This window comes from Sarcophilus harrisii, chromosome 3, assembly GCF_902635505.1.
Source record: "Sarcophilus harrisii chromosome 3, mSarHar1.11, whole genome shotgun sequence".
NCBI lineage: Eukaryota > Metazoa > Chordata > Mammalia > Dasyuromorphia > Dasyuridae > Sarcophilus > Sarcophilus harrisii.
The window spans coordinates 343,848,636-344,136,993 of NC_045428.1; the positions used below are offsets into that span (position 1 = coordinate 343,848,636).

The following is a 288,358-nucleotide window of genomic DNA, read 5'->3' on the forward strand; positions in this document are numbered from 1 at the left end:
TGTTATAAGGTTTTCACTCTCATTTTCTGACACAGGTCAGTATATTCCTTTCTTTCTGCAAATACTCTTTTTTTCTTTGCTTTTCTATTAATGCCTTTCCATTTTTGTTAAAGAAACACCTTTTACTGCCTAACTTACAGATTCCAAAAGCATTCTTGTGGCTTATATGCCTTCTTTTATGGAAGGGAGACCAGACTGCACATTAAATGTAGGTGTCTCTGATAGAAATACAAACATTATATACTCTACAGTGACGACTGCAAAATTCTTCTTAATATTTCTATACTTTCTGCAAAGAAGATTCAGTCCTCTTTAATTCTTGTTAGTAGCCCTTATAGCCAACAACTATGGAATTTTTTTTTTGTTTTTAAGTAATTGATGAATTACATTCATATTTACCATGGATCTTCACCGGTTTACAAACAGCAAAATGGTGATGATGTTGCTGTTGTTGTTCACTTATGCCTAATTCTTCGTAATCCCCTGGACTTCTCCCTGAGCATTTCTTAGCAAACCACTTTTTTCCTTTGTCATTTCCTTCTCCAGTGTCTTCCCACTTTACAGATGAGAATTTGAGGCAAATAGAAGTTAACTGACTTACCCAGGTTTACACAGCATATAAGTGTCTGAGGTCAAATTTGTAATCTTATTTTACTGACTCCAGGCCCAGTTCTTTATGTACTGCATCACCTAATTGCTCAGAATGGTTATAGCATAATTCTTTTGTACCTGATAGTAGACCCAGAGATTAAATGATGTTCTTAAGATTTCACAGCTACTTAATATTCACTGAGATTAGAATATAGCCTTCCTAAATTTAGACAATTGTAAAATTGTAAATGTGTATAACAGGAAAAATATAATATCTATTTTGCATTATTGATGCAAAGATCAAATGAAAAATAAACAATAGTGGGAAAAGAAAGTGAATCTTTCATAGGAGGGAAGGGGATAAAATGATAATGAATACTGAGATATATAAATGTTATATAAATGTTGATTGTTATTATTATTGTTCAAAGAATCATTCCTTTAGATAAGATATTTTCCCCAGTTAAAATTTCTGTCCCCCAGAATAGGTAAAATAGTAACAGTATGAATTCTTGATCAGATCCTAAGATATACCAAGCTTAGATTTTGATAAAAGGCTTGGGGAAAGAAAAATCCAGAACCACATATAGTACCAGAAAAGAGTAAGGACATCCAAAAGGTTTCACAACAAGAATTGAGTGCTGTCTACAAAAATGCAGAGAAGGTAGAGAGGAGGCTTAACAAGGAGAGAATGAAGATAGTTTTGCTAAGATCATGAGAAATGAGAAATATCTGACTGACACATATTGAGATCATAAATTTAGAGAAGGCATCTAGCCCAACTTCATTTAACAGATGAGAAAACAGAGACAAAGTAATTAAAAATACATCCCAAAGTAATAGAGCTGGAGTTTGAACCCAGGGTCTTGACTTCTAAATCCAGCATTTTCCCCCTTAATTACACTAGGTTTTTCTGAATATAAACCATAATCTTAAAATTTAATTTTTTTAAAGGAAAGAAAAAGCATACACTAAAAAGACTATATGAATTTTCATTAAACGTATTTGCTATAAAAAGGTTCTTTGGATTTTTTTCTGAAAACATTTTTTATTTTTATAATAATTTTCTTTATTTTTAGTGTCATGAGCTTGATTTGAGTAGTAAATTAGCTGTAAGTAAATGTGTTAAAGCATTTAAATTTTATGACACTTAGAAAAATTTTGTTATTAAGTAATCACTAAATCAACAAAGGATTCTTGAGAGCTAAGTTATTGCATGGTAAGAGACATTTCTAAGTAGTCTCAGAGTGTAAATTAGGGGTACTTTGCTTAGTTTAAGTTTTCTAAAAAAGGCTATTTTTTGATCCAGTTAAATTCCTGATCTTGATTCCTAAATTATAGGATTGTTTATGTGTTCTAGTTCCATAAATTTTAAACAGGAAAGGGTAGAGGCCAATTAGTATAATATTCTCTTCTGATAGATGAGGTAAGTGAGATCCAGTGAGACTTACTTATGTTTACCCAGCTAGCAGATCTCGAAGGTAGGATTTGAACCCACATCCCCCCTTTTTTCCCCATTATATTATGTTTGCCTCTTCAGAGTATATGAAATTTCAATGGGAAATGAAAATTACCTTTATAACGTATTTAACACATAAATTTGTACAAATCAAATTTTTGACCCATCCACTTGTTTAACTTGTTAGAGGGCATAGGGCAAGATTAGTCAAATGCATAAACAAACACTTCTACAAAATATAGAACAATTTTTGAAGTTACTATTAAATGTGATGTTTATTGTGCTTTGGGGATCACTTTTTTCTTTCCTCTTTCAGAAGACATGTTCTCGAAGTCAATGGCAATCATTATGATTGGAGATTATATATATATATATACACACACACATACTCATTTTATTTAGAGGAATGAAAATAATGTCACATTCAAAATGATTAAAGCAACATGGGATATTTACCCTGAAGAGAAGACTTTTCATAGCTATATTCATGTACTTTAAGGCTGTCAGGTGCAAGATGGATTGGACTTATTCAGTGTGGCTGCAGAGGTTAAAAAAAGAACAATAGGTAGAGATTGCATAGAGTCAGATTTTGGTTCAATGAAAATCAAAACTTCCCAACAGTTAAAACTACTCACAAAGTAGAATGGATGGCTTCCAAGGCTATGCATCATAGAGCCAAATCATACCTAAGAAAAACTGGTTGTAAAATTCTCAGTCTGAGGGTTTATACCTCAAAAATCAGTAAATGCTATATAAATTTGCTTGATTTGTTGTTTTGTTGATTGATTAGATTTAAGGAAGTGATGAAAAAATATTAAAAGTGTAGATAAAATTTTGAATGTCATGATAATTTTCTCTCTCCCCTCTCTCTACTCTGAGAGAACAACTCCAGTTGTTCTCATTTACTAACACCTCCCTGATTTCCTCTCAAAGTAATGATTTCCTCATTCCTGAAGATCTTCAAGAAGCTGGTGGAATGTTATTTAAAGGATTCCTGTTCACATATAAGTTCAACCAATTTACATTTGAAGTCCTTCATATCCCTGAAGAAAGTGATTTGTGGGATGTCCTCTGAACTTAAGAAAATCAGTGAACAAGTATTACTTTAGCACTTACTCTGTTCCAGGCAAAAGAGAACTGTTAATTGGGTTAAAAACTGTAGATGATGAAAATTTGAGGGTTGGAGGCAGAAAAGCCAATCATTTTGGTGATTATGAGGTGATTAATAACCTTAGAGAGAATACTTTCATTGGAAAGATGAAGATTTCTCTGGAATATGTAATAGATTGTAACTCCATGGTAAAGAGTTGACAATATAATCAGAAAGTGAAGTTATCATATGAAAATATTTTTTTCAATTAATTTAGCAGTGAAGGGAAAGAAAGATATGAAAAGAAAGGAAGATATGGAGCTAGATCTTGACTCAAAGGTCAAGAGAAAGCTTTTAATTAAAAGGACTGAGAAAAATCACTGGACTTACATCCTAAGAAGGCCATTGATGAAGGGAAAGTCCCCATATACACCAGAATATTTATTGCAGTCCTTTGTGTGATAGAAAAAAAAATTAGAAACTAGTACATATCTATCCATTGTCAAATGGCTAAACTAATTGCAGTATACTAATGTAATAGAATATTTTTGCTATAAGAAATTATGAATATAATGAATATAGAGAAGTACTGGAAAGATCTATTTGAACTGATGCAGAATGAAGGAAGAGTCAAGAAAACAATATACATAATGATCATAACATGTATATGGGAAGAAACAACTACCAAAAAAAATAAAAAGTAAATATTGCAAAAATATATTTTTTAAAAGCATGGTTCAAAATAATGATGATAAGCACAATATTTTATGCACTTCCTACTACGTGCCAGATACTCTACTAAATATTTTACAAATATTATATCATTTGATCCTTACCAACAACCAGGGAAGGTAGATACTATTATTATCCCTATTTTACAACTGAGGAAACTTAAGGGTCATTCAGCTATTAAGTGTCTGAGGCTGGGTTTTGAATGTAAGTCTTCCTTATTCCATGACCAGCACTCTATCCAGTGCCATAGTGAGAGAAGACACTCCTTGCTTACCCAAGTGTTACACATTAAATGCGTTTTCAGACATGTTTCACTTAGGATAGTGGATGGAGTGCCAAGCTTAGAGTCAGGAAAAGCTGAGTTCAAATACAACCTTATATAGTTGCTAACTGTGTGATCTTGGACAAGTTACTTTATTTTTATTTACTTCAGTTTCCTCATCTGTAAAGTGGGTGTAATAGTAGTAATTATTTTCCAGGATTGCTGTCATGATCAAATGAAATCATTTCAAACTACTTAGTACAATGCCTAGAATATAGTAAGTTTTATATAAATGACAGTTATGACATTTTGTCCACATTTTTGTTTTAAAAATAGAATTTGTTAATATGGATGAGTCTCTGGAAGGTGAAAGGGAAGGAATTCTGGAGGAAACTGGTGATATAAAGACAAAAGACAACAATACAGACGTATTTTTAAAAAGGAAAAGTTTTGAAAGACTGACAATGTTATCAGAGAGGCATTAGAGGGATGAGACAGGTGAGAATGGGACGAAGATCACAAATAAAAGGATTGCTTTTGGTGGACATAGCTTTTTTTCTATGGTGTAAGAATAAAGGAGAGGTAGAGGAGGAGAGCATATTAATGATAGGAAGTTTTGAGGAAAAGGAATGATGAAAGGATTTTATGTCAGATGACCTCAACAACAGTGGAGATAGAGGGCTTGGAGGTGGAAAGAGACGAAAACTTTTTGCATAGTTATTTGTGTGTTTTAGGAGTTTACAAAAGTAAAGTTGTTGGTTGCTGAGTTTTACATTAGGAAGTGGAATTGGCAATGCCAGTTGAATTTCATGGTTAATGGAGAACTCAGAATCTTTTGAAGTTTTGTTGGCCATATCTGTACAAGAAAAGGCAAGAACTTACCTGGATAGGTAAAAAAGATAAGGACCTTACTTGCTAAGTCTACCTGAGCAAACAGAAGATGTTAAAAGTTTACAAACTAGAGAAATCCAAATCCCAGAAGTGCTTAGTAGTTGTGTGAATGATGATCAGGGCTAGCCTTGGCTTTAAAGATTGAAATCCGTTGATGCAAACAATGCTTACTGTAAATAGAATAAGGTATATGAAAGAAAGACTCAAGCCTATAGTCCAAGGAATTCATTCAGAAAGATAGATTGGAGCCTGAGATCATTTGCTACTTAGGAAATTTGTTCATTGTTCTAAAAAGCTTGTCAGTGGACACTGAGAATCTTCTATTTGGTCATGAGGGTAGAAGAGGCCTCAGATTTAAAGCTCTGGAAGCAACAAAATGGGTCATCTCATAAAAAAGCTGAAATATATATATATATATACATATATATTAGGATTATTGCTAGTCCTATAGCTGAGAGTAGCTGATTTCCTAAAAAGCTTCTCTGACTTTTGAACCAAAAAAGTTTTATAGGACACAGTCATTTTCATGAGGATTTGATATAACTCCAGTATTTTCAATGGTTTTGGATAAAGCCAGAATTTGGAAGTAGAGAGAGGCTTCATAGCCATGTTCCCAGTCAGACTCTGCCTGGTACTATTTAGCAGAGACTGTTTTTCTAGTAGAATCACAACCTTATGCAGACCATGGAGTTATGTCTGGCAGATACCTGCCCTGCAAGATTTGGAAAAGATGAAAATAACCAAAATAGGATAATTGAGTTGGATGTTCTTTATGCTAGAGCAACTATATGAACTTAGAAATGTGTCAGCCCTCCCTTTAACTTTAGAAGATTGGCAGAATGGAAAAAAAAAGCAGCGTCTACTTGTGTAGAGAGTGGTAATGGTGACAGAATCTTAGATCTGGAGTTGAAAGTGACCATCTGATTCAATCTCCTTATTTTATGAGAAAATGAGGTCCAAGAAAACAAGTGATTTGCCTAATGTCATAAATCAATATCAGAAGGAGAATATGGATCCAGATCCATTGTACCATGTTTGAGGATGTAGATGAATTGGTTGACAATATGTGGGATTGGTAGGAAACTGTGGTCAGTTATGTCAAACACTTCTGAGTGTAGCAGAACAAAATTAAAAGGTAATTGGAAAATATTTAACAAAATAAATCAAAATACAAAATCGAACAAGAAACAGCTAATATTATATTTCAAAACTCAGGCAATATGTGACTAACAAAAATCTTATTGTATACATTAGTAGCCCCTGTTCTTATTTGAGTTTGACACCACTGGTACAGGCCATGGGTAAATTGGATTCAAATGGAGATGATTTGAGCAAGGATGGGGGTTTGAGAGGTAGTGTGAGTAAGCTTCTGGAATGTAAGGCAGTCAAACTAGATGATGAGGATTAGCAAGTCACGTTTTCTTAGAAGCACTTTAACCATCTTGCAAATTCTCAAATGGTTAAAATTCTACCAAGGAAGTATACCAACAGTAATTTAGCTCCTGTTGGACAGGCTCTTTAATCTTGGTCCTCTTGTTATACTGCCTTAGTTCCAAGAAGTACACACATAACCTCCTCTCAAATACTTACCTTTGCTCAATTCACCTTCACTTGTCCCCACATTCACCTTACTTTACCTACTACTGTGCCCTTTGAATCCTATGTATTGCCAACAAATTTCTCTCTATTATCAAACTGTTCAATGACTATCCTATCTCCTCACTTTAATGGTTTTATCTCTACTCTCTACAAGGCTGTCCCTCTAGCTATTACTTTGCACCAGCATCTAAGACATTATTTATAGAAGACTGGCCTTGGATTGGAGTAGATTGGAAAATTTATAGTTATAAAAAACTTTATAGCCTTATGACTATGAGACTTATAGCCTCCCTTACTTGTAGTTAGAAAAATCAGGGTTAATGTTCTGTTTCTGACACATAATTACTGTGTAACCATGGGTAAGCCTAATGATAATATCATTATCACTTTCCTGTGATTCCCCTTCAGCTTTTCCTTATTACAAAGTACATTTAAGCAAAACAAATGATCACATTGACTATATCTGACAAAGTTTGCTTCATTCTTCACCTGTAGCCCAGTGTTTTACTGTGTCAGTTGGAGGAGTTACCACACCAAAAGTTCTTTTCACAGTCAAATCACAGATGCCAAGGCCTGTCACGCATCCTAACCGAATGTTTTGTATTACATATGCTTCTACAAAATTTCTCCCTTGGTGACACTTCAGCCTCTAGGAAAGCAGTTCAAAAGGTAAAGCTCTGGCTGCCTGGGAGGATTTGTATGGATTGATGCTAATTGAAGGGAGCAGAAACAGTGGAAAAATGTATACAATGACAAAAATTGTAAGGAAGATGAACTTTGACAGGAATAACTCTGGAAAGGTGGCTGGTATAAGAAATAGAATGAGATACACATTCTTAGGCATAGATGATGAAGGATTTTTTTTTCTTGACTGCATATTACAAAGGTTTTGTTTTTGTTTTTCCCATTGAGGAACGAGAAGGAAAGAAATGAAAATATTTTAAATTGAAACTAAATATGAAAGAAAAGGAAAGGAAGAGGTAAGGAAAAAAAGGAAGAGGAAGAAAGGGGAGGGGAAAGGAGAGGAAAGAACAAGCAGTAATATTCTGCCTCTATTACTTCCTACCTTTGTGACTTTCGGGAAGTCATTAATCTTCTCACCTCCAGACCTCAATGTCCTTACTGTGATCTCCAAGATCCTTTCCAATTCTAGATCCGCACTTATGACAGTGGTTATGACAGATTACTCTGGGATTTTGAGTTCTGTCCTTCAGGAAAGAATGCAAAAGAACTTCCCAAAAAGTATATGAAATTTCTTCCCTAGTTGTAATTCTGAGTCATTCTTGCTACAACACCTGCCTCGTATCTTTGGATCATTGATGTAGATAGAGCTGGAAGGAACCATAGGATCCATCAAATCTCCTATCCTTTTGTAAGTAAGGAAACTGAGACCCAGAGTAGTTAAGTGACTTGTCCAAATTCATACTGCTGGAAAAGATAGAGTTGGGATTCCAAACCAAGTCTTCTGTCTCCAAATCCAATGAATCATACTGCATGATATACTGCCTTCTAGAGAATGCCTAATTAAGGAAAGGCAGTGGGGTGGGAAGTGAGATGACATTTTTATCAGTTATGGGAATCAGATTATATTATGCTACTTCAGAGAAAGGTTTGTGGTTGATCTGGGTACTCAAGTCCTAAAAGCTAAGTTAGGTCAATATCTTGGTGCTAATTAAAAAAAAAATTTTTAATGAACACATTTATTTTCTCAATTGATCTCCCCCAATCCATAAAAGAAAAAAGGGACAATTATAATAAAGATGAGTAGTAAAGAAAAATAAATTCCCACATTGGCCAGTCCAAAAATATAGATCTTATTCACTCTGTCAGGAGTTAGGTTAAGTTTTTTCATCATTATGTTGATCAAAGATTTTATTCAAAGTTGTTTCTCTTTATGGGATACATTATTTTCCTGATTCTGTTTCCTTCCCCTTGGTCCCTTTGAAGGCATCTTTTGTCACTTTTTGTGGCACAGTAGTTTTCCATATGCAGGTACTACTTCATAACTATTAGATTGGCTAATATGACAGAAAAAAAAACAATAAATGCTGGAGAAGATGTAGAAAATTGGAACACTAGTGCATTGGTGGGGTTGTGAACCATTCTAATCCCTCTGGAGAGCAGTTTGGAGCCATGCCCAAAGGGCTATAAAATTGCACATATTTTTTGATTAAGCAATATCACTACTAGATCTGTATTACAAAGAGATCATAAAAAATGGGAAAGGACCCACATGTACAAAAATATTTAGAGTAGTTATCTTTGTAGTGGCAAAGAATTGGAAATTGAGTAAATGCTCATTAATTGGGAAATAGTTGAACAATTTGTAGTATACAAACTCAATGAAATACTATTGTGCTATGAGAAATGATGAGTAGATAGAATTCAGAATAACTTGGAAATACATATATGAACTGATACTGCATGGAATGAGTAGAACATTGTAGGAGAACATTGTACACAGTAATGACATTGTATGATGATCAACTTTGATAGCTAGACGTAGTGCTTCTCAAGCAATACTGTGATCTAAGACTTGTGACAGAAATGCTCACCACATCCAGAGAAAGAACTATAGAATCTGAATGCAGATGGAATCCTACTACTTTCACTTTTTTGTTGCTTTTTCTTTCTCATGACTCACCTTTTTGTTCTGATTCTTCATTCACAACATGACTATGTTGGAAATCTAATATGATTGTATGTATATAACATATCAAATTGCTTACTGTTTTGAGGAGGGAAGAAAGAGGAAAAGTGGAACCCAAAATCTTACAAAAGTGAATGTTGAAAGGTGTCTTTATATATAATTGGAAAAAAAATAATATTAAGAGAAAAAAAAGTTCAATACAATAATTTGTTCAGCCATTCCCCAAATAATGGGCATTCTCTTAGTTTCCATTTTTTTGCCACTCCATGTCACCTATGGCTTATTTTTCTCTTTTTTGGAATACTTTAGGGGCATAACTTTGGGGACAGAGGAGTTCCAAATTACTTTTCCAGAATGACTAAAATAATTCTATCAATAATGCATCAATGTGTTTGTTTTCCTATAGCCCTAGAATTTGATTTTTGGTGAAAGAAAAGAAAGTAAGTCCTTTATACTCCTTGAAGGAAAAAGAAGGCTATATTAAAATAGAGAACATATCTTCATATATCTGTCCCAACAGATGCACAGTCCATCATTTCCTGGATTGTAGCTGGGGGACAAACTTATGTGTTTGAAATTGGAAAGTCCTTCCACATCCCTTACTTCTCAGCATCAACATGATTTCTTTCTTTATCTCTTTTATCCCTCTGGTCATAGAAAAAGAGGTAGCCCTAACGTGCACTAGAAACACTATCTTCCCAGTTCATCTCTGATGATAAGAACTCAATTGGGGCAGTCTTCTGCTGTTTCGTGCTTTTGTCAAAGCCCATTTTGAATGTTTGGATTGCATAGACCCTACTGTCCATAGGGCTTTCTTGACAAAAGTACTGGAGTGGTTTGCTATTTGTTCCTCAAGTGGATTAAGGCAAAGAGAGGTAAAATGACTTACCCAGAGACACAAATCTAGTTGGTGTCTGAGGTTGGATTTAAACTCAGATCTTCCTAACTCCAGGCCTATGGCTTTCTCCACTGAATTATCTAACTATCCCTTTGGATCTCTTAGCTTCCCTTGGAAGAATCTTAGAAGGACTTTACCATGATTGTTATATTAATGCAGAGTTTGGTTCCTCCCAAATACATTGTTTTTCCAGGGTTTAACTAAAAGTGAAGACAGTTCATGTGCTCTTAGTATAGTCTAGGGACTCCTCTTAGATTAGTGAAATGTTGAAAAGCAAGAAGACTTTATGAAGTCCCATCCCTGGTAGACTGAGGCTGCCTCTGGAGAGAGCTGATCCAGAGACTAAAGCTACTGGATGGTTTTCATCTATTAAACCTAGTAGTTGCTGAGAAAATGGAATTGCCTAGAGGAAGATCCTTATCATAGTTAACATCCATATAGCCTTTTTAATTGATCTTCACAAAATATCTGTCAATATTAACCTTATTTTACTGATGGGGAAACTGAGGCCAAGGTGAAGCCATAAACCTACTCTGTGCTGGGTACTAAGTGCTGGTAAATACTGAAGTAGGTTTTAAAATCAAGGATTTCTCCTCCCAAGTCCAGAGCACTACACATAACATCATCTAGTTGCTTATTTTATTTGCTTCTCTTATTTGATTAGTCCAGAAAAAGGAAAACATTGGGGGAAAAAAAAGAAGTGCATACATTTTTTTTTTAAGAAAAAGCTTCTCACTACCATATATCCATAAATTAGCAAACATTTATTAAATGCCTACTGTGTGTCAGACTCTGCTGGGCTTGGAGATAGGAACATACAAATTCTATGTGTTCTACTGTAGAAAAAAACAGAAGCAAAGAGATTTTTTTTTTCATTTCTTCTAATTATTTTCATTACAAATAAATGTTTTACTTTTTATTATTAATGTTTCTTGTCTTGCCAACCTTTTTTTTATTAGGAATTTACTTTAGGTGACCTTAGAATTTCCCAGATGAGTTGAGATGGGGATTCTATTGAAATGAAGAACATTAATCATCATCTACCATTAGATAGTTCTAATTATCAGGAAGTTTTCCCTTACATCAAGCTGAAATCTGCTCCTCTGCAACTTTAAACTGCTGCTTCCTAATTCTGGTCTCTGAGGCCAAGCAGATCCCTGGTCTCTTTCTCATTTGAAATTTTGAGGTTGCTGCTGTTCCAAAAAGTTATTCTCAATAGGAGGAAAAGTTGGTTTATTTCTTAGACTTGGCTGGCAGAGTTGGAATCGGAGAAAATAATTAATTGCCTCAGCCCTCTGATTCCCATTAGGATAGCGTTTCTCTCATTTGTTATCTTTAAATGAGGTGAAATGGGTGCTATCAGAAAAGTAGTGTCTCTTACTCAGCTTATTTGTAAAGTTTGGGGCTGGGGGAAGCAAAAATCTTTTCCTTACCCAGTTTTCACTGGAAATTTTCACTAGAAATTGTTTGCTTTTTGTAAAGATTGAACAGGAAAAGGGGAAAAGAGAATTTGGCCAAAGAAATTATATATACTTCCCCTTCCCTATTCCTACATCCTTCCTTACATCCCTGGCACTGGTCTGAAGTCAATAGCCTTGCAAGAGTATTATTGTAATATTATTTTTAATGGGACTTTAAAATAATGAGCTGCATGAGTGGGTTTGATGATTCCAAAGTTTAATTAAAACATTATTGAATCATGGAATATTAGAACTCAAGAGCACCCAAAATAGTTGAATCATTTTGTCCAACTTTTTACTTTACAGATGGGGAAACTGAGGATCAAAGAGGTTATGTGTCTTTATCAAAATTATATAGCAAAAACCCATGTTATGAATCTCAGATTAGAGAAAAAGGTCCATCTCTTTTTTCTTTACTTACAATTTAAAGCTTGTAAAAGAAAATAGAACCACAGATCCCAAACTGGAAGGAACTTTAGAGGTCAACTAGTCAGATGAGGAAGCTGAGTTGCATAGAGGTTACACAAGGTCATGCAAGTAATAAGTAACAGAGTTAAGATATAAACTCAAGTCCAATGCCTCCTTGTTCTGTACTACAAGTCTAAGTCTCTTTCTTCAGCACAAAGTCCATCATTTATTAGTTAAGACCAATCCTGGGAAAATCTGTTATAAGGGATCCAAGTTTATTTGGGCGGTCCTGTCTAATCTCTCCTTCAGTATCATTTCTCAGTTTTCTACCTTCTTACACAACTGTGAGCTGAATTCTAGTCAGCAACTTTTTAAAAAGATATATGTTAAGGTGAATAGATACCCCTTTTAGATTCAGATTTTCAGTAGAAAAATACTGAATTAACAGTTAATTCATATGGAGCAGCCAGAATACCAACTTAAAGTATAAAGTAAGTGTTAAGGAATTTTCCTATATCTCCACAGAATTGTCCCTGTAAATCCTTAATCAATATAAAAGAATTATAGGATCCTATTCATTGTAAACCTCATAGGAAACATTTTGTTATTGGCTGAATCAGTTATCTTTGGGTTTATATTCAAAGGAAACAAGCTGTTGAGCAAAGAGAAGTTAGATTTAGGAGTTTTTAGGGGAAGGAGGGCATCTATCTCCTCTCCCTAACAGAATATTACTGAAGCTGTTGGACCAATAATAGACAAGACATCCAGAAAAGAACAGTGAATGATACCTAGAGATCCTCAGCCTAAGGAAGAAATAATTTAAAGAGAGGATGATGCTTTGTGGGAAATCCAGCTTATTGACTCAAGAAAATAAAAAAAAAAACTTGGAGCAATTAGATGAGTAGTCTTCCAAGTAGAAATAGACCTGTGTGAGGACTCTAAAAAGAAAGGAAGACGTTCCAGGTCCTGAAGTACCAGAAATTCTGAATTGCCCTTGGCAACACCATATCTTGTGTGTGTGCTTCACTACCATTATACTTTAAGTTTGAGCCCAGTCTTCCCATGGATTCTATGTGTGTATTTGTGGATAAGTAAACCTCAGGATCGTGGAGAGAATTTCTTACAATTCTAGTTTAGTAAATAGATGACTTGGATAAGAGTTAATAGTGATTTCTAGATAATTATTAATAAGAAGTACCAAATGAGTACAAATGAATCAGAGATTTGGAGGTAGAACCCATATTTTGGGGACTCAGTCTTTGAGTAAAAGTACAAGTTAGGTGAGTACCTTCCAAAGAGAGTGATTTAGGTGAATGTCCCCAGAATAGTTTGATTTCAATTGAAAAGGAAATCTCCTGGGATCTGTGCTATTTAACATTTTTATTAATACAATTGGATAAAAGCTGAGATAGGAAACTTACAAAATTTGTAAACAATATATAAATAAAAGGAGGTCACTAACATTGAATAATGTCAGGATCCAAAAAGATCTTGTTAGGTTAGAACATTGAGTCAAATCTAAAGAGAAGTGTCATATTTGGGTCAAAAAAAAAAAATACTAGCTGGTGGAAATAAGGCTAGACAATAGTTTGAGAAAGATCTGGGGATTTTATTGGACAACCTCCTTAGGGCAAATGAAGATACTAACCCTTCCACCTCTGTTCCCCCATTAAGATATCAAAGCAGGGTGGGGAATCACTTTTATAAAGATACAGAAACTACTATGGTTGATAAGAGATACAGTGAATATAGAAAACAGATCAGTGAGAGAGTTGGAAGATGGAAACAAAATGTAGACCATGAAAGTATTTACTTTATATTCACTGAACATAGTTCACCCAGAGAGTAAAAAGTATAATTAAATTTCTACTTTGGGTTTAAGGGAGAAAAGCAAGAATCTGAATTGGAAGATAACTCAGAGGCCATCAGGAGGACTTTTCTATCATCTCTGATGATCTCTATTTAAATTTTTCTAGAAACATGGAGCTTATTAGCCCCTTAACAACCTATTTCACAGTTGGACAGGAATATTCTTTAGAAAGACCTTCATTGGCGTTATTATCCTGCTATAGATATGAGCTATGTATGTGGAGTCAGGAGAAGGGCTAACAAATAGCAGCTATGGACCTGAGAGTATACCAGTCTCTTCTACTCTGAATATAGTGGAAGAAAACTTTCTAAAAGCAAAGAGAATTAAAATCCTAGTCTTTTACACTGCTATTGCTATTTCATTTGAGAAAAGACTATAGGGTCATAGATATAAAGGTGGAAGGGATCTGATAGGCCTGTTAGTTAAGTGACTTGGCCCAAGGTCATATAAATAAGTAAGTGTCAGTACTGAACACTGAAACCAGGGTTCTCTGCCTCTAAATTCAGTTTCCTTTCTACCCACTACACTACTAGGCTAGTGAACTCTGTGAGCCCTCTCTAAGATGGAACAGTATGTCTCTTGGGATCTTTTGCTTTGGGGCAACATTTCCTGTGAGTCTCTTTTGTATTTTCCATTATAGTTTACTTCCCAATAATAACTTCTTGACTTCACTGAATGAATTTCATCTTTCAAAAGAAAGGGGCACCAACAAAGAGAAATTCTACATTGGATGAGAGTTTCAGTAACATGGAGGAATTGGTTGCTGCTTAAAAATTACCTTTAGGAGAGGTAACTACTGTCTCTTATAGTTTATTGATAAGGAAAGGGAAAATAGGTACAGTATAACATATATCCTAGACTTGGGTCTTAGTCATGGACTAAAATTCTACAGGGAAAGTCAATTCAGGAGTAATGTGAAATTGTCAAGAATAAAATTCTGATGATAACTAAATGAACAATTATAATGAGAAGGAAAATCAAAAGTTGTCTGATAATATCCACGTGGAAAAATTGGTAAGTGAGGGTAGGCAATAGAAGATGAATGTAAGTGCATGGAATAGAATAGAAAGGAGTGGACATCTACCTACCAAGATAAACCCAGGAACTACATGAACACAATTATAAAATACTTCTCACATAAAGTCTTGTTGTGTCCTGCTTTCTAGAATCCCCAAGTTGAAGTGACAAAACATACTGTTGCTTTCTAGAGGCCCCATGCCAGATTGATTAAAATATACCATCTTAATGGAGGAGTGATGAGGTGGGACTCCTGAGGATGGTGGGAAAATGGAGTCTGTTTATTCCCAGTTCTTTCACCATTTTATACCCTATATATGTAATAAAACAACACTGCGCATGCACTAAGTATATGTTGTGCGGTGGGACCACATAAACAACTTGCTATTGTATATAGTTTGCCATCTGGTATCCTTCTTCCACCTGGTATCACTCTGCTTCAGTCACAACACAGGTTGTCACTGCCCCTTGACTTCTCAGGAAGGGGGAGAGCCCTTAGGGGAAATAGGGAGCCAAACCAAATGTTGTCAGCAGGTTCCCTCTGGACTGAAGGGTTTTATACCTTACCTAGAGTTTCCCCACTGACTGTGACCCTCTACAAAGTCTAATCTAAACAACTGGAAAAATATCAATTGTTTATGAATAGGTCAAGCTAATATAAAAATGAGAAAATCAAGAAAACAATCAATCAACAAAGAAACAAGAGTTAAAGCAGAACAGTGGTCCTACTGGGACAACCAGAGAAGATTTCTCATATGGAAGTTTGGCCCATGTAACCTTCAGGTTAGCTCCACTGAAACAGCAAGCAGAGAACTTTGGGGCTAGCTGGCCTGGAATGTAACCTTGGTCTACACAGGAATTTTCACTTCCCAAACAACATGGGAAGTTGGGCTCATCTGGGTGAAGGAAGATTTAGGGAACCTCTGCTAATAAGGGACACCAGGCTGGGTTATATTCTTGAGATAAGGCACTTGGTGAAAAGGAAGCAGCACACACCACATGAATATAGAGGCAGTGGGGTTGCCTGTGGGTATTTATAGGAGGGTGGAGTTCTTAGTTTTGGTTTCAGGCCAGATGAGAGAACTGAAGGAGGATTTGAGACCAGAGGCACCATTCACCATCCCCCAAGGCTAGAGGTGATTACACTAAGAAGCACAGATTTTTTTTTTTAAATGCACAGTATCAGCATTATTGTGTGATAATCAATTTTGATAAACTTAGCTTTTCTCAATACTACAATGATCTAAGACAATTCCAAAAGACTTATGAAGGAAAATGCTATCTATATCCAGAGAATGTATTCAGATGGAAGCATACTATTTTCAGGGTCTTTTTGTGTGTATCAGGCTACATGAAAGCTACAATCAAAAAAAATTCTTGATGTAAAAATTCAAAAAAATAAATTGTCCTGAAGTGTTAGAACAAGAGGGAAAAGTAGAAAAAATAAAAAAAAAATCTGCTGCTCTATCATCTGAAAGAAATCCTATAAGGAATATATAAAGGAATATCATAGCCAAATTCTAAAACTCTCAAAAGAGAAAATATAAATGGAAAAAACCAGTTCAAATCCATCAGAGCCACAATTAGAATTATACAAAACCTAGCAGCAGCTACATTAAAAAACCCCGGGGGGGTGGGGGTGGGGAGGGAGAGGAAGGAGGAGGAAACTGAGATTGTGGCCAGAAATATCATGTGCAGCAAAGCTAAGCATAATCCTTTATGGGTTAAAAAAAAGAATATTCAATGAATTGCCAGACTTTTAGGATTTTGTTACCAAAAAACCTGAATTTAGTAGGAAATTTGACATACAAGATCCAAGAGAAATATAAAATAAATATCAAAAATTAATTACAAGGGACTCAATAATGACAAACTTTTTTTATAAGTGGAAATGTAAATGATATGTCTAAGATTATCATTAATAATTGAGTGGTTTAAAAGAAAAATTGGGGCACAACTGAGTATGATGTGATTCTAAAAAGCAAAAACATATAGGAAAAGGTACAAAGAATACTTGTTATACAAATGAAGTGCAAGAGGAAGAAATGACACTGAGGAAGTAGATGGGGGAGGAGGGCTGGTAGTTCTGAAACTACTCTCTTTGGGAATGGATTATAGAGGGAGCAGTGTGTATGTGTGTGTGTGCATAAAATTTTTCTAAATTCAGAAAGAAATAAGAGGATAAGTGGATAGGGGTGGGGAGAGGATAAAGGAGAGATTTTTAGAGGAAACCCTACTCAGAGATCCGAGAAAACAACATATATATTAGAAAGGAATAAAAGTCTTATAAAATTATAAAGAAATGAGAATGAGAGAATAGGATAAGATAGTGATGAGATTAGGGTTCCTGGGGGCTCCCCCTTCGTCAGTGGGGTACAGAAAGGTATGTAGATTAATAGAAATAGGATAAAGTGCAAACAACATATATAAAAGTCTCCTAAATTCAGATAGAAACAAGCGGGTTAAGTTAAATAATAGGAGAGCAAGGTAGTGGGTGGAAGTAAAGCAGAAAAGTCAGAAGGAATAGGAAAGAAATGCACACAATTTCTTAAGTAAAAAAAAATAGGGGGAGGAATCACAATCTCAGATAAAATTAAAGCTAAAATAGATTTAATCACAAGAGAAAAATAAGGAAACGATATACTATATGTCAGCCACATCAATCTGTATTGATTTATAGTACTTAAAATAATTAGACTACAAAACTTGTGGTGTAGGAAATGATGAGTTGGTGAAATTTGAAAATATGGAAAGACTAACTTTCTCTGGTGGAGTTCTTTTTTTCCTTTGTCTGCTTTTTTTTTTTTTTTTTTTTTTTTTAGCATTATTAAATTTTTTTTTTTTTTTAGTTTTCAACATTTTCTTTTAAAAGATTTTGATTTCCATTTTCTTTTCCAGAGATAGAGGACAAACAAGCATAGCACCATCTTACATAGATGTATATGAAAGTACATGTGTGTATATGTACATGATTATAGATATAGATGTATGTGTATGTGTATATATAATGGGGGTGTGTATATGTGTGTGTGTATGTGTAAATATATCCATGTTTAATTGTAGCCTTCTTGGAGAAGGAAGAGGAAAGGGAGAAAAAACTAAAAAGTACATAACAGAGAACAACAACAAAAAAACCCTACAAAGAAGCATAGAAAAGATGGATAGCTCTGAACACAATGTGTAGTGTTTATTATATACACTTTCTTGAAATGGAAATTTATTGCTTTGTAGTGTGAATCGTCTCATGTTCCATTCTGCACATGCAATATTGTTGTTGTTGTTTTTCCCTTTTGATTTTGTATTTAAATTTTAAATAATTTTTTTTTGAATAAAGAAAAGGTCCTATCTCTTACAGAAAAAAATAATTTTTACACTGGAAATACCAAGAAAAAAATGGCTAATAATGAGTTATTACCCAAGAATAATTATCTTTCATTTTTAAAGAGAATCACTGACTGATGTGTGTGTGTGTGTGTATGATGCTTTGCCTTGAATGTGAATTGGATTTAAATGAGGCAGAGTTGTGCAGAATAGTCAACTTCCCTTTCTCTTTCAGGGTAATCAAAGTCCAGTGGCAAGACAAAAGTCAAGATGGCTGGTGATGGCCCTGAATGCAGTGCATGTTGTCTTCAATGTCTGACCAAGCTCTAAGTGCTCCATAATGTCTGTTTCAGTTGTCTTTGTGCCTCTTGGAACAAATTATTTTCCTTTACCCATTTCACTGGCGGGAGTCTTCACATGCTTGGGATAGACCCCCCCTTTACCCATCAACAAGTTTACTCCCAACCTGATTAAATAAGGAAATTCTAAGATCAAATAATTGTCCTCCAGATAGATGAATTCAAGTCACTTGATGCTGATGAACTATTTCTTTAACTACTAAAAATACTAACCAACAAGATTTCTAAGTCACAGTCAGCAATCTTTGAATGAAAGACCAATTTTTCACCATATATATCAAATATAATGTTCCTTCCATCCCCACTCCTCCATCTCCCTAAGGCCCCACTCCTTTCCCCATCCCAGTCTTCCAATTTCTAAGACTATTTGAATAACCCAGTGTGAGGAGATCATTTGTGATCAAGGTTGCCTGAGTCCAGAGAGTACAAGAATCTCTGAGACTCCAGAGCTCAACTTCCCATAGCTGCAAGATCTTGTACTTCCCAATCCCAGTTGGGCACTGATATAAGTAAACTGCTTTTCCAGTGAGGGGGTAATGAAATTAGTCTGTGGGAATTTGAAGGAGGGTTGCATAAATATCTAGTGAAGGATACAACAATGACACAGAGCCATCATAACTTTATCAAGAACAGGTCAAGTCAGATGAATCTTAATTCCTTATTTTGACAGATTTATTAAACTAGTAGTAGATCAGAGAGATGCTATAGATGTTTTTTTTGGTTTTTGTTTTTGTTTTTTTTTTTTTTTTTGCAAAATATCACATTCTGCTTTTGCGGAAAATATGGAGAGATGTGGAATTATGGTGATATAATTGAATAGAGTTGGAAATGGCTGAAAGGCCAAATTCAAAGAGTAATTGTTCTTGGTTTGAAGTCAGTTTTACAAGAGGTCACCAGTAGAAGGACCTAGGGATCTGCTTGGCCTCCTGCCATTGCATATTTTATCAGTGTCTTGGATAAGGGCATAGATGGCATGCTCATTTAATTTGCAGTTGATATCAAACTGGGAAGGATGATTAACACATTTTATGGCAGAATTAGGATCCATAAGGAACAAATTTAAGCTTTATATAAGAAAGAAAAAACTTGCTAAAATATGTTGTTGCTGTTTAGTCATTTCAGTAGTGTCCTATTCTTCATAACCCCTTCTTGGGGTTTTCTTGGCAGAGATATAGAAATGGGTTGCCATTTTCTTCTCTAACACATTTTACAGATGAAGAAACTGAGTTAAACAAGGTTAAGTGACTTACTTGTGGTCACATAGGTAATAAGCGTCTGAGACTAGATTTGAACTTGGGTCTTCTAGACTCCAGACTCTACATTCTATCCACTGCACCACCTAAAATTTAAAATTGTTTAAATTGGACATGGGCTGTTTTAGGAGATATGAGAGCAGTTCTTCACTGGAATTCCCCTGGGTAGGCTAGATAAACATTTTAGAGGCCATGTTATTGTAGGAATTATTTCCAGATATGTGGTGGACAGATAGTTACTGTAGTTTCTATCAACTCTAAAATTCTGTGATTCTATGGCATGAATGAATATGTACATCAGCCCATCTACTCTTCTTATATTAAATGACCTGTGAGTTATTTAAAATAGCTATCTCATATATTACTTCAATATTCTCTTCTCCAGAGAATATTCTTTCAAGTCTTAGCCACAGATCATGGCTCTTTAATCAGGGTCTTTCTCCATTCTGATTGACCACCTCTCTTCCATTTGTCAGTGGAGTTGTGCAGTGAGAATTTGGCTCCATTCCTGGACTGCTTTAGAGGCTTCAGGAATGTTACATTTCTTCTGCAAGCGTGGACCATATAATACTGGAAACTTTCCTTGGCATTGTACTCTGTATTCAAGGAAGATAGTTGGAAGGAGTAACTTCCCAGAATACTCCATGCTGTATGATACCAAATTTTGTCATTGTGGGTTGCTTTTTCTTTTTCTTTTTTTTTTTAAGAACAAGCTTAATTCATTCAACCAAAACTAACAGATGCTATTCTAAGGAGAACTATCCAATATATTGAATTTTTCCTAGATATATAGCTGAACTATAGTGCTCAGCATGATTTTCTCTAAGCCCTATGTGTTTTCTGTCAGTTCTGAGAGCTATGGATTTTTCTCCTCATGTGAATATTTGACTTTACCTTAAAGTTAAAAATCATTAAGGAAACAGAAAAGCATTTCACTCTTTGAATCTGCAATAAATATGTAGTTCAAATTCTTCCCATTTTGCAAGCAAGCAGATTTCCAGTAATCAATTGGCCACTGGTAACTTTTATTTAATTGTGCTGTGAAAGCATACAAAATGACAGCAGTGACTAAAAGAAACTCTTTCTGGTTTACTTTAAACAGTCCCATGTGACAGCTAACTCATAACCCTGTTAAGGGGCAATAAGCATTGCTTCCAGGGTATAAAGAAAAGGACTTAAAATATGGTATTTAGGGGAAAAATAAGTCTACCATATACTCCAAAGAAATCAAAGAAAGAGAAGTCTAATATACACACATATATTTATAGCAGTACATTTCATGGTACCAAAGAATTGGAAACAACATAGAAGTCCATTAAGTGGGGAATTGTTAAAGAGGTTGTGGTATATGAAAAAAATAAAACATTACCATGAGGTAAAAAATTAGGAATATAATGTATACAGAAACATGGCAGTCATATGAACTGATGCAAAATGTACTAAAAAGTACCAGGAAAACAATAAACAAAATAACTCCAGAGATGAAAATGGAAAGAATAACAGTGACCAAACCCTAGAAGTGAACACTGTCTAATTACAATGATTGCTATTGCTTTGAAGAAAAGAGAATATTTTTCTTTCTCTTTACTAAGAGTGACTCAGAGTATGGAGCACTGCATAGCTGGACAATCTTGGTTGATATGTTGAGTAGTTTTGTTGAACTATGTGTGTGTGTCTGTCTGTCTCTGTCTATCTCTTTCTCTCTGTCTCTATCTCTGTTTCCCTGTCTCTCATTCACTTTGTTACAAGACACAGCTCTCTAGGAAATGGAGGGAAAGAGAAATATCTGAAAATTAAAGTGATATAAAAACAAAATATATCTACACAAATAAAAAACTTTTTTTAACCAAGCAATGCACTTGTGAAGTCTACAAATGAAATCACAGATTTAAAAAAGCAGAAAAATACTACAGAGCTAAAGCATTTCAAGTAAATGTAGTGACAAACTTTAAAAATACATATTTTATATTTAAAAATATGTAATTCAAAACTTGGTGAACATTAAAAAAGTTTTAATTACAAGAAAAGCACCATTACTACTTCATATCATTTTTTTGAAGGTACCAAGGCATCAAGAACTTAAAATAAATGTTCATAATGAAGTGTAGTCCACAAAGTACAGCTATTTTCAATATACCCTTTTGTCAAATTTCACCCCTGTTACCTTTTGGCAATGGTGAGACTAAAGGCCTTTATATCTTTTGAACACAATTTTGCCTCCCTTTTAAATTTTCCATTTTGACTATAGTAAAACAAACCCTATATAAAAGCAGTGCATAAGAAAGTTTGGGTGTCAGGAAAACTGGGGTTCAAGTCCTGCTTTAAACACAAACTAATAGGCTAAGGCAGCTAAGTGAAACAGTGAGTGGAGCCTTGACTTTGGAATCAGGAGGACCTGAATTCAAATCCAACATCAGACATTTACTAGCTGTGTTACTCTGAGCAAGTTACTTAACTGTTTTCCTAAGTTTTCTGTATAATTAGCTACAGCAAACCACTTTATAGTGTCTTTGCCAAGAAAACCCACTTTAGGAAGACAAAGATTTCAGACATGACTAAACAACAGCAAAACTATGTGGCCATGAGCAAATCTTTTATCCTTTTAATATCCCTAGTAAATCACTTAACCTCTCAGGGCTTTGGGTCAGTGCAGTTGATCTCCAAAAGAAAGGTGATCACTCAATTTTATACAAGAAACGCTATGGGAATATATGGACTTAAACAACCACATATCAACATTATGTTTTATTGTTTTTTATTTACTTTGGTAAATATTTCCCAATTGCATTTTAATCCGATTTGGGCTACACTGAATTATTGCAGCAGCAGCAACAGCCAGTGTTCCACACCTCCACTCAGGGCAATTCTCTCAGCTTATACATTCCAGAAGTTGCTGATCTATATCAGTGGGAGAGTTTTTAATGTTAGAAGTTTCCCATACCTATGGAATTACAGGTCTCAACTCCATCCCTTCCCAAGAGCAATTAAATTGGAGTCAGTCTAAGTAACAGACTTAGAAGTAGAAGAAAATTCCAACCCCATCTGAGAAAAATGAGACCCAGAGACATTAATTGACTTACCGAGGGTCCCTCTACTAGTAGATCCTCCTGGCTTTAAGTCCTTTGTCCTATCCACTTTCTGCCTTTCATTAGGATTGAATTTTGGATCTGCATGACCTTACCTCTCTGAGCTTCAATTTCCTCATCTATTAAAAAGTGGTAATGGATTAGATGATCTCAAAGGCTTCTTCAGCTTTGAATTCTATGATCTGTTGATGATATCACTATTTTCCCTATCACCCAAGCTCTAAAATTTGTTTTTTTTTCCTTTGGATCTTCACTTTCTCTCACTGACTTCACCTACATATTCTGTTTTATTCATCTCTCTCTAATATTCTCATGTTCTCCTTTCAACTTCTACTTCCTACACGTTGGTTAAGACCGTGACTTTTCTTCTAGATTGCTGAATTATCTTCCTATTTAGCCTTGTAGATTCTGGTCTTTCTTTTCTCTAATCCATACTTCACACTCAAGCCATCTTCCTAATATTCCATTGTCATCAACTCCTCCTCTTTTTAGAAACTTTCCACATGTGGTTCTTCACTGCTTCCAAAAGAAAGTTCAACTCCTTATCTTGGAATTTGTGGCCTTCTCAGACCTGACTCCTATGTATTGTTCCATCTTTATCTTCTCTAGTTATTTTTCATTGTATTTCTACCTGCCATTCAGATTCATTTACCTTTAGCCAATGTTCTTATTCTCTCTTTTTGCCTTTTTTGTACACTATGCCTGAAATTAGTGACCAACCCATTCACCTCAATCCTATATGGTCTTTCCCTTCCTTCAAAACTCAATGAAGATTTTTTTTTCTGATTATTATTTTTTATTGAAACTTTTTATTTTCAAAACATATGCAAGGATAATTTTTTAACACTGACCCTTGCAAAGCCATGTGTTCCAATTCCCCCTCTCCTTTCCCTTATCCCCTCTTCTGGGTAGCAAGTAATCCAATTTATGTTAAACATGGTAAAAAAAATATATATATATGTAAATCAAATATAGGCATACATATTTATACAATTATCTTGATGCACAAGAAATCTGATCAAAAAGGAAGAAAAATGAGAAAAAAAATAAAATTCAAGTAAACAACAATAAAAGAAATAAAAATGCTATATTGTGATCCATACTTGGTTCCCACAGTCCTCTCTCTGGGTGTAGATGGCTCTCATCATCACAAGATCATCGGAACTGGCCTGAATTGTCTCATTGTTGAGAAAAGCCATGTCCATCAGAATTGATCATCACATAATTTTGCTGTTGTCATGTACAATGATCCCCTGATTCTTTCTGCTCATTTCACTTAGCATCAGTTCTGTTAAGTCTTCCCAGGCCTCTTTGAAATCATCCCGCTGATTGTTTCTTATAGAACAATTATTATAGAACAATTATTAATAGAACAATTAAGATTTGAAGAGAACACAGATAAATTTTATGGAAGGGAAGGGAATAGAAGGGAAGGGAAAAGTTGTTTGATGCTGGGCAAGTCATTTAACTTCCCTGTGCCTCAGTTTTCACATGGGTCAGATGATCTGATGGGATTCAGCTTTGTTCTTCCTCTTCCCTTTCCCTGAGAGTTATAAGTTCTTCAATTGTTATTTTAAGTACTATTTTCCTGGACCTTGCTGTCTACCAATTTACATTCTTAACTTTATCTCATAATTATATTTGAATCTACCTATTAGATTACAATTTTCTTGAGAACAAGACTATGCCTTATGTACTTTGGTACTTACTACATTGTACATGTTTAATAAATATTTTAAAATTAATTCCTTACTCCCTCCACTAGATTTTGGTAGACATTAACTTTATATAACACTGGAGTAAGGGATTTAATTATGAAGCATTTAGGTGGTACAGTTGATAAGAGTGTTGAACCTGGAGTCAGATGAGAGTATAAATTCTTTTTTTTCCTAAGTGTGAGACTTTTCCTAAGTGTGAGACTTTATCTATGCAAATTACTTAATCTTTTTTTTAGCCTCAGTTGCCTCATTTGTAAAATGGGGATAATAATAGGAGCTGCCTCATAAGACTGTTATGAGTCTCAAATGAGATAATATAGGTAAAGTGGTTTGTAAATCTGAAAATGCTATATAAATGCTAGCAATTATGATGGTAATGATTCTGAGGGACTTGTATAGCTTGATATAGTCATAATGTTTACCTTTGTTCCAGCCCCTACTTAGAAATCTGATCAAATATCTCCATTTGTAAGCTCATAGAGGGAGGTACACTTATCAGCTCTCAAGTACATTGCCAAAAATATTAAATAAGATTTATTAAAAGAACAAAAAAATCAATAAATTCAATGTATACAATGAACTTCCAATAGTAACCTACACACACATAATGTAATATCCCCTACACACAATTTCCAACGTGTAGATTAATAAATCTTTTTATATTGGAAACTTCTCTTTACGTGACCATTGCATAGATGTGCAAAGTGTCCTCCCTAATGATATAATCTTCTATGGACTAGCTACACCTCTATCTCTCTACATTACCAAATGGTCACCAAAACTGAATATTCCCAGGCAGGATAACTAATGCCTCATTCCAATCACAAAGCCTCTCTCCTCCTAGGAACTACTGACTTGTCTAGGACTGGTGAAAAATCCACATTGTCCTCCAATTTCCTTTCAGTAGTCACTGCTTGGGAACTGTTTTGTGCACAAAGCAGGATGTGGCCCTATCACCACTGCCCTCCTCCTCCTCTCCCCACTCTTTTCCTCTCTAGCTAGGAACTGAGAACTAACTAGAATTGAGGAGAGGATCAGATTATCAGGGTTCAGAATTTTCACGCTAAGTAGGGTTTATATCTATGTCAAATATTGGATAGAAAAGCATTCTAAATAATATATTAACAGATATGGTGGATTAATACATAATTCCCTTTTTTTCATTACAAATAAATAAAGAATTAAGGCATTTTGGATAGATTATGCCAGTCCTCTCAAAGGGAGTTATATGTATGAGGTTAATATGGAGTGAGAAATAGAATGACTGGTGAGTTCATGAAGCACAATTCCTCCACTAAAGAGATTTTATAAGCTTCAGCAGTTTACCTTATCTAGGCTATTCAAGACTGGGAGATTAAATTGGGCTTGTCATCTCTTATGCGAGAAGGGTTACTATTTTAAAAATTATTTTATTTTCATTGAACAATCATTTCTTCTCTTTTTACTTTTACACTCTCCTTTAGAAAAATTAGAAAAGTAAAAATGAAATAAAACTCATAACAAATATGCATGAATCAAGCAAAATAAATTCTGACATTGAGCATGTTTTAAAAAATGTATGTCATTCTGCATACTTATTATACTGTCTCTGTTAGGAGATAACATTTTTTTTTTTTTTTGGTCATAGAATTCTGTAATCCAAGTTTCTCATATGATCACTGATCTTGAATCTTTCAAAGTCATTCCTTTGTGTTATTTTGCTTACGTTTTTATTATTATTTGTATATTATTGTTGTATAAATGTTCTCCTGTTTTTTCTCATTCCACTCTGAATCAGTTCATACACATTTTCCCAGATTTCTCTGAAACCATCCCTTTCATCATTTCTTATAGCACAATAGTATTCTATTACATTTACAAGCCCTAATTATTATGTTTAGTTTTTATCCAATGAAAAACACTTCCTTAGCATTTTGATTCTTGCAACTACAAAAAAGCTGCTATAAATATTTTTGTACATATGGGTCCATTTCCCCTTACTTTGGGAGAAAGACCAGTATTTTGTATCTCTGGATCAAAGGAGAGAGTAGTTTAATAATTTGGAGTGTAAAGTTATAAATTATTTTCCAGAAAAGCTACACTAACTCACAGAATTAACAATAGTGCATCAATATTTGTTTTCCCTCAATCTCCTAGAATGCTACATTTCAAAAAGGCTCTAGAATGGTTTTTTTTTTCCCTGAATATAACAATACTAACCTGAAGTACCATGGGTTATTCAAAATCAGTCTGCAGTTATGGGTTATGTGAGTTTCTTGCAGTGGTGTGCTGGTAAATGTTTAACAGTAAAGTTCTCTTGACAGTTTATTCTGCATTATTAAGATTTTCTCCATCAGTTTCTTAGTCTAAACAACAAACAAGTCAACAAATAAATAAACCAAGCCAATTGCCAAGATATAAATGCTCACATTAAAAATTTTATGGTTGACTCTTGTGAGCCTATAAGAATTAGTTCCAGCAACTCCTGGCTTTGGGAACAATCAGATGTGGCACTTCGTGAATTAAAATTAGAAGCAACATTGAGACTCGGAAAGCAGTGGGCTGAAGTAGCAAATATGTCCCTAATTTCTTTTGTGTGTGTGTACTTTTACTCCAGACTACTCCATATAGAAGCTCCATTTCTATTCCATGTCATCTCAAATTGAACTAGGACACTAACACCACCATTGTCAATAAAAGCTATGCTGCCCATGTCCTCACCAGACCATCACCACCATTCTTCCTCTATTTCCACACATACACACACATCCCTCTCTCCAAATGTGTGACCTATTTTAATACTATGACTTTTTGTTCATCTCACCCCTTACCTTCTCTGGTAACAGACAAGGTGTCACCTGTAAAATTTACAATTAATGATCTTCTGTTTTTCAGTTCCCAGAATGAAGGTTGTGCATTATGAATTTGTTGCTTCTGTTCGTTGCTTCTGGACCTGCTCGATGATTCAAGCTTGACTCTTCAGTCAAGTAGATGTATTTGTATATGGTAATTTTGTATAATTATTTTTTTTGTAGATCCCTGTATATGTTTTTTTTTCTTTCAAAGATCTAATTTTAGAAGCACAGACCATATTTCTGGATGGCCTATATTTGGATTAAAATGATAATGTAATGAAATGAAAGTGGAGAATGGGGAGGGAGGAGGGAAAAGGGCAGAAAATTTGGAGAATATGCTGCTACTAAATATATCCTTGGTATTTGGGATTTAAGTTGTTTCAGAAAAAATGTATATAGTGCTCTTATAAAATGCAGTGTGCTATTTTGAAAGGAATGGGGTCTTAGTAAGATGAAATTTCACTCCTGTTCTCTCGGCTCTTAAAGTTCTCATAAATGGCTCAAAATGATGGCTATGTCAAAAAAATCAAAAATGATATGGAAGGAAAGGAAAAAAATAGGGAGGAAATGATGGCTATAGGAAGAAGTAGAAAAATCAAGGCTAACTCCCAAACCATATGACATTGTGGGGAAAGAAGAGGAAATAAAGAAAACGGCTTCTAATTTTGGAGGGTTAGCAGAAGAATAGCATCAAGTCCTATCTTATGCTCATTTTAGAATGATAAATTTTTGTGGCCCTGTGTTTATTGATCACCACAGGGTGGATAACTGTGTACTAGGCACTTGGGATTTATGTTAAGAAGTAGTCTTAGTGCCTGCTCTTCAGGCTTATGATCTAATAACAGTTTGTGAATCTCTAGGTTGGATGGGCATGTGACAGGATACCTCATATGTTCTTTTGCTACCAAGCAGGACTGCATCTAAACAAAATGTGTTTTTCTTGAATGAGCAATAGCTAATAGATGTTGCTGACACTTTCCAGGCCCATTATACTTAGAGGCAGTTACATGAAGTGATTGAGATGCTGACCATACCTTATTTACATGGCAACCATGAAAACACAGTCTTGCCTGAAAGACAAGTATCATTTTGGGTCAGCATTTTTTTCACTCCATCATAGCCATTCTCTCAGAGAAGTCCCATTCTACAGTCTTATCATGGCAAGGAGATGACCCAAGGTCTTACAGGATAAGCCAGTGAAACATAAGCTCTGATAGGTAGATCCCCAATTGGAGAGGCTCTGGGTGAGTGCTTGGCAATTTCATTCAATAGATATTTATCATGTAACTACTACAAGTAAAGCACTATTCTTGGTCGATGGAGGGAGTGGGAAATATAACAACAACAACAACAACAACAAATGATCTAAATCCTGAGCAGTGCAATGCTAAACCATGATTCCAGAGAATCCATGATGAAGAATGCTACCCACAGAAATTGCACAGTTTTTTTAGATATTAGTATGGGAATTTATTTTCCTTGACTGTTCATCTCCTTTGGGGATGGAAGGAGATAGAATGGAGAAAAAAATGAATGCTTGATAATTGAAAAAAAAAGAATAAATCAATCCTCACCTTTAGGGAGTTTATATTCTACTGAAGAGAAAGTCAGGGTATGGATATATAACAGACAAGCAAATAAATAAATATTAAGTGATACAAAAACCTTGATGAAGGAAACACAGTATTAACCTGGCTGGCTGCAAGGGAGGGAGACCCAGAAAGATTTTGTAGGAGATGCAGATGAAGTAAGCCTTAAAAGGCATAACACATTCTGAGAGGCAAAGGCAAAAGGGCATGTTCCAGATGTGGGGAATCATGTGGGGCAGACAGAATTGGGAAATGCAATGTGAGAATCCCATTGTGACTGGACTGGAGAGTGTGTGAAAGAGTACTCTTTATATTACTATATAAAATAAGACTAGAAACAGTGAGGATAAGGTTAGATTGTAAAGAGCTCTAAATGGTAGGCTGAAAAATTTGCATTTTATCCCATAGGGTTTTGTCTAGAAAATAAACGATGTCGCTATTGTCTGAAGGTTGCTTTTGTATAGTTGTATTATTAAAAGACTGGCCACCTACAATACAGAGAAAAGTTGTGTACTAGAACTTTGTGTTGTATTTAGAAAGAGGAAAGAGAGTACAATGAGGTTATGTTTAGCAGTGTCATAGGGAAAGGAGGATAGACAAATGTGCCTCAGTGTCCATAAAGTTCTGTGTTTTTGAGAAAAAATATTGATGAGGGAACTATAGTCATGTCATACCATAAAAGTTTGTCTTTTATTTTAAAATTATAAATGCCCAACCCTGTTTTCAGACCAGTTAAAACATTGAGCCTCCTTTTCTCCTAATAAGGTGTGCTATTAATTTCCTTCTCCTAGATTATTCATTATGCACTTCTTTTCCTAGTTAACCTACTGGTTTCTATAATAAAGTAATAGGGATTTAGAATGTTAAGGATCCTTATTCAGTTAAAATGTGGAAATACGTTTAACATGATTGTACATGTATAATCTATATGAAATATCTTGCTGTCCAGTGGAAGAGGGAAAGGAGGGAGGAAGGGAGGAAAATTTGGAACTCAAAATCTTACAAAGATGAATGTTCAAAATTGTAATTGGAAAAAAACATTATTAAGTTAAAAAAGATTGACTATAAAGCAATTTTAAAAAAATCCATAATGATCCTTGACACTGGTTAAAACACACACAGACACACACATAACTACATCCTGTGTAGTCCTTTTCCAATTTTGTGGTGGAATTGTCAGGATGTTGGAAAAGAGGTTTGTTTGTGCTAAGAATAGGACATATCTTAGAGCAACTACAAATATTAATTTTCATCTCTCAGTGTATCTGTGTTCAAAGATCATCAAACTGACATATATAAGCTGAATCATGTCCAATTCACCATATTTTTCTATGCATTAAATCCAAATACAAAGAAATCAACTTGAATGAACAAAGTTGTCTAAAAACTCCATTATGGAGCAGTAATGAACTGAACCAGCTACGCCCAGCGAAAGAACTCTGGGAGATGACTAAAAACCATTACATTGAATTCCCAATCCCTATATTTATGCCCACCTGCATTTTTGATTTCCTTCACAGGCTAATTGTACAATATTTCAGAGTCTGATTCTTTTTGTACAGCAGAATAACGGTTTGGTCATGTATACTTATTGTGTATCTAATTTATATTTTAATATATTTAGCATCTACTGGTCATTCTGCCATCTGAAGGAGGGGGTGGGGGGAAGGAGGGGAAAAATTGGAACAAGAGGTTTGGCAATTGTCAATGCTGTAAAATTACCCATGCATATAACCTGTAAATAAAAGGCTATTAAACAAAATAGAATAAAGGCTCCTGTAGATCCAAAAAAAAAAAAAAAAAAAACAAAACAAAAACAAAAAACTCCATTATGTATTAAAAGTAGTAAGAAACATCATATTATAGGATAATTTGATCAATTTCCCATTCACTGTTGAGAATGAACAAAGGTAGGCAGACTATAATGAAGGGATTCGACTTTTGTATCAACATGTATTATAGAGAGGCAATTAGGTGGCACAGTGGAGGGAGCACCAGCCCTGAAGTTAGGAGGACCTGAGTTCAAATTTGACCCCAGGCACTTAATACTTCCTGGCTATGTGACCCTGGGCAAGTCATTTAACCCCAATTGCCTCAGCAAAAAAAAAACCAAAACCAAAACAAACAACAACAACAACAACAACAAAAACATGTATTGCAGAGGATGAAGGACTAAAGAAATTCCATGAAGAAATCGTTAATATTCTCCTAAATTCTACAAGGAGACTCTATAATCTAAAGAAAGTGGAAATCAAAGAAGATGGCAAGAAATAAGTAAAAAGCATGTTTGTGGATAAAGAAATTAGAGGCACTGATTTACATGTACAAATCATAAATACCTTTGTTTAGATTACTGTATATTGTATACACAATAATCATAGAAAATAAAATTCACTTTACCATAGAAGGCAAGAAATAATTGAACACAGCTATCCTTTGAGAAGTACCCTTAAGGAGATAGATCTTCCCATCACCAATTGTCAGGTGAAAGAATAAGTCAAATTAGAAGAAAGGATAAAGAAGATAATATATATGATTACAATAACTCAAACCACCACTTTTAATAAGCTTCTAGTTCTGAAAATGGACAATTGACAAAAGTAAATTCTACCTATCATGTAGTTTTTAAGGCAATTTTCTCAATGCAAGATGGTGACCACAATGTCAAAGCTAAAGAGGACTTAGTGAAGTCTCTGCCAAATGAAGAGTCAGGAAAACACTGACAATATTCCTTTAAAATAATATAGGGTCTTTAAAAATGTTTTATTGATTAATTTTTCTTTGTATTACAATGATTTCTGGATATCCTTTATCCCAAGTAAGTCTTCCCATATAACAAAGAAAAAGCACATAAGTAAAGCCAAAGAGACTGTGGTGGTGTCTCATGGTATATTTCATATTCTATGCCCATATTCTTCCAGCTACTTAAGTAAAGAAGGAAGATAATTTTTTTACCTCTTTTCCAGAACCAAGATTTTTCAGGATACATTATACATAGTAGTATTCTTTTTATTTAAATTATTAATATCAAATTATATATAGTTTGTAAAATTCTCTTTAGCTAAAAGCAATTTTTGGAAAATGCTAAAGAAATTGAAGGAAGACAATATACAAGAATAGCTCAAAAATAAAAGAAACAGAGAGCTTGTCATGAGAGTCAGCTAAGCCATATTATCTTTTGAGGATTTACACAGAAAGCCAGAACAACAAACATATGTTAAAACAAATAGACCTGGCAGAATTTTTATGGGATATTTTTTAATAGGACAAATGTCCAATGAACTATTGGCACAACTGTTTAATCAGTATATATATGTCAAGGAAAATAGTGTTCCTCCACTGAAGACAATGATTTCACAAACAATACTGGCTTAATAGGATACATTGTATGCATGATTATTTGAACATAACTAGGATAAAAAAATTAGATCTCTGCTACAATTTCAGCAAGGGTTTGATTTCCTTCTTTACTTCATTCCAGTGAGCGTCTGTATCAACAATCTACATAATGTGTTCCTGAGTATGATTGCCCTATTAGGAAAATTTCCCTGATACACTAAAGTTCTAGATGGCTAAGTGGCTGTTCAAGAACTAAGGAGAAGGTGAAGGAAAGGCAGTTACATCCATTCATCATATCCAACAAGCATGTAAGAAAGCCTCCTATAGTAATTATTCATTGGAACCATCATTTGGACTCGGGTAGCTTCTTCTACTTAGGTATCTAATGTGTTTTATGGAGGGGGATGGCAATAACACTAAAAATGGCTAAAAATGAAGCGTAGCTATACCTGAACAAAAACACAACCAGAAGAAATCTATGCTAGAGGTGATCCAATTGTCTAGGTTTTCAAGAATTCAGTCTTTTCTTTAAAAAAGAAAAAAAAAATCCAAGAATAATCTATAAATCCAAAGAAGGTACTTTGTTCCATGTGATTGAGGAATTAGTCCTCCCTTCCATTTTTGCCTAATTCCTCTTTCTTCTGTTCAACAAGATCCCAGACTCTTGTTCTCATATGTTTTCCTTGGGTTTGAAGATAATCTCAATACTAATAGAGAAAAATGGGTCACACCCCCTGATTAGGGATGTAGTTATTGGTGCCTTAGAACTTTCTATGGTCTGAATGAAAGCCTTCTTAGCATTCTGGAGGAGAATAACCCTAAATCCCATAAATTGACAGTTCTGGGAAAGTGTGACTGCACCTAAGTTTAATGACAATATTCTGACAAGAGAAAATGTTCCTCTTAATTTTGGTTTCTTTGTGGCCTGGGCTCCTGCCCCAACACAGGGCTAATGTTTGTGTCTAAGTAGCTGATATTTTCTTGGGACTAAAAAATATATGATGAGGTATGAAATGAAATGGTATGGAAATAAGAGAAGAATTCAAGAAACCCAGTTTAGCTGTCATACCCTTTGATCCAGCAGTGTTACTATTGGGCTTATATCCCAAAGAGATTTTAAAGAAGGGAAAGGGACCTGTATGGGCAAGAATGTTTGTGGCAGGTCTCTTTGTAGTGGCCAGAAACTGGAAACTGAGTGGATGCCCATCAGTTGGAGAATGGCTGAATAAATTGTGGTATATGAATGTTATGGAATATTATTGTTCTGTAAGAAATGACCAGCAAGATGATTTCAGAAAGGCCTGGAGAGACTTACATGAATTGATGCTGAGTGAAATGAGCAGAGCCAGGAGATCATTATATACTTCAACAACAATACTATGATGATCAATTCTGATGGACGGGGCCCTCTTCAACAATGAGATGAACCAAATCAGTTCCAATAGAGCAGTAATGAACTGAACCAGCTACACCCAGCGAAAGAATTCTGGGAGATGACTATGAACCACTACATAGAATTCCCAATCCCTCTATTTTTGTTCGCCTGCATTTTTGATTTCCTTCACAGGCTAGTTGTACAATATTTCAGAGTCTGATTCTTTTTATATAGCAAAATAATTGTTTAAACATATATACATATATTGTATTTAACTTATACTTTAATATATTTAACATGTATTGGCCAATCTGCCATCTGGGGGACAGGGTAGGAGGAAGGAGGGAAAAAGTTGGACAAAAGTATTTGCAATTGTCAATGCTGAAAAATTACCTATGCATATATCTTGTAAATAAAAAGCTATAATAATAAAAAAAATGCCATTTAGACCTAAAAAAAAGAAACCCAGTTTAGTATATACATACACACACACACACACACACACACACACATATATATATAGGTTGTTAGCAAATAGAATTCAACTTGAGACCCTAGAAAGTGCTGAAAAAGAATGGTTGCTGCTTCTAACATAGTTTGATGTAGGCAGGGAAGAAGAAGGATATTTGTCCCAGAACTGACTATCTTTAAGGCGTTAGAGGAAAAGGGTGGAAAGGAAAAGGAACTATCCCTATCTTTCAGGAATCTATCTTAAAGATATATCAGTGAAAATAAAGATCATGAGTGGTGGTGTTTAACAATGAGAGGGAATAAAAAAGAAACCAGGAATTAGAAGCTGAACCTTCACTTTCCCTTCTCTATAAAATCTTTATAAGAATCATTCATTAACCCATCTCCCAGATCAAATTCCCCTTCAGGGAATAGCTAAGTACTGTTTAAGGCTGGTCCTCTTAAAACTCTAATTCACGAGCCTTCTTTTTCTAAAGGAAAATAGAAATACCCTAAAAGGATTTCAGCTGAACTAGAAACTGGAGGTGGTAGAGACTACAGAAAAGTGGCGTCTTTCAGAGCAGGAATGGGCAACATCAAGCAGAATTGGATCTAGAGACTAGGATTAGATAAAAGCCTGTAAAAAAAAAATTAGTGGCCTTGCAACATTAGCATCATGAAACTTCCTCTCCAAACATGTTCTTTGATGCCCCTTAGATGTCAGTCTGGCTCCCTCCTCCTCTCCCTCCTTTCACTATGTATCCACTCTCATATGATGCAGGGAACACCTGTGGAATAATGTGCCTCAGATTCATGGCAGAGATCTTTTTTCACTACTTTTCACATTACAGCATTTCAGTAAATACCTTTACACTGAGGATTGACATCAAGGAAGGTATAAAACAGTAATAAAAACTCACAACATATTTACCATCGTCCCAAAGGCTATATGTTATAAAGTCCAAAGAAAAGAAGTACATTCTATTGATGGTTAAATCTGTTAAGTCCTCCTATTCACAAATGACATTGTATTAATTGCATCCACTCTTGGAACTCTACAAAGCCTCTTCAGTGAGATTAACAGCAAAGTGAAAGAGATCAATCTCATCTCACTGGAAAAACAAAGAGGATGAAAAATACTACGGGGGTGAGTAACATATCAAGTAATTCCATCAATCAACGCAATTTGGACATCTGTTGTTAATGATCAGTGAGCTGAACCAGAATTGAACAATAGGAATTTTTCATTCTAGATCTCATTTGAGAAGGCATATAGCATTTTTAGTTTCAGGGATCCTAAAATGTTCAGTTATAAAAAGTTCATCACAGTAACACCCACAGGATGAAGAACAATATAATGGAATGAGTCCTAGACTTGGATTCTGTTTCTGCTATTTAATCTCTTTGAATCTCAGTATTCTCATCTGAAAATGGGAGAAATAGTACTTATACCACAAGATTCTTGTGAGAATAAAATAGAAACAGACATACATTTTGTAAATAGCATACTATTACTGTGATCCTGTGAATCATGAAATGTTATAGTCTTGGATGAATGAAAATTTCATATAAAATGGGTGGAGAGACTGCAGCTTATGGATGCTTTCCAATATGGCTTTGGCTATCCTAAGATGTGAGACAAGGTGTCTGTCTATTGTTCATTGGAGAAAACACTAGGGTGAGGAGTTCTCTTGTGAGAACTTGTGCTAAACATGGGAATTGGTGATGTGATTCAAATTTGAAAAAGATAGAGGATATCTGAGAGAGAGAGAGAGAGAGAGAGAGAGAGAGAGAGAGAAAGAGAACGAACAGAACAAGAACTGAGCATTGAAGAGAGTCAAAGTTGGAGAGCGAAGAAATAAAAACCTTGCAGACCTTTGACAACCCAAGTTGTTAACAGGTGGCAGCTTCAGCACATCAAGTGGCAGTTAGGGTAGAGAGAGAAAAGATCACATGATGATGATTACAGTGCCAGGAGAGACCTATCAGCCATTCTCTGGCTTTTTCCAAGCAACTTCTGGGAATCACTCCAAGGCCTGGCACTTGTTCCACCACACTATTGTTAGAAAGGTCTACCAACAAGAGCAGCACACATTGGAAAGTGGTCTGAGAGCTGAATCTGGATCCCACAATTCCACAGTTGCTGGTTGTGTGAAAATAGGACTGTCATGCAACCTCTGATTCTTAGTTTCTTATGTGTAAAATGGACTTAATAAAACTTGCCTTCTCTAATTCTCAATGTTTTTGAGAAGAAAATGTATTGTGAACCATAAAGCTATATAAACATGAGATGCTATTATGCTCCATCCTACCTCTGGTTGTCATGAACATTCCAACCTGTCTAGGCATGTGGGACCATTAATCTTCTGCTCACAGGAGAAATATAGTCTCTGTTATTTTGGCATTCTTTCCCGAAACCAGAGCAATAGCTTTGTAATGCTGTGCAGAAATCATAGGGATTTTCCATACCCTATTGAGTAATGTCAGGAGTTTTGTTATTATAGGATTTGCATTACTAAATAAACATGCTTATTTGATTTTAATATATCGGGTTTTGTTATTTGGGAGTAGATTAAGTTGTCAATCATATTCTCCATATTTCATATTGTGTCCTCTGGGCAAGAGCACGTGTGATGTTACACATGTCTCACCAATAAAACAGCCCTCTGGATTGAAATCTGTTCAGGACATATAGCAAGATGTCAAATTAATTGTACCGAAATAATGAGTTAGCACCAAATGCTAATTAAATATTGATGAAAGTCATACTTTCAATTATCTTCATTATGGCACAATGTTTTATGTAGACATTAAATGCTTGCAGTATGGGCGCGTCCCATAATTAGCTGGGGACTATAAAAAGCCAGAGTTATTGCCCTCCATGTTAAAAGTGCTGGGAAGCTTGAGTTTGAAAATGATGTCTTCTAAAAAATTGAGTTATATTTTTTCTTTCTTCTTAAAAATGTCCAAAATTCTATTCTGTAGTTATAGTTTCAGGCTAATCCAGCCCACATTTTAATGACATGCTATATACCTTTGCTAATATCATAGAGGTTTGAACCAAAAATTAGTAGGATATTAAAGTTCCATTCCAATTATGGAATTTACATATGCTCCGCCCATATTGATTCATGTTAGTCTCTTCCTCTTTTATTCACTTAAACTTAGTTTACTCATCTTCATATTGCTAGGCTGATAGACTCATTAGGCCTTGGAATAGTTTAAGAGAGGGAAGTTACGGTATCTCCCTATTTAATGAAAGATGACTTCTTAAGGGCATGCTTACCAGTGATACTACGTTTTGATCATTTTCATATCTATGTCTCCTTTTCTGCTTGCATTAAAAGTTATCCTGAAAACACATGACAACTCTGACTCCAATTTTTACTATTACTATACTATTATTACAACTGAAAGGAAATAATCTTCATTATATAAAGTCAAAATTTCCACAGACTGTAGTTAAAGGAAATTAGAAGAAAACCAATGATTGAGCAGTTTACCCAGAACTGCTTAATTAAGTAGACTTCTCTGCATCAGCCATCTAGGGAATTGATGGGCAGTGAATAATTACAACATGAAATATGGTGACATAAGGACAGTTCGCAGGTGCAAGGGAATTTAAATAAGAGAAAAGAACATTGTGGATGAGAACCATAACTATCTCAACAACTATTCTGCTTAAGAATTCCTTTTGCCATTTATACTATACTCATGTTGTCTGAGTGGAATTGGAGGAGCATTTGAAGAATCCTAAAAAATTTCCCTTACCTAGAGCCACATTAATTAAAATTTCTTATTGAGGAGGTATTCTTTCAAGTTAAGCATTACTTTCTCTTGTCATCTTTAAAATGCTAAAGACCTGGTGTTATCCTTTATTTAATTTGGCTAATATTTCCTGATGTCTTTTGAATATTATTGACAATTTAATCTACTCCCAAATAACAAAACCTGATATATTAAAATTAAATAAATGGGTTTATTTTCTTTTTTTCTTATTTTATTCAACTTTCTGATGTAGAAAATGTCAATATTGAAGTCAGTCTTTCCATTTGTATATCAGCTTATTGGACAAAGTTATTACATTTACATTGGATGTGGAAGGACCCTTCTGTAATTCTTACTACTGGGAGGTTAAGGTTGATGAATCATTGAGTTCAAGAGTCCTGAACTTCTTTAAGACTAAAGGTAATTAAGTATTCACACTGAATCTAGAACTCATATAATAAGCTCTGTGAAGCAGAGGACCACCAGCATGCCTACAGAGGGTTATATCATCCCTTGTTGCAAAAAGAGAGAAGGTTAAAATTTCTGTTCTGATAGTGGGATTGTACCCTTGAGTGGTAGCCACACTGCTAGCCCATGCAAGATAAGGAGATCCAGGTTCAAAACAAAGCAAAAAGTGCCATTTAGAGTGCCAATAAGTAATGTTTTGAAGTGGCCTAAATAGTATGTGTCTTAGCACCCCTCTGATTCCTTTCCCACTATTGTGTTCCCATTTATATAGCAGAAGCACCGTAGAGGGGCCCATAGAGGATCAAGGGGCATTTTATATTTGTCTGTTTTATGTATTGTGGGTATCCTGCTTTTTTGAACAATTTAGTCTGAAAACAGAGTTTGTCCCCATGACTGTACTTAAAGGTTTCCCAGTTTGGGAACCTAATGGAGTTTGTTCTCCCAATAAGGAATGTACTCTTTTGACATAGCTTTCAAAATCAATTGAGTTTGGTGTTAGTCAATCATTCAACAAACATTTGTTAAGCATTGCCAAGTGTCAGGCACTAAGTTGTAAGTACAAATATAAGCATTAAAATAGACAATCTCTCTCCGCAAAAAGTTTATATTCTAATGAAAATAATACCTAAAAGGAACCTCAAAAGGAAGGGGGGGGGGTACCAGGAGGCTTGGGAGAGAAATTTGGGTGTGAAGCTTATCTCAGGGGAAAATGGGTTATTTCATCTTTTTTTAACATGCCAGTGAAGGAGAAATTAAGTGGATAAATTAGGTCACAAAGCTGATGCTGGCATCTGAGGTTGGATTTAGGTTTTAGGGGGATTTGCATCATCTTGGGAGTCACTTAGAATTATAAAACAAGTGGCCCAAACTCTTAATTTGATTCAGAGGTCATAAATTTGAATCATAGTTCTGCCATTTACCCAATCCTGAGTGATGTTGGCCATTACTTAAAGTCACTGGACCTCATCTCCACGTCTGTAAAATAAATGTTTTGAACTAGTTAACTTCAAAGGTCCCTTTCACTTGTAGGTCTATGTTGTTATGATCTCTGTAATTTAGGCTGGCTTTAATATAGGCAGTTGCTTAATGAACTATGATTTGAAGTAAGGGTATATCTAGACCACTGCTATCAATTCGTTCTTTTGAGTTAATAATATGAAAAAATAAAGGCAAAGAAATGTAAATTGCAGGGCTGTCTGTCAATTAGGACAGGAATGATTGAACAAGTTGTGGTATATGGTCATAATGGAATACTACTGTACTATAAGAAATAAAGAGCTTGCTTCTTTTAGAAAAACATAGATAGATTTGTATGAATACTGAAGAGTGAAATGAGCAGAATCAGAAGAACATTGTATATGGTAATAACAATATTGTTTCAAGATCAACCTTAAGTGAGAGGGAAGGTGACTCCAAAGAAAGAACTGATAAGTGGAAGTATGTATAGAAAGATTTTACACACACACACACACACACACACATACACACATACACACAAATACATTTGTGTCTAATGGTGGCCATTTCTAGGATGGAAGGAAGAAAAAAGAAAAAGAAAGTCATATGATGACTTTGTTATTTACTAAAAAGTAATGGCCCATTGTACATGTACATGTGTGGGACATCAACCACTAACCCAAAATAATTCAAATATACATTTCTCAGAATTAGAGAAGAAAGTTTATTCAATTTCTGCAGGAAAAGGGTCTTACCTTTACTAGTATATCTAATGAAGGAAGGCAAAACACAGGCTGTAAAGCAGTTTTTTATACCCTAAAACCATTTTTACTCCATCTTGGGCCCCAGCTGTCCCTTATTTAATATCAAGGTTTAACAATCTGTCTCGGGATCCCTCTCCACCCTCAGGGTACAAGAACAGGGGGACTATAGATGACAAAGCATTTTGTGTGAGATTAAGCAAGGGTACAAGGAAGGGGGATTCCCCTGGAACTATGGCCCCAAATTATGGCAGGGATCAGTTTTCTGAGAAGGCTTCATGTCCATCCCACTTATATATCATAAATTTGCAATTTTATGTGCAATGACCTTTTTAAATTCAGTTATAGAAATGCTTATTTTATTTCATTAGTTCAAATTAAAATTAAAAAATTTAAATGTAAACAAACAAAAGATCTTTTGATAAATGTAAGTATCTCACAGAAACGGGTTATCATTTTTTCAAGGATAAAAGAAAGGAAGAAGGTATGTACATGTGTGAGGGTAATTTTGAAGCAAGAGACACTGGCCAGAGGCAATAGTCCTGGATGGAATATCGGGTAGAGGAAGAAAAAGAGACAGGAGGGTTTTAAGCAGCCAAGGACAGTAGGAAAGGAAAGGCATTAGGAGGCAGGAAAAGAATTAAGAAAGAGAAGGTATGAAGCCTATAAATAAATACAAATGGCATAATTTTATTGAAAGGGCTCCTCTTGTGTACTTTCATGGATGGTCTGTTCATTTTTGTGTGTGTCTTCTCAAGTTTTTGGGAGGGAAAGAGCAGTTTTTGAATGCATGGAAATTGTGGCCTAATAGTCATTTTCACAATTGGTCTGACCTTTTAGAGGGAGGTCATGTAACTTTGATTGCCACACAAAAAGAGAAACTTTGAAATAGGGATGATTATTATCTTTGAGAGGAGAAAAGTATTTATCTTGTAGTTGATAGGATTCTTGTTGGACATAAAGATATTGCCAAAGGTTTTGAGAGAAACTGAGAGAGTTTCCCCCATTTTTATTTAGGATAATTTTTTTCTTTATTGACTATGATTTAAGAATTATGTATGTTATAAGTCTCTGACACATGAATAATATTATCTTGGGCAACTCATTCAACTTTTCAGTCTCAGTTTCCACATCTGTAAACCAGGACTTTAATTTTTATACTTCCTATATCATAGGGGCTATTGTAAGGATCAAATAAGATAATGTTTGGGAAGTGTTATCAAATCTTAAAGAACTACATAAATGTTAATTATCATTATTATACGAAGAATATGAACAATGAAATCTGATAACTTATTTTTTTCTTGTTGTTAACAAATTCCAGGACAAAACTTCTCTGTCCAAATAGATTTTATTCTGTTCAAAGAAGGCTTTTTGGAAAGCTAGACATTTTTATTGCAACTATGTTGTCATTATTCAAAATGTTTGCTAAACTATCTTTTGATAATTGAAGCACATTCCTTTGAATAGTTTTAATGATGGTAAATCTTCATTTTTCTATGGCTAAATATTATTTATAAAAAAACCCAACTTCTCTGCATTTGGTTACATAGCTCTGGGCACCAGCTTTTGGTCTACATTATAATAATAATAACAGCAACAATAACAATAATACTAAATAGCCAGCATTTCTATAACACCTTCCATGTGTCAGGTACTATGTTAAGCACTTTACAAATAACTCTTTTGATCCTCACAACAGACTAAGGAGACAGATTCTGTTATTATCCTCATTATATAGTTAAGAACAGTGAGTGAGAACAGTGAGGAAATTTAAGAAAGGTTAAATGACTTGTCCAAGATAACATAGCCAGTAAGTATCAGGCCATATTTGAACTTGGATCTTCTGGACTCCATACCCAGTGCTCTGTACTTCTGACCTGCCTTGTGAAACATATGCTAGATTGCCTTTTATGAAGAAGTCCAGTTAGAGGCAGAATGTCAAAATGTGTCCCTGCTTTTCAAGTGCTTCATCAAGAATCTGGGCTTGATGATCTTCAGTGGAAGAATATGAGGAAGAATAAGATGCATGATTGAGTTAAGAGTCCAAAACATCTCAAATTGCTAAGGGAATTGCATCATTACTAATGAGGACTTGTCATTTTAGGATTCTGTGATCATCATGTAGACTATTATACAAATTAGACCCCCTCCTACTTCCATCTCTATCTCCCAATACATTTCACTGTCTCATGTCTAACTTTTCTCTTTTTAGTTTTGTTTTTCTCTTTTTTTCCAATATGGAAGCAATGACCATGTATCACCTTCAGGAAAAGCACCAATCAGTTTATTTGCCTTAAGATAAGGCAAAGGAAACCTTAATTGACTACAAAGTGATGAGAGAGGGTACTGCCTTGCAACTGGAAATGAGGTCTGGAAAAGGAGAACTGGATTTATTGCAGCATTGATAGTGGAAATGGATGTCAAATTGCCAAAGTCTGATTAGATTTAAAGAGCTGAGGCAGCAGCCAGCAGGCAGGTTGATAGAGATCATTTAGTCTAATAATTTCATTTTCCAGATGAGGAAACTGAGACTCAGAGAAGTTAGATGACCCCCTCTGAGATTGTTCAGCTTAATACCAAATCATTAAATTTTTAGGCCTGGAAAGAATTTTAGAAATTATCTAACCCATGAAAAAAAAATCCAGGGTACTCTAGTGGACAGAAAGTTGGCAGAAATGATACGTTAGCTTAAATTCTTAGTGTTCAAGGCAATTCTCTAAGACTTTCAGTGGCAAAGAAGGTATCAACTTGCATTGGTAGAGGAGGTTTCTTTATCCAGAAGTTCTCTAAAGCAATGAAATTCCAGATCCAACCCTATATAATTTTATTGATAAGTACATAATTTTATAGATAAGAAAACCTAGGCCCAAAGAGACAAGTAACTTGTCTAAAATTGCATAGCTAGGCAATGGCAGAGCTAGAACTAGAACCTAGGTTTCTTGAGTTCTAGACCTTTCCTTGTCCATTATACTTGTTATCTTTACTACTAGGGATGGAAACTGGAGGCTTGTGAAATGATCTTTGATTTTATCTGAGGAATTTAGAATGAGCCTGAGGAGGTTAAAAGAGAGTTAAACTGAAGAAATTATAAAAGGAAACAAAATCTGAAAACTATCCCTTTATGGTACTATACAATCCACCAATTCTGCCCTCACAACAATCCTGTGGTATTAGCAGGAAAAAAAATAGAACTTCCACGATTCAAGGACATGTGATTTTTTTTTTTTTTGCACATACTACTATCCCCATTGATTTAGAATACAACCATCTGCCTTTTACTGGATGATCTTCTGGAGCTGCTATAGCTTGAAAAATTACCTTCTGGTAACTCTTCCTTCCAGAGATGAAGCTCTTTATACTTGGTCAAACTAACTCTCAGATCATCCCAGAACCTGAACTCCATGCTTTCCTGACTTGGGAGGAACTGCCAGGATGCTTTTTTGGAAGAGAGATTTCAAGCACCCAACATCACCATCATGCCATGATGAGGTATTCCAGGACAATCTTAACAGAGAAAATTAAAACTCAGAATGGTGAAATGACTTGCTCAGAGATTGTTAGTATCAGAGTTGGGTTTGAGTAGGGAAAAGAGAATTGGTTCTGGAATCACAGGATCTGGGTTCAGATCCCACCATGTGACCATGGGCAAATTACTCACCTTAGACAAGGTCTTACTTTGGACCACAGTTTCTTTATCTGTGATATGAAGGAGTTGGACTTGATGTCTTCTGCATCAAGAATTCTTCTTGACTGGGAGGTCAAGAAATCCAGCCCCTTCAACTCTTACAGACAAATCCTCCTGAATATCTGTTAACTCTAATAGTCAAGGACCCAGAAAAGCTGAATGAGTGTGTGACACTATCCTGAAGAGTTCTTCAAAAAAGTTGTCTAGTGTTGGCTCTTAAACATGATCTAAATGGAGAAGAAAAAGTCTGGATGAGATAAGAATCTATCAGCCAACAAGTATTTTGGGGTATCATTATGGGACTAGCATTTTGTTAAATCAGAAATTCAGAAAAAATATTAAAAATTATGAGGAAGAATAAGATGCATGATTGAGTCAAGAGTCCAAAACATCTCAAATTGCTAGGGAAATTGCATCATTACTAATGAGGACTTTTTTTTTTTTCTAAGGCAATTGGGGTTAAGTGACTTGCCAAGGGTCACACAGCCAGGAAGTGTTAAGTGTCTGAGGCCAGATTTGGACTCAGGTCCTCCTGACTTCAAGGCGGGTGCTCTTTCCACTGTGCCACCTAGCTGCCCCCGAATGAGAACCTTTTGTCAAAAATTCTCATGCCCAAAAACCAAGTGGAATTTGGGGAGAATTTTCTCTATCTTGGCTCATATGTTCTACCTCTAAGCCTGGGAGAAAACTCTATGTCTACTATTCCCTAGCATACCATACTTGACTGCTAATATACAAGTCTAATGGTCACAATATTATTGAACAAAGTTTTATTAAAAGATGACAGAAAACAAAACTGAAACTTTGCATCAAATCAATGTCAACCTACAAACATTTGTTAATTTTCTGTCATGCTCAGCACTGTGCTAAGCATCTGAGGGAGATAAAATTTAGATTTAGGCCTTGTGGACCTTTTTAGGAAACTAATAGAGAAATATAAATAATTTCAATCTATGATATAAGTACATCAAAGGAAGGACAGAACAGGCATTCCAGTCACTGGGTATAATGTAAGCAGGGTCAGATAGGAGGAAGAATGTATGTGTGTGTGTGTACATGTACATGTATATATAATTTTCAATAAGCCCTTGTGACTGACAGTATCAAAGACTTTGGTTAGATCTACAAATGTTGTATACAGACCTCTGTTCTGCTTTTGGCATTTCTCCTGGAGTTGTTGGGCAGCAAACACCAAATCAATTGTTCCTTGGCCCCTTCTGAAGTCACAGTGGCTCTCAGGTAGATGACCTTCTTCTAGATGCAGAATCAGCCTATTAATAAGGATTCTGGCAAGAATCTTGCCAGCAATGACTAAGAGAGATTCCCTCTACCCCCTCCACCCCCTGTAATTGTCACAGGACAATCTATTCCCTTTACCTTTATAGAAATGGACAATGGAGGCATTCTTGAACTCCTGGGGCATAACCTTCTCTTACCATATAATCTGGAAAATTTAAGTAAGCTTTGGTATAAGCAATAGGACCCTCACTGATCAGTACCAGGTGCTCTGACACATGAAAGTAGCCTAATGGCAGTCAAAAGCTCTTCTTCAGTTGGGACTTCAGTTAGGGAGTGATTGATTTCAACCCGAGGTAAATGGTCAATAGCTTCAGCTTGATTGATGATGGTCTGTTGAGAATACTATGGGAGTAGTGTTCATCCCATCCCTCTAGGATCATGTCCTTATCACTAATCAATGTGACTCCATCCGCACTGAGAAGCTGAGATGCACCATAGATCTTTGGTCCATAAATAGCCTTTGGTGCATCATAAAAGCACTTTGGATTGTTAGTATCAGCATAAAACTGAATTTCATTTGCCTTCTTAGTGGGGCAAGTATCCTGTATCTCTCTGTCTCTATTGTACTTTACTTTTGTTGGAATTGAATGCTACCTTCTTAGAGATAGATAAACTATCTTACTAGTGTACCCTATGGAGTTCTCGTTTTTCATTTAGCAGCTTCTGAATTTCCCCATCATTTTCATCAAACCAGTCTTGATGTTTGTTAATATTCTGATCCAGATGAGCAAATTCTTCAACTTGAAAAGGCCACAAACCAAAACTAAAGTAGAGAGAGCATTGGTGCATGATTTTTTTTGTTTGCAGATGATTGTGCACTTAATGCAGCCTTTGAAGCTGAGATGCAACAAAATATGGCTTAATTTTCTGCTGCTTGTGTTAATTTTGGCCTAACAATCAATATCAAGAAAACATATCAGCCAGTACCACTTCATCCATATGTGGAACCATTGGTTATAGCAAATGGAAAAGTTTTGAATGCTGTGGACAAGTTCACTTACCTTGACAGCGTTCTTTCCAGTGATGTACACATTGACAATGAGACTGACATACACATTGCCAGATTAGCTCAGTGTTTAGGAGGCCCTGAAGAAAAGCGTGGGAGAGGAGAGGTATTAGACTGACTACAAATCTGAAGGTGTACAAAACCATTGTACTGACTATATTATTGTATGCCTGTGAAACCTGAACAGCATATCAGTGTCATGGCAGGAAACGGAACCTCTTCCATTTGAATTGTCTTAGGAAGACCACCTGGTAGGATAAGATACCAAACACTGAGATCCTTTCTCTAATTAAACTGTTACTCATTCAAACTAATGTAGAAAGCTCAACTGCAATAGGCTGGTCACATTATTTGAATGCCAAATTACTCTTTCCAAAAAGATTATTTTATGGAGAACTCACTCAGGACAAGCACTCACAAGTTGGTTAGAAAAAGTGATTACAAGAGCACAGAAAAAGCAATACAAGGACGTTCTCAGAGTCTCGTAAACTTTAGGATTAATTGTATGACACTGGAGACACTGACACAGGAACACCCATCATGGCGTGCCCCCATCAGAGAAGTACTGTGCTCTTTGAGCAGAGCTGAACTGAAGTAGCTTAGAATAAATGTGAAATATGCAAAGTTTGAGAATACACCCCAAATGTTCATAGGGACTATTTGTGTCTGACTATGGCAGAGCATTCCAAACTCACAATGATCTGATCAGCCACAATTGGACACACTGATTTGACTTTAACATAACAATGCCATTTTGGTTCTTTTCAAAAATTAAGGACAATAGCCAACCAATGTATTTATAGGTACACACACATACACACACACACACACACATATATATATATTCACATACGTATGCATATACATATACACATATATATTTCAATACATTCTCCTGATTGCAGTCCCTTCACAGGTAGGTAACACCTAAGCTCTATATCCAAAAGATTTTACTACATTTTTGTTTACTAATGGCAGACTCTGGATAAGTCATTTAAGTACTGTTTGCCTCAGTTTCCTCCTCTGTAAAAGGGGATAATAAGAACACCTATTTCCCAGTGTTATTGTGAAGAACAAATGAGATAAAAATTATGATGACTTAGCACAGTGCCTGACACATAGTAAGCACTATATAAATGTTAGTTATTATTATTAATGGCAAGTAAATCCACTTATCTAAGCAAAAAGTCAACAGAAATTTCATAAGTTAGAATGTAGTAGAGAATACACAGAGTAAATGAGTTCTCACACAAGGACTGAAAAGATAGGAAGGAAAGACATAATATAGTTCCAGGCTCTTTTAGATGTTGTTTTTTTTTTTTCTCAATAGTATTTTTCCCAAAAAATATATGTAAAGATAGTTTTCAACATTCATTTTTGTAATATTTTGTGTTCTAAATTTCTTTTTCCCTCCCTCCCTTACCTTCCCCTTCCCCAAGAGAGCAAGCAATTTTTATGTGTTGTTTTCTTCTCATGATATTGTTCTCTCTCCAGGAAATTCTTCCTGGAACCAATCTGAAACCTAGGATCTCCTCTCTTAAAGCTGGGAGACAAAAGAAAGATCTTTCCGCTCTTGGTTGTTTTTGTTGTTCAATTATTTCAGTCATGTCTGACTCTTTGTGACCCCCTTTAGAATTTTCTTGACAAAGATACTGCTGTGATTTGCCATTTCCTTCTCCAGTTCATTTTACAGATGAAGATACTGAAGCAAAGAGGTTAACTAACTTGCCTAGGGGTACACAGCTAGAAAGTATTTGAGACTAGATTTGAAATTAGGCCTTCCTGACTCTAAGTCTGGTGCTTTATTTATTGAGCAACCTATCCATCCACTCCTACACTCTCACCAACTCTACATCTCACTTGAGCATGTGTTATTAAATAATTATTCTCCAATATTAAGGAAAATCTTATACAAATGGATTTGAGCTCCTGATTACTTTTTTTTTTTTTTTTAAACAAAGAATGAATGTTACCATCTACATTTGTTTAGGGGTTTGGGTGGGGAATATTTAGGGCTAAATAACCATTCTTTTTAAAATCCCACTCTCAGTTTCATTTATGAACAGACCTTATTTTGATTGCTCTAGATCAAAATAAGAAGGGGAACATGGCTTATTTCCTTCCCTTTCATTCTCTTTCTCTTTCTACCTCCTCTCTTCTTCCCTTCTTTCCTCTCTCCCCAACTCTGAGCCAGTCCAATGTAGTTTCTTAACCAAGAAAAGGCCAAGTCTCTAGTGGGTTGTTTTTTTTTTTTTTTGATGCCATCTCCCTATGAGATAACACAATGATAAATTCCCTGGAGTTGTTTTTGTCTCCTTGGTATCTTGATTCCTCCTCTCTTTTCAACTCTTCTCCCTTTCTTTCTCTCTCTCTCCTCAGGTCACTAGCAGCCCCCTCTCCCTTACTCACTTTTGTCTTTATATTCATACTCTCAGCTCACTAGCATTCTCTCAAATCAGAAGGGAAAAAAGGAAAAGAAAGCTTATAACAAGGCTACAGATACAGTGTAATGGGAATAAATGTATATTCCTGCACTGAGGTTAAAAAGCAATTGTACAGGTGCAGCATGAGGGAACCTGGCTTGACAGCAATTCCTGTGAGAAAGACCTGAGGGTTTCATTTGACTGCTAGCTCAATATAAGCCAGCAGTGTGATATTGCTGCTAAAAAAGCTAATGTAATCTTAGGCTCTATGAACAGAAAGAGAAGGTGTAGAATGAAAACAAGTTGTGATTCTACTTGAGTAGACATTGTTCAGACCACATTTGGAGGATTCATGTTTATTCTATGTCCCGTAGACATTTCAAAATCAACATATTAGAAAGTGAACTCATTATCTCATCTTAGATATTTTCCTCTTACAAACACCTGGCCAATGAGGACCCAATCCTGGGAGTATATGCAGGGATCCATTTGGATTTTTGATCAGCTGCTTCTGGGAATTTCTGATAAGGTGGGATAAGGGATAGATAGTAAGAAGAAGAATAAGGACAAGAGGCCTTGCTCTCCATTTCAGAGCATACATAGGATTTCTGAAATTTTCCTCTTTGTTTAGTATGAGTGGAAAAAAAAAAAACTTTTATGGTAGCCTATCAAACTTAGACTCAGAACAGATGCAAAAAGCTACAGTAGAAAAACTCATTAATTTTTTTCTTTCCTCAAATTGTAAGAACTCAGGCCTGAATTCTCAAGGGTCAGGGTCATGGACCTAAGGGTTCCCTTTCCCTACCACCAGAAAAGCTAGTGAGTATTTGGGATGAGACATCTCATTTGTATCTTCTTTTTAAAAAAATCTTGTGAGAAGCTGAAGAGTCCAAGAAAACTATCAGTTTGTGGGCAGTTGAATGTGGTATGGAAGCCATCCTAATGAGCAACCCGCTCCAACCTCAGAAGCAAATTGACCTGGCAGGAAAAAATATTGTGACCTATAGTCAGGCCACACAACTCAGACCACTGTGGAGGCTCCACAAGAATCATGTGTTTAGTAGCTTTTTAAAAACTTTTTAAACTTTTTAACTTTAACTTCCTTTAACTTTAACCACCCCTGTCTCCAGAGATTAAGGTAGTAGAGAGCAGATTGTGGCCCTGGTTTGGGGGAGGTGTTTTTCTATTTTTATTTCTGCTGCAGCTACTCAGTATATATTCCTTTAACAAAGACATTGACTATTGAAAAAGCAAATGGTCAAATTGAGTTTGGGGTCCTAATCACTGGGTCAATAAATTATATAAGGGAAATTAGTAATTGTAACTGTTGATTATTATTAATTCCAATGTGCTCTTCAGCTGATAGTATTAGAAGAATTACTCTACCTCCTTGGAGTTATTCCAGAGCCTAGAGGAAGAAATGTAGCTGCTATTCCAGTGTGAATGGAAGTATATACCCTTTATATAAACTTCATCATTCTATGAACCACTATATAGAATTCCCAATCCCTCTATTTTTGTCTGCCTGCATTTTTGATTTCCTTCACAGGCTAATTGTACACTATTTCAAAGTCCGATTCTTTTTGTACAGCAAAATAACTGTTTGGACATGTATACATATATTGTATTTAATTTATACTTTACCATATTTAACATGTATTAGTCAACCTGCCATCTGGGGGAAGGGGTGGGGGGGAAGGAGGAGAAAAGTTGGAACAAAAGGTTTGACAATTGTCAATGCTGTAAAATTATCTATGCATATAACTTGTAAATAAAAAGCTATAATAAAAAAATAAACTTCATCATTTGCAGAAGTCCTTTTGGAATTGTCCCAGTTGCTATTGCCTCCCACTCTGAGATTACCTTTCCTCAGTAGATATCTTGTACACACAGAGATTTACATTCTATCTTCCTTGTTAGAATGCCCCTTGAGGGCAGGGAAAGACTAGACATCTTCAGCTCCTTGGATCTTTCCCATATGACACTGGCTTAAATACTATCAGCATCCTTGTCTTCCTCCTCATTTTCCATTTCATCAATGTCCCTCTTAAACTGTGGTGCCCCAAACTGAGCACGGCGCTCCAGATGAAACCTGATGAGAGCTGAGGACAATGAGACAATCACCTCCTGATTCCTGGAAGCTGAGTGTCTTTTAATGTAACCCAAGATTGCATTAGCTGTTATTAACTGCATCAAACTGATGACTCAGGTTGAGCTTTCAGTCCGCTCAGACTTTTAGATCTTTCCCAGAACAACTGTTATTTCGGTGTTTCTTTCTCCTATACTTCATATCAGCTTCCTATCTTATGAAGTTGATTTGGGAGGAGGAGGGGGCATGCCCAAGTGTTAGATTTTACATTTATTCCTATTGAATGTCATCTTTTTAGAGTGAGACTGCTATTCTGACATGTTAAGATCATTTTGGAACCACCTGACAGTTTGACGATGTGCTGATTTGACAATAATGCCAAATTACTGATCGAATTGTTAAGTGGAAGAGGACCAAGCACAGATTCCTGAAATATCAAGCTACATAATTATAAAAACTAGTTAAAATATCAACATCAGCTCTGGCAGATGGAAAGTAGACAAAAGTAGATTGTCAGCTTTCCCATTAGTGGCTCACTAGTGTTCTGGGATTCCTTTTGTGGATATTGCCCTAGGTTCAGATAGTTGTGCCATCATCCCCATCTCTTGTCCGGACTCTGCTTCTGGGAAGCTGACCCCTGCTAGGTGACCTTTTGCTATATCTTGTTTTGTTTTTTTTTTGCTAGAAAGTGTTAAATACTAGTGTGTGTGTTTTTGTGTATTCAGTGTGAAACATAACAAAGATAAGAGAGGAGTAAATAACTAGTATATGCTGTTATCTGAAAACTACCTGTTTACAGACTAGTCTTAAGGAACAGATAGAAAAGTCATACTTAGTAATTATTTAGAAACTTCCTTTTGTTGGAAAGGACTTTGATCCTGTAAGTAAAATGGATTTAATACTAACCAGCTAAGTAACCTTGTATTAATCTTATAAAGAATCCCCTTCTGCTGAGAAGATTGGTATATTGTTATTTGACGATGGTTAAGATCAAAAGGCAGAAGATCCTTTGTATTATCAAATGGTATGAGGTATTGCTTTATTGCCACGTAACATATGACCTAACAAGGGAGTAAATGTGTGTACCTTTCTCAGAACTTTATCTTTTTGAGGCTGACTTTAATATTATGTGTGCATTATATGCATGGGTAAATTTATACATATATAAATACACAGAATGCTCTATGCATATATGTACATATATGTATATAACTATATATAACTATAATTCTGTGTGTATGTGTATGTGCACGTGACCCTCTCTGTATATATAGGGTTCAGTAGCATAGTAGATAGAGTCCTGGGTCTGGAATCAGGAAGACCTGAGTTTAAATCCGGTCTCAGACACTTACTAGCTGTGTGATTCTGGGTAAGTCACTTTTCCTGTTTGCCTCAGTTTCCTCATCATAAAATGAACTGGAGAAGGAAATGGCAAATATTTCAGTATCTTTGCCAAGAAAACCCCAAATGGGATCTCTCAAAGAGTTGAATTTGATTGAATCAACTAAACAACATATACACAAATGTGTATAACATCAGACTTTGAATTACAAGATATCAAGAAGTCTTCTAAATTAGTCTTTTGACCAGTTGATGACAAGAGCACTGAGACCATTACTGAAGCTAGCAGGACTTTGTGAATGATCTTGGAGCTGATACAAGAGCTGCATTTTCAACAGGTCAGTAGCCAAGCTGAGCCAGTCCAGAAGATCCAGCCTGTATCTTTCAAGTTACTTTCTTAAATGTTGTCATAATTCTAAAAGAAGCAGCTCCTTAGTATCATTTTTGTAAAGATCCCATTTCAAATCTATACATGCATCAGACTCCAATTATATAAATATGCACAATACATACAAATGTGCATATACATATTCTCTATTTGGGAAGATATATTTTGTTAGAATGTAGAATATATCACATTTTATAGTCACAGTAAAAATCCTTCTGCCAAAAATATCATATCCAGTAAAATTATCCATAATATTGAATGAAAAAAAAATGGACATTCAATGAGCTTGTGGATCTTTGGCATTTAAAAACAAACCCAAACTCTATAGAAAATTTAACATATGAAAACCAGTATCAAAGAACTTAACATGAACAACTTGTTTATGTTTTTTAACATGGAAAGGTATGCCATATATTTAATATTAACATCAGTAATTGGGTATCTCAAAAGAAAGATTGGGGCAGAATTGAGTATGATCTGACTCTAAAAAGCAAAACAGTCTAGGAAAAGGTAAAAATAGTAATTATGTTATACAAATGAGGTGCAAAGGAAGAATAAATACAAGCATTAGAGAGAGGAGGAAGGCTTGTAGTTCTGAAAACCTACTCACAAGAAGAATGGATTAAATAGATAATATTAAATATATATACCATGAAGGATATAGCACCTTCCAAAATCTATAAAGAAATAAGGGAGGGAGACATGGGCGGGGGAATAAAAGGTGAGGGAACAAAACAAGGGAGGGATCCATGAATGGAGGAAGGTTAAGTAATAGCAAAACAAGTTAAAGAGTAGAATTAAAGGAGAATAATTAGCTGGGATAAGAAAAAAAGAGATATACACAAACACTACAACAAGGATCAGGAGTAGAATTTATTAGAAAAAAAAAGTATGGCTAGTAATCACTGATCTTAGACAAAATCATACTTAAATATTCAATCAAGAGAGAAAGCTATGTATGCCAACCATACTAATATTGTTTTAGATGTATGTTTACATATGAGTAAATTCATGTACAAAAGATCTGCCTCTTGATCTTTTTACCATTGTCATAGAACAATATAACAATCTCCTCAGCAGAAGATTCTTTATAAGATTAACACAAGGTTACTTAGCTGATTAGTGTCAAATCCATTTTACTTACAGGATCAAAGTCCTTTCCAAAACATAGGCACAAATATATCTCTATATTATCTGAATATATGGAGCTATATATGCATGTAGCTGTATGTATGTATAAAGATATATGCATATGTGTGGGTCTGTGGGTGGGTGTGAATGTATGTATATGTGTGTGTTTATGTGTATGTATGTGTATATCAATATATGTATATAAAAATGTGTTTGTGCTTAACTATAGTCTGCTTGAACAAGATAGGTGGGATGAAAGGGGTGAAAAGAATAAAATTTTTAAAAAGTGCACAGTAGAGAACAAAAGAACAACCTACAAGGAAGCAAAGAAAAGATGGACACTCATGATTATAATTTCTTCTACTATTACATATCCTTTCTTGAAATGATAATTTATTGTTTTATATTTTGAATTGTTCCTTATGTACTACTGGATATATGACAATCTTCTGCTCTGTTTTGTTTTGTTTTTATTTTCCTTTTCTGTCTGTTTTTTCCCTATTCTGTTCCCTCCCCTCCTGTTATTTAATGAAATAAATAGAATTTTAGAAAAAATTTAAAAATCCTGCTGTTGGTCTTAAATTTATCCCCCTTGGTATTATTTTTCAAATCACCTGGGGTCCCCATGAATAAAGAATAATGATTAACTTTTCACAAACTGAATAGAAATCTTAAAAAAAAGCAGAAAGCTATTGCTACATTAGAACAAATGCGGTGGTTAATTCCATGAAAAAATTTTAAGTCAGTTAAAATATCAGATTTATTTGACTAGAAAGTGTCCCATACTATAAACATATATATTTTTAAATCCTAAAAACTGAAGGACATATTGGGGGGAAAAGTGCTTGTCACGTGATCAACAAAGATGGCAGATTCTAGACATTTTCTTTGATTCCCAGTCTTTCCAAAACAGAAATTATGGTCTAAAGACAAAATCAGATCAATTTTTTCCATGTTATAAGATTAAAAAAATATCCCACGAATTGATATTTGCCCTGAGCTCCTTAGTAACCCTCTCCCACTTCCCACACTATCAGCAGCATAACTGCACTATTGTTCAACTGTTTTGGACCCTCCACGATCCCATTTATGGCTTTCTTGACAAAGATACTGAAATGATTTGCCTTTTTTCCCCTCCAGTTCATTTTACAGATGGGGAAATTGAGGCAAACGGCCTCATTGTATCTACCACACCACTTAGCTACCCTCATGCTGCATTAATTGACTCAAAGACCTTTTTTTCTCTCCAGTGCAGTGGGGGACTTTGTTAGGTCTTGATAAGAATGTTGTAGCACTCTAGAAACAGAAGCCTGCTGGGGTCCTAACAGCCAGCCAGCTAGCTCCTGCTAATGAAGCAATGATCTGTGCTGTAAAAGATCTCTGCAGGAGAGCAGAGGAACAGAGGGAAAAGGATAGAATACATGTATGAGCTTGAAATAAAGCCTCCTTCCTACCAGAGCCTAAGACCCAAACTGTAGAAATCAACCCCATAGCACCTGTCAGTTAGGCCCAGTGCCAGGCCAGAGACTGAGGGATTGTGAAAAGTCTTTGACCCTAAAGAATGTATGTGATGAAAAGGATAGAGCCCTAAACTTGCAGTCTGGAGGAACTGAGTTCAAATTCTTCCTCCCACACCAGCTCTGTGTTCCAATTTGATTTACTTCTCAGTCTCATTTTTTCAATCTAAAATACTAAAAATATCTATCTTATAGAATTATTGTGAAATTTAAATGAAATAACAAATGTAAAGCACTTTGAAAATCTGAAAGCACTATATAAAAGTTAATTCTTATTAATATTATTAATTATCAGCTATTATTATAATCTTTCTGGAGTTGACAATACATGTATAATCATATACAATATATATGAAAGAGATATATGATAGTTGTGGGGGAGGCACTAGCAGGGGGCTCAAAAATTCTGGTCTAAATCTAAACCTCAAACCTTTTCTATTCATGACCTCTTTTTGCCTGTAAACCTGTATATATAAGTGTATGAATCAAACATTTAGTCATAATCATAATTTCATGACCCCCACCTTCAGTTGTGAGACCCCATGTGGGGTCATAATCCACAAAACTTTGGTCTAGAATCCATGAACTATTTTTTGGGGGAATCCAAAATTTGGACAGGAAAAATTAAATCTTTATTTCAATATAATTTATTTCACTTGGAATACTATTTTAATTTATGCATTAAATTTTTTTTCAGAGAAGGACTCCATTCGTTTCATCAGACTGCCAAAGGAGTTAATGATATAAAAGAAGTTAAAAACCCTAGGTTTAAAAATATAACATGTGTACTGAACCAATACATAGAGAAAGAAAGAGAGATAAGGACTAGCCCAGTGATTTCATTGATACAGAAAACTCCCAGATAAAGAAATTATCTACCAATGTGGATTGTAACTTTATATCCCCAATATCTAGTACAGTGGCTATCACAAAGTACGTACTCAATAAAAGACTTGTTAATTAACTAATTAGATCATTTCCTAGAGCATCAAAAAATTAAGTGACATATCTACTACTACTTGGACCCTAGGCTTCCTAGCTCTAAGACCAGCCACTATACCAAACTGCCTAACAGGCTTCTGCATACATACTGTTGTTCTACAGTGATGCTATTATAAAATTTTTTTAAGCCTAGGGACAATATAATGAGGCAATTTATTTTAGATGAAAAGTTCAGAGTATATTAACTATCACTTCAAGTCCCTAGTTAGGAAAATTACTAATACCTTGGCATTGATTAGGTGTCTTTGCCTAACTTTACATTTTTGTCCATCTCTAGTTAGTTCTGTTCTTTTTTGTGACTGAAACAAAATTTACTTTACTGAAAACATCTGAATAATGAAACTGCAGGTTATATTGTAATATTTGTGCATAGACACGCATTGAGAGGGAAAGGTAAAGGAAGAGTTTACCTTTTTTTTTGGATCTTTTATTAGCCTGGTACTTCCCCTTCATAATGATCATTGAACCAACAACTCTGCTAGATACCTCTCTCATCCTTTTGCTCTAACTTGCTTTAATCATATTATTCAGAATCTCTTTGAATCTGAGATAGTTTCTCCCTTCTATATATATGACATGACTCAGTCTCTCACACAATGGCTTTGATTGTTCCAAAGAGATGTACAGACTCTATTCACAGTTCTAGTTTTTTTAAGTATTCAAATAAGACTTAGTGAGAATTATAAGATTTTAAATTTACAATAGATAATTTTGATTACATTAAATTAAAAAGGTTTTACACTAACAAAACCAATGCAGCCAAGATTAGAAGGAAAGTAGAAAGCTAGTGTTTCTGATAAAAGTCTCATTTTTTAAATATATAGAAAACTGAATCAAATTTATAAGAATATAAGTTATTCCCCAATTGATAAATGGTCAAAGGTCAAAGGATATGAATGGGCAAATGAAAAAAAATCAAACCTATCTATAATAATATAAAATGCTCTAAATCACTATTGATTTGGGAAATACTGATTAAAACAAATCTGAGGTATAGTCCTACACCTATCAGGTTGGTTAATGTAACAGAGAAGGAAAATGATAAATGTTGGAGAGGGTATGAGAAAATTGGGACACTTAATGTACTGTTGGTGAAATTGTGAATTGTGAGAGCAATTTGGAACTATGCTCAAAGGCATATAAATCTGTGCATATCCTTTGATCCAACAACACTACTACTAGGTTTGTATCCCAAAGAAAATTTTTTTTAAAAGGAAAAAGACCCAAAAGGACAAAAAATATTTATAGCAGCTAATTTTTTTTTGGTGGTGGCAAAAAATAGGAAATTGAGGGGATGCCCATCAATTGGGGAACGGCTGGACAAGTTGTGACAAGTGATTGTAATGGAATATTATTATTGTGCAGAAATGATGAACATGATGCTTTCAGAAAAAAACAAAAAGTAAACTTGGAACATTTACATGAACGGATGCAAAGTGTTATAAACAGAAGCCATTCTCAGCAACACAATGATCCAAGACAATTCCAAAGGAGTCATTATGAAAAATGTCACCTCCAAAGAACTGTTGGAGTCTGAATGCAGATCTAAGTATACTCTGTGTGTGTGTGTGCGCACATGTGTATGTATATGCATGCGTGTATAATTTGTGGATTTGTTTTCTTTTACACAGTGACAAATATGAAAAAAGACTATACTGCACTAAATTTTTCTTTAAAATATTAAGTAGGGGCACAATATGTAGCTAGGTGGGGTAGTAGATGAAGCATCAACCTTGGAACTAGGAGGATTTAAGTTCAAATCCAAACTCAGATACTTGACACTTAATAGTAGTGTGATCTTGGGCAAATCGCTTAACTCCAATTGTCTCTCTCACACACAAGAAAAGGGTGTTATTCAGAAAAAAAAAGTTTTTACACCTAGTCAAGGCATCAAAGCAAATGGGAAGGTGTCAACTCTACTCTTATGTTAAAACATCCTAATTGGGACTATATGACACAAGGAAGGTGTATCTAAATTTCACTTTAGATGCAGATTGTATTAATCAAGAAGATTCACCAAGAAACATGTTCTTACTATTTTTACAATGAACTTGGAAAAGTATCTGTGCATGAACATGTTGACTCAGTATTAAAATAGCATTTGGGAGTATTAATGCTCATTGTGCCCTCTGTCAAAGATGCTATTTGCAAATTACAGGAAAAGAAATTGACACTGAAGGGAAAACAGACTCAAATATGGCTGTTAAAATGGAAAAAGCATAGATTGAGGAGTAAAAAAGAACCTGAAGAAAATGGGAAATAGTGAGAAGATAAAACAATGGTCCCTGAACTCACTGTCATTCTCCAAGGAAACATCTGTGGCCTATAAATAAGCACCTTATGCTATTGTGGATGTAAAATTTCTTTTAGTGCCCAAGGCCATCATATTCTAATAGAAAAGGTTAATTTATATCACTCTGGACATATTACAGAATTTCTCTGTACCTCAGTCTTCTCATTTGTTCAATAGTGGTGATTTTTATGCTAGACTAGTCTAATGATTCAGGATCATAGGTTAAAATATAATAAAAAACTTATCTAACATCAAATGGCAACTAAAAATTTCTCTACTAAAAAGATTAAAAGATTTAAACTAAAAGTATTTAGCAAAGTTAGATTTTAGCAAGTTAAAAAAAAAATCTATGCAGTTTTTCCTGCAGAATAGGTATAGTAAAAACCAGGAAAGCATCCAAGCAATGAATCAAGGTAAAGCTTCTTTCCCCTACTCCCCTTGGGCTGGTGCTTTTTTTCTCAGGTTAAAAGCAATATGGCCTCCTCTTCTCCTCTTCTCCTTCCTCTATTTCCCCTTAAAGGGCCAATCTAGTCTACATAGAACAGGTCTTGCCCTTACCACCACAATAATGACCCTTACCTATCTCAGAAAATAGACCAAACTGAGGAAGGTTTATTTCTTTACCATTTTCTCAGTTATATCCTTTGGCTCAGACACTGCTATAGTAGAATCTAAACTCACACTTAGAAAGAATAAATAGGAAAAAAGGATAAGGATAAAAGGGAAAAAATATTCTCCTACCTAGGGAATTGATATGCAATTCAAGAGCTCAGGAGTTCTTGAACACACAACATAACTACTAAAGCTGGAAATTCTCAGGATCAGAAGTTACTGACCTTGCTCAAGGAATTAACTAGAAAGTCAGAAGAAGGTGGCCAGTGACTTAAAGTCCAGTCTCATATCTGCATCAGAAAATACTGTTGCCAGCTGTCACGTGATTTGCTATAACCCACAGTTGCTCTTAGGGGTGGGATTTGGAGAAGGGGAGAGAGATTTCTTCTGCTTGGTCAGAAATATTAGGGAATGAAAAATCAGGACACACCAGAAAGATGTGTCCAAAACCACAGTCATTTCCTAGTTTTGTAGAACAGAGAAAAAAAAAGCTGTTGCACAAAAGGCTGCTCTCCAGGACACTCAGTCACCAATTAACTTTGAAATAACCTTACGCCTCACTTCTAGTCACTGGGGGCCAATCGAAACTCTCTATCATTCCAATGAGTCCGGAGTTTCTCAACCCAAGGAGCCACAGTGTTTGTCTAGCTCCACGGCAGGTGCTCCAATTGAAAACAAACAAACAAACAAAAACCATAGGTCCCCTCATCACCCCTGCTACATTAGCCTTTACAGAATCATGGTATATTAGAGCTAAAAGGGTCCTTGGGGGTCTAGTCTTAATCTTTTCTTTTCCTGTTGAAGCTATGGAATTAAAGGGAATTGCTTAAGCTGATCTAACCAGCCAGGAACAGAACTCCCTCCTTGCTAGCAGGTATCAGAGAAGAAATTTCCTGCCTAAGGAGGAAATTACCTCTTGGTCATTTCAATCAATACACCGATCAGCAAATATTTATGGCAGGTAGGCAATGGGGAAACAAGTCCAAAGAATGAAAAAAAACTACCTACAATGAACTGACATTCTAAGTACATGTAAAAATACATGTACATGTAAAAATATACACAGCAAAATATAAGCTTAATAAAAGCAAACATATGTATATACATGCAGTAAAAACAAAATATTTTGGGAAGGAGGACAACTATTGGTCAGGGAGATTAAGAAAGGCATTTAAAGGAAGAAAGGAAATTTTTGAGGCAGAGGAAAGAAGAAAATGCATTTCAAGTATAGGGGATGGTCAATGCAAAAGCAAAAGACAGGAAGGGGAGTATTTTGGATGAGAAAAATAGAGAAAGACCTCCATAGAGATGGAGAAGTAAAGCTGCAAAGATAGGTTGGGACCAAGTTGTGAAAGGACTTTAAAAGCTTAATAGAAATATTTATATTTGATTCTAGATGCAATAGGAAGCCAATAGAGTTGGCTGGTAAGAAGTCATGAGGTCAGATTTGTATTTAAGGGAAATAGCTTTGGTAGCAGTGCACAGGATGGACTGAAAAGGGTAAGAAACTTGAGGCAGGAGATCAATCAGGAGCCTGGTGTAATAATGTAAGTGAGAGGTGAAGAGACACACAGGGTGAGATTTGGCAATTGATTTGATATATAGAGTGATACAGGGTGAGAAATCCAAATTGATTCTGGGATTATGAATCTGAGGTATTCCAAGTTTTAACATTTCTGGGATCTTGATTCGTCATAGAAGGGGTGCCAGATTGGAAGGCAGGAGACCTGACTTTCAGCCCTGATTCTACTGCTTACTATACTAGTAGGCTAAGCACTGGACCTCTATCATTTCCAGTTTACTCGTTTGCAAAATTAAGGGATCAGGTTAGACAGCTTGTAATTCTAGGCTCCTATATTTATATTCTACTTGCCTAGTTCCTGACCCACTGTTTTACCTTGACCTCTTGTATCTCTAGTACACTTCCTCATTTGTTCACTTTATGGCTTTTGAATCTCAGTTCCATTCTGACAACTGACTTCCAGGTAGTTTTAATGACTAGCTCTTTCCCACACCTAGTTTCTGTTTTTGTTCCTTTTTTTTATTATAGCTTTTTATTTACAAGATATATGCATGCATAATTTTTCAGCATTGACAAATGCAAAACCTTTTGTTCCAATTTTTCCTCTCCTTCCCCCCACCCCTTCCCCCAGATGTCAGGTAGACCAATACATGTTAAATATATTAAAGTATAAGTTAAGTACAATATATGTATACATGTCTATACAATTATTTTGCTGCACAAGAAGAATCCCTGTTTTTGTTCCTGATCTTTTTTTTCTCTTTCTTTCTCCCTCAGTCTTTGTTTTCAGCCCTGTTTCAGAGTCTCACTATTGACCATGTCTTCAACATGTTAGAGGCTGCCAAAAGATTCTGAGCATCTGTGATACAATTGTCAATAGTGATAAATGATAGCTCATATTTATATAACATTAAGGAATGGAATACTGCATGCCACATGCTGCTCTATAACTTGTTCGCAGACTTGGGAAATCCTATCCAATCACCAGTTGCTGGCTGATTCAGCAGATTTATGATGGAACTTCATTTTTGTCTCTAGTATTTCCATCTTCCCTTCAACATGTCTCCTCAGTGAGTTGTTATCATAGATCTGCCTGTGAGTTTGGGATGTTCTCTCTGCTTTTCTTCAACCAGTTTTACACCTTTTTGAAATTTATCTGTTCTGTATCCTTCAAGGCTCAGTATCTAAATGATATGATTAAGATATGTTAAAATATAGCAAGGACACTGGTTACTGTGAATAATAAATCCTACTAAGTGATCATAGTTTTGGAATGCTTGCTGCATGTTTCTATTATTTTACATAATTTGAATTTGAATTTGAATATATGAGACCATTGTACAAGATTCGTTATTTGCCTGAATTGGGGTCTAGCTGTACTTCTCAGATAAAGTGTGTGTGTATGTGTGTGTGTGTGTGTGTGTGTGTGTGTGTGTGTATGTGTGTGTGTTTTAATGGAGGCATTTAGAGGTAATATATTCTACTTTCCTCATCTTTATTTTGTAACTTCCTAGTGACTCTAATGGTGGGAATCACAGGCTGAGTTATAAGGGAAAGTGGATATATGGGAAATAATTGGACATTCTCTACCATTTTGAAACATCAGAGTGATTCCCAATTAATAAATGGTCAAAGAATACAAACATATAGTTTTCAGAAGATCAAATCAAAGTTATCAATAGTCGCATGAAAACATATTTTAAATCACTATTGATCAAAGGGAATCTTCTTCCTAGTGAAGCTCTCTGAGATACCACCTGGTGAACATGACAGAAAAAGAAAATGACAAATGCTAGAGTGAGTGTGGAAAAATAGGAACATTAATCCATTGTCGGTAGAATTGTAAGCTGGTCTAATCACTCTGGAGGACAATTTGAAACTATGCCCAATGGGATATAAAATTGTGCACATTTATACTAGGTTTATATCCCAAAGAATCAAAGAAAAGAGAAAGGGATTCAGTACAAAATTATTTATACCAGCATGTGTGTGTGTGTGTGTGTGTGTGTGTGTGTAGGTATAGTGGCAAAGAACTGGAAATTGAAGGACTGTACATCAATTGGGAAATGGTTGAACAAGTTGGGGTCTATTATGGTGGGATACTATTGTGCTATATAAGAAATGAAAGACAGGCTAGTTTTAGAAAAACCTAGGAAGTTTTTTATAAGTATCTTCAAAATGTACATGAAAAACCTTGTACACAGTAATAGCAATATTGTAAAGATGATTAACTGTGAAAGATTTAGCTAATATGATCAAGACAATGATCCAAGACAGTCCCAAAGGACCCGTGATGAAAAATGCTATCCACCTCCAGAAAGAGAATTGATGAATTTTAAGAGCAGATGGAAGCCTACTTTTTTTTTGTGTATGTGTTTTCTTTTGCAACATGGGCTAATATGGAAATATGTTTTGCATGACTCTACATGTGTAATCTATATCCTATTGCTTGCCTTCTCAAGGGGTGGGGAAAAGGGCAGCAGGGAACAAAATGGTTTGAAAATCAAAACTTTCAAAAAATGAATGTTAATTTAAAAATGTAATTGTGAAATATTTAACAAAATAAATATATATTTAAAAATACATTATGCTGTCCTTCAATGACAGGATCCAATCATAGCAACAAAGAATCAAAGCCTAATAATAATAACAATTAACATTTATATAGCAGTTACTTTGTGCCAAGTAGTGAGGAAAGTGCTTTATAATTATTATCTCATTTGATCCTCACAACAACCCTGGATGGTGGGTGTATTATTATCACCATTTTATATTGAAGAAACTGAGGCAAATAGAAGTCCCTAGATAGGGACACATAATTCATTAAACATCTGAGACCAGATCTGAATAGCTAGACACTATCTACTGTACCTCCTATGGACTACAGAAGCTATGTTACACAACAACCCTTTCATTTTACAGATGGAAAAAATAGGCCCCAGAAAGGTTAAGTGACTTAAGGTCACACAGTTAGTGATTATTAAAGGCTAGATTTGAACCTAGATTCTCTGTCACCAGAGTCACCATTTTTTTTTTTTTTTTTTTTTGTGAATATTGGTGGGAGAATTCTTAGCTGGGCATTAGGATACAGAAAGACTCTCCCAAACCTCTCATTCTATAGCCTATCGGCACTCTGGCTTTTTAGCTATTCTATATTCAATTGTTGATGTAATTAATTGTTCTACAGTCAATCAATGCAACCACTGGTACATTGCATGTGTTCTGTTCTCTCCCAAAGAGTTCATATACAAGCAGTGCTTGTACCTTCTTGTTTTCTTGTGTCCCCTTATTGTGCCTGGCATTGTGTTCTGTACAAATTAAGGTCATACTGCTTCTTATTATCCACTGAGAGAGGGAAAAGACCTGAATCTACTGCCTTTTGTCCTAGCATCTGATCATATTCCAAAAACAATCTAGATATTTTCCCTTTTGAATAATTTTGCTAGAAAGTAAGACTATTAAATGAATGCTTAATTGAAACAGCCGCATTGACTTGAGACCATAAGGCATGCACTAGGCAAAGCTCCAGTCTAGAGACTTAAAATAGGAACTGGGATCAGAATGAGGACAGTGTCAGCCTTGGCTTTCTGGCTGCTCCACTGGGAGGAAATTTTCCTATAAAACCTAGCATGGGGCCAGTGGGCAAGGCAAGGCTTGCTGGCTTTGGTAACTCAGCCCTGTCATCAGTGATAGCAACTGAGCAATTGCCCAAGGTTTTGGGTAGACCCTATAATGCTGCAGGAACTAGGTCCTGGATGGAGGAAAGGCAACTGGGGGGAGAGACAAGAGTCAGGGGACTTTGCCAGCAGATACTAAAAAAGAGAAGGTCATCTACAACTGGCTTTTAAACTAGTCCCTCTCTTCCCTAGAGAAGATCTCTTCCCCTTTACACATACCTCACCCTGAGATTGAACATCCCTTTTTGGTGACTCCTTTTCCCTTTAAAGACTCTAGTTCCTACTCAATTTTAAACTAAATTTTTGACATTTTAGGGAAGGGATTGCCTGGTTCCAGTATCCCCCTAGCGGCCATATTTCTCCAAGTTTGATCATGATTGGTAGAGATCTTGAGACCTGAACCTCGCTCAGATTAAAAAAGACAAATTTTGACTTGCATTCTGTTCCTGCATTGATGATATTCTGTCCCTTCCCTCATCTGTCTTCCTTCCCTCCCCCAGCTTCCCTCTTCTATCACCAGGCGGCATGTGCCCTCCCGTCTTTGCCTTCCTTCTATGAAAACCAGCTGCCACTGGTTTTAATTTACACTCCTCTCAGAGGAATTTACATATTAAAATGCAAATGTGGAGAAATAATGAATCAAAGTCCTCAGAAGCACAGGGTAGAATGAACTAGAACATGCAATGTTTGGTTATATTAGATGGCAAACTACTAAGACAGACTGGGACCCCGTCCATGTACAGGGTCTAGGACAGCACTGGCCCAAAGAGATTTAATAAGTACTTTGAGGTGGCTGGATTCTTTTTAGATGGGAGTCAATTCAGAACTCCTACTTGCTATATCATTTTCACAATATTTTTCATACTATTCTACATGTTTGTTTTTTCCCTCAAACAATTTCCATGATATTTGTGAAAGAAGCCAAATTCTCCCCTCCCCCAGTGCCCAAACTCTATAAAAATACAGACCCAAATCTGTTTCCATATAAAAAGTTAGTGATCAGGAATGAAACCGAACTTCGAGTCTTATTTGACTGCCCTTAAAACTGACAAAGAATTTAGAACTTCCTACCTATCCATAGAATGTTAGAACCAGAGGGAAAACCTTAGAAATGACTGAATCTTCTTGGTCAAAGCAGGCACTTTGGAGGTGGAGCATTACATATCCTAAGTTGATAGATTACTTTGGCTATAGTCCTCCTCCTCTTCCTTCTTCTCCTTCTCCTCTTCTTCCTCCTTCTCCTCTTCTTCCTCCTCCTCCTCCTCCTTATTCTTTTTCTCTTTTTGTTCTTCTTAGTGAAAAGAGACTGCAGGCCTACTGAGAGGCAAATGGGGGCAAAATCAACATTTCTCTGCTCTTAGAAGAAAACATTAAAATTAATAAAATTGTAGGAATCTTGTTACCTGGTACATACATTATCTGAATTTTTTGTGAGATGGAAGAGGACAAAATAAGATTGACTTAAGCTGTAAGAGTTTTAGAAATACATAGGCATTATCATTCTTAATATTTCATTCTTGGGATTATTATCATTTTAATTTTCTGAGTTTGTATTTATTGTTTTATTAAAGATTTGAAATGAGGGATTTTGATTCTGATCTCAGAACCCTTCTAGCTCTATGAACTGAATCTGGGAGCAGACAAAGGAAGTTTGTAAACTTAGCAGAACCATTTTGATTCAGGATAACTTTTCTGAGTAACCAGGATTCTTGAACTGGGAAGTAAAATTCAAATCCTCATTCAGAAGCTGGGAATTTGCCATGGTTTATCTGGATGAGGAAGATTCTTCTACCTGTAAGGAATCTGAAGTAATGGTTATAGCAAATTAAAAAGGGCCAGTTGCTCTTTCTCCCACTTTTTTTTTTTTTTTTTTTTTTTTTTTTTTTTTTGAGGAAGGAGAATCAGGAGCCTCCTATCAGACTTCTACAATATAATACTTAGGAAAAAAATCTGGGAAGAAACTTCCTTTTGTTAGAATCCACTTAGGCAGTGGTGATTCAGTAGTAGTTCAGTCTCAGACTTAACCAGACTTAAGGTTTCTAAGGACAAATTGGTGAGTTTTCTATCTTCTCCTTGTGAAAAGGTAAGTTACCTACTCTTAGTTTTTAAAATCTACATTTATGTTGAACTGTATTTGGCCTCCTTTCTCTGCTCACAATATCATTTCATTCTATTATAAAACTGGAAGGGATCTGAGACCATCTAGTCCAAACCCCTCATTTCACAGTCTAGGATTATCAATAAAATAAGAATAAAAATAAGGTGGCTCTCAAATTGTGGGTAGGATTAGTGTAAGTGGGGAGGAGGGGAATTATCATACAGGCAACAGGAGCAAAAATATGAAGTTGGAAATTATGGAAGATAGTAAGGAAAATAACACACACATATTTTTAAAGCACAAGAGGTGTGTATGTATGTATGTGTGTGTATTTATATATGTTGGTTATATTAGATTGTAAATTACTAATAAGACAGGCCGAGACCCCATCCATGTACAGGGTCTAGCAAACCACAGGTCCAAAGAGACTTAATAAGTACTTTGAAGTGGCTGGATTCTTTTTATATAGGAGTCAACTCAGAACTCCTACTCCAAATATCCTATGCTTTACAAATGTTAGCTATCCAAGAGTTAGGAAAGGGAAATAGAGACAGAGACAGAGAGAAGGAGACAAAAAGGTAGAGAGAGAGAGAGAGAAAGAGAGAGAGAGAAATAATAGATAGATGGTAGATAGGTAATAGCAGATAGATATTAGAAGACTCTTAATTTTGCTTTATTTTATTATTTATTTTGGCAAGGCAATTGGGGATGAGAGACTTTCCCAGGATCTCATAGCTAGTAAGTGTTAAAACTATCTGAGATTAGATTTGAACTCAGGTCCTCCTGACTCAGGGCTGATATTCTATCCATCACACCATCTTAGCTGCCCCAAAAGACTCTTTTTATTATGAAATATTGATGCATTGAATAGAAAGAGAACCTCAGGCACAGGATGACCGGTGTTCAAACCTGTTTTTGACATACACTGGTTGTGCAACCCTCAACAAGTCATAATCTTTTTGATGCCCTAGAGAACCTTCTAAGACTACAAATTGCAAAACACATGTCAACCTGCATTTGTAGCAAGAATTTCCTCCTGTAGAAGTTCCAGGAAAGCTTCATTGAGGAAATGTCACCCCTTTGAAAAGTGGATAGGATTGAAATAAGTGGACAGGAAGGGAAAGATTATACAAAATAGCAAGAGCAAAAGCTGCCAGATTGGAAATGTTTAGGAGATAGTTAAAAAACAGTCTTGGTTCCAGTGTTTTCTCATGTACAGAACCCACTGTAATCCTTAAAGTATGAATGGTAGTTATTATTACTATTTTTGTAATATCTGGAAGTTTAAATAATACAGCAGAGTGAGTACCTGAAAAGCAAACAATATAATCAAGTCTTTTGTGAGCTAAACAGAGTTGAACTCATAGATTCATAGTAAGATTAGCTGTAGTTTCCCATTGTTGCTAGTACAGTATTTCCCTCCTCCCTAAAGAATAGCTTCCATTGAGCAGCCATGGGGGCAGAGGAGGAAAGACTGAGTGGCAAGGTTGTATAAATCATATTAAACCAAATTATAGGAAGCCTTGAATGCCATCCCTAGGAATTGGGACTGCAACTCTGTCCTTTAAGTAATGGAAACCCATTGAAGGTTATTGAGCAAGGAAATAACATAAAAATAATGTTTCAGGAAGATCAGTCTATCAGTGAATTAGAAGGTGAAGATAAGGCCTGAGTTAGAGTAGAGGCTAATTGAATAGTGAAAAAAAGGTGGATCTGAGAGATAATGGAATGAGAGACTCAGTAGGATTTAGTGAATATTTAGAGGGAAGATAGCTAGAGAGTACAGTGGATAGAATGCCAAGTCTGGAGTTAGGAAGAACAATCTTCCTGAATTCAAATGTGGCCTTATCTAATTACTAGTTTTGTTACTCTGTGCAAGTCACTTAATCCTGTTTGCCTCAGTTTCCTTATCTATAAAGTGAATTGGAGAAGGAATGGCAATTTGGGAAATTATTAATCAGCAACAAATGTGAGTGAACAAGTAAGTAGCAAGTAAGAGTGAATTTGGATTATATTGCCTACAGGGAAATAAAAATAAATAAAACTGCTCTGGAGGAGTTTCTATTATAAAGCAAGAATTCTTAGGGAGATATAAACTTGGACAGAAAAAAAAATCTTTGTGTTCACTAACCTTTAACTTAAATTTGGCATTTTCCCAATTATTTTAGGTTTTTTTAAATTTTGGATTTTTGGGGGGAGGCAATTGGGATTAAGTGATTTGTCCAAGGTGACATAGGTTTAATTCAGATCCTCTTGACTCTAAGGCTGATGCTTTATACACTTTGGCATATAGCTGCCCCCTTACAGTTACTTTAAAACATTAATCTGAGGATTTCTGGACTTTCCTACACTGTCCTGTGTATCTAGGACACACACACACACACACACACACACACACACACACACATACACACACACACACATATATAACGTTAAGAACCCCTGGTATAAAGGAAAAGATAGTAAGAACACAATTCAAATGACAAATTCAAATTATAATTCACAACATGCTGAATTTGATCAGAAAGAACTGGATTCAAATCCTGCCTCTTGACATTTACTAACTGAAAGGCCCTGGACAAATTGTAACCTTTTTTTTTTCACCTTAAAATTTTCATCACCATAAAAAATGAGGCTATTAATTCCTGCTGTACCTATTCTACAGGGTTTTTGTGAGGATCAAATAAAATGGTGCAGGTAAAAAGCTTTGTCTATTTTTAAGTGCCATATAAATGTCACTTCAAAAACAATATCCCCCCACATCATGCCTGTGTTAAGAGTCTTGCATTCTTTTTTGGACCAGACTTGCGATCTCACTAGCTTAGGAAGTCCTCAGGGAGGCGCTCCCTCCAAACCAATGTGGATCAGGAGTCACAATGACCCTGAAACTTCTAATCTTCAAATAGGGTTATTGAGATGTTAAATGATTTGTCTAGGGATGCTCTGATGTTATGGGTAACAGGCTGTATTTGAACCCATTGATCTACTAGGCCACAGTAATGATACCTCTCTCTGAAGAGTACTTTAGATCAGTTTCAGTTGTGTGTGTGTGTGTGTGTGTGTGTGTGTGTGTGTGTGTAAAGGGGGAAAGAAATCACAGCCATGTAAAGTTAGTTTATTAAAGTGACATGTGAATTTTGAACAGTCTAGAAAAAGAAAAAGAGGAAAGGTGAGAATTATTGCTATTATCAATAACAGCTAACATTTATATCATACTTATAATATGTGTTGTGGCAAGTGCTTTACAATTATTAACTCATTTAGTCTTTACAACAACCCTGGGACTTTTATTATTACTATTATTATTTTTATTATATTATATAATTTATTATATTTCATAATATAATGTTATTATATTTCATCATACTATTAATAGTACTAGTACTATTATTATCCTCATTTTACAATTGAGGAAACTGAGACGAGTGGGAGGATAAGTGACAGAGCTGTTTGGTAATTGAGACTGACTTGAACTCAGGTCTTTCTTACTCCAGGCCCACTGGGCCATCAGTCACTGATTAGAGAACAGAGGCAGCAAGGAGTTTCTCATGTGTGGGACAGCAATCACTAATGGAAAATAATTCAAATAATAGATGTTTCTCAGAGCCAGAGCAAAAAGTGGTTTATTCAGTGTCTGCAGGAAAAGAATAGTCTAAAGCAGTGAGGCAAAATATAGGCAACAGAGAATGGTTTTTATACCCTAAACCATATTTTTTTTTACCCCATTGTGGCCCCCAGCTGTCCCTGACTTAAAACTCACAGTCTGTCATGGGAATCCACTCCACACTCAGGTACAAGAACAGTTGCACTATAGATTGCAAAGTGGTTTGTGCAAGATTAAGCAAGAGTACAAAAAAGGGAGAGGGGGGTGTTTCCTGGAATTGTAGCCCTAACCTATGGCAGGAGTTAGTTCTCTGAGAAGGCCCCACATCCATCCCAAATACTCACAGGCAAAGACCGATATGTCAATGACTGGGCAGAAAGCCTACAGGATGCTACCACAGAAATGATAAACAGCCCCTTAAGAGGTGCCTTCAATGACCATCTCTTTCATTTTGTGTCCACATAGAATAGGGGTATAAAAGACATCATTAATACAAAAATACACTTTTAATAAATTTTTTTAGTGTACGAAGATGGCTACATAAAACATGACTTGGGCATCAACTGCTAGATGCATTTTTTTATCGGGACTGGAATATTGTGATAGGGCTTTCTGAGAACTCTACAGCTAGTGTTCGCTTCTTTGTTATTTGGGGTTCAAGATAGAAAACTAAAGATGAGTTGCTGGTAGCACTGATGTTATGGATGGTGAAATTACTGAATAAACTAGGAGAAATAAATGGGAATGGGCTTCATTGGTTTAACCTCTACAAGAATCATAGGGCCAGGAAGAGAGCTTGTGGGAGGGGATCAATATTTGACAAATGAAAAGAGCCACACTCGTTAAGGAAGGACATTTATTTTCCTGTGACACAGCAGAATAAATCACTTGTGGGATCCAGCGTTTTTTCAAAACTAAGTCTTTGGGGGGGGGGGGGGGAAGGATAAACAATAAACCACAACACCTGTTACTCTTTTCCTAACATTTATGCCAACAAATTCCTTTCTACATTATGCAAATTGAGAACATAAAAGAAATCCACAGGGAGATAAAAAACATAATTGCCTGAGTAGATTTTCCATAGAAAACAAATCTTTTTGAATGGATACCTCAAGTCACCCAAGGGCATAAAGGCTATTTTGGTGATTGCTAATTCCACATTCCTTCCTCCCACTATTTTCTTGCATTGTTTTCTGATACTCATTCTGTCACATTGTATCTATGTCCAGATCTTAGTGTTATGACTCAGTTTCCCTGAATTGTTCTGCCTCAGTTTCCCTGATGGCCGCCCTTTTCTTCCTGGTCATTAGGACTGAGATAATTAGGGCTGTGGAGCCCTGGCCACTCTGGCATTTCAAAGAGTCATAAAACTCCAGATGGCTTTTCTCATATCCCTGGTTATCTTCTGCTTCAGACTCCTGTCTCCTGCTCAACCATCTTCTTCACCCCCAACCTGTCAAAATTAAATAGTTATGGTCCTTCCTGGAATTTCCACTCACCCAGTGCTCTGTGTCCCCTTGTCTTTGTTTCCCTGATCGCTGGAGCCCTATAAAGTCTCTGGAATTATTTGCTCTTTGCTGGATGCTTTGAGACAAGAGTCCAGTCCATCCGACTGGCTCTGGCTATGGCTTAGTATGGTTTCACCCATCCAACTTCCCCTATTAAAATATTAAAAAACCTCTAATCTCTGTCTTGCCTCATTTCTCTAGCATTACATTTGAAGACATAGAGTGGAAAGTCTTCCTTTCCTCTTCCCAGGAGAATGGAAGTTCCTTGATGGCAATAACAGTATTGGTTTGTCTTTGTGTCTCCTTACCTGTTGCATCAGCTTGCCCACAATAGAAGCTTTGCAAATATAGAGTTTAATTGAGATAAAGTTGATGCATTTGTTTTCCTTTAGCAGAAGCTCTGGTGAAAGGCTTAATGCAGGAATTTTACTTAAAATGAGGATTTGGAATCATCTGTGCCTTTCAATTATACATATACACATACACATACATACAAGTATGGGTAGAGAAAAGGACTTCCAGAACAGGTGATGTGAGTAAACCTTGTCACACACATTTCTTACACTTGTACCTCACCATCATTATGGTCTGAGTTAAGCTTACTTTTCCCATGGATGCCCTATGTGCTTGTGGAAAGGAGTAAATCAGGTTGTTAGGAAAAGATTTTGTATTGCCTATTTTTGCCATATTATCTGAGATTAGAAGTAGCTGTCCTCTGGGAACCAAACCTGCCAATTTGAAAATAATTGCTACTGATATTTCTTCTCCTTTTCCTCCTTCTCCTTTTTCTCTTTATTTTTGTCCTTCTCATACTCCTTCATTTTGCTGATTTTCTCTTCCTGCTCCTTTCATTTTTTTAAAAGCTGGGACATTCTCTGCAGAGTTTTCATTTTTTGATTCCTTGAAATATAGCTCTAGAAAAACAGGCTTTTAAAAAGTGCATTGTGTTTTGAATGGAGCTACTTGACTTAAGTCTTTAACCTAAATTGTTCTGACTTTCATTGAATGGTCAACAATAACTCCAATACAAGTCTCTTTGGCTCATTGTTTAGGTTTGGTGACTCAGAGTGAGTATAAAAAGCAGTTGTTTTCTGTTCTGGCCAGGAACTTTGAGGGTCTTCCCCTATTAGATTGATATCTTTGAAATGTTAAGTTGGGCTACCTTTTCTTTGAGTTCTTACTTGGTCCTTAATCACTGAATGGGTGTGACCTCAGACAAACTGGGACCTAGAAAAGACCAAATCACCCGCTGCATGCTGGGCCATTGCCACTCATCTCGACCTTAGTTTTGCACTGGACTCTGATGACTCTGTAGGAGAGAATCAGGATAATGATTTTGCACAACTCTGCCTTATTCAAATCCAATCCATGCACAAGTCAAGACCTCACACTTGCACTATTATTGGTCTTCTTTGTGAATGAAGGATAAAAGATATATGTGTATATATACAAACATTTGTAATTATAACAGATATAACTATACTGTATGTGTATATATCTATATCTATATCTATATCTATATCTATATCTATATCTATATCTATATCTATATGACTGTACACACCCACCCAGCTCCTGATGGAAACAAGATGGAATTGCCGACCCTTTTCTCAGTGGGGGGATGACGTTGGGGAGAGCACAAAAGCAGGAAGGACTTTTGTGCTAAAAATGAAATGGAGTTTACAAATTGGTGATCAATGATGAGGTTCTTGGTGATTAAGTGGGCATTGACAGAGAGAGCTGAATTACTGTAAACAATCTGGAAGCCAAACTATTCTCAGAGACAAATAGGGAGGAGCACTGATAGGATTATAAATGGACTTTTTTATTTTGATTAGCCCTTTTGTTACCTTTAAGTGGAGTTTTATTATAGTCCCATCCCAGGTTGAATTCCTAGCCCAATTCTTCATATTAACAAAACCAATATAACTATAGTTATTGTATGGAAGCAGAAAACCAAATTACGATTTTGCCTCTCCCTCTCCCCAGGTTATATGTCCCCTATAAAAGAACTTACTGTACCTCCCTAGCTAACTCCTTTTTAGGTTTAGTCTGCTTGCTAAGTGTCACAATGACAACTCTTTTAGGGTGCTAAATTATGCCACTGGCTTAATCCCCTGCTAAAGTCCTTTTCTAGGTATTTAAGTTCTGATGATGCTAAGAAAAAACAAAAATAATTCCTGATCTCAATTAACTTACATTCTATAGGAAAGACAAATTTAGATTTGGGTTCTAAGGCAAAATGGGAACAATAAGACCCCAGGATTAAGTCAGTCTAGGGGCACAGGCAAGACCACAGTTGAGCGGATGTGTAAATTGTGCCTGCGTGTGTAGAAAGGAAAACAAGACTCAGAATCTGGAAGACTATTTCCTTTTGTCTACGAAAAAGACTTTCTATTTTTTGTTGTTGTTGTATCAAATTAAGCTCCATCAATGAGGACATTTTGCTATTAACCTAGTACTTACAAGGAACTGAATACTCCTAGAAAACTGAACAATCTAGGGAAATTGGTGGTGCAGTGCATAGAACACCAGCCCTGAAGTCAAGAGGACCTGAGTTCAAATCTGGCCTCAGACATTTAACCGTCTTTGCTGTGTGACCCTGTGCAAGTCACTTAACCCAAATTGCCTCAGGGAAAAAAAAACCCAAAACCAAAATCCTCTGAACAATTTATATGCATTTGTTAAATATCTACTATGTATTGGGTATTGTGCTAAGTTCTGATGATGCTAAGAAAAAACAAAAATAATTCCTGATCTCAATGAACTTACATTCTATAGGAAAGACAAATTTAGATTTAGGGTGAGGGAATGTGTAAGGCCAAAGAGGAACATTATTGAAAGACCTACAAAGAACTTAGTCTATGTGAACTCAGAGTTTCAATAATGGATCACATGTCCTCTACCTTTGTACTTTTGATTTTTCTTTTAAAGATTTGATTATTTATCCTGTTTGGTTTTAGATTATATAAAATGATGTGGTCATTGGATTGAAGAATCCTTGGTGTTCTTGCCTTTTTATACTTTTGAAATAACTAATAGTTTAATATGATTCATTGGCTTCTTAAAAGGTAGAAAAAGACAGAATTCTAATAGATTACATTAAAATATAGTTGTAAGATAGAAAAAAATTGCAATTTTTCTTTCTAGTTAATGCTAGTTAATGCACTGAATGGCTCATTCCTTGATCATTTGTGTGACAATTGTGTAGATTTCAGAAAAATTGCACTTGGTTATACAATGTTAATATAAATCCACCATTTGAGATAGTTTATCTTTTCCCTTTGGAGTGAGAGTGTGAGTTAATTAACAGCAGCTAGGTGACACAGATGGATACTGTGTAGGAGATGGAGTAAGGAAGACTTTACTTCAAGTCTTGCATCAAATACTTAGTAGCTGTGTGAACCTGGACAAGTTACATCACCTCTTTGTGCCTCAGTTTCCTCAACTGGAAAATGGTAATAATAATAGCACCTACATCACAAGGATAAGATGAACTGGATGTGTTTAGTATTGTTATTAACTATTATTACTTAATGAGGAATTTAGACTGTTTCTAGCTTTGTTTTTATCATTATCATCATAGATAATACTCATATAGCATGTATTATATGCTGGGCACTTTTAAGTGTTGTACAATTCCTAATTTTATTTGATTTGCAAAACAACCTCGGGAAGTTGATATAATATTATTTCCATTTTACAGTGAGAAAAGTTGAGGTAAATAGAATTTAAATAACTTGCTCAGGGTCATATAGTTAGTAAATTTCTAAGACTAGATTTGAACTCAGATTTTCCTGACTCCAGGTCTGGCACTAACTATTAAGCCACCTAGCTGTTGCCATCATCATTATCATGGCTAAATATTTTTATCACAGAATCTCACTGGGAAGGACTTTAAAAATCATTTCAGCTGTACTTCATTTTGTAGAGGGGAAAATTATAGCAATGAATATGCTTATGTTGTGAGATATAATTTAGGCCAGATATGGTCTTTATTCTGCTATTCTGCCTCCCCTCCCACAACCCCCTCTCCCAACACTCCAATTTATGATCTAACACTCCAAATTAAATTCTTCTTTTTAATATTCAACTTTCATCTTCTTATGATCACAGGCTATAGAATTGGAAGGAGCCATTTAGTTTAACCACCTCCTTTTGCATATGAAAAACTGAAGCTCAGAGGGAGGACATGACTTGTCCAAATTCTCTCTCTTCCCCTCCTGCTGTCCTTCTCCCAGATCTGGTACTCCTTCCCTCCTAGATCTGCCTCTTTTCACTTCCCTCATCTCTTACTCTCTGATTTTTGCCTAGGTCCCCTGCTGCCCATAGATCAGTATTCAGACACTGGTAGTATGACTGAAAGTGGATTTGGTTGAAGATGAGAAGAACTGGGAACGATTGAGGTCTTGAGGTCAGTATAAGAAAGGATTTTAATAAGGAGAGCCTCATATCCTTACTGGACAACATCTCTAATGGTATTGTGAGAATCTGACTCCTTAATGATGAACAAACTGTTTTTCTGGTTTCCTTGTGCCATCCATGCACTCACTGGCTTCTTTAAAAGGTGGATTAATATGTGGCCAATTAATTACATATTAAGGCAAATATGTGAAATATGAGGATAAAATCTAAATATAGGGTTTAAAAAATTTTTTAATTGAATCTTGATTATCCTGCTGTTGCATTTCTTTGGTCATCTTTTTACTAATGTAGATGTCAGAACAATTATATTTGGCTGTGTCAAAGTCTGATTATTGTAAACTGTAGAACCTCACAATTTCTACTAGCCTTGAAAAGTCTGTCCTGCACATCTGTGTTTGGTAACAGTTTTTAGAAATAATTATTTCATCTGGTTATGATATGGGGGAGGAGGCAAAAATGAAGCTCGAGTTGATGCACTGAGGTCCCAAGCACGTGAGGCTAAATAGTAATTGGACCATACTCTATTAATATATATGCTTAGAGAAAGAATGGTCCCCGCCCACTCTTTGTGCAAGTCCTGATGTGTTGTATAGGAAATGACGATTTTGGTGGGTGGAGGCAGAGGGGCAAGGAGAGAGGCGGGGAGAGGCTGCTGGCTGGTTTCTTGTCGGCTGCACACATTGCTATCACCATTCCCCTTCACCTCCGATCCCCCTTCACCTCTACTAAGAATAAAGATTGAAGATTTCCCCTTAACCTAAATTCCTGACTCCAGCTTTCTAAGACTAGATTTTAAAATATGTGGTCATCACAGGAAAACATCTATGGAAAAACCACTGAAAGAAGAAATTGCATGACACAGTGGAAAACTACTTGAATAGAAGTCAGAAGACCTGAATTCTAGTTCTGATTTGCAAGTCACAAGTCATGTTATCATTCTAGGCTTTACTCCCAAAATGAATATACTGTCCTATATGACTTCTTAAAGTCTCTTCTGACTTTAAAATTTTAAGCTATAAATTTCTCCTATAGCATTGTATTGTTATTATTCAGTCCTCTTGGACTCTTTGGGAGGTTTTCTTAGCAAAGATATTGGAATGGTTTAATCTTTTCATTTTTTCAACTCATTTTCCAAATGATGAAACTGAGATAACTGGCCATGTCTTGACCAGGGCTGGTGAGTATCTGAGGCCAGAATTGAACTCAGGAAGATGAGTCCTTTTGACACTAGGCTAGCACTCTATCAACTGCTTCTTTCTAGCTAACCACATTGTACTGAGATTGGGTTTCCAAGCCTAACTTTGTTAATCAACTTTAGGAAGACTTTGTGTTGTTTTTGGCCTAGAAAAATATAAAATCCTTGAGGACAGCAATTAATTTCTTTCTTTCTTTTTGGTTCCATTAGATTGTTATTTCTTTTGGTTAGGACCATATGGAAAGAATTTCTATATTTATATTTATGCTAGCCCTTTTTGTGGTGGCAAAGAACAGAACCAAAAATACGTAATTATCATATGAGGAAAGGTGGGTCAAATTGTAGGGTAGGCCTACAAGGGAATTTTATGATGCCATAATAAATAAGAAAAATGATAGATTCAGAAAAAAATATGGAACTTCTAGAGAGTCTTTTGAGCAGGATCTGAGAAAAATTTATTTTTGTAATGACCACAGTAATGAAAGGGAAAGACCTTGGAAATTTGACTAAAATATCAATTGTTTCTTCAAAAGATGGACAATGGAATATGTTTGCTACTTTTTAATAGTGAAGAACTGAACTGGATAGTGGCATTCTGGGAAATATTTAACAATTGGCTCTGGTGGAAAAAAATACTTACAAAACCCTTTTAAGTTTATTTTTTGTTATTAACATTTTATTCATTACTTTCTTAAATCTGGACAATGAACAAAACAATAAATCCAGCCCTGATTTTTGTGCATTACTAATTTCTAAAGTTAAAATTGACTGAACAATTACCAAGCAGTTCTCCCAAGTCAGATCAGCTAGCTCCTGCACATTGATACTAGAGGTACAGAACCAGCTGTGCATTTTTTGGTTCCATTGATTTTGATTGCTTGGCTTTTCACATTTATTATAAGAGAGGGCTTGAGATCAGAGGAGGAGGAGATAGAGTGTGGATTTGTGGGCAATGAGAAAAATGGAGGTCAAAGTAGAGCACTTTGTTTTTCCCTGATAAAGTAAATATGTATGTGTGTATATATAATCTAAATACATATGTTTAAAAATCCACAAAACACTATGTGTAGCAGGAGTTTTCAGGGTTTTTTTTAGTTTTTTTCTCTTCTTCATGGTACCTTATCATGTTTGTGTTTCTTGAATAGATTTTATATTTATACTTCTGTATGTATGTATGTACTGATATTGCAATCTTGTTGACCAGAACCATATCTTTTTTTCCTTCTCAATCTCTCCTAGTCCTAGTATGACACAGACAGAATGGAATAGTGGATAGAGAGTCAGCCATGAAGTCTAGAAGACCAGAGTTTCAGTCTTTCTTTTTATACATGCTGGCTAATGACTAAGTTTCCCAAGACTGCTAATGTTTTCAGCTGAAGAAATCACATATCCATACCAAAAAGAAAAAAAAAAGTTTTTCTAGGGGACTGCACAATGATTTGTGCACAAGGGTTGCTCCATAAATTTTCTGTCTCTTTCTGGACTTCAGTCAGAAAGATTTAAAAATTACTAGAGATTTTCGATTCAGCTGCAGAAGGATTTATTTTTTATTGCAAATGAAACTTTGATTGACCAGAGTACTCGAAGGGTTGAAGGTTCAGGGTTCTGGATAACTGCAGATTTTGTTTCTCTTTCTCTCTCTCCCTTTCTCCCTCCTTCCCTCTCTGTCTCTCTTTCTTTTCTTCCTTTTTTTCTTTATATCTATGCATGCAAATTTTTCTTGAATTCAATGGTATTTTATTTTTCCAGTTCCTCTAATCCTCATAAGGTAACCAAAAACCTGTGTCAGACAAGGCAGAGATCAATCATGTTCCTAGAAATAGTTTTTTCTTTTCCTTTCTCCCTCCATCCCTCCTCCTTCTTTCCCTTCTTTTCTTCTTTCCTGTCTTCCTCCCTCCTTCCTTCCTTTTTTTATCTTTTCTTCCTTTTTTCTTTATATAAAATACGTAACTATATATGTAATTTTTTCTTGAATTCAAAAGTATTTTATTTTTCCAATTCCTCTAATCCTCATAAAGTAATCAAGAACCTGCATCAAACGAGGCAGAGATCAATCAAGTCCTAGAAATAGCCTTTTCTTTTCCTTCTTCTCTCCATCCTTCTCTTCTTCCTTCTTTCTTTTTTCTTTCCTTTCTTTTCTCCTTCCCTCCTTCCTTTCATCTCTCTCTCTCTCTCTCTCTAATTTTTTGAAAATCTAAAACACTAGTCCAGTTTTGTGCCTAAGTAAGGAGGACACAAGGAAAATAATGGAATTTTTATTTAAAGATTGAGAATCTTTCAGTGTTTGAGCATTGTTATTTAGAACATCTACTCCACTTAACAAGACATTTATTGATTGCCTACAGCATACTAATATTGAATTAGTTACTAGGTTACAAAGGAAGTTACAAAGAAAAAATCTTTTTCTTTTATAACCTTTTTTAATAGACAAGATACAATTACTGGAATGGTCAAATCACTGAAAATGAAATAATAAAATAACAATGAATAAATGCTTAGTCATTTCAACACATATTTATTTATTAGTTATTGAGAAAAATAATATAGCTTATGTTTATTGATTTGATTTGTCAAAATTCATGATTCATTTGTAAATATGTACGTATTTACTCTATCTTGTATCTGATGCTTTGCCTGATTTCAGCTCAGGATGCCCTTCCTGGTCAAACATATCACTTTTAGAATGCACCACCATGTAACTAACTCAAGCCTTGATTGATTCCATCTCCTTTAGTTTCTTCTCCTCCCCCCCCCCCCCCCCCCCCCGCTTTTTTTTTTTTTAGAGGGCTGAGGGACAGAGTATCAAATACCTCTTACAGCCTTACTTTATTGAGGTAAGAAACTAGACTCTCAGATCATTCTGTCTTGCATTTGCTGCCCTGTTTGGTTTCAACGATGAAGCAAAGTGCAGCTCACCATCCACAAGTACCCCCTGTGCCCCATCTCTTCCCTACTCGTTTCCTGCCTCCTTTTGCATGTTGTTTTTCTCCCTTAAAATATAAGCTTGTTCAGTGCAGAGATTACTTTTCTTTTTATTAACTGTATGCCCAGTGCTTAGCACAGTACCTGCTACATTACAGGTACTTAATAAATGTTTATTGAATGTATGTATATTTATAAAGAAACAGTCTAGTCTAATCCCTTCACTTTATAGATACAATCCAATAAATAAATTGAATTCCTTCTATGTTCCAGGTGAAGTGACAACCCTAAGATTACCTTGGATCTGGACCCTTGTCTCCTAATGCTAAGGTTATTGAGTTTTCTTTCCTTTCGTGTTGTTAGGCCAGTAATCATAACTAAAAGGCCAATGATAGAGATTTGAACTTTTATGCACTCAATATAATATATGCCACTTAAAATATGTGTGCTATAAGTCAGGAAAGTACCTACAGAGTCAGTGTTACACACACTCACACATACCTGTTAAAAATAGATATAACAATTTTAAAAGGCTAGATATAACAATTTTAAAAAGCAATATAATATTTCTATACTTGGCTTGGCTTCTGGATTTGTTTTGATATCAGCTTATTTAAAAAACAAAAATTTAGGGAAATTTGCTTTCTACCTTTGCATTGTTCCTAATATAGGGTGGAACTATATCTAATGAAGTTAGCATTCAGGTTTTATTTTTGTTTTTCTCTTTGGCCATCAGCTTTGATTTGTCCTGTTTGGTAAATTCAATTCCCAGAATGATTGAATATTCTAACATTTGTTTGGTCTGCTTCTCTGGGGCTTTCTTTGTTCTTTTTGCCATTGGTGTTTTAGTTGGGTTCTTATCTTGAGAAACACATGTGTGTTTTTCTTTATGTTTCTGAACAATTTGTGAATGGCTGCAAAAACTGGTTTACAAAATGGCTTTTGCCTCAACTGCGGTGCTCTAAGCCAATAATGGCTTTGTAATAATTTAATGTATTTGAGTGTTTTAAAGAAACCTAATTATACCATGCCAAGTACTCTGGCTGAAAATTATCAGGTCTTAAAAAGAAGCTATGATTTAGTATATTTGTGGCATATATTCTATTCATTTTTAAATACATCTAGAGGAGTGCATTTTCTTTTTTCAGGAAGCATGCCTTCGTATTCAGCTAAAACACAAGTAGTATGAATTGTGATTAGCTTATTTCCTTGCCCAGAATCAATGTTGCTCAAGATTCTACATCACTTACTCTTAGAATTTTACCTTATTTTATGCTACTTTAGCATCACTATTTCTATAATGACTTGAATGTAGTATAAGGGGAAAAATGAGTAGATTAACATTTCTGGGGTGGTAAGGTAGGTCTTTCAAAATAAATGTGCTGTGGTCAAGTGACAGATTTAGCAAATTCTCTTTATTTACATAGAAATGTGTACACATACACTATATGTACACAGAAAACTCTAGGTATATATATATATATATATATATATATATATATATATATACATATGTTTCCACATACTGTACAATATATATGCATTTTTAAATTGCTTATAGAGGAAGGTAAAAAGACAAATCATCACTTACAACAATATTACAAAGAGCCGGACAAACTCAGAATAGAGCAATACATTCTAGCCTGTACTACCATATACCACTAAGTCCAATACAACTTATACAAAACAGAATACTGTGTACAGAGCAGCAGCACAAGGTAAGAAATGGAAAATTAAGTTTTATGATGGTAACAATTAGGTTTTATGGCTAGTGAGGATAGAGCAATTTGTTTGTTAGGATAATTCTTCCTCCTCCACTTCTTCCAACCTCATTTTAAAGAAGAAGAAAAAAAAGACGGAAGGAAAGAAGGAAGGGAGGAAAGAAGAGGGGAAAAGGAAGAAAGGAACAAGAGAAACAAAGAGAAAGGAAGGAAAAGAAGAAAGGAAAGAAGGAAGGAAAAAGGGAAGAAAATGTCAAACAAATAGTCTTATGAATACTGGCTTTTGGATGAAACCTATTTTAACAAATAAAATACTTTAGTCTGAAATTTTACAAAGAAATATGGAAAATGAGTGAGCTATAGTCTAGAAAGCCATTCATTAAAGGGACCTCTAAGCAACAGAGATTTCCTCTCTATGTCTCTCTGTCTCTTTCTCTCTCTTTTAATCATTCTCTTTTAAGTCAGTGATCGTCTCATTTTGTACCTTAAAGAATAATAAGATTACAGACACTGAATTGTGAAGTACCATACTAATGTGTACTAGAAAGTACGGTTCATAGACTAGAAAGTCAGGCATCTTGGTTGTCAGTATAGCAACATTTTAACATGAACAACCTTTTATTCTCATATGGGAAGAATCCCTTCAGTCCAAAAGTAAATACAATCCAGGGACACGAAGTATTAGGACTCCAGAGTCCACAATTTTCTTTCTATCATTTTAGTTGCTTCCTTTATTGTAAAGATGGTGTGTGTGTGTGTGTGTGTAAAATCCTGTGAATACAAATTAACAAGATGAAGCTATTTGCTATGGGTGGATCATACTTAGATATTTGTATTTATTTTAAATTTTGGTAATCTCAGTAGAGTAATGATGATGTTTAAAAATGGATCTTTCTTCTTGTCAATACAGATTCCATGGTATCTCATCTAATACTATTACAAAACACAAATAGAATTCTTAATAGAACTGGAAAGGATCTAAGAGTCATTTCATTTTACAGATGAGAAAACTGAGACCCCCAAAATTAAGTGACTTGCCCCACATCACACAGATAATAACAGAGCCACGATCTGAACATAGTCTTTTATTTCTAAACCTCACACTTTTCCCATCACACTGTTATTAACTAGATGGAAAACATTATAAACATAAGGGCCTCAATAACAAACCAGGCCGTGCTAATTCAACACAGCCTATCTATTTCTGTTAATGTGCATTAGTTCCACTGTGACACAGTCTCTTCCTTTAAAGGTGAATTTTCAAACAAGTTTTTCTTTTTGATTTTCCATAAAATGTTTGATTACATAGGGGTGAAAACAAGAAAATAGTGAAATAAAAAGAAGTCAGTTTAGAACTAAAACTCTTTGTCCAATGCAGTTTTTTTAGCTGCTCCATGTATCTGCTAAGCAGAATTCTAATACTCATCTGCAAATTTGACTCATTTTCAAAAATAGTGTTTCTCACATGCAAACTTGTGTCCTTTCTTATCTCATATTGCTACCATCTGATACCTTCTTTAAAAACAACAACAACCACCCAGCAACATTTCCAGACCATCATCTAAAATGAAAACGATAGTACATAAACAGTTTGACTCTGTAGGTTACTTATGACACAGCACAAACACGGCCACAAACTTGAAGACTTTTTTTTTTTTAATCATTTTAAAACCTGATAAAGAAGCAAGGTCCACTGCCCCAAACAAAAGTAATCTTTATGGTGAGGAGCTGAACTCCATTTTCAGTTATTCCAGTCACAAATGTCCCCCAGTTCTGCCATCTCTTAAAGATTCAGCCAGAGGATAAATACGGAGTCTCACTATGATAATTGTAGTCAGGACAAACCTTTTGCACAAGTTTATAATCGACGCTGTAAAAGGCAATGTAAATGCAAATAACCTTAAAGGGTTTGGAGCACAACCAAGAGACATGACTCTGAGTCTGTTCCTGATAGCAGATCTTCGAAGGGTCGAAGTTGCACAGTGCAGTCTTCTTTGCCCGGTCTGTTTTTTCATATTCAATGCGGCAATTGAAAGATTTGGATTCCTTGGTCTCTAGTGTGGACTGGGGGGAGACTTCAAATTCCACCACTTTGGACGGGGGTACCAGGCTCACTGAGACATTACCCAGACCCGTGGAGTTATGTCGGAAATAAACACTAAAAGTGCCATTGCCATGGTCAACAATTTTCCCTGTGATGAGAAGGTTGAGTTTCACAGTCTTGATGTTGGAATGGAAGTCGCCCCATCCAAACATTTTCTTAAATTTCCCCGTTTTTACTATTGGTCTACGCTTAGTTCTTGCCAATGGCTCCTGCACTTCCGTGATGTTAGACAACCAATCCCAAAAGTTTTCTATGCTGTCTGCATATGACATCTGACCGGACTTTGACACTGGAGACTGTTTAACAAACAGGCGTAAAGGATTAATGATCCTTGAGTGGACCTCGTTATCGACCAGTGTGTCTGCGGCATCTTTGTCTTCCCAATCCAGCCCCTCTGAGGCATGTGCTATTTTTTTACTGTCACAAAATAGCTGTTTGAAGAGAAAAAAGAGAGAGAGAGAGGAATATCAGGTTGGTCTTTTGAGCTCATGACTGTTGAAGTTAAAATACCTGAAGCATAAAAGGGAAATGGTTTCACTGTTATTTAAAGGGCTGCTAAATAGAATTTCACACACACAGCTGGACTTCACCAATATACCAAGATAAGCATTATTTCAAGCCACACAGAACTGTGAGCACATAGAAATTAAAATGATGACTTGCAGCATTAAAAAAAAAAAAAAAAACTTCATTTTAACAAGTTGATGCAATTTAAGCTGTTATTTTCCTAAACATTCCAACATTGATCTTTTCTTAAACCAGAATCAGGGCATCTTTGGGACTTTATCTGTTTCTAATTGTTTAACCAGAATGAAATTATATCATCAAATTGGTTGGTGGTCTTTTCTCTCAGGAAGAAGGAAAGGCCTTCTGGATGTCTTGTGAATTTATAAAGATCATCTGATTTGGAGATATTGTAAAATGTTTAAAAATTTTTCTTTTTGGAAAAAAAAGTTTTATTTTTTTCTTTTGAGCATGGGTTTCTTCCTTCCTTCCTTCCTTCTTTTTTTCTTTACCAATTTAATAAAGTAGATTTTATATAATAGACATAGAACACAGTTTTTTCTTAGAATACATACTGCAAAACAGGAAGTGAAAAAATGTGTTACACACTTTTAGTGACTTTGTAAGTTACTTCCAAAATTAAATTTGAGAAAGTATGAAAAAATCTCAAGCTTCACAAACTGTTGTCAGTTGTGAATATTTCTGGTTGAGTTATAAAGTCTGGAAAATAGATGTTTCTAATGTTTCTAATACTGATAGATACTTATCTCTAATGGTAGAATCCTCTCTGTGGTAATGATTCTATGGAAAACTGTCAGTATGATGGAAAGGGTATAAAGCATGGGTGAGGGAAGAAGTAATATTATATTTATATATTATTTCTGAAACCCTCTCAATCTTAGGGAAGTACCAGAGAAATCTTTTTAGTAGCTAAATATACAGAGGTGATTGGTTTCAATACAGTTTTACAAAGAACACATACATTTGAACTTCTGTATAATCCTTGTCACAATAGGTCAGAATTTATCATAAAGCTGAGCAGCCAGGGAGCTGAGATAAGGCTCTGGGCATAGAGTCTGGAAGATTCATACTTCTGAGTTCAGATTGGGTCTCAGATACGTACTAACTGTGTGACCCTAGGCAAGTCACTTAACCATATAAAATGAACTGGAGAAGGAAATGCATATTACTCCAGTATTTTTGCCAAGAAAACCTTAAATGGGATCATGAGAAATTGAATATGACTGGAAACTGACAAACAAACAAACTGAAGGGGACCATCTTTAACCTACTGAAAGAGATTTAGTTATGAAAGTACTTAAAATGCACTATTGTAAAGTGTTTCAGCTAAAAGGTACCCCCACTTCTTTTTTTTTTTAATTTTTAAAGCTTTTTATTTTCAAAACATATGCATGGATAATTTGACAACATTGATCCTTTCATAGTCTTGTGTTTCAGATTTTCTCCTCTTTCCCTCCACCTAGATGGCAAGCAATCCATTATGTTAAACATGTTAAAATACATGTTAAATCCAATATGTATAAACATATTTATACAATTCTCTTGCTGCACAAGAAAAATCAGATCAAAAAAAGAAAGCAAATTAGTAAGAAAACAAAATGTAAGTGACCCACAACAAAAAGAGTGAGAATGTTATGTTGTGATCCAGTTCCCACAGTTCTCTGTCTAAGTGAAGATGGCTCTCTTCATCACAAGATCATTGGAACTGGCATCAATCATCTTATTCCAACCAAATTCTAATGTTATTATCTGTTAGGCCAAGAAAGAAGAAAATGTTGGGAAGTGTGGAGTTAATTTACCTCCCATCAATTTCACTTTTGACTGGTATTTAAAATGTGCATTGCCTCTTTAAATTAATTATCATTTTTCCAAGATTTTGGACAGGGGATCTGGATGATCTCAATTTTGGGCTTGGGGTAGGGTAGCTACATTTAAACTTCCACTTCTTGGTATTTGAAAACATCACTAGATAAGACTTAACTCATCTTCTTTGCCTCAATAGTTGGAGCTGGATATTCACCAGGCTGGGAGACACCAGAGACCATTTGGTTCTTTCTGATGTTAGGATACTGGATTTCCCTGACTTTCAATTATTCTAAAGTGTTCAGGATAATGGCTTCTGCTTTTTCCCTTATGTCATCTTAAATTCTAGTTAAATCATATGGAATAGAGATGTTCTTTGTCAATCCTCACAAATTGCTTCTAGTTTATAGCCAGATTAGATGTAGCTTTTTTTTTTTTCTAATTCTTCTCTCCTCTAAGGAAAACCAAACCAAGACCTAACAAGCTTTCCTTTGTTTCACTGAATCTAATGCTTTTAATTCATGCATTCATTATCTACCTATCAATCTATAAATATATATACGCATACATATATAAATACACAATATATACATGTTTGTATATATACACATACATACATACATGTTTATGGATGTGTATATACTTATATATGCATTTATATATGTATATGTATGTGTGTAGAGAGAGAGAGAGATGGAGAGTGAGAAAAAGAAAGAGAGCAAGAAAGAGAAAGAGAGAGAGAGAAAGAGAGTGAGAAAAAGAAAGAGAGAGAGAAAGATAGAGAGAGGAGGGAGAAAAAAAAGGAGAGAGAAGGAGAGAAGGAGAGAAAGACAAAGACTGAGACAGAACAAATCAGGAATGTAATTTCATCGATATAGGGAGCTTTTAAAAAGGAAATTTCCTCAACTAATGCAGTTTGGTCACTCACCTTCTTTGCAACTTTGAGTATTAAGAGCTGCTTCAGGCACTGAGAAGTTACATGACATATCCTGGGTCATATAATCAGCAAAATGCAAAGGTAGGATTTGAATTCCTGTCTTTAGGATAGTTCCCTCTGTACTACATTGCACTATCTCTGTATAGCAAATTTTCCATGAAGCTTACCTTTCTCCCTATATATGACCCAAAGCAGTGATGACTTTTGTTCTTCTAAAATATAGAATCAGAAACTTGAGCACTGAAGGTGATCACAGTGAATGTATTATCTGAGTCTCATGTCATAGATAAATAGAAGATAAGCAACTCCCTCAAAATCCCTCATATAAGTGGCAGAACCAGCATTAGAATCCAGCTATTTTGAGTTCAAGGTAAATGAAGTCTTTCCACGACTTTATATTGTCTTCCTTTGTTGCTTGACTCATTACTTCCCATTCCTGGGCATGATCATTCAAAATTCTTGGGTGTTAGGGTTTTTTTCCTGTGCCTTTTCCATTAAGTACTTGTCATTCAGATGGCCTATTTTAGCAGTTAATATGTTTTCAGGCTGAAGTCATGTCTTGGTCCTTGACATTATATGCTAAACAAAGACCTGGGCATGTCCATCATGTTATTTGGGATTATAGTTCATGGTACATATTGGAATAATTATGGAATATAGTGGCAAACATGACTTGGTCCTTCTTAATGTTACCTAGTGTTGGAAGGGACTTCAGAGAGTCTCTAATCTAAATATCTTAAAAACACACACACACACATACACACAGAAGCAAGAAAACTAAGATAAAGAGCAGTGAATGATTTGTACAAGGGAACAGAGAGAGAAAATGAAAGAGCCAGTATTTGAAGTGAGTTGTTTGACTCCAAGTATAGAGCTCTCTGCTTCTTTAAGAATCCATAACTTCAGAGAGGATTCTTGGAAGATGGCAGAGTAGTTCAGTAAATTTCACGTTCTCTATATTTCCTCAACATCCTTCATATTTCCCCCACAAACAGAACAAATTTGCACCTCTGGGCAAATATAGACTGGTAAAAAATCAAGAAGATTGGGGCAGAACAGGAGACCACCTGGGACAACAAAAAAAGCTCCCAGGCCAGGGATTCACCAGTGTGAAGGCAAATACCTCTGAGCTAGCTCCACAGAACACCCAGTGAAGATTCCTGGGGCAACTGGAACCTCAGCAAGAACCAGAGACTTTCACCTCCCAGGCCGTGTGAGGGCTACTGGAAGAGAGAGGGAATCTCCAATGGTTAGCAATGCCAGGCCCAGCTGTGCTGCAGAGACGGTGCCCTGGGAAAGAAGGAACCAGCACCCTGGGAGTGCAGAAGTGGTGGGGCAGGGATGCTACTGGCTGCCAGTACTCGCAGGGCAAGAAGTTCTTGGGAGTTTCAAGTCAGAGGGGAGAACTGAAGTGAAGGCAGAGGAACCATCTCTCCCCTACTATTAGAGGGGCTTACACTAATAATTCCTTTAAAAAAGAAAAAAAAATCCCACAAAGAAGAAAGAACCCAACCATAAAAATTACTATAAAAATAGGGGAGACTGGGGTGCATCTTTAGAAGAGGATATTGAAATATAAAAAAGCTTTGTCTACCCCAAAGAGTGACATTAAATAGCCCCCTGTCCAGAGAAAATGTAAAGAAGAACTCAAAAAAGAATTTAAAAATCAAATGAGAGACATTGAGGAAAACTAAAACTAAAAACCATCCAAGAAAAGCAAGATTATGAAAAAAAGTTAACCATCTAGAAAAGGAGATATAGTGTTTTAAGGATAAAAATAACACCTTGAAAATTAGAATTGGGCAAGGGGAAGCCAGTGAAGCTATGAGACTAAGAAATAATAAAATAGAATATAAAGAATGAAAAAATAGAATGGAGTATGAAACCTAATTAAAACAACAGATCTGGAGAACAGATCAAGAAGAGAAAATAAAAGAATAACTGCACTACCTGAAATCTGTGACAAAACAAAACACAAAAAACTTTGACACAATAATGAAAGAAATAATCCAAGGAAATTGTATTGGACTGATAGATAGAACATGAGGGGAAAAAAATTAGAAAAATCCATAGATCACTACCTCAAAGAGATCCTTAGTAGAAAATAGATAGATATGTTATTATTAAATTTTGAAACCCCTGGGTCAAAGAGAAAATTCTGTAGGAAACAAGAAAAAAACAATTCAAATATGCTGGATATACAATTAGACTTGTACAAGACTTATCAGCAGCCACAATAAAAGACCACAGGTCCTGGAATCATATAAACTGACAATCAAAAACACTAGGCCTGTGGCCAAAAAATCATATCCATCAAAATTATCCATAATATTGAATGAAAAAAGATGGATATTCCATGCATTTGCAAATTTTTAGGACTTTCTTTCAACCAAAATCCAAATTCAATAGAAAATTTAACATATAAGAGTTAATACCAAAGATCAATTTTAAGGAACTTAACATGGACAAAATGTTTATGGTTTTTTAAACTATGAAAATGTATACTATATGTTTAAGATTGACATCAGTAATTGGGTAGCTCAAAAGAAAGATTGGGGCAGAATTGAGTATATTCCAAAAAAAAGCAAAACCATCTAGAAAAAGGTAAAAATGTTAATTATGTTATACAAATGAGGTGCAGAGAAAGAACAAACACAGAGGCATTAGAAGGAGGAGGAGGGCTCATAGTTCTGAAAACATACTCGCATAGGGAATGGATTAAATAGGCAATATTATATCAAGGGTATAGCATCCTCCAAAAACTATAAAAGAAATTAAGGGAAGAAAAGGGTGGGGGAAGAAAATAAGTAAGGGATCCATGGGTAGAGGGAGGTTAAGTAATAGCAAGGCAAGTTAAGGAGCAGATTTATAACAGAAGAGTTAGCAGGGATAGGAAAAAAAAAGATGTCAATTTTAAAAATTCAATTAAGAGAGAAATTTACATCATACGTCAGCCATACTTACGTTGTATTGGATGAATGTTTGCATGTGGGTGGATGTGTGTGTATATAGATGTGTCTGAGTATATGTAGATATATATACATGTTGTTCTCTCTATGTGTGAGTATAGATAGATGTGTGTGTCTGTGGGGAGGTCTGTAGGGGGGCATAAATGTGTATGTATGTCTCTGTGAATATATAATCTCTATCTATCTATCTATGTATGTATCTATCTATCATCTATCTATCTATCACATATATCTGTATTTAATTATAGCCTGCTTGGGGGAGGTAGGAGAAGATGAAAGGGGAAAAAAAAGAAAAAAAGTAAAAAAGTACACAGAGAGCAAAAGAATAACTTACAAGGAAGCAAAGAAAAGATGGACACTCATGAATATAATTTCTTCTACTATTATATATATCTATTATACAATATTTCTACTATTATATATCTATTATACTATATATTTGTATACTATTATATATCCTTTCTTGAACTGGTAATATATTGTTATATAATATGAATCCTCCCTGATGTTCTATTGGGCATTTGACAATGTTCTGTTTTATTTTGTTTTCCTTTTCTGTTTTTCTGTTTCTATTCTGTTTTTTACAATAAGATATATTAAAACAAAACAAAAAAGAATCCATAATATCCTGAGATTTGGGAATATATTTTTAATACTGCACTAATATAGCACAGCATAATAGCTATATGGCAATTATTATTAGGAAACAATGGACTAGGCAGGCAGAGAACCATGACTTCATACACATTTATAGGGATGGCATTTGGTGGCTGTATCTGGAACAGCTCCTGCTAAATACTTTTGGACTCATTAATCACTTCCAAAAACCTTCTGGAGATGGTGGTTGGTTGAAACACAAGCATCCTTTCTGTTCTTATTGTTATCCCTCACAGTATAAGTGGACAAGGATTGTATCTACTCTTTCTTCTATATTTTTCCTCAAAAATGTGTTTTTGCTTCTTTATTATTAGCCTTAAATTCACACACACACACAAATATACTATATATATATATATATATATATATATATATATATATATATATATATAGTATATGTGTGTGTATGTGGATATATCTATCTATCTATATCTCTCGCTATTTTTTCTCTTCCCTTCTACTCTTCTTACTCTTCTTACTTACTATTTCCTTTCTCTTTGAGGCAAAGTGATGGTTCATTTGCTATTTTGCCTTTTTTTGTTACTTTTAATCTCAAATCACAGGCATTTAAAAACCATTATCCCTACTCCTTTACTAACTGGCCCATCTTTTCTCCATTAGAAATTTTCTTTTCCTCCATACACATGAAACAGTCCTTGTTATCAGGGCCAGCATCAAGTTATTTTTCTTTTTTCAACCCTTTGTTATCATACTCTCCCTTTTGCTTTTCTTCCTTTATCTTTTCCTTGATGTAGCACCCTGCTTGCTTTCAGCTCCTCATTGCCATTGTTTTTAACCTATAAATCTTGAAGCCATTATTCATGAAGCTATAGAGGATATTTCTGGCTTCTTGAACTCACCCATTACTAATTGATGTGGTGGTAACAGAGGTTTCTGACCTTGTGGGGTATAATCTGATTCATATTGGCACATTTCAAAATATATGACAGATCCCACAAGATAATGAGAAACTGTAGGAGATTGTCTAAATCCTTCTGTTATACTGCAATTTGATTATATTAAATATTGCCTAAAACAAAGTGTATTTTGCCTGAGGTTTTTTTAAAAAAGGGACACAATTCTAGAATAGTATACATGTTAACAATATTTAATTTCCATAGGTATAGCCACTTAAAGAACATATGAGGATGCAAAAATTTAAATTTGTTGAGAAAAAATAAAGGATCATTCTTTGCTTTGTAAATGGATTTTACCTGTTTTGAAAAATATACACGATTCCTTTAAATACTTCCTCAAAAAACTTTAAAATAGAATTTGATTTACAAAGATTCAATTTACAATTCTAGAGGTACACATCTGTTGTATAAAATAAAGTTCATGTATACAGTGTAAGTGCTCCAACCTAGTAATAAGCAGACTTGACTAGCACAGTTCAAATTTGCAATTTTCTATTTCTCCCAAAGTAAAAATCTATAAGAACTGAATGGAATGTTTTGCTTTTTGACCTTTGTGCCCCATCTCTTCCCCATGCCAATGTGTTTCTGAAGTCTGTTTCTGGGAATGCTTTCATTCCCCAAGCAGCAAAAGAAGTCAGTTAACCTGACCAAATTGTAAATTTGACAAAAACTGGGCTCTTATTCCTTTTTTGTTGTTCAGACATTTTCAGTCATGTACAACTCCTTTTGAGATTTTCTTGGCAAAGATACTGGAGAGGTTTGCCATTTCTTTCTTCAGCTCATAGGTGGCCGTTTAATGTTTTCAGATACAAAATATTCATAAAAGAGGCCACATTTGTCAATGGACATTTCCCTCAGTTCTCCAAAATGATGCAGAACCCTACCAGAAGCATGGATACCAATAGAACTCCACTTACCTGAATGAGCCCCTCACCACTCATTTTCCTCATCCAATTTATCTTTTAGATTATACCATTTGGCACTTTCCTTCTTTCTTGCTCTAAAGTATACTAATGGATAGCCTAGTTATAAAAGCAAAGAGGCAAACCAAAATAAACAAACAAACAAAAAATCACCAAAATGTTACTTCATGGCTAAGTGATCTTCAAAGTAAAACTTCCCTTAGGTAAAAACCATGACCTTCATAGGATCATAGAGAGCTAGAAAAGACCTTGAAGGTTATGTGGCCAATCCCCTCATTTTAACGGATGATCAAAACAGACCCAGAGAGGTTAAATGATTGAAATATCACTGAGAAAATGGCAGAACAGAGATTCCAAATCTAAATCCACTCTTTTTTTCATTGCCCCAATTCTACTTTCAGACTTGGACTTTCAGAACCAAGCAAATCTTTTGGATCTCCTTTGAACCTGGCTACCAGCATGCACACATACAACTAGGACTCCTGTACTAGAGACTGTGTCCCCCTCTCTCCAGGTCAACAGCATATTAAATATATCCTTGTTTAAACATCACCTTGAAATCTGGTTAACAATCAAATAATCTGTTTAATAGCAGATGTTAAGCTAATGACGGAATGGGCTTCAACCTTCTCAGCTTTCCATGGATAGCACCATGATATTTCTTCAGGGTTTTGGTTCTGCTGGATTCTGAGCTATATCTAGATCATAAAAGAAATGAGGCAGAGGGGATATCGGTTCCAAAATTCTTTGGGAAACTTTTGATCCAACCTACCAAATGAGTCAGCAAAGGCAGCCGCTGGTATAAAATAGCCTAGCAGGTACTCTTTTGCTCAAACAATTTATGATATAGCATGCAAGCAAAAGACTTAGATGATTCTGAACCTGTTGGCAAACCACTCTGTCCAGGGCAAGATCATTAGATTTTATCTACAAAATATATGGCTGTATTTCCCTGGTAACTTCTATGCTTCTCCAGGCTCTTCATGCTAATTTCAGTATCATTGCTCTCTTTTGTCCCATGTATTACAATAATAATGCAAAAAAACATTCAGCTGCTGGAACAAAAACCTGAGTTAGAAAAAGAGGTGGGGGTGGGGGGAAGAGGAATTGCTATGCTTTATCTGTTTGAACATTCCATGATTTCAACACATTTATCAAAGCTTAAGTAATTTATGTCTTGGCAGGGTGTATCAATTTCACAAAGCATACACATTAGCTAGATATAATGATATCATATTAGCTTTTTCTGTATCTCACCGTAGAGCTTGAAAAGATTAATAAAAGCTCAAACCTTCATCAATTAAATAAAGCAGGTGGGGGGAGAGGAGAGATGAATAAAATTGTATTCCTTTGCAGCTCCTTTGTTGTTGGAAAAGGATGACAGGTTCTAATCATTCATCATAACAAGCTGAAGTTGAACTTTACTGATAATTAAATGTGCTTTTTCCCAAAAGGCAGAGAAGCTACAGCGAGTTTTATAGTAGCAGATGTGAGAGCTGTCAGGAATTCTGTAAAGAATTTAGGAACTAAAGATAATCTTCCTTCGAGAAAATTGCATCAGCAGTCGTTTAAAAAATTCTGCTTGCTTTTATTTTATTTTATTTTTTATATTCTTGCTTGGGCTATATGTTTTTGTCATCATAAACTAAGCTTAAATTGCATTTAAGCCAGCAATACTTTGCTTAGGATTGATTCTTGACATTTAGTAAATCTCATACACTTTAATTTATAGAGACATGGAGTAGTCTAGAATAGCTTAGTATGATTCTAGAGTTTTCAATGAAATCAGTCTATTGTTTTGACACTAAAGTCATCCAGTTATAAACAGGCATCCTGGTGTAATGGAAAGAGCACCAGTCTAGGGGTTGGAAGATTTGTATTCTCTACAAACTAGATGATTTTGCACAAGTCATTTTAATTTTCCAGTCCTTGGTTTTCTCTTCTGTAAAATGAGAGAGTTGGTTCAGATCAGAAGTGATATAGTCCTCAATACTTCCTGGTGTACAGGCCCAACTAGATTAAAATGTAAATGAAAAAATATATATAATATTACATTTAAAAACTATATCAACATGTAACCTATAGGGATCCTTATAATATATGGACTAATGATCCCCATTTTTATTTAAGTTTGATACCAGTAGTCAGGATGACCTTTATAATACCTAAAATTCTACTTTTCATTAAAATTGTATTTTTTTGTGTTTTGTGGGGTTTTTTAAAAGGAACTGTCTCTCAAGTTTATTATTATCAGCATAGTCCTTGAATTTGGAAGAATTAAATTTAAAATCTTCTGTGTATAGAGGCTGTATAGAGAAGTGACTGGCAAACCACTCAATCTCTTTGAATGTCGATTTTTGCATCTGCAAAATGTTTGTATCTCATGGGATTGTTGTGGGGTTCAAATGAGATAATTGGTGTAAAATTTAAATTGTAATACCAGTTATTATTTACTAATTTAGGAGTCAATTTCACATATATTTCTCCTGACTGGGTTTTAAAAATGCCCTTTGCATATCTACATGCTTACCCACTTCATGTTCCATGCTTAACCATAGGGTTGGCAAAAGAATGACTAGAGCAGCCCTTCATAGGAAAATTTCTGTGCACCATTGTTAGTTTGTTTACCTGGGACTCATTGGTGATTCAGGACTACACATACTACCTGCTGTCCTTTGGGACATAGAACAATGGACTTTCACCCATTATTTCAGTGCTTTTCTGCCTTAGTTTCAAGGACAAAAGATGAACATTTCTCTTCCATCTAAGTATAGGCTTCTGGACTAGAGGGTTAAGGAAAGAAGACTAAGAAAATATAGACAAGAAAATGAGGCCACTGTGGAATTTTGAACTTAATTGATATTTTCTGGTTTTTGTTTTTGGCTGTTAATCATTCATTAAGTAATGTCTGACTTTTTGTGACATGGACTAGAGCATGTCAGGCCTGTCTTCTCTCCACCATCTCCTGGACTTTGTCCAAGTTCATGTTTGTTGCTTTGATGACACTATCCATCTCATCTTTTGCCAGCCCCTTCTTTTGCTTTTAGTTCTTTCCAACATCAAAGTTTTGTCCCTGATTCCTGTCATCTCATTATGTAGCCAAAGTATTTAAGTTTCAACTTCAGTATTTGACCTTTCAATAAATAATCTGAAATAATTTCCTTAATCATTTGGTCTCCTTGCTGTCCAAGGTACTCTCAAAAATCTTCTTTACCACCACAATTATAAAATGTCAGTTCTGTGGAGTTTAGCTTTCCTCATAACCCAACTCTCCAAGTCATACATTGCTTCTGTTAAAAAAAAAAACCCATAGCTTTAATTATACAGACCTTTGTTGGCAAGGTGATGTGTCTGCTTTTTAGTATGCCATCCATATTTTCCATAGCTTTCCTTCCAAGGAGCAAGCATCTTTTAATTTCATGGCTGCAATCACCATCTGCAGTGATCTTTGAGCCCAAGAATATAAAATCTAACACTACTTCCATTCCTTCTCTCTATTTGTCAGGAAATGATGGGACCAGTTGCCATGGTGTTAGGGGTTTTTTGTTTTCCCAAAAGGCAGAGAAGCTACAGCAAGTTTTATAGTAGCAGATATGAGAGCTGAGGCAATTGGGGTTAAGTGACTCGCCCAGGGTCACACAGCTAGGAAGTGTTAAGTGACTGAGATTTGATTTGAACTCAGGTTCTCCTGACTTCAGGACTGGTCATCTATCCACTGCACTAACTAGCTGCCCCAATTTTGTTTTGTTTTTGGATATAAAGTTTCCGGCCAGCTTTTATACTATCTTCTTTCATTCTCAGCAAAGGGCTTCTTAATTCTTCTTTACTTTCTGCCATAAGAGCAGTATCATTTGCATATCTGTGACTGTTGTTATTTAACCTAGCAACAAATTATGGCTATTGATTTATCCAGGATGGAATTTTATGTAATGTAGTCTGAATATAAAAGTTAAATAAATAAGGTGACAACATACTAGCTTGTCATATTCCTTTTTCAATCTTTAATCATTTGTTTCATGTTCTGTTCTAATTTTTCCTTATCCAGATCCAAGTCCCTCAGGAGATAAGTAAGATGATCTACTCTCATCTCTTTGGAGACTTGCCACATTTTAATTGTGATGAACAGTTAAAGGTTTTGTGTAGTCAATGCAGCAGAAGTAGATATTTTCCTGTTTTTTCCATAATCTCCATAAGCAAATGTTGACAATTTGGTCTCTAGTTTCTCTACCTCTTTGAAAACCAGCCTGTTCTCATAATTCTTCGCTCACATAATGCTGATGTCTATCTTGCAGAAACTTAAGTATAACCTAGTTGGAGTATGAAATAAAAACAATTGGTTGGTATTTGGAATGTTTTTTGACATTGCCCTTGTTCAGGGTTAGCATATAACTGATTTTTTCTAATCCAGTGGTCATTGTCGAACTTTCCAAATTTGCTGGCATATTGAGTAACCACTTTGACAACATCACCTTTTAGCTTAGCTGGAATTCTATCACTTCCACTAGCCTAATAGTTAGCAATATTTCCTCAAGTCCATTTGACTTCATTCTCTGGGCTGTATGGCTCTAGATCAGTGATTTTAAAAATCTTTCTTGAATAGTTCTTCTGGGCTTAGTTTCTATATAATATATCTATGTAATTATTAAACACATAATCATAGAAATCCTTTACCTTCACAGTCCAAAAAGCCAATTGTCTATGCCATATTTTTAAAAAAGATTTTTGGTTTCTTTCAGATCATCATGATTTTAGATATCAATTAAATACATTACAGAAAGAATATTTAACTTAGAGTTAGAGGACTTAGAGGTGGAGAACCTGGACCTGCTCCTTACTACCTGTGCAAACTTGGGCAAATTACTACTTCCCTGAACCATTTTGTGAAATAATCCAGTTAGTCTAGAATGATAATCCTTTATAGGTCTAAAACACAAAACTCCTGCTACCATTTTGCCAGCCTTTTACAAAATTAGCCAGTAGCCCATTCTGGTTTCTGCTTTTATTTAGGTACCCTCCCTCCCAAATGGGTAAAACCAGATAACAGAGCTTATATTTTATATTTAATAAGTGGACAGACTTTGGTTAGAAACAAGGTAGTTTTTGAGTTAAAGTAGTTTAGTGAATTATTTTGTGTATCTGAAGAATTTTTTGCCTTATTTCCTAGTTTAGAAATGTTGAAGAGGGATGAGATTGCCTTAAAACTGACCTCCACTAAACAGCAACAGCATCAAACAATATACATATAATATATATATATATATGTATAATTTACATGTTGCAATTTACGTATAGCACTTAAAGGTTTAGAAAATGTTTTTCTAACTATAACCCTGATATATCTTCATCTTTAAAATGGGAATAAACCTATTTATGTTAAGTATCATACAGGGTTGTTGTGGGGAAAATATTCTATAAAATTTTCAAACACTCAGTAAATGAGATTTGTTATTTATTTACTTTAGACCACATCTATGGGAGGTACCAGTGGAGAAGTTTTTCTGCCATTGTAGATCAGCACCATCTCTGAAAAAAGAGTCTCAGCATTTCCTAGGGGCAGTTTAAAAGCTGCCTGAGGTCATATTAACATTAATACATTGTCAATGGCAAGACCCAGGTTTCTTTGATGACAAGACCATTCTATTCTGTGCAGGGTCACAAAGCTAGTATTTGAGGACAGACTGTTCTGCCTCAGTTTCCCCTGCCTCAGTTTCCCTGGTAGCAATCTTCCCTTTCTGGCCATTAGGACTGAAATAATTAGGGCTGGGAGCCCTAGCTACTCTGGCATTCCAAAGAGTAGTAAAAAACTTCAAATGGCTTATTTCAAATACTTAGCTAGGACCCTCTGAACGAGACTTAGTGTCTTCTAGCTTCTTCCTTCCCAACTTATCAGAATTTATGTTCCTTCCTCCTTAACCCCAACCTGTCAGAACTGAATTTATGGTTCTTTTCTGGAGTTCTCACTCACCAGTGCTCTAACCCCCTTGCCTTTGTTTCCCTGATAACTGGAGCCCTATAAAAGTCTCTAGAATCCCTTGCTTGTTGCTAAATGCTTTGAGACAAGAGTCCTATTCAGCTGGCTGGCTAAGATAGTGTGGCCAGTTCTACTCTCCACTAATAAACTATTAAAAATCTCTAATCTATATCTTGCCTCAGTTTCTCCGGCATTACAAATAAATTCCTGACACTTTTTAGCTATTTACTGCAGATTTAGGGCATACAATGCAAGATTATAGAAACAGTTATTCCTCTATAATCTGTCCTGGCCAAGCTTATTATTTGGAGTTTTCTTGGCAAAGATACCAAAAACCAAATGCTTCTCATTTCTTTATTTATAGATGAGGAAACTGAGGCTCAGAGAAGTGAAATGACTGCTCCATGGACACACATATGGGAATGTGTCAGAGGCAGGACCTAGCATGATTTCACATTCAGCATTCTTTACACTATTTTAGGCTATTACTAAGCTTCTCTCAGAGTCTCTTTAATTGCCACCAATGGGAATGGATAATTAACATTATCCACATAAGTGATTAGTCATAACTAAAGACCTTAATAAAGTCACTGTCTTTTCTTACAAATTCCATGTCCTTCTTAGAACTAAATAACCCAGATTTCATCTCTCATATCTACAGAGCCAAGGAAATCAGCTGAAAAGTCCAAAATTCTGGCAAATATTTTTACATTGTGTAAAGAAAGACATTAAAACAACAAGAACAACAACAAAAATTACTACTAGTAGTACTACTAGTACTACTACTACTACTACTACTACTATTACTACTAGTAATTTTTCACTGAATTGGATTTCTTGTACTTATGCTTCAATGTCCTATTCTCCAAAGGTGTTTTTTTTTTTTTTTTGTTTTTTTTTTTTTTTTTTTTTTGTTTTGCCATTTTGGTCACTTTACTCAAACAAGAAAAAGTATCCATGCTTATTCCTTGAGTCATTTAGCTATTTTCTGTCAAAGGGGGATTAACCCTAATATATTTTTCTATGCCTACAGGATTATTTCAAATGAGCAGAGGGCAGAAATTTCTTCAGAAAAAGATTTTTTAAATGACTATCATTTGGGACACTGATGAACATTGTCTAAGTGGCTTTCACAGGAGGATTAAAGTTTCTAATAAAGTACAATTTCTCTTGAATTTTAATCCTAGCTTTGATAATATGTGACTTAAACTTGTTGGAGCTTGGTTTCCACTTCTGTCAATTGAGGGGATTGGATAAGATGATCTCTAATGTACTTACTAACTCTAAATCTATGACCCCCTTGATTGCTGTCTATAAGGTCAAACTGTTTCTGTCCCAACTGGGGAACTTTTAAAGTTTTTTTCCCCCTTAATAATGTCCTTTCTTTACCTCACAATATTCTTGGCTTACTTGCTATTTTAAAACGATATGGTAAGTTCTTGATGATCTGAGTAGAAAATTTCTTATTTTGAATTTGTAATACAATTCAATAAAAAAATTATTTTTAATTTTAGTGGAGAACACTATGCTAGACACTGGAGGAGATACAATGAAATTTAGATAAAACATCATCCCTGCTTCCATGGAACTTGTGGGATCTAGTAATAATGGTGGTAGTAGTTGTGGTAATAGTAGTAGTAGCAGTAGGAATAGGAGGATTAGGAGTAGTGGTGGTGGTGATGGTGGTAATAATAATAATAAGATACAAATACAGATAATTACAATGAATAATATCATATGATAAGTACATTAGGGGAATAACAAGAGCCAAATGAGATCTCAACAGCAGTGTCAGAGAAGGCTTCATGGAAGAAACATTTTAGGTACAGTAAAAAGTTAGAGGCAGAGGACTGAGAGAATTCACAAATCTCAGTTAGAAAGGAACTCAGAAACCATTAATTTAATTCATACCTGAATAAGAATCTATGTACAGTAAAGCTGACAACTGATCCCTCAGAATATCCTGAATATCTCTGGTGAGGAGGAGCCCATTACTTCCTGAAATGGCTCATTTTACTTTTAAGCTCTAATTGTTAAGGTTTTCCTTAAACTGAATTTACTTATTGTCATTTTTGTTCAGGTGTTTTTCAGTCTTGTTTGACTCTTCATGATTTCATTTGGAGTTTTCTTGGCAAAGATACTGGGTAGTTTCCCATTTCCTTTTCTGGATCCAGATTCCGATCTAGAGGCAAACAGGGTTAAGTGACTTGCCCAGATTCACAGTTAATAATTGTCTGATGCTGGGTTTGAACTCAGGAAGATGAGTCTTCCTGACTATCCATCACACTACCTAGTTGAACCTTGTAACTCTTACTCCCTGGATTGTCAACTCCCTCTAGCAGAATGACTAGCCCATCTTGCTTTGTCCTTTTTTAGTGTAGATGTCAGAAAGTGTATGAATAGGTGGTTACTAAAGATTTTTGAGCAGAGAGATGATATCACTAAAGATATACGTAAAGAATATTAGAGTTGGCATTTGGATAAGAATAGATTGTAATAAGGAGAAATTTGGAGTTGGAAGATCTGTTAAATTATTGTAATAAGACCTATTCTAGGGTGGTAGCCATGGGATTAAAGAGTAAGGGACAGATGCCTGATATAATGAAGAACTGAAAGGACTCTGTACTTCAGTGAACATAGAAAATGAGCAGGAGAGAGGAATCAAAGATAATTCCAAAGTTACAAATGTAGGTGATGGGTGAATGGTATTGCTTTTGTAAAGTGCTTAGCAAAGTGGCTGGCACACAGTAGGAGCTTAATAAATGCTTGTTATCATCCCCTTCCACTTCATGCCACTAATGGAAAGTGAAATCACAAAGAATAAATTTAAGGGGAAAAATGACAAAGAGAATTCTAGACATATCAAACAAAATGTACGAAACAGATGGAGATGTTTTGCAGGTAGTTGGAAATATGAGTCTAGAATTCAGAAGAGATGACATGGCTAGAGTCTTCTGTTTAGAAATGGTTCTCTGAATCCTCTAATAAACCCAATGTGGTCTCAGGTCCCACTCTGCTGATAGAATCAATTAGGACAAAAACCTTTGAAAGGATTGAGGGAGGGATGTTTAGGTAATTCAAGAATTTGAATAAAGCTCAGAAAAAAAATCTCATTTTTTTTTAGCTGGATCCTTTGATCTATTTCTTTATTATCAGGATAATACAGGACAGTCATTCTCTTCTGATGATGGGAAGTAGACTTTGAATTCCCTTTCTGAGAAATCAAGATGTATGTGAGAACATAATCTGTAGAGGAGAGACTATAAGCTTTATTCTTTGCTTTATAGAGTCAGGAGCTGAGTATCCATCATCTGTACTGTCTTTGTATTTTAGTCATCACTAGGCAAGGAATATATGAAATATATGATTGTCTTTGGGACTCTATGATACCTTCCTACTCAGATCCTCTCTCTACCCTAGTCCTTCCTTTCTCACCCCAGTCCCTTCATATTAGTCCACCTACCATTGGAACCTAGAGGCTGTTGCTATTTCATTCCTCATGTCCTTCTTTATCCCTTCTCCCATTATAACTTATGACAAATAGCTAATATGAAAAACTAATCAGTGTTAATGAGAACATTATTTTCACTAGCTAATGCAAGCTGACAGATCAATAAATGTTTGATAAATTGATGGATCATAAATCCATAGCTATGAGATAAGAGGACACCTAGTCCAACCCCGCTCATTTTGTAGATGAAGAAAATAAGATTCAGAGAGATTGAGTTACTTACCCAAGATTACACAAGTAATAAGTGCTAAAGTCAGGATTTGAACATGAATCTTTGAAAGAGCTAATGTCCCTTCTTTGTCATTATGTTCATCCTCCTCTTTCACCTTTGCCTTTTAATCATTGACTGAAATGGTGGAAATAGTAAGCCAAAGAAGAGATCGGTGGGGGAGGTATTTTGGATAGACTCAAATCACACATGTAGGAGGCTGTTCATTCTGTCTAAACTATGTGTAGTAGACACTTAATGGATATTTGCAGAATTGAAGAGAGAGCATCTGTGATCAAACTTTCTTTTCTTTTTTTGCTAGAGCTTTAAATCACATGAATAATGCTTCCCTCACATTTTACTTCCAAGTTACTGGACCAAGAAAAAGAGAGTATTATCTAAACCATCTCTCTGGATTTCAGAGAAGCATCTGCTGTGGGACTCTTCATGTACTGGATTGCAACATTAACAAGAAAAATTGTGGCAGCATTGAAGAAATGATGACATGAACAGCTCCTGTGAAGTAAAACTGGTTGAGAAAGGAAAGAAGTTCAGTCAGGAAATAGTAAGAGAACTGAAGGCAAAATTTCTTTGATTAATTTGAAGATGGAGAATGTTTATTGAAGCAGTCTTTTAGGAAGGAGGCATACTATGTGGGCAGAGGAGGGCATAAATGAGGAAGACAGATTTTTGAGTTTCTTTTCAGTTTAGAGAAGAGCCCTCATTGTTCTCCCTTTCTAATTGTCTTTTTTGTCTAATTTAATTTAATTTAATTTTTTAAATTTTAAAATTTAATTTAATTGTCTAATTGTCCTTTGTTCTCAAAAGTATGAATATATTTTACAAGATATGAGGAATATTGCATCATCTTTCTAAACCCAAGAATGCAAGTCTCAGATTTTACCACTAGTTCCTATCAGGAATAAATTCGACATTCATCAAACATTTATTAAATATCATACGTAAAACAGATTTTTTAAGCTAATAAGGTTATAAAGACACTCAATAGTGATAGGAGTTGTAATAGAATAGCAGAAAAGAAATATAAATAAATAACTGCGGTCCAAGACAGTGGGAAACAAGTGCAATGGATAGAACTGGCAAAATGTTATAAGAGTTCTGGGAAGAAAACATTATGAAAAATTTGGCAATTGAAAGAGGTTCTTAAAGGAAGAGAGGGACTTCAAAAGGAGAAGACTCAGTTCAACATTTATTCAGCTTTGATTATATAAAAGGCCTGGAGGATGTGTGGGAACAGCACTGGCAAAATGCACAGAGGTAAGAGAGGAAAAGACTTTAGTGGGGTTAGAAGAGTAAAGTTAGCATCCAGACATCAGTATGTGGATGGCAGCAATATGATATAAGATTGTTGGGATCTTGAATATCAAAATCAGAAGTTTATACTTTATTCAGGTGTGAAGAAAACCTGCATAAGGAGAGGCAGCCTTGGGGTTAGAAAGACCTGAAATCAAGTCTAGCCTTGGATGAACACTGACTTTGTCACTTAACTTTTCAGTGCCTGCCTGGCAACTTAGGCTATAATTTTCATAGAAGTTATTGATCTGCATTGGCAAAAGGTGTTCCCTTATTGTGGGGGAGGGGATACCATTCCCTATATCAATGAAATCACAAACATAGACCTTATCTTTATCAGTAGATAAAAGGGAGCAATTAAAGTTTTTGAGTAAATGACAAGAGCAGAGAAGGTGTGGTAGTCCAGAAAATCTGTCTGGTTTTCTGGTTCTTCCCCCCTTTTTGGTAACATGCTGCTTGAGCTCTAGAAACCATATTTTCTCTTCCCTGTTTCAAATTTCCATCCTAGTCCTTATCTTGAATTTTTCTTTATGAAAATTTCCCCTCTCACTAGCCAATGTCTGACATTTCTGTTTCATTGGGATAGGGAACTAATCAAATTCATTGTTGAGCTGCCTTATTATACGAAAAATGGGACCCAGATACTTTCCTATCAAATTGAGTGTAATGACAAGAATGTGATATAACTTGTGTGCCAAGTTATAAGGGCAATGATTTGCAAGACCTTGTTATCCTAATGCTGTAGTCTAAAGCTTCTACTCTAGACTTTTGAACTCTCACTGCTAATTGAGACAATTATATACTTTAGTCTTCAGTGAGTAGCAGTCATATACGCTATTTTATCCCTTTATATACATATTATATATTTACTCAAATAAATATGTCTATGCACATATTTAAAAAATTAACAGCTAATATTCATATAATATTTACTATGTTTGTATTAAGCATTTTACAACGGTCTCATTTGATGCTCACCACAACCCTGGGAAGCAGGTGCTATGAATATCTACATTTTAAAGATGAAGGACCAGAAAGCAACAGGTGAAATGACTTGACAGGGTCACACAGCTAGGGTCCGAGGTCTAATTTGAACTTAGGTATTCTTAACTCTAGCCTCAACACTTTATCCACTGAGACACCTACCTGTCTGATATACTAAATGCACAAATATTTTGATATTGATATATAAATTATACATATACACTTATACACACATCTTTTACATATGTACATACATGGATACATACAATACATATACACTTTGACAATACTTTTGGCTCTTTTTCAGGTCATTCTTAACTATAGCACCACTAACAGTGTAATTATAGGATCATCACATGATTTTATATTTATGCCTTTTTATCTGTATTTATTCTATCTTTTAAACATATTTTTTAAAACATAAATTAATTAATGAGCTCCCTTTACATCCACATTCATCTTTTTAGACAAGGTTCTGTTCCTTCTCATTGAAATTGTCTTTTTTGTTTGTTTGTTTTCAGAATTTCATTCTTGAAGATTCCTTATCCTTTTGGGGGCTGACTTCTTGTCAAGAATTATAAGCTATAGAATTTTAAGCTATCTGCTGTGTGTCTGATTATGACTTTCCTTTGCTCTTCTAAGCAGAATTAGATTCTCACAGAATCTAAGACTGAATGGTTACTTTACTCCAAGGTTTCATCAACCTGTCCTACCTGGCAGGAAGAATTAAGATTAGATTGGTTCTTCTCCTTGTTTCTTCCTACTGTTTTTGTTTGTTTGTTTTTTGCCTCCATTCTTATTTTTCCCCCCTGTGGCAATTGGGGTTAAGTGACTTGCCCAGGGTCACACAGCTAGGAAGTGTTAAATGTCTGAGGCCAAATTTGAACTCAGGTCCTCCTGACTTCAGGGCTGGTGCCATATCCACTGTGCCATTTAGCTGCCCCTGTTTGTTTTTTGCAAACTCAAACCTAATAAATTATAATGTCATAGTATAGATGGTTAGTAAATATTATTGATGGTGATGAAGGATTTTTTTTAGCTCCCTCAGATCTTTAAGAAGGCCTAATATGAAATTAATAAACACCAACTCTGACTTAGATCCAAAAAAAGTTTATTTCAGTCAACTCTCTAGTCTAGTGTCTTTTTAAAAATGTGGAAATCTGACACTGTAAGGATATAGAGCATTTCTTCCACCCCTTAGGGACTTTAACTAGGGTGTGATTTCTCTATCATTCTCTTTTCTTCAGTGATATTCACTAGCATCCTCTTCACCCCAAGAACGCTATATAATTACTCTATTTCACAAAATGACTCAATGGAAATAACTCTCGTTTTTCAGCTAAAGCACCTGGGTTTGAATTCAGGCTCTGCTATTGAATGTGACATTAAACAAGTGACTTACTCTGTTTGGCTTTTGGTTTCCTTACCTACAGAATGAGGGGGTTTGGCAGAGTAACCTCTAAGGTTCCTTCCTATTCTGAACGCAAGATCTTTCCCCAATAAACAATTGACAAGTAATTTCTTTTAATCATTTCATGTTGGAATGCTTTGGGTGTGTTTGGTTAGTTGCAGCTGTTTCACACTAATAAGGGGAAACTGTCTCATCTCTTTATTATGCGGTAGTGTTCTGATTAATGTGCTGGTGGTGTGATGTCTGGGACCAGGGCCGGGGAGCATAGTGATGCATTAACCATTTGTTGCCCAGAAATGATGCTTAATTTTGCTTAACAAAAACAAGAATGAAATGCAAATAAGATTTGGTTTTAATGTTATAGATTCTGCACTATAGTATATTACCAAACATTTTTGGTTAATGTCTAACATTAGCACAAGGGAATGGCTAATAATATTCAATATAAATAAAAACATGAGAAAAATGCTTCAGGATCACAAGTTTTGAGCTAGAAGGGAATCTAGGGCTCATTCATACCCCTTATTTTACAGATGGAGAAACTAAGTTCCTAAAGAAATTCACTGATTTGTCTGGATTTATACAATAATTGACACAGTTGGTAGTGAAACGCAAATTTCCTGATTTCAAATCCAGACCTCTTTCCACTGCACTATTGTCTTGCCTCCCTTCAAGGCTTAGACACCAAAAGTATAATCACAAAAATAAAATTCATATCCATAATTAAAGTGCATGCTTCTACCTATTTTTTACCTTTAATATTGTATATTTTCAGTTCCTTAAACTAACATTCTTTATTATCTTTTTGTTGACAGTTAGCTGTAGCATTGAGATGATGCCTTAAGAATCATAAAGCTCCTGTTATATTGACTTCTTGTAGATAGCATTTCTTGGTTTTATTAAGGCTTTGCTGCTTGTCAAATGACTTTGGTTCCTTTGTCAAGTTAAGGACTTAGAAGGGGTGCTGTTTGCTTCCTTCTACTTCCTCACCCACAACAGGGGATGTGAAATATGTGAATATTCCAGCTGTCCTCAGTCATCTCCCTTGGGCTATGTTTAAATGTCTATTTGCATAATCATTTACTCGGCTCTCAGTAACTTTTTCATCTGCTTCTCTATTTCTTAAGATAATTTCTTATCTTCCTTCTTCAATAATTGTCCCAAACTATTCCAGGTGGATGTTGATCCTTGCACCATCCACAAAGCAGTTCCTGCCACTGAGAAATAATGGCTATATTCTAACCGTGCACATGATTCACAAGTGAAATAGAGCCCTCCATGGGTTTGGTGTAAGGAGTTCTAGGTTTGAAATGAGAGGATCTGTTTTGAAAGTCTGCCTCTGCTACTTATTCCCCGTGGGATATTTAACACATCATTTTATTTTCTGGGCCTGGTTGTCCTTATCTCTTAGATTAGATGGACCTCTAAATTTTCTTTAAGTTTTAACTCTTTGTTCCCATGACCTTCCCATGTGGAAAGAAAAGATCACTGCTCCTAGAATGGGGCTGAGGAAATACTGCTTCAGTGAGTACATACGCCAAATTTGGAGTTTTGACCCAAGATGGAATACTTGGTTTTTCCTGTTAATAGGGCTGGTATATGCCACAAGTGCTAGGTTAACATAGGCCTATAAACATTTTTTTTTTCCAAAAAAGAATTTGTTAGCTTATTCCTAAACTGTTTCTTTCTTGACCACTCTGAGAGCTTCTGAATTGCATTCTCAAAGAGAGATTGTTAGATGTCATGTTGATAGGAAACACTGATTTGCGTAATGGATTTTAGCTATTAAGAATGAAAGTTGTATTGAAGTTGTGTTGTCAGTCAACTAATCTACAAGTATTTATCAAGTGCCTACTAAGTGTCAGGCTCTGTGGGGAGCACTAGGGATACAAAGAAAGAAAAAAGACAATTCTTGTGCTCAAGAAGCTTATGGTCTAATGGGGGAAAGCTTTTATACAAACCAGATATTCATGACAAATTAGAGATAATCAACCCAAGAAAGGTACCAGTACTCAGGGAGAATTAGCAAAGGCTCCTTGTGGAATTTTGGGATTTAGGTTAGACTTGAAGGAAGCCAGGAAAATGGGGAGAAAGGTTTGGGGGACAATCTGTGAAAATACCTAGAGCTGGAAAATGTGTCTTGTGGGAGGAATAGCAAGAAGGTCAGTGTTACTGGATCATAGACTACATGAGTTTGAGGGAGGTTTAATAAGACCAAGAAGGTAGGAGGGAGCCACATTATGAAGGACTTTTAAAATCCAAACAGAAGATTTTTATATTTAATCATGGAGGTGATTGGAAGTCATTGAAGATCTAGTGGAGAAGTGATATGGTCAACATTGGACTTTTTATAAAGTTCTTTTTGACAGCTGAGTGAAAAATAGACCAAAGTAAGGAGACACTTGTGGTAGGGGACCAACCAAGATGCTTCTGTCAGTCTAGGTGTGAGATGATGAGGGTTTTGTTATTCCACTTTTAGAAGACTAAGGCAACATAAGTAGGACACTGTCATGTAACCTGGAGGTAGTAATGAAATTGTTCTATTCAGCTGAAGAGTTATAGAGCAGCTACACCTATTACCCTGTTAATGAAAGGTGGCCCAGAGCCTTGCTTCTGTAGCTTATATATAGCTCATAATTGGGTTGCCTTAACAATTCTGTCCTGTCTCCTGCAGTTAAAACTAAAACAACAAGCTGTTTCAGCAGAAAACCCTGTCATGATTGAACAGAACATCCTATTAAATTTTTTTGCTTGTAAATGAATCTTAGAAAGAGCTTTTCTCTCCACAGAGATCCTAAAGAACATCATCCCTACTGACAAAATAGGAGTCGGGATCTGTTGAACCACATAGACTGCTTTGGATGATTGGTAGCATAGCTTATCCTAAAGCCATATCTCTTGTGCACCATTAGGGAATTGTCAGAGCAGAATAAAAGGAAAGTGGCAGAGAGGGAATGAAGGATGACAGAATCAAATATAAATCAATATATTAATTGCTGCTATTAATATTTTGTGGCAGAACATGCTTCTGTTTCCAAGCTCAGACTGCAGGTAGTATTCAAAGGATGTTTGGGAAATGAAAGCTAAACAATCTAAACACTGTCTGCTGAGTCTGGCAAAAACTCATTTCCTCTTCTATATCCCCTTAATAGATACCCTTTACATTTCCCCAGATTGATACAGGAACTAACAGGAAGCCCAAATGTGAAGACAGAAACGTTTGAAGAAAGAGCCAGCATGAGAGATCTCTACTCTTGGCAGTGGTTTTGTTGCTAAGGTTAAATATGGCAATTCTTGCTTCATCAGGATGCCAGTAATCTGGAAAACAAGGTGACGTCAGTCCTTGCCAGAACGTAAAGATATATATTTGGGCCCTCTTTGCCTGGAAATATTCAAAAAGTAGAGGTAGAGGAGATCAAAAATAGAAACTTTATTTTGTTTGATAATGGCTAGAAAAAATCTTTAAAAATAAATTACACAAAAGAGTAAGGCACTATGCAAGGCTCTTTCTGAATTTATCACTGATTCAGGTTGTGGCACTGTCACAGTTCCTGAGTGATGCAGGGTCAAGTTATGTCATGATTTAATGGCAGTTTTCCAAGGCTCCTAGTCTGTCGGACATTCTCTTGATGAAACAGCAAAGAGAAATGACCTTGATTGCTAATTAATAAATGACAAAGTATGATTTTAGAAGTGATGAGATACTGAGAATAGTACTATTTTCTCATAAAATTCATAAAAGTTTTTAAAGATTTGAAATAGTTCCAAATGAAAGAATATCAGCAACTCTGATCACTAAAGAGTTATGAAATTACAAAGTGTGAGGATCATTTTAAAACCAAACCATAGATCATAGTTTTGCCAAAATGATAATAATGCAATTTAAAGAAAATCAATCAACTGGGAAGAAGGAAGAAGGGGAAAACATTCTATTTGTTTATCAGTATGGACTCATTTTTTAAAAATTGTATAGCTTTTTATTTACAAGATATATGCATGGGTAATTTTTCAGCATTGACAATTGCAAAACCTTTTGTTCCAACTTTTCCCCTCCTTCCCCCCAGCCCCTTCCCCAGATGGAAGATTGACCAATACATGTTAAATATGTTAAAGTATAAGTTAAGTACAATATATGTATACATGAGTTGTGGACTTAATTTTAATAGGTGTTAGGGACTGCCCATGTTAAAGGTAAAGTATGTATGTCTTACTATCTTCTGCTATAATTATGTAACTGGAAACTGTTGTCTTTCCAACTCAAGTGCTTAGAAATTCCATTTGACACTAATAAAAAGCTGCCATGTGATTATTGCCTCCTGAGTACATTCCATCCTTCCCAAAATCTTATTCCAGTAACTCATTGTGGTATATAAGTAGCCTGAGTCCAATGACCAGTGAATTGACATACTATTGGAAGACCTGAAGCTACATTAATTATTGATATTCTAATGGGAAACAAAAGTAGAAGACAAAAAAAAAAGTTGTTGGGAAATAGAAGAATGGCTCACAGCCTCTCTTTGTAGAGGCAAACAACAGAGTTGGAAGAATTTTGTTTCATCATAAATTTCAAAGCAACAAGAAATATAATTTCAAGGGACATTTTACTTTTCAGTGCTCATGATGAAAATAAGGAAAAAGACCTCCATGGAGAGTCTGTAACTCTGCTGCAGTTAGAAAAAGGAGAGAAATTTTTATGAAGTTGACAAGATCCTTGAAATCAAGTCAAAGTATACTTTCTACTAGATGACTTTAATGTAAGTTGGTTAGAGGGTAAAGATATGTTGTAAAGGTATGACTCAGATTGGAGAAAAAACTAAAGGCATAAAAATTAATAAAAACCCTACATATCATTAACACTTTCTTCAGCCTAGATGAAATCAACTAAGAAACTTACATCTACTTAGCTCCTCTAATCTCTTGGGTCCCTCCTTTCCTCTGGAAAGGGTGAAGAATGAACATTAAAGAGCTCCTCTTAGATCCTTCACTATTTAAGAATGGCACCCCGAGAATTCTTCTTGTCATTTCCTCTTCCCCAGCTACTTTGGTGGATATCATCATTCCCAGAAACTCACCATTCTTCAAGAAAAAGTTAACTTGGAAACTCACATCTCTTCAGATCATTTCTCACCCTAGCTGCATAGCTTCATCATATGCCCCAGCCCTTTTCCAAATGTCCCACTTTTTAGTTCTTTTCAAATCCTATCTTTTCCATTAGATTGTGAGCTCTTTGAAAGTTGGAACTATCTTATACCTTTCTTTGTACTTCCAGCACTTAGAATAGCATCTGACACATAGTAGACACTTAAATATTTATTAACTCTGACTCTGACAAAACAGGGTTAGAAGCCAGTGAATACTAAATAACATTAACAAAAAAATGAAATTGGCTCAGGCAGAGAATGACTGGTTATAGATGTGGGAGTTGTATCAGAATAAGCTGTCTGTGTAGTTCCAGATAATAAACTAGTTATACTATAGGTTAAAATCAAGATCAAATAAGAAAAGAGAAGTCATTTAACACAATTGCAGAGTATGTACTCTTTTTTTAGGTGTTGTATAAGCTAAAAAGTTTAGGTTAATCATAAAAACTGCTCTCTTAGAACTTAGCAAGAAAACAAAACACCAAATATAAATAATAAAGCATATAATGCTAGCTAGGTGGTGCAGTGGATAGAGCACTGGGCTTGGAACAGGAAGACTCTTCATGAGTTTAAATCTGGCCTTAGACACAACCTCTGTGACCCTCAGTTTTCTCATGTAGACAAGAAAATGGCAAGCTACTCCATGATATTTGATAAGAAAAAACACAAATGAGATAATGAATAATTGGACACTACTGAAATGACTCAACAACAATAGTACATAGTACTACAAGATAAGAACATTATGGAAGTGAAAAATCAAATATTATGATGATGTATTATTGCTCACAAAATAAATAATTTTAATTATATTAAGTTAAAAAGTTTTTGTACAAATAAAACTATTGCAGACAAGATTGGAAGGGAAGCAATAACCTGGGAAAACATTTTTACATTCAAAGGTTCTCCATTAAAGGTCTCATTTCTAAAATGTATAGAGAATTGACTCAAATCTATAAGAATTGAAGCCATTCTCCAACTGGTATGGTCAAAGGATATGAACAATTTTCAGATGAAGAAATTGAAACTATTTTTAGTCATATGAAAAGGTGCTCTAAATCATTATTGATCAGAGAAATGCAAATTAAGACCACTCTGAGATACCACTACATACCTCTCAAATTGGCTAAGATGACAGGAAAAGATCATGACTAATGTTGGAATGGATGTGGGAAAACTGGGACACTTGTAATGTCCTTCTCAACATCCCTGTTTGGGCGCCAAAATGTAATGTCTGGACTACCTCTCCTGAGGATCTTGGGACCAGCCTTGATCTTAGTGGAATGATGAAGTAGGCAGGAGAGCCACCACGAGGATGGTTAAGGATGGAATCTCTCATTTCCAGTCCTCTCAGCCCTTAAACACCTCAGTATGATTACATCATTATAGCACACTAAGTATATGCAAACTAGAGTCATTACAACATTACAGTACACTAAGTATGTGTGAACTAGAGAACCCCTATCTCATCAACCACACTTAGAAAGTGCTAACTATAAGCATCCTGCTGTAAGTATCTCTTGCTTCAAGTAGAACACAGGTGGTCGCATCCTCCTTGATTTCTCAGGAAGGGAATTGAGCACCAAATGGAAATGGGGAGCCAAACTAGACATTGTTAGTAGGTTTCCTCTGGGCTGAAGGGTCTTATACCTTACCTAGAGTTCCTCCACAATCTGTGACCCTATACAGACACCGATACATTGTTGGTGGAACTGTGAACTGATCTAACCATTCTGGAGAGCAATTTGGAACTATGCTCAAAACATTATCAAACTGTGCATACCCTTTGATCCAGCAATGTTATTAGTGGGCTTATATCCCAAAGAGATCTTAAAGAAGGGAAAGGGACCTGTATGTGCACAAATGTTTGTGGCAGCCCTCTTTGTAGTGGCTAGAAACTGGAAAATGAGTGGATGCTCATCAATTGGAGGATGGCTGAATAAATTGTGGTATGTGAATATTTTGGAATATTATTGTTCTGTAAGAAATGACCAGCAGGAGGATTTCAAAGAGGCCTGGAGAGACTTACATGAATTGATGTTAAGTGAAATGAGCAGAACCAGGAGATCACTGTACATGGCAACAACAAGACTGTATGATGATCAATTCTCATGGACATGGCTTTCTTCAACAATGAGAGGATTCAAACCAGTTCCAATTATTCAGTAATGAAGAAAGCAATCTACCAGAGAGACGACTGTGAGTAGTGAGTGTGGACCACAACATAGCATTTTTACTATTTTCGTTGTTTGCTTGCATTTTATTTGCTTCTTTTTTTTTTTTTACTGGTTTAATTTGATTTTTCTTGTGTAGCACAATAATTGCATAAATATGTACGCATACATTAGATTTTACATATATTTCTACTATATTTAACATATACTGAACTACTTGCCATCTATGGGAAGGTGTGGGGGAAGAGAGGGAAAATTGGAACACAGGGTTTTGCAGGGCTAATGTTGAAGAATTGTCCATGCATATGTTTTGAAAAATAAAAAGCTTTAATAAAAAAATAAAATAAATTGAAGATGCAGTCCTATAGCTTAGCTGTTAGGACATGGAATAAAGGTTTGGAATACACACCTTTAAGTTAATAGCTGAAGGAGAAAAATGGATGAGAGGAGAGGGCCAAGGACAATGAAGCCAGAAGGCAGAGATGAAAAGTGAAAGAATCTGAAGTTCAGTAGCAGTGAAAATAGCCAGAGTAGGGAGAAGGAGTGTCTTGTAAGAATGATGAGTCAGGGATAACACCCAGGTTGGGAGACTAGGATGACTGGAAAGGTAGTGGCAATAGACTTTTGAAGAGGGGAAGGAGAAACCCTTTAACTTAGAAATGATCAAGTGCTAGATTTGATCTAGCTAGATTAGAGGTCAAATCCCACCCTTGAAATTTATTAGCCACATAACCAGAAGTGAATAGTTTAATTTCTCTATCCCTAATTTCCTACCATATAAAAAGGGAATAATATCTATAATGCCAACCTTATAGGGACATTGTGAAGTTTAGATCAAATATTCCATGCAAAGTAATTTAGAGGCTTAAAAATGCTCTACAAACATCAGTTATTAAGTTGCCTTATTTCAAATTTGAGGAACGTGGAGATGTTAAATCTCCAAAGATTAAGAAACTAATTCAAGTCCTTTGGAACTTGTTAGTTAATGGCAGAGCTGGGACCAGATCAAGTCTTTTCCCTGTATCATATTGGAGATTCATTCCAAAATGACTATGTACAGTCATATCAGATATTATAATTAAATGTTCATTGCTGTCTATAGCTTTCAAAGATGGTTTCATTATTCTTGGATTTAAATGTGGCTAAAGAAATCCAATATAGCATCTCTGAGTTTATATGTAATATGTCCTTGATTACTGAGAGCTATGAAGACCATTTTCACTACTTTTTTTTTTTTTTTAAACTCAGATGGGACAATGAGTCAATGTGACCTATCTATTGCTAAGGCTTCAGGCCACATAATAAAAAAGACAAGACTCATAGGAAAAACCCTGATTTTGGGGGAAATTGAAGATAAAAGGAAAAGGGAACAATAGAAGATGAGATAGTAGAAAGTATCATGGAAACAACAAACATGAACTTGGATAGATTTCTAGAAATAGTGGAGGATAAAAAGGCCCATGGGATCAGGAAGAGTTGAATATGATTGATAGACTCAACAACAACAATAATAAGGTTTTACAGGATATCTGTATCATGAGCACTGAAATGGAATTTTTATCTTTGTAAACTTCTGGGTATTTGTTATCAATAAATAATCTTTAAAAAACGTGATGGAAACAATGTAGTATATATAAACTGATTGAATCTTTAAATTTTTTCACAATCACATAGTTTAAGAACTGAGTCTGTAGAGCCAATTAATCCAATCCATATCTAAAAACCAAAAGAGCTCAAGCAGATGTTAAGTTATTTGAAGTCTTTCATAACTAACATGTCATTCATCTGGGTCATGTTTGTGATGTTTCCTAAATTCCTCAACAAGCTTCTCTTTTTGTCTATGTGGTCTGGAGTATACTTCTACATCAATATGTTTTTCTACCTCTGTAGATTCTTACCTAAATGTTCTTCACCATGTTATTTCCCTCAAGTTGCTAGATTACTTCATAGGACACTATCCTACTATATACTTCCTTCCCTTTATCTGTTCTGCTTCTTTTAAATTTATGACATCCATCCAGAATTATATGAATCATGGATTCTACCCCACAAATGTTTTAGGTCAAATTTATCTCCTTATGTTAGAATTTCAAGTGTGATCTGTTCATCATCCAAGTTTTGTGTATTTATATAAAGACCTTTGATGTGACAGTCTTATTGCTCCATTTCTTTTTGGACATTTTCTCTTGTGCATTGTTGATTCTGTCTTCTGCTGTTATGTTGTACTTGCTATTCTGAAATAGCAGAGTATTAGGCTTGTCACAGATATATGCACAGTTTTCTCCCTGCCCCTTTCCTTTCAGTTTAAATCCCTCTTTATTAGATTTACAACATCCCATGAAAATGTATTTTTACTGTCCTTTGTTAGGTACACCAGTGCATTTTAAAAACTGTATTATTCTGGTATTATAAGTTATGGGCCAAACCCTGCCCATTCCCCCTAAAAAGAAAAAAAATCCCCCAAACCAAAACATTTGTGTCCAGATGCCATTTAAACCAAGTGTTTACATCTTATATCTCCTTTTTTTTTCTTCTGAAACTGTTATCATTGCTTGACTGATAAATAAAATGCCCCTAAAACACAGGCTCTTAAGATATTTAGTCTCCCCCATCTAGGACTTTATAACTCATATAAAGCTTTCTAGGTTACTCATGATAGTATAATTTGTCTCCATATCAATCACCAGAAATGGGGTAGTGTTTGCCAGATTTGACAGATTTTGAGGAGGCTCTTTGTCATGACTTGTCCTGTCATGATATATATTTGTCCTGAGATGATAACTGATTTCATTGCTCATTCATTCATTCATCTATTCTTTCTTTATTCATTTATTCGTTTGTTCATTTATTTATTTGCTTATTTGTCTATTCATTCATTCACTCATTCATTTATTTGTTTGTTAATTAATTAATTCATTTCCTTGCTCTTTTCAGAGAAATTCAGGTATCTTTTGAGCTTAAAAATTCTTCTTTGATCCCACCATTACTATTAGTTATCATGTTATATCTCTCCATATTTTTTACAAATGAAGTCCCTTTTAAAAAAACTTTATTACCTTGCTGCCTTCCTTTATTTGAAACCATATGCAATCTTGTGACTTCACTATTCAATGAAAACTGCTCTCTACAAAGTTACCAATGACTAATCGACAAATTTTATGACCTTTTCACAGCATTCCTTTGCACCATTTGGTTCTGTCGATGCCCCTATCCTCCTCGTTATTCTGTCCTCTCTTCCACTGTACATTTGATCACTTCTTTTCAGTTTCTTTTTTCTGGATCTTCCTTCATGTTCCATCTCTTAACTGTACTCCAAATTGTGTTCTACCTCCTTGTATTTTTTTCTTCTATATTCTCTTGCTTGGTGATTTGGCTCAGTGATCATGTCTATGTAGATAGACTATGTAGATATCTATAGATCTTACAGATCTATAAATCTAATTCTAAGTTTTTACTTGTGTTCCAGTTTTGCATCTCCAATGTCTTTTGCATATTTTGATTTTGGTGTTTTGTAGGTATCTGAAATTCATTTTGTCTAAAGCAGAACTTACTAGTTCTTCCTTAAAACTCACTCCTCTTCTGATCTTCCCTGTTTTTGTTGTAGACATTCTTCCAATCACGCAATTATTTTTCCAGTCATCTAGGTTTGCAACATTGAAGTCATTCTTCAGGCTCATTCTCATTAACCACACATAATAAAGGAGTTATCAAATCTTATCATCCCTATTTCTACAATATCTCTTATGTATCTCCTTTTCTCAATTCACACAGTCACTTCCAGTTCAGGCCCAAATTACTTCTCAATGAAACTATAATAATAATCTCTTAATTGATCAGATTCCTTCAAATCTCTCTTTAGTTCAAAGAAACATCATCTTCATAGTTAACAAAGTGATTTTCTGAAAGTATATGTCTAACCTTTGATAGTACCCTATTACTTTTAGGATCAAATATAAAATCCTTAGTTTGATGTTGAAAACTCTTTACTCTCTGAGTTTTATTACACATTAGTTCCTTTCACAGACCCTATGTTTCAGCCAGAATGTTTCCTTGGATTCCTTCAAGACCAATTCAAAAGCTACATTCTTTATTAAGTTTTTACTGTTCCTGTTACTCATCACCATATCTGCAGTGTCTTATCTCCCCCAGTTCACCACAAGAAGATTCCTTGGACCTTATATTTGGCCTTGGACGCAAAGTTATGTGACTCTAGACAAGTAAGTTACCTTTGTTTTCCTCTTTAAAATTTATGTTTTAAACTGGTATATATTACATGTATATATATATAGATACATTCCCACATATATTATACACATAGGTATTTATATGTATATATATATATATATATATATATATATATATATATTTGTATACACATGTTTTCCCTCCTATTTTATAAGCTCTTTGAGGGCAGAAATTATGTGGCCTCTGTCTTTGTTTCTCCAGCATGTATCACACCCGCCTGGCCCATTGTAGATGCTTACTTGTTGATTGAATATCCAGATTTCAAGTTGCTCATCAGTAAAATGAGTATGTGTAGGGGGACTGTATTCAGTAATCTCCTACAATTCCAAATTCTATGAATCCTGGGTTGGTATTATTTAAATATGAAAGAGTTAAGTATGCTTCTATATCAGTGTGAAGCTCTGGGAAGGTAATCCCACAGATTTCCTTCCTTCCTTCCTTCCTTCCTTCCTTCCTTCCTTCCTTCCTTCCTTCCTTCCTTCCTTCCTTCCTTCCTTCCTTCCTTCCTTCCTTCCTTTCTTCCTTCCTTCCTTTCTCTTTCTCCCCCTCTCCTTCCCTCCCTTCTTTTTTTTCCTTTGCTAATTGTTAAACATTCTTCACTTATATCATTCAAAACTGCCCATTGCCTTCTCTTTTTGCACAACTCTTGTCCATGTTCTTTTAGAATTCTTTCTTGATGATTCCAATCAGCACAATGAAGGTCTCTTTTAACACTTCTAACATTGTATGTTCACTGCAGCACCTGGTCCATTATATGGAATTTTTAATTCAAGACTGGTACGTGAAGGTACAAGACATGGTCTTTTTTAAAAAAAATCTTTATTTATTTATTTTGCTGAGGCAATTGGGGTTAAGTGACTTGCCCGGGGTCACACAGCTAGGAAGTGTTAAGTGCCCGAGGCCAGATTTGAACTCAGGTCCTCCTGACTTCAGGGCTGGTGCTTTATCCACTGCATCATCTAGCTGCCCCATATGATGTCTTTTTTAAAAGCATTTTTTCATGTACATGATCATTGCTAAATATCTTACAGTTTAATTATAATCTGCCATTCATGCTTCAGTTGCATTTTTTGCACTTGTGGAAGGGTTAATTTAAAAAAATTCAAAATATACAATCCCTCCCATTGGATTATTTATGGGCAGCTAGATGGTATAGTGGAGCGATCTAGGTCTGGAGTCAGAAGACTCATCTTCCTGAATTAAAATCTGATCTAATATACTTACAAGCTGTGCGACTCTAGGCAATTCATTTACTTTTTTTGCCTCAGTTTCCTTATCTGTAATATGAGCTGGAGAAAGAAATGGCAAATCATTCCAGTATTTCTGCCAAGAAAACCCCAATGACTGAAACAATGTGTGGCTCTTTCTGATTTCCAAGGGTAAATGCTTATACTGAGAATTTAATAATCAGCTTTTGAAGGAAAAACATCATAGTTCCAGAATAGTATGGCTTAAGTACTTACTTAAGTACTTAACTTTTACTTAAGTAAAACATAAGCACTGGCAGATTCTGGAATTCCAGAAAGAGTTCTGACACAGCCTGATGATGGACTATGTGAGAGCCATCTGAGGATCAGATCATTTATTTGGGGACCTCCATTACCTGTATTTTGGGTTATGAAATATCATGAAAGCTCTACTAAAAGCATTAAACAACTGTGATCTGCCTCTTAAACTTTCTGAAATTTTAAAGTAAATCATACCTCCTCAACAAAATTATATGGTCTTTTAGGGAATGAACCATTTTTTATTCATCTTTGTTTTTTTCTCAGTGCCTATCATTTACTCCAAGTTTATCAAATGAATAGATGAAAAAACAAAAACATGGAGACTAAAAAACTTAAATTGACATAACACTAAATTGTATATGTAGGCAAATAGCAGAATACACATTCCACTCCCTTTTACTACTTTCACCCCATCCAAGTCCCACAAGGCTGCTTTTGTTCAGTGTAATTTTAGAAATGATAGAAATGATAATCTTAGAAATGGTAGGAATGGTTTTGATATGCCAAAAAGGTGTGGTGGTGGTGATTTGTTTGACTCTTCAGGAACCTGTTTGTGGTTTTCTTGGAAAAGATACTGGCGTATTTTGCAATTTTCTTCTCCAGCTCATTTTACAGATGAAGAAACTAAGGCCAATAGGGTAAAGTGACTTGCCCAGCTTCACACAGCTAGTAGGATTTGAGGTCACATTTGAACTCAAGAAAATAAGTCCTCCTGACTCCAGGTCCAGCACTTTTATCTACCGCAACACCTAACTGCTTATGACAAACACTTGCCCCAAAGGTCCTTGATCAAGGACAGCAACTTCCAGGTATACCTTTAACTCCTGTAGATCTTTAAGAACTCAGGCCTTTATAAACAATTAGTATTTTATTTTTTTCAAATACGAAGCATTCATTTTTTCTTCTTTCCTATTTTATGCCATTTAGTTTGGGGGGGGGGGAAGAGAAAGATACAGAGACAGAGAGAGAGAGGGAGGCACAAAGACAGAGACAGAGAAGAGAGAGACACAGAAAGACACACACAGAGACAAAGAAAGAAAAGAAGGCTGAAAGAGGGAAGAAGGAAAAGAGGAAAGGAAGGAAGAAAGAAATAAAAAAAATAGCTACAAATCTCTAATAGAGAAATGCAAATTAAAGAAATTTTGAGTTTATACCTCAATCCCATTAATTTGGTAAAGATGAAGAAAAAATGATAAATGTAGGGCTGTGGAAAAACAAACAATGTACTTCTGGTGAAATTATGAATAAGTGATCCCTGTGTAAAATAACTTGGAATCATGCACAAAACTTCCTAAATGGTACATGTCTTTTGACCCAGCTATAGGTCTATACCTCAAGAGAAATATGAAAAGAAAATCTACAACAGCTCTTTTTGTAGTGGCAAAAATGAAGGAGGGGGTGCCCATCAATTGTAATAAAACTTTAGGAGTTCTAGATGTACTGAGGCTTAAAACCTCAGAATGCCTTGAACTCTCTCAAAAGAACAAGCTATTGCTGTGTCTGTCCATTCAGAACTGACATTTAATTTTATCCCATTCATTCAGGAAAGAAGAAGCAGAAGTCAATAGTGTGTCTCACAAATCGAAGTTAGGATATTTGGATTTTGAACCTTAGTGATTGGCATAAATGTTATGACTGTTTTGCTTTGCCACAGGAATCCTGAAGTGTGGAAATAACAGGTAGAAATCTATCCCTAAAGTCAATTTTAAAGGACTAATTCAAAATGTATACCTAGAGAAGAGAAACAGATGGTATATATAAGAACTGTTAAATTTGTCCAGAAAAAAAGTGTCTAACATTGGGGCTCATTCCTTTTTTATTTAAATGCTCATAGCAGATAGTTCCATGCATGAAGTATTTGACCTTTAAATGTTACTCATCTTAGTATTACCTAATCAAAAATTGGATAGATGCCTTTGGAAAAAAACATACTCCAGATATTGAGGGATTTGTGACATTTGCATTAGGAACCATGCTGTGAGCAGAGAGCAACAGAAGACAGAAGAGTTACAAAAGGTGTAGAGTTTTAAAGCCATTTAGAGAAAATTCATGAAAATCTTCTTGACAAAAAAAGAGTAAATATTAACTTCCTTTTTACAAACTATATTAATGAGTAACATATTCTATTTCAAATATTTTTGTTTCACTAAAATTCTAAAAGAGGAAATTTGTTATTAAAATTTGCTTTTCATTTATCATGATAAATTTCATTAATGCTTTATATGTCTTCTTGTTTTTCCCACAGATATACTTGTTAGTAACTTCTCATCCATTCAATTGACTATCTACCCTGTGGACTTCAAAACAGCTGAACTGAATTAAAGACTCATGTCTCTATTATCTATCTGCTGCCATCACAGAAAACTCCCCAAATACAGAAAAACAAACAAACATCAACAATGACAACAAAAACAGAAGTGCTACCTTAACTCATCACTATCTGAAAGCCAAGTTGTCAGCATACACATGAAAAAATGGTCCAAATCACTAAAAATTAGAGAAATGCAAATTAAAATAACTTAGATTCCAACTCAAGCCTTTCTAGAAAAATGGCAAATGTTATGGGTGCTCTGAAAAAAAGGCACACTAAATAATGTAGTATTGGTGGACCTATAAATTAGTCCAGTCATTCTGGAAAGCAATTTGGAACTATGCACCAAAAGTCACTAACCTGTGTATATTTTTTGACTCAGTGATACTTCTATTAAGTCATTATTACAAAGAGATCAAAGAGAGTAACAGGAACCATAGGATGAAATTTGTAGCAGCTTTTTTTGTAAGAACTAAGAACTGGAAATGAAAGGGACATTCACCTATTGGGGAATGATTAAACAAAGCATGTCATATGAATGTAATGGACATTATTGCACCATCAAATAAAGGCAAAATGGACAGTTTTAGAGAAAACTGATAAAACAGAATGAACTGATGCAGAGTGAAGTTAGCAGAGCCAGAACAATTTACATAACAACATTCCAAAGAAAAACAGTTTTGAAAGATTTGAGAACTCTGATTTATATAATGACAATCACAACCGTAATGGATTATAAAAGAAACATATCTCCTGTTAGAAAGTTGATGGATTCCAAATGCAGAATGAGACATACATTTTTAGAGATGACTGATGAGGAAATTATTTTCCCTGAGTATACATATTAGTAATGAGCTTTGTCTCTGTATCTGTCTTTCCTTCTTCTCTCTCTCCCTTCCTCCTTTTTCTTCTTCTTTCTCTTCCTTTTTCTTCCTTCCTCTTTCCCTCCTTCCTTCCCTTCCTTCTTTCCTTTCTCATTTTTATGTTTCACTTGAGTTCTGTATTTAGAAGTCTTTTTAAAAATTGAACTCTGGTCTATTAATTAAAAATGCCTGAAAATCCTTTATTTCTCTGTCAAAAAGATTATATTCAGTTTTATTGGATTATAGGTGATTCTTGGTTGTAATTCTAACTCTTTTGCCTTTCGCTTTATCATATTCCAAACCTTCTGGCTCTTTAATGTGGAAGTTTCCAAATCCCGTGTAATCCTGACTGTAGCTCCATGATGTTTTCAATTGTTTCTTTTTAACTGCTTGCTTGGTTCATGAGCTCTGGAATTTGGCTATGATATTCCTAGGAGTTTTCATTTGGGCTCTCTTTCAGGCGATGGTTGAGGAAGTCTTTCAATTTCTATTTTGCCTTTTGGTTCTAATATATCTTCTCAGTTTACTTTAATATTTTCTTGAAAGACGTTGTCCAGGCTTTTTAAAAATGGTTTTAAGGTAGTCCAATAATTCTTATTTTATCTCTCCCAAATCTATTTTATAGGATGGGTTTTTTTTTCCTATTGAGAAATTTTACATTTTCTTCTACTTTCTTTTTAGCTTTTTGGATTTCATTTTATTATATCTTGATGTTTTATTGAGTCATTAGTTTCTACTTATTCAATTCTAATTTTTAAAAAGGAATTATTTTCTTTGGTGAACTTTTGTAGTACCTTTTATATTTAGCCAATTCTATTTTTTAGAGAATTACTTTTCTTAGTAAAGTTTTGTATATCTTTTCTCAATCTATTGGTTCTTTTTTCATGATTCTCTTGCATTATTCTCAATTCTTTCCCCAATTCTTCTTCTGCTTCTCTAATTTGCTTTTTAAAATCATTTTAAAGTTTTTTCAGGAATTATTTTTCAGGCCAGAGACCAAATAAAATGTTTCTTTGAGGCTTCATGTAGAGTAGCTATTTTGACAATAATGTCCTTTTCTGATTTTATACCTTAATCCTCCCTATCACCATAGTTACTTTCTATAGTCAAATTCTTTTGTTTTTTGCTCATTTTTCTGCCTTTTTTGTGACTTGATATTTTAGGCTCTGGACCTGCACTGTCCCAAGCTTTTTTGTGCTGGGGATCTTACTGCTAGTTTTCATTTGAATTAAGGAATTCCTATTTGGCTATCAGGATTTTTGATACTGTTAATATTAAAAACAGAATTTCAGATAGCATTAATACTTAATGATGATATTACTTTCTGTGAGGGGAAGACAGAACCTCATCTGGCATAAAACAATTAAAAAGCACATCATTCCTCCTTGTTTTAAACCAAAATTTAATTGTGTTAGTTTTCACCTGAAATCTGAATGATTACCATTTGACATATATCTGAGCATTTCCATTCAGTTCACTTTTAAATTTGTGAGTTCTTCCTCCCTCCCTCCCTCCCTTTCTCTCTTCCTTCCTTCCTTCTCAGCTTATTGAAATTAGAACACTCAACTCTCTATTAGACCAGCACCTGCTGACCATCCATCTGTTGGACTTCTTGGTTAATATTCTCCTCCCCTTGCTTATTTCTTTAATGCCTGGGAGATCTCACTTTACATTTACTAAGATTAGTTCATTAAAATACTAATTTTAAACTGTAATTATCTGTTGGTTTGTATTGGTGGTTTAACCAGCAGTGGAACGGATACGTTTCTAACTGCAGGAGAGTTTCACATCTGTTCTCGTCCCCTGGAGCTTCGAGCAAGAGTTACTGTGGCACTTAAATGTAAGCAGCTTTGAGAGAGATGTCAGGAATATGCTTTAAATAAAGCAACAAAGCCAGGCAGGGAGAACTGCATGTGTGGCAAATCGAAACAATTTGAAAAATATTCATACTGATACTCTCCTTTAGGGAAAAAAGAGAAAGCAGCTATAAACAATAAACATATCAGGTAATAGTTCTGTTGTCATGTTGGGAGAATTTTACCTATGAAGTAGCAAATCTAATTCCAAGCACTGCTCTCTAAGGGAGTTTGTGATCTGCTGTCTTAAGCAAGTTAGGATTTGTGGAAGGATTCTTGTCTTATGGCAGGGGTCAGCATCCCTCCTTAGTCCTGAGCACTGTCAGCAAGGCTAATAAATGCCTCTGGGTACCACTCATAGAGCTAAGGCAAAGTCAAATGAGAATAGCAAAGTAGGAAGATAAAGGGGAAAAAGAGGAGAAGGAAGAAAGAGAATGAAATGAAGAGAAAGCAATTGAAAGAAGAAGTAAACCATCTTCTGAGTGCCTTAGAGGCCACTGAATGAGACCACCTCTGTAATGTATTTATTTCTACCTTAGGATATCTCAGGAAAATCAGTCAAAGGTGCACCAGTTCCTGAAAATATTCTCTAAATTGGAAGGACTAAGTAGCTATAAATCTGCATGGGCACAGTCAATGTTTATAGGGATCAGTCTCAATTTGCTCACTACCATAGGGGTAGAGAGATGGAAAGGTGATACACAATTTTCTAGGTTAGTTCCTTTTTATTTAGACAAAGAATATGAGATCTCATAGTGATAGAGGATTGCTTGCCAACTTTTTGGTCATATGCTATGCTCTTCCAACTCCATATCTTTGCTTGTATATTTTCCTTCCCCTGAAATAACTCATTTAATGATATTTTACTTGTCCTAATTTGATAAACTGCTTTAAATAAAATGTTAGTGGCTGATAAAGAATGATGAATGGTCAGCATTTCATACAAAATGGCAGAGCTAACAGGGAGGAAATTTTTGGTGCAAGGATTTTTTTTTAAAATCACCTTTTAAACTGAACTATGTGAATAGGCATGCATTCCATTTATATGTAAGGTTAGGCTAGCCATATATATATATATATATATATATATATATATATATATATACACATACATATATATATGTATATGTATAGAAGAGAATAATAGACACTTAGACAAAATAAAGCCTAAGAGTATAGGTGGGTCAAAGGAAGCTTCATATTTTTTCTCTCTCTGGTAAGGGGATGCAAGGGGTACAAGGGGATGAATTCAGCACAATACCTAAGTCAAGAAACTCTAATTATATTTTGCTTGATATTTTAAAATTCCCTAAGACATGCCATGTTTCAGCTTCTAATACTCTATTGAAGAGTAAGTGACACATCTTTTTATCCATGTTAAGTGACAACTATTTAACCCCATAACTTAATGTCCATTTTTTTCTTTTAAAACTGCATGACCTGGGAATTGGATTTTAATAATTCAACTAAATGAGGAAAACTTAATGTTCTGAATCTAGAAACCAGAAAATAAAAACCCACTACTTGCCATCGATATGGGATACATAATATTTTAATGCTTAGGAGATCATTAACAAAGAAAAATATTACAGCTCTATACACCCTTTGAGAATCGAACTAATGAACGTCTAACAGCTGCTGTTGAAAAATCAGCAACACCATCACTATCAATTCCAAGACAAAGCACAGCTGACAGATGTTTGATGTGATAAATCAGGCTGTACAAGGATTAAAATAATAAGTCCCAAATGTCCTTTAAAGACAGAGGTGCTAGAGTAAACTATTTCCAGGCACTTGCCTGCTTTTGAAATTTAGAACATGGGTACAATTATCTTATAAAGCCAGTATGGACCAATGTAATGCATTATTGAATTATAACACAAGGAATGTTAAAAGAACAAATTTTATTACCAGCACTTTGTCTTAGGGGAAGTCTCAAGGACTGCTTAAGACATAACTTAAGGAGGTGTTCAGAGAAAGTCTGAATTGGATTGATAATTAACCCAAGTGCTGATGATTTTTACATACATGCTATTGTTTTTTTAAGATACAACTCTATTGTGCCATTTTATTAATAGAGAAATAGCTTCCAATTATGTAGCTTGCAATGCATCTATGCTTGCTTATCCTATGTGACTTTTGTTCATGTCTGCTTATAAATCTGTCAAAATATATCCAATCAATAAGTTTTAAAAGATTTTCTCTCATTCTTCTATCATTGAATAGGCAGTTTTGGAGCGTGTACCTTTTTTGCTCTATCCCTCTCTTTTGCTACATTACTAGCAAGTCCTTTTGTTTTTAGTCATATATTTCTATTTATCCTCTACACTAAAATATTCCAAAAAACAAAATGAAACAAAGCAGTTGATTGAGATGGATAACTATTCAAAAGAGTTTGACTCAGTTTTCCACAAAGATAAAGAAAGCAGATGACAAATGCTTAACACTTAACTTATGATATATAATTAAATAATCTGCCTATATAGCTTTTTCATTAGCATACTGTCTTGAAGAAATACTGTAAATTGATAATGATTGGCCCCAAAACTAAACATGAAAAGAAGAGGTGGTGAATTGCCTTTGTGAAATTGCAAAACTTCTTAAGTGACTCCAAACTTCTCCCTGGAGCAAAGGTCCAATCTTTTTACTTCCAATATTTCAATAACATTGTGGTGGTATGGCTTTAAATGATCAAAGACTACAGTTTCCAATGTAATGCAATATAAATATCACTCAGAAGATAATGGGGAGAAGCATAGGTTGAAACACATAACAAACTATGAAGAATTAGATTAAATTTGTCATTAAAGCAAAATATAATAAAAAAAAGAGAAGCTTATCACGTATCAAAAGTGAGGGTTGGAGATAGTCCATACCCTCCAATGATATCTTTATGGTGTTAGTAGAAAATGAATAAGGGCCTTAGCATATTGTACCATCTGTGATCAACTTTTGGATAGAAATTGATAAGCCATATAGGATAGAAAGGCATAAATGGGTGCGACATGCATGATTGGAGGAAGGAAACACATCAATGAGATCACAAATCTATAGGCATATTGAATATTTGAATTTGTAGCAAAAGTAGATAAGGTTTTCTGTCAGTCTTCTTATGCTTAAAGGACCTCATATACATGTAAAACATATTCAGAACATAATCTATTCTCCTTGAAAAAGAACAGACTATTCTTTAAAATGCTCAAATTGCATCTGGGCCTACAGGATTCCCTCAGCCTATTCTTTGATAGTCATGAAGGTTCAGAAATTTTCCTTTACATAATTCTGGTTAGGATACTTTCCTTAATAATTTTTTCCATTACTTCAAAGGATCCACAATCTCACTGAAGCAAGTATTTCCCTTCCCCCATCCCTCCATATTGACCATAATTGAAGAGTCAGGAAAAGTTAGGTTCAAATTGTTCCTCAGACACTTAAGTAATTCTCTGATGCTGGGTGAGTCACTTAACCTCTGTCTGCCCTAGTCTCTTCAAGTGTAATGTGGAGATAATAATAGCACCTTTGTCTTAGTATTGTGATGAAAATAAATTAATATTTGTAAAGGACTTTGCAAATCTTAAAGCACTATATAAATGCTAGTTATCATTTTTCCTGCCTGTATAATTCTTCTACAATAAATAGGCCTTCCTCTAAGGTTTGTTTTTTAAATACGCCATGGAAACATGTGAACCTCTTGGTTCACATCCTCCTTGTTACATGATCAGACCATTCCCTTTTCTAGTCATACACTATCTGGACCTGAAATAGTATCTAAAAAAGAGAAAGGTCAGAATTCTTGGGGACAAATATTTGATTTGTCTATATTTTATATATTCACACATGCAATTCAAGAAGGCCTTCACTAAGGTACATTAAATTAGATTAAACTATTCTAACCTTCTGTAATAATAGTATTAAGCCCAATATTGAGAATTCTTCCTTTATGTTTTTAAATGAATAGTATTTATTAGTATTTTGTGAATCAGGAATGCTACTAAAGATGCATATTCATCAACCTATCACTGACTGCTCTGATGTAGGCACTATAATTTCCCTGCTTAGAGCACCTTAGGTGCTCTTATTACTCTAGCAGTGGTCCTCAAACTTTTTAAATAGGGGACCAATTCACTGTCCCTCAGAGGGCTGGACTATAGTAAAAACAAAAACTTTGTTTTGTGGGCCTTTAAATAAAGAAACTTCATAGCCCTGGGTGAGGGGGACAAACGTCCTCAGCTGCTGCATCTGGCCGCAGGCCGTAGTTTGAGGACCCCTGCTACAGAATAGTAGAAACTTGTAAGTTTCTACAGACTAAAGTCTGCAGTTTGAATTTTAAAATGTGAAAAACTATTTAAAAGTAGACTTGAGTCAGATAAAATGCAGGAAAACATGTCTTCCAAGCATGGTTATTTCCTAACATGGATGTCTTCACCTTTCAGAGATTGTATTGATTGCCAGTCTCTAAAAATAATTTCACTGATGAATGCAGATGTAATGAGACATAGATGGCAAACATGCAAATTAATGTCGCTTTGACCTAAATACACTAAATCTGAACAACATAGTAGTCTACTGAAAATTGTTAATAAATATATACTGTTCCCTGCCCCCATCTTTTCCCCTCCCCTCCCCCTTTGTGAATCATCAAAAAGTTGGAAAAAGACGAAGTTTTTTCTAGTTTTGAAAATTTTACTGGTAGGTTTATGAACAGGCCCAAAATAATGTGAGGTGTAGTGCTTATTACCTTTTGGCTGCTTGGTTGTTCTAAATTAAGGTGACATGCTGTAGAAAAGGTAAGTACTGTGAACTGGAAAACCTCCAATTAAGTGGTTGGATTCCTACCTCTCCTTTACTCTCAGATACTGGGATATTTGTCAAAATGTCAAGAAACCAGAGGTGTTCCTTTGGGCTGGTTAGGCAACAGGAAAATTTGATTTAATATGTTTTTGTGTTGACAAAATATGTTTTATGTTCATATGCCTTGGTCATTCTATGTTAGGCAGACAGATTTCAATGAAAAATAAAAGCTGTTGAATTCAAACAACAATAGAATATACTGAGTTTTCTGGTATTCTGACAAGAAAAAGAAAGCTAACATTTCAAATATTCCCCCCAATATAAATGGTTATTCTAATAATAGGGACTGATTCTGCAACTAACTGAAGTGCAGGAAAAATTTATTTAAGACTCACATGATATATTCCTTAGAAATAGTCAAGAAAGTGAATCTACCTCCTTCATTATCTTGTCTCCATTCTCTTCTCTTTACTCACACCATAAGCACTTTCATTCAGGCCCACACCATTTACCTGGACTAGGGCATATTTCTAGTTCTAATTGAATTTTATTGAATGGGTACTTCACCTGATATGTATATATCCTGAAATGTTTGGTACCCTCCTGTTTTGCATTCTCTTAACTGAACAGAACAATTTATCTGTTTACTATATTTGGGGGTGTGAAATGACAGGATTGGATTGAACAAAATTCCCTTTACAGAGTCAATTTGATAGGCTAGGCTTTTTTTTTTTTTAGGCTCATTAAATGATTAAGGAAACTCCTTTGCTCCCAATAAGAAAAGGCTATCCTTTAATTGTCTTCTCTTGCAATTTAAAACAGGAGTCTACCATTTAGCACAATTGATGAATCACTGAAATATTTCACATGAAAATTTCAACATATGAATATGTGTTCTCCAGGTTAAAAAGAAGCAGTGAAATTGATCCTCATTTATCTGAGAGTGTTTAGGATTCATTCTGCCAAAAAAGGCAAGAATTTTGCATAGATCAGATATGTTCTTCATTAAGGTCCTCAAAACCATATTTAAAAAAAATATTGGTTCACACATACCTGCAAGTTAAAAAAAAAACTTATAATTAGGCTTCACTAGAACATCAGGAAAAGGACAGACATAGAAAATATCCAAACATTGACTTTTTTTTGAGGGGGAGATGAGACAATTGGGATTAAGTAACTTGCCCAGAGTCACAAAATTAGTAAGGGTTAAGAACTGAGTTCAAAAATTATGTAAGGTCAGAACCACTGACTTCAGGTTCAGTGTTCTACCCACTGCTCCATCTAGCTGCACTCACTGTCCCATTCCCACACATGAACTTTAAAAAAAAAAATTGTGTTCAAGGTAGCCACCTCAAGGGTGGGGGAAGAAGGAAAGAAAAAAAGTGACATGATAACTTTATTATGTATTCAAAAGGAATAGTAAGTTGTATATCATAAATTGCAATATCATATACAATTATATTTTTCTATTCTACTATGTTATGGAAATGCTGGTTTTATTTCTTAAATTCAGAATAAAGTAAATAAAATGAAAATTTAAGAGAGGGAGCACAGAATGATTTCTCCAATAAAATGTAGCACATATAAAATATATTTCTGTTCTATATTATGTTAAAAGGTAGAGATAGAGGGAAAGATGAAATAAATAGAAGAGAAAAAGAGGGACCAAAAGAATGATAGAAAGCAAGATGAAGTCCTGAGAGAGAAATTGAGGCTTCAAGATTTTCTTTTCTCCCTAACTCTGCAATCAAAATTGGCCTCCAGGTAATATGACTAGCATTTGTTCCTTCCTTTCTAAATTACTCCACTAGAGGAAAGCTCAGAAAAGAGAATTCCCCTGTGTAGTATGTTGGGATATTTGTCTTAATAGCCACAGTTCTCTTGTAGATAGAGGTACCATTATATTTATCAATTTTAACTGCAGGGAGTAGGGATGAACAACTGATAGACACTTTAATTTAGAGAACTTGCTGAAGGCCAAATGAAATTAAACTGAGGCTGGATCCAGGAGTCAAAGGTTTCCTCACTCCTCACCTCAATGAACTTCTAAGATCCCTGCAAGCTATATAAAATGAGAAAAGCCACAATGAGTACCTACTATGTGCTTTGTAGTATATTAACTGCTACAGAAGTTATAAAATAAATGGATGACATGGTCCCTGACCCTGAAGAGCTTACAATCAAATTGAAGGAACACTTTATTAACATCTTGAGACTCCTTAAAGGAAGTTGGAAATGGGTTGGTGGAGGAGAAGCAAGAGGGCAATTCCATGGGGACAGGGACAGTAGAGCTGTACAAGAGAAGGTATTGCAAAGCCAAAAGCAGAAAACAGGGAACTACAAAGATGTGTTGAGACCATGGTAAAACGACCAGAACACTATAAGGAAGGGAATATTAGAAATAAGCTCTGTTGGGGAATTTACAGAGATGAGATTGGATAGTTCAGAACAGGGAGTAGGGAGTTGATGGATGGCTTTAAATGCTAAATGGAGGAATTTAAATTTGATCTAATAGTCAATAGTGAGCCACTCTAGGTCCTTGAGTAAGCAATTCAAGAATAAATCAACATGAAGATTAACTAAATATGGTAAGATGTGGTAGTAGAAAGAAAAGGGGAAAGTGGGAAGAGCATTGAAGAATGTATTATTAACTGTTGTGAAGTAGATGGATCTGATTTAATAGGAAACATTCTTTAGGTTCTGCCCCTGTGGATACACCTAATTTGGCTCTTATGAGGCACAAGATTGGATAGATGCCCACAGAGAGATGAGAAAAGACACTGTTTTCCTAAGGAAAAAAAATATCCACTGTAGCCTACAAATTGAAGCAGAAAGCTAAAAATCAGCTCTCTCCATCCATCTGAACATTTGCATTGCTATTACACTGACAACTATCTTGTATTCACATAAAAAGAACAACGAAGGGCAAAGGGAAAAGAGAGGAGAAATTGCAATAACCAAGAAAAGGTGTTTCCTTTTGGATTTTTCTTTGAAATTGTCTCAAATATTTCCCACATTTTTAAAAATGCTTATATCATTCTGGCCTCTTTACTTTTTTATTATAGTTTTTTATTGACAAAACATATGCATGGATAATTTTTCAATACTGACCCTTGCAAAAACTTCTGTTAGAACTTTTCTACCCCCTTCCCTAGATGGCAGGTAGTCCCATACATGTTAGATATATTAAAGTATATGTTAAATACAATATGTGTATACATATTTATATAATTGTCTTGCTATACAAGAAAAATAGGATTTAAAAAGAAGGTAAAAATAACCTGGGAAGAAAAACAAAAATGCAAGCAAACAATAACAGAAAGAGTCTAAATGGTATGTTGTGGTCCACACTCATTTCCCAGTGTTTTTTTCGCTGAGTGTAGCTGGTTCTATTCATTACTGATCAATTGAAACTGATTTGGATCCTCCCATTGTTGAAGATAGCCACTTCCATCAGAACTGATCCTCATATGGTATTGTTGTTGAAGTGTATAATGATTTCCTGGTCCTGCCTGTTTCACTTTGCATCAATTCATGTAAGTCTCTCCAAGCCTCTCTGTATTCATCCTGCTGGTCATTTCTTACAGAACAATAATATTCCATAATATTCATATACCACAATTTACTCAGTCATTCTCCAATTGATAGGCATTCATTCAATTTCCAGTTTCTAGCTACTACAAAGAAGGCTGCCATAAACATTTTTTACACGTGTGGGTCCCTTTCCCTTCTTTAATGTCTATTTGGGATATAAGCCCAGTAGTAACACTACTGGATCAAAGGGTATGCACAGTTTGATAGCTTTTTGAGTATAGTTTCTAATTGCTCTCCAGAATAGTTGGATCCATTCACAACTCCACCAACAATGCATCAGTGTCCCAGTTTCCCCACATCCCCTCCAACATTTGTTTGTCATTATCTTTTTCTGTCATCTTAGCCAATCTGACAAGTGTGTAGTGGTATCTCAGAGTTGTCTTAATTTGCATTTCTCTGATGAACAATGATTCGGAACATCTTTTCATATGGGTAGAAATAGTTTCAATTTCATCATCTAAAATTTTTTCATATCCTTTGACCATTTATCAATTGGAGAATTGGCCTCTTATTTTACTAAAGAGGATGCTCCCTTCTTCTCTTCTGGTGACCTTTTGTCCTTAGTCTCCATTCTTACAGCCTCCTCTTTTTTTTTGCCACCATTACAGGGTCAACTGTCCCTATTACCTTTCAAGGCTAATTCCTCCTTCCTTGTGTCCATTACCTTCAGGAGTTCATTGCATTAATCATCACCTTCTCAAACAAATTCAATAACTCCTCTGCTGGTTCATTTCCTTTGTTTTAGAAATGTTTTAGGTCTTAAGAGAACATTGTAGAGGCAGCTAGTTGGCACAGTGGATAGAGTGCCAGCCCTATGAGTAAAAAGGACCTTAGTTCAAATTTGGCCTCAGACACTTGACACTTATTAGGGGTGTGGCTACAGGCAAGTCACTTAACTCCAATTGCTTTGCCATAAAAAATAAGAGCACATTATGCACACTAACAACAATATTGTAAGATGATCAACTATGAATGCCTTAGCTATTTTGATCAATACAATGATCCAAGACTATTTCAGAGGAATTTAAATTTAATTAATTTAATTAAATTTTATTGAAATTAAAATGAAAAAAATGCCATCCACCTCTAGAGCAAGAACTGATAAAACTCTGCATGAAGACTGAAACATAATTTTTTTCAATTTTTAAAAAAAAATTATTTATTTTATTCTGAACTTAAGAAATAGAACAAGCATTTTCATAAGATAATAGAATAGAAAAAAAGGTGACTGTACATGAAACAGCAAGTCTATTTATGTGCAATTTGCTACTCCTTCCTTCAATCATGCCTTCCCATCCTAGAGATGGCTACTATTAAATACAAATACATATATATATATATATATATATATATATATATATATATATATATATATATAAAACCATTCTATACATGTTTGTATTTATCAGTGCTTTTTCTGGAGGTGTATATTATCCTTCTTCATATGTCTTTTGTAATTAAGTGGAAATTTATAATAGCCAATAGTCAAAATGATTTACTCATTCCAAATAGTTTTTAAAACAATATTGTCATTACTGTGTACAAACATTCTCTCAGTTCTGCTTATTTTGGTCTTCTGTCCATATTTTTCAAGATCATTGTTTTTTAATGCAATATGGCCAATATCAGGACTTCATATATATAATAGAAATCATATTTCTTGCTTTTCCAATGGGTGAGGGAAGGGTAAACAGAAGAAAAGAATGCAGAACTCAAATTTAAAAAAAAATGAATATTAAAAATAAACAATAAGTTTGAAATAAAAATAAATGTTTTCAAGTCACCTGTAGCTTAAAAAAAATCTCTTTCAGCCATTCAGATCCTTCATTTATTGTCTTATCTCCTTTTTTACCATTGTACTTACTGGGTAAAAATAGTTTTATATTCACTCTCCCTGTTTCTTTACTCACTCCTTTAACTCCTTGAATTCTCACTTCTACCTCTACTATCTTTTTTATTCCTTTCTAAAACTGCTTTTTCTACCAAAGTCCTCTTAATTGCCAAGCTCCATGGCATTTCCTCAGTCCTCCACTTTGCAGTGTTTGACATCATAAGAAACTTTCTTCTTTAAACTCTCTTCTCCCTTGGCTTCTCTGGCCATGCTGACATATCTTAGATTTTCTCAGTCTCATGAAATTTGCTTTTCCTTTCCCTCTTAAAATAGCACAAGATCATTCTTTATTGTTGCTTTTGTAAATAGAAGTTGCTACATCTGACAGCAACTACATGTATATTTTGTTGGGTGATAAAATAACCAAAAAAAAAATTGTAAAGGCTTCTTAGTTTTAATTCTGGTTCTACATACAAACTCAAGGCAAGTTAACCTTGTTAGCCTTTAGTTTTCTCTCTTCTTTCAAATCTTAGCCTTGAATTTGCCTCATTTATAGTTCTCTGCTTGGTACATCAGCCTGCTAATTTCTGCATGCCTACATTTTAGCTTTGGGCATGATACTCAAGAGCCTCTTATCTTCTCTGTTTTTCCAAAGAACTGAACTTTCCTAAATTTCAGTCTAAATTTGCATGTTTTTAATATTAAAAATCATACACATGTATATTTATATAATTTACCATAAAATTTGAAATAATAAAGTTGAATATAAGTCAGTTATAAGCAAATGTAAATGAACCTAGATAAAGATATATAATCAGAAGACATTGTGGGCAGTGGGAAGGATGTTGAATTTGGATTAAAGAACCTGTCTTTGAATCCTAACTCTGTCAGTTAGGATTTGTGTGACCTTAGATCACCTTATCTCTCTGGCCTTTTTAAAATTAAAGATCTAGATCAGACAGATTGGTTCTTTTTTCTTCTTTGTTTATTTTCCATTTATTTGTTTGTTTTTTATATTTTTATTTTTCTCAATGTACATGTAAACAAAATTTTAAATATTTAATCAAAATTTGAATTTTAAATTCTTTCCCTCCCTCCCTGACCTGTATTGTCTTTAATAAGGCAAGTGATTATACATGTGTAGTCATACAAAACATTTCCTTATTAACCATATTGCAAAAGAAAGCACAAAAAAACCACAAAATAAAGTAAAGCTAGACAACAGCTAGGTAACAGTGGTTAGAGCTCTAGTCTTGGAGGCAGGAAGACTCAACTTCCTAAGTTCAAATCTAGCACTCAGGTGCTAGCTATGAGACTCTGGGCAAGTCTCTTAGTCCTTCTTGCCTCAGTTTCTTCATCTGTAAAATGATCACAAGAACGAAATGCAAATTACTCCAGTATCTTTACCAAGAAAAATGCAAAAATGATGTCATGAAGGTTTGGATATGATTGAAAAAGACTGAACAAGAACAAAAATGTATCCTTTGATCTTTCTCCGAAGATAGATTGCATTTTTCATTTGTTCTTCAGAACTGTTTTGGATCATTGTAATCCAACAATAGCTAAATTATTTATATTTGATGCTCATACAATAATATTGTTAAATGTATACAATGTTTCCTTTGTACTGCTCATTTCACTTTGTATCAGTTCATGTAAGTTATCTTAAATCACATTAATTTCTTGATTGTCAGCTCTCATTCTTTCACATTTCTTTTTAGTTATAGTATCATATGATTTATCTACTTCAAGTTACTAATTTCATGACCTGTGAAGTTATTTATTACAAACTTTTCATTTTTTGATGAGGAAAATGAAATCCAATGAGGTTGTGACTTATTTAACATCACACAGATAATAAGAATTTGTTATTAAATTGAATAATTATTCTAAGTTGAATTCTAAATGTTCTTATACCCACTTTTGAGAAGATAGTTCTATTTGTTTTTTTCTAAAAATAATGTTCATAGTATTGTTTTTTGATGGGTTTCATGATATCATTGGTATAGAGAACTTTCATTGAGGAAATTCCTTAGATCAGTTTAGATCAGCAGCTCCCCTGTAATCTGTGTATTAAATATTCTTTATCCTTTTAATCTTTCTTGAGGGAATGAACAAATTATTTTGGGTGATTTCAGCTCTCTTTTAAAAATCTTTGCAATATCTTGTGCTTTTATGCATTCAGCTCAAGCTTCTGGAGGATTTCAGAATCAATAAAGAATCCTTCTCAATGTAGACTACTGAATCTCCTCTATCACAATGTTGAACATATTTGGCAACTGAAATATCATTTTTTATGTCTAATGTTTGTTATCAGAGTCACTAAACAGGGATATTTCTATTATTTTCTTTTCAGGGAATTCTGGATGTTCTCAATGTATATAATAAGGGATATCTCAAATAAGAGATCCTTTAAAATACATTTTTTTATATAATCAACAAAGAATAAACACAATGAGGTTTTATATTTTTCATATACTTCAGTTAATTGTGAGATGATTAAAAAGGGGTGGCTCCTTATTGCATGTTTCAATAATCTGTTTGTTCTTTCCTAATTAAGGATACCTTTGATTAGGGTATAGATGACTCTTAGAAAGATTTCTTTATAGATGTAAAGTACATGTAAGGGTTGAAGTAACTGATATTCTTCAATTTACCTGTTTCAATATAGACAGTTCTCACTTTACATATGTAACAATGCAAATTTGGCTTTATGTAAAGAATTATGAAAGAAATCCTTATTTCAACCCCCCCCCCAACAATTTGTTAGCTTTACTGTATAGTACTGTGCTCTCTCGCTCCACTCCTATCTCTTGTTCAGCACTCTGCAGCCTTCCTCCCACCTCTAAAACAAACAAACAAACAAACAAACAAACAAAAACAATGAGACACAAAAACTTTCCAAGTGAAAGCAGAAAAAATGGTGCAGCTTAATGGGGGTTTGGCTTGAGATCTCTGGCAGGAGAGAAAGACATTCTGATGTCTTGTCTGACCGTTGGCGTTTAGTTCCATGTTTCTGTGTCAGTTCCAATCCTCCATATATCTCTTCCTCTTTGCTGACCACCTCCTTTCTTGGTGGCTGCTCCCCCCACATCCTGTTCTGCTTCTTTTCCCCTGACCCCCATGTGACCTTAAATTACGTGCCTCCATCTGTGGGCATGCTATCCCCTTACCACCTCCTTCCTTTCTCCAAATCACTTGGCAAATTTGCATGACATAAAAATTCTTTGTGTAGACGTAGAGATGGTACACTTAAATAAAGCAAGAAGTATCTGTAATAATAAGAACAAAGATAATTTTTTATACTTTTTGTATCTTTCTCTTCTTTAGATATGTCTATATATCAGTCCCTCAATACTCCATATATCCATCCACTAGGAAAGTCTTCTATTATTCTCTATCTATCTATCTATCTTCTTTGTACTTCTATTTTTCCCTTCTTTAGACTGTGAGCTTCTTGAGAATTGATTCTGTCTTTTGCCTTTCTTTGCATCCCCAGAACTTAGTACAGTGCCTGAAGTAGACACTTAATAAATATTTAGTGATTTATTGTGTATATGTATATTCTTGGTGCTGTAACAGGGCTACTTTCCGAGTCTTTGTTCTATTTAGTGCTATTTATATCATCTCTATAAGCAGCTTGGTGTAAAGGGTGGAAACTCTGAATAGGTGCATTGGAATCAGACAACCAAGAACTTAAGGCTAATTACCTATTGGACAATAACTCTATTAGCATATGCTTGGAAAAATGGCCCTTCTCACTATTCCGTGCTGGCTCCATCTTTTGGTGTATACAGATAAATCGTAGGAGAGATTAGAGGGTGGAGTGAGACAAGCCAGAGTCACTTTGGAGAAGGTTGAGGAGAAGGGAGGTTGGTGGAGAGCTTGGGGCAGTTTTGTCTATTCCCTTCACTTCTCCCCCTAAAGACCAAGGACTTTTGTTTATCCTGACTCCCACTGATTCTGAACCATGCAGGGAGCTAATCCAGACGTCACAGCTTGGGTTCTGAATGTTAATTTCTAAGTGTGATATTTTCACTATCCTTGATGGAGAAAACAATTAATTGAAATCCTTTCCCCCAAATATATTTCATTTTTCTTTTTGTTCTTATTTTTATTTCCATCTTCTTCCTTGAATGTTTCTTGGATAGTTTTGCTTGTTTATATCTTTCCAAGCTTTCTTTATACTCTAGTCTTACCCTACATTGCTTCTTTCTGCTTTATGAGACCATACTTCTCAAATCATTTTTAATGATTTAAAATATGATTTTAAAATGAGTCTTTAAAATAAAATTTAAAAATGCATTCATAGTCTATTAAGTCCCCCGACATCAAACCTAAATCTATCTTTTTGATGCTTCTACTGGCTTCTGGTACCAAATAGAACTAACCTAATGCCTTCTGCAATAAGAATTCTTTACATATTTGAATCTCCCTTGTCACTTAAAAGCAAACTCCTTCCCTGCTTGTTAAGATTATTTTGTCTTCTTTGTGATAGACTTTTCATTAGTTAAAATTCTCCAGATAATCATGATTATTGGTCTTTGTCTAAATTTATATGTTTTCTATTTCTTTATCAATATTTTCTTCAAACTGGCTGGGTTAGAACTATTGCAATAATTCAATGAGTTTCTTATTTTTATCCTTTTCTTTTAAGTCAGTGTTTACTTTGACTTTGGCCCTAATCTATTTATGATTTGACTGTGCACAATTTATTCTCAAATGACTCCTATATCACTGACCAGCCATTTTCTTTCTGTCAAGTTAATATTTGTAAAGTTATTTCATGCTCACTGTTTCTAATCCCTTCCCACATCTCTTTGTGAACAAAGCATTTATAATGTACAAGTTTGAGCCTTCCAATGAGTTTAATGGCATTCGGAGTCTTTCATTTCTTCATCCCAAACCATATTTCCAACATAGTTTTTACCTTTTCCTCCCATGTCTATTTTTGCTTGAAATCATCTAAATGACAAGGGATTTGTTGATGTGATCTGTAGGATTTTATCAAGTTTTTCACATAATCTCCCTATGTCCTCATTCTCTTCAGTGAATGATGGTGTACAGCCTACAATTAACTTTAGGGTAGTTATTATTTTCCAAGTTGCCAATTAATCTAAGATTTTGATTTATCTTCCAAATAATTTTATTCTGCATTACCACTAAGTTTTATGAAAATAAGTTCTGTGATTTTTTTCATTTATTCTGCTCTTGTTACATCCATTGCAAAGCAATATAACAGAATTAAAAACATCATTTTTGTAAATTGTTCTTTTATCTTGGTATTTTTGCTGAGTTATTATTTTCTTTAATGTGTTTATAAACCAATAAATATTACTTTGTGGTATATTTTGCTTCTTTTCTATTTTGATCAGATTGTGATTCTGTTGTATTTTTGTCCCTAAGTCTTCTTTGTTGCAGAATTTCTTTATCATGTGGGTACTTTCATTGACTTCTTTATTTGCAAATTCTTGTTGTTTTTGCTTTGTTTTCCCCATATTATCACTTCTGTGAATTTTTCCTGTTTTTATTTATAGAGCTATAGGACTCTGAATTTAACATGACCCCTGCTGCTGCAATAGTGAAAGTGGTTGCTGGGAAAGGCCAGCTCTACAATTGGTAAGGAATATGGCAGCTTTAGTAATTGCTGCGTTTAAGACCTGATTATATACTGAATCCTGTGGGCCATTGCTGTAGGGTTTTAATTCTTCCTGATAATATTGTCCCAGTCCCAGAGTAGTGGAAACTCTGGTTCCTCTGCCATTTCAGCTCTAGGTAACACCAGGGAGCTAGACAGGGAGCCTGTTTATCTTATTCTCTTTTCCTAAAAGTTCCCTTTTCACTTCAGTTCCAGGGAGTACTTGGGCAGTCCAAGATCTTGCTTCATTCTAAGTCGTTCCTGGAGCCAGAGCCACACATGGCAGCAATGGTCCATGGGGATACTTATAGTGTTTTATTTGTTTCCTCCCTTGACCAATTTAGCAATATTATTATTATAAGATGTTATATTTTTGTGGTGGTGAGAAATGATGATTTGATTGACTTATTTTTTACATGATCACATGATTCTAATAGTCACATTTTACTCTCTTCCCATGAACTTTTAGGCTTTTTCTTATCTGACCAGCCCCTTACCTTTCAGATCCCTGTATATCCCGGACAAGAAAGACCACTTTCTAGAAGGCTACCTAAGCTATTTATTGTCTCTATGTATTTCCTTTCTTGAGGTTCTTTCTTTGCCTTTGGAAATCTGAATGACGTCTAGAAACTCTCTTTTTTTCTTTTCCCTTCAAGTCCATACTTTTTTCCTAATGGATCTAAAGCAAAATTCCTTACCTAGACCGTGGTAATTGGCTCTGACTTTGTTGGTAAAATTTCTTTCCCCACTTATTTCCTTAGATTTCCACTAGACCAAAAGTTTATATCTCCATGAGGATGTCTTGGAATCTGGCATCCAAAGATGAGATTTTCTTCCAGACTGATTATCTGCTCTAATTCTGACCAAAATCTTAGCTGCTTGTTGACTTGCCCCATCTTCCTTTATACTCAATGTGCTGAGAGGATACTAACTACCTGTCTCCATTCTTCACTACAGGTTCCTATTGCTTCATTAATCTCAATTTGTTCCATATTATTTATTTCTGCTTTATTTTCTCACCTTTGCCACCTTATAATACACATACTTCTTCAAAGAAGTACTCTACTAAATCCCAGATAATAATTGGAAATCATTCAGAAGCTGACTATAAAAACACACTTAATAGGGGCTTTCCTCTAACTCATGGTGCAAATCTTAGCCTGATAAATGTATGAGTTTTGTTTTTATATCCTATCTTTCCTTGGATTACCATTTTCCTTTTAGCCCCCTAAGTCTGGGTTACCCAAGGTTATAAACTTGACCTTCTTATTTTTATTTTGTGCATTATTTCCTTCAGAAATCTCACCCATTAGCTCAATGTTTTGAATGGATGAATGAATGAAAAGGCATTCATTAAGAATGCAATATACAGCTGATATATTCCTTTAAGTCCTGGGAATACAAATAAAAGCAATCAAGACAGCTCTTTCCATCAAAGAATATTAAATTGGAAAAGACAATATATAATAGGGACACAGAAAAAAGGATGTGAGTATACCCTATGGTTTGGGAATGACTTGGAAGTACCTGGAAATGTGGTTCTGGGCAAGGTAAGACTAGGGTTTACCTATCAGGGTCCAATGTGCCAGAGATGTAGTCAAGATTCCAATGGGCAAAGAATAAACAAAATAACCAGAATGTAGGAGTCATGGTTTGTTGAGAAATGGTTAGGAAGAGTTAAACTCTCAATTTTATATTTCTAGTCTGAACCTTTTTTTGTGTGGGTCCAATATGATATTTCTGTCTTGTCTGCTGGAACTTCAAATTCAATATGTTTAAAACAGAACTTTCCATCTTCTTCCCTATGTCTGGCTTACTTCTATTCCTCTAAACAATATCTGACATTATTCTGCTTGTCTAGCCTTGAAATCATATGGGAATATTTTGGCTTCTCTCTCCTGTTATAGCCAGTAAATCATCCAATTCCCCTTTTCTTGAAAATATAGATGGTTTCATTTTTGTATCTGTATCCCTAGAGAAGAGCATAGTACGTGTTACCCTGAAGATAGTACATTTTTGTCCACTGTCTGGTTGACTAGCTAGTCTAGTCTTGTCTAAATTTATTTGCATGAAATTTAAAATCTACTAACTGAATCTTCCACAATATGAATCTGGTTAGCCTTTCTTACTTATTGACATACATTTCCCAGAACTACCCTCAATTCTCTAATTATTCAAACCATTTTCCATTTTCCAAATAAATTCTGTTTTTTTGGTCAATTTGTTTATGATCATTTTAATAAAAAAAAAAAAAAGACATCCAAAAATTCTGTAGGTTGCCTTGAGACATGCCAAATTCCCCTCTTATTATCTTAGGTACTCAACAACAAAGACCAGATGACCATTATTTGAATATGTTGCAGAAATGACTATTCATTTCATATTCATGAATTTCATATATTCATATGAAATATTTCATATATTCATATGAAACATTTCATATTTCATATCAGTTATGGTTGGAATTGGCTAATCACTAAAGTAATTTTCACATATGAAATTTTGGGATATTATTCCACATACCTGAAACTGAATTTATCTTTTCTTACAAAACTAGACTGAGAGGGAGCTAATATTAGCATCATACTTAATAGTTCCAGCTTTCTCACTTCTTTTTTATTTATGTACTATCCTCCCTCGCCACCCTGGAAATTGGGGTTAAGTGACTTGTCCAGGGTCACACAGCTAGGAAGGGTTGTATCTGAAACCAGATTTGAACTCAGGTCCTCCTGACTCCAGGGCCAGTGCTCTATATGCTGTGCCAAGTAACTGTCCCCTTCTTATCCTTTTAAAGAATATCACAATCAGAAGTACCACCTCTCACCTATCATATTGGCTAAGATGATAGGAAAAGATAATGATAAATTTTGGAGGCAATGTGAGAAAACTGGAACACTAATGGTTTATTGGTGGAGTTATGAACTGATCTAGCCACAATGGAGAAAAATTTAGAATTATGTCTGGGGCTGTAAAACTGTGCATATCCTTTGATCTAGTAGTGCTACTCCTAGGTCTGTATCACAAAGAGATCATAAAAAGAGGGGAAAGGACCTATATGTGAAAACATATTTGTTGCAGGAATTACAAGTTGAGTAAATGCCTATCAATTGAATGGCTGAATAACTTATAGTTTATGAATATAATAGTATACTATTGTTCTAATAGAAATGATGAGCAGGCTGATTTCAGAAAAGCCTGCAAAGACTTACATGAACTGTTGCTAAATAAAGTAAGTAGGATCAGGAGCACATTGTACATAGTAACAGCAAGATTATATGATGATCAACTATGATATATTAGCTCTTCCCAGCAACACAGTGATCCAAGCCAATTCTAATTGATTTGGGATGAAAATACCATCCACATCCAGAAAGAGAACGATGGATCAAAACACACTATTTTCACCTTTTTGGTTTGCTTTTTCTCTTCTTTTGGTTTTTCCTTTTTATTCTGATTTTTCTTTCACAATATGACTAATATGGAAATTTGTTTAAAATGATTGTAAATAAATCAAATTGCTTTCTATCTTGGGGTGGGGAGAGAAAGGAGGAAGAGAGAAAAATTTGGAACTCAAAATCTTACAAAAATGAATGTCAAAAATATCTTTACATGTAATTGGAAAAATAAAATGCTATTGTGACAAATTATTTTATTTTTGTTACATATAATAATTAAAATATATAATGTATATGATTATTTAAATTAAATATAATATATTAATATCACATTATTATATATTCTATCTACATAGTCACATTCTAATGGTACCACCTACTTATAAAATCCTCCTTTGCAACAAATAAATACAACTTTTCAGCCCCTAATTATTTGCTTCTTATCATTAGAATATAAGCTCCTTGAGGTCAAGAATGCTTTTTAACCTTTCTTTACATTTGTAGAACTTTGTATAGTGCTGTCATTTAGCATAGTGGATAGAGCACTGAACATGTAGTCAGAAAAACCTGAGTTCAAAGCCAGCCTCAGACTCTTAATAAGATCTATGTGATTCTGGGCATGTCACTTGAACCTGTTTGCCTCAATTTCATTACTTATAAAATGTGTATAATAAAAGCACCTATCTCCTATGGTAATTGTTAGGATTAAATAATATTAAATAACACATAATATTATATAATGCTTAGCATAAAAGAACTGTAATATCAATATTAATCATTATTACAATTACAATTGGTGTGACCCAATACACAATTCACTCTCAGCCTTAATTTCCCCATCAATAAAAAAGGGATGACATTAATAGCACCTTCTCACAAAATTGCTGTAAGAATTTAACACAAGTAGACCACTTTGAAAACCTTAAAGTCCAACTTTAATGCTAGCTATAGTAAGAGCTTAATAAATCAATTTGTTTACTGCCTAAAAAAACAAACAACTAATAATTACAATCAAATAAAACAGATCAATATGTTGACTGTGAACCCTGTAAATGTATGCCATATTCCACACTGCTAGTCCACCAAATTTATGTTGGACAATGGAAGGTGAACATTGCCATCAGTTCCTTAAGTCATGATTGTTACTGCTTTGAAGTCTTTTTCTGTAGACTTTTAGTTTTATTTTGGACTATTTTTTCTCATTATATAAATTATTCCTGTTTCATTCTGCATTGATTTATATGGTGTTTTCTAAATTTATTTGAATTTTTCATATATTACATTTCCTAGGTCACAATACATTCCTATAGCACAATTTGTTCAGCTATTCCTATTAGTGGATAACTACTTTCCCCTTTTTTCTTTCTAGTTCTCTGCTAATACCAAAAAAAAATGATGATATAAAAATATTTGGTATTAAAAGATATTTTCCTGTCCTTGATTTTCTACATTACAGTAAAAGTAATGGTAATATTTATAGATCAAACAATTTAGTGACTTTTCAAAAGTACAATTCTAAAGAGTTTGGAACTTGCAACAATTTGCAATTCTACTAATAGTAATATCCATTTGTACTTTACTGTGATATATGTTATAAAATGTTGTTCTAAACCTAATTAGCATTAGCTAAGTGACCAAAGGGCACAAATAGGCAGTGTACTGCACAAGAACCTGCTAGGTGTTTAACTGATGTTTATTGGTTGAATTTTTTTAAACTTTCAGTGTTCTCTATGATACCTTCTAAGGTAATCCTAGCAGAAAATGATCATTCTCTCTTTTGTATTCCTATAGCATTTAGTTGATCTCATATTTAACATGTTACTTGTCACACATATAGGCTTATATTTAGATACTTGGCCATCTCAATTAGCTCCCTTGATAAACTAAAAGTTCCTTAAGGACAGGAATACAATTTTGTAGCTTCCTCAGAGTTGTGTAAATAGTAGAAATAAACATCTAATTGTACTTTTGGAATGAATGCATACTTCTCCTTAAGAAAGATTCTGATACCATTTCTTTCCTGTAAATTTTCTTTACCAATTGTCTGTTTATAACTATAGTTGCATATAACTATATAAGAAGAAAAGTCAATCCCCCTGTATGTCAAGAAGAGCTAAACCCTCATAAACAAGGTTTGGGAAAACCCTGGTTTCCATTTTAACCCAGTAAATATCTGTCTATCTATCTATCTACCCACCTACCTACCTAATAATATTTATAAAGAATCTTAGAAGGCACCTCAGAGTCAATTAGCTCAATACAACCATAATAATAGCTGAAACTTAAAACTTTTATGTACATGATTCCAATTGATTGTCACAACTCTGTCAGTTAATATTACAGACATTATTATTATTTTGTAGATGAGGAAACTGAGACTCAGAGACATTAAGTGACTACTTTATGGTGACATAGCCAGTAAGTGTCAAAGGTGGTACTGGAATACAGTTTTCTTTTGAATCCAAGTGCAGTACATGTTCCATTGTGCCACACAGCCTGTCATGAGCAGAAATTCTCCCCATAAATCTATCTCAAATGGCTGTCTTGAAGATATTCAAGGGTAAGGAATTTACAACTTTGTGAACAAACCATTCCATTTTAGGATATATCTAATTGTTAGGAAGTTTATTTCCCCCTTACCTTGAACACTAATCCTTTTACCTTCCACCTATTGACTTTAGTTCTGTCACCAAGGGCCAAAAGGAACACATTCAATTTCTCTTCTACATAACTTCTCTTCAGATATTTGAAGGCAACTACCATCATTCCATAAATTTGCTCTTCATGGTAAACATCTCCAGTTCATTCAGACAGTTCTCATGTGATATGGTTTTATGTCTCTTCCTCCTGATCTCCTCAATATTGTTCTCTTAGTGTCTAATGCCCCTCTAATTTTGGTTTAATCTGTGCTTGGACAAGCAAGTTAATCTCACTAAGAAATGTTACAACCTATATGAGAAGTTCTAAACAGCTTTAAGAAGGAGCACTTACAAATTGGTAATCTTGTTCCTAGTGAGATTTTTTTTTTCCTCTCACAAATAGAAGCCTTAGGGGAGGAAAGAAAAACCAAGTGTAGAATAGACTTATTGCACAAGGAAACTTCACCTGCAGTTCTCCTATATAGGCAGTCTATTCAGTGTATTTTGCATTCATCACCTTATGATTTCTATGAGAGAAATAGAGTACAAAAAAGTAGGAGCATGCAGGGAAAAGGAAAATTAAAAAAACCCAAGAACCTAAAATCTTTCCAAAGGCAAGCTTTAAATGCACTTAAAGTCAATCTTAGAAGCCTTTAAAACCTTACTAAATTGGTGGAAGCAAAAACTCCATTCATCTTGCATCCCAAGAGTAATGCTATCATGATCCGTGTTCTGTAATTATGCAGTGTGCCTGCACAATAGGAAGGGGACAAGAACAGCTAGCTCAGGGGGATCATTTCCAATCCTTTTGTTTCTTTCAGAGCTAGAATGCCCCCATCAGGGAAATCCAATGTGTTTCTTATCAGACCTTTTTTTTTGTTTTTAGTGTGAATTACTGAACAAGTCTCTAGATACTGATTTATATCTCCCCACAAGATAAATGTCAGTTTCTATTGGCACATTTCTATTCAGCCGCACCACTTTCAAATTATGTAAAAAGGTTGTGCAGGCAATTTGATTGCAGATGGTGGAACAAAACAGGCCAGAGAATCAGCAATGAGGGAACAGCTTCTTTTTTTCCTTTTTTGTTGTAAAATTGCAGGAGCTAAAATGTATGTTCTGATGCCAGAGATCACCTCACTCTATAAGTAATAGTTATTTGAGATTCATAATAAAAATGAGAATGGAATATCTGTCTATCTACTTACTTAGTGAACTAGTTATCGATGAAAACAGAACCCACCATAGTACTACTAATATAGTATCCTTCCATCAGATTGCTGCTGTGAGCAATGCAACATCCTTTTATCTCCTATAACCAAAATTTCTGTGAATTAACTGTAGCTAGGGAAAGTCTATTCTTTTCCCTCCACATACAACTTCTCTTTCTCTACCTAACAAAGTAGGAATGCTAGCATCTTTTTTTAGTTGAATGAAACAGAAAAAAAATAAAAGAAGGTAAATCATTTGAAAGTGTCCCTAAAATGGGAGACAAGCTTGCCATATGACTCCAAATAGTATTATATCAGAAATGGCAATACTTCCAGCCCTATTTCCTAAAACCAATGGCTAAGTGATGAGAATTCCCATTTGTTGGGAAATAATACTAGCTCAAGCAAAATTATTTTCTCCACTTCCATTAGCCCAATGCTCAAAACATCTAAACCACTGTAACAGATTCAAAGTCAATTAGTAGAAGAACAGAAGTCCTGGACTTGAAATAAACTGGAGTTCCTCAAGTAACATGACTCACTATGTCCCATGGTCCCTGCTCATTTCTCCCAGAAGCAAACCTCAGAATCTAACTCAGTGATGTCTCCTACTGGTTTTTCACTATTATTGCTTTTCTGCTTTGAACAGAAGCATCCATGGTATAGAGAATAATGTACTTTAGGATCATAAAATCTGAGATTGAGAGGTATAAGGGATTTCAGAAGCCATTCAATCCAACCTCTTCACTTAAAAGATAAAGAATTTGAGGTCCAAGAGGGTAAGAGACTTAATAACTACAGGTTGGAAGTCTGAATTCTAACTCTGCAACCGACTTGTCTGTGTGACTTTAGAAAAATAATTTACCCTTCCTGGGCATCGGTTTCCTTATCTTCAAAACAAGAGGTTGGATTACATGGCATCGAGGAGCCTCTTTATTACTCCTAAATTCTCTGATCTAGCTTGTATTCCTTCCACAGGAGAGTATGCAAACCTTTTCCTGTTACCTGATATCAGATGACTCATGTGCTTTTAAGAATTTTGTCATTAGGCACAAAGGAGTATATAGAAGGCTCACAATAACAATGGAAAGAGCAAAGTTTATAATAATGGCCAATTTATATAGGGCAGTGAGGTGGTGCTGTCAATAGAATGCCAGGCCTAGAATCAGAAAGATCCTAAACTCAAATCTGGCCTCAGACACTCATGACCCTGGCCAAGTCACTTAATCCTATTTGCCTCATTTTACTCATCTGTAACACGAACTGGAGAAGCAAATGGCAAATCGCTCTGGAATCTTTGCCAAGAAAATTCCAAACGGGGTCACAAAAAGTTGGAGATTATTGAAATAATTGAACAACTTGCTGATTCCAGGTCTCCCATGCTATCCACTGTGCCATCTAGCTGTATATATTATAGGTATAATCTAGTCTACTGCTAGGTTTTAGATAACTTATTAATTTGATTCTTAGGTACAAATATTTTTTCTTATTTAATTTCCTCTTTTTTCCTGATTTCCTTTTATTATTAATAATAATTGAAATTTACTTACTACATTATTTCCAAAGCATTTTACATATCTTAACTCATTTGAACTTAATAACATTCTGTGAAGTACACAATGCAAGAATTGTTATTCCCATTTTACAAATGAGGAAGTTGAGACTTGATAAAATTAAAAGCCTTGATAAAGGGTTGGTCATATCAGTTGCGAATTCCTTTTCTTGACTTCAACTCCAGCACACTATACACTGTGTCCAGCTAATTAATTTCCCCATGTTAGATAAAATAGATCTAACAGGATGATGTCAGTTAAGAGATAGTGAGTTTTGTAGCTGGTGGGTTTGATTTGGCAAGGAAGTTTAGAGTTCTTAGAACTCTACTTTCTATCTCTACTTCTAGAATCTACTTCCTATCTCTGTTTTTGGTTTGGAAGTTAGAATTGTAGAGAAGGGAAATTATTACCCTTTCTTTTGTGTATCCATGTGGAATTTTGATGTATGATGTAAAATGTTGCTCTAAACCTAATTTCTACTAAACTTCTTTCCAGTTTTCTGAGCACTTTTTGTTGAATAGAGCATCTTCGCTAGCTGGTGTCCTTGGGTTTACTTACTAGCATTAGGCTACTTACTATTTTCAATTGATTATGGATTTTTCCCCAGAATTAATTCCTAACCACAGACAAGAAAGACCTCCTTGGCTCCCTTCTTATAAGCAAGATAAGAGTTGCATATTTTTCACCTTGACCCATCTGGACATCTGAGAGCAATCTGTAGAAGTCCTATTCTTGACCTCCTGCCTACCTGAATAAGAAAAATCTTTCCTTAGTTTTTCTATAAGAGTTTTATCAGGTTTCATGTCTTTTATCACCTTTACAATTTCTACCTTCATCCCACTGATGTCATAATAGTGTATTTCCTAGAATCTCCTTTCTTGCCCTCGACCTATCCTTTTTAGTTTCATGTAGTTTACCTGAAGGAACTCTTCTTGGCTAAATGTTTTTTAAGTATCTTTTTAAAAATGGCTATTTCTTTCTTTTTAGCACTGCCACAGATTCAAATTTGAGTCCTCCTATGAAAGTCATACAATCTGGGACTACAAGGTTAGGTTCATGTTGTTTTTTTGAGCCTGCCATCACTATACTGCCTTCAGCATGGGGTTTTATCTCACTCTGAATGTTTGCTCTTCTCTGAACATGCACCCAGGTAACAGCAAACTGATGGCTGCCACACCATGGGGGTGAATAAACACTGAACATTTCTCTCTACTTCCAACAGACTCCTTGATCTCAGGTTTCTTTGTCAAAGTTAACTTCCTCTTTCTCTGGAAAGTAGTTCACTAAAATCCAATTTCCCAATTATTAAAAAAATTTTTGAATAAAGAATACATAACAGAAAATCGATCAGAATAGATTCACTTTTAAAAAATCTGACTCCCTGCAAAAAAGTTTAATAAAAACTGAGCTATACACTGGTGTCCCAACATTGAAGTTCTCTAGTTACTAATGTTCACTCTCCTCAGGTGTATCACTGTTATAACACAGGGAAATGCTGTGAGGATTGATGAAGACTTTGCAGGCTGTTAAACATTTCCATAAGATGATATCTATTTACTGCCAATGCTATAAAAAAAAAAAAAACCCAAAAAAACTTTAATGATGTGTTAGCACATTTTCTTCACACTATCTAATGAAAAGCTGGAAAGGTATTAGGGCTAAAAAAGCATTTCAAAAGTTTAGAAATTAGCTATTGAACTAATCTTAAAAAAGAACAGAAAGAAAGATTAATTTCTAATGTAATTAATAAGGCAACGGTGTGACCTAAATATTAATTTACCACAGGTATTTTCTTCAGCTGATGAACCATTTAATATTAATGCCGTCCCTGGCCAATACAGATTCTTGCTGAAGGCTGCCATGCCCATGCTGACCAAAGTGCATGCTGTCCACATAGCACTTTTTAAGTAGCTTGAGACAATTATTTTAGCTACTAGGTTTGTATGGTGATGATACATTGATTTAACCTAATTCTATCTTTACAGCATCTCTGGATATTTTTAATTCTCTCAAAGATTGTTATAACATTCTTAAAACAAAAATATACTTTATTCAAAAAAGGGGGGGATATATGTAATTATGGTATTAGAATCAATAAGTAATGACAGAGTTACAATTCTACAAAGATTAGAAATCATGAACATATACAGAATGACCATATTGAACAATTTCCCCTTATTTTGGATCAAAAAATGACAGAATTCTGTCTTCAAGTCATGTGTCCATGGGCACATCTCCCACCTCTCTGCTAGTTGTGTGACCATGGCCATATCACTCACTCCTCTGATCTCCAGGAAAGTTTCTCAGACTATATATGATACACAGGTTGTTAATGACCTCATTGGAGGGATTTTCTACATACAGGCCACTGATATTAATACAGCACAAGATAATAGGAAATAAAATTTAAGGTAAACTAATGATAATCTATCACAGTTTCCTGGACTATATAATAAGGATTATAATATCTTTTTCACAGGGCTGTTATAAAGATCAAATGAGATAACATTTGTAAAGCACTTAGCACAGTGCCTGGTAAACAGTAGTTGCTTAATAAATGTTTTATTCCCTTCCCCTTCTCATTGATAAGGACAATATAAATATTTGTAGCATACTTAGAGATTGTAAGACTTTAATGACATTGAAATAAATATTTTTTTCCCTCTACAGATTAACCATAAGCATTGTTTTACCTTGCTTGTGGATACGACTGTTTACCTTTTATCACTCTTGCAAACTAGTAAGCTTCTTGTTACAGAAGATCTTAAGAATATACTTTTCTATTTTGTAATTACATGTATATTGATACTTGATCTTTGTGCATTTAAAATTTTATTTTCATTCAGAGCTTGTCATTTGGAAAGCAAATAAAAGAACTATACCTTGTAGGTAATTCAGACAGTGGTAGCTATTATCTTGTTCATTTTTTAGAGAAGAAATATCTATGTTCAGTTCAGGGACTAATAAGGTTAAAATTGAATTTCAGTTATAGTTAGAGAATATTAGAGCTAAAAGAAGAATTATAAATTGCTTAGTCTAACCCCTTCCTTAATTTTTAGATATGGTGAATGAGAGCCAAAGTGATTTACCCAAAATCACCCCAGTAATTTTTGTCAGAGATAGGATTTGAACCCTGTCCTTTTTGAGTCAAAGGCCAGCAGTCCCTCTACTATGTTATGCTGTCTTTCTGGATTTGGAGTCAAAAAGATTTAAATTTAAATCCTTCCTCAGATACTTCCTAGCTATACTAACCTGGGCATACTTAATCTCTCTCATTTTCAGTATCTTCATCTGTAAAATAGGGGTAATGAAATCACCTATTTCTGAAGGCTGTTGAGAGAAAAAGATGAAACAATTTATATAAAGAACATTGCAAATTGTAAAGTGCTGTGTAGATGTTGATTGTATACATGTGAAATATATACACACTGATCTAGGGTTGGGAGGGGAGACAACTTGAGAAAGGCCTCTTGAAATAGATGTTATGTGAAATGAGACAAACCTTGAAGGAAACTAAGTTTTCTAAAAAGGGGAGGAAATATGAGAGAGAGAGAGAGAGAGAGAGAGAGAGAGAGAGAGAGAGAGAGAGAGAGAGAGAGAGAGAGAGAGAGAATATTCTATGTGTGAAGAGAGAGAGTATTTTATGTGTGTGAGAAAGAATGCTTTCTATAAGCAGGAGTGTTGTAGAACTAATCTGAGCTGGCTCATGAGAGTTGATTGTTAAAAGTTTCGGTTCAGTTTGACTATACTTTGAAAATTGGCAAAGGTTATATAAATCAGGGCTCAATTTACTCCATTGTTGATTGTCTAGGCTTAAGAATGTGATAAATTGTTAACAATGCAGATTGAAAGTGTCTTGTGCATGCATTTTTTTTGGAGAACTGGTTGTTAAGCATTTATCAGCACACACCTGTCTACAAGGAACAGAGTCAGAGAGAGGATAGAGTGGATGAGGGGAATAATGTACAAGCTATCTAGAAAGACAGGCTGGAGCCAGATTGTGAAGGGTTTTATGCAAGACAGAGTATTTATATTTTATTCAAGAAGCAACTGAAGCTTCTTAAAAAGAGGAATGACATAGTCAAACTTCAATTTTTGGATTACCAATTTAAAGTCTGTGGGGGATGAATTATAAAGAAGAGAGATAGGATTCAAGAAAACCAAGTGGAAGTTTATTGCAATAGCCTAGGGAAGAGGTGAGGAACTTGCTCAGAAAAGTTGTTATGTAACAGAGGTGGATCTGAACGATTTTTAAGGAGTAGAATCAACAAGATTTGGCAACTAAATATACGTGAGGGATGAGGGAGATGGAAGAATCAAGAAAGACTCAGATTGGGAACCTATGTGACTGAAAGGAAATGCATTCAAAGAATATTAGAAAATGGTTACTTGAATGGTTCTGAATCTTCTTTCCCCAGGAGTAGTTTATAATATTGACAGAAAAGACTAACGTGAATAAGAATTGTAAAGATAAGGGGAGCTGGAATATTTGATAGCATAGTAAAGACAAAAGTTGTAGTGAAGGGGCAACTAAATGGCACAGTAGATAGAGCATCAGCTTTGGAGCAAGAGGACCTGAGTTCAAATATGACTTAGACATTGAACATTTACTAGCTGTGTGACCCTGGGCAAGCCACTTAATCCCAAATGCCTTTTCCCCTTCACTCCCCCTAAAAAAAAGAAGTTGTAGGGATGTGAATAGGGTTATCAAACTCTATTCTTTCCAGTTTTCTGAATTTTATTGTTATTTACACTATTCTGATAAGATAGTGCCCATATTTGTCCTTAATTCCTTGATATCATTTCCAGTGTTTACAGAATCTTTTAAAAATATAAATTTGTTTATGAAAACTCTATCCAATGTACCACGGTCTCTTTAGACAGCTAATTCTTTTCTCCTTTAACTATTTTTGAGTATGTCATCAGAATTTCTTTCTTGAGAATATCTTGAGTCTACTTCCCCTTTAGAATTTTAGGTCATGGAATCTTACTTATCCTTTCTTTGAACTTTTAGAAACCACTATTCCCAAATATAGAATGCATATTAGATTATCCCCATTGTGCTAATTCTCTATTTCAGTATTTTTTTTTCCACAAAGGCATCTTGTGAAATTTAAAATGGAATGATTACTGAAGCAATTTTATGGAAGAGGCAAGAACAAAAAAATAATTCTTGATTCAAGAACCTAGTTAGAGAAATATTGAAAAATAAGAATTTCTCTTTTTCATTGATCAAGGGAAGGAGAAAAGTATGAATATTATTGTTGAGATGCTTTCAAGAAGTAAAGGGGAAAGTTAAGGGAACTCACATAAGACATCTTCAAACTTCTCAGTGAAATAGGTTGTTATATATTTGCTATAATTATAGTGGGTGGAAGGGCAATTAGGAGCTTGAGAAGAGAGCAAAATACCTAGAAGGACTGTTAAGCAATTGTGATGGAATAGCTAATAAAATCATATCATTTTCATATACATAAAAAAGCCCCTGACAGCATAGGGTCACATTTTTATAATAGAAGTTCTTCTTTCTTGGAAACTATATCATAAAGTATATTGTTACAGACTGATTGAGCACATATATTATTTGCCTTTGTATCCAACTGCTCAAACATATTTGGCATCGTTATTAAAAGTAGGCAAAGTTGCAAGAAGTAAAATAGGAAAATTTATTTTGTTGTCCTTCAGTTGTACCTGATTCTTTGTGACACCATTGTAGTTTTCTTGGCAAAGATACTGTAATGATTTGCATTTCTTTTTTTTTTCCAGCTCATTTTACAGATGGAGAAAATGAGGCCGAGGGGTAAGTGACTTGTTCAGGATCACACAGAATCTATGGCCAGATTTCAAAACAGGAAGTTGAATTTTTCTGACTCCAGTCCTGGAACTCTATTCATTGCACTGCCTGGCTGTCCCAGAAATGTTTATTGGGCAAGATTGAATGAGCAGAGTAGAGAAATATGAGTTAGCAAAAGGTGGAAATTTTCTCTATTTTAGTTAAGATAATGCAGAGTAATGTTATAATTAATAAAAATAATATTGAGATTGCATTTATGTGGCACCTTAAATGTTCTACATCTATTATTTAAACTAGACTTCTCCATCTCTAATCCATTTCATTTCAGTGAAAACCTACAATTCTAGGTGATATGGGTTATACCAAAATTATAAAAAGATGTAGTTCCTGCTTTCATAAAGCTTATAGTTTTACTGGAAGAAATATCTTGTACCTGAACCAAGAAATGACAGAAGATAGTATATGAGTAAGTGCCCCCAAAATGGCATTGGCAATAAATGCTATTAGTTTTCTTCAGTGACTCTGTTTAGCTCTAATTAGCTTTTATATTTGCCCAGTATACTATATGAGTAATTAACCCTCCACAAACTGAGTAATTCATCTTTAACAACTCTGCTGGCATCTCCTGAAAAGTCACAGGGATTTAGCTGAAGTGAGCATGTTGTAGTGTCATTATATTCTGTATTAGATAACATAAATATTTCTTGTTGAATTAGCAGAATTGATGGACAGAATGGTCATTTGTTTAAAAAGTCAGTCTCTTTGGGATCTATGGACCTTGAAGTCTCAATGTGGTTTAAGAAATAGATTCATTTCTGTTTTCTAGTATGGGGTATGGACTATACAGCACTTTGAGCCATTGTCATTCTTATCTTCTTTGCTGTATTTTTGCTGTCATGAACAAAAATTATAAGATGAAGCATTATATTATCCCATGTCTTTGACCAGTAGAAACAAGAAATGGCTGAGAATGGATATTTTCATGTTTTATAGAGGCAAGCATAGAAAATAGATAACCTAGCCACTGCAGACACTCATTGTCAGGTTTCACATTAACACAAATAAAAAGGAACTGTGTGAGTCAAGGCTCAAAGATTTAATTCAAACATTTTTAATGGAGCCCTGCAAAGCAACAACCCAAACTAGCACAATATACAGTTGCAGAAATGATCAAATAAAAAAGAATCTCAAGAAGAATATATTTATTGCTTGTTATAATTACAGGAATTGGATGTGGAAAAATCTTATGTAGTATCATGACTGTCAGCTTGGGGGAAAATTTTTTTTACCTTATTTGATTGCTGGAAACTTGGTTTAGTTTAAAAAAAAAAAAAAAACAACAACAGGCCTTCTTTTCTTTTAGAAAGTCACCTGGAGCCAATTGTGAGAATGTTTTCTAACTATCCAACTTTGTCTTATCTTTTTTTCTCATGCAAAACAAGCAGTTGCTGTTCAATTAAAGGAAGTTATTAGATCTTTTCTGGTTGATTCATTTATAATATTGTACTGATATATATACAAGTAATATATATATATATATATATATATATTATATATGATATATATATATCATATATAATATATATATGATATATATCGTATATAATATATGAGATATATATATATATATATGGATTTCTTCATTCACAGCAGCTGATACTGATTTCCCTTCATCACTCCCCCTATTACACATGAACTATCCATTATTTTCTGATACAGGTACTCTTTCCTCCAATACGAATTATTTCTTAATTAAGCTTCCCATGTTACAAGTTTTTGTAAGTTTTTTCCACAAATCTTCCATAGTGGATCTCCCCAGAGCACTGGAGGACTTCTTTTGCATCTTGTAATATTTTATAGACATTAGTGCAACACTTAAACTATAATCCCTAATGCTAACATCACCATTTCATTCCTTTGCCAGTCATCCATATTTTGGACAATGTCTTTTCCAAAAATTCTTGAACAAGAAACATCATTGTTTATACCAAACATTTTCATTGTCATTTTTAATTGTGATTCTTCCAAGTGTTCCAGCTTTTGGAATATTAAGGGGTGGCTTATCACTTGCAATATGTTTATGTTCAAGTTTTGTGATGAAAGGAGGTACTTGAAACGTCTTTGAGCAGTTAATAAAAGTAAGTTTACTTTGCCTATGCGATATGAGATAAAGATACAGTTACACAGCGTCTCTGGGTGAAACCCCTCTCATTTTCATATGGAAATACATCTAATCATCAGGGCAGGGTACGATGAAAGACATGGTGACTTTTGTTGTCTTTATAAGTTTACTCTCAGGTGCCCCACATCCACATAAGGGGGACTTTTAATCCTCATGGAGTAAACCGAGAACCTGTGTCAAATGAGGCAGGGAGCAATCAAGTGCTAGAAATAGCTTTTTCTTTTCTTCCCTCCTTTCTTTCCTCCCTCCCTTCCTCCCTCCCTTCCTTCTCTCCCTTCCTTCCTCCCTCCCTTCCTTCTCTCCCTTCCTTCCTCCCTTCCTTTTCTCCCTTCCTTCCTTCTCTCTCTTCCTTCCTTCCTTCCTCCTCTCCCTTCCTTCCTCCTCTCTCTTCCTTCCTTCCTTTTTTCTTTTCAATTTTTTAATCTTTTATGGCAAAGTAATCCCTATTGTGGAAAAGAAACTTCCTATCATAGAGAATCAGCCTTGGGATAATACTGGTGCTAAATAGCTGGGCTTTTTCCTAATGAATTTCTTGCAATCCAGAAAAACACTGAAAAAATTTCCAAATGTGATTTAGACTGATGATTTCTTCCTATTAATTTCTGAGCCCAGCTCATTATCTAGCCGCAGCACTTGTTGAAGCTCAAAACCCACTGCCTAATTCCTAGAAAGTGCTTAGACATTTGCTTTTGTTAAGCTAATAGACTAACTCAATGGCTTTTTGATCTAACTGTATAGGATAATAATCCATTTGATTTTTCCATGAATAAGTAGGTCTCCCTTTTCAAGTTAATGCAAGCTGCAAAAAGAAGTATCTATAGAACTTCTCTATCAATAGATAATGCCCCAGTTGGTACAATGTCTGGCATAATAAGTACTTAATAATATTTATTGATTAATTGATTGATCAATTGATTCTTTTTTCTCTTGTCTCTCTGTTTAATGCCTTGGATTGATACTGATGTTCATCCAAATGTTGAATAAAATCATTTCTGTGGTCTTATCTGTCTTGGAACTTTAGTTTTAATAGATTCCTTAGGATTGAAAGTTGAAAGGGATGTTAAAGGTAATCTCATCCCAATCTGTCATCTCCCACATGAGAAAAGAAAGGATCTGAAAGGTTAAATGACTTGCCTAATGTCATAAAGGGACAAAATAGAAGAATTGTGATTCAAATTCAAATTCTCCCACCAAAACCAATGATCTTTCCACTGCACATAAATTGTTTGATCTTATTATATGTATGGGAGAGTTTCCATTGTCTCTGTTATATCAAATGTTTTTATGTAGCCAAGAGACAATAGAACCCCAATTTGTTTTAATTTAACAATATTTTATTAAGCAAATACATGCCACAGGGAAACTGGAGACCCAGAAAGACTAAATGCTAGTAGGAAATCAGGAAACATCTCATCTCCAGGCTACATGACATTTACATGCCAACAATTGCCTAAAGGCACAGTAAGAGTATGCTTCAAGGGAACCTTACCCCTTCCAGCCATATTGAAACCCTGCCTATAAACCACATTCCCTATTTACAACTGGCCACTTTTTCATGACTACCCACCTAAACCCTACCCAGAATATCCCACTCCGTAATTGTATTATTTATGTTTCATTTTCTATTATTTTATTTGTAATATAGTTTTTATATTGTATATGTGATATAATAATAATGATAAATAATAACATAAATATAATAAATATGAATAATAATAAATAATATGAATCACAATATTTACATAAAGCACAGTCTTAGTTCTAAGTCTTGAGTCCCTGTTTTCTCCAGAACTTTTCTTCTGGGTTATCTGTGGCTTCCCATCTAGAATGCTGGCTGAAGATTACCAGGGTTCAAATTTTCAGAATTTCTCTCTTCTGGGTCTCATTAAGACCCAGCTCCCTCTTGACAGTAGTTCCTTTACCATCTTTTCTAATAATGGCTAGTCTTCTCTTACATCACTAATTCACTGGTTAGAGTACTCTTTTCTCTCTCTTTCAAATTCTAGACTCTTCCTTTGATATTTTCAATAATAAAACTTTTTTTTTTTGTCTTTGAGATTCCTGCTAATCAAATTTATAACTGGCTATTCTCCCCAAGGACATTCTCCATCCTTCCCTCTGTGATTTAAATTTCTCTCTCAGTCTCTCTCTCCTCCTTATCTTCTGCTTTCCTAATAGAGAATTTCAACATACATACAGATAGTTTTTTGAAATCCCCTAATTTCCTAGTCCTTCAATCTACTTCAGTCCCATGATATGCTTCTCCAGTTCACCTCTGCTACTCACACAGTCATAACCTTCATCTTGCCATCACTCACAAGTGTTTCATTTTCTTGTTTAAGTTAAAAATTCTTTTATCTGATCAAAATCTTTTATCATTCCATTTATCTTTATTCTCTATAATCTATATCCCCTTTCTTTTTTCCCTATGAACTCTCTTTCTTTTGTTCTTTTCCAGGCCATAACCTCTGCCCAACCTAAGCTCTTCTTTCCTTTCTTCCTTATCTTGACCTCTTGGTGAATCAATAAAACTCTACACTGTTCTACACTCTCATTCCCTTATTCTGTTGCTGTACATATCTTTCCAAACCCCAGTCCTGAATTACAACTACTATCCTTCATCTTCACTCTTATCTATGTGATGAAAAACAGAACTAGAGGAAATCACAAAGCTGTGCTGATTGGGTAAACAATTATTCTACTCCCCAGAGCTGTTTTGAGGATAAAATGAGATATTTGGAAAATACTTTATCAATCTTAAAGTTCTGTATAAATGCTAGTTATCATAGTTATTGATAATCATTAGTATAGTATCAGATTGTCATATATAATATATAAAGAATCATGCTATAAATATACATGAGAAAAATCAATAAATATAAATTGCGCAATAATCAATATAAATAACAATTATTTTATATAATGATAATTGCTATTGCTATAATCATTTTTCTTTACCACCATTATCATCTCAACTGATTCCTAATATAGCAAAGTGATTATTTTATTCCTTCTTGTGTTCTTTTCTTTCCTCAATTCTCCTATGGCACATCCTCTCCCTACCATTTTAGCTGAAGATGTCATATCATTCTTTGAAAAAATTGAGGCTCTTCACCAAGAACTCTCCCTTATCTCCCTTACATCATTTATACATCTTCCTCCATTTCTCATTTCTTCCAGATTTCCATGGAAAGCCTTTTTTTTTTTTTTTACCAAAGCCAACTTCTTTACATGAACCCCTGATCCCTTCTTTCTAATTTTTTTTAGTCAATTGCCTCCACAACCAATCCTTTCACTTTATCTCTCTTATTCTTTGTCTTTTTCTATGATCCCAAAACACTCATGTCTCTCTCATCCTTAAAAATCCTGCCCCAGACCAGTCATCCCTATTTTTCTATATTTAAACATCCTAACTCATCTGCCATTTGATTCCACTCTTCCCATTGCTGAATTCTTCTTGAAACTTTCATTTTGATGAAAATATTGGACCGGTATCCCTCACTCTGCTGACTTAGTCCCATCTAAGCACTTTTTCCCTTCTCACGTCCCTGTTCCCCACCCTGATTTTCAGCTTTCCATTTTTAGGAATTGTCTTCTCTCATTAAAATGGAAGCTTCCAGAGGTCAGGGGCTATTTGTTTCTTTGCCTATATTTGTATTCCCAGCATTCAGCAGGGTGGAGCACATAGCAAGTACTTAATAAATGCTTGTTTAGTGACTATCCTCACCAGTTATATCTTTCCTCTCCTTCATGGCAAAACTCCTAGAGAAAACCTTCAACACTTAGTCTTTTCACTTTCTCTAAATCCAACACAATCTGGCTTTAGGGAAGGCAAGGCAGTCTGGGTGATGCTAGACACCCTGAGGGAGAGAAAGGAAGCAGCATGCACTAAGCAAGTCAAATCAACTCCTTGACCACTATTTTTCCTCAGACTTTGAAGCAGCCCAGAATACTGAACCCAAGTGTCTTAGGAGCAGCAACACTGACAGTATAGTGCTCTCAAGCTTTTATTTTGGGAAGCAATCCCTCTGGAGATGAAGCATAGAAACTATTCTGGAGATGCTCCACAACAGAAACTGAAGAGTAAGAAAAGAAAGTTTTTGACAATAAGGTCCTTGATATGTCAAATAATTCAATGTCATACTGATATGGTTTTATCAGTAGCAGTGATGTTAAAAAAGAGGCCTTTACATCTGTTTTTCCATTGAGCCCTAAGGACTATGGAATCTTTCTATTTGACTTATGCTTGAAATGTTTGTTGTCTTCTCCATTAAAAGATAAGTTATTTCTCATTTTTTATGCTTAATAAATACTTTGTTCATCTATTCATTCATTTTGAACTCATTATTCAACTGAAAACTGCTCTCTCCAAAAGTAATAATAAAATAAATAATTGCCAAATCTAAATGAACTTTTCTAAGTTATATATATATTTAAAATCTCTCTGCTGTATTTGATGGTGTTGATCAACTCTTCTTTTTGGATATTCTGTCTTCTCTAGATTTTTGTGACACCATTCTCTTTCAATTATTTTCCCATTTGTCCAATCACTGTTTCTCAATATTCTTTTGCTGCTTCTTTATTCTTATTATTTTCCATGTGTGTCCCCTCCAGAATTTTGTCTTTGACCCTCTTTTCTTCTTTTTTACTGTATATCTCTTTATGAATTCATCAGCTCCACAATGCAATGATCAACTCCATATAGATGATTCACAGATCTTTATGTCTGTTGTGATATTTCCCTCTCCTGAGGGAAAACCAAATATCACAACTGCTTTTTGGTTATCTCAAATTGAATATCCCATTGGCATTTCAAATCCATTGCATCTGAAACAAAATATCTTGCTTTAAAACGTCTTCTAATCTTCCCTGAAACTGTAAAAGGCATCATCAGTTCTCCCAGGTGCTTAGATTCTTGATCTCAATGATATTCTAAACTTCTCATTCTTCTTCACCCCATACAGCCAAACCCCTGCCAAATATTATTATTTTACCTTTGCAGCATCTCTCAAAAATGTCTCCTTACCATTCACATAGCCAAAACCTGAGTTCGAGTCCTTATTGTTTCAACTATCTTTCTAAGTTTTTTATGCCTAAAACCTCCCCTGCCCCCATATCCCAAGCCATTTCTTACTGAGCTGCCACAACAAATTTTCTAAACTGTAGATCTGATTATGTAATGCCCTTGCCTAGTGAACCCCAATGGTTCCCTATTATCTCTGAGATCAAACATAAACTCCCTTATTTGGCATGTAAAGTTCTTTATAACCTGTCCTCTTCTTATACTACCTAATCTTCTTATACTTTTTTCCTTTCTTTATAAGCCATGTTTGAACAGCATCTCTCTATTTGCAATTCCTTGGACATGACATACTATATCTCTCATCTCACTGCCATTAGCACTAGCTGTCTGCCATGTCTGAAATCCTTCACCACAACCTCTATTTTCCTGTTTTCCCTCACAACCCAACTCAAATCTAAGCTTCAGGAGCTCTTTCACAACCTCCCTACCTACTAAAGCTTTTCCCTCTCAAACTGTCTTCCATCTACTCCTCATATTTTGTACATGTTTGGTTATTTACATATCGTGGTTGAGAGCAAGGGCTGTTTTTTCCCTCTTTCTTCATATCCCTAGTGCATATTTTGTTAAATAAAAATATTTAACAAATATTTTTTACTGTCTTGATGAATGACTGAACATGTAGTCTTTTATAAAAAATTACTTATAAAAACCTTCATGCCCCTTCCTAATTTTATCAAGACTATCTTCCTTGGGTATTGGTTGAGTATAAACCATTCTCAAAAAAAGAGCAACAGCATTAATTATTTGAGTAATAAACATTTGCTAAATATGCTTCTTGTGGCCTTTTCCCATACAACATATTTGAACTATTTACAACACATAGCACTCATTCTCAGTCTACCCACCTTACGAGGAAATTTCTATGACAATAAAATATATGCACTGAATGTCTCTTTTCTTATAAACTCTTCATGTTAAATACTTAAAGATATTCAATATCCTCAGGAATAATGCTGAACATATAGAATGGTATCAGGTTTATGCATTATGTATGTACCATATCTCACTGGGCCCGACAGTGATTATATTTTCCCCAATTTCTTTTAAAATATAGATATTCTGGAATTATACTATTCTAATTAGCCTTTGACAATCTCTGAAGCTATGGTCTGATTTTAGTAGAGTTGCTGTGATCTATCATTTCATCACTTCGCAACCAGTCTAGTGATAAACTTATTGAACTTAGCTAGGCTTGTCCTCAGAAATAGTCTCTAACTGGGCTCATTTTAAAAACTTTTCCATATTGGTAAAATCTATCAGGGTTTCACTTCTCTAATATAGTTTTTGAAATCCCAGGATCAATAACTTTCTGTGGAATTACTTATGAATATGATTTTTTAAAATTTGTTAGACAACAATCAATATACTGCTTTCCAAATGGTGTATCTACATCATCTATATCTATCTATATTCATCTCTATATATAATTTGTATGTGATTTTTAGGAATATAACATATAGTTACTCCAATTAAGTGTGGGGCTTAGTGTACATAGCATGAGTTAGAGATCACTTTTTCTCAATTAAATTTTTTAATAGTATAAGAAGAGATGAGAAAATCTTGTTACAAGGTGATTTCAGTATAATGCTATTTTATATTATGACAAAACATGGTAAGAATATATTATCATCTTGTGGTATAGTGGATAGAATATCAGGTAAGGAGTCAGAAAGACCTGAGTTCAAATCTGATCTCATATACTTATTGACTGTGTGATACTGGGAAAGTCATGTAAACCTCTATTTACTCTAGTTTTTTCATTTATAAAATAGGAATAATAACAACATCCACTATCAAGTTAGATAATAAATGTAAAACATTTAGCACAGTATTTGGGTACATAGTAAGTATCATATATATGCCAGCTTTTGTTATTACTAGTAATACTGGTCTTTTCCAAAGTAGATTGTAAACTTCTCTACTTTGTTTATTTCTTTTCTAGTTTATACTATTCTAGTACCATACAATCCAAATAATAATCTATAAAGACATTATACCAGTAAAAAGAAAAAATAATTATAGGGAACTCTGAATTACCTATGTAAATGAAAAGAAACAGAGCAAAGATAAACAAAATTAAGATTCCCCAAATAATTGTTGTTTACCTTGATTTTGCATTTAGATAAAAATATACATTGCCAAAGTCTTATGCCTATATCTAATTGCTGCATGGAAGTGACTCTGAGATTTTTTTTTAAACCTTCCTTTTTTGAATCAGGTTTATTTCAGCCACCAAAACATAAAATTAATAATATTCGTATAGAAGTAATTTCACAGAAAGATATTAATGCTGGGATTTCAAAGACTATATTAGAGAAGGGGCAATCTTAGGTAGATCTTACTAAGATGGAAAAGTTTAATAAATGGGTCTAGTTAGAGATAGTATCTGTTGGCTAAGGACAAGCATAGATAAGTTCAACAGGTTCATCACTAGAGTAGTTGTGAAATGATGAAATGACAGGCCACAGCAACTCTATTAAAATCAATTTTACCCATGTGTTTTTCACAAGAACATTTACTATTCTACATTTGGTCAATATAATCAGATGAAAATCCAACCAGTCAAATGATTGTTTTGTCTACATCACTCTAAACATCTAAATACCGGAAGCATACAGATGTTTTGAATCATTTGTACCAAACTGAAGTATTTTTATTTCTTCTTTGCTTTGGTATAGAGTCAGTACAACCCCATTCATACAGATACATATTCACATACAATCATATACATTCAAATATATTAACATAAGCTCACCACATTTAACTCTGCCTAGGTAAAACTCTTTTATTAGTAATTTAGGATTTGTTTGGTGTTCACTGGTGCAGCAGTTGTTAGTCTTTTTTTTTTTTCAAATCATGAATTACTTTGGCAATTTGGTGAAGCTTATTAATGCCTCCTCTCCCCATCGAAACTTTTAAAATGCATAAAATAAAATATGCAAGATTACAATTGAGACCAAAACACTAGTGAAAATAAAGATAGATAGATGTCTAGATATAGATCTGTAGGTAGATAGATAGATAGATATGCTTTATTCCTACTCCTAATAGAATCTAAATCTTTTGTAAGCAAGAATCATATCATTTTTACCTTTATATCTTGTGTCTTACAATTTTTAAAGGTACTGATGTGATCGGATTGGTATGGTGAACTCCATTGTAGAAACTCCGTCCATTGATGCAGATCATTAATTTATCCATATATTATAGTCTTAGAGAATTGTTTAGGGGCACTGAGAGGTTAAGTGGCTTGCCTATAATCAATCACATAGCTAATATGCATGAGAATTAGGACTCCAACTCAAGAAATTACAATCCTTTATCTACTAGACCACCTTTAACATAATAGATATTTAATGAGAATTTTTTGAATTAGATTGAAAGTAGATAATTCATTTACAGTTATTTAGAATTGATGTTATTTATGAATATGTTAATAAGGAGCTCCCAGTTTTGACTTTCTGACTTAAAGATTCAGGAGAATCAAAGACAGAGTAGACTGTACTATGTACCACCTAGCCTGATATACTGCCTTTAATTCATATGCTTGTCCTACATCCAAGCCACTGCTACCAAATAAACTATGTATGTCATTGTCCTTTATATTAGAAGATAATGCTACTGACAGTACATCTTACTACCCTCACTTCAGTGATCAGTGGCTTTTTCTGACAACCTTTCTGTGCTTTTTTATTTTCCTCTGTAAAACCCAATTACTGTTTATAAAGAATTTTCAAATGCTAAGGCAAGAAGTATTACAATTGTTCCTGCTTGTCTGCCTCTAAGTATTTACTTGCCTTTGAATTATTTCCATTTAGGTTATTCCTTCACAGATATATAAGTATGTCTTGCCTGTGTTACTATTTTCTGAAAGTCCTTTCCATGTCTGCATATTATCTTCCTCTTTCTAGTGCTATTCATAACACCTCTCAATGTTGAACCAACTGGGAATTTAATTAACCATCCATATGAGACATACCCTCCTTTTCCCCCCTCCTCCATAATAAGCCCAGGTGTGAAGATTATATTATTATGCTGGACCATTTCTTCTGTTTAATTTATTATTACACTGTTGTATTATCCTTGGATTGTTCCAGGTAGTACAAATATCCAAATCCTTTTCAAAAGAATGATCTAATTTGTCTTTATTTCAAGGAATTCTGCAATCTATCCATACTGGCCTACTGGCAGTTCCCTGAACAGAACAATCTACCCTCTTCCATTTCTGTTCCTCTGCACTGACCCATCAACTTCTCTTAATAATTTACTAGGTTCCTTCAGGTCTTAGCTCAAGTACAATTTTCTGTAGGAGGCTTTTCCTAGTTCTCGCCCTTCCTTCGCATCTTTGCTAATGCCTCCTTCCCTTTTCAGATTACTTTCCAGCAACGACATATATAGTATGAACCTAATTATTGACAAATTGTCTCCCCACTTTAGAACGTATGCTCTGAGAGGGCAGATATTACTTTTGTTTTTGGTGTTACTTTTCTTTGTATTTCCAGGACTTTAGTCCCATGTCTGATACAAGTCAAATGGTCAATAAATGCTTGTCATTGGACTGAATGACAAAATCCTCCAACGCTACTTGGAAGAAAACATGCATTTTGCCCAAGTCTATAGTGCACAACTTTGTGATATAGTGAAAAGTGTTCTGGATTTGAAGTCAAATACTTTGATTTTGACTCTTGGCTGAGCTACTCATGATCCTATGATCATAGGCTTGAAGAGACTTTAGAACATCTAGTACAAACATGTCATATGGAAAAATCAATTAATTTGCTCAAGATCACCCAGGTGTTAGTGGGAAGGCTAGAGTCCTCTGGCTTTGAATCCTACACTCTTCATTGTGACTACATGGACTTGGATATTTGTCCTCCCTACTTCACAGGGGTGTTGTAAAGATCAAAGGAAATTATATGTGCAAAGCAACGTTATTCATTAAAAAAAGCAAACAAACAAACAAAAAAACCCCAAATGATATAGATGTCAGCAGAGACAGAAGGAACTCTTTTCTCTCTCAATCAAGGTGGTAATGGTTAAAGGGAACCTTGCCCTGCTCCTAAATTAGCTGATTAAACAGAACTAGAGAGTGTTAAAGACAAATTCAAATGGAATTTGATCTATTAAGGAAATTGGATTGTATTTCTTTGAAATATCTTTCTTAATAAGGCAGAAATCAATATTTTAGGAGAAAACAGGATTATAATTGGCTTAGTCTGTATTCAAATTTTACATATGTAAGTATCATAGAGACATGGATCTTTGCAATTAAAGCAGGATTGCCTAAGAGTGCACTCCTCTCACCTTCCCTACCTTTGTGTGTTATTGGCACTTGCTATGAAACTTCCTGGAACTACAGTTTCCTCTCTCCTTTTTCCCTCCTTATCTTTTAAGTATTTTCAATGCTTTGCTAAGGCAGCCCCTAAATTAATTTGCACAGCCTGAGAAAAAGACAGGTGAGAAGAGGGAGTGAAGGGGTCTCTCAGCACCTTGAGATTCAGTGAGAGAGGGTGAGTAAGCAGGAAGTCTACTTGTCCCAGTCCTACCCATGTCCTGTTCCCAGCCTGGGAGAGAGGGAAAAAATTTAGATTCAATAGAGCCAGAGAGATCATTCTGTACTAAATTGTGGGTCTCAAATAAAAGAGTACAAAGTGTTGAAAGATCCCAAAGCAATTCAAGCCAACAACCGATTTTAAAAGCTTCAAACAGTCTGGAGGCATGATGGTCCTGGAAGTTTATTTTAGGTGGTGGAAAACTGTTCAAGAAATGGCACCATCTCCTAGGGAAAACAAATAAGTGCTAGAGAACAATGGCAGAGGAGAGCAAACTACTCAGAAAAGGGCCACAGTAGGGAGAGCAATTTAAAGATGGGGAAAAGAATAGTTAAGGAAGAAGGTTACCTCCTTCCAGTGTAGGGTTGGTACTTCCTGTTCACTCACCACATCTCTCTCCCTAACCTTCAGGGATTCTCTTATCTCCCTATAGGAAGTCACCTGAACAGTACCTTGATGGAGACTAGATGTGAGTAATAACTTACTGTAACTGTCAATGTATTTGAGAGATGTGGTTGGAGTAAGAAGTGAAAGAAGGGAAGGGATTAACTGAGGCCAGTGGGAAAAGTACAACTTTGGCCATAGCATTTGGTTCTAGGTTTCTATTGGTATTGTCATTGTAGTAAATGGCAATGTTCACAGCGATCAGGGTCAGTTCAAAGTCATAGCTTACACTACTCTAGCATGATGTGGAACTAAAAAGGCTCACAAAATCCTGGACTAAATTAAAACCCACAGTTTTCAGAAACAAGATGATAGATGATCCCTAAGTATTTTGTTTTGATCAGACAACATATGGAGCATTGTGCTTAGTTCTGAATTCCACAGATCAAGAAAGAAAATGACAAGATGGAAAACAGCAATTGGCTGTCCTGTGAGGATTTGTTAATAAAAATGGGAATATTTTAGCCTGAAGAATGAAAGGTTCATGGAGAATATGGTCATTTTCTTAGACTACTTGAAAAGGCAATCGTGGAGATCAGATAATTTACTTTAAACTCGATGTCAGGGAACCTTTCCTACCATAAAAACCACCCAAAGTGGAATGGGCTGCCTTATAAGATGGTCACTTGACTATCCTTGGAACATACAACTAGAGGTTAGATGACCACATCAGATATATTTTGGTGGGCATTCCTTTCAGGTATGGGTTAGAACAGATGTCTGATGAGAATTTTTCCAACTAGTATTCAGTGATTCTGTCTTTGACCATGTACTAGAATGGAGAAGTAAGTTATAATGAAAGTGGTCAGATTTGATCTAGTATTCATTAAATAAATATTATCAGCTATGTTTATTCCTGATTTTCCATCAGTAGATAGGGATATTCATAAGTGGGTATAAGAAGTGTGGTAGAAACAGCATGAGCTCTAATTTTTTTTTAGCTGTATGTGTATGAAATAGTAAATCTGGAGATAAAAACCATGATACTCAGTTCTAATGCTTAGCTATGTGAGCTTATTTTAGCACAGTGCCTGACACATAGTAGGTACTTACCAAATGTTTCTTGACTGACTGTTTGATCACAATTTTTCTTTCTTTCTTTTTTTTTTTTCTTTGAGAGAAGTGGGGGTTAAGTGACTTCCCTGAGGTCACACAGCTAGAACTATGAGAGTGTTTGAGGCCAGTTTTGAAACCTGGTCCTCCTAAATTCAGAGTCAGTGCTCCATCCACTTTGCCATGTAGCCTGCCCTCAAGTCACAACTTATCTAAATCTAAACTTCCTTATCTGAAAAATTAAATTCTATGATTCTGGTCTCCTTGTTCACAACAATACATGATTTCCATCTCCGACCTCCTGGCATTTTTACTGTCCTCCATACCCAAAAACATTCCTTATCTCTACCTCCTAGTTTCTCTTGCTTCTTTCAAATTTAAGTTAAATTCCTATCTTCTACAGGAAGACTTATGTGATCTCCATTAATTTGAGTGCCTTCCTTTTGTTGTACATCTCCAACTTACCATGCATATAGTTTGTATGTATTTATTTGCATGTTCTCTCTAATATCAGAATGTGAGATCCTTAACAGGGACTGATTTTTGCTTTCCTTTTGTATTTCCAGGATTTATTACAGTGTCAGCATGTGGGAAATGCTTGACAAAAGCAAGTTCACTGATTTATGGGTTACTACAATTTAACCAGTCCGAGTTTGAGTCTCCTTATCGGTAAAATATGAATAATAATTGCCCCACTGTGATGAGCAAATGAGGTAAGTTAGAAAAAAAAAAGCACTTTGCCATAAAAGCATCATGTAAAAATGAGCTATTGTCATTATATTCTTCTTGTTTCATATTGTTTTTCATTGGAATAAAAAAGAAGTCATGCTTCCTTTTTAGTATATTGTAGTCAGCATTCTTGCAAGTGGGAAATTAGTGTCATTGGATTGGTTGTCCAATGGAATAATTTTCCCATTTTTCTAGATGGGAAGCTCAGGTCACTATAAATGTAATAATCCTCAAAGTATAACAGAGCCCTCAAGCTGTGAGCACCTTTTTCTCAGAGGCTCTGCTTTCCTTTATTCAATTCTTTGTTCCTCTTCTGATGACTTTTTAAGTTAATTTTCAAGAGTTTAAGTTTTTCTAAAAAACTAATTCCCTTAGTACTCATGAGTTATACATCATCTAAACCTGCTTGCTCTGGATACAAGCACCTCTGCCAAAGTGTGAATGCCAGTTCTGTGTAGGTTGGTTCATGTGGGTGGTGTGGATAGAAATGTGCATGGCAAGGGGAGCAGAAATGAGAAAAATGTGACTAATGTGGTGAAGTAGGTTAAGGAACTGGCTGATTACCCCTAGACATCTGGGTATAGATCCAGCATATGTCAAAAGTAAAAAAAAAAAAAAAAAAAACAGGGGCTGAATGAGATGCTTTTCAAGACTGCTGATCTTATACTTGTGTCAAAAAATAGTTTCAGCTAGAACTATAACATCTAGTAGCCTTAAACTATTTACTCTCAGATCCTTTTAGACTTAAAATTATTGAGAACCTCCTCTACAAGAACTTTTTTATGTTGATTATATCTAACAATATTTACAATACTAGACTTATTATACAAACAATTTTGACCTCATGGATACCTGCAAATATTCTTGAGGTTCCTGAATCACATTTTGAGGACCCTTGTTTTTGAGGATTGTGGAAGGCATAAAGACCATAAAGAAATCAACTGTCTCATTTAATGATGTTCTCAGTATAGCATATCAGGAGAGTTTGAAAAAATGAATGAGAATAGTCATCTAAATGAGAAGATGGCAGAAAAATAAAATAAAATAAAGTAAAGTAAAATTTTAAAAAAAAGCCCTAAAAGATGGGGAAAGGTATCACGGTTACTTTTCTTCAGTAGGCAGTTATCTCTGAAACTCTCATCATCTGAGATTCAGATATGGACCCTTAATTAAATGAGAACAATTATAGAATCCTAAGATGCTGAAGTTGGAAAAGGCTAGTGCTCTAATGAGCCTTAAGAAATATGCTTTTAAAATTTTCTTATGGCAAAAATTATAGAGGAATAGTTAATACTTTAGATGATGGAATCTGGATTCAAAAGTATTTTGATAGGTCTGAAAAAGTCAAAATTAACAAAATTAAATATAATATAGATAAATCCCAAATTCTGTATTTGGATTAAAATAATAAATAGTACAAGGTTTATATAAGCCAGCACAGCTACTAATGTTTGACTTTATCTATAGGAGAAAAGATCAAGAGAAGAAATAATTCTGTTGTAATTCCACTGGTCAGATCATGATGTTTTCTTCACTTTTTTGATATTTAAACAGAAAGATTGATAAATTAGAATATGACCCCCAGAAGACAACTAGAATGGAGAAGGCTAAGAAAACTGTCAAATGAAATATGATTTAAGGAATTAGAGATGTAAGCTGGTGCACAAAAATTTAGTATGAACATGATGACTAAGCGTCTTTCTTTAAATATTTGAAGGACTATTATGCACTTGATAGATGAGATTCATTCTTAAATGCTAGAGAGGTCAGAACTAGCAGCTACAGGAAGGTAAAGATGTCAATTCAATATAATGAATAACTTTTTAAAAAATTAAAACTCTTAAAATCAATGATCTCTCTAAGAGATGTTGTAGAAGAGTTCCTAAGAAAAGGTAGAGACTGACCTAAATAGACTCTGAGGTTCCTTCCAACTTAGAATTTTCATAAGTTATCATAAAAATGGATTCATATGACTTATTCAGTGCTCCCTAATTACCCTTCTTGTTTCACTCTGTGCTCTGGCTTTTTAAAAGACTTGCTTACTCTTTCAAGTTCCCCATCATCTTACTTCATCCCTCATTTCCCTCCTACCTCAACAGTTTAAAATAAACTGGACCATCACTGTATATGGCTACCATGCAAAGGCTGCCTTAGGATCCAAGTTAGAATATTTATTGTCTTTTCAATATTTATGTGAAACGTATCAAATAAATGAATCATCTCTACATCTTCCCTTATCATGTATATTGCCCTAAAAACTCTTAGCAAAGTTTTCTTTCTCTTTCTTCCTCTCTCCCTCTCACTCCTTTTCTCCCTTCCTTCTCTCTCTTCCTTCCTTCTTTTCTTTCTCCCTTCCTTCCTTCTTCCCTCCCTCCCTCCCTTCCTTCTTTTCCTTCCTTCTTTCCTTCCTTTCTTCCTCCTTCCTCCTTTTCCTTCCTTCTTCCCTCCCTCCCTTCCTTCATTCCTTTCTTCCTTCCTCCTTTCTTTCCTTCTTCCTTCCTTCCTTCCTTCCTTTCCTTTGGTGTTAAGAAACCAATGATCATGTCTAAATAAGTTCTCCATGAAATAAAATATTACTCTATTGAAAATGAAAGATATAGAAGATTCATTTCATTTTGTAAATCCCCTTATGAACTGGAAAAAAAAACTCAACAACTTTCATGTAGTCTTTGGTGGCATGCTCAGTATATAAATCAAGAAGGTAAAGAATCTTTAAAAAGTGCTGGGTCTGTCTAAAGGATTTTCAAGGCAATGATAAATGAGCCTTTTGTGAAATACAGACTACCTAGATTCACCTAAATGCTCATTATAGAAATGCTTTCTGTTCTTCCTCTCTCTCTCTCTCTCTCTCTCTCTCTCTCTCTCTCTCTCTCTCTCTCTCTCTTTTTAAAAAACAGTTTTGTTCCTATAACAAAGGAAACCAAACCACCAAAGATCAATGCCTTGCAGTCCAAGTCTGATCTAACTACACCAAAGCTAGGAAGCACAGAGCTAAGGGTAAATCTCTGGCCTTCGTTCCCCTTGTTCTGTCTAGTTAGAACAGCATCTTGGAACAGTGTGTTATCTCACACGCCATATGGGCTGTAATATCAAGGTGCAACAGGATGCGTTATATTTGGAATTTCAACCTCAGAGCAGCTTTTGTGGGGATAGGTCAGATCTTTAACATTGCTCTCAGGGATGTTTTGTTTTTGCCATTTACAGAGGGACTAAAGAAGGCACATTAAGGTCAAACTAGAATTCAAGATTCTTTTTAAAATCAGCAACTTAAGTATTTCTGGGAAATGAGATCTGTTTTAGGAGTAAAACTTCTAAAGAGGGAGGGTTAGAGTCAGGTTGAAGGTCATTTGTGGGAAGTTGTATTCTATAGCTCCTTTGGCACAGTTTTAGGTGTTGCCACACATCATGATAAACTATGATAATAGCTAGTAATTTAGTGCTGAATTTAAGGCTTGTGAAGTCAATCAACAAGCATTTACTCTGTGGTAAGCACTGGGGAGATACATACACACACACACACACACACACACGCACACACGCACACACGCACACACACACAAAGGTAACTAACAGAGCAAAGGCCCTAACACTAAGAGGAAATAAGAAAGGTTTTTCTGTAAAAGAGGGGATTTTAGCTAGAATTCCTAAGTTAACTGGGGAAGGTGGGATGTAGAGATGAGGAAGGTGAGATTTCCAGACATAGTGGTCAGACAATGAAAATGCCAGAGCCAAGAGATGGAGTACCATGGTTGAAGTGCCAAGGAATCCTGTATCATTGGATCTCCATATATGTATAAAGTAAAAGGTATAGAAGATACAACAATTCTGGGAGGTAGATACTGTGAGTATACCTATTTACAGATGAGGAAACTGAGACAAACAGAAGTGACTTGCTCAGAATCATGTAACTAATATACTTATGAAACCAGATTTGAACTCAGGACTTCCTGACTCCAGGCCAAGGACTCCATTCATCCTGATAATATTAACTACTTTGTTCATTCAACAATATGTACTGTAATCTAGCGATGTAATCAGCCAGCTACTTGGGTGGAATTACAAAACATGTTACCAGGTTTAGAAAGGGATTTGGATAAGGAAGGATTTTCCCCCATTGTATATAGATAATTGACTTTCAAAAAGGGTTAATTTGAAAAAAAAAAAAAAAAAAGGAAAAAAGAAAGGCACATGTGGTGGAAGGACTGAATTCTTAATGGCCAAAGTGCCCAAACATTTACTAAGTATTGTATACAAGGCACTGTTCTGGGCCCTGAGCAAAATTCTGAGATGAAAAAGACAATCCCTGCTTACAAAAAAATCTTTTAGTAGGCTAGGCAGATAATATACACAAATGGACTTGTACATTACTAAGTGCATTGCAGTTATAAGATAATTACTATGAGAATGTCTAAAATAGAGGAATCCCTCTTACAGGGAAGAATTAGATAAGTCTCTCTGGATGAAATAACATTTGAGTTGGTCCTTGAAGGATCAACTTGAAGATTGTTAAGATTTCAACAAGTAAATATGTGTGGATAGGTGTTACAGGAAGAGGGAAAGACAAAAACATAAAAAGGCAGAAAGAAAAGACAAATCAGGTTTAGAAAAAAATGATAATTTTTTTGAATTATAATGAATCTTAGGGAACACTCCCGCCACTCCCATTTTATAAATGAGGAAAACTCAGACTGATTAGGTGGTCTGCCCAAAGTACACAGAGTTGAGTTAGTGGCAAAGCAAATACAAGAGTTTAGATCTCCTAACTCTTTCCTATACCTTTGCCACATTAATGAAGGAAAAGGGTGTGTGTGTGTGTGTGTGTGTGTTTTAAGACAGTATTAAAGATAACTCATAAAAGGTAAGAGGCCAGATTCTGGAGGACTTAAAATCCCAGGCTTAGTGGATTAGCATTCACTTGTTTGGAAGTGGAGAGTTTTTGAAAATATTTGAGGTGGGATGTACCATGTTTAAACTAGCTATAGTGTATGTATGTGTGTATATATATAAATATATATACACACACAGTACAGATTACAGGGGGAACCTAGAATCCATCAGTCAATCAACAAGTAAATTTTAATTACTTACTTGAAGGCAATATGCTAGGCACTGGGATACAAATACAATTACCTTTAAAGAGGTTACATTCTACTGGATGTCTGGAGTTCGTATAAGGGAAAAGGATGAGTTTTTAGATCATACCTAACACAAACTAAGAGAGATGCTCAAGAGAGTTGGGAAGAGTTCAGAAGGTATTAAGGCCAGAGCTATCCTGTCAATGTCCTGTCTTGTGACAGGATTTGCCCAGCTTCACAGCATAACACGGGATATCCTCTGGGGGTACAGAACCACACAGGAACACATAAACACAGACACACAAGGAAATTCAGCCAGGTAGTCAAACTCCTGAAAGTTACACTATTCTTTAAAAAAAGAGATCCTGCTTGGATCTCTTGGTCCCTCTTACCAACACACTCAATTTGTAATATGAAGTTCAGTTTAAAGAAAAGCAGCCCAAAGGCTTGTTCAAGTCATTTTTGTAAACTGCCCAGAGGCAGCCTCCGAGTAGGAAAGAGGTCTTGGTCATCATTAGCTGTTGCCTTCCTGTTCTGGCTCAACTGCTCTACTTTCTTAATTATTGTAACATTTATGACCAATGACACACAAATACAAGATGAAATTGAGCATACCAACTATGGCCATAGAAAAGAATGAAGCTAACTGTCCCATACTGGGATTAAACCCAAACTCTTGTCCTCATTAGGGTTATGCTTTTGCTAACTGAGTTATCCAGCCATGGGCTATGACTGTAGCAAAGGGAATAGAGGAATGGTAATTATAGGAAGAGCTACTAATATCCTTTACAAGGAGACAATAAAATATTGGAAAGAGAGAATACTTGAAGCACAGTTATAACTGCTGGTTTTTTGGATGGCATAGATATGGAAGCATTTTCTAGCTTTTTTTCCCCCATCTGACACTTGTATCTTCAATTAATATGCCATGCAGGTATCCAATTGTTCTTGAACTTTCCTTATTTACTTATACACCTTCTAAGAAGATTATCAGAATGTGTGGAGAGGGGCTTCTCGTCATCCTCAAATGAATCAGCTAATTAAATTAATTTTTCCTGGGTATATTGCATAGTCCAATTAAATTGGTAAGCCAATCACATCAGAATAAATCAACCATATTGTTACACAATTCTTTTTAATAAACAGAGTTATAATTATATGAACTCGATACTGAGGGTACCATATGCTGCTAAGCAGGGAACCTAATTTATTTCATTGATTTTAAGAAGCTTATTCATGTGTAATAACTTATATCATCAAAAATGTTGATTCTTATAGCTTTATAAAGTTTAAAGTCTCCTGCTTGCTTTATAGATCAGAAAAAGGATTAGGCTAATTGAAGGGTGGGGTGAGCAAATGTATTAGTCCTAAAACCACCCATTTCTCCCATTATTGAACCAATGTTGTTAATGATGGATGACTTTTTCCTAACTTTAGCACCAAATGAATTTTAATCATTAAGCAGTATATTTTCAGGGGGGAAGGAGAGGAGAAACTTCCCTGGGTATTCTAGGGATGGGAAACAGTCAGAGAAAATGCACAGAACTGAGAGGAGTGTCTTGGTTTATAGGACAGCCAGAAATCCTGTGCCACTGGATCGAAGTGTATCTAGAGGAGAATAAGACTGGGAAGGTAGGAGGGGGCTGGGTTATGAAAAACTTTGCATGTCATTTTGCATTTGGACCTGAAGTTGATAGGAAGCACTAAAGTTTATTGAGTAGTAGGTCTGTATGACCTGATCATACCTTTGTATTACTTTGAATGAATGAATGAATAAAAAAACATGATCTAAGAACTGTGTTAACTGTTGGGGATACAAAAAGATAAAATTAAACATGCTTGCTCATAAGGAGTTTACACTCTAACAAGAGGGATAACACATAAAAAAAAAAATCAACTGCAGGGTTGAGAAAAAAAGCCCAGAATTTTTAAGAGTGCAGTCTAAAATGCTTTAAATTACTTCAATGGTCAAAAAAAATATTGCTAGAAAGCCTTTCCTGAACTCACTTAATTTTGTCCTTATTTACTATATGTGATTATAATAAATATACCTTATTTTCTTTTTATTGTTCCCAGTTTGACATAAAATACTTTATTTGATCATCATGATAGTCTTACGAGATAAGACAAATATCATTTCTATTATAGATAACAAAATTGACTGAGATTAAGTAACTTTATCAAGGTCATACACCTAAAATGAAAGAGCTCAGACTTGAACCCACACCTTCTGGTTCAGTGCTCTTTCTATGACAAGATATTGTAATAAGATAGAATTAAAACACATTTTAATGGGCCTGAAAATGGGATGAGAAGTTGGAAATGTCCTCTTCCCAACCGTTGGCACAGTTTCTCACATGGGCTTGGAAATGTTTTCTTTTTTCCATAGTTTCCCTGTTGGTAGAACAGAATCAAAGCATGTGGTGAAGATTAGTCAATGTTTATATAGGGTTCTGGAGACAGTAGTAGTTGTCTTTCAGAGCCAAAGATAGTTCTGGAAAATGCTGTCAGCAGCAAACTGTGGGTGGCTCATGCCATGTCACACATACTTACTCCCTCATACAATGTCTCAGTTCTTTGGCACATATAACTCAGTGGCTTTGAGAGTTAAGAAAATAAAGAAAAATGAGTGAAGAAATGGTATAATACTAGAATCACCTAAAGTAATATTTTTGCTCCTCATTTTCTACTCCAGTGACATCAGAGTTCAGGTGACACATACATATATTATATACATGTGTGTATATATGCATACAATACACACATAGAATGTTTATATGAACACATATAAATATGCACATGTCTATATATTTGTATGTGAATATAAGTACATTTTAAATATGTACATATATTATGTATATAAGTGAAATACTTGTTTACTAGTATTTCTTGAAACCTAAAGTTATTATGGAGATGAGGATCAAAAATCATTACTTTATGGGACACTAAAATATGCAATTTCTAACTGATTTTTCTTCCCTTTGTGGACACTCAAACATATGCACATATATTTATTATTATATTATATCATTTATATGTATATGTTTTTCATAGTTTTTCTTTTCCTTTATTCCAAAAAAAATCTCTCCTCAGAATCAAGTTTGATCACCAACTATTTCCCTTTTTATTGTCTTCACATTATAAATTGATGATTGTTATTATCATTGTTCAGTTGTGTCTGGCTCTTTGTGATCCTATTTACACTTTTCTTGGCAAAGATATTGGAATAATTTGTATTTTCTTCTTTAGTTCATTTTACAGATGAGGAACGAGAAGCAAACAGGGTTAAGTGACTTGTCCAAGTCACACAGATATTGAGTGTTTGAGTATTAAGTATTCAGGAAGATGAATGTTCCTTATTCCAAACTCACTGTTACATCCACTGTGCCATCCAGCTGCCCCAAATAGATGTTAATTGTAAATAAATAAATGAAATCATTTTGAGCCAACTCATGCCAGGAATATCTTGTGCTTAGTCTCTGTATTGATAATAACTGATAAAACATATCAGTTTAAAATATTTAAGGTCTACAAAGCACTTTCATAGAGGTGTCCCTGTTGAACAGTAACAAAAACAAAGTTGTACATGGTAGCAAAGATTTGAAGATGATGCAACTTGGTTAACTGCATTGTATACTTTTTTTTTTTTTTTAGTAAAAATTAGAATCAATAGTACTGTGAGCTTTTGACAATCAGCAGTGAATATCATCCTACAAACTAGTCTAAAATTCTATCTTACCTCTAACCTTCAAACCATTTAATTGAAAGTAAGATAGATAGAAGTGGATCACTACAATAGCAGAAAATGCATTGTAGTATCTTAGATTGTGGTGATGAGAGCTATCTTTGCAGTGGAAAAAACCCCATCAGAGCTAATATATAGGTATGCCTTCAGCAAAATAGAGCACATTTTATTCTACATAGTGGTTCTTCAAAGCCAACTACAATTTGCCATTAGCACAGGCTTTCATTGAGCACTGTAATAGGTCCAAAAGAATGAGAATAACATATAACATGGTTCATATTGAACAAATAGTTCTGGGACTAAAAAGTCTTAGATTTAAAATCTTTGTATTTTTTTCCTGTTCCACAACATTTTCAGAACTAAATGTTTTGACAACTGACATATGCAGGATGGTTTTTACTTAGTTCTAGAATACCACCTTCAATTCCCTTTATTGATACAGACAATAATCTTAAAGAATTTTTTTATTTTCTAAGATATTAGAATAGGTTCTGTGGGATAAGGAAGAGACTTAAAATAATTTAGAGCAACAACAATTATTTGTGGACAAAAGGGGAAAAGCGTTGTATCTTTTTTATTGAATTTTTAAAACTAGTATGTTGATTTTCTATTCCTTTTATGTTTTTTATCCCCCTACCCTAAGGGGAAAAAGGAAAATGTAAAACCCTTATAACATATTTGCACAGTCAAGCAAAACAAGTTCTTACATAGGCCACATCCCCAAATGCAGCTCTCTTTCTGCATTTTGAGTTCATCACTTCTCTGTCAGGAGAGATATCCTCTCTGGTCCACTGAAATAATGGTTGATCATTTCATTGACTAGAGTTCTTAAGTCTTTCAAGTTGTTCACTTTTACAGTATTGTTGTTGCATAAATTGTTCTCCTCATTCCCTTTTGCATCAGTTCATGCAAGTCTTTTTAGATTTTTATGAAACCATAATTTTTTATGATACAATAGTATTCCATTATATTCTCATACCATAATTTGTTCCCAAGTGAAGGGCACACCTTTAGTTTCCTATCTTTTTGACACTAGAAAAAGAGGTGATCTAAATATTTTCATATTATGAGTCATTCGTGTCTTTTAAAAGGGAAGTAGGAGATAATTTATGCAGGGTTCTGGTCCCTGTCAATGAATACTTACTAAATGCCTACTGGTGGCTGGCACAGCTGGAGGCATTCCAAAGCCTGGATATAATGATATGATACATTCTATGATGATGTTCAGAGGAAATAATACAAAATATTCCTACTCCTAGGTTTCTTTCATTAGTTATCCATTTTCAGGAGATGATTTAATTTTAACTAAAGTACTAATATGCAGATAAAAGGAATTGTAAGATTCTAGCAAACTAAGAGGCTTTTTAAATTATGTTCCCCTTTTTGCAATGGGCATATTTTAATAATAGCTGATATCTATAAAGCACTTTAAGGTTTTTGACACATTTTATATGTATTATCTCATTTGTAAGTCTGGATATAATTCTTCTTCTCATTTTATATAAGAAAGAGTTGGAAAGAGGTCAAGTGATTTACTCTTGGATACACATTTATTCAGTGCCAAAAAAGGATATAAACCCATTTCTCTTTCCTAATCCCAGTTCCAGAACACTTTCTATTCTACACAATGACTTTTAGTTAAAGAAGTTTTGCACTCACACACACACTCTACACATTTTCAGCATCCACCATTAAAAACGAGTGCCTTATATCTAAAATATATCTTTAAAAGACTGAAAAGGTTCTCTAGTGCCACACTGCCTGAGCACCTAAGGTTTCAAAGTCAGAATCAAGGAGACTGCTATGCAGGCATCTCAGAAACTGATTGTGCTACAAGAGAAAATTGAAAGTGATGGATGAACTGAAATACTGGTCTCCCTCAGGGCTAATAAAAAACATAACATATTTTATCCCCCATCTTAATTTCTAAATTCAAGTGTATTGAGATCATTTGTATGGACAATGATGATCTGTTCTACTCTTCTCTCTATTAGTTAATTTGTCACTAGTTTAAGAAATGGCTCCAAAGTCAGCAGTATGAATTTGCTTCAAGAGACTTATGATCTTGTCAAAGCTTCTCTTGTGACTTTACAAGAAAAGGAATTTGTGCAAATTAAATATTATCTATCCTCATTACAATGAGATACTGGTTACTTTAACAAATTTAAATTTACTCCGAGAGGTCATATGACATAAGTGTAAGTATTTCAGTCGTCAGGCATTAATTAAGTACCTGGTATGTGCCAAAGCCTGGTTTCAAGTCCTATCTCTGAAACAAACTAGTTGTGCAATCTGGTAAAAGTGAATTAATGTTTCAATGCCCCCGATAGTCCTCTAAAACAAAAATTGCATTAATTATAATAACCTTTATACAGCACTTTAAATTTTGCTAAGCATTTTACAAATATTTCTCAATTTATTTTCACAACTATGGAAGGTAGGTGCTATCAGTATCCTCATTTTACCAATGAGGAAACTGAAGCAGAAAGAGTAAGTGGTTTGCTCCATGTCACACAGATAGTGTCCAAGGCTATACTTTAACTTAAACTTCCTTAGTATCAGGTTCCTTACTCTTTCTATTGCACTACCAGAAAATTCCTCATGGTGAGCTCCCTGCACTAAAGAAAATATAACCAGAACAACAACAACAAAATGTTCATGAAAAGTTCATTTTAAAGTTTTGGGGAGTTATTTGATCATAGGATTGAGGGCAGGTAGGGATCTTAGGGTATATCTAAATCTCCTCCAAACACACACGTGTGACCAAAAACATCTTCGTTTTATAAGAATAAATTCAGACTTAGAGAGGTGAGGTGATTTGCACGTTCCATGGTGAGTAAATGATAGAGTTATGACCCAAATTTAGATCTTTTGATTCTGAATCTGTTCTTTTGACTATGTGGCTCCTTAGACTATACCATGTTGACACTTAAGAGTAAGCATGAAGCAATGATAAAGAACTGAGGTTCACTTCCTTCCTCTGACATATCTTAGTCATGTGACCATAGGGAAGCCCTGTCTATACCTTAGGCAACTTTCCAAATGTATAATTGCATGTGAATTGCTATTCTACATTCTCAAAGGTTTAGAACAAATAATAAATGTCATCATTTCTTGGATTGGATGATGAAGGATGCCATTTTAAGAAGATATCAACCTCACTCCTTTAAATACATATATATATATATATATATATATATATATATATATATATATATTTCATTCCATTTCCTTTATTTCTTAATTTCAAGTGTTAACTGACAATGTGAAGGCAATCAAGGAAATCAAGGCTGAAGAAAAATACTGAGCTTGAAGTCAGAAATCTTTATATGTCTCAGACCTGTGAGTTCAGGAAAACTATCCACCCCCTTTTGATACATTTGCCTTTTTTTATATTTTATAAAGACACTCTTTTCACAATTGGATTGATTATAAGATCAATTTTCTTCCTGGAAAGGAAAAAGGGAAAGAAAACACAGAAGGTTTTCTTATAAAAAGCAAACAGGAATCCATATTCTTTGGAATTCCTTTTTCATTTTATACAGCTAATTAGAAGCTAGTATAAGCAGAAATTAAATCATTTTGCCTACATGTAGTAAAAATAACCAGTATGACCAATATATTCAATAGTCAATAAACATTTATTAAATGCCTACTATACTCGAGCAATGTAGTAAGCACTGGGGATACAAATATAAAGAAAAAGAAAGTTCCTGTACAAGGCACTCACAATCTAATGGGAGAAAGGCAATGATGAGGGTGGAGAAAGTCATCCAGCAAAAGTAAAAAAATCCAAAAAAGTACTGCCAGAGAAGTCAAAGACTATTCTTTAATATAGCTGAATGTTTTGGCACTGTATAAACAGCCCAATTGAAAAGTAACAGTTTGAGTGGTTTAAAAAAATGCAACAAAAACTCAACAAAAGTAACTGTAGAATAGGAAAAGAGGATTATCAAGATTAATAGTTGGACTAAAATGGGAATTAATGGAACTGGTATTTCTTTTCAGAAAGTCACATTTAATTGCTAATTCAATAGAGAGAAAAGAAAAGAAGATTTCAGCTTAAATGATAAAACATCTTTACCAATTATATGGAATTTTGTTTTCAGAAATCCAAAAGAGAAATGACCATTAAAAAATAAGAATATATGGAAACATTAAATTTAAGACTAAAATTTTGTTTATAGAATGAAAAACATACAAAGGTAGCCCCTGAAGGCTATATTTTGAAAGATAATGAATCTATTGGGAATAGAAAAATGAACAGAAACAAAATTAAGGGACACAGTGTTTTACATCCTGTTCTCCAGTCAACCAGCAATTACTTATTATGTAGCTACTATGTAATTGTAATGTGCTAGGCAGTGGAGTACAAATACAAAGTGAATAGTCCCTGCCTGCTAAGAAGGAGTTTATATTTTACCGGGGCAGGAAAAGGATATGTAACGTATGCACAGAAAATAAATATAGAATCATTTATTTATATATATATATATATATATATATATATATATATATATATAAATAATCGAGGGCATTAACAACTGGGGAAAATCTTGGTGGAGGAAGTGTTTGTAATTCAGTTCATTTGGCCTCATAAGATTATTTCATGCTGAATTAATAAAGGTTAATAATGATATCGGTATTCAGATACCCACGTGGATCTATGTTCAAGTTGGGCATTCCTTCCCATAACATAATTTATAAAGCATACATTGTCCTTCTTTGGGGATCCTTCACATTTGTTTGCCACAAGAGGTCTACTCCCATATGATGGGAGATCTTTCTAACTTTCATCTGACATAATCAGGATATCATTATAGTTTGCTGCACTGTTCTCCTGCAGTTCTCACTTTGATCATGTAGCCAGTACATGGTTACTCTCTTCCAATCATATATTTTCTTGAGGACATTTTAATTTTAAACTTATTTAAATTTCTCACTAGTTACAACTAAAAGCCTTCTCACATCAATCTTTCTTATGTCCTCTTTGTTATTCATTTTCAGTTCTTCAAGAATTGTTGTATTAAATATTTCATAGTGATACAATTTTAATAATAAATTCTGATATTACAAAGATGAATCTTTGTTTCCAGGAAAAACTTAACACTGTCTAAAGAGCTTTGTAACTTCCTAAAATTAATCATCTTTTCCTTTTGTTTAATTTTCAGTGTAATTCATTGTCCATTTGTATTGTACTTACTAATGAACAATCATTTTTCCTTCTAATTGCATATCTTAATGTGGGCAAAATGTATTTTTCATTTGCTTCTTCTTTCCTTTATGGATAGTCAGACCTAACTCTTTTGTTATGCTTATGATACCTTTGGGTGGCTCTACAATGTTCTTTGTTTGGTGTATGTAACCTAATGGTATTGTCTAACAAAAATTACTAGAATTCTCTGTCCTCAGAGAATCGCTCTTCAACTTGAACCTCATCACAGTGATGATCTTGGGTAAGCACACCTCTCTTAGTTTGATGCATTGTCTTAAATTTATGATCAGAGGGTTATTGAGTAAGATTGGTTTTTGTAATAGTTTTCAAAGATTTGATGAAGGAAAAGAGACTATTGGGAATAGCCTTCAAATTGAATTTCTGCTCTATTGAATTCAATCATAATCAACAATGATTGAAGAAAAATTAAAATAAAAACTATCCAAGAAAAACAAGATTATGAAAAGAAAGTCAGTAACTGGGAAAAGAGATCCAGAATTTTAAGGAAGAAAATGATTCTTTGAAAATTAGGGTTGGACTGGAAGCCAGATCAAGAAGTTATAAAACAAAATAATAAGAATTTTTTAAAAGCAGAGAACTTGAAATATCTCATAAGAAAAACAATTGCTCTGAATAACAGATCAAGAAGATAAAACAAGAATAAATGGAGTACCTGAAAACTACAATCAAAAAAAAGAATCTTGATATAATAATTCAAGAAATAACTGAAGAAAATTGTCCTGAAATATTACAACAAGAAAGGAAAGTAGAAATAGAAAAAAACAAATCCACTAATTACTACCTGAAAAAGATCCTACAAGGAAAACCTATAGGAATATCACAAATTCTGAAACCTCTAGCTCAAGGAGAAAATATCATGAGGATCAAGGGAAAAAACTTCAAATTTGGTAGGGCTGCAATTAGAATCACACAAGACCTAATAACACCTACATTTAAGACTGTAGGTCTTGGAAAACTATATATTGAAGAACAAAAAACTAGGATTGTGGCGGAAAATATCATACTTGGCAAAATTAAACACAATCCTGAATGGAAAAAAAAAGACATTCAATAAATTGCCAGACTTTCAGGATTTTGTTGAAAAAAGACCTGCACTTATTAAAAAATTTGATATACAAGATCCAAGAGAAATAAAGGTAAACATCAAAGAATACTAAGGAACTTAATAAAGACAAACTATCTATTCTATCTATTTATTTATTTTACAAATGGTGATGTAAACCATATGTCTAATATTGTTATTAGTAATTGGGTGATTTGAAAGAAAACTTGGGGCAGAGTTGAGTATGATGTAATTCTAAAAAGCAAAATCATGTAAGGAAAGGTAAAAAAGAGTAATTATATAAATGAGGTATGAGAGGAAAAAGAGGAAAAAGTAACAGAGGAACTAGATGGGGGAGGAAGGCTGGTAGTTCTAGTAACTCTCACTGGGAATGGGTTATTGAGGGATTGATATATATATATATATATATATATATATATATATATATATATATATGTGTGTGTGTGTGTGTGTGTGTGTGTGTAGAAGGATATAAAAGTCTTCTAAATTCAGAAAAAACATAAGAGAGTGAGAGGATAGGAATGGTGGAGAGGATAAAGGAGGGATTTTTAGCAGGAACCCAAATCAGATCAAATCTGGGTTAAAGAGAAAATAACATATACATTTAGAACAGAATAAGAGTTTTCTAAATTTATAAAGAAACAAGAGGGCAAGAGAATAGAATAAGTGTGTGTCAGGGGAATAGAAAGGTATATTAATTAATGGGAATGGAATAAAGAGGAAACAATATGTATATTCTATATATATATATATACACACACACACATATATATAGCTATAAAAGTCTTCTAAATTCAGATAGAAACAAGAGGACAAGGGGAAAGGATGGGGGAAAGAATAAAGGAGGAATTCTTGGAGGGGTGGTGAGTAAGGGCAAGGTGGTAGACAAAGCAGAGGAATCAGAAGGTATATAAAATAAGAGATTACACAAACATAAAATATAGCTTACGAATAGAACTTATGTAAAAAAGCAGGCATAGTAATCTCATACAAAGTTAAAGCTAAAACAGACTTACTCAAAAAGGAAAAACTAGGCTGACATTATATGTCAGCCACATTAATCAATATTGTTTTAGACAGGCTTTCAGAGAAAGAAAGAACAAAGAAGCATAGTACAGCCTTACATAGATCATGGGAATGTATTTTTATATATATGTGTATGATTTTAGATATATATATGTATATTATATATGTTCGAGTAAATATATATGTGTATGCATATATATGTGTGTCTGTGTATCTGTGAATAGATTTATCCATATTTGATTGGGAGAATACAAGGGGCAAAGAGCAAGAGAAAAAAAGAATAAAGTAAAAAATATACAGCAGAGAACAAAAGAAAACCTATAAAGAAGCAAAGAAAATATGGACAGCTCTGGATACAATGTGTAGTTATAAGCTTTCTTGTAATGGAAAGTCATTCCTTCATATTTTGAATCCTCTCATATTCTGCTGTCTACTTGCAATTCCCCCCCTTTCCTATTTTGTATTTAAGTTTAAAATAAATGAATCAATTTAAAAACAAATAAATAAAGAGTAAGCATAGTGGAATATTTTGTTTCCTACATCTTTCAGTCACATCTATCAATGGAATTTCTCAAAATATATTGATCAAATGAGATATAGTGCATTAAATTACATTATAGATAGAAAAGAAATGGTCTATTGCCTACTATTATTTGTGAGAGGTTGACCACTGATCATTTTCCCTGAAGATACCTTCAATGTGTTTGTAGAAGATTTCTGTATAGGTTGGAAAGTTGATATATAGGTTGTAGCTGTTAATGACTATGACCTTTTTTTTAAAAATAAGGTCTAAGATTTATTTATTATCTTCATTTCCTTGGGGTTCCTTAAGAAACAATACTCAGTACTCCCACAATTGTGTTTTATCTAACACAATTCCGTTACATACACCCTTAGTTCAATCTAGCTGCTTTTCTCATCTGTTTTCTTCAAGGACATCTTTATCTATAATCACATCCAGAACTTGCGATTTGATAGAACAAATACAATAGCCCTATTGTATTTAATGGCAAAAAAATAAAAGTTGTATGTGTGTGCAAATACACATACACGTATCAGTTAAACTTCTGTAAAATTATTATCATAATGTACTACTATAACTTCTACTATCTATTATGCATTTGGTGTTACTAATAATGTCTTCCATCTGTATAGTATTTCATATTCTTAAATGTAATTTAATGCACTATATCTCATTTGATCAATATATTTTGAGAAATTCCATTGATAGATATTACAAGAAAGCAAAGCATGAAAAGAATATATCCTGTCTACAGTGCAATATTTTCAGTAAAACTTTTCTGAATATATTTTCAAAAATCAAGGAAATTTCCCTTTCTATCATTTAAAGTATTACTTTCTAAAGTCTCCTTTCAGATTTAGGGGCCTATTAACTTGAACCAAAGGCTAACCAAAGTATTTTTAAATCACAAATATTTAATAACATGATACACAATTTCAAGGGTGAAATAATAAAGTCCCACTGATGTGAAAATATTTCATTTATTAAAATAGCATAGTCTTTGTTTTGTACCCTGTAGATTCTAAATTTAAATGAGGAAAGTTTTCTTAAGTTAATTTAATTTGAGTGATGGAATGATTTCCTAGTGTCTAAATCATCCTAGTAGTTGGACGTTTTGTAAAAAGTAGTTACCTTTTCCTCCTTTATTTTAAGCTTTTCTTAAAAGACAATTTTTAACTAGAAACTTAAGGTTCAGTTTGTAGTCCTTTGAATTCAGTGTAACTGGTTGGAGAATCAGCTTCCTTGACAAACACTTTAGTTTCAAGGATATTTGTTGTCATTGGTCCTTTGCAAAAACATATACATATAAGATGAATATTATGGAATACTATTGTTTTGTAAGAAATGACCAACAGGATGATTTCAGAAAGGCCTAGAGAGACTTACATGAACTGATGCTGAGTGAAATGAGCAGGACCAGGAGATTATAATATAATTCAACAACAATACTATATGATGATCAATTCTGATGTACCTGGCCCTCTTCAACAATGAGATGAACCAAATCAGCTCCAGTAATAGAGCAGTAATGAACTGAACCAGCTATATTCAGGGAAAGAACTGTAAGAGATGACTATGAACCACTACATAGAATTCCCAATCCCTCTATTTTTGTCCATCTACATTTTTTATTTCCTTCATAGGCTAATGGTACAATATTTCAAAGTCCGATTCTTTTTGAACAGCAAAATAACTGTTTGGACATGTATACTAATATTATATTTAATTTATACTTCAACATATTTAACATGTATTGGTCAACCTGGCATCTGGGGGAGCGGGTGGTGGGGAAAGAGGGGAAAATTGGAACAAAAGGTTTGGTAATTGTCAATACTATAAAATTACCCATTCACATAACTCATAAATAAAAAGCTATAATAAATTAAAAATATATATACATATACACTTAGTCACACACAATCCCCAGAAAATATTTAAGATGACTAACTAAATTCAAGGATGATAGTAATGTTTTTCTTTTGTTAATTCTGCATTACAAGTTTTTTTTTTTTTTATGATTTTAGGTCTCTGTGATAAGATTTAAATTGATGTTTCTTTTTTTTTTTGGTATCCATTTCAAAAGAAAATTCTTCATGGATATTCAAGTTATGCTTTGCCTTCTATAATTACTCAATCTTTTTTTTTTTTTACTTTTTCTTTTTTGGGATGGCAAAAACTGCAATATTTTGTTCTACTTTTAGTTTCTCTCTAGAGGCATAAAGTGCCAGGAGATCTGTGCAAATAATTTAATTCTAAACACTTCATAAACAGTTGATTCTCAAGATACCCCATGTCATATGCGAATTAAGTGGTAAAATTAATATTGAAGATGATGAAAGGGAAGTGTTGGTGGAATGGTATGTGTGTGTAGGGGCAAAGGCTAGGCAAAATTCATTTGGTCAGAGCAAATTTGTAACAAAACATATTTATGATTCAGTTCATAATTAGATCTGTAAACCACTAAAAGTGAAGTATAAATGCCAGAACTCTTTTAATAATTTCTAAGCTTCAGTAAAGAAAAAATTGAAGATCTCCCTCTTTATTTGGTGACATATATCCCAGACCTTTATCTTAGACCACTGACAAAAGTTCTAGGCTTTAAAAAGTATTATGCTCTCCGAGACTTTATATATTCTGAGAGGAATCTAGGAATGAAAATAGTTATTTTTATATTCATGGTACATTTTATCCCAAAAATCCCACCATCAAAATATTTGGAAAAACTGATGGAGCACATCTCTAGGTTTGAAAAAGAGGTAGTAGGTTCTCTTCTAACAGAGCTAAATTGTGCTAGGTTAGCTTTCCAGACAAAATATACAGTCTCCAACAATATAACACATAGATGGGTGCCTTGAGGAATACATTTTGATGTTACTTTTTATAAATGATTATGTTAATGAAAAAATTCATCTTTCTTTGCCATATAGGTCTTTATTTTGCAATAAGTTGAGGGACAAAAATAAGTAAATAGTCTCTCTGGACTTTAACCTTGGTCAGACTCCATATTTAAGCTTATACTCAGTTCTGAGCAACACATTTTAAGAAAAGACTTGTATAAAACTAAATAGTGTCTAAAAGAGATACTCCTTTCAAGGTGTTAATATGCTTCAGGATTATGCTATTTGAGGATTAATTGAAGAAACTGATGGTAGTAATTTCCAGGATACACTCTGGACTTTGTCTACCCCCAAAATCTCTTTATCCTGCAATCTCACTGCACTTAAGGAGTTTGTACATTAGGGATAACTTTCACTCTTGAAGTCTAATCCATTGATTGGATGAATCCCCTAAGAACCTCCATTTACGTAAGGTACTTAGGCCAGCCAAGTTATTTCATTTCCAAGCCTCATTGCTGGATTTTTCCTTTCATTACTCAAGTCTGGTCCCATTCTCTCAATTTCAGCTTCCTTTCATGCTTTGTCGCAGGTAACGTATTTGTATTTGTATTTATATTCCTATTGCTTAGTATAGTGCATGGCATATATTAAGTATTTAAATACATGCCTTTTTGACATATTGGTAAAAAGGGGACACTATTATAATTGCCTTTAAGAATTTGAAAAGCTATTATATGAAGGAAGGATTAGGCTTATTCTAAGAATGCAGAAGAAAAACTCATTTTAAATAACCCCCTAAATTGTCTGTCCTGATTTAAAACCAACTTTATTTTGACTAATCTCAGTGTCAGCCACCTAATCTAACCCATGTATGCCAGATTTTGATAACTTAACTTTATTAATCAAAGATAATGAAAATTATTTTTGATTATTTCCTTCCCTGTCTTCATTACATACAATCATTCCAAGAATTAGTTTTGGATTAAAAAAAAAAAAAACTTTTCTATATTCAGGTCTAGCACAGTGCCTTGTTTAATGACTTTTTGTTGAACTGAATTGAAATGGACAAAAAAAGTTAAGGATGGAAACTGGCAAGAGAAGAAAGAGATTTACAATGTCTGATAGAATATATATATATATATATATATATGAATGTGTATGTATGTGTGTATATATATATGTGTGTGAATGTGTATGTATGTATATATATGTGTGTGTGTATCTTTACAACAATAGAGCAAGAGAAAGACAGACAGACAAAGAGAAAGAGAGAGAGAGAGAGAGAGAGAGAGGTGGTATGTGTATATATGTGTATGTATATGCACACATATACACATACATACACACATATATTTGTACTTACCTACAGGCTTGATGATCTCTCAAGAGAGATTTTAATTGAAAACTCTCCATCTAGGGATTAGTATTATGCCATTAGTGAACAATCAGGATTGTTCAAGAGGAAGAATCTGTACATTTAGGAAACATTTTCACTGTATGGTCACTTGTCAAGAATAATTTAGAAAGCATCCTACTTCAGAGAGGTTTGTATTAGACAATCTCTAAAGTTCCTTCCAATTCTGAGATTCTGAATGTCTGAGAGGAAGTGGATAAATTAACCTACAGAGTGGATATATGACAAAGATAAGAGAGGCAATTATAAAAATAAAGTAATGACAGATGAGACCACAGCCAACTATGAAGTTTTAAATGGTGTTTTGGATATGGGTTAGTAGGCACAAAGGAAAATTATCATATTAGCAATATTTCCATCTTCAGTTGTCTTGGATATTAATTATGAAATCATGAACAAATGAAGAAATAGCTTGAGGTGAAGAGATTTTATGACTGGAATTTCACAATAGGCACATAAATGATAGAAGAAACTTTTCCTTAAAAACTTGGAAAGACTTACATGAACTGATGCAATGTGAGAGTTGAACTAGGAAAATATTGTACACAGTAACAGTATATTTATACAATGAATAATCTTGAATGACTTGGCTATCTGGGAAATACAAAGATCTAAGACAATCCTAAAGAGGACATGATAAGAAATGCTATCAACTTCCAGAGAAGAATTAATGCAGACTGAAGTATATCATTTTTCTCTTCCTTCTTTCCTTCCTTCTTTTCTTCCTTCTTTCCTTCCTTCCTTCCTTCCTTCCTTCCTTCCTTCCTTCCTTCCTTCCTTCCTTCCTCTCTCCCTCCCTCCCTCCTTCTTTGCCCCCCTCTCTCTGTCTTTGCTTTCATAACATGACTAATATGCAAGTATGTTTTGCATGTTTGCACATATATAATATATATATATATATATATATAATTGCTTGTCATCTCAGAGAGGAAACAGTAGAAGAAGAGAAATAATTTTAGAACTCAAAGTTTTTTTAAAAAATTAATTTGTTTTTACCTGAAATTGGAAAAGTATTTTTTTTAAAGAAGTTTTTGCCACATTAGAAAGTATGCCTTAATAAAATCCTAATGCTGGCTTCTCAAGTGAAGCAATCAGATTCTAAATGGAATAGTGCATATAATGGGAATGGCATTAATATTAACACTTATCTAACTAAAGCAAAATAGAATCTTAATAAGAACAAGGAATAAATCTTAAGCTTCCTTATATTCACTGCAGAACCTGGAAGAATCTTTTAAATAAAGTGGACACTAAAAAAAGGTTACTTGTTGATCTGAATGGATATCTATCTTTCTATCACCTTGTACATTTATAACTAGTAACATTATTCTTGTTTTCTAGGAACACTAATTAGGACACTGGTAGGTTACATCATCATAGCTTGAGAAATATGAAGCATCACAGCTTGAGAAATACAGAAGATAAATCAGACCTCCATATGAGGATAATGAGAACCCATTCTTTCTACCTTCAAATAATTTTTCAGATTGTTGAAGGAAATGACACCTTGGTGGACGCTCTGAGTCAGATCATAAAATATTGCCTTATTTTAGTCATGGAAATTGATAGATCAGGGCTATACAAAAAATCCCTAATTATATTAGAACTAAACTTGATGAAAGGGGGTGTTTTCCCTTTTTTTAACAATAGAAAATTCTAGAGAGAAGACAGAGACAACAGAAAAAACCTAATACTCTGAGAATAAAAGTTTACAGATTTTCTTCAGACAGGCAAAATAAAGGGGTACTGGAATGCCTGAGGTTATCTTTGACCCAAAACTAGGTATACACAACACTAGAGAGGTCTCTGTGCTTGATCATCTTGAACCTTCATCTTTAATTTTGAACTGCTCTTAATATTAAATTCCTGATCCCTTTGGACATCTTGAACTAGACAAATCAAAATTGTCAAACCAATGACATATCAAATCAATGTTCAAAACAGACTTTCTTATCTTTATTAGCAAAATCCATCCTTTTTATAAATTTTCCTATTACTATCAAGAGTACTACCATCCTTCAAGTCATCCAGGAACCCAAATTACAGTCCCTTACCAAATCTTTTTATTTCTACCTTCCCAATATTTTTTTTTTAATAAATGTAACCTTCTTTCCACTCATTCAGCCATCAACTGCCAAAGTGATAACTGATTTTTCTAAAACACAAGTCTGATTATATCCTCTATAGGCAATGAGATTCAGTGGTTCCCTACTTTTTTTAGGTCCTAATAAAGGCTCCTTCTGTCTTTTCTTCCCCATGCATACTATATTCTAGGTACATTATCCTATTTGCAGTTCTTGAATATTATACTCTATTTCCTATTGCATTATATTTGTATCATCCTTACCCTTTCTTCTGTTTCTCTGGCTTCCTTTAATAATCAGCTCAAATATGACCTTCTATAGTAGGCCTTTACTGGTCCCCATAACTGCTAGTGCTTTCCTCTCTCAAATTACCTCCCATCTACTCTATATATGTCTCAGATACTCTTGGTTATTGTCATGTCATCTCCCCCATTAGAATGTAAATTCCTTTATGAACAGGCAGTTCTCAAAGAAGGGCAAAGAAGTCATAAAAATATTCAAAATCTTTAATAATTAGATAAATGCTTATTAAAGTTACTTTGAGGCTTCACTTCAAATCCATCAGATGGACAAAGTTAAAAAAGGAAAATGATAAATGTCAGGTAGATTAATGCACTGTTGTTGAAGTTGTAAATTGATCTAGTCATTCTAGAAAGCATTTTGGAACTACGCCACCAAACTCAATAACTAGCGTATACCTTTTGTCCCAGTGATATATCTATTAGATATGTAATCTAAAGAGAATAAACAAAGGGTGAAAAAGACATATATTTACAAAATATTATAATTCTTTTCCTCATGGCAAAGAATTGGAAACTAAAGGCATATCCAGTAATTATGGAATGGCTGACAAATCATGGTATATGAATATACTAGAATACTACTATAGCATGAGAAATGACAAAAAGAATGATTTCAAAGAAACCTGAGAAACTGTGTGTGGACTGAGGCAAAAAAAAAAAAAAAGCAAAACCAAGAAAACAATTTATACAATAATGACAATAGTATAAAAAATAATTTTGAAAGATTTAAGATCTCTGAACAATACCATGAACAACCATGATTCCAGAGAACTGTTGATCTAAGATACCTATCTCCTAACAGTGAGGTGATACATTATGATGCACAATGAGACCTACATTCTTGGCCATGCACAGTGTGGGAAATCATTACTAGGTGGATCTCTTATAAGGGTTTTGCTTTGCTTTGCTTTTAAATTTGGAGTCAGTAGGAGGAAAAGAAAAAATAAATGCTTGTTTAATGAAACATAAAATAAAATGAAATAATAATCCTATTCAAAGATAATGGCAGTTTTCTTAAGAGAAGCTACTCCTTTTGCTTTTCTTTGTATACCCAGGTCTTTTTTTTTTTTAATAGCCTTTTATTTACAGGATATATACATGGGTAACTTTACAGCATTAACAACTGCCAAACCTCTTGTTCCAATTTTTCACCTCTTACCCCCCCCCCCCCCTCCCCTAGATGAGGATGACCAGTAGATGTTAAATATATTAAAATATAAATTAGATACACAATAAGTATACATGACCAAAACGTTATTTTGCTGTATAAAAAGAATCAGACTCTGAAACATTGTACAATCAGCTTGTGAAGGAAATCAAAAATGCAGGTGTGCATAAATATAGGGATTTATACCCAGGTCTTGGTTCAGTGTCTTGCATGTAGTAAATATTGCATAAATTCTAGGAGACTGACTTGACTGACTCCTCCATTGTTTGCCATAATCCACATCATCACTGACACCAATACTAACTCCCTGCACTAATCATGAATTGCCTGACTGACTATAATTTAACTATTGGAATTATTTTTGATTTATCTATTTCCCTTCCTCATTTCATATATTCAGTTGTCAAGCCTGAAATTAGACTCTTCAATTTCTTACACCCAAACCCTGCCACTATCCTAACATATGCCCTTACAGCCTCTTGCAAAATTCTTCTTCCTAGTTTCTTAATCTTGAATGTCTCCTCTCTCAGCTGTAAGATTAATTTTTTTTCAGTGAATAAGTTTGCTCTTTTGACTACCCTATTCTAAAACCTTCAATGACTCCCTATTATTTTTTGCGTAGTGTTCACACTATGACATTCAAAGCCCTCAGCAATCTTGCACCAACACAAAAGACTAAAAAAAAAACCACCTTTCCCATCTTTACTCCCATGAATCCCTATTCCATTCTTATCATTTCAACCAGAACTTCTGAAAGTATTCTTATATTTTCCTACCTTCATATACTTGTTTATCCATACCTTTATCCACAATCCATGTTCCTTTCTCAACCCATTTCAGTCTTTTGAACTCAAATTTTATTGGCCTAGCTCAAATGCACAACTTTTACACAAATAGCTTTCTGATTTTCCAATCAGTAATTAAATCTTCCTTCTATAATTCTTTGTACTTGTTTAGATTCTCGTTTTAATCATTTTATGCATTTATCATATTCTGTTTTATGTTATATATACATATGCTTGATCTTGCTTAGTATATTAAAATTCTGGAAATAGAGAGATTGTCTCTTATTTTTGTATGACTATAACCTAGTCTAATAATTTGAATATGAAAAAAATTCAGTAAATATTTGTTAAATGGATGGAAGGATGCCTAGTTGTATCTTGAAGGCAACATGATTTTCCATCTCTGCTGGCTAGTATTTTCTAGCCAAATCTGCTTCTTTTATTTCTGTAATGAAGAGATATTCTGCTCCAGGGCTAAGGCCTCTGCCAGTAAAGTAAAAATAAACAATGGGAGCCTAAGCTCCAAGGCATAATGGGGAGGAGGAAAAGGGAGTTATTAGGGAGAAGCAAGAAAACTGTCAGGGTAGGAAGGATGGTCCAAGGCCAGAAATAGGAAATTTCAAACTAGATAAACTGGAACATTTATACTGCCAAAGGATAGAGTCAGAACCAAAGACAGTAGAGTTCCAACTATATAAAGTAAATAATATTTTTATACTAGTAAATAGTAATTATAAAAGAAGAGAGTAGATACCCAAAATCAGGGTTAAAAATTGGGTGTGAGAACTAGGCAATATTGGTGAACTTGTGAATTATCACAAACACTTTTAGAAAAGATTTTTTTAAAAATGTAAATAAAATACCTAAAATATTCATAACATTTGATCCAGAAATTCTACTACTGAGTATAAAAATCTTAAGAAAGTAAGAGATAAAAAACCAAAAAAACTCCATATGCATCAAAATATTTATAAGAACTCTTTTTTTGTGGTAGCAAAGAATTGGAAACAAAGAAAGTAGATTCCTGTTCATTGAGGAATGAAAAATAAAGTGTGGTACATGAGCCTAATAGAATATTACTGTATTGAAGAAGTGATGAATATGAGGGTTACAGAAAATCATAGAATGATTTAACATGGACTAATGCAGAGTTAGATAAGCAGAGCCAAAAACATCTACTATGTACAATGATCATAACAATGTAACTGGAAAGAACCATAAAACAATTGAAAATGAACACTGCAAAATTACAAAGACCAAACATGACCCCCAAAGAAGATATATTAGAAGACATGTTCCTACTTTCTTTGCAATGGTTGGTAATTTACAAGCCTGAGATATTGTATATATTTTCAGATTTTAAAAGAATATATTTATAAATTTTATTGTTTTTTCTTCCTTTTTATTAAAAAAATTCTCTATTATACAAGATAGTTCTCTGAGAAGAGAACTTGAGATTCCACTTGAGAAAGTGGAATCAATAAAGAAATATAGATCATGTAAAAGCAAAAAGACAAATAAAAATTTATTTTTAAAATGTAAAATTGTAAAGAACAAGTATAGCTCCAAAAAAAGAGATATGAGAAGACTTCCTCCTACTTCTTTGCAGAAGTGGAATGTTCATAGGGGTGAAACATAATACTATTAAGAATTTTTTACTGTGTATTGATCAGTGTGGATTTTTTTCCTTTTTCTAAAAATTCTTAGTTATATAGGATGATTCTTTTGAGGGAGGGAAAGTGATACAAGAGGAGATATAAGTGATATAAAAACAAAGCAACAAGCCCTTTTTGTAGTGGCTAGAAACTGGAAACTGAATGGATGTCCATCAGTTGGAGAATGGCTGAATAAATTGTGGTATATGAAAATTATGGAATATTACTGTTCTGTAAGAAATGACCAACAGGATGATTTCAGAAAGGCCTGGAGAGACTTACACGAACTGATGCTAAGTGAAATGAGCAGGACCAGGAGATCATTATATACTTCAACAACAATACTAGATGATGACCAGTCCTGATAGATCAGGCCATCCTCAGCAACGAGATCAACCAAATCATTTCTAATGGAGCAGTAATGAACTGAACTAGCTATACCCAGAAAAAGAACTCTGGGAGATGACTAAAAACCATTACATTGAATTCCCAATCCCTATATTTATGCACACCTGCATTTTTGATTTCCTTCACAAGCTAATTGTACAATAATTCAGAGTCTGATTCTTTTTGTACAGCAAAATAATGTTTTGGTCATGTATACTTATTGTGTATCTAAGTTATATTTTAATATATTTAACATCTACTGGTCATCCTGCCATTTAGGGGAGGGGGGGGGTAAGAGGTGAAAAATTGGAACAAGAGGTTTGGCAATTGTTAATGCTGTAAAGTTACCCATGTATATATCCTGTAAATTAAAGGCTATTAAATAAAAAAAAAAAAAAAGAAAACAAAGCAACAAAATATATACATATAGATAGATATATATCTATCTATATGTATATATTTTGTTGCTTTGTTATCTATCTATCTAACGTAATTTTAAAAATTACACTGGAAAAGAATATTCTGCTTCTAACCCTACATTATCTAAATGATAAATATTCAATCTCTTTTTTTCTGCTAGAATTGATTTATTAGCACAACTCCTACCTTTGGAGATCTATATGAAATGGCTCATGTGTAGAACACAAGAAATAGTAGCAGGACTCCAAATAGTTGATAGACTCATCTTCACCTGACAATTCACTCCCCTGGTCAGTGTCTGGTTGATTCCCCCATGTATATCAGATTTTGGGGGCTCATCCCAAAGTCAATATTTGCCATGAAATTAGCAAGAGAGAGTACAGATCTTTTACTAGGATTGTCCTACTGGCAGTAACTTCTTTGTGCTCCTGAGCAGTTAAGGCTTGTGGTGCTGTGATGTTATCATTTGTAGTTCTGTACTCCAAGATCAGTGATTTTGTTCAAAATACATAATCAAAATCCTCAGGAACTTCTGAAGAAGTTCTTTCAGAGGTGCTAACAGAAGAAACCTTGCTCCCCAGGTCTGGCTTGGTTTTTTAAGCGCTCTGTGTGTTCAAAATAAAGGAGGAAGGGAATTGGGGTTGGGAGTGGGCAGGATACCAATAAGTACCTGGCAGTAGGGGCATTTTATTCTGGGGAGCTAAGACCAGGAAAAGTTCAGATATAAAATGGAGCGAGTGGAAAGTTTAAAGTCTTCCCTCTGTAAAGGAAGGCACTGGAAAGTGTTTCACCTTCCACTTCTCCATTCAGAGGGGAGAGAAGGTTGAAGATGACGCCAATCAAGGCTTAGTTAGCAGCATGATGAAGGAATTAGATGGGATGAGCTTATGCTGGATGGAGAGATTGTGGTGGTATTTTGTTCTAGAGTTAAAACCAGGCAAAGCAGCAGCTATAAAGTAGACTGGACAGATGAACTTGCTGTACAGACTTGCCAGGAATTGCTTACTTAAGGATTTAAGGTCTCACATTGGACTTTATCAATAGCCACACACATCATGAATTATAATGGGTTTTTTGAGAACCTAACTTTGCATAAGGGTACCAATCTCTAGATGCAATGACTGTATTAAGAGAATGACTCTATTTCAGACTCTGTTATTATTTTCTGAGTATGTATTCAATAATTTTGCATATACTTATATAGGTACTTGTTATTTGTTTCTCCTGGTAGAATATAAACTTATTAAGAATAGGAATAATTTTTTTTTTCTTTCTTCTTTTCTTTTCTTTTCTTTTTTTTTTTTTTTGTATTTGGGCCCTCAGCACCTATCACAGTGCCTGCCACATAATAAATGCTTAATAATTGTTGATTGATTTTAATAATACAGTTTTGATGAAACAAATTCAGGAAGCATTGTGTAATCCTATTGGTGATACTCTCACTTCAACCCTGCTGGCCCCAATCTAAATTGCTGTCGGAGTATTAAAGAAGTCTTAGAATCTTCCTACTTTAGTCAGAAGATAGGAAGAGGCCCTTTGACATGAACTTTCTCAGCTTCTCCCTCTCTCTCTATACAATTTTCTCTCTATTTCATTTCCGGACTCTTTTTCTCCTGTTTCAGAAGAAAGAAGTATCTTTTCTTCATTCTAAGGTTTCACTTTTCACTTGTAGTCTTCATATCATTCCATTCACTTTAACCAGTTTGGAACACAGAAAATGCATTTTCCCCCTACTCCCTTAAACCTTTAGGAGGAACTGAGAAGATATCTGTAGAAAAACTAGCAAAGGACAAGTAACTTTTGTTTGACTATAAATCATGACTTGACAATATTGGAAGGAAGTGGAATTCTATACCGAATACAGACAGTTCTCCAGTTCTGGCTTCCTGACAGGCTTCTGACAGAACCTCAATTGTGTGTGTGTGTGTGTGTGTGTGTGTGGTGTGTGCATTCACACACACGTGTGTCCTTCTTTCCTCCCCTTCTTACCTATGGCCTCATCTCTCTCTCTCCCTTTCCCTTTTTTTTTTTCCTCAGATTTCTTTCCCCTGCAAGTATTCTGACTACTTCTTTACCTTTCTGACTTTCCCTTCAGATAAGTGATTTGACAACATCTTGATTCCCATATTTTCTTTTCTTCCTGTTTGAACTGTTAGGTTGTGTGCTGTTACAGAATCTTAAGACATGGAAGGGATCTCAAAGGGTCCCTCAATAAGAATCTTTTCTATACCCTACTTGGCATGTAAGAAAAGATTATTATACTTTTGTTTTAAGACCACCAGTGAGGAAGTTTCTAAGAAATTTCATATGAAATTGGGGTAACTTAAAATCAAATATGCCCAACAGTGCCTAGGAAAGCTACCTAGGTTATAATCTAATTATTTCTTTTTTCATGGGAATGTTAAACACACACATATGTATATAAATGTTTATAATCTTTGAGCTTTTCTTAAAATCAGTATCTATAGATATTCTTTCTAATAGTTTTATATGGCTTTTATTATAATGGAGAGGGGGCAGGCAAGAAAGAGATGATTCAATTATTTGTTTAGTATAGGGAACTCCTAGTGTTAAGCACATATTATTACACTTATGAATATTACCATCTTGTCAATAACCTAGTCCTACAGAATTGTCTGGAGGCACAGATGCATTGGCCAATAATAGCTCAGCTAGTTTGGCAAGAAGCAGGAGCTGAAATCAGGTCTTTCTAAATCTAAGGCTAGTCTCTAGTCCAATATGCCACACTGAGTGGTATTTTTTGAGACAACCATGTGACACAATGGGAAGAGTATTGATAGAGTCAGGAAAACCTAAATGCAAAAAAAGGACTTCAGATATTTACTAGTTGGGTAATCTTATTACATTTATATACCACAGCTTGCTCAGGCATTCCCCAATTGACGGGCATCCCCTCCATTTCCAATTTTTTGCCATCATAGAAGCTTCTGTCCCATATCTTTCCCAACTCCATACTATAATCAAATAAACTTCATACATACAAATCAAATGATTTTCCTTAAGCAAGATATGACCACATCATTTAGTAAATTTTAGTTTTTCTCTATTACATTAAACATAAAACTTTTTGTTTAGACATTTAAAAACCTTCACAACCTAGACCCAACTTATCTTTCTAGTTTTATTGTGACTTTCCCTCCTTCATTCCACAACTCAGTCAAATTGACCTTCTGTCTGTTTCTTACACATATTATTCCATCTTCCATCTTTTGGTTATCCTCCATGAATAGGATTTACTTCCTCTTCATCTCTGCCTTGCAGAATTCTATTCCTTTAAGATGTAGCTCAAAAAAACATCTTCTCATGAAGATCTTCTTGATCCAGCAAACTATTCCAGCTCTCTTATCTTGTGTTTAAGTACTTTGGATATTTATTATCTTCATATTTGTTGCCTATATTTATACAGGATATCCCAAAAGTCACTTCAGTTTTAAGCTTCAAAAGTTTAATATTTTTAAGAGTTTTGTTATATTTTATAAATACCTTTTGTCTCCCTTAATGTGGCATAAGTCCTTTACTAGTAAGGATTATTACATTCATTGTATCACAAATTCTTGGCCCATAGTAGGTGCTTAATAAATACTTCTAGACTGGTTGACTGATTAATAGTAGGTCAAGGGGTATTAAAAGTTTTGTAGTTTGGCTAGAAATCTGTCTTAAAGTGCATCTGGCTTCTATTCCATATTAAATATTCCCATCTCTCTAAAACAGGAATTCCTAATCTTTTTATATCATGAACTCCTTTAGCAATCTGTTAGTACCCATGGACTCTTCTTAAAAGGCCTAAAATAAAATACCTAGGATTACAAAGAAAGCAAATTTTATAGAAATAAAAATGTGGCTTTTTCCACTTAAGTTCACGAATCTCCTAAAATTTATGCGTGGATCCCTTTCATATCCACAGACCACAACTTAAGAATTCCTGTTCTAAATGAAAGTTGTCTTGGTCTGTTTTTATGGAAATAAAAATGTGGCTTTTTCCACTTAAGTTCATGAATCTCCTAAAATTTATGTATGGATCCCTTGTATATTCACGGACCACAACTTAAGAATTCCTGTTCTAAATGAAAGTTGTCTTGGTCTGTTTTTGATTCTGTATGCTTCAATTATCAGTTGGGAGAGTTGAATTATAAATTCCTTCCTCCATTTGTAAAAAATTTTTCCTTGTTCCTTTCTGAATTTACCACCTTAATTCAGATCTTAATTACTTCTCACCTGACCCAGTATTTCCTAAATAGTCTCTTCTATCTCTTCATGTTCCAATTTATACTATGCCTGGCTATCAGATCTTTTAAACATGTTAATTCTGATGATGTGATTTCCCTGATTCAATCTCCAATAGCTTTTTATTGCCTAACAAATAAAGGCCAAACCTCTCATTCAAATCCCTGAACAAAAACTATGTTCTTATGCATTTTTTATTCCTGAAATGATATCTTCATCCATCTCTGCCAGTCAAAAACCTATCATTATCTCAAGATATAAATCAAGTAACTGTCTTCTGTATGAAGCCTTTTTTGATCAATTCCCAGGTACCTTCCTAAATAACAGCCACTCTGACTGCCAAACATTAACCTTTGCTGATCAATGCTGATTGACTGGAGATGACAGGGACAACCAATCTCTTAGCTTGATGCATTAAATTACTCTCAGTACCAAACAGTGTCAAAATGTTTTGCTCCATTTAGATATACTGGGTATAGCCAATAAATACAAATTTATATCATGGTAATAACTTTTGTGAGAAACTTTGTGGACCAAAACTTTGCAAAAGATACTGGAAAACCTGTCAAAGTGAAGAAAGTCAGCAACAGACAAAGCATCTGAGCTTCTTCATCTCACTTCAGCCATCCACTGGCATTGCCATACCTGAGACTTCAATATCTTATAAGCTTATCTCACAAAACTACAATCTCTATAAACTGTACTTTATGCTTTTACCTAATTATTTCCTATTCCTGAACTTTTTCTATGGAACAGTGCATAGAGTGCTCTGATATCAACTAGCTATGTGACTCTGGGCAAATCACTTAACTGTTTGCCTGAATTTCTTCATCTATAAAATGGCCTGGAGAAAGACATGGCAAACTACTTCAGTCCTTTTGCCTAGAAAATACCAAATAGGGTCATGAAGAACCAGACCCAACTGAAACAATTCAACAACAACTGCAGCAACAACAACAACTTTTACCATGGCACCATACCCAATTCTTCCAATCTGGTTTAATCTGGCTCCATATCCAGCTTAATTGGTCCCATGTATTGACACTTTAATAATGCACTAGAGATCACCCTGGAATTCCTCTTTGTTTGAGTTTCCACTATTTCTAATTTCTATCCTCATTTCTGGTAACCTCTGGCAGCCAATTTCTGAATATTTCAATCTAACAAATATTTTTAAGTGATTACAATGTATAAACATGATTGTAAGTGTTAAAGAGGCAAAGACTTTATGATACTATGTCTTCACACCTCCTTCATTCCACAACTCAGTCAAATTGACCTTCTGTCTGTTTCTTACACATATTATTCCATCTTCCATCTTTTGGTTATCCTCCATGAATAGGATTTACTTCCTCTTCATCTCTGCTTTGCAGAATTCTATTCCTTTAAGATGTAGCTCAAAAAACATCTTCTGCATGAAGATCTTCTTGATCCAGCAAACTACTTCAGCTCTCTTATCTTGTGTTTAAGTACTTTGGATATTTATCCAAAGTCCACTAAGCTTCATCAGACAGTCATGAACTTGAGTGGATATCCCCATTACGAATCTATTAGTTGTAATATTAGGTGGGTCCACATCATTGTTCAATAATCCTTTTATTGTTGGATTACTGTTGACTCACTCATTCTACACAACATCTGATCCACAACTTTTTCCATTTCCCAAGTACTGCAATAACACTACTTTTTCCTACATGTACAACAAACAAACATGTACAAAAAGCTCCTGGCTTTACATAAGCACAATGTCCAAAATAAGTTCATTATTTTTCTTTTTAAGCCTTTTCTTTGTCCTGATTTCACTACTGCTATAAGTGTCAAAATTGTTTATACAGCCCATTATGTTGAAAATCTAGTTATCTTTGATTATGCTTTCATCATCATATAATGGGGAAAACAAACAAACAGATATTTCAATTTAGAGACAAATAATCTAGATCAAAATCTTAAAGTCCATGTGATCTAAACCTGTCATTAACCTGCAAGGACTTCAATTTCCACATCTGTAAAATGAAGGAATTGCACTAGGGGGTTTCTGAATCCCATCTAGCTCTAGATCTATTATCCTATAAAAATATGAGCTTGGTCAAGTCACCCAATTTCTATGTTCTTCACCATAAATAGACTACTGCAAAAACCTCCTAAGAGGTTTTCCTAGCTCCATTTTTTTCCCCTAATTTTATTTATGTATAACATCTGATCATGGCAATGTTCTGCTCAGAGATCTTCAATGGATACCTACTGATAGTGAGAAAAATATAAAGTCTTTTACCTATTTTTCTAGATTTATCTCACACTACTCTCAACTATATACTTTAAACAGCCCACCATCCCAATAGATAAACCTTGAACTTTCCTAACTATCTTTGTTCATAGCATTTCTTCTCGTGCCTGAAATTCTCTTTTTTATACCTTTCAAATTCCTATCCATCCTTATAAAACCCAATTGAAAAACATCTCTTCTTGGTAACTTTCATTCATTATCCCAATAGTGATAAAGATCCCATTTTGTTTAAATCTATGATAAAATGGTCATGTAATATTTTGTATTATCATTATTCATAAATGCATCATATTAACTTACTTGACTATGAGCTCTGTGATGGTAGGTACCATATTTTATTGAAATTTTGCATTTCTCTTACCATATTGTATAATTCTCTGAACAAAAAAAAAGATAATAAATGCTTATTGACTTTGGTTAATATGAATTAAAATGAACTTAACTGAGACAGCATGATAATAATGGATGGTATATTAGGCTTATGTTCAGGAATATTTAGCTCCAAATTCTTTCTCAGACACTTATTAGCTGTATGATTCTAGCCAAATCACAATCTCTCCAGCCTCAGTTTCCTCATCTAAATACTGGAATATTTATATTAATTATTAATAATTAATAATAATAGTAATTAATTATTAATATTTATATATGTTTTAAAATTTTCTAACACAATTTCCCCATACACCATGTCAAGTAAATAATGTAAGTTTTGGTTATCCCCACATACACTAGAAGAAACAAGGGCACAGAGGAGAAGTCAACTGACTTGTACAGTTTACCACAGCTAATCAGTGGCAGATTTCAGTCTTGAATTCAGTTTTTCTGATTCCAAAATCAATGTAAATTCATAATACTACACTGTCTTCCACACCAAAAGTTTCTTTAGATAGCATTAAAGGTAGCACAGCCCCAAGAGAATATATAGTCTGGGCTTTTTACAAAAAAAAAAAAAAAAGTGAGAACTTCTATGATGTTTTTAGGATACAGAAGTGTTTTATCAACTACATCATCCTTAGAACTCTGCAGTCAATATAATGCCTAAGAAGTATATCATGGTAGGATATATGCACACTCTATAGGAATTTAAGAGAAAAGATCACCAGGATTTTCTTGACAAAAATTTGAAAGATTTATTTATCTAAGTCATAATTTCTTCATTATATTTCCTTGTTCTCAGTAAAAATGAAAAGAGTGAGAAATATAATTATATATTGACTACTTGCCAAGATTTCATTCCCTATCTTCAATCAAGATTTCCTTTGTCTCTAATATATCAATTCCTAAAGGCCAAAGCATTTATTAAGCTCCACCTGTATGGGGCAATATAATTTTGATATTCTGATCTGTATGTAGTACTTTCCATTGTTCAATGTGCTATAAATCACATCTTTTAAAACCTTATGAGCTTTTAAGTAATTTATTTCTAATATCCAGATTTACTTTTGTGACTCCTACAGGTACCCTACTTATGTCTGTTTCATTTTTAGCCAAATCCATAACGATGAAGAGATGGATTCCTTTTAGTGCAGGAGTTCTTTGGACACTTCAGTTCCCAAGAATTCCAAGAATTCCCAATAAATGCTTAAAAGTTCAGTATACTCCCAGACTGATGTGTGCCTATGAATGCCATTTACTTTCAGTGATCAAGGTAGGGGAAAGACTGTGTTAGGGCCTTATTCCAGTGTCATATTCACCAAAATTCCTATCCATCTTCCATTTCCAATATCACTCCTTGACTGACCTACTGTCCCCCTACTCTCCTCCCTTGGATCCTCAATACCCCCAAAGGATTTCAGCTTTTCTAAATAAGATTCCATAGCAGGACCTATTCTTAATAATCCTGTTTATCAATTGCCTTTATTCATTAAACATCTCTTTCAGTGGAGCCTGTTGACTCATGTTGACTACTTTTTTTTTTTTTTTTGGTTTGAAAATTCTTTTGTGTGCTAGATTTTAAGCAAGAATTAAGTGCTATGGCATAGAAATCTGTATTATTTTATGTGTAGATATTAGAAATATGCTTAAAATTTTACGATAAAATTTGGAGCTGAGAATGAAGAATCTTGACTTGTGTTTTAACTTAAATATACCTGCCCCTATATGGCTTGGATAAAATAGAAGAGTTTTCAGTATACGAGAAAGTAAGGGAATGACCATTTATATAGCACTTATTATACAATAAGTACTACACTAAGCACTTTTCAAATAATATCTTACTTGATCTTCACAAAAACCCTGTGAGGTAAGTATTGTTTTCTCTAATTTACACTTGAGGAAATTGATACAAACCAAGATTAAGTGACCTACCCAAGTCACAAAACTATTAAGTGTATGATATGGGATTTGAACTTAGGTCTTCCTTATTCTACTTCCAGTGCTATATTCATGATGCCAACTAGATATGTCCAAGTATATATTTATCATAAATCAGATATGTTCTGCTGTTACGAACCCGAACTAGACATTAAGAAACCCAAACCAGACATTTTCTCCTCCTGAATGATTGCTTTTGGTTTAATGAAGCAGACTGACTGGTATTGCCTTGATAAAGAGTATTCCATTATCATGGTAAATTAATTAAGTAAAAATATTTTAAAATAGCTAGTTAAATGCTACCAAGGACTGTAGTATGATAAGGAGAATTTAGCTCCAGAAAGGTCTAGGGAAGCCTTTAAACAAGAGGTCACTGTTCAGTGTGATGCCTGCCCTTAGAGTCCTAATTGATCAACAGATGGGAGGAAGATTATAGTCTATGAGAAACCACATAGGAATTCCAGCTGAATATTAGGCACACGATCACCTGTCTTAGAATCTCATGTTAAGAGGAATGTTTCAACACCACTAGAGAAATGTCAAAAAGTAAAAAAATACCAATATATGGACTCACATATATGTCAATGTATGATAGTATATATGTTAATATATAGATGTTAAAGATATGGAATACATATGTGAATATATACAAACATGTGTTTATACATGATACAAACATGTTTTGAATTCCTAATAAATTTGGCATTTAGAAACAGTAGCCCTTCTTTTCCATATTAGAGACCTCAATGGGCTTTAATGAGCTAAAATTATCCCTCCCCAGCCCTATCTTCACATTATATAATGAATTAAATAAGGTAAGAAAGACAATTATTAGGCAGCTAGTAGAAGCAGGAATATTCCATTCCCTACTCCTGATTTGTTGCTGAAGAAAATATTTGTGTAAAAGATAATATTCTCACTTAGTAAATAGTCAAACTTATTTAGTAATTAAAGGCAAAAGATCATTACATATTACCAATTTATGTTGACATTTAAAGCTAGAAGGGACTTTTAACTGAAGTGCAACTGTCTAATTTTACATACAAGAAAACAGCTACAGACAAATGAAGGGATGTGTACAAGGCTAAAGTAATGAAAAGCAGAGCTGTTATGGAAACCCAGGTTTTCTGACTTCAGAACCAGTGTTCTTTTCATTATGCTATATATACACACACACAATTGTGAGGTCATTGAGAGCAGACACTATCTTCTGCCTCCTTTATGCTGTGGCACATAGTAGGTTCTTAATAAATGTTTATAGATCGACTAACTAATAGACATTCAACTGGAAAGTAAGCTATCTCATGGGATCTCATGATAATATATTTGAAACTCAGAATCTTACTAGGTAGTCATTCCTGCTTAAAATATGCCAAACAGATTCAAAGTCAAGGAACAAAAGAGAAAAAGAGAGAACAGTAACAGTTGCCACTTAAAATCATCTAAACAAGAGATGGAAGTTCATTTTTTCACAGCCAGCATGGGCTGTTTCTAAAAAGAGGTATGCAATAATGTGATTGTTGAAATGTCTGGTGAATGCATCAACATGAACACATGGCTTTATCAGTGGCTCCCTTTTGTTGATCAAAGAAAGTATTAAATTCCTTATACTGGCATTCACAAACTTGTTTCACTCTATCTTTCCAGCATTATGTTTGTTATACAGATACGATAGTACATATGAGGAAGAAAAACACTTTAGAGATCATTTAATGATTGACTCACTCGTTTTGTTTTTGTTTGTTTTTTACTGAGGCAATTGGGGTTAATTGCCTTGCCTGGGGTCACATAGCTAGGAAGTATAAACCAGGTACCTGAGGTCGAATTTGAACTCAGATCCTCCTGACTTCACCTCCTGGGTACTCTATCCACTGTACCATCTGTCTATCTATCTATCTACACACATACTAGAGAAATATAATGATATGCCCAAGATCATACAAGTAATAAGTGACAGTATCAGACTTTCAACTCAGATTTCTGATTCTACATCCCATTCTCTTTTTCATATCTTTTTCAAAGAAACACAGAATTACAGAATTTGAGAAACAGAAGGGACTATAGGGACCATTCCATATGCAAACAATAATTATTTCTACTGCTTGCCTAACAAGTAGTCATCCAGATTTTATAGAAAGACCTTTACTTAAAGGGTAATATTTTCTAGCAATTAGAGATGCACCAAACTGAAATGGGTTGTCTCTAGAGGTAATGAGTTCTTTTCCTCAGAGGTATTCAAACAGATCCTGGATGATTATTTGTAAAATATGTTAAGAGAGGGGATTACTGTTGCATACTTTCAAAATCTCAAATTCCATGCCAATTCTGTTATCCCTATTATACTGATACTTCTATAACTTTTCCCTTATCTATGACATTATGATTCGCAGTACAATTATTTGTGAATATGTCAGAGTAAACTTTAGATTTCTAGATCTCCATCAACTGCACACATAATTGTTGTGTTACTGTCATATTCAGGTAAGTCTTATTATATCCCATATTTTCATTTTTTTTCCAGAACCAAGAGTTGTTTCTTAAAAGAAAAAAAAAAGATCTTCATCTTTTCACCTAGAGAAACCAAATGCATTAGGATGCTAGAATGGTACAGAGAAACCTACTTCCATCAAATGGGATCTTCTGAATTTGCACAGCTTAAGCCTTAACTGTATTCAGATATCATTTTCCAAATGAAAATCAAATCTTCTCACTTATCAGAACCTTAGAATTATTGGAAACATGTTTGCTTGGTATAATGAGCATAAGCACCACTCCATATGTTTAACTCCCTATCAAAGGATAAGCCTATTCATTGACAGGTTCCTATAATGTTATGGCTGTTTGCCTACCTGGTGAGTGGGTAGTGGGATTATTAGGAGCTAGCCTCTATTAAAGGGAAGATAAATTAGAATGGTTATTAGTTGGCACCATGATGAATATATTAAAACTGAATTAGTCCTTGAACAGCATTAAAAGTCTCATTCACAAAGCAATCAGCCTAATTAACACTAAGTAAAATTCTGATAACACTTGATTAGAATCTGAAAAAGTCTACTGAAGAGATGCTGATATCATTCTTATGATGTAGCTACCACCAAATTAATCTTGTTGCCTAACGGGAAAAAAAATTACAAGTTCACTCGGAATACCATTAAAATATCAATATTAAGTAGTAAGCTAGTAATCTTGCTCATCAACTCAAAACCTTTGGGTTGGATGAATATCTGAATCCTTATTATTGTATTATTTGCCCTATCAAATAGTAGAAACTAAACTTTTAGAAACAATAAGCTGCTTCTATGTTAGCTAAGTCTTTATTTGCATAGATATGTAAATAGCAAGGATAAATAAGATTAGGTGAATTCTTGTACTAGAAAACTAAGACTTAATTAAGTTAATATAATTACATTTTTCCCCCAAATGGATATTGTAGACAATACAAATATTTCCAATTTTTGTGGAAAATTTTACCTAAATAAGTTTAATGGAATCAACTAGCTCTTGGACCAGTGGCTTTATGATGGGCTTTGTTTTTTCCTTTAAGCAAAAGCATAAAAGTAATAAAAGAGAAAGCTGGTAGAATTACATTGAGGATAATATTTTGAAGAGCAATGCTGATTTAATATTAGCATCTAAATATAACTTGAATTTTATAACTTAGTAAGCATGGTCTTCCTATGTCTTCATTTTTTTTTTTTTTTAAACAGAGGAAGCCAATTTAGAAGGTAATACAGGAAGTCACCAAGTTATGAATAGACTGAGTTCCAAAATAGCATTTGGGAAGCTGCTATTTGAAAGAGAGTAACTTTTCACAAGAAAACAGCATTGTAAACTATAGTTTGATTCTCAGCCCAATGCATGAAATTCAATTAAATAAATACAAATTAATATTTATTGTGTGCAAAGGACTATGTCAGGAGTTGAAATAAATTTATGATAAGATGTATTTACTGCCTTCATTAAACTTAAAGTTTAGTAGGATATGCTACATATACAAATAACATGTGCAAAATAAAATGTAATCTGAAAAGTAAAAGCAAATTCTTATGAGAGAGCTGGAAGAGTAAGATAATTACTGACAGAAGGATTAGAGAAGGCTTATTGTCAGGGGCAGCAAGTGAGTTGACTCTAAAAAATGAATGGGAATACAATTTGCTGGGAAAGGTGGTGGTTGAGTATTAGAGAATGTGTGTGTGTGTGTGTGTGTGTGTTTCTCTTTGTCTGCCTATATATATCTTGAAGTGTGCACTTATGTGCTTATGATAGCACAATGTAAGTATAAGAAACAGAATAAGACAAGACAGAGAGTAGCAAGTATACTTGCTCTGCAGGAGATGACAATTAGTCTTGCAAGAATATAGATAGGGTATATGAAGACAGGTAGAATGAAATAAGTATGGAAACAAAGAATCATCATTGCAGATTATGGAAGACACTGAACATTGGAAATTAAGTTTGATATTTAGTAATTGATAAGTAGTCATTGAAAAACTTTGAGAAGAAAACTTGAAGTGAACAGATTTATGCATAAGAAAGTTCAGTGCATCAAGCTAGGCAAAGGATGGATTAGAAGAGGGAGAGAGAGAGAACGGAGGCTAGAAAAATTATTAGAAGAATACTGGAACCTCTTAAGCCAGTCTCCAAACTTTCTTTATTTACCCTTCAATAAAAATACTTCTGAGTATATAAACCCAATTTATACATATTGAATTGTTTATAGATATGTATTACTATAACATTAATAAAGATATATATTATAAAAGTTAAACAAAAAGTAGCAACTCAAAAAGAATGCAATAGTGATGAAATAATGTTTGATTCTATAGCCAGTAGGGAATTTATTGAGAAAGAAATGAAAGGCCAGGTGGGCTTTAGAAAATTCACCTTGATAGTTACATAGAAGATGGTTTGGAGTCAGGAGAAATTCGAGGCAGGAATGTAACTAGAAGGCTATTGCAATAATTCAGATGAGAGATGATAAAGTTCTGGATTGGGGTGGTAGCAGTGCAAGTAGAGAGAAGGAGACAGCTTTGATAAAGGTAGAAGTAGAATATGATGTTGGATGAGACAAAGTGAGAAGTCAAAAATGATAGTTAGTTTTAAACATCTGAGTGACTTGAAAGATAGTGGAAGAATAAAAAGAAGTTTGGTTTTATATAAAATGCCTTTGAGTCCAGGCTGATACATACATATGGAGCTATACTGTATGTTCTATATCTTGTATGTCATCTCCTTAGAGGTCAGGTATATAGACTTGGGAGTTATTATCATAGAGGTGATAATTGAAACTATTGGGAGTGAATGAGATTGCCAAGGGAGAGGGAGTATAAAGGTTGAAGTGTCTAGAACAAAACTTTAAGGGAATAGTAAGAGTGATATTAAATGCTAGCCACAGAGGGTTTAGAGAAGTAGAAGAATCATATGTGGTCAACAAAGCATCCCAAGAAGAGAATGATCAACAATATCAAATGCCATCAAAAAGTCAATGAGATAAGAATTCTAGAAAAGCCATAAAATATGGAGATGTAGAATACGTGAATTTTTAGCAAAGCATGACAAAAACTCTTGTGATATTCTTGTAGATCAATGAAAAAAATATGGGCTGAATGATAATTTGAGTTTAAGAACTATTTGAATGATTATACCTGAATTTTAGGTTTGAGGAATTATTGTTGACTTCTGAAAACCATTTTCATAGAGCAGTGGCTACTGAAAAGAATTTTGGTGAAAAAGTAGTGAAAAAGATGTGATGTGTTGAGAACATTGTGTATGAAAATACTACAAACAAATGGTTCTTAAATTTTTTACATAAGACTCCTTTTGAAAATAAATAATAAAAGACACATTAAAATAATTGCACCATAACGTACATGACAAAAAAACCCCACTATTAATTTAGTAATGTTTTAAAATATATCTGCATTTTATTACTCACAACTTTACTTAAATTTAAAAAGCAATAATAAAGTAAAATTTAGTGAATAATCATTTATTAAGTGTATTATTAAGTGTATTAGTCACTGCATATATTACATTGTTGGATATTATTTAACCAGTCTATAGAAGATATACTTTCTTGTTTATAGATTTATGTACAGATTTATGAATCCCTCACATTAACTCTATGACTCCACAAATATTCATTGTCACAACTGAGAACCCTTGATTTCAGTTGCCAAGACAGCTGGAGGAACTAGATGATAAGTTTCTTACAAGGATCACAAAACCAGGGAAGAAAAGTAGGATATAGTTGCAATGGGCAAATTCAATTTTTTAAAACATATGGAAGTCTTGTAGTCTGTCTCATAAAAGCTGAGCAACTAACAATTTTTGGTTTTCTACATGATAATTTCATTTGCTACAATGTATAAGAGGTAATCAGCTCACATTTAAAAAGAACATTTATAAGATTTATAAATGAGGAAAGATAACTGATGATTCTATGAATATAAGTAGAAAGTTTGTAAGAATAGTATCAGGAAGACTAAAGTCCAAAGTTAGCAGATGCTTAAAATAACTGCTAAAGGCAATGAAAAAGACTGTAAGAAAAAAATCTATATTGGGGAGAAGAGACAAATTAAGAAACAGAGAGCTTCTTGAAGGTGGTGGAAGCTTCCAATATTACTCCTAATTTGGTAATGGATGCTCCAGATTAGAGGATATGGTTAGAGAACATACAAATGTTCTTCTTACATGATCTCAATTACATCTGATTACCAGTTCCTGACAAACTGCTTCATAAGGATGGAAAGAATATGAGGAAATGATTGCTAAGGCAGCTTTCATGTTCTTTGAGCAAACGTACAGGTCACAGGAAAATATCCCAATTTTTAATAAGCTGAAAGAACACATTTCAAAATATAGGTAAATAAATGACATCATTTCCTGATGAAAATCTTAAACTGCTTATTAAAGGGAAAGTTTGTGAACTCAGAAAAGGAAGAGATGGGAGCAGCTAGATGGTGCACTGGTTAGAGCCAGCCCTGAAATCAGGAGGACCTGAGTTCAAATGTGGTCTCAGACACTTAATACTTTCTATTTGTGTGTGACCCTGGGCAAATCACTTAACCCCAATTGCCTCAGGGGAAAAAAAAGATGATAACTATGAGCTAGCATAGTTCATTAAGGGAGGGCAAATCACACTAGAATAACCTCATTTCTTTTTTGATGGGATAATTAGACTAATAAATCAGGGCAATGTTGAAAATATAGAATATATAGATTTTTAGCAAGAAATGACAAGGTTTTTCATGATATACTTGCAGATAAAATGATGAAAATATGTTCTGAATGATAGTATGTAGTTGGTTGGGTTTAGAACTATTTGAATGAATAGACCTGATAAGTGCTGATTAATGGATTGATACAAGCAATAGATTTGAAATTGGGGAAACAAAGGTTTGGGTTCAAATCTCAGCTCTTTTACTTACTACCTTGGATGCATTTGGGCAAGGCAATTAACCCCTTGGGCTTCCATTATCCCTTTGATAAAATGACACTGTAGGATTAAATGATCTTTAAGGTACTTCTTAACACTAATTCTTTGAATCTAGATAAGAAATCTAGTGGAGTAACACAGGTTTCTCTATTTTTGGTCAATGTCTGTTAAGTTTTAAATCAGTAACTTGGATGAAAGCATAAATAGCATGCTTATAAAATTTGCAGATGACAGGAAGCTCAGAGAGAATACTAGTATAAATGATGATGGAATTGATATCTAAAAAGCTCATGCCATACTGGAAACTAACAATATAAAATAAAATAATCAGCTATAAGAGTATAAGATGTGGGTAACATATCTAGAAAGCAATTCATCTTTTAATAAGAGTTGAGAGTTGTAGGGAACAAAATACCTTGACATGAATCAGCTGTGTGATGCTATTGTCATCTTAGATATATTAGTGGAGATATAATATCCCAATGAAGGAGTTAATAATTCCCCTGTATTATTTGTGCCAAAAAAGCTATTACTTTAGAGTCACAGGCCCTGAATCTAATATATGATGCTGGCCAAATTATCTCCTTAGTTGTTAGCACTCTGTCCTTTCTCTTATTATTCTGTATTTACTTATGGATTCAAATATCGTATGCAATGTTAGAAAGTAAGTACCCAAGAGCAGGGACTTCTTTGGTTCCTAATATTATATTGAATCATTAGAACATACAATACAATGAGAAATACTTAGAACAAAGTAAAATATATATTGACTTAATACCTTATAACTTTTTATATCATTAAAAATGGTTAATATGCATTATTTCTTTTGCCACAACCATTTGTTTCACAAGATTTGGCATTGAGTGTACAAGATTTTGACACATATTCTTTAATTTTTCATTATGAAAGCATACATTACATTGCTAATTAAGCATGCTTTTGATCAAAAGTCTACTTTTCCAAGTTTAGCTTTGATGATAGCCCATATGTTTTCATTAGAGTTTAAATTAAGCTAAGTCCCAGGCCACTGATAAATTCTTATCTCCACCTACTGGATAACTTTTTTTTTAACCTTTCTTGATGTGCAACATAATACAAGGTTGTATAATATTATTCCAATTCTACTTTTAAATTTCTGGAATTCCCAAACAATTCTTATCTTCAGTATATCAGTTTTACATTTGTCAGAATATACATACATACATACATATATATATATATATATACACACACACACATATATATACTGACAAAAATTTATTTAGTGAAGATATGTGTATATATGTATAATCTTTGTCACAGTTTTTCTTTCTCTTAAGGAAGGCAAAATTTCTAGCTGCACTGGAAGTAAAAATGTTCCAAACATCTGTGATGGTTGTTTAACAAAGATGCTAAGGTCTGCATTCTCCTGGATTTCTGATGATGGTTTCAGTATAGCTTTTAATTTAGAAAAAAGAGTTTCACAAGTAAAAAATTATTTAAAAAAAAATTTAAGTACTCCAGTCTTTGTATTATCTTTGCCATGCAAGCGTTGTATTTTAAATAACCAAAGTAAATGACTTTTAAAAAAATTAAGTCTCCCTCTCCCTTTTTTTTTCAAAACTGAAGAAGCCTTGACTTAGTGAAGATGAGGAATCAACAATAATTGTTCAGTGATCCTTCTGAAGATCTTTGCTAATTTTTTGAAAATTAACAATGATGTTTCACAAAATAAATAATGGTTTTATAGTTGATCAGTTCTTTGCATTTTACTTTGTCTTCAACTGTTCTTTCCATTTTACTTTAGTAGGATTAATCTTAATTAATTATAGGTTAAATAATCTTTAAAATGTTTCACTAATAGGTATTGAAATGTCTCTGCTATTAAAATATCCTTTTTAAGAATTATACCTTCTCTACATTTCTTTGGAAAAACAATCCACTGAATTTAAAATCCAATAAAGGATAGCAATGAAAGCTGTGGAGGGCACGAAAGCCAGCTGAACTATATATGTATAGGTAGGGAAACCTGCCCTATGTAGTTTCATCTGTTCAAAGTCAGAAGATCTAGGTCTCTCCCATTTTAGAAATGTAAAGTACAACAAATCTATTGCCATAAAACTAAATTGTATTACAATTATTGCTTGTAATTTGCACATGTTGAAAGAAATTAGAATACATGGAACATCGTAGAATTCCAGTATCTTGTTTGTAAAATGGGCATACCCATTTTAGTTTAAATATTATTCTGTACTGATCAGACTCCATCTGGTGTAGTGTCTTATTCTTGGAATTTTATTTGTGAAAAGACATTGACCAAAAGTGAAAAAAAAAAAAAAAGGGAGAGGTGAATCTAGAATAGAGCCAAGTTCAAACTGTATCATCTTCTAAAAGAAGATTTAATGGAAACATGATCATTCTTTTAAAATATATGAAGGATTGTCATGTGGAAATCACATTGGTTTTGTTTTGCTTCATGAAATTCCAGAGTTAGAGGCTACCTAATCCAACCTATTTCTCTACAACTCCCCAATGTGGAACAATTGGACAAATCAATTAGCTCTCAGTGATTCGAGTTAAAAATTGCATAACCACTTGGAAATCTGCATGTGTATAAGGCATTTTCTCATAAGGAAATTCCCTACATTAATAAAAGTAGAAGTTCAGTCTCTCCTCTATTCAAGACTAGTTGACTTCTGAGGTACTTACCAATTCCAAGATTTTATGATTCTATAAACTAGAAGTTTGAAACTCTTTAAGATTATTTTTCCATCTCCTGGAAAACAGAAAAATTGTTTTAAAAATAACCAAGGGACAATTTATAACCTACAAATAAATATAATCAAAGTTGTTCCTCATATTCATCAGACTCTTAATATTCCAAACTTCCTCTAGGTTTTAGTCCTGCTTTTCTCTTGCTCCTTCATTTCTTAATTTTTTTTTCTTTTTCTATCAGAAGCTCCAGACACTGACTCTCCCCAACTTCTTAACAAAAGAACATTTTCTGTCCCTGGTGAGGTGACAGGGAAAGTTGAAGAGGAAAGTAGCCCAAATGGCAGGCAGATCTGGAGCCTGAAAAGGAAATGAGGAGGGAAAGGCATATGCAGCAAGAGAGTTTTTAAGACGGTCATGCAAATAATATAGGTGTAACAGGAACACACAAATCAGGGACTGTTTACACACATATGGATTAGTAAAAACTGAAAATAAGCAAGATCTTTGTGAGAATATTATGTGCATCTTGACATGATTTCTCTGAACATTTCTAAGTTTAGATTTGCCACTTAGATATCATTTTGACTTTAAAGGTGACCATTTTTTAAGAAAACTGTGAATTATGGCACTTCTTCCCTAATGTTGCCTATATTTCTTTTGTACTTCATAACTGATCTCATGTCTTATTAAAACTCCTAATCCTTCAAATAATTATTTTTTCTTAAAGTAGATGTGTTATGCCACAGTTCTCTTTCATATAGTGTCCTAACTCAGTTTCCCTAATTGTTCTGCCTCAGTTTATAATTGTTTTGCTCAATCCTGCAAAACTCCCCTCCCTCTTAATCAGAATATTTGATAAGGATAAAAGATCTTATGTTTTAGAATATCAGAATGCCTCTCCCCATCCCAACCTATCACAATATCAGATACTGTCTTATCAAGATGTCTCTCCTCATCTCTGGGTTCCTCCCCCCATTATGTCATCCTATCTCTGGTGGCTCACTCCACCCTGTCAAAGTCCGGTTCTGCTCTCAGCACCCTGACTCCACCCCTGCCTCAGTCTATCCCCTGAGTCTGAGCCACATCTATATATGTCATTGAGAACTCACACTGTTGGCTGGATTCTTGGAAATGATAGTCTCATTCAGCCCTGGGACCAAATCATGGATCCATTTCATCTCAGTAAATCTCTCCTTTTTAAATAAATTATTAAATACTCTCTAATCTCTATCTTGCCTCAGTTTCTCCAGGATTACAGATGTTCCATTCTATTAACCTAGAGCAAGTTTTATGAGAAATGCCACTGACCACATTATCATCAGAATCAACATCATCAATAGGCTTTTATTAAGTACTTTCATTGCTTTATGACCTTGAGTTGTACACAATTAAACACTATTTCTATAAGTAGAAAATCAATAAAATAGAGAAATAACATGCAGCAACTAGGAGTCTTAGTGGATAGTATTAGATTCAGGAAGACCTAAGTTCAGATTTAACCTCAGAAATTTATAAGCTTTGTGATCCTGGGCACTTAATATCAGTCTGTTCAGTATCCTCATCTGTAAAATGAGGATAATAATAGCACTTATGGCTCATGGATTAATCTTATTCTCTTTGCTCCAGAGCATAGATCAATGGATGTAAGTATAGAGAGCTGGATTTAGGTTTGATATAACAAATGTCAATAAGTTATCACTGAATATCCTATGTGAAAGTAAAAACCTGCCAGTTGAATCAGAAAATTAATAAGGGGGCAGCTAGGTAGTGCAGTGCAAAAAGCACCAGCCCTGAAGTCAGGAGGATCTGAGCTCAAATCTGTCTTCAGACATTTAATACTTCCCAGCTGTGTGACCCTGGGCAAGTCACTTAACCCCAATTGCCTCAGGGGGAAAAAAGGAATATTAATAAGGATTCTACATTTCTTTATCTCTAATTTCTTTTTATTTGTTGTTAACTTTTTCGTCTTCTAATATACTTTAGTTTACGTAATAAATATGTTTCAGAAAAGTTATATGTAAATGTTTGTCAGTGGAATACTTTGAAGTGATCCTTATAAGAATTCACTATTTACTAAAAAATAATTAGTAAAGAAGATCTTCATAGTTTGAGATTTTCACACATTTAGTTTCCTTAAAGTGAGACTCAGCTGCTTTTAGGATTTGCAAGGTCTTTAAACTTAGTTTTCCTACTGTGAATTTTTCTTCCTTCATAGATATAGTGAATAAACAGGTCTTTTGTTTTGTTTTTAATGACAAGAATGTGCAAAACTCCCTTTCAGTCAATAGGTAAATAATGCTAGAACAAATGAAAAAGGTCACAATTTTATATAGAAGGTAAGAAACTATCTGACTCCAAATATTAGCACTACTATTACTAATTATTGGATAATTTTATATTCAAAAGGCTAATTTAACCAATTTTTAAAAATCTCAGTCAATAAAATGACCACAGTATTTGGTACATTAGTAAGCCAGTGTGGGTAAGTGGATGTTGATTGAATGACTTCTAATATTGCCATCATATGAATACTTTCACACAAATATTTTGTTTTGATATTTTTCTTGCAAATAAATTACTTTTATTGCAAAATTAGTTATTTGTGATTGTTTCCAGCTTAATCTTGGTCCTGGGCAGTACATTTTCATAAAGCCCCAAGTTTAATAACAAAACAAAACAAAACAAAACAGGAAACAAATGTAAAATTTTAGTTCTCATCGTCTTGTATGTGATAAAAATACTTAATACACTAATCCTAGTACATAAAAGATGCATTTATTATTCTGTAAAAAAAAAAAAAAAAAGCAAAATAGTTCCTTTTTCGGGAAAATTCAAAATCCTTAAATTTAAAAATCTTTGACTTTAAATTCAGTGCATCGAGTTTATCATAGCTTTGATTTTAGTGCTTTTAAGAATCTTACAGATTATCAAACATAGTAAGGACTAAATTCTGAGCTCTGATGTACATATATAACTCTAGCTTTCATATCAGCAATGTGCATTTGGATTCACAACAAAGTCTTTAAAAACGATACCAAATATAGTGTGTGTGTGTGTGTGTGTGTGTGTGTGTGTGTGTGTATTTATTGATTTAGCCATCCTACTTGTTCATATCTTTGGTAACCCACTAATTTTCAGGACTCATTCATTTGCTCAGTTGTTGGTATGAATTAATGAAATTCTCCTATAGGGCTTTTTTTTTTTTTTTTTTTTGAGTTACATTTTAAATAAATAGAAATGCAGTGCTAAGAACTTCAGAAATAACATGAAAGAATCAGTAAGATCCGAGTCTCTGAGCAAATAAAGTTCTCTTGGGGATTAAAGTAGTGTACTGGGTGAAGAAGCTATATACTCTGTGGGATTCCAGAGAAACAAGCATTATTTAGTTCTTTGAAAGGACAATTTATCAAATAGAAACCTGCTTCTGGAATTTAGTTAACTTACTACTGGTGGATAAACACAGAGGTTAAGAACTAGGTCTATGAAGAAAATTAGTTTCTATAGAACAAGTCATAGAATCAGAATTTAGTTGAAAAAGACAAACCTTAGAAGTGATCTAGTCTAACTTCCTATTCAGTAAGAAATCTTCTATAGCTTCCTAGACAGACGGCCTTTTCTTCCTTTAGGGAATAATCCATTCTTCTACCAGACAAGTAGCTCTTTATGTTAAATCTTTCTTCTTTATGTTGAAATCCAAGAAGTTCTAAACTATTGAGATGTTGATGGGCACCAATGGAAAAGAAGTCTACAAATACAGAAACATGTTTTGAGATTGCCTCTATCTCTACCCCCACAAACAACAACAATAACAACAACAAAAGACAAAAGACCAAACCCAAACAAAACAAAACTCCATGTCTTAGTAACAGTGGAATTCTTCTTAAGATCAAATGTAGATAGAAATTACTCAACATATATTAACTCAGGTATAATACAGTACTTCTAATATAATAATTTTTATTCTCTCATTTACTCAAAGGGATCTTCTAAAATGATCTTATTTAGATATAGTTACAGAATTAAAAACCTTTCTTGAATAAAATATGTTTTTTTATATCTATTGAAAAAAAAAAGGTTCTTCTCAGAATAGCACCAATACCCTTAGAAAGTCTTAGTATTCTTAAAAGTTCAGTCTATTGTTAAACCAAGCAATCAGCACGAATTAATTGAGAATATTTTATGATATCAGGACTATTAGAGAATAGGGAAGAAATAAAAAAATGGAGTACCTGCCTCTAAGAAACTCAAATTTTGGCAAAGACAAGACTAAATTTTTTTGAAATAACATACTATCACCAGTTACTAAGGGATGTACTATGCACAAACATTATACATATTGCAAAATTTCAAAGGATACCAGACTTGATGATGTCTGAATTAGCTTAAGAATGGTGAATGTTTATGGTTTAGTTTGAAGGATGGGTAGAACTTAAATAGTAGGTTTACAGGAGGGCATTATGGAAAAGGTCAATATGAATGAAAGTTTACTCTTTTGAGAATGGTACATTCATAGACAATGAAGGCCTAGCCAAAACAATGAGTATATGTTGAATAAAAAAATAAGCTAAGATGGAAACTTCAAATCTTACTTAATAGGTAGAATGGTATTTTCCCATGTAAGCAATGAAGTTTATTCTTAATGATGTAGGACAGAAGTGGTCAACCATGGTTTTAGAGTAGAGAAGGGTGATATAATGAAAGTACTATTTAAAAGAAATTATTCTGGGAACAAAATATTAAAGGTGTTCAGAAATTTATTTTCAAAATATTAACACTTGGAAAAAATCAGATATTGTTACTGAAAAAAAAGATGATTGAGAAAATATAAATTGCAACAAATTCACAGATCTTATCTCCAAAAAGTTTTTAGGAGAATATCCTAAGATATCAAGGCTCTTAATAAGGGGACAGAAAGAAGTTCACAGATGATATTACATAACAAATTACATCTTTGCACTCACTAAATTGATGAAAAGATAAAGAAAAATACTATATCCCCCTAGGCTTGTTTGTTGACTATTAAAGGACATTTGATTCAGTAAAGTAAAATGCCACCTTGGAGGTCCTTCTCCAATAAGGTATCATATATACATGGTTATTATATATATATATATATATATATATATATATATAGTCAGGCAAAATAAAATGAAGACTATAAGAAATATTTTGTTCCCATCATTATTAATATGAAATGAGCATGAGATAAGTTTGCCACTGGTAGGGAGAAGTTTAGCACAGTGTCCAAGTTGAAGAGAGATTCTCTATGAATGACAAGATTCTCTTCAATTTGGACACTTGAAGAATTTTTCTATTATTATTATATGTATAAAAATTTTTCTATTTATGGAAGTGAATAATTCAATTTATCAAATCCTGGAACATTATAGAGACTCCCAAAGAAGAACCATAATCTGAAGAATTGGGGCTAAATTTTCACATAAGAAAAATGAAGTGAATAAAAAACCATGCCTGTTGTTCAAAGTATGATGTCAATTTGGACAGAAAGTCCATATTGCTAAGATTGTTAGTACGTATATCTTGGGTAAATACTGCAAATGGACAACAAATGAAGACCAACATTGAAATGAAGGAGAAAATTGTCTTGTTAGCAATTAGGAAATTGTGTAATTACATAAATGACAACAAGCTTCTATCAGGAATCAAGGTTTATTTTTAGAATGATGATAATCTGAGTGACATTATATACATCCAAATAATGGAATTTCATGATCTTAAAATAATTAAAGTCATTCAAAGGGTGATGAAGAGAATATAAGGGGAATTGGTAGGATCTAGTATATTAACAACAAGGAGTTATTTATCAAATGAAAGAATGTCATCAGAGATTTATAAACAGAAAAGAAGATGGACTGTAACATTGAGGGCTAAAAGATGTCTCTGTACACCAGTCATACCCATATATGCATTAAGATATTTAGAGAAAGGCCCTTAGCATATGGGCCATACCCAATTCAAAAAAGTTTTGCAGTTTGAAAGAGTAAAGTCTCATTTATTTTTTCTTAGTATCTTATATATAGTATGTGATCAATGCATCTTTATTGAATGAATGAATAGATCAATGTTACAAAAGTTATTTAGGAGGCTATTGCAAATAATCCAAACTTGAGTTGATGGCAACAATAATGGATAAAAAGAAACAAGAAAATCATAAGCTTCTTGAAGTCAAGGGCAATGTTTCTTTTCTATCTTTGTATCTTTAGCTCTTTTAATAGTACTCTGCACAGAGTAGGCACTTGATAAATATATATTAGAATAGAATTGAAGATATTTTGAAAAAATATATATGTATGTTTCTAATGGAGCAGTAATGAACTGAACCAGCTATACCCAGAAAAAGAACTCTGGGAGATGACTAAAAACCATTACATTGAATTCCCAATCCCTATATTTATGCACACCTGCATTTTTGATTTCCTTCACAAGCTAATTGTACAATAATTCAGAGTCTGATTCTTTTTGTACAGCAAAATAATGTTTTGGTCATGTATACTTATTGTGTATCAGTTATATTTTAATATATTTAACATCTACTGGTCATCCTGCCATTTAGGGGAGGGGGTGGGGGGGTAAGAGGTGAAAAATTGGAACAAGAGGTTTGGCAATTGTCAGTGCTGTAAAGTTACCCATGTATATATCCTGTAAATAAAAGGCTATTAAATTAAAAAAAAAAAAAGAGAGAGAGAGAAAAAAAAATATATGTATGTATATGTATGAGTATATATTATGTATATTATATTTTTTATTCCTTCTTATTTATCAACTCCACTGGATACAGAGAACAAATTAGAAGGAATAAAAAATAATTCCTACATTTCAAGTCTGGGTGAAAGGGAAAAAATGTTTTTCCCTTATGTTAAATCCTGATTTGACAAGCTTGAGGTGCAAATTTTTGCTCTTGAAATATCCATGTAGCACTCAGACTTATTAAAGGGTAGGTTCCAGTTTTTCTCTTCTTAGAAATAAGTAAGAATTCCTAATTAGACTTGCTTTGTATATTCATGAACAGTAAGAACAAGCTGAGGATATCCCTTACTCTTCTCAAGTCACAGCAAAAAACAATCTCTCATGCTATCTGGTCCAACATTCTGCTGAATCAATGCCTGCTTGGGAAATATCCGTTTAAGGTTTTCCCTTTCATTATAATAGAAGGTTTTATCAAGGGAAGCAGTCCTTAATATTCCTGCTCTGCCTATGAACATTGATAGGAATATGGTATTTCAAAAACATCAGTATACATAAAAATGGTTGAAAATGATTATCTTGCTTGAGAACTTTCAGTGATGCAAAGTAACATTATACTAGTTGTTTATTCCTAAAAATGTTTATTCCTAAAACTCTCTCTTCAATTAGCTTTCTTCTCCTTGCCTTTTATAGCCTATTCATAATGATGCCAATCAAGTGACCATTAATGCTAATATATATTCCTTGGCTGTATTGTCACACAGAAAGTGAATTGAAGAATTCTGGACCAAATAAACCATCTGGTATCTTTTTCTATTCACGACTATATTACCACCCCAACCCCTACTTGTAATTCTGGATATACCTGCCATGTCAAAGTGAATATGGTAACCTTGAAGATTTTTAAAAACCATCAAAAAGTCAGATGACTAAATACTCTTTATTCCTGGAACTATGCTAAATACCTAGAATATAAAGAGACAATAGACAGACCCTCCTCTTAAGGAACTCAAAGTCAAATGGAGGACACATGAAAAAACAACTAAATACAAACCAGATATAGACGGGATAAATGGGAGATGATCAATGGAGGGAAGGCACTAGCATCAACAAGATCAGTGAAGGCTTATCATAGGAAATGGGATTTTTAATTGGGTCTTGAAAGAAGCCAGGGAAGCCAGGAAGCAGAGATGAGAAGGTAGAAAGTAGTTGAAAAAATGGGATCTTGTTTGAGGTACTTTGCCAGAATGCAATGTTTATTTGCATAATGTTAGAGGACGAGTTTTTTTTTTTTTTGTGTTGTTGTTGTTATTGTGTATTATATTGTTATAAAGATGACTATATTAGACATTCCATGTATCTTTTCAGAACTACATAGTGATAGTGTTTCACCCTCAGTTTGTGGTTTGCTTGTTGGGTTTTGTTTTCTAAGATTTAGAGCCCTCAAATTCTGCAACTCTCTTTCCAGTATTTTTCTTTGTTACATTTGTATTATTTGAACTTATGTGCTGAGAACTTTGAGGGCAGCTAGGTAATGCACTAGACAGAGTGCCAGATCTGGAGCCAGGAAGACTCATCTTCATGAATTTAAATCTAGCCTTGGACACTCACTTGATGTGCGACCTTTTGCCACAGTTTCTTCATCTGTAAAATGAGTTGGAGAAGGAAATGCCAAAATACTCCATTTTCCCTGCCAAGCCCCAAATAGGGTTGTGATGAGTAGGACAACACTGAAAAATGACTGAACAAGAAGCTCATAACTTTTGGAGCTGTCATAAGCATTTCTTACCTGATCAGACTAAAGACTTCATTAAGAAGAGTAGCTTCAAACTGAAATATAAAGTAGAGCTACAAATCCATACATATTGGATATATTGACTTAGGAAATCATATATTAACAATATCTGTGTTCTACTGTATTTTTAAAACTTGTGTTAAATATTTCCTAACTACATTTTGATGAAGTTCAGGACACTCTCAAGAGTGTTCAGGGTTGCATGTTTTCGATACCTCTGATTGAAGAAACACTAATATCATTTAGTAGTTCCTTTACTTATTCTCCTATAGTGTTGAGATGTATCAGTTCTCATGACATTATTCCATTTACATAAGTTGTTCATTTTTTCCAGTCATATCTAACTCTTCGTGACCCCAGTTAGGGTTTTCTTAGCAGAGAAACTGCAATGGTTTGCCATTTTGTTTTCTAGCTCATTTTACAGATGAGGAAATTGAGGCAAACAGTTTAGTGACTTGCTTAGGGTCACAAAGCTAGTATGTATCTGAGGCCAGATTTGAATGACTCTTCCAGGCCCAGGCCCAGCACTCTATGCTCTGCCTAACTAGATGCTCCAATTTACATCAGACTTTGAATATCTTTTCAGATGAACTGGCTACAACTACAAAAATCAGTCCAGAAAGAAGAATTTTCTTTTCATTAATTACTTATATTGACTATCTTAATTGATTACGGCAGGTAAGTAGAAAAGTGGAGAGAACACTAAACCTGGAACCAAGGAGACTAGAATTCAAATCCAAACTTAGATAATTACTAGTTATATGCCCCAGAAAAATCATATCTGCCTCAGTTTCCTCATCTGTAAAATGGGGATAATAATAGTACCTACCTTTCAGAGTTGTTATAAAGATCAAATATGGTATTTGTAAAACATTTCACAAATCTAGAAATGCAACAGATATGCTAGGTCTTGTTATTAGTATGTGTACCAACAGCTGCTTGTCAAATAATCTTGCCTATTTTCAGCACACTTTCCTCATCTATATAATGGGAATAACAACATAGTATAAATGCAACATAAAATTTCAATGAAAAATAATTAATTATTTTCATGGAGAGGTTATATGCTACAGTTAAATGGTACATTTAGAGTTAGAAAAATCTAGTTTCAAACGAGAGTTTTGCTACTTATTGCTCTAAACTCTTTGAACAAGTCATACTACCTCTCTGATCCTTAGCTTTTTTTTAATCATATAGATATAGGATATAGCTCATATGATGTAGATGATCTTTGCAGTCTCTTTCAGCTTTAATTTTATGATGCGATCAACATGTGAAATACATAATCTTATTGTATCTAAATATGGTTTTCAATGTTAGAAAAAATTAAAAACACCACTTTAATGCCCAAAACACAGGATAAAAAACAATTTCTTATGATTAATAATTGGGTAATAATGATGGAAAGAATAAGGAGGAAGGGAATAACAGCTATCATTTATATAGAGCTTTCGGCTTTGAGAAGTACTTTATAAATATTATTGACATTATTTGTCTTGACCAAGATCAAAAGCTAGTGTGTATCTCTGGCTGAATTTGAACTCAAGGCTTTTTGACTCCAGGTCCAACTTTATTCACTGACAAAGTAAAGTGAAATGTCTGTCAAAAATAAGATCCAATTCCCTTTTACGTCAGCCATTTTATATAAATTTCATTATACTCTGTACATAGAAGATGAATTTTGATAAATTCTTGTCATTTTCCAGCTCATCTATTATGATAGGCCTCTAAGTCAAGTAAGACAAAATTCATTTTAATGGTAAAGATGACAATTTGATCCTCAGGTAAATTATCTCACCAAGGGAAAAGATTAATGTGTATTTTAGAAATAGTAGCACCCGTATTACTTATATTTCTATCTCCTAATACTATATTTAATAATGATGCTGGAAAATGAAGAAGGAAGGAAGGAAAGAAAGAAAGAAGGAAGGAAGGAAGGAAGGAAGGAAGAAAAGGGGTGTATGTGTATATAATTGTAGTCTATCCTTTATACAATGAGAAACTGTTTTTTTTTTCTAGGCTGACAATATAAATTTACGATTTTTAACAAATAAAAAAATCATAAAATAGAAGTCTTAACTAGAAATCATTCTCTAATGTACATGACTGTATAACTTGAATATTATTTTATAGGTTTTAAAGTTGTTGTTGTTGTTTAAGTATTGAACAGCATTACAGTTTGAGGAGCCAAATTGTAGCCTTGAAAATCATGCATCAGGTCAACAAGTAATGAGAAATAATATTGAATAATCTATTATTTAACAAATATAGATAATAATCTCATTTGAAACACTAGAAATATGTATAATGAAATATTGTGTTGTAAGGTAATATGAATAATATCCTCAAAATTTGAAATAATGAAATTTATATCCCCAAAGCACTATGTTACATAAATTTTGGATAAACTAATTCTGTTATTCTATAGTGAAACAAAATGAATAACTTCTGTTTTTGTATATTTAAACCTGGTTTTAATTTTTAAAAGCAAATTCAGATTGACTCTTGAATTGAGTTGCCAATTTTTAGACCAGAGAAAATCTCAAGGCTAAGATAGAAATAAGAGTCTACACAGAAATGCTGACACAACCCTAGCTATAGATGCTTGAATGTATGGCTATAATTCTTTTTCCTAATATTATACTGCAATGGTTCAAGTGAGGAACCTGCAGAATATTTAAGCAGATGAAAACAATTCTATAACCATAACAAAATTACAAAACTTTGACACTATTTGCTCATGAGTGCAAAATACTGAAAAGCACTCTAGAAATATCAATGACTTTGGATGATAAAATATGAGTAATATGATGAAATAAACTTTTTTAAAAATTCATTTGCTTTTCAAAGTATCTAGTTACATTTAAGCTGATGCAATGCAAAAACTTTAAAACATTTCTTTTTGCAAACCTTTCCACTTCTTTAGCATTTTTAACCACTAATCAAAGGTAATAGAATAAGATTATAAGATACTGAAAATTTAGGATGAATATTGAAATACCTTTTTCCATTAGGAAATCTATTAAGCTATAATTAATCTCCCTTGAGAAAGGGTCAGGTTCTAATGTATAAGCATTTAAAATTGGAATGGACAACATAATACCAAAACAGTCCAAGAGAGGAAACCTTTTACTAGGAGGTGGCTAGACCAGATGGCTTAATTCTCTAATTCTAATTCAATTCTAATTCCTTCTCCTCCCCCACCCCTTTTTAATGTCTAAGGTAGGGGTAGCAATAATGAGGTAATTATAGAACACCAGAGGAGATTGATATACATTAATTTCAAACTAGAGACAACTCTTAAGTACTGGCCATGACACAGTCTAAGTAGCAGAATTATTTTCTCCTCATTGTCAGTTAGGCAATAGTTGAATAGATAACTATTGACTGTATGCTGTGAATTAATGTTTGATATTTATTGATTAAAATAATATAAAGCAAAATGTGACTTATGAATGGAAGATATTCATGAGTTATCATGAATGGGTTAATCTGGTTAATATGATACTAGTTGAGTCTCAGAGTGCATATAGCATATTAGAAAATGAATGTAATGCATTGAACCATATTAACCAATTATTCAAATAGAGAAGTTATCAAATTATAATAATATATTGTGGGATAATACCAGATAAAAGTTCCCATATAAATTATATTAATTTATGTCACAAATACTATAATTTTAAAACCGCTTGAAAATTAACAAATAAAATTTTTATTTATGTACTTTCAGTTTTAAAATGCGATCATCATGTTAACAGGAAGATAATTTGGTGTATATAACAATATTCATTTTTATTTATTAAATCCCCATCAAATCTTAACCTTCATTTTCAGCTGGATGTTTTAATTTAATTTCACATTCTTTTTATCATTTACATTTTGGTAACATACAAAAGCAATGAATTTCAACTTATGCAAATTTATTAAAAGTTCATTAAACAGATTCTTCATAGTATATACTGTGGTGTTGCAACACATTTTTTTGCATCATAAATTTAAATTGTCATTTCTCTCTTGGTAGGATATTAGGATAAAAATTTTGTCTTGTTATTCATTTCTTTTAACAAAATATGCTAGGTGGTAAAAATTTCAAATAACAGAAGAGATTCCAGAATTAGTATTTAAATTTTGCATATACCTGATTACTAATTCCACCATTTGGATTCTAAGAATGTACTAGTCATTTGAAATACTGAACATTTGAAACATTAAATAAATTATACAGTGAAAGGCAACATACTATCTTTTTTGCCCCCCCCCCCCTTTTTCAAATCAGCCGCCTATTGTTTTCTTCAAAACTCTAGATATCACATTAGTAATTACAAAGAAAAGCATCCTAATTATCATAACAATATCAAATAACTATAATATTTATTTATTTAGTGCAAATTGTATAGTGGAGTCATTTGATGGTGGAGTTGACAATGTTAATATAGTCAAAGTTTTAAGATGCCTCCCCCTTACCATTGTTCCATTGTTTCAAATTACCTCAAGCTCTAAAGAGGAAATCCTTAACTTGTGGATTTTTTTTTTAAAGAATATTTTCTAGCATCTGAAAACAGCTCTATAGTTGAATGGTATTTTCATATCAAATTAAGCCGCTGATTTTTAATTTCCAAGCCCAATTGCATTTATCCAGTAGCTGTTGGGCCATAACAAAGAATCTCAATATCAGGTGGAAAAGGTGAAATAAAACTACAGCACTGTCTAAAGGGGCAAGTTTTAATCCATCCTTTTTGATACCTCCTGCGTGTGTGTGTCTCTGTCTATGTGCATGTGGGGGGTGTTTTAATTTAGAACTGTCCTGTCAGCTACTTTGTTTTCCATTCACATCCCAAGTCCCTTGTGTTGTTCAGTTGGAAGCTGTGCTATAAGAATGTGAAGAATGTAAACAGCCTTTTATTGTCCAAAAGGATAGCAGTGTTTAAGAAATGTGTGGCTTATCGCAGGGCTGCAGCTCTGTACTTCACCACCATGATAAAGTGCTATAGGGGGAAAAACACATTACAAGACAAGCACAACCCCAAAATGGATTACAATTCTACAATAAGCTTTCTTAAAAAACTAATCAATCAACTTGTGCCACGATGTTAGAATCTAGTTCTTAAGGAGGATACATAATCCTTTCAAGATTTATTATGTATTCCCTATTTATTCATTATATATTTAAGTATAAGTGATCAAAACCTCCCACAAAACATGAAAACCTTTCAGATATATAATAGGGGATAAGTAAACTTTTGCAGTATGATCTCAAAGAGATCTGTCCTTATAATGAATGTATTTATGAAGACATTGTACATCCAGAAAACAGTCAAATACCTGTACTCCTCATGTTTTCAGAGTTTTACTCTAATATGCTGGAGGAGCCTCACTTTAAAAAACAAAACAAAACACTATTCTTTAATAGTACCCTATTGTAAATAGTCTAACTAAAAAGACAGGTTTGGAGACTCTGCATTGTATCTTAGAAACCTTGACAAGTCACTATATGAATAGAAGCTATTTTAATATGTAAAATAACATGGTTAATTTTTACTTTAACTTTAAGTAACAAATGTTCACTCTTTGTTTCCTCTGCCAGACATAAAGAAATGAATAGAAAACAGAGTAGGTGCAGCTTTTTTATGTTATAAAACTGATGGTGGGGGTGCCCTAGGTTGGACTGTCAAGAAGAAGAAAAGCCTTTAAAGGCAGCCCAAATAACTTTCAAATAGGCATCTATAGTCCTCAATGTCTCAGTATCTAACTGTATTGAAACAATTTTAAATAGAGTTGAGAAACTTTTGCCAGTTTGGGGAGGTGTTTTTAAGGGGGGTGTTAAAAATCTGCACTCCTAATTTCTTAAACGATATTGAGTTGGGGTGAAACAGAAGTGCACAGATGAAAACTAATAGAAATCATGGTACAGTGAGGACCACCCCCCCCCCCCCCCAAAAAAAAAAAGAAAGAAAGAAAACTTCCTCTTTCCCCCACAGCACCAGTTGTATTAGGACAATCAGTCAGGTACCTACAGATGACACAAACATAAAAGAAGCCGACTAGATGCTTAACCAAAACCAACCAAAAAACTGCTTTTTCATTCTATTTTAAAAGTTACTTTAATTAAGATTTTGATTTGCGAACTCCATTCAACATAATTAGCTAATGACAACGAATTAAGACAAATTGCAGCAAAGCAAGCATGACACCACGCAGGGAACCAACTCAGAGTCATGAACTGGACAAGGATTTGGTCTCGATCTTTCAATGACCTTAAAAAGACCCTACCTACTTCACTCTCGGCCGGCAATAGCCAAGAGCCGGCGGAAAGGTACCCGCAGAAGACTCTGCGGTTCTCCGAGACCTCCGGCAGGGAGTTGCTGGTGAAAGTTACATCCTGCCACCCACCAGCAGACAGAAAACCCCAAGCCTTCCATGACAATCAGTGGGAAGAGAAAAATGCCATTTGCCCGAAAAGCTAACCCTCTTCCCCATTTTCGACCCTTTCCCCACATACATTAGTACATCTGGTACTGTACCGATAGGTCAGCTTTATTTAAGAAGGGGAGAGATGCAGTCAAAACTCAGGTTTGGATCCAAGAAGGCTATTGGGGATATCTATAACCCCAAACTAACACTTACAACCCCCAAATCATCATATATATATATATATTTAAAAGAAACCTCAAACTCCTCCAAACCATCTTCTAATTCTGATCTGGAGTAATATATTCCCCGGCTAGTTTTGCCTATTTTCTTCAGCAGTCCCCCGTCTTCGCCTTCCAGGTCCTTTTAGCCCTAGTACTCATCAGCCTTCTACCCACTTCTCCGTTTTCCATCCTTACCTTGGGCTTCACTAGCCCCAGTCTTATGTCCCTCAACCCTAACCCTATCTGCCTCCGTGTCCCCTCTATTTCATTCCTCGAGTCTCTCCCTCCCTACTTCCAAGTCCCTTATATTCCATCAGTTCTCTCTCCCTCCACTCCCTCCCATCTCGTGCCTTTGTAACTGGCCGGGGGCTCAGCTTCCCTCACCCTCCAGGTTAGGCTAACATTTCCCGCCGAAAAGCTCCCACGGGCAGAGAAAGCCTAGGAAAGCCGGGTCAGTCCGGGGTTGGTGGGAGCGTGGGAAACCGAGACATAGAGTTGGGGGCTACAGGCGGGGGCCACTCACCAGCTGGAGAAAGCCTGGGACCACGACAAGGGGCAGGGGCCGCAGGTACATGGTTCCGGCTCTGCGTCTCACGAGCTCCTCTCTCTCGCTTGTCTCTTGCACATCTCCACTTCGGGGGGCAGGACTGAAGAGGACAGGGACATGCCACTGCGCTTTCCTCCCCCCCCCCCCTTTCTTTTTTTTTTTAAACTCCAAACACCGAACTGAAGGGTGGGTGGGAAAGCTTGGGGAGGGCTATATACAGGGAGTGAGGAGAGGAAAAGAATTCTGAGCCCCCCCCGTCCCCCACCCGCATACCCCTTCAAGGAGACAAAAAATAATAATTAAAATAAATTTTAAACAACCATCAACAAAGTCCAGTCCCAGGCGCAGAATGGGGGCTCGCTTTCCTGGGCTGCAGGGGGCGAAATAAACTGGCTGCCCGTGGGCACCAGGCAGTGGCTGCTGCCTCGCGCTATCTGCGGCTCCTTCCTTCCCCTAGTTCTGTCTCCAGCGCTGCGGCCGCCGCGAAGCTGCCTTCCTGGCCGGAGAAGAGCGGGGCTGGCTTAGGAGTCTCGGGGGAGTCCCAGGAGGCCCCGTCCCTCCTCCCTTTCAACCCTCTCTCCCGCCCAGCAGGGGGCTGGTCCAGGGCAGCTCGATGGCAGAAGTGAGCCCAGCCCACTGGCTCTCATTTTGGAGGAGGGGGCGACAAAATAAAGAGTGGGGGCTGTGAGTGAACTGGGGGTGGAGATCGAGAGGAAAGAGTGAGAAAGAGAATTCTTGTGTGCCAGAGGAAGGGGTGAAATGTGGCGGTTGGGGGTGAGTTGGGGCGGAAAGGGCATTGAAGAAGATCCGGGGTGCAGTTTCAGAGGGAAACCTGGGGAAAGGAAAAAAGTGGATAAGATGTGGGACAGGGGAAGTAGGGTTAAGGTCACTAGAGAATGAGGTAAGAAAATAATTAGAGTAAACTGAACTGTGCGAGGTTTAAAGAGGCTGAAGAAGTCGGTATAATGGGGAGGGTGATGGGTAGAGCGTTAGGGCCTGAGGGTTAGTGACCTCTGCACCTGAATGATGTGCAGAAGTGGAAGGTGTTCCGGAAGAATGCCCAAACTAGGCAGAGGAAAAACAAGCTTTTCGGGAGGACGCAGTAGTGATCTAGACATACCTCCGAGGTCGAACGAGGGTCGGGATGGAGAGAGTAAGAGTAATTCTTAAAGTATGGCTATCAAGTTATCCCTGGTTTGCATCTAAAGGAAGCACAGTACAAAATAGACTTGAGTTGTGCAGAAATTGCTTTCCAGGGAAGTTCGGTAGTACGAGCAGCTCCTCTGTCTGTCCTTCACCTCTAGATCTTCCTGTCTCACTTTCCTCCGAGAAGATTAAGGAGTGCAGGACTCAAGATACCTTCCATCCTGTTTGCCTCTACTCTATTTCTCAGTCCACTGGAAAAGCACCCCTAGGGACTGAGATTTGGTGAGGAAAATTAAAGGCTGACAGAGAAGGAAAAAAAAAAAAAAGAGAGAAGAAGAAAGTCTGTTGTTCTTTTCTCTTACAAAATGTGATCAATTTTTTGGTTTGAATATTTTAAAAGGATATTAATAACGGCTTCTAATCCATCCCCTCCTTCCCTCTTATTGAAATGAAAATTTTTAAAAGACCTATATCAATAATTTTAAATGCTCATTTTTGAAGTAAAATATCCTCAGCCCTAAAGCTCAGCTACACTCCTGGATAGGAATTGATGATCAGAAGGGCAGAGCTCTTGCTCCTGAGGTTGGCTAGCTAAATCTGCAGTACAAGAAGGATAAGTGATGCAATGGATAAAGCATTCCCTGAGTACAGGAGGATTGGGAAATGTTTGCTCTAAATAACCCTTGCATATAGCAAGCGTCCTGCTCACTCTTTTACTTTTATTTATTCTTTTCTGTGAAATAAAATGCCTAATTTTTTCTATCCTTTATATTTTACCCTGATTTTCAAAATAGTTGAAGGATCTAAATCTTTGACATAAATTCCAGTAAATATTTGCAAATTCTAGAATGTAGTATTATATAGACAATTTATGAATGCTAAGAAAAATATGATCTCTAGAGCTAGTATAGGTTCACTTAAAACATCATATTAAATTAACTATTTTCTTTGTTAATTAGATTATGAAATCAGTAGATCAGGAAATTGCCATTAGGTGTAATATAGCTGGATCTTGACTAGATTTACAATGTATCTCATGATAACTTTAGGTTGAATTAGATGTGGAGTGGATGGTAGGTAGTAAAATTTCATAATACCTAACATTTATATAGCAACTACTGAGGGCCAAGCACTTTACAAACATTTTTTCATTTGATCTTCACAACAATCCTGAGAGGTAAATGCTATTATTATCTCCACTTCGAAGATGAGGAAACTGATATAAAGCTTAAGTGACTTGACCAGGGTCACATAACAGAAAAGTGACTGAGGTTGGTCTTGAATTCAGATCTTCCTTATTTCAGGCCCAGGAACCTAACTACTGTGTTACCTAGCTGCCCCTACAGATGAATTTATAGCTGATATGCTGATATAAAAGCCTATTCAAAGACTGTTGACTGATGGAGTAGCATCATTTTGGAAAGGCAGATCTTTAGCTATTCCATGAGTCTTTGTTCACCGTTTCATTATCTTCCGATATTTTGGATGCATTATTTGAAACATATATAACAATGCTGGAAAATAATGTTAACTAATCAGATGATAGGATCTAAAAAGAACTTGACAGGCTTAAAGGACAGGCCTAAATTTGAAGAGGGCTGAAACTCTTGAGTCCATTGCACTGAGGTAGGTTCAAGCACTTAGGGCTAATTACTGATTGGACAATACTCACAGGGGTCCTCAAACTTTTTAAATAGGGGGCCAGTTCACTGTCCCTCAGACTGTTGGAGGGCCGGACTATAGTAAAAACAAATCTTTGTTTTGTGGGCCTTTAAATATAGAAACTTCATAGCCCTGGGTGAGGGGGATAAAGGTCCTTAGCTGCTGGCCCTTAGGCCGTGGTTTGAGGACCCCTGCATGGGCATATGCTTGGAAGATGGCCCTTCCCACTATCCTGTGCTGGCTCAATTATTGGTGTATGTAGAGGATTGTAGGAGGGGCTGGGGGGTGGAGTAAGACGAGCCAGAGTCACTCTTTGCAGTGGACAAGGAAGAAGGCAGTTACAAAGATTCTATTTCCATCCTGTTCACTTCTACCCCTAAAGATCAAGAATAAAGACCAAGGACTTTTGCTTATCCTGACTCTGGCTGATTCTATGGTATCCAGGGTGCTACCACGGTTGTCACATAAACTAACAGAGTAAAAAATAGAAAATCATGCACTTAGCAGTAAATTTAAAAAAAATCAACTTTACATGGAAGGAGGATAAGATTAAGAGAAATCCATCTGAAAAAGTTTTAGGGGTTTCAGATTATGAAAACTTGAATATTATTCAACATTGTGATGTGGTTGCCAAATTGAAAGAATATTCATCTTCATTAATAGAGTCAATGTTCAAAACAAGGAATTTTTAGTCTTATTATATTCTTTAATGGTTATTCCAGTTGTAGGGTTTTATATTGAATTCTGGATGTTATATTTAAGGGACATATTGACAAATTATAGTTCATGCCAAGATAATGAGAGATCTGATATCATGACAAGTGAAGAACAGTAGAAGGAACTGGGAATGTTTAGAACCAAAAAAGAGATATCCTAGGGGGAATAAATACTGTCTTCAAATAAAATTTGAAGGTCTGTCAGTGATGGTCACCCATGGTTCTCAAGAGATTTATGAAGGCAGAATCTGCACAAGGAGTTTTTCAGCTTACTTTAGTGTGGATAAGTGGAAGAACAAAGTTGGCAGAGAAATATATAGGCTTGAAACTCTTACCTCCTTTTAGGCTCCCTTCCATTTTTTGAGTGTAAAGACTTGAATTCATGTCTGTTGGTAGGTTGACTTCTTTTCTGTCTCCTGCCATATTTTATTATTCCTCTCATTTCCATTTGGGCTGGAACTTCCTTTTTACCCTTCTCTCTCTGTACTCTTTGAAAAGGAAGAGATCTAGTATCATTATGGAATCCTTCTGCTGTTATTGTGTCCAGAACAGTTATGTAAAAGAAGGATTAAATAGACTTTCTCTGAATGTAGATCCAGAAGAGAAAATTAAGATCTGGTCCTTGGCCTATCCCATTGACCTATATTTTTCCTTTGTTGATTACATCTATTCCCATGACTCTAACAATAACCTCCTCAGTAATGATTTCCAAATCTCTAATTCCAGGACTGTTTTAACTTATATTTTAAGACTATTTATTTCCAAATACCTTCTAGATATTTTCATTCTATTTGGATTTTATCTCTTGTATCTCAGACTAAATATGTTCCAAAATCAACTCATTACTTCCATTCCAATACCTGCATCTCTTTTTATTTTTATTGAAATCATAGCCCTGGTCATTGTGACTTGAAGCTTTGATGTCACTTATGAATTTTCTCTTTCTCATTCATCACATTCAATAGGCAGTGTAGGATAGAATTCTGAATTTAGAATCTTGATGACTTGAAGTAACTTAATGTAAGTATCCCTCAGTTTTCTCATTTGTAAAATGAGAGGGTTGGACTTCATGAACGATAAGGCTCCTTCTATCTCTAAATCTATAATCCAATTCTGTATAATCAATAAGGAAAATTATAATCTTTTGAAGGAATATGTCTAAAGTCACCTCAGTTAAGTGGCCAAGTCCAGTCTCCTGATTGTTATAGTACAAAGGAAACATTGACTCCAAGCTTTGTATACCAGTTTGCAGTCTCATTTTGTAATGGTAGAGACTACTTTATTTATTTATTTATTTATTTAATAGCCTTTTAATTTACAGGTTATATGCATGGGTAACTTTACAGCGTTAACAATTGCCAAACCTCTTGTTCCAATTTTTCACCTCTTACCCTCCACCCCCTCCCCTAGATGGCAGGATGACCAGTAGATGTTAAATACATTAAAATATAAATTAGATACACAATAAGTATACATGACCAAAACATTATTTTGCTGTATAAAAAGAATCAGACTCTGAAATATTATACAATTAGCTTGTGAAGGAAATCAAAAATGCAGGTGGGCATAAATATAGGGATTGGGAATTCAATGTAATGGTTTTTAGTCATCTCCCAGAGTTCTTTCTCTGGGCGTAGCTGGTTCAGTTCATTACTGTAGAAACTACTTTAAATCTCTCTCTCTCTCTCTCTCTCTCTCTCTCTCTCTCTCTCTCTCACACCCACACACCCACACACCCACACACAATAGTCCTCTCCAACATACTTTCCAGGAAGTGCTAACCTACTAATTTTGTCTTCACATTTCCATCACCTTTGAAGTTTTGAATACTAGAAAGATATTTTCCCATAAGATTGGAAATAGTTAAAAGGTTTATAAAGATATAAGACACCTAGATAGATCTATGTGTTAGATTAACTCTTTGATTCTAGACAAGTCCCAACCCAGTGCAATTTGATAAACATTCATTAAGCCTCTAAGTGCATGTACTATTCTGGACATTGGGGATATAAGATCAAAATGAAAAGTAGTTTCTGCCCTGAAACAACTTTCATTCCATTAGAGCAAAACAAAAAAGTTATTATAGACAAATTTCACTTATAGTAGGATCAGGTTATTTAGTGGAGAAGGATATCAGAATAACATGACAAAATAAGTATACTATCTGGACAACTTTGGATAACCTTCCGGACAACATGAAAAAATTAGGTAGGATGCCACATGATTAACAAAAGTTAGGTTAGTTAAATCCAGCTATTCTTTTTTAAAACTGGAACATAGCACATGGGGGAAATGTGCTATTTCCCCAATCCTACTCTATCTCAACATATAATTCCTATGATATACCTTTATTCACACCCATAACATTCTCAGGACAACAAAAGCAATAATTTACTCCTTTGCTTATTTATAATGCTAATCTACATCTTTTTGTGGTTGTTGGTATTATTGTTATATGTATTAAATATCCTTCTAATCTTTTACTTTGTCAATTTTGTCTTTCTCAGACAAAAGCAGGAAGTGGTTTACTTTAATTCAATTTGTAGAATGCTTACTGAAAATGGTCTATCACTATAATATATAAAATGATTACTACAATGTAAATGAAAACAATACTAAAATACAGGTAAAATTAAATTAAATTCACTAAATAATGAAATAAAAAGAAAAATGTTAGCTGTGGATAACAAATGATTAAATACACCTTCATTTCAATAGAGGAAACTAAGGGAAGGAAAGGGGATATAAATAGCATATACTCCTAAGTCTGGTATCTGTAGTGGCTTAACTTTTTTTTTCTTATGAGAGTGGGCTCTGCAGTGAATATGGGACAGAAGAAAGTACTATTAGGAAATTATTCTTTTAAAAAAAAAGTCATCAACTAAACTTTAAAAAGATCATTTCCTCTCAAAATTATCATAGCATGTGACCTAAACTTTTCCCTTGTAATTTTCATAGTCTTCAGTGGGCAATTGTTATTTGTTTTTTGGTTTTTTTCCCCTGAGTTAGATTGCAAGTTGATTAAGATCAAGATCTGTACCTTTTTTTCTTTTGTCCCAGATACTTGGCATTTTATTTTTAAGTACATCAGCTGTAGTTGGTCCCTAATAAATGAATAGTGAATTTGATGCCTTTATTTTTTTGTCCTGCTCAGAAAGATTTTTAATACTATACATTTATAATATATAAGTACATTGTATATTTATATTTGTTTTTAAAACATATAGTATACAGTATATATACATATGCATGCATATACATACATGATATTTACGTATGTACCTCATGTCTATCTATCTATTCACACATACATATATATTGATACATACTTGGCTAGAATAATTTTCCTTCCTTAGACAATAGGAATATACTCCAGCTCTCCATATGTGAATAGTAGAAAAGAGAGGGAGAATGCAATAGATAGACAAACAGAAAAGACAGAGTATTCTGATTGTGTTGGGAAGAAAAAAGGAGGAAATCAACATTGACTAAATTCTCAGATAGGTTTCTGTTGTAAATCTGATTCGATATCAATCTACAGATTCTTATTATAGCCCCAAATTTTTCAGTAGTTAGGATCTAATCCTATGGGTGCTAAGAATCCAGGGATATGTCTGGAGGAGAAAGAAAAATGTCATGATCAGGGTAGTTTCAGTACATAGGAGTGCCAGGTTTTGGCAACCATGCTTACAACCAGATATTTTAGCATCTGAAGTAGAGAGGCAAAGTGCAGTACTGCCTCCTACCGGTGGCCTACCATATGTAGCTTTCTTTTTTCTTTTTCCTTTTTTCCCATTTTTTCCCTTCATTCTCCCATCCCTGTTGCTATCCTTCCCCCCTTAAAGTGTCTTATCTTGATAGTGACACTTAAAAAGTTTTGTTTAACCATTTCATCAATGATACATGATAAAAAGACTTTCCAGATGTCTTGTGAATAATACTATTATTCTATTTTACTTTAGATAATAGCTCAAATGAGACAATATTATAAAGTGCTCAGCACAATGTCTGGCACATAGTAGATGTTTAATAAATGCTTATTTTCCCACTTATTGCTATTGTATTTCCTTATTGAAAATCACCACAATAGTATGCAAATATAACTCCATGTTCTTCTTTTACCTTTCCTTCTAGATATAACCAAGTGAGAAACTCCTTATTCCAGTGGAAAGAGAAGAATAGATCTAAACTGAGTTAGTTTTGATGCCAATGGCAAAATTTATTTGTAAATGGCCAGGATGTTTGAGAGACTTATTAACCAGCAGGACATATATGGCCTCAGGGAGATTTAGGACTACTGAAAAACAATTATTTATGGATTATTTTTAAAAAATGCATTTAACTTGTAGGACATTATTCTATCCACTCTAGTATTGCTTGGATGATTCATCATGGCATAGAGGTGACCTTGAATTTTTAAAGGCTGTGCCAGTGGAATACAAGCTCTGGCAAACCCTTTGAGGCAGGAAAACTGGAAATAGGAACTGGGCAACAGACTTTGTGTCTGTTATTTGGATGTTTCCCAGTTAAGATCAGATAGGTTCATCACCAGTGGTTTAACCACTGGGAATTTTTTCCCCCTTTCACTATAGCAATTCATGAAGATCAAGGCTTAGATAGATTATTATGTCAATTAATGCAGAGAAATCCTTACTGATAAAATCACACATCCTTGAAGGACTGTGTTCAGAAACTGTTACAATATCATATTTGTTCCCTTATTTCTGCATATGATTTAATAATATACTTCATATGTATATATCTTTGATTTTGTTGGTATGGACATTGGAGCCTAGAAAACAAGTGTTACATAAGCATAGGAAGAGGGTTAAATATAAATGAGGTCAGTTGTACTTATTACAATGTTATTCTTTATGTAAGATCAATTATAACTCTCTGAATTTAAAACTATATTACAAGCTCCTTAGGGATTAGAGTTTTATCTTTTTCTAATCCTTTTATCTCCTCACATTGTCTAGCATGATGATATAGCTACAGTGAATGCTCAATACTTGGTATTGCTTGACATAAAAATACAGTGGAATAACAAATGAAATAGTATTTTGAATCAGAAGCTATGGCCCTCTTTTCTTTTCCTTCCTCTCTCTCTTCCTGCCTCCCTCTTTTCCTCCCTCCCTCCCTCCCTTTCTTCCTTCTTCCCTTCCTCACTCCCTCCCTCTCTCCCTTCCTTCCTTCCTTCCTTCCTTCCTTCCTTCCTTCCTTCCTTCCTTCCTTCCTTCCTTCCTTCCTCTTTTCTTCTTCTTCTTCTTCTTCTTCTTCTTCTTCTTCTTCTTCTTCTTCTTCTTCTTCTTCTTCTTCTTCTTCTTCTTCTTCTTCTTCTTCTTCTTCTTCTTCTCCTCCTCCATTATCATCATTGTCTTCTCCTTCATCATCACCTTTTTCTTTATCTTTATCATCTTCTTCTTCATCATCTTTTTCTTCATCATCATGATCATGATCATCTTTTTCTTTTATTCTTTCTGTTTTTATTTTCCCATCCTCTCTTCCTCAATAGATACAGATGAAAACCTGAGGAAGTGAGCACTTTAAATATGTGAAAGCAAGGTAGAGGATCATTCCATAGTTATACTTTCTCAGTCAGTTTCCTATAGTTGGGGGACTGTTAGGTGGTGCAGTAAATAGAGCCCTGAAGTCAGGGAGATTTGAGTTCAAAATTGACCTCAGACACTTAAAACTTCCTAGATGTGTGACCTTGGCCAAGTCACTTAACCCCAATTGCCTCAGGGAAAAAAGGTATATAGTTGTCAGGAATGGCTAAAGAACAATCAAAGATTGTTCAGCTACCCTGATTTCATAATAACTAGGTTCTATATTTCATTTTAAACACTAATTTATTAGTCATGACTGTGTACCAGTCATTTTAATTCAATGAAGCACAATTGCTTCATATTTGAAAGGAAAATAGTTGAAATGAATGATTTCTAAAGTTGGTTTACAACTATAAAATTCTGATAAGATGTGTATGATTTTATAAATCATCTATTTATACAATTATGTGAAACAACTTATTTGTGCTTTCCTCTTTCCTCTTTACTATATATCTTATCCCTAAATATACTTTTTAAACTAACATTCTTCATTTCATTTTGGGAAAGACTCTAGAAAGCAACTTCTTAAATTAAAGCCTATTAACTTAAAAGGTATTGATAGCTATATTTCATTATAGTTGATTTCATTTATAATGCTATGTATTTTATTTTATGCATTTAAAAATATTATTTGCAGAAGAGCTCCAAATGCTTTGCCAGATTAACAAAGAGGTCCATGGTATAAGAAAAAGTTAAGAATCCCTGTATTATATCTTTAAGAAGTACCATCTAAGTTTTTTAATGGATAGTCATAGAACTGGACATACTTAGAGAAGAACTCTATGAAACTATGACTTTTAGCTGAAATATTCCTTATGTATCCCAGTGACTACTAGCCTTATTGTACAAAGAAACAGTAAGATAGACTTATCTACCAAGGAAGCAGGTTTTCATTTGTTCATTCATTCATTCATCCGTCCATCCAAATTTGTCTTTATTGATCACTGTCTAGCCAGAACTTTACCTCCATTTATGAGAAATAGAAAAATTTTCTAGAGTTCCTTTCCCAAAAGAGCTAATCAAAAATAATACAATTAAGAGCTATCAAACAATTAAATAGATAAAATAAATAAGATAAGAATCAATCAATTACTACCTGACAAATCAATGGTAGAGAAAATTCAGGGAGTAACATAGGAAATTGTTCTATGGATATAATAATATAGTCACGCTAATTGATTTATCAGATTCAAATGATAGTACTTGCTATAATGGAAATGGATCCTCCTTTTTGATGACTGTTGTAGTTAACAGTAGTTAACAGTGTACACTCCTTAGGAAGAAAAAAGGTTCAATTTCCTGTGAAGAAAAACTTTCCTAGAAGAAAATGATAGAAGAGAAAAAGAGATAGCATGTATTTTCAAGTTAGCCTTGGGATGAATAGAACAAGTAGATCAATATACTGTTACTCTGGATTGCAGAAGCAACAATGCAATTTCCTAAACTATTCAAATCACATCCATGTCAACCAGGATTGATCAGGATAAGAGTTTTTGCATTATTTCTATGTATTCCTTCATTCATCAACAAGTATGCACATAAAATTGTATATTTCTATAGTCATTGTTTTTTCTCCAGATACTAAACATACAGGGTGTCACCTTGGCTATTTTACTTGCTGCCTTCAGTCTGCAATCAGACAGGAGATGTTCAGATTGAGATTTTCCATCTCCTAAAGAAAAGAAAAATAAGGTAAAGGAGCATATAGGCACTGTTGAAGTACCACTTCTAATCTATTAAATGAAAACTACTTTATTTTGGAAAACTTTCCTCTCAAAATCTCTAAATAAAGACTATTCTTTCTTTAATGGATCTCATTGAACTTTCATTATTGGGGGTAATCCCTTACCATGGCATAGATCTCTACACTTTTCAACTTGTATGACTCATGTCCACCTACTAGAGAACATCCAAGAATATCCATCCAACAAACTGGGTCATCTTTTAGGTCTCCTAATAATAATAAATTAGTATGAATGCAGGTTGTCTATAGTACTTCATTTATGCATTTATTAGCAGAGTGCTGAAAAGATGATATGATGAAAAAGCAAGGAAGAAAACATAATACTACAACTTTCACTCAAGGACATGAATCAGGATTATATTCTCTTAAGCAAAAGGGGGAGAGGTATGATATTTTTTCAAAATGTAATGATTCTAAATTTAGTGGAAACCTATATTATGGGTGTTAGAAAATGAAGATAACATCTGCTGAATTTCCTATAATAAAATGAAAGTGATACAGTGCTATATATTACACAGGAAATTCTATTTGGTCAGCAGGAATAAGGATAGAGACCTGTGATCATCAGTATAGGGGACAGCGAACTGGCAGGTGAGAGAACTCTTTCTACCAATATAGGCCAATATCTTCCTGCCTCTTATAGCCTTAGGGAATTGCCCACAGTGTTAAGAGGTTAAATGGCTTGCTAGGGTCACTCAACCAAAAAGGGTCATAAGCATAACTTAGACTTATCATTGAACCTCCAATGAAATATAGCATATTCAATTTTGTGATACTCTGAATTTTTTCTTTAAACAGGGAACGTTTAAAAAATTCTTAGATTATTTTATAAAGATGGAGCTTGCAAGTACATATAGTATCACCACTAAGAAGAGTTGGGTGTAATAACCTTCAAAATTTTGTGGTTAGTTGGTCTTGAGAGAGAAAAATTGCCTTCCCTAATTTTTTTTTTTTTTTTTTTTTTTTTTTTGTTATGGAATGCAGGCAATTAGTGTTAAATGATTTGTCCAGGGTCACACAGCTAGTAAATGTTAAGTGTCTGAGATCATATTTAAACTCAGATCCTCCTGACTTTAGGGACAGTACTCTATCCATTGAGCCATCTAGATGCTATTTAAAAACAAAAACAAACAAAAAAACACAAGTGTTTGCCTCTTCAACTTTTCATAGGTTGAAGATGTAAATGTATCTTTGGTTCTTTCTCTAAATTGAATTTAGTGATGATTTTTTTCCTTGATGGGGTTTTTCCTTACTCTGTTGCCTTTACTGTCACTTGGACTTGCTCTTTCAGTAGCTCTCTGATTCTGGCTTCTATAATTGCGGTCAGCTGTGACAAGATGGACAACATATGTATGGTAGCATACATGCTACCATCCACTATCTGGGCACCACACACACGAATTAACTTTAGCAGATACACTGTGATTGTTGAACTACATCAGTTTCTCTTCCTCTTTGGTACTCATACAGGGCAGATTATATAAAATGTCAGTATCGGTTTTTCTTGTCACCATTTGTACCTAAGTGATTGTTTTTTTTTTTTTTTAATAGCCTTTTATTTACAGGATATATGCATGGGTAACTTTACAGCATTAACAATTGCCAAGCCTCTTGTTCCAATTTTTTACCTCTTACCCCCCCACGCCCTCCCCTAGATGGCAGGATGATCAGTAGATATTAAATATATTAAAATATAAATTAGATACATAATAAGTATACATGACCAAAACGTTATTTTGCTGTACAAAAAGAATCAGACTCTGAAATATTGTACAATTAGCTTCTGAAGGAAATCAAAAATGCAGGTGTGCATAAATATAAGGATTGGGAATTCAATGTAATGGTTTTTCACCTAAGTGATTGTTAAAGTGTCCTTTATTCACACAAAAAACCATGTATAAACAGAGCAATTTGTTTTTACACTCAACAAACCAAGATATGTTCCACTTGCACTTAGCCATCTAAGACTATGAAGAGAACATCTCCAGGTTCTTTTCCCTTCCCCAGTACAATATTTATCAAAAGATCAGCTTTTTGCAAAATACCCTTCTGTATAGCAGAATCAGTGGATTTTACATGGTATTGCATTTTAAACCTTCCCCCCCCCCCCCAACAAAAAATAATAGAAAGATGTGACCAGGTACATGACTTACGCAAGTGGGCCTTAGTGTTAGTAATCAGGTGATTTTAAAAAAAAATGCTTCCATTCCTGTCAATGAGTGACTCCTTCCTGTCTGTAGACAATAATTGCTTTGGGAAACAGGTGGGCTAATTTCCTACATCGATCATAATATGCAGGTATGCATTAAGATGCCACTTGGTGATTAGTAGGAAAGCCTCCATTTATAATTACACAGAATTGCCTATTTTCTTTTCCTTTGCAAGGTACAGATGGACTTATCTGTTGTTCATTTGATAGAATAAAAATTTCTCCAAAATTTCTCTTCTCTATTTATTGAAATATCTTGAGTGCTATCTACTGGCCAAAGGTGGCACTGCCTAAAAATATAAACAGAAATTTGTGCAGAGAAAATTATAACTTAAAAAAAATATGTTTTCAAATACCATATTAGTCTATTAAATAAAAACAAAATCAGTTTAAAGCATAACAGAATTGTTGCACAAAACAAAATCCAGCTGCAAAATGTTCTATTTTGGAACTTGGAAGTCATAATAACATCCACAAAAATATTCTATTTTCAGGACCTAGAATAGTAGAGGAGACTGATTTTTATCCAAATGATCCAGAAGTGAGTCTCAAGTCATGCACTGCATATTGCTATAGTTCTCTCTCCTACCTTGCTTTCTATATATTAGAATGAACCAAAAGTATTATTCCCTTCCGTTGCATCTCTCATTTCATCTTTAATCTATCTTGTTAGGGAATTTGGACAAAAGAAATTGTGCTGAGGTGTTTTGTGTGTGTGTGTGTGTGTGTGTGTGTGTGTGTGTGTGTGTGTGTGTGAAAGAGAAAGAAAGAGAGAGAAAGAAAGAGAGAGACTAGATTGGAAATTCTACTTGTTATTTCACCAATTAAAACACAATCAAATTCAGATAGTTTCACACTTGCTAATAGAAAACTTTCTTTTTGCATGTGTTTGTAGTTGTAGTTGAGTGTGACACATGTGAATTTGTGACTTTCAGATGCTCAATATGTCCCTAATGAACTCCTGATCAGAAAAATGATAGCCTAGCTATATGTATGTGTACTTGAGAATGGAGAGAAACCATATGAATTGAGAATAAATTTCTGAAATTATGGAATGTGAAAGAGTACTGGGAATGGAGAAGTTTGAGTTCTCATTTTATAAGTTTTTTTGGGGAGACATTTACTCTTATCTGTGCCACTTTGGGATAGTTCATTAACAGATCCAAATCATCCAAAGTTGTCAGTAAAACTTTAAAGTTAACATGTCCCCATCATGCCCCCATTAGCTCCATTTGCTGATCTGTTGGTCTTATTGCTGATGTCTGCAAGTGGTCTGACATTTTCATATTATAAAGCCAAAAGGCCCTGACTGTGGCACCAAGATGATTTCTGCTGATTTAGAATGAACTACCAAGATGAGAATTTTGGTTAATATATGATATGATTTGTTAATTACATTCCTGTGATCTTTAAAATGGTTTGTATGAAACTTTCAGATTCCCTTTTTCAATCTTACTTCCTTCAATTGTCCCCTTTATATGGTCTGATTATAAACATTACTTTATTGACCAGAAGAGAGGATGGTCAGGAAGATCAAAACAAGACACAATTTAAATACACTGTATAACGTGTTCTTTTTCTCAGACCTGTTTCTCCCTCTCTTATCATCTCTCAAATTATACTGAACCGTTTTGAACAGGAAACAAATTGAAAATAGCCAAAAAACCACAGTGATGCTTATCAGTCTCCTGCCCACTTAACTGACACACTCTTCCTCAAATTCAGGAGAGATTTCCATATAACTTAAGAAACTATAGAGTACATCAGACAAAATCATCCTGGAAAAAGGGAATGCTGGGTAACTCTTAACCGATGTCACTATATTTAATAAGAGGAATGAATTGATAGGCATTATATCTTATGACCCAACTGCCAATTTCAACCTCCAGGATAAAGATGATATACCAAGAGGATGACACCTTCCTAAGTCACTCATACTGAAATACCTCTGAGACTCACATGGTCAATTCAAATGCTTTCAACCACACCTCACTCCACATTTAAACAAAGTAATTTATTAAATTCACACTGCTATTTAAACTGATTATTCTATGGTTTAGCATATTCCAATCTGCCAATCAGCTAGTTAAATGAGATATTTTTCTGCTCACCTTATCACTGATGCCTATCATTCAAGAAGATCAGATTGGGGGATCTGAATTCTCTGCATTGACTTAAAAATCTACAGAAGCTCCCAGCTCAACTGAGCAAAACAAATAAATGCAGTAAGCTTCATTGCTCAGATCCCCTTCTTTGATCAGCTTTATTTCTGGTTTTGCTGACTCTGGCTTTGACCCTTGATTCCAATTCGGTCTCCACCCTCAGACTGAATTTCTACTTTGCTGCAGACTACTTCAGTAGTCATAAAGACATGCTTTTCATATCTAGCCTGCTTCAGCCTCTGTTTATAATGTTGTTTGGGACTTTTTCATCAGACTACAGTTAAAAGGACACCTTGACCAGGGACCACTAAATAATCGAGTGTAGGCCCAATGTAGTTGGCAAATTTCCAGGTGTCTTTCCTTAAATTTGATAACTATTAATAGTTTATGTCTATTAATCCTTTTACTGAGTCAAGTAAATGAGAAGAAAAAAAAAACACTCAATTAAGAATAAGGTTCTCTAAATATAACTAATCAATCTCCTTATGCTTTTTATGAACACAAAGAAAGAGCTACAGGGTAAATTAAGGTAATTTTTTTTCCTATTCAGTATAAGCTCAATCATACAAGGTTAAAAAAAAAAGAGCAAACCATTAATGATGATATTGTTTTGAGAACACTTCAAAGATTCAGCTAAGTTCACAGAGTTTAGTAGTCAAATTATGTTATCTTTTAGGTTTCCTAAGCTTTTTTACTTTTCTTCCTCCTCCTAAATGATTTGGAAGGGTGCAATTTTAATCAAATTTGTCCAAAAGAGAAAATTAAGGAGTACAAAAATAGTGAGAGACAGACACTGGAAAGTGTTTTGTATGGAAAATAGGCAAATAGCTGAAGGATCTTACTTAATTTAGCAAAATGAAAGATGATGATGCTATTTAGTGTAAATTTATATTGAGAAAAAGCAAAGGATAGGAAACTATCTTTTGTTATAGTGTTACTATTAAACCCTGAAGGATTGACATGAAATTAGATAAATTTAAAATGTGACAATAGGTTCTTGAAAACCAAACTAATATGGCAAAAACTCTAGAGATTCCTACCAAGGTAAAAAAGGTTTCTAGTATGGGTCTTGATGATTAATTCAATGTCTGTCATCTGAGGACCAGTTGAGCTAAGTTCAGTGGTCCACCATTATAAAGTTGGCTATCCTTTTCTCTTTCATAAATATCTACTTTTATGGAGACTTTGTAATATGAATCAATGGAGAGACAACAATGAAGAAATCGGATCTGTGAACGTATTGAAATAAATGAAATTGTACTTAGAAATAATTACTCAGACATCTTTTTATTCTTCAGAATCAACTCGCTAGCCTTTTTCCTTGTAGCCATTATCCAAAAACAGCCCCCTATGTCATCCCAACCTCTCCTCTGTCAGAAGATGATCTTGTCTCTTGTTTTACTGAGGAAACTAAAGTCATTCTCAAGATCTTTTTTCATATACTCCTCTTTATATTTTAAAATCTCTAATATCTTTACCTGTCCTTCTTTCTTTCATTAATGGAGAAAGAGATTGGTCTTCTCTTTGCCAAGCCTAATGCTTCTACTTGTGTCCTCAATCCCATATTCTTTTTTTTTTTTTCAAATTTTGTCTCCCTCCCTCCTATCAATGAGATAAAATCTACAAAAATGCTTAGTTCATCATCTGGCAAATTGGTTTTGGATAAGCATTCTTATTCCCTATTACTGTTCTGTAAGAAATGACCAACAGGATAATTTCAGAAAGGCCTGGAGAGACTTACATGAACTGATGCTGAGTGAAATGAGCAGGACCAGGAGATCATTATATACTTCAACAACAATACTATATGATGACCAGTTCTGATGGACCAGGCCAGCAACGAGATCAACCAAATCATTTCTAATGGAGCAGTAATGAAGTGAACTAGCTATGCCCAGAAAAAGAACTCTGGGAGATAACTAAAAACCATTACATTGAATTCCCAATCCCTATATTTATGCACACCTGCATTTTTGATTTCCTTCACAAGCTAATTGTACAATATTTCAGAGTCTGATTCTTTTTGTACAGCAAAATAACGTTTTGGTCATGTATACTTATTGTGTATCTAATTTATATTTTAATATATTTAACATCTACTGGTCATCCTGCCATCTAGGGGAGGGGGTGGGGGGGTAAGAGGTGAAAAATTGGAACAAGAGGTTTGGCAGTTGTTAATGCTGTAAAGTTACCCATGTATATATCCTGTAAATAAAAGGCTATTAAATAAATAAAAAAAAAAAAGCATTCTTATTCCCTTCTCTTCCTCTCCCTTCCTCCTTTCCTATTGCTCATAAATAAATCCAGGTCTCCCTCACCCTTAACCAAACAAATGTCTATTTGTTCTGGCCTTCTCCTCAGGCTGCTATCCTGTATTTCTTCTCCTTCTTCACTGCCAAGATCCTAGAATCATCTATTATCTCTCTTTCCAATTCTTTACCACATTCATTTTCCTCAGATCCTTGTAAGTGAATTTTAGACTCTACCATTCCATTAAAACTTCTCTTTCAAAAATTATCAATGATCATTTAATTGCTAAATCCTATCACATTTTTTGCCATTATCCTTTTTGTCTCTTATGCTTTTCATCTGTTAATTATTCTCTCTTTTCTAGATAATCTGTCTTCTCCTTCACCAATATTGCTCTCCTACTTTTCTTTATACTTATCTGAATTCCCTCTAATTATGTTTACTGGGTCAGAAAGGTGAGGAAATATTCTTTATTTACCATCACAAAGCCATAATTCAAATATCTGCAAAGATTCTGTCCTAGGTCTTCCATTTTTTTCCTCTATGCTTTCTCCCTTCCTAACCACATATGCTCTCAAGGGTTAAATTATCATATCTAAGAAGATAGCTTAAAATCTAACTGCAGCTCTAATATTTTTCTGAAATTCCAGTTCTACCTCACCAACTTTCTATAGACACACATACTTCTACGTTCCATCAATTTTTTTTGAATTCACTATGTACAAAACAAAACTTATTACATTCTTCCATAAAGTAACTCCTCCAAACTTCCTTATTTTCATAAAAATACTCAACATCCTTCTAGTTTCTCAGTTGACTGGGTATTTGAAGAGTTACTGCTACACTCAGCAATCTTAACTCTTACCTAAAATGTCTTACCTCAACCAAAATATCTAATTAGTTGCCAAGTCACAGTATCTTTTATATTTGTTTTTTAATCTCCATTCACATGGCCATTATATTCGTTTAAGCTCCCACCACCTCTTCTTGGGGTTAGTGGACAGTCTCGCTGATTTCAGTTTTCCTCCTTCCAATACACCTTCCATATAGTTTAAAAAAACACATCTAAAATAAGACATAATCCCAAGTGTGTCATTGTTCTATTCTCTAACCTTCAGAATCCTGTTTATTGCTTCTAAGATAAAATGTAAACTCCCCCTAAGATTTAAAACCTTTCATAAGCTTTTTTTCAGCTAACCTTTCTAGACTTCATTATAATGACATTTTTTTTTAAAGGGGAGGGATAGATTTCAGGCTATAGTAAATTGTAGCCATTTCCTTTCTTGTATTTCTTAGGTTGCAATTGATAAATTACATTTGAAAAGATCTAAGATTGAAATCCTCTTGGTATTACCATCATCTATGCTCTCTTATATAGAGGGTCTTAACTAAACAAAGTTATATCTTGGTTTTTATATTACAGGTATTTTAAGGTCTTGGTCTCAAGAGTAATTATATAAGCCCCAGGTCATAACTAAGTTAGACTAGGTTAACTAGACAGATGAGAAGAATTTCCTTTGACAGAATTAGTCAGATCCTAAAGAGAAAACATTTAGACCACAATAAAGATTTCTCTAAAGTTAAAGGTGATTAAGAAAGGTCTAGAATTACCTTAAAAAGACAGGATCAGAAGAATGGCAAAAGAAAGAATTTCTTAGAAGTTTTCTTTTTAAAAAATTCTCAAAGTTATAGAGGAACAAGTACTCCTAGGGAGTCTGTCTAATGATGGGTTTTTCTGTATTCATCCCCAGAGAAGCAAGATTCCCCTTGGAACTCATGGGATGGAATAATAAGTTGATCTACAATTGATTGTTTCCTATGGAATCAGCCAGTCACATCTATGTCATTTTACTATAGTTTACTGATGACTTTTAAAAACATTTTGTGACATATATACACGCCAACAAGGCCAATTTTGGCAACAAGTTATGTATGTAGTTTATCGTGTATTTATATAACTGTCATTGGAAAGCTTATGTGAGATGACCACAAAGTGAAAGAAGGAGACACTGGAGAACAATATACACAAGGATTACAACAAAATAAATGAAAACAATACTGGAAGGCAGATAAATACTGAATAGTATAATGGCCATTCTTGGTTCTTGGGGAATAGATAATGAAAAATGCTTCCTTCTCAATAGATAGGTGAAGGAACAAGAGAATAGAACATAAAATATACTGTCAGAAGTGATTTTGATGTCATTTGGTTTTACTTAACTGTTTTTGTGACAAAAAGGTCCAATGAGGGAATGTTGAATTTCAGATAGTAGCTGGTACATAGGGTCAAGGACTATCTTTTAACTCTTTTAAACTCAGCATTTAGCATAGTATCTAACTGACATAAATGCCAAAGGCATTAATTAAAAAAAATAAAAAATATATGAATTTTATTTAGTAATGACTTTTAAAAAAATAATATTTTATTTAACCCAAATTGGCCTAGTAGTAGTTCTCTAAAGCTGACATTTCATTTTTGTGCCTTTGCATAAATTGTGTGCTTAATCTCTACTATGTACTTTCTCCTCCTCTTTGTCTCCTAGATTTTTTGGTTTCCTTAATATCTTATCAGATACGGCCTCCTCTTAGTACATTTTCCTAATTTCTCCAGTTTATTCTCTATGTTTATACAGATTGCTGCCAATTTATATGAGTATTCTTTCCCTACTCCTTATAAAGGCAAGGTTTATTTCATATTTTGTCAACTGTGATCCAGTCTAACATATGTCTGACACATATTTCACATGTATTAGGGAATTAATAAATACTTATTAACTTGAGAACTACCTTATTCTGCTTATCTAATAACACAGTAAAACAAAAGGAGGACTCTGTTCTAACATGTTTGTTTTTGATGGAACCATATTGGCTCCCTTTCCAAAATGCTTAAGAACAGCCTTTTATTAAGTTCTAGAGTTTTCCCAAGTCTCAAAGTCAAACACTAGACTGTAGATCACAGCCTCTCATCTCTTAACTTTTTTGAGAATAGGGATTTCCTGCCATGCTCCACCATCCCAATTCCTTTTTGTTTTCCACAGTCTTTCATAAGGAGGAAATTACTATTTCTTTCACTATCTCAGCATTTCACTCATTTGCACCTGGTGAATTGAACTTAAGGTCTTAGACTTGCCCTCTCATTATTTTCTTTTTAATTATGGGTTTTAGTTCTCTATTAACCATTTTTAATTCTGTCCTTTCCAGTCCAAAAATTATTCTCTGTGGCAGGGAATAAAGTTTGAGAAGTTATGTATTTTCCCCATTATCTATTGCTATTATTCCATCTGCTGTATCACTTTTTAATTTTCTTTTTTCTAATGTAGAAAAACAGAAAATTTTTTATCATTCTTATTGTTCTTAACATTTATCACCAACCTCAGATCATTTCTGACCTTTAGCATTCCAAACACTATTTTTACAGAATCATGCTTTTGTATCCACTTTACAATTGCTTGAATATGTTTTTTACATCTTTAAAAATCTAGGTTAGTTTCTTGTGGATACACATCAATCTCTTTAAATGAGTGCTTTTCTCTTCTGCTAACAATATCTAACATTTATATAATGGTTTATATTTGCAAAACATTTTATCCAACAAATCCATGAGGTATTATTATCATCTCTATTTCACAGATAATGAAACTGAACCTGAAAGAAATTGAGCGGTAAATGTCTGAGATAAGACTAAATTCTTGTCTTCCTGATTCCAAGCCCTATACACTATCCATTGCACCACTTTGCTAGTCTCCACTGTGCCCCTGGATAGGTTAGCTTTAGCATAGTGAAGGAGTTTTGGAGACTAAAACATGGGAATTTTAATATTGGTAAAGAAAGAGAAATTTTGATATATGGATTAGAGGAGATAAGGGAGCTCATGACAGAATGCTTCACTCTCAGTGAATTAGAAATAAAGTCAGCTATTGAGACAAAGACATGAAGGTTGAATTAGTGATTTAAAAGAAAGCAGAGGATTTGGGATAGCTATTCTGAGAAGTGATTAGAAGCAAAATCAAACAAATACACGAGCATTATTATTTAGTGTTCATGATTGAGTTGGAATTTAAAATTTTTAAAATCAATTTAATTCAATAAGCATTTTTGATTATTATTAATTTTTAAGAGACCCAATCTTATTAGCTTCATGATTTTCTCTAACAAGTAGTCACTTGGGAATAGTAGTAAGAAGACAAGGAGTAGGGATGACCCAGGGTCAGTGTATAAACAATAAAAGGTTAAAGGAATAAGAGCTTCAAAAATAGAATACGGTACATCCTTAATATAGTTAATTATAGTTGCAAAACTTTATGTAAAGAAAAGGAAGATTTTTTGGGGGAGGGACAACAGAATTTAGGGATAGCTCATAGGAATGATGAAGAATAGGCTTATGAGAAATGAAATAGTAAAAAAAGTAAGACGGCAGATTAAATGTTCATAAAGGGGGATCTTAAAGTTTAAGATATTGGAAGGGAAACAGTTTCTATTAGCAAGATATAACATATGATTGCTCCAAGGGTAACTGAAGTAAAATGAAGACAGAGGTGTTGGAATGGAAGAAATTTATCTGGGAGATAAGGACATTAGAAGGATTAGTATCAATTCTGACTGTTGCACAGAAAGGAAGTCTGGGATCCAAATGATCAGCTCTTTAAAGGAGAGAGAATGATCTGAAAGTTGGTAGAAAACAAGAAGATGATATAAATCAGGTAATATGAATTTAAAAAGAAGTGAGATTACTGAGTTAGAGAGAAGGCCTAGAAGTGGCAGGAAAGAGCAAATATAGGACCTCATCTTCCAGGACCTCAGGAAGGGTTGCAAGAGTAATAATAAAGGGTGATCAGAGTTCTATGTTCAGGAGAAAGTCAGGTTTCTATTATCCCGATTTTCTTTATATTTGCTCTTTATATAGTTACATATATATCATTGTTGTTTCTCCTGTTGGCATTTAAACTCCTTGACAGAAGAGATTGTTCTTTCTTTGTTTTTGAGACCTCTATATCTAGCACAGTCTAGTAAGTACATAGTAAATGCATATCTTATTTGATTGATGATTAGTTGAAAACTTGAGGAGGGATATAGCTAGTTTAGATATTAGTGGGTACAAGGAAAGGTATCAGAGAAAGGAGCTTTTGCCAAGATACATCAATGGGTGATTGTGAATCACAGGGATTAAAGGATCCCATTTCTGCTTCAGAGTTGTAATAACATAAGTAACTTGGTATCAGGCTGATCCTGATTGAAGCCAAGTGTCATGGGTTACTTTTTTTGGAAGCAAGACAAAAGAAAAGGATTTCAGCTAGTAAAGGGGACTCTTTTAGTAGGGAGTGGGATTTAAAGAAATAGAAAAAAAGATAAATATTTGTTTTCACAAATAATGACAAGACTATTTTTTTGGGGGGGAGGGGAATGTCCAAATTTGTATTAGGTGTTATTCTGCCTCTCAGATAATCTTTGTTACCACTCATATGTTTGCTTGCACTCCAGAGACTATTTCTTCCTTTGCAATTTATCTATAATTATGATAAGCTGCAACCAGGGGGATGTTACTTCTTTGATGATCCCTTCATATCCTAAACAGCTAGGTTTCTAGCCTTCTCTAAAAATTGAATTCTTTTTAGTAAAAAACTCACTTTTTGAACTTTAAATTGTTTCAGAAAAGTACTTTTTTCAAAATAATCCTTTGAGATAGTATAGGTAGTATTATCTCTTTAGCTGTCATTATTTTAGATTTTAAAAAAGTGAGCCTAGAGATTAAACAAATAACAAACATCAAAACTAGGAATGGTAGATAGTCAATAGACAGGTCTACTGACTCAAATTGGTTCAGAATTTTTGCCACTATACTAAAAAATAATTAAACCTAAATATTAAATAAGTTTATGTTTTAAAACATAAAATATGATTTAGAACAACATTTAGGTATAAATAGCAGTATATCCCATGATCCATAATGAAAGCTCTAGGTTTGTAGGTATCAACTTCAGTCTTGGAGGCCAGATCACAAATCACTCTTTTTTTTTAAACTCTCATGGGAACAGTAATATTTGGCTTGTTTGATCCCCAATTAGAATATTTTGGGGGGGAAATAACAGCAATGCTCATATCTCAGTTTCAATAAAGTAGCTTCCTTACATGTAATCAGACTAAGAACACATCAAGCTTTTATTAATTTGACAAAAAGTAGAAAACAGAAAAGACTTGTGATAGAACCCTTCTATAGTCAAGACAATTTTCCTTTCTTCTCTAGTGAGCTTTTATCTCCTTTACTGATTATCCTAGAGTTGAGGGTCCCTTATCAAAATAAAATAATTGAACTTGCTAGGAACTGAAGAAATGTATCTGTCTCCTCTCTATTCCCCTGGGGACCTGTATAGTCCTTCAAATTACTGGCACTATACCAGGTAGAAGCTGTTTATACTATCCTTCACTAGAACAAAGAACTAAGAGAATTAACCAATTACTCTTCACAAAAAGCTGACATATTTCATATTTACTATTGGAGGGTATGGTTTGAGTTTGTAGTCCCACTTCATAACTCGTTTTTGATTTTCTTTGACTTTGGTTCTTGTTGGACACCAGAACTCCTTTAACTGGTTGAGGAATGCAGTGTTGTTCAGTAACTTCTCTCTAAAGAAATTGGTTAAATAAATTTCTGGTTAAAGAAAATGGCTTTATCCAGAAATTCCTCTGCTAATTTAACCTGATTCATTCAATGGTCCACCATTGTTTTACCATTGTCTCTATCTGCTAACATTTCTGGATTCACATGGTCCTCTTTCCATCCTGTTTTCCTGGGATACAGATGCATAAATTTTTACTTCAGGAAGTGTGGTCCAAGTATCTTTGTGGGTATCCCCCTATATCTTACAGTTTCAGTTTCCTCTTTCTGTTGAGTTTCTTTTTTTAAAAGACCATGTGAATTGACACATTGCTTGCCTTCTCAATAGATGAGGGAAGGATGGAGAAAGAGAATTTGGAATTCAAAATTTCAAAAGATGAATGTTAAAAATAAAAATAAATGAAATTTTATAATATTTAAAAAATGGTGAATACTAAGGATGGATATCAGATGTTATAAGCTGGCTATAAATTCCTTCTAATGAATCACCTCTAATATTGTATCCATAGGCCAACAAATACCCACGAAAAGAGAATTCATACTGCATAAAAGGTGCTTCTTCAGCACCAGAACAAAGACTTGAAGTGTGATGTCAATGGGGATCTTTTATTTTCTACAGAGAGAAATCTTCTATTCCAAAGTAAAGGTCTTGTTCTTTAATCTCGCTGACCTTGACTAGGGCACTGTTCAATTCTTACTTAATCTAAACCAGATTCATTTTACAACCTTTATTTCTGTTCATTTTGAATCTTTATAACTTTGGTTAAAAGTTGCTGCCACCCTTCCCCCCACATGATTCTGTCTCTGATATTTCAATTCATGTCTTGAAATGGTATTGTCATATCTATGATCACCCTTTCTTAGTAATAGAAAATAGATATGCATTATCAGAATGATATAGTCAAATCTAGACTGGCATGAGACTACTTGTCTGTACTATCTGTATTATCTATATGTTCTATGGACATTCATTTGCATGTTGTTTCTCCTATTAAATATGAGTAGCCAGAAGTGGAGGCAGTTAGAGGACTCAGAGGATAGAAAACTGAGCTTGGAATAGAAAGATCTGTGTTCAACTCCATTCTCAGTTGCTTATTAATTCTCTGATATTGGGTAAGTCATTTAATGTTTGTTTATCTTAGTTTCTTTAACTATAACAATGGGGATGATAATAGGATCTGTCTCAAAGTTATTGTGAAGATCAAATGTAATATTTGTTAAGTACTTTGTAGAGTGGTTGGCACTTAATGGGCACCATGTAAATGCTAGCTATTATTATTATCATTAATTTAGGGACCATGTTACTAGTACTTTTCTTTGTATCCCCAATGTTAAGTACAATGACTGGAACACATTGAAAACTTGATAAATGCTTGTTGACAGGAAAAGAAGAGTAGAATCATCAGATCACCAGTCTAAAAGGAGTCTAGGATTCTGGTTACTTTATCCTCACGATAATTGCTCCCAGCTATAGTAATAGATTTTTTTAGGGGGGAGAGGCTCAATCTTTGCTCTGTACAAGACTGCTCTTAGTACAAGCTAGATCCAACTCCCTCTCTCGAATGTGATAATCATTTCATTGGCAATGGCTGAGTAATTGATATAACTCTTGCCCATTGTGTGTAAGGCTGATTCACTGTGGTTTATTTCTATGTATGTTTGTTCTGGAGTCTGGAACATTTTCTTGTGATCAACTACTCTGTTGTCATCTCCAGCTACCCAGGTTCTAGCTTTCAGTGAATAACTCAGAAGAAAATCCTCCATTTGTCTTTCTGATCTATTTTTGTTTCTTATCTGTTATTGTGGGAAAGGGAAGAGGAGAAGAAAAGAGAAAGAGAGAGAATGAGAAAGAGAAAAAGAGGAGAAACAGACACAGAGGGACACAGAAAGAGAACAAGGGGAGGAGGGGAGAAAGAAAGGGAGGAAGGAAAAGGGAAGGGAGGAAAAGAGGAAAACGAATGACAAAGAGACAGAGAAACACAGAGATACACAGAGAGAAAGAGAGACAGTGAGACAGAAACAGAGATACACAGAGAGGCAGCGAGACAGAGAAACACAGAGAGAGACACACACACATACAGAGAAACAAAAAAAGAGAGGAAACTGACAGATAGAGGGAGAGAGAGCAGAGAGATAGAAACAGAGAGAGAGAGAGAGAGCAAGAGAGAGAGCAAGGGAGGGAGAAAGAGAAGGAGGGAGGGAGCAAGAGGAGGGAGGGAGAATCCCGTGTTACAGGCAGCAATGATGAGGATGGTTTGTTTGAAATCTCTTGATTGTTATTTTCCAATCAGAAGGGAGTAATTTTCCCTTCTCTCCACTTGACTAACTTGCTTCAAGCTTTCTCTTCTCCTTTCTTATCTGTAGCTTGAAATTGGCATACAATGTTTGCTCATTAAACACTAAGCACTCCAGCTCCCCTGCAACTTTTACAGTCTGACCTCTGAAACAGATTGCCCTTTTTTAAAGAGACCTTGCTCCTTTCCACAGAAGACAGCATTTTATGAATACATCGAAGTGGAGCAAAATAGATTTTAAAATAGAGATATCAAAGGGTTTTCTCAGAGCTATCTAATTTCTCTCAATGCTCTGTTTGCTAATTTGACACCTTTCCTGAACCCTTGTCATTCTTTTTTTTTTTCCTTTGGAGGTGAAAGAAGAACAAGGCATACAATCTCTCATTTCATAGGACACAAGTACTCACTGGGCTTATTTAATATATTTGGTAAATGAGAACTGTGCTACACATTGACAGTTTCTGTATTGTTTGCGAGGGGAAGGAAAAATGGATAAGGAGAATAGTTCATTATAAGAATTTATCCTCATATAGTAGTTAATAGTAAAATAGAGCTCTTTCTTTTTCATTATAATTAGCTTTGTTTAAGAACTACAATTAGGGTGATAGTCATATTCATGACTATCTTTTAAGACAAAGTCCATAATATTAAGCTTAAATGCATTGTCCTGAACCTACTTTTCTAAAGAAGCCATCAGTCATTCCCTATCGCAATACCTTTATTCAAGGTAAACTAGTATGCTCAGAGATATAATAGTGCAGGGTTAAGTTTGGATTTTTCTCAGGACACTGAAATTTAGAGGACACTAACAGCACTTTCACTCCTTAGTGACTGTTTACTTCCTCCACCAAAATTATTTAGTACCCATTTGGATTTACTTATCTGTTTACATGTATATTTATTTCCAACTAACATGAATTCTTTGAGGGCAACTCAAGTTTCCCTTTTGCTTTTGTATTTCCAGAATTTAGCACAAAGCCTGATATGCCAGATATAAAATGTTTATTGATTTGAATCCCATCTCCTATTTCCTTTATTATATTCTAAGTTTCTTATGGGTAAGGGGTATGTCATTAAAATTTTTGCATTTTCTATAGTATCTAGTGCAATGCTGTTCAGCTAGCAGATATCCATTAAGTAAAATATCCAGAAAGAACATTTAAAAGATGGCAAATACAAAAGTTTTATTAAGCTATTAGAATGATTTTACATATACATATACATATATATGTATATGTATGTGTAAACCCACCAACATACAAGTATTTGTGTCTAACAACCATTTCTTAATTTGGGGATGGGGGAAGAGAAAAAAAAGAAAAAAAAAAGAAATTTACAAAACTTTATTATGTATTCAAAAGGAAGAGCAAGATCTACACAACAGATTTGTAGTTCAATAAGCAATTTATATTATGTTATGGAAATACTTGTTTTATTTCATAAATGAAAAACAAACTTATTTGAAAAACTTTTAAAAAAAGAGATTGTTGTAGTAATTAGAAATAGTTTTCCAGCCTAAGAAGTTCATAGCTGATCAGGGGTGATTAGACAAAGTTTGTCTTTTTGAGGGTTATATCTTTATTTTCATTTCTCTTGACTGCTTTTTTTGTTATTCTCTTTCCCAATTTTTCTCTTTAGTTACTCAATGTCACTATGATGTCCCTTGGTTTAATTGAATCAACAGAAACTAGGTTTGGGGATAGTTACAAGCTCAACATCACCATAAAGATCAGAAATCTAGAATCTTTCCCTGCTATCAAAACAATTCTTTGAAGTCATAACCTCTTTTCTTTTAGGCAAGAGACTTTCTTTCAAAACAGATATAATTTATCCTTACTCCTAACTATTATATTTCTATTACTATCTTATCAGTGGGATCATGCCAGTCCATTAGGGCAGATCAAAGCCTTTTCTATGCCTTTCTTATCTTATTATATTTTTTTCCATATTTTTCCATGAATTGGCATTGATAATCTACTTAATAAACTGGAGGTCTTTCTCTGGCTTTTTAAAACTCTTTTGAAATCAAATATGTAGCATCCAAATTGTCTTTTTGTTTTCCTTGCACTTCTGACTTGTTTGAGTGATAATATATAAAGATTAAAAAAAAAAAACCCAAAAAACCCTACTTTCATAGAATTTGATAGATTTATTATTATTATTTATTATTAATTATTACCACAATTTAATCTAACTCATCTTAAGTACAAATAAAAAGTTTCTAAGTCTCCCCAAATCTTTGTCTTACACTCCCTTCTGATCTGTCAATAAGCAAGTGTTAGTTTAAGTTTCTAGCATGTGCCTTCTAGTGATTAAACATGATTTTGGGACAGCAGGCCATTTTAAGAAAGACAAGTTTTCCAGATCTTTTTTAATTTGTCAATTTTCTAACTATCATAGGCTGGCCCTTTTAGAAACTTCTCATCACAGTTACTAATCTTTTTTAGCTCTCTTCTCGACTGTCATGGATCATAGAATTAGCTAGGGCAACAGATAGAGATAGTGTCTTCCCTTTGATTTCCCCTGGTGTCTAGAATTATTTGTCAGAGAAGTACATAAGCACACATAAGCAAAGTCTATAACTTTGCCACTACACTAAAAGGAAAAAAATAAGTTTCTTTGCCCAAATGTTTTTTTTTTCCCCTCCCAGCCCTGGAAGAATCCTTTTGACTTGAATACATTTCCATTTTTACCTTTTAAAAATAATCTTTTTGAGAAAAAGTTCCCCTTGTCTAATATCTTATTTTGCAAACAATGGTTCCCATGGTAACTGGCCAGCAGTCTGCAACTTTATCTACTGCTTCAATTATAAGGAACATCTTTTTTCTATAGAAAATATCTTTAAAAATATTCATATTTAACAAGGCAGAAAAACAGATTTTTAAAGGGATTTCATTATATTTATTAGACACAGATTTTTCAAAAATTGACTGTTATCTGTCGGGATCACAGAAATCTAACAGGTCAGCTACTTCCAACAGGAAGTCCCAGAATGTGGCTTATTGGCACCCTTTTCTGCATTCTTATTGCCATAATTTTTTTCTTTCTGGGGCCATTATCAATCATCTTGACCTATGTTTTGTCAGTGGACTCCTATGACTCTGGAGTACTGAGATGCTGACTTTGCACATCTCTGACTCACTCAAATCCAATGCTGTTGCCAATCAAGCAATCACCTTCCTGATGAAAAAAAAAATAACAACAAACATTGTTTTTTGATTAGGTGCTAACCATCCACACTATTAGAGAGGATTTCAAGGTTTTTTCCACTAGTTTGGAAGCTCATTGTGAACAAGGTTCATTTCATTTTTTAAATATTTATTCCCCAAATTTCTAGCACAATAGATACCTAACAGTAGATACTTAATAAATGCTTGCCAATTGATTGGTTTTGCCCTTTCTCTATTCCCCAAAACAACAGAATCTCTTATTTAGGTTTGATTTAATTATTTTAATCCTATGCACTACAGGGAAACATGCACAGGCTTAAAATATCAAATAAAGAAGAAATAGTTTGCAAGTTTGTACAAGTTATGAAAGTTAGTCTTGCATTATTCTCAAGATATGAGGACTACACCTTATCAATTTTTCCTCATTATTGATTGATTTCCTTTTGTTCAAATCATAGCAAAAGACTTCCCAAGGTGTGCGTGTGTAAACTATCAAAAGTTTTCCTGATCCTTTTAGAAGCTTCTTCTAAATGCATATTTAGCATGTAAAGCACATATAATGCAAATGTACATATACATATATGTTTATATATGCATACCTACACATTCCTCTTTTAGTCTTCCAAATTCTACTTTTCATTAGATTCTACTCTTCCCAACAGCCCCCTTTCTCAGTCAAGATAAAAATGAGCTCAGGTCTTGTCTCTAGCAGGTGCTCCTTTTTACCACTGTGTCACTCCCAACTTCTCAGAGCTTCAAGCAATGTCTTAATATTCTTAAGTTATATAACAATTGCCAGAGCTATAAGGATAATGGAGCTTTTTTTCATCAGGAACTTTTTAAACCTATGAAACCATAGATCTGGACAAATAATTATATACATTTCTGTGATGCTTTATGGCACAAATGACTTACATACATTATCTTATTTCATTCTAAAAAACACACTTTGAGATATGTACTGAAGCTATTATCATTCCCATTTTATAGATGAGGAAATGGAAACTTAGAAGGGCTCAGTCACTAGTCTGAAGTTAAAAAGGAGGAACACAGATCCTGGGATTCAAATTCTGATCTTCAGTACTTTTTCTACTCTCCTAATTAATTAACATCAATAACAACTGTTCTACTATTTGTAGAATGAAATAGACTCAAGTCACACACTTTTTATGGACTTATTGTCATTCTATCCTTCAGTTTCCAATAGTGGCTGTAGAAAATTTTTTCCCCACACAATAGCCTTGTCTGAAACAATAGTTATGTGGTAAGAATTCTGTGTTTCTTTTTGATTTAGTTCACTGGTCCTTGACTCTCCTGCAGAGAGAAGGTATTTCCCCCCTCCCCCCCAACTCCAAGTAGCAGGACTTTCACTTTGTGATCTTTTAGCTTTAACACTAAGAGCTAATTAGGTTTTCATTCACCTGAGTCCCTTTCAAGCTTATGAAATGTACTCTTCCAGTCAGAGAGGTTACAAATTGCTGATTAGGTTTAACTCAAGAAAGCAAATACATCTTATATCCACAAATTCTTGGCCAATTCCCAGCTAATCTTAGAGTTGTCAAAATTATATTCCATTTTTGCCAGTGAAAAAAATCAATGGAATATGTTTAATGCAGAAAAGATAAGGGTTAAAAGATAAACTTATATACATAGTAAAATTATTTCAATATTCATTATACTAAAGAAGTATTCACATAGTGGCACATTAATCAGCACTTATGAAAACTGTTGAATTTGCATAACAATCATAATATGTATTTATTATGACTTCCACCCAAATATATAGGAATTTAAAAGGACATGTCTATAAGTTTGTTGAATCCTAGATTGAGACTAGGTGAGGCCTTCCTTTTCTTATCACCTTACCGTGTTACTGAACTTGAAATCTTCTGGTGTTATTTGTCACTTCTCATTGTTCAAGGAAGCTACCACAGAATCAGGTGTTTCTTTTCAGTAGTGACAGTCTCCTAGATACTTTATTCCTAAGGCTAACCAGAGTTAAAGAGATTATAGGACAAACCAGACAGGAGAAGGTGGGAATTAAGCAGATATTGAGAATTATGTGAAGGATTAGTGTTTAAACATGGAAGAGATGACAAGGAAAGAGAAAGATAGCACTGAATATATATATATATATATATATATATATATATATATATATATATATATATATATATATATATATATGAATAGAACAGGTTAGGAATGTAAAAGCATTGGTCAAAGATCCAAACAGAATGTAAGATTTAGGACTTTGAAGGTGATTCCTTATATTAGTATCCAGTGTGGGGGAAATCTGTCCTGGACGTCACCAGTTATCAATTAAGATCCAAGAAGTTGATAATTTGCAAATGTCTAGTTACTGGTCTCAAAGAACTTGTCATCAATATAGGGAAAAGAATTTTGAGACCAATGAGTATTCAATAAAAACTAAGTTATTGGTAAGGATAGGGAGTAATGAATGGCCAAGTAAATGAGAAATAAGCTTCAGAGAAAAAAAAAATCGGATATTGGTAGATAATTCAGTGAATAAATCAGATTGGGAATTAAGACAGGAACTCATATACTGGAGAGCTAAGTTACCAAGGTTGTCACATGATCAATGCAATTCAATTCTTTATTTAAAAATATAAACATTTAGTAAGCACTTACTACATGCTAAGGTTGAGACCCAGTATCGAGGATACAAGGACAATGACAAAGAAACAACCTCTTCCACATTTATTGGGAGAAAATAGAATATTCACTGATAACAATACAAAATATATAGCATAAGAATACAAAACATTTCAGGGGAAGGCTGTAGCACTAACAATGTGGTTATCAGAGGATCTGTTAAGTGATAATGTTTGGGCTCAACCTTTGAAGAGAGCTAGGGATTCCAATGAGGAGGAGATAAGAAAGGAGAACATTCACAACATGGGGAGCAGCTTATTTTAAAATGCAGAGCTGGGAGATGGACTATTTCTAATAGTATATACTCATATCATATCTCTGTATCACATTTTGGCAGTTCTTACAATATATGAAACTTTTTCATTACTATTATAACTGTTATGGTGATCTGTGACAAGTGATCTTTGATGTTTCTATTGTAATTGTTTTGCGCTGCTTTGAACAGTGGCCACATAAAGACTGAACTTAACTGATAAATGTTATATGTGTTCTTATTGCTCCACTAACCAGCCACTCCTTGACTTTATCCTTCTTTGACCTCCCTATTCTCTGAGATACAACAATATTGAAATTAGGTTAATTAATAACCCTACAATGTCCTCTAAGTGTTTAAGTAGCTATGTTGATAAGAGTTCCCAAATCATTCAAAGAGTTTGTTTCCACAATATTATCACATTAACTATTCCCTTAGTTTCACTGACTTCAATCTACATCAGTTCATACAAATCCTCTGAGGTTTCCCTGAAACCATTCTCTTCATTATTTCTTAAAGCATATTAATGTTCCATCACTGTAACTTTTTTGGTCCTTGACAAATTAATCAGTACTCCCTCAGTTTCTATTTTATTCCTACCACAGAGTTGCTATACATGTTTTTGTACATCCTCTGTTTTAGTTTGTTTTGTTTAGGTTTAATGTCTTTCCTAATCTACTTTTTCTGTTTTTCCTTATATCCACTTTTTTCTTTTCCTTAATATTCTTTTTGCTGAATAAAATGCATCTCTCTATCCAATTGTATGTACATCTATATGTGTATACGTTCTTTTTTTTTTTTTTGACCATTTCAGAAAAGTGAGGTTCAAGTGTTACTTTCTTTCCCCTTGCCTTTTCCTTAACTTTTACTTGTTTATCTTAGTTATGTGAGTTATTTTCTTCCACCTCCCTCTTTTTGTTACCACTCTCCATTGTCCCTCTTCCCCTTCCTTTCCATTCTAAGTTTTAAGATCTTCCAAATATAAAGAAATCACTCTGTCTACTTAGAATCCTTCTACGACCCCTGATAAGTATATGATTCTGAGTAGACTAGTCATTTCTCCAATTTAGAATACAAAGAGTTTGTCCATTTATTTACTCCCTGATCATTCAATCATATTTTTAAACATTTTTGTGCTTCTCTTATATCTTATTTGTACTTTATTTATATACATTGCTGATCTTTTTATCAGAAATACTTGAAAATCTTCTTTTTCTTTAAAGACTCATTCCCCTCTTCCTTTCTTCCCAGGATTTCATTTTTTTTCAGAGTAAATAATTCTTAATTGTATACCTTGATTCTTCTTCTCCTGAAATATTATATTCAAAGTTCTTGATTACTTTATAATGTTGGTTGGTAAATCTTGCATGTTCCTGACTGTAATTCCTTACAACATGAATTTCTGACTATAATTCTTTTTTCCTTTGATAACTTTTTGTATATAAAGTTTCTAGGGTTTTCATTTGCCCCGTGGTTCTAAGAGATTTGTGCAGTAATCTTTTATAATTTCTTGAAATATGATGTCTGATCTCCTTTTTTGGTGATGGTTTTAATGTATCCCAATTAATTTTAAAATTAATCCCTTCATCTGTATTCCAGGCCAATTATTCTATAAGATACATTATATTTTCTTCTTCTTTTTCTTTTCTTTACTGCTGCTACTGATGCTTCTTTACTTCTTCCTCCTTTTTCTGCTCCTCCTTCTTCTCCTTCCTCTTCCTTTTCTGCCTCCTCCACCTCCTCCTCTTAATGCCCAAATTATATTTTCCTTTGAGGCTTTTGTACTTCAAGGGCAATATTGGAGGTCATTTTTTCCTTCTGAGTTTGTGTCTTAAATATCTATATTATCATAAAAGCTTTTTATTGTGGCATTCTTTTTGCCTGTTTGTTTTTTGATCATTATTCTAGGTTCCTCCATGATTTTGAATTTTATATTAGAGGCAGAGTTTCTGCAATTATGGAGGGCATGCCTGAGCCTACCCTATATTCTTTTCACTCTTATTCTTGCTTTCTTGAGGTCTTGATTGTTATATTATTCCAGGGTAATAGGGATACCTCAACTTCAGAATTTGGAAGCTGTCATTGCTCTCAAAATGGTCTGGTTAAGAATAAAGTCTGATCATGACCATCCTAGCTTAATTTTTGGAAGTTCCTGCCCAGAGTTAGGGGCTGAGCAGCACACCTGTGGGCTTGTTTTTGATTGGAGTTCTTATAGACTACTGCTAAACTTAGCCAACTAATAGCAAACTAGAAAGCATGACTGGTACAAGGTGACAGAATTTTAGATTTCATTTTGGTCTGAGATTCCTTCCCTGGTTAGTCAACTGTTTCAGGCTAGGCTGAGATGCTCTTCACTCCTAGGGTCTGACCCAAACAGTTACTCTTATTTTCTGAACTCTCATGTTGCTTGGTACCTAGCTTAGGGCCAGCCACAATTCCTTTACCAGGAACCACATTCTTAAGTCAGTATCTTCATCATTGCCTCTTTAGGATTCTTCAAAATTCAAGCTTTCTTCCAGAATTGAGTTGCTTTGAATGCTTTTAGACAAGCTTCAAGAGGGAAGATAGAAAAGACCAACCCTTGAAGTTGCTGAAGGAAAAAGATTGTGGAAACCCAGAATGGGGGGAGGGGAGGGTAAACTGTAATCCGGTTTGGTTTTCAGACCTTATGTTAACATTGCATTACCCATTGATATGCTAAATGAAGATGTTTGGCCAATGACCAATAAGTGGACAGATTATTAGAGAAATGAATAATAATAATTTCTCAATTCTCACTGTAAATGTTTTCAGAAGACAAAAAAGAAGTTGAAATTAAATGGAAGGATGGTTTATTGATTCTCTTTGGAAAGACAAATAAAAATGAGAGCAGAATTCATTTTATCCTTCATTGAGAAGCAATGAAAAACATTTTTTTAGGATTGTTCATATCATATTGTACTATTGGTGATAAGCATTAGCAAAAAGTCCATCAGGAAGTTAGTTCTAGCTTGTGTGCCAGTAGAATTTAATACATTGCCTTTAAGCATCTGAACTGTATTTGTTTCAACTCTGAAAAAGAAACAGATTGGGATTTTGTTCTATGGAGGAATTGTCAAAAAAACAAGGTAGCTTGAGTAGGGATAAGCTTGTAGTTGTGTGAACAGATGAATGAGAGTTGAGATTACTATACTTTTTTTTTTTTTTTTTTTTTTACTGCATTGAACATTTATTTTAAATAGGATCGAGTTTACTAATTAGAAACATCATTGAGGGACTTGGGATGAATGGAAGAGTTTTCTAGAGTAGAATAAAGACTTAGTTCAGATCTAAAATGATTCAGTAACTCCCTACCTACAAAAGGACAGAATGGAAGAAAGAGAAAAGATTGGCAATTAGTTAGAGCACTCTCTGTTGTTGGGTGTTCATGATATGTGAAGCTAAGCAACATGAGTGAAAACATTTGCTCTAGGAACTGGTCACAATGCCCCCTAGTCGTTATAAATATAATAGCAGCTCATATGCCATCTTGTAGGATTGTAGATTTATAGCTGTAAGACATTTTAAAAATGATGTGATTCTATTCTCTAATTATATGAGGGACTTAAGAAACAGGTTGTATACCTGATATTAAGTAAATTGCCCAAGATTTGTTGTAGAGGATGAAGAAGTAGAGAAATTAGATAAGGGACTTGGTAAAACTCCTAAATTAACCCAACATAAACATTTTGATACTCAATTATTTCAATGCAAAGGTGACAAAATGTGCTAGGAAAGATGTTTCAGGAACAAGAAAGAACTTGTAGATACTTTCACAAAAGTCTTGTATTTTTATATCATGGATACTTTCTTTGAGAAAAGAGTCAAGAGATGCTAAACATGGAAAGCATCAAAAAAAAAAAAAAAGAAAAGCTGATTAATTGTAACAAAAATCACGAGTCATTTTCAAATCAGTTGTGTATGTATAGTCAGAAAACCTATTTGTTAGAATGAAGACTAAGATGAATATAAACAAAAAAGGAATGAAAATTAGAAAAGGGTATGGCCTTGATTTAGTTAAGTAATCTTTTAACACTAAAAATACAAAATGAACAGAAGAGACATTGATGTAGTTTTAATCATTTTTTATATCAATATTATAGACAATGAAATTAGTTACTCTAATGAGGATGAAAGACACTAACAACTCCCAGAAAACACTTTATCATTTTTCAGGACAGAAAGATATAGTCACTAAAGACCATACCAGTTTAGAATAAAAACTCATTTGAAAAAATCTTACAGAGGACGTTAGTAGAAGATTATATTCAATATTATGTAATAGAAACAATGAGAAGCCCCAGAGGAGGAAAATTTAAAGAAAATTCAATGAGATATCCAACTAAGTACAATTATTCGGAGGACTTTTAGGATGAAATTGGATGAATCATAACAAAATAATGAAAATATCTATGAAGTTGGGTTTTTTAATAAAAGAAAAAAGTTTTTCACTATCAGAAAGTCTGGATTCTAGTTATATTCTGTGAGGAAGTTAAAAGAGAACCAACAATTTAATCCAATCTAATAGACATCTACTAAGCACCTACTATGTGCCAAACACTGTCATCCTGACTCTGGTTCAGTTTTCCAATCACTGTGCAACCTAGCTCTCCCTAGTACTCAGTGCAGGGTTATTTCATTCCACCAAATTGAAACTGGGCAGAGTTGCATATGCAGAGTAGAGGGAGTAAAAAGTCCCGTTTCTGCACTCTATAAAGGAAGGCATTGGGAAAGTTTGGTATTCCATTATCCAGTCCTTCATTCTACTGAGGGAGAAGATGGTCAATAAAAACTTAAGTTAGCAGGGGGGTGATAAGTTAGAGGAGATGAGCTTAGCCTGTGATGGGTATTTTGTTCAGTGGAGTTAAAATCAGGAAGATTAGCAGATACAAAGTAAATGTTAACAACAACAAAAATAATAGTAGGAGAAAAGTGGACTAGACAAAGTATAAACAGAAGAGAAATCTTCATGGAAGGTGACACAAATTTCAGAACAACTGACTCTTAAGATACTTGAAAGAAGGATACTAAAGACATGGAAAAAACCTGGTATTATATTATTAATCAAACAAATCTACCGAGAGTATCAACAATTACTGACCCATATGTCTATTTTTGCAATTTCATAAAATTTGGTGAGAATGATATAAAAGTCAGTAATTGTTGATACTCTCTTGGTAGATTTGTAACCATATAATGTAAAAAGTTCAAAGGTAGGGCTATGTATAGATTTCACGGACTCTGGTTATTTGTAGGCAAACACACATATGCATATGTTTAAGTATGTATATATCTTTTTTTTTTCACTAACTTCTCTCTGAAAATAGTGTTTCTTTCAATTTTGATCTTGTGTATCAAGCCATAATAGTCACTTTGTGGCTAATAAAAATTACATTTTCCTATTACATTGCAATCTTGAAATATCATGTATGTTTATTATTATCTTGAAATCAAGTGACTAGTTTTCTTATCTACTGAATCTATTTTAAATCAATTGGTTTTCTTTGTAATCCTGTGTATTATATTTTATGTACTTTAGATCATCATTTTGAGGAGTACTGAATCAGACTTCCAAAGGAGTCCAAGATACAGAAAAAAGTAAAGAATCCCTGATTTAAAAGAAGGCCTCCAGCTTTCTAAGATGAGTAAGCATGAATGAATTATGTTGTTACCTCACTGGAAGGATGAGTTCACTGATCTATCAAAACATCCTAGGTTTAGACTGTCATTCATTCTCTGTCTTGCTCTCCAAAATTAATTTTCCTTATTCTACCTGGAACAAAGGGTTATCTGTGAGATACAGGAAACATGAATAAGTTAACTCATTTGATTAATTGACTTGATTAAATAACTGAAGATATTTTTGGGAAAAAGTAACATGAGAAATAAAACAAGATTTTAATTTTTATTTTAAAAGAAATGAGTTAGAGAAATCATAGAGAAATTGGAGTAACTTGAGAAAATGATAAAAGGCAATGATTTTTGTAGACAGAAATTTTACATCATAATATGGGAAAAGGAAAAATAATGTGAACTTCATGCTAGAAGTTATTTGAAATTAATCTGGTTGTCTGCAGCTTGGCTTTGTAATCAACTTCAAAGTTTCAAATCAACATTCTCTTTGCTTATCTTCAACTCTATAAAATTATCAGAATGTGCAATGATCAGAATATATTCCAAACTGGCTTATCTGATGTTTTGAAGATTTGTATTCAGTACTTGGATGACAAATCCACACTTCCCACTGTGCATGTGGCAGACAAAAAAACCATCTACTCACGAGGCTCAGGCTTGGTACATGGTTTGTTATGGAGAAGAAACATAAAATACTGTGGAAGAGAATAAAAAATCTTGGAGAGAACACAGGAGAAATAGTATTAAGTGGAGGACAAGACATGCTCTCTGTGGAATCTTGAGTTGTGAAGAATTGAAAGAAAACACGAGTAGGCGAAAATAAACTTCTAGTCAAGCTGCTGGATGGTCTTTGAAGAGATGAGGCAACAGAACCGTGGAAATTGCTGTAGCTGTAACTGAAGACTAGAGTGATGACTAATAGCTATAAGAGTGGGGCTCACAGCTGCTAACATAGGCTGTTTTCTCCAGTTTGCAGATAGGAATCTGGATAGGAAGGGAGAAAGAGCTTCCTTTCTGAATAATTTTGGGGAATAGAGTAAGAATAATACCATTTTGGGGAATGGTTGCTATATTTGTAATATTTTTATTTCTTTTTTCTGTTTTAATTAAATCGTTTGACTTATTCTATACTAACATTTGCCTAACAAATTTTAACAACTTCTCAATATTTTCTTAATATGGCAATAACTGAGTATCTAACCATAGTGGACTTTTAAAATGAAATTGATTTTCTCTTTTTTTTCTCATACATGACACTTCATATTTCTGTGCCTTCTGGTCATTCCACATGCCTGATATCTACTCTCTCCTTTTATAGATTCCTGTCTTCTAAAGTTTTTCCTAATTTTTCTTTATACCTCTTGTGATTCCCCTCCCCCACAAAAAATTACCATTTTAAAGAATGTAACCAGAGCCCCAGAACTTATTGGTATGGGATTTTCTCTTTATTCCTGATCAATGCCCCATACTTACATGAGGGAATGGGGCAGAGTTGCTGAAAGAAGTGAGATCCAATTTTTCTATCTTCTTAGTTTCTTCATATAATTTTGCCTTCCAGATATAAGAGAGAAAAGGGATAATCTCAAACCCACTTCAGGTTGCCAAAGGGAGAAAAAGACTGTTTGAGGCAATTGTAACAACCTCTGACCCTCAACTTCTGCTTCCTTCCCATCCTGGTGAATCAAAGCCTCCTTGGAGAAGGGTGTGTGTGTGTGTGTGTGTGTGTGTGTGTGTGTGTGTGTAATTGGAGAAGCTATTCTGGCCTTTCAGCAAACCATGACCCATGACACCCCATGCTACATATCCATCTTGTACATAAGTATCATAATTACCTTTATGCGAATGTTCTGCATATTTATATGACTCTCCTATCCCAAATGTAAGCTTCTTTCTTGTAGACATTTTAACATTTTTTGGTATCTATATATATACAGTGTCTAATATGGAGACTGACACATAATAATACTTGTTAATTGATTAATAAATTATTAAACATTTTATTAAAATTAATAAATATTTGTTGATTAATTGATTATAGGTTTCCAACTTTACCCAAGGATGAGAGCTCTACTCTAATGGGCTTCACTTACCAGAAAATATCCCCATAGATATGAATAGTCACTCAACACATTATTATTGAATATGGATGGATGAATTAATGTATGTACTGATCATGAGCCATCTAGTACTAACCCTTCTGGGTTCTCATAGTTGATATTTTTTGGTAAATGTATCCCATGTGTCTCAAACCAAAATGGAAGCATGGATTAATTTCTGTTCCAGTTGCTAGCCAAGCTACAAAGAGTGAGGCAACAGCATGTTCATATTTTGGACAGAATAATAACCAAGAGCTATAAATGGTGAAGCTCAGGTTTGCTGGGACATAATATCATTTCCCCTAATTTTCAGATCTTTATGGTAATATCAGAGAAGTTTCTTTTTAGAGAGTACTGAGGGAGGAGGATGAAATCTCATGAAAGACATCATTCCAGGCAGGAGGGAAATTGAGAAACAGTGCAGAGGGAAAATGATCATGATACAGAGGATGCCATTAAGGAGACAAAGAAGAGGCTCATGGGATAAGAAAGCTCCTATTCTGAGAGATAAAAGTGGCAATATGAAATACAGAGAGAATATGAAGGGTCTCAAAGGTCAGACCTAGGTAAGCATATTTTTGTTGCAAAGCTTATACTTTGTAAATGTACTCTATTTCACATATAAAAATAAACCATCAAAAATTGAAATTTTTAGAAACTATTAAAAAAGCCTGAGGAAATCCTCCCAGAAGGCTTTTATTTGCAATGTAAACCATTTATGCAGAAGGTCTGTAGCAGAGATGTGGAGATGAAACTATGACTTAGTGCCAGTAGATATTCCTGCCCAGCTGGGGAGTCTTAGAGTAGATAGCCTCTAAATGAACAACTGAAAAGCAAGTCAAATGTATTCTTGGACAGGCTGAGAAACATGAAGCCAAGCATGATAAATCATGACAAGTGGTCAGCTGTAGAAAGAATTTGGCTGAGTGTACAGCCACATGTCATTTCTGGGAATGGGTTCCATGCTTATTGTTGGTGTTCATTTAAAGAACTGAACCTTTTCCCACAAACAAAACATGGCCAGTAAATCTTGCATGTATTGCCATGTGTTATTCCCCAGATGCAGTGAGATGCTGATTAACATAAACATTCAGTATTGTCTGGATTGGCCACAATTATGTATGATCCAATCTTTGTGATATTAGGTGGAAATAATGCAATTATCCTCTCACCTCTGTTAATCTGCTGTTTTAATTTTTTGCATATTTCTCTGCTTGGATTTGATTTCCTCGGCTATCTCCCAGGCATCATGAGATATGAAGCCAAATATTTCTTCACTCTTTTTTCTTTTCCTTTTTTTATTTCTCCTCCAAAGTTATAGTCTATTCACATGCATGAGAAGCCTTTTCTGTGATGGGCATAGAACCTGATTATAGTGGAAATTCCAACTTTCTGTCTTATCTGGGCCTTGGTTGGAATTGCATTTTAAGAAAAATTTCCACTAACAGAATATATTTAAAAGATGACAAGCTACAGCCCTGTGATACATTTCAAGCAGTGACTTGTCCTGAGGCTGTTTTTATTTTTATTTTTTTTAAGCAGATGTTAAGTTGGGCTGGAATAGATGGATTCATAGAGCTAGCTTTTCGTTTTTGTAACAGCTGGAACAATTTGGCAAACCTGCTCTTGGACTATTAAAAGTATTTAAATATGTAATGATGCTACATCCTGGTTATGTTCCTTTTTCCCTTGATATTAAGTGTGTAGTGTGAAGAGGTGCTTCTTTTTTGATAGAGGAATTTTTACATAGTTAAAACACAAAGAGAAAAAAAAAAGATAAAGAGAAAAGATACCTAATATAAAATCAGAAAAGAAAGGAGAAAATAAAGAGGAAAGGACACTTAAAGGATCAAAAATGGAGGACTCCAGAAAGGCAGGACACAAAGACCATAGAAATCTCTTTTAAAAAGTATAAATAGTTTGTTTTAAATACTAGCATGAGCTGGATTTTCCTTGAAAAAAATTGATTCCATAAAGAATATAGTTATCTCTTCCACATAAGGGGATTTAGAGATTTGACGTCTCTACCATGTGGAAAATCCACGTAAAATATTTTGGCCCTTCTTTTGTACTATACAGGAAGTTTGAATTTTTTTATTTTTCTTTCATGTGGGGTTTATAGTCCCTTATAAAATTTGGGTTAAGTATTTGATCACAGACTTTGTGTCATTTGCTGGCCTTCATGTGTTGACTGTGGTTTCCATAGAACTCCCTCAAATTCCCAACTGATTGGATATGCCAGTCCACCATTTATTGAAACTATGATGGGAGAAAATTGTGATAAGGAATGGATAATTGTATAATGATTTCATTCAGGAAATGTGTTTTCACAAAAGGACTGTAGCAAGTCATGAACACAACACAACTCTGCATTCAGAGGAACCATCATTCTTTCATTCTCTCAGGTTCATACTTTTGCCATTACTCTAAAATCTTCCTCACTCCATATATTCAATAAATTACCAAATGGTGATGTTTCTGCTTCTGTCACATTTCATACCTCCCTATTCACACAGTTAACATCTTTTTTTAGGCCCTTATCTTGTCCCTTAGACAATGTTACTGCTGCAATGGTATCCAAATTGTTTTCCCTGTCTCAAGTCTCTTTCCATTCTAATATATTTATCCTCCAAATAGATGCCAAAGTGATTTTCCTTTCTGGTGACTCTCTATTGCCTCCGAAACCTTCCCAACTTGGTCCTAGCCTAGCTATCTAAAGTTATATCACAGTACTTTCTTTCTCAGACTATAGTCCAGAAAAAATGGACTTTCCTCTGCCATATCCAGCATGCCACTTGATATTTCTTCCTTCGATGACCACATCTCACTCTTGGAAAGAACTTCTTCCTCTTTTTCACTTCATTGAACCCCTCATTTCCTTCCAGATGGAATTCAAGCTCCACCTTCTTCATATATTTTTTCCTGAATTCTTTTTCTGCTAGTGTATTTGCTTCCAAACTACCCTGCATTTATGTTGCATACATTTGGTATAACTGCAAATATTATCTTCCCCAATAGAATGTTTCCTGAGAATAAGGATTGCTTGATTGCTTTTCTTCTCTCCTTCCCTCCCTCCTTTCCTTCCTTCCTTCCTCTCTCTCCCTCCCTCCCTCCCTCCCTTCCTTCCTTCCTTCCTTCCTTCCTTCCTTCCTTCCTTCCTTCCTTCCTTCCTTCCTCCTTCCTTGTTCCTAGTTTTATTCCTAACATCTAGCAAATAACTGACACATGGTTGGTGCCTAATAAATGATTATATATGGTTTTGATATGTTAAGAAATGCATCTATACATATATAAATATATATTTATACACATGTTTGTTGTTGTTCAGTTATTTTTCAGTCATGTTTAACGCGCTGTAACCCCATTTAGGGTTTTCTTGATAAAGACACTGAAATGTTTTGTCATTTCCTTCTCTAGCTTATTTTACAGATAAGGAACTGAGGCAAACAGGGTTAAGTATTACTATATTAATAAATACCTATCTATAGCAATTATATTAATATGTGATTATGTATCATGTACACAGAAACATTCTCTCTCTCTCTTTCTCTCTCTCTCTCTCTCTCTCCACACACACACACACACACACACACAAACACACACACACACACACACACACATATATATATATATATATATACACTTTTCAAAAGCATGCTTCTTAGATATTACTTTCCATTTGTATGTTACATACACACACACACACACATATATATATATAATAGATACACATGATATGTATAAAGAAATATGAGCCTATCTGGAAAATGGATTTCATTGGAGGAAGGGCCAATGATGAGTAGGCATCTGCTTGGGGATGATAGTCAGTGATAAATAAGACACTACAAGAAAGAATAGAGTTGAACTGTATTTGGTGAAAGCAGAAGATGCATACAAAAAAAGAATATTAACGACCATGAGCAGAATGGGAAGAGTTCTAGCATGCCTGTAATCCCTGATACTGTAAAGAATGAGGCTGACTAGTATCTCAAATTCAGAAGTTCTGAGTTGCTTGTGCATGTAAAGGGGAGTCTGCATTTATTTCAGCATTAATATGTTGAACTTCCTGAGTAGACACAGAGGTAGGGGAGGACACTAACTTGGCCAAGACAAATAGTCCCAGGTTGAAAGAGAATAGTTTACATTTTTCAAGTTAATCAAAATAGGATTGGACCAGTCCTGTGAGTAGCACAAAAGCTTCCATCTTGAGTGAAATAGGGAGATCCAATTTTAAACAAAGAAAGAAATTAAGAAAGAATTTCTAGAGAATGTCTAGATATTAAAAGAAAGGTTATTAATAAAAACCACTTACATTTATGTAGTACTTTTAAGTTTAGGAAATGTTTTCCTTACAATAACACTGTTGGTCAGCTAATATGAGTATTTTTGAGATGAAGAAATGGAAGCAAAGAGAAATTAAGTGACCTGTTCAGGGCCATACAGTATGTCATTGCAGTGATATCAATGGGCATATATTCCTCACAATGTCCCAATTTTCTTCTATTGTCCTATATCACTGAATTGTAAAACAGTGATACTCATTTTGTACTCTACTTGCCCTTAGCAAACCCCCACCCCATAAAAAAAAATAAAAGTTCAGGAATGGAGGAAGGGACTGTGTGTTTTTGTCGATAATACATTTCTCTCATTCCCTTTCCTTCTCTCCTTTTCAAGAAGGCAAGTTCTCTATCTTTTGAAGTTCTAGAGATCACATTATTGCATTCAATGGAACTGACACAGATGTCTGCTTTTGATTCTAGTGCTACAACTATTCCTTCCTGAGGCTGACTTAAGCCTTGAGGCTATGGGGCATATTTTCTGGAAATGTGTTTGTCTACAATTCTCCAAAATGCCTTATTTCATGCCCTTGATATCCTTCAACATAAAGGTCATTTAAAACAGCTGATTGATATCAAAATGTCTTGATCCAGGTAGTCATAGACTATGTGTCTGAACACTGTGAATTCATAGTGTTTAAATGTTTAAATACTAGAAAGTCTTTAAATACTAGAAACTGGTCAAATTTGACCCAGAGTTCTTTCAACTCCCTTTGCACTCTCTGTTTCATACTCCATTTGGTATTGGCAATCAGATGATCAAAGAACAGTTTTCTCTGGGGTTGCATCTTTCAAAAGAACAGATCCACTAGAGACACAAATCCTACCACTCCATCCATCCTTTATACTGTAAATAATAATAATTGACCAGTTACTATCAACAGGTACTTCGTCAAAGTACTTCATCCAGTGACACAATGCAAACACTCTTTTCTTTGTTGATAGCCTTCATGTATTATCCTGGACAAAAATATTCCTTTCCTTTGCCTTCAGATGATAAGTATCTGTGAATTTAATTAGGCTTACCAAAGACAGTAGGTTCCTAGACCATTGCTGGATCCTTACTTCAAGACATTTTATTTCAGTACATTCTACTAGATCTTGTACTTATGGGTATAATCTTAGAGATCACAAACTCACATACTGAGAAGTGTGAAGCTAGTGAATGCTCAACAATTATATGTTTTGTACTACTTTAGCTAGTGTTGGTATTCTAGCCAGTTAATCCAAGGCAAAACTTAGAAGAGCTCTGAATCCTCAGTGGAATTTTATACCTATTCTCTTTCAATTTGAAAGATCCATCAATTTGATGGATTTTTGTCTTGTTGATGTGGAAGCCTTTTCATCCATATCTTTCTATAAATCTTTCAAGATGCACTGGAAACCTTCCTCTAGGTTTTTAATATCTCATAGATACTAAGGATACTAAAGCAATACTCAAGTTGTTAATTTGTAATCCTTTTTTCTTGCTACTTGATTAGTTTATTTTTATTTCTGGTCATGTATATCCTTAATAATTTATTTTATGCCCCTTCTTGAAATAAAGTAATAACTGATAATGTGCTATAGTTATTTACACTCACTGCGTTCACTCTTAACCACTTGGATTACTCTGATTTTGGTGTTCTATGAATCACCATCATCATTGGAATGATTATAGTGTGGAAAAACTGGGCTATTCTGTAAGTGAATAATTTATAATCATTTTAGGCACTGTACAATTTTCCAAATGAAATTCAACCCATCCTCCTACTAATTCTGGTTCAAGTTCATTATTTACCTTCCAGATTTCCATAATATATAGTCTAAATGATTCCTTCAGTAGAATGTCAATTTAGATGCATATAATAACTTGAGCAATAATCACTTGATCTTTTCTATATGGATAACTAGAGAAATATCTTTTGGGATGCACTAGATCTTGTATGTTCTTAGGTTTGATATAATTCACACAATATCATCTGCAGCATTTAGAGAATAGGTATAACAACAAACACCTCCTGTTTTTAAGACACAATTCTGGGAGCTGGACAGACAGTGGCAAAAAAGGAAAATTCCCTCCTTTCAACATTTATTGGGAATCTTTCTGCCATTTAGAATTTGTCTAGAAATCTTCCATGACACTGGCCCACAGTTTTGGCAAATAGCTCTCTCTTTCATGCTTCATTTGGTACTGGAAATCAGATGATCAAAGAACAGTTATCTTTGTGGTTGCAATTTTCAGAAGGAGAGGTCTATTGGAGACATAGCCAACCACTTTCTACATCCTTTATGCTATCAAGAGCAATAATTGACTAGCTTTCACCAACAGGTAAGCAAGCCAGCCTAACAAAGGTAGCAAATCACTTTGAAAAAGGGAATGGAGGTGGCATGGCACAGAGAGGTCAAACCAACTATCACACTCAGGTCCTGGTGAAGGCAGTCAAGGACTTTAAGCTCCCAAACCTCCGGAGTCACCTCATCCCTAGGTCAATTTCCCCTTTATTCATAGTCAAGTGGAATCTCTTTTTTTATATCCCTAACACTTAGCTCAGTGCCTAGCACATAGGAAGTGGTTAACAAATATTTATTGATTGATTAATTGAATTGATTGGAGATCAGACAATTGTAACTAGGTAATTATCTCTTTTGGTTCCATAGCCTCATCTCAGCAACCAAAGGAAATGAAGATTCAGGAAAAAAGTTTCCAACTTCAGGGCCCTTTGAATTGTCAAATGGTACAACATCAGAAATTGGTATGATTTTATCTGTAGCAATAGCTTTAAAGAAAATGTATTATCAATTACTTTGCTCTTGCAATCTAAGAACTATGGGGGCTTTCCATTTAACCTGAAGCAGAAACCTTCTATATTCCTTGTCTTTATCAGAAGCAGCTCCTTGGGAGTGTAGAATACTTTACTTTTTAATAGGAATCCCTAGCATTTAGCATTATGTACATAAGCACATAATAAGTGCTTAGTAAATGTTTCTTTATGCATCCATTTGAGGACCTTTTTATGATCTTGATACATTTTATAAAAAAGAACCTTTTGTGAAAGAGACCCTTTAAAAACTACATTTTATTCTATTACATCAAATGTTTTTTTCAATCACTAAGCAATGAACAAAGCAGAATTTAGTGTTTTTTATGCTTATGTCCTCTTTGTAATATCCACCCATAGCTACTATTTCAACCCTTACAGTCTTACATACTCAGTAGATTAAATCTACTTTTCATTTTCCCATAGCAGCTCTATCCTCCTCATCATAAAGATTGACTCAACTTTTGATACTCAGTTCTTAGTTATCTCTCCCTTCCAACTGTAGGGCCACAGGAAGAGCAATAAACTTTTCATAAAGCCTTCCTTTATAGAAGGAGCATATTTTTTTCAAGCAACTGTTCAACTGTCTTTTTCTTATTTGTGTCTCCATTATCTCTAATGCTTGGAATATTGTAGACAAACATGGTCTGTCTTCCCTGCCTCCTTTTTCCTTCACTCAAGACTTATGTTCTTCAAACCAACTAAATCTAATTCCCTCAACCAAGAGAATGCTTATTTTTCTCAACTAAATGATTTCCAATTTAACAACATCATTTTAAAGATGTACCAAAAACTGAACAAAGTAGCCTAGTATAGTAGGCTGGACTTAGTCCTGGTAGTGGTTTTATTGGGTCAAAAAGTATATACAATTATGTAGTTCATAATTCAAGTTACATTTAACTTTCCATCTAACTTAGCAACTCTATCAGTAATAAATTAATGTGCGTGGTTTTTCATAACATCCCCTCCAACAATGAATTTTGTAGTTTTAGACTATTATTGCAAACTTAATAGGCATAAGGAAGTGCCTCAAAGCTTTTAAATTCACATTTCCCTTTTCATTGATGAATTTGAACAATTCATTTCTGTTTTTTATTTCCAGAATTGCCTGTTTATATCATTTGACTTTATGCTGTTATCCTTTTCTTATGGTGCACTAATATTCCATTATATCCTTATGCCACATGGCTAGATAACATTTGCATTTAAATAATTTTCAATGCCTTAACACAAAAGGGTAATTTGAGAATTCTCAGCCGTGTGGCAGTGCCAGCAATGAAGACATTATGGGGTAGGGAGCCCTTTCCACATTTCTCAAATCATACCACACAGGCATCCAATTACTCCACTTAGGCAAAAGGCCAGTTCCATTGCCATTTCCTAAATTTTCAAGAGAAAAGAGGAAAGACATAGTTGACATTGGCAAGGGTTAGAGAGAAGGGTACACAGTAGTAAGAAACAGCTACTTCATCTTAAGAAAACTTATAGAATGTCTTCATGTCTAGTTCTTATCTCTATGTCCCTTTTCAGATTATACCTAGGTAATTGCCATCTTTCTTTTTGTCATGATAGCCTATATGTAGTATACAGCAGCTTTTTGGCAAAATTATGAAATAGGAGAAGAACTGAAGAAATCACAGTGTTTATGGGAAAGATCAACTATGTGCCTGTAGTCACTTGAAATTGTCTTGGAAAAGCCAGCCATCTTTCTAATTCTGGTTTCATATGGTTAAGCAGTAACTTTCTCATAAGAAATGTGATTTTCTAAGGAAGCCTGTATTAAAAGAAAGAGACAGCTCCTGTTTTAAACTATGAAATTGACATATCTTCAATTTACTAGTTGATTTGGGTTTTTTAAATAAGACTTCCTCTATGGGATCATTTATGACTCTAAATCTATGATCTGATAATCCCCAACTATTCTGTCTGCTCTCCTAACTTAAAGCTTTTGTTTCCACTATTCTTTTTGGCCAGAAATTCCTTCCTTCTTCTCTTGTTCTCTTGTTGAATTGCTATCTACACTTCATTTCATCTTCTCCATGAACTCTTCTTTGATTCCTAACCTGGGATTAAAAATGACTCTCTTGGACCTTGTATAACACTCTGTTTTACAATTCTATAGAATTGTATGACATCTATCTTTTGCTTGATTTACCCACTGGAGTGTAAATGCTGGAGAGATAGGTAGTGTCTTACATAAAATTTTAAAATCTGTCTCTCATTCTCCCCCCACCCTTAGCCTATATTATGCTCAGTATATTTGTTGATAAATTGATCTTCTTAAAGTGAAGCTATGACTATCAGCTCAGAAAAATCCAATGGCTTCCTGTTACCACCATGATCAAATATGGAACTCTATTTGTCATTTTTTTTCCCTTTTAAAACCTTTCAAGGGCTTGCCTCTTTTTAATCTTTGTAGTCTTCTTTTACTTTATTTCCCTCCACTTTGAAACCTAGATAGGATGGCTTCTTTGCTGTTCTTGACAAATGGCACTCCACTTTACTCAATAATTCTAGAGTCTGTCCTTCATGCTTGAAAAGCACTCTCTCCTCAATTCTGCCTTCTGGCTTCCTGTAAGATTCACTTCAAATGCCACTTTCTATAAGAAACCTTCTTGGTTTCCCCTCTCACATTGCTAGTGCCTTCCCCTTTGGTTACTGTCCTTGTATGCAAATAATTGTGTATTTTCTTCATCATTGCCATTATTTATTTTATATAGTAGGGACTGGGGGCACAGTTCCCCCGTGATCTGGAAAGTCCATGTAAAATGTTTGGCCCTCTTTTTTTACCAGAGAAGAATTCTGATATTTTTGTTTTTCTTTTTGGGGTGTTTATAGTACCTTATTGTACAATTTAGGTTAAGTGTTTGGTCATAGGCTCTGTGTCATCTATTAGCCTTCAAATATCATCTGCAACTTCCACAAAGCTCCCCCCAAAGTTTCCATTTAATTTCTTTTGCCAAGTTGTGATATATCTGAGGTGAAATGGAGAAAGTCACAATGCAGAAGGGATAGCAATATTATGTGAGCTCCTTGAGGGCAGGAACCATGATTTTTTTTTTTTTTTTTTTTAGCCCAGGGTCTGGCATATGGTAAATGTTTTATAAGTGCTGTCTGAATAGTACACAGAATATGACTGATCAGATTGAGATTTGTTCTGTATGCCTCTTTATAGTAGATCAATTTGCAGAATTCCTTTAATTACCAGCATTCCTTTATTAGTTTTCAAGTCAGGTTATTTGTGGCTTTGCTTTTTTTCCTCCCTCTTAGGTCTGTTAAACTTTTTATTCTTTACAACTTTACTGTGGAAAGAAGGAAGGAGGAAAAGAAAGGAAGAAGGGAAGGGGGTAAAGAAAATAAGAATTAATTGTCTATTATGTTCTGGGTGCTGTTTACAAATATTATCTCATTTTATTCTCCATCAAGCCTGTGAGATAAGAGCTACTATCATCCCCTCTTTCCAATTGAGAGAAGTGAGATGAATAGAAGTTATATGACTTGCCAGGATAAAGATAAATGATTTGTTAACAACTAGTGCATGTAGGAGACCTGACCTAAATACAGGTCTTTCTGATTCTGGACTCAGGGGTCTATCCATATCATCCCTTAGTAACCTAGGTAAGGTAGTGATGGGGGTCAACCCTGAAACTGTGTCCTCTTTAATCTGTAAAAGAAGGGTAACTGGGGTCTCAAGCTCTTCCCTGGGAAAAGCATACCTTCCCCAGACAATGCCCTCCTCCTCCTCCCCTTGTTAAGTGGTCTCATTCAGTTGGAGATCCCGGCCTGATAGTCCTATTGAGTGGCTGGAAACTCCAAGATAAGTAATCTCTTACAAATCTATTTTATACTGAAATTAAAGCAACAACAGCAATAACAACAAAAACACCATTGTAACACTATTTGATGCAATCAGTTAAAAGCCTTGGACTAAATCTGCTGTAGTTTTGAATCAAATGAAAATTGAGCATTATCTCCAGGAGCTATTTTTTCATTGGGAAGCTAGGTGGTGTAGTGGATAGATTGCTGGGCCTGAAGTAAGGAATTCCAATTCAGCCTTAGACATTTACTAGTTGTGTGACCCTGGGCAAGAGTCACTTAAAATGAATTATAGAAGGAAATAGCAAACCATTCCAGTATTTTTGGTCAAGAAAACATCAAAAGGAATCACAAAGAGTTGGACACAATTGAAAAAATAACTATAAATGATTAAACAACAAAATTATTTCATTACTCATTCTTTTTGTTTTTTCCTATCCTATGCCATTTTGTCCATGTTCCTCCATATTTCCACCATGGAGAAGTAATTTAATACACTACAATCCTCTCTAGAATCAGGGTTCTTAACCTGGAGTCCTGAGGTCTTTTAAAATATCTTTATAACTATTTCAACATAATTGATTTCTACTGTGATTCTATGAATTGAAAAATGTTATTTGAAAAGGTTCATGGTTTTTACCAGGAAGCAAGTCAAAGGGGTCTATGACACAAAAATGCCTTGTGATCTAAGTACTTTTGATCTAAGCAATTTTATATGTTGTAGTTTCAAGAACAAAATTTTGACTATCTTTTCAGCAAGGGCAGCAGGTTTTTCAGGAAGGATATTTACAAATATGTATTCCAAGGGATTTCTTTTCTCATTTACTCTCACTTCCCCTTGTCCTTAGTCTCACTATATGACCGGCCTTCCTTTTTTCCTTCCTTTACCCTGCCACTTCCCTTTCCCTTTCTTTTTCTAGACTGTAACTCCCTAAGTCAGGTTAGAAGTATAGAATTGGCCATTTACAGTTCTGATTCACTCTGATCATTAGGGGAAACTTTGACAATTTTTGTTTCCAATATAGGCCAGCTCACCCTTTTTAGACAATCTGGTTGCTTCCTGCTCCTGGGGACACCCAATCTGCTTGGCTCACTATGACTCAGAATTAATGAGCTCAAGAGAGGTACCAACCTCAGCCTCCTAATAGCAGGGATTATAAGAATGAGCCACCATACCTAACCAAGCATGCATTTCTTGAAGGATATTGCTTGTTACTTCTTGCATGTAGGTCATCATTGGAGATATGCTGTAGCTTATTTACATCTGCCATGCCAGTGGGATCATCTGTGACTGATTCTTCATAGCTTATTGTATTCTAAGATTTATAACCCTATAACATCACTGGGTGAGCAGTGATATTAAAACAGGTTTTTTTTTTTTTTTTTAAATAGCTCGGGGTCATTAAAAAGGTAATGCAATCTCTTAGAAGCAATGTAGAAGGTTCTGTTCCTCCTATTTCTATCCACTCGATTGTGACCATATCACAAAAAATAATAAATCTGGTTAATTCAGTGAAGTGAAAAGTATGTTGTATTTGGTCACCAAAAGACCTATATGCTATTCCAGATCTACTACGCAATATCTGTATGATGTTGGGCAAGGATTTCTCTGAGTCTTGGTTTCTTTTCTTGCTCTAAATTCTATCATCTTATAAATTCATTTGAAAAGTTTGCAAATTCTATGGAAATAGCAGTTCAGTTAAAAGAACTAAACTACATCCCATGTCATGTTTTAGCAAATAGATATAAAAACAGTTACAGGAGAATTCTGGCTTAGTTTGACTCACCCCCCAAAAACTTCAAAATCCCAAATTCAAAAATCACCTTTGTATAAGTTTTTAGTTTATTTCTATTTAACAGGCAAGCGATGTCTTTGCTTTGTTTTTATCTCACAACATTATGATATCTTTGAATCACCTTCAGGTGATACATATGGCCACTTTGGGATACTTGTCAATTTTTACTTGGATGTAGTATAAACACACAGCTCAAGATTTCACCTCAGATTAAGACCAGCCTTTCAAGGAAAAACAGCTCTCTGCTGCCATCTGCTGTATTTACTGCAGTAGATGCTGCTAGATGAATTTCCTTTATCAGTCATGATCGTATAAAAGAATTGGTAAATGGAGTTTTGCTGAACAAGAAAACATATAAAAGACCTTTGTCCCTGGAAGGTGAATGGTAAAGGAGTGAACTTCAAAGGCAGATGTAAATAAGTAGGTGGCAAAAAAAAATCTATTTTATACTGAAATTAAAGCAACAACAGCAATAACAACAAAAACACCATTGTAACACTATTTGATACAATCAGTTAAAAGCCTTGGACTAAATCTGCTGTAGTCTTGAATCAAATGAAAATTGAGCATTATCTCCAGGAGCTGTGCAATTTTCTTCTGATATGACACTTCTTGCTGAACAGATTGATAAATAAGGATGACATTAGAAAGAAATTCTCTATGGATTCTGTAAACAAATATCAGAGTGAAAGGAAATCATTGAAATAAAATGACATTTGTAATGCCCAAGGTATTACTTTAAATTTATTGAACTTTGCATGAGGCATGGATCTCTGGCCTTTCAGTTTACTTCTTGAAGAGACATTCCCCAAAGAACAAGAATCACATAGGGAAATTTAAGGAAGAAGGAAATTTTGCATTTTTAGAAAGAAAAGTTTGGTTGACTAATATCCAAGAATAGAACTAACTTCTAGAAAAAAGCAACAAATCACAGAAAATTAGCTAATTCTCCCACAAAAATAGCTTTCAGAGAATATTCTAGGCTTAATACATTATCCTTTAGTCTGGGTTCCCTATAGTCAGTTCATTCTGCACCGAGAATTGATTCTGGGACACTGTAAAGGATATTTATCCTTATATTTCTATGTTGGCGTAAAATTTACAAAAGACTCTCCTAAACTTTTAAAGTATGTAGTAACAATATTATCCCCCATTTTACAGATGTGAAAATTGAGTCCCTAAGAAACTGAAATGACCATGCTCAAGACAAAGTGTTAGAACAGGCATAATTTGGATTAGTTCTGATTCCAAGGCCAGGGCACACCTCTAAAAAAAAAGATTAATTATATATATATATATATATATATATATATATATATATATATAATAAATATCTAGGTCCTTAACACATCAGAATAATAAAGTGGACTCATACAGTTTAGAAAGTTTCCACAACAAAGTTTGAAACAAAATAGATTTTTCAGGTCAACTGAGTTAACCTGAAATGCAATTAGGTAGAACAAACATCCTATTCCAAGAACATTTCAGTTAATCAGTTTTGTTACAATTGGCCAATGATCATTTAGTGCTATAAAAGGAAAGGGACTCTCCCTCTCAATTACTGAAAAAGCAGCAGTCTTGTTTGTGATACCTCTTTTACCCCAATTTCTTTTGTCTGTCATGAAAATTTTTCACCATTTATGAAAGAAATGCCATTCTCAGAGGCTTGCATTATTTCTCCATAATTGTGCCTTGAAATACACACACACACACACACACACACACACACACACACACACGCCCCTCTTCTCAAGTTAAAACCAATGTATTGAACTGCCATATTTGTCTTATAAGAGTCATGAACATAACTTCCCAAAGGCCTAACTGTCCTAAAAACATTAAGTTTGGTTAGCAAGATCACTGAACTTCTCAATTGAGAGTATTTCCAGATATACATGATGGGAGTTTATGATTCTGGCTAAAGCTACCTGCTACTTGTAATTCAGTTCTGGAGAACTGAATTCACAATTCTTGTTGCAAAGATCTGTTTACTTTTCCCTTTGGAAAAGTACATCACATGGATGGAAAGACTAAAACTAAAACCAAAAACAACAAAACAACTTTCCCCCCAAAGCCTATATCTCTAGGTACCACTTTTCTCTTTCTCTTTCTTTTAAGTGTCACAGAAGTGTTGCTTTAGTTAAGGAGGATGTGTATGACAAAATGATAGTTTGATGGATTAAGAAATGGTTTTATGAGTGGACCCAGTGAGTAAGATGAATGGGCTGGTATCATTCTGGAGAAGAGTCTCTAACATTTGGCCCCAGCCACCTATCTTTGCTTACAAGTTTTTAACCAGTGTTCCAGATAAAGACAGAGATGATGTTTATCAAATTTCAGAAGCGGAGAAGCCAGTACTTTAAAGTTAGTTTTCAGCTGTGTCCAATTCTTCATGACCCCATTTGAAGTTTTCTTGGTAGATACTGGAGTGGTTTGTCATTTCCTTCTCCAGATCATTTTCCAGATTGAAAAACCCGAGGCAAACAGTGACTTACCCAGGGTCACAGAAATAGTAAGGTTTGAGGCTAGTTTTGAACTTAAGCCTTCCTAATAAGATAACGTCCAGCTCACTATCACAGCTCACTGCCCTAGTTAACATGTCAGATGAAAAAGTCAGAATAATTAAAAGAACTCAGTAGAATGATGGACTGAATGCAACAAAATGACATCTAAAAGGATAAATGTAAGCCCTGTACTTGGATTAAAAGTATCAATTAAAAGATGAGGAAGTATAGCTAGATAACAATTACTATTACAAGAATATAGAGTTTTTAGTGGCTAATGAACTGCAAATTGAATATGAGAAAATAGTGTGGAGCAAGAGTAAAAAAATACTAATGAGATTTTAAGCTGCATTAATTGAGAATTTTGTGTTCAGAATTAGGGAGATGAGGAAGACAAATCTATCACCTCAGTGCCCTATGGTGGCTTATTCAGCGAACACTATTTCTTGACACTACATTTTAGAAAGCACGTTGACAAACTAGTGTCTGTATATACTAAGGTGACACAAAGGTGATTAAAGATAACAGAGAATACTTGGGTAGATATGGGGTGAGGAAGAGGGGAGGTTGCAGCACAGATGGGTGAAAGAACGTAGTTTCATAGCTATCTTCAACTACTGGAAGATAAAACCCTGAGTTCAAGTCTGGGGTATTATGTGTGCTGCTACTTAGGTGTAATTTCAGATTGATGAAGAGAATAATTATTCATGCCTACTTTGAGGGGCAAAGTCGATACTAGAGCTTTAGAGAAGAGGGACATTCTTTTCATTCCTTCTGTTAAAAGAAACACAATTGGTTCCAGGATCTCTTCAGAGAGAGGCTAATGGAGAGAGAAAGAAAAAAAAATAATTTGGGAAAGCAACTAATGTATAGAAGAGGCAAGGTCTCAGAATTGTTAACTTTACTCAATAGAGCCTTGGGGAAATTTCTCCTGGGTGAGATCAGGACCTCTTTCTTGGTTGAGTTGAAATATCCACTCATTTTCTGGT

The 288,358-nt window shown here is 34.5% G+C and overlaps 1 protein-coding gene across 1 annotated transcript; it reads right to left on the bottom strand.

The window, feature by feature from the left end:
- Positions 1 to 83,314: 83,314 nt before the first annotated feature.
- On the bottom strand, positions 83,315 to 232,616 carry NXPH2 (neurexophilin 2). The gene is made up of 2 exons (XM_023499195.2): positions 231,840 to 232,616; positions 83,315 to 84,201 (listed from the first exon to the last, which is right to left on the bottom strand). Exons 1-2 carry the CDS (start codon positions 231,888 to 231,890, stop codon positions 83,458 to 83,460), a joined length of 795 nt encoding a protein of 264 aa, XP_023354963.1. The 5' UTR covers positions 231,891 to 232,616; the 3' UTR covers positions 83,315 to 83,457.
- Between the last annotated feature and the right edge of the window lie 55,742 nt (positions 232,617 to 288,358).

Coding starts and splice junctions, on each gene's coding strand:
- NXPH2 (XM_023499195.2), bottom strand. CDS start 231,890: ATGTACCTGCGGCCCCTGCCCCTTGTCGTGGTCCCAGGCTTTCTCCAG. Junction 84,202..231,839: donor TCCCAGGCTTTCTCCAGCTG/GTGAGTGGCCCC, acceptor CTCTTCAAACAG/CTATTTTGTGACAGTAAAAA.